This window comes from Rhinolophus sinicus, linkage group LG01, assembly GCF_036562045.2.
Source record: "Rhinolophus sinicus isolate RSC01 linkage group LG01, ASM3656204v1, whole genome shotgun sequence".
NCBI lineage: Eukaryota > Metazoa > Chordata > Mammalia > Chiroptera > Rhinolophidae > Rhinolophus > Rhinolophus sinicus.
This window is the reverse complement of record NC_133751.1, coordinates 69,446,458-69,682,006: the sequence shown is the minus strand read 5'-3', so window position 1 is coordinate 69,682,006 and position 235,549 is coordinate 69,446,458. Positions and strand designations below refer to the sequence as shown.

Sequence of the window (235,549 nt, the reverse complement as noted above, 5' to 3'; positions counted from 1 at the left end):
GTATGGAAAAAACTGACCTTTGTGAGTAAAACATTTTGAGGTGTTTGGAAAAAATGGCACTTAAATATACATTGTTCTGCTATCAGAGGTGAATTTATTGGTCATCACACATACCAATGATAAGCATAATGCCTGGTAGATAATGAGGTTTCAACAATTATCTGTGAAATAATTGAAGGATTTGAGAAGGATAGCTGGTCTTTTCTGGAAGTCCTTTAGATATGGACAGAAAGGGTACTACCAGATCAGTGGAACCTACCCCCCAATTCTAACAAAAAAATCTATGCATGTGTCCACTAATTTTTTTGCCTTGCTATTTAACTTAGTTCTATAGACTTGAAAACAAATTTATTGAATTTATTGGGATGACATTGGTTAGTAAAATTATGTAGGTCTCAAGTGTACAATTCTATAATAAATACGTCACCTACATATTGCATTGTGTATTCACCACCCACAGTGAGTTCTCCTTCCATCATCATATTATTTGACCGCCTTTACTGTCTTCTACCATCCCTTACCCCCTTACCCTCTGGTAACCACTAAACTGTCGTCTGTGTCTATGAGTTTTTATTTGTCTTGTTCGTTTGTTGTTTTCAGTTTTATATCCCACACTTGAGTGTGTCCTTCGATAGATGAGTAGATGAAGATGTGGTGTTACATATGTATGAGTACAATGGAATATTACTCGGCCATAAGACAGGATGAAATATTGCCCTTTGTGACAACATGCCTGGATGGATCTATAGACTTTTTAATGATGTGTTTTGCAGAAGGCTATAGGAAACGCCAGTGAAGAAGAAGACAATAACAAAAGAAGCTGCTGGTCTTACACGGAGTCAGGCTCCACACAGATGAAACAAGAAATAACATAAAAAAATAGTCAGATGTTAAAACTAAATAAAGACAAACTATAGGGTTGTGGGTGGTCAGAGGAAAGAGTGGCTAGTACAGTTTAATTGGAGAAGGCTTTGCCTAGGAGTACGATACAAGCTGAACCCTGAAGCAGTGGTGGGATTTCAATAAGCAAGTTTGTGTTGTGTTAGGATGAGGTGCACATTCTCTCCTTTCCCATTTAGCTGTGGACTCTGGACATAGACTCCTGCCCTACTCAGAGTCTGATCAGTGATGAGAAAAATGGGAGAAGTTCTTTAAGTCTTCCCTTCTCTCCTCCCATTACTGTTTGTTTGCTTTCAGATCAGTTAATTCACACTATTATTGCATTGCTGACAGCTGCATCCAGAGACATGCTTTAAATTTTTCTTTGTAATTAGAGATCACATCCTCTCAGAATCAGAATGCAGTCCCCTCCTCTTACAGTTAGGAAACCAAGGTCTGGAGAAGAGGAAGGACAAGCACAGAGTTCCACAGGTTTGGGGAGCAAAGCTCAGCTCACCAGGCAGCCACACACCATCAATGACCTCTCATCCTGATGGGTATCCCAGGGCCATGCTCAGTTCAGGTTTAGCTGATATCTGGGAATCCACGAGGAGCACAAGGGGTGATGGGGGAGGGATGAATTGAAAGGTGTGATTATCTTACTGTAACAGACTCTCTGGGAGGATAATGATATTCAATCCTTCCCCAAGCGCTTTGCAAAAGAACTCTCTGTAGGAAAGTGGGAGGGACTTATACTGATCTATTTAACAATTGGCACAACTGAGGTACGCTCACATCAAATGGCTTTCAAAGTGCTTTCTGAACATAAGAGGCTGGTTTGGAAGAGAACAATGTAAAATGAATCTCCTTTTCTCTGAAGGCTCCTGTGGATTCCTGAGGGCTCATCTGTTCTGTTTTGCCTATGCCCTTCCATCCTTGAGAATAGTTGCAGCACCTGTCACCCAAGGTTGTCTTTAAAAAAACACCAGCATTTGAATTCATTTGTTGTTAACGGTAGATTTTCCTCATCTATCTTCGTCATTTTTTTGTACTTTCTTCTGTTCTAAATAAAAATGCATTCACAGACTAAGGGATTTTTTTTAGACGCTAGTATGAACGTAAAACGGAAACCACAAAGCCCGCAGCTGATGCATAAAATGTGCTTCTGTGAACTTTGGGTGTTTATAGTTTTAAGACCAACATGAGAGAGGGGAGTTTTCTGATATATTTGTGGCTTGAGGGTGCAATTTAAATCCTCAGCCTCGTTTTCTTTATCAAGACAGAAATTCTTTAACTAAGGGATTGCACCCCCAATCCCTTGATATTGTATACCAATTGTGTGTGTGTGTGTGTATGTGTGTGTGCATTTTCTGTGAAGAGGGTGCACAGCTTTCATTAGAAATCCTGGAATCTATAGAAAAGGAACAGCATTATATACAGACATTGTAAGTATTTCAAAGCACTCCTAAAGGGCTCTCCTGCTCAAAAATAATTTCCTTCCATAATCCCTTTAAATTTCATTATAAGAACAACTTTCTTTGGTTAAGCATTTATACTTAATATGTTCCTGATAAAAGGCATATACTATTTGGGACTGGTAATACTTTCACAGAATAAGACTCAAACAAATCTAACTTATTATGTTGTACTGAGAATATTTGCACGAGTCAGCTTCCACCGGGTTCAATGTCCAAGTGAAAAATCCAGCATAAAACCCAGTGATTCCCTGTTTCTGCCTTGCTGGAAGACCCTGGCTCACCAGGGACATCAGCACATGGTCTTCTTTATACATCATACAGATTTTTGTTTATTTTGTATTGATGATATCATTTATTCAGGGTCTGTGAGATGATTTACATACATTAGATGTACTCCTCCTATTTATGGGTGAAAAAGCTGAGCTTCCTAGATAACATGCTGAAGGTCACAGAGAAAGGAAGAGATAGAAACAGGATTTGAACTCCAGTGTTCATGCTCTTTCCTGTAAGCCATGTTATATCTTACAAAGTGTTCCCTGCTAGCATCTATGCCTCCTTTTGAACTTAAGTGAATCCTGGCAAGGGTCAAAGTTAGGGTTCCATGGGAAAGAATTCTGCTAAAAACAGGAAGTCAGCCCAGGATAAAATACTAAGACATGATTGGCTCTTTAACTGATGACCATCAACTGGATGAAGTCTCAACAAAATTGTGTTGAGCCCGCTGAGCCCAAGTTACTGCATAAAACTTCAAGCCACTGGATTTCTCCTTATTGGGCACTTAGAACATTTAAAATAAGGTTATTTAACTTTGGTTAGTTTGGGGCACTAACAGTAATTAATTACTGTTTAATTAATTAACAGTAATTAAACACAATGCATCTACCTCTTGTCTCAACAGACCTTTTTCTATTTTAACATCCCTAAAATTAGGACAATGGCCATTGGTGAAATTAAACAGAAAGTTGAGAACACAGGTGTGAATATAGAAATAGCTTAATCTGCTAATTGTTTTTGGGTTCACTCATCTAACTTGTGGTTTAATATTTCCATACCATTTTATTGGTACCAGCTCTTATATGTTACATGAATACCCAAACGTATTTCTGTTTAGTTTATCTCAATTTTGATTATTTATGGCAGGGGTCTATGAACTTTTTCTTATTTCTTTGTTTCTTCCTTTCTTTCTTCATCTTTTTTTCTTTTTTTTGGAAAGGGCTGAAAAATAAATATTTCTGTCTTTTTTTTTTTTTTTTTTTTTTTTGCATGACCTACAGTGTGTATCACAACTACTCAACTCTCCTGTGGCATCCTCAGACGTTACATAAACAAATGAGTGTGGTTAGATTATTCCAATAACATTTTATTTCAAAAACAGACAGTTGGCCAGATTTGGGCTTTGGGCCATAGTTTGCTGTCCCCTGTTTTAGGGGATAGACATAATTCTAGGGACACTGGAGAAAAGATGAGGAAAAATAAATAATCAGAGCATCCAGAGAAGTGCTCAATAGCAAAGGGGTGTGTGTGTGTGGTATTCTTCCCATGAGGACATTTTATTCATATTTTGTACATGACATATTACCTATAACATACATATACCATAGAGTAGAGGCTCTTCTATATAGTATATTCCAAGAAAGAAGCCAGGAATTGGAAGCCAGGAAATTAGATGGCAAATAACATTTCGCCACTCATTTTCAATGTTATGTGGCTTAATGGGATGAGAGAATCTCCAGCCATCTTTCTACTCTATCATTCTCTGATGCTATGATTTCCTTAAGATTTCTGGGAAGAATCACAAAGTTAAAAAACTTATGGACTAAAATTATATAAAAAATTACATAAAATCTTGGCCTGGGACTTACATGGGATTCAACCCATGTAACCAGCCAAGCAAGCCACCAGGGCCAAGAAGTCAAAAGACACTATCCAAAGGATACCACTTAGAGGCATGGAGTGAGAGGGATGCACAGGTGCCTATCCAGAAGTCTGTGAATTAGAGGTTGGGCCCTAAACATGTGTGGAAGGAGTGGATTCCTGTGACTTTAGAGGACAATCATCTGGCCATTTTATAAGAACCTGACTGAGGAGCAGAACCCTTTGTGATGTGCATTATTGTAGGGGACCAGAAAACCACTCCTGCCACTGAGTAGAGAAGCTCATTTCCAAAGCCACTTAGGACCAAATATGTTCACTCCTTCCTCAAAGGGTGGTGTTCAGAACAGTTGGTTCATCTTGAGATGTTGAATATTGAGTAGGGTCTAAGAGGCCCTGTGGTTTACAAACGATGTTATGCAGAGACCCCTGTAGAAAGGGATGCTGTGGCGGGGGGGAGTGGGGAAGGAGGCAAGCTGGAAGAGCTCTGTGCTCCATGCCTGCGTCACTCAGAGTCCCCCTCCCCACAGCTTTTATTTACTGGTGTTAAAGAAACGTTGGTCCAACCACTTCATTATAAATGGGAAACCTGAGCCTCAGAAGGGGGCAGAGGTAGATGTGTCTGTTGCAGGGTGAGAGGAGATTCTATGGGGTGTGACAAGTTCATATTCATTTTCTGGGGAAGGTGGATGCTTAGGAGTGGACTGCACACGGAGAAGTGAGTACTCAGTCTCGGTTCCTCTCACCAACTCTCTGGGCCGCTTAGCCTGGGAGGGAACGTTCTCATAACAGGCCTCCGCAGAGATCCCTGATGGCATTCTCCTGAGGGTGCCATGATTGATGAAGGTGTAGCACAGCTCCTCCACGAAGGTCTGGTCAGCATTGTCCTGCTGGTCAAAATAGAGCTGGCATCAAGACTTGGCCTCTTGTCATTCCCACTGCACTTTAGTCTCAACACAGGCCCAAACCTGGGCAAAGTTGGTCTTCCAGGAACCATCTCCCCTTCATTTCTTGGCCATTTGTTTCCAAAATGGCTGCCTACACCCCAACCCCTGGCCCGGACAGCCCGAGTGCTTATGCTGCCCAGAGTATTCAGCCAACTCAGGCACATGCTCTCTGCCCCATGTTCCAGAGTGACCCCTAACTACTCTGTATAATTCCCAGTCTCAGGGCCCTGAAAGCAGCCCATTCTTATAAAAGAGAACACTCTGATGACACCTAAAAATGATTGGGTTATGATATTTAACCACCCATTCTAGAAATATTTGCAATAATATGAAGGGAAGCAATGCAAGAGAAGGTCTCATTCAATGAAACCTCAGAAGATAAAAAAACAAAGCAGCAACGTCCAGGGCAAAGACCATGGATTTAGCAGTGAGGCCTGGTTCTAAATCAGGCTCTGCCATCTTGAAAGCTGTCTGGAGTTGGGGAATTTCACTTAATCTGTCAGTTTTCTCAACTGTAAAATGGGGGAAATGATAGTACTAATCTTAGAGGGTTGTTGCGATAGTTACATGAGATGATGCATGCAAAGCACTCAACACACTGCCCGGCACAAACTAAGTGCTCAGTAAATATTAGTTTATTTCAATAAATTGTACAACAGAGGTGACTGCTGCTTCTGCCACCAGTCCCCCCATAGGTCCCTGGGTTCATAAGCACGAGCATCTGAACTCTTTTTTCCATATTAAGGCCAGAAGGGGTCTTGGAGGCCAACTTCTCCTGCCATTTGGGGTGTCTACATTTTTACCATCATCTCAGAAAAAAGTTCATAGATGTTCATATTACCTGTGTGGTAGCAGATGATGTTCCTTCATCTGGAGAAAGGAAATACACTCAATGAATTTCAGGTCATGGGAAGACTTGAGGGGGGTCTGGGATATAAGGAACCAGGGAGCCAAGGAACAGCTGGGGTAGCCCTAATCAGGCTGTTCTGACTTACAACACATCCCTGGGGAGTGACAGGGCCATCCAAACAAGACACAGCCAGAGCTGTGCTCAGGAGGAGAGACCGAGTGGAAGGAGACACATTCTGTGGGTCTTTGGTTAAGAAATCACACTTCCCTGCTTCCTCCCTTTCTCCTTCCTTACACAAAGCTCATTGCATGCACACCCTGTACCAGGCAAAGAATCAGAAACAGCCCCATGTACTTAAGGGGCTCCGACTAGCACAGGAGGCAGACAAGGGCCCAAGAGAAGGAGAAGGGTGTAGTTTTTACTGTAGACGGCAGGGGAGGGTGGTAGTATGGTAGCTGGTGCTCAAGGAAAGCTTTGCAGAGGAGGAAACTCTTAAGCTGAACATTTCCATTCCTGAACCTGCTAACATACAAACAGAAGCAAGCCACTTTTTCAAAAGCCGGTTTTCTTAAAAGCAACTGGCTCTGGCCACTGCTGAAAGAGGCAGATAGACACACTTGCTACCCCCTCACAAACACACCACCAGCTCAATAAGCAAAACTGAGCTTTCACAAGGAAGCCTCATGCACCGTACCACCCTACACAGGAGGTGGGTGTGCCCAGGCAGGCCACTTTATATGGATTTACATTCTCTCAGTACCGAAACCCCAGATTCTTACATCTCCATAGATTCCCATGGCCATCTAGGACTTTCCTGATTATCAGTACAGAAAATGGGTCTGTGAGGTCTTATTTCTATCATGTTTTGCTCTGATGCAGGTTAGGTTTTCCTGGGCCCACAATTCCCCTGGGTGAAATGGCCAGGGGTGGGAGGGCTGTGTTATTTGTTCACACACCTTACAGGGCTAGTTTTTAAGATTCAGGGTGAATGAACTATGCTCTCCTCTTTAAACCCAGGAAGGCACAGGCAAAATTCCTTCATTTTTCTTCTTTAGAAGAAAATGCAGCAGTCTGTCCTCAGGCCTATACTTTCTTATTCTCTCTCTCACGTGGGATACTATTCACTACTCTCTCCTTGCATTCTTCTCTTGCCTTAACTCCAGCCTGTTTCTTTGTCAGAGACCGGTGCATTAGCCTCCTAACTGGTCTTCCAGCATCTGCTCTTGCCACTCCATACCACAATTTGTTCTCCACACAGCGACCTGGGTGATGCATTTCATGCAAATGTGATCATACCTGCCCTTTGTCAAAAGCAACTTCAGTACCTCCTGTAGTTCTCAGGATGTAAGCCCCATTCCTACACCTGACCACCAGGCCCTCCTCTGTGCTCTCTGTGCCCAAGCTGGCCTCTTGGCAGTTCCTTAGGAGTGCCTCATGCCTCTACCTCTTGCGTTCACTAGTCCCACTTAACTTCTTCAGCCTCCAGACCTCAGGGACCAACTGAAGGACACGGAGATCAATCAGCCAGTTCCTGATTCAATGAGCTCACAGTCTAGTGGACAAACAGAGACACAACTGGACAAATGGCAGCAAACTGTGTAAGTTTTATACAGAAATATGCGCAGGGAGCTTTGGGTGCATAGCAAAGCGACAGTTTGGAAGTAAATCTATCCAAGTGAAAAATCATGAGAAAACAATAACTTACTTTCCTTGTGAGAATCTTGCCTGGCTTTAAAAATGGGTATTTTTTTCCTGTAAAACAAAAGGAAAGTAAATTGGCTGTTTCAATATTAAGAAACCCTTAAAGGAAATTATACTCCTTTTAAAAGCTTACTTTTAACAGTTGAATTTGTTAAAGTTAGGAGTCTTTTATCACACCTCCTTCAGCGTAGAGAAATGAGAAGATAGAAAAAAAGGAAAAGGAAAAACTAAAGGATGAGATCAAATAGAAATCCACTCCTTTGAGTTTCTCTCTCTCTTTCTCCTCCCTTTTCCCTTTTCTAAGGCTGACATAGAATTGATTTATAAATGGAGAACTGTGATGATGTTACAGGTAACGTTTTTGGAGTGTTTCTTTTTCCCTGAAAAAATATTTATTTCATGTCATGTGAGTTAAGGAACCATGGTCCCAGTCTATGATCTCCAAACAAACAAGCCAGCAAACAAACTCCCATATGAGCCCAGAGGTAACTACACTGTATAGACAAACAAATGTAAATATATTGGAAGCCATTATCTCAGGAGGCAAGAACAACGTCTGCTCTAAGGAGAATGACCATATGTCCTGGTTTGCTCAGTCTCGTTAATGTCGTTGCCAATCACTGAGTGACCCTGACCTATTTTTAGCATCCCTTTCATCTCAAAGGTTTCCCCGTTTGGATGATAAATTATATGGTCATCCTGCTTATAAATTATCTGTGCAAGGGACCGAAATGTGTGCTTCTGTACAGAGAGACTCTGGGATTTGCAGTGTGATTAAGGGATCTTGCTCTGCATTGGTTGCCAGTTTCGTCCTTGCGTCTGCAGCTTTTCCATTTGAGGAGCACATACCACCCATGAAACTATTGTTCCTGTATTTCACCAAACTCGAAGCATCGCTTCCCTCACTGACTGTCAGATGATTGTGTCTGGGCTAGTGATAGGCTTCCTTTGTGGCCACAGACAGGGGGCAGTTCATAGGTAATCTGCAGCAAATGCCACACTGAAACCACACTTAGGGAAATAACCCCTGAAAACAATATTCCACTCACCATGGCAGGCAGAAACACCCTTCAGCAATGTGGCGGTTCCAGCATCTAAAATACCCGAGAGATGACATAAATCACAATGTTGGTTTCTGCAGCTTTGTTAGGGTGACTCTTCCCCTTGCCATTCTAGGTGACTTGGACACATCTGTCATGCTAGAATGCCTTTGTCCCCCCAGGACATTACTTGCCCTTTGGAAACATGAAGATGACACTATGAACTCCTAATCAGGGCAGGAACTTTCTGCTGTACTCCCTGCAAAGGAAAAGGGCTTGCTCATCCTCAGTTCCAGTGATTTACTTGGTCCCTTGTGATGAAGGACACACAAGAGGTATCTTCAGGAAATCTAGGCCTAAGTGTGTGGACATTTTAGAAATTTCTTCCAAGTATGGGGTAGGCGACATTTACACAGGATTCCACCGCTCTCTGAATTTCTCCTATTTATAACATATTATCATTGTCAGCTCACTTGTCTCTATCCTGCACTACGCCATGAGCTCCACAAAGTTGGGGACCTTATTTATCTGTTCAGCGTGGTGTATATCTCCAACATATGCCACAGTGCCTGGCACGTAGTAAATATATTTTCAATAAATATTTGATAAATGAATGAGTAGCCAAGAACAGAGCAACTCTAACTGGCTTAAGAGATCATCAAATCTGCATCCTTGGCCCCAAGTTATAACTAAATAAACAGGACTTGTTATCTTTCTCATGGCAGAAAGGCTCAGGGTCTCTCTGCAGTCAGACATCTAGGCTGAAATCTAAGTATCCACTGGGCATCTTTCTGAATATGAGACAAGGTCAAATCCTGCATAGTTGAATGTGAAAGCCCTTTATAAAGTACCACATGTGACAGTGACACTACGTAAAAAAGTTTGGAAAACACTATCCAAAAATATCTCCCCCTGTGAGCTTTCCCAGGGAGTTTCCTCCGAAAGGGCAGTGGAGGTGAAGCTGCTGCGTGGACTGAGGCTGAGTGTTCTGACAGCCTCTAGGGTCTATGTACTATCAGAGCCTTTGGGACTGAGAGGCATGGCTGAAATTCTTCCTCCTCTTCAGGCTATATACTGGGTTGTTTAAGCCGTTGTTTATATCTCCTGTTTCTTTGGCTAAAGAAACACCAGAAGAGAACCACTGAATCATACCAATGTTAAGAAATCAGGTTCACTGACGAGATATGGAGTGAGATGACAGGAAATGGTCAATTTTGACCAGAGCGTAAGGGGGGCAGGGGGTGGTAGATGAGGGTAAAAGGGATCAAATATATGGTGATGGAAGGAGAACTGACTCTGGGTGGTGAACACACAATGGGATTTATAGATGATGTAATACAGAATTGTACACCTGAAATCTATGTAACTTTACTAACAATTGTCACTCCAATAAACTTTAATTAAAAAAACCTGAAACAAACAAACAAACAAACAAACGGTCAGTTTTGAGTTATTAGATCAATATCTCTGGACTTTCTGAGGCACAGTTTCTTAATGTACAAAATGAGGATACCTATACTATTAATCTCGTGGAGACCAAAGAGAGTTAAATGTGGACAAAAGCTATTTTTAAATTGTCTATTTCTCCTACTCAACTTTTCCTGCAATATATTCTTGCATTTCAATTAGGATGTTTTGGTTTGGGGTGGGTTCAGGGACCCTGCAAGAAGGAGGTCAGACAAATCTCTATGACACCGGCTGCGTGCCAGCAGTTCCAGGTTCCTGTGTCTTGCATGAAGCTTGCCTGGCTTCCCAGTCTACCAAATCTCTCCCTTGTTATAATGCCCATGGCCCTTCTGGCCTGTTTCATTATTTAGAGTGTATGCTTTAACATATGTTCAATGATACCTCCTTAGCTTGCAGTGAAGAAATACACCCTATTGGGGGTGGGGGAGGAGAATCTCTGGGTCCCTAGTTCCTAGTCCAGGCTTTTTGGCTTAGTGGATGCTTTGTAATTGATATTGTTTCGAAACCTTTTCTTGAAACTGTGGGAAAAGTGAAGAAAACTCTACAGACCACAGAACAACTGGCTTTGCCACCCTGTTGGATTCTTGGACCTTAGGACACTATTTCCATATTTAGTGATCCCTGGCATTCAAAAGACCTGGTTAGAAAGGATTGATGGGGAAGTCTTGGTTTAAGAACATCAATATAATCACAAATGTTTCTCTCCACAAATCTTTCAACAATTGTAGTGACGGGGGTGGGGGGATAAGGTCACCACAGAAATAGAACCTTAGAGATTAAAATGAAATGTCGGGGATGGAGCTTGAGCATAAAGGTATTTGAGATAGACAAGCAAAGAGACAGCAGGAAATAGGGGTCTTGTTTCTAGTTCTTAAAAGTTACATTAAGCTTCTAGCAAAATGGCACATCTCTCGTCCAAAGGTCCAGAATAATTTTGTCTCTTATCTTGTCTCCTCATTTACTATCATTACAACTGCTGCTGGGTCTAAGCAGTGTCCTCTTCTGTGGGGTATGTGAAGTCCAGGACCCGACAGACTTCACTCTTTATGAGCAAAGGCTTGGAGAGGTTCTGTTGGATTTGCTCTCACCTGCATGTTCTTTGTCTGAAGTTTTGATTTCTCAGTTTACAGGATATCTCTTGAGTGTTCTGTCGCCACCTAAAACTCAACATATCGGGAATGAGCTAAGTGATTCCTCTCCAAGCTTCCTACCTTTCTTCATAAATTTTCCAGCTTTCTTTATTTCTTCTCTTTGTATGTAACCTCAGATCTTCTTGGCTTCCTCTTGTTGCCCTCACATCCTTTAATACACCCTCCTAAAGCATACATCACAATCCATTGCCATAGAACAGTCCATCAACGTTCTCCAACAATTGCCATACACAACCAATTCTAAACTGTTTGTTCCCAAATGTGCAGGAACCCTCATGATGGCCCTGATGATATCAGTATTTACAGAGACTTATCTGCTTGGCTCAGTTTCAGGGACTGTACACAGAAATGGGGAAGGGTACGGGCTTTGTCTCATGCAAATTACCATATTTTACAGAAAGCAGCAGAGCAGAGAACATGGGATAATAGAGGAAGAAAGTATCAAATAAAGAAAATAAATTGTTTTCTTGCTTGGATTGGGTTTCTGTAAAACCATCTTTTCATTTGTGGGGAGTTGGAGGTATAGAGAAAAAGAAACTAAATGACGCCTATTTCTTCATGAGAGGAGCTCAGTCTTAGAGGAAGGAATCTGCCAGAAGCAAACCCACTCTCTCTCCCTCAGTGCTTGACACGTTGTCTAACATTTTGGGCCTCAGCTTCTTCATTGGTCAAAAGTAGAATCATAATATCTGCATTACATGAATTTATTCTGAAATTAAATGTAATATATTGTATAAAATGTATATGTTATACATTTCATTAGTAGTATTCATAGTAAAATAAGTAACATATATGTATATATAGTATATATACAGTAACATATATGTATATATAGTATATATATACTACTAATGAAATGTATAACATACATTTTATACAATATATTACATTTAATTTCAGAATAAATTCATGTAATGCAGATATTATGATTCTACTTTTTACCAATGAAGACGCTGAGGCCCAAAATGTTAGACAACGTGCCAAGCACTGAGTGAGAGAGAGTGGGTTTGCTTCTGGCAGATTCCTTCCTCTAAGACTCTGAGCTCCTCTCATGAAGAAATAGGTGTCATTTTGCCCAGTGTGTGTATATGGGGGGGAAGAGTGGAATTTTCCCAGCTTTTAAAACAAATTTGATCTGGAAAGACATGGTGGGGGGTGTTGACTGAATGACAACCAGGTGCTAGGGGTGAAGTTGAAAATCAAATCAGATCCAAGGAATGATAAAACTTTTGAATATATTAAGGGAGACATTTTAAAATAGCATGAAAATGAAGGTGCTGGTCCAACTGATTAACTATTTGGAAAAAATACATATTTCTATCTGACACCATATAGTGAATGTATAGGCTAAATGTAAAAGCAACGCAACCATAACAAATTATGGTGTGGATTTGTGTTATCTTGGGATGGGGAAATAATTTGAAGCATAAAGTCATAGAAACCAAAAAGCATTCTAGATTTAACTGTGTTCAAAATATAATAAGAAAGACACAAAAAGTCTGGATGGCACAAGACACATAGACTGGAAAAAGTATTTTTTCTAATATTTATGAGAAAGGACTAATGTTTCGAAAGTACAAATAGGTTTTACTAGCAATAAAACAAAATAGACGAAAATCCAAAACAAAAATGGGCTAAAGACATTTCTGACTCTCTCAGATGAAGGAATACAAATAGCTCAAAAATATAGACGTTGACATAAAGATAACGCATCTAATGTTATCAGTAGTTATAATTGTGATTTACTGGTTTATTTTCTTTGTTTATACTTTACGTATTTTCCATTTTTTTTACAACGTGTTAATGTCGTAATCCTTCACCACACACCAAAGTTCTAAAAAATAAAATTACAAATGTGATATCAATCATGAGTTTCTCAGTTACATCATATTTGTATTTTGTTTTATTTTTCTTCTCAAGGCAGTTATTTTTTAATATTTCCAACCATTCATCCAACACTTACTGAGTTCCTAGTATATGCCGAAAACAATGCCAGAAGACAAGACTTCAAAGATGAATAAGTAACAATCTCTACATTTGAGAAGCTCACATCTAGACATAAAAATAGGGATTTATAACCTGATAGAAGAATGCTAGAGTTATAGACTGACAAAGGACTCTGAGGACATGGGAGAAGAAGTCTCAGACAGCACTGACTCTCAGGACAGGACAGGGGACATTCCATAGGCTCATCGAGCCTCCTTTTAGTAGGTGGCATTTTGAATCCTATGTCCTAGCTCCCAGTGGCATAAACTGAGAAGTGGGACACTAAACATAATCCTATAAAGATACCCCTCCTCCCACTGCCCCACTAGCTCATTTTCTGTAGACCACCTCACTTTGTACCCAAATAACCCTTGATTTGGGTGATACTAATTTTTACAATGGCTGCTTTGATGTTAATGAAAATGACGGTCCAAAAAATTTATATATAATTATTGAACCTTACTATGTGTCAGGCACTATGCCAGCATCACACACTCTAGAGCCCTCCAAGGTAGGTATTATATTATTATTTTCATTTGACATGAGGAAATTGAGGTCTAGAAAATTAAGCCTACTTCTCTACTAATTTCAATGACCTCTGCTTACGTGCCACTGGAAGTGTGCACCAGACAAGACCTCATAGTGGCAGGAAGCTTGCTGTTTATATTGAACTTAAATAGTAACTCAAAGGGTGATGGTGTCTCTGAGCTCCTTGGAGGGCATTAAGAGAACATCCCTTCCTGGGCCTCAGAAAGTTGTTCCATTTCTTAGCAGTGATCTATTGCGTAGCCCTCCTTTGATAAAGACCTTCCCTTTTTAGCTCGTCTCCACCAGCTGGTAATTGTGATTCAAGTGAGAAGGCTAAACCTATAAGGAATTGAACTTGGTGTCTGGCACATAGTAGGCATTTCATTCTTGTCAGTTCCTTACCTAATTCCCTCTCCATACCCTACCCCACTTCCAAGAGCAGACCTCTTTTTCTCTTTCTGGCCACATTATCCTAACCCATCTCTTCTGGTCCCTCTTAGAGAGTGTGGACTCACCTGTTTTCCCTCAGCAGAGTGTTCCCCATCCTGTCAGTCCTCTCTGTGCCTTTCCTCAGCCTGCCACGTGCTCTGACAAGGCAGCTCCTGACTTTGAGATGGGGCTGTGCTGCTCTGGCCACCAGTGCAGAGAGAGCTGAAAGGAGAACAGAATCTCTCTGCAGAGGAGAGGCGGGGCCCAGGGGGAGGAGAGTCAGAGGTGCACACACGTGCCTCCTCCTAAAATGTCAGAGCAGGAAAAAACCAGGCTATTGGCCTTAACCAGAAGTCGTTGGTCAGTGAGAGCTGTGGGCCTCTGGGGATGCCCCGCCTGCAATTACAGAGAGGCCACGAGTTTTCCACGCCAGATAATTAGATTTATTCAACCACTTTGTAGTCTTTGAAAAATCCGAGGGGGGATCTTGGTTGTAAAGCAAGGAAAGTTTAAAACAAATTAAAAGTCAAGCCACAAACCAGTAGAAAATATTAGCAAAACATATGTCTGATAAAAAGAGTTTTCCCCAGAATATATAAAGAACTCTCAAAATTAACTAAGAAAACAGACACCCAATAACGAAATGGGCAAAATATTTGAAAAGACATTTTATCAAAGAAAATATAGAGATGGCAAATAAATACATGACAAGATGCTCAACACTACTATAGTCATCAGGAAATGGAAAGAAAACCACAATGCAATACTTTTACACACCTATTAGAACGTCTAACATTGAAACAAAAAACTGATCATACCATGCATTTACAAGGAATGCAGGATATCTGGAAGTCTCCTGCATTGCTGATGGGAATGCAAAGTGGTTCAGCCTCTTTGGAAACAGTGACAGTTTCTTATAAACATAGCCTTACCGTACAGCCTGGCTATCCCACTCCTAGGTGTTTATCCAAGAAAAGAAAAAATTAAGACCTCAAAGAATATGTATGCAAATGTTTATAGCTGCTTTACTTGTAATTGCTCCCCCGAGAAACCCCCCCAAAACCCCAAACATACCCTAGAAATAATCCAAATGATCTTAAAGTAATGAATAAATAGCCAAATAAACTGTGTTGCATCCACACAATGGACTACTGCCCAGTAATAAAAAGGAATGAACTACTGATGTGTGCAACAACATGGACGAATCTCAAATGCATTATGCTAAGGTGAAAGAAGCCAGACCTCAAGTCTACCTTTTGTGACATTCAGGACAAAGCAAAACCGTAAGGACAGAAAACATATCAATGGTGGCCAGTAGATGGGGTGGGAGAGAGGTTGACCTTCAAGGGGCAGGAAGGAATTTTTGTTGTTACTCTGTATTTTGTGGCGGTGGTTACATGACTGTATGCATTTCTCATAGTTCACAGAGCTGTATGCCAAAAAGCGTGCATTTTGCTGCATGTAAATCACATTTCAATAGAAAAAGGTTAAAAAAAAGAAAAGAAATGAACTTGGGGATAGGAATCATGGATTTTTAAAAAAAAAATCATCCTTAGTGTGATGGTTGGATCCAATTTGGGCACTCATTTTTTCCCTCATTCCTCTATATTGAGCACTTTATACATGCTGGGCATAGTAGATTCAGTGGTGAGCAGAGCAGATACAGGCCTGCCCTCATGAGCTCCTTGAAATGAAATAAAACAAAGTGCAAAATACTTTATTGTTTGTCCTGGAGTATTATAGAGGAGCAGCATGGGGCAGCGACTTAGAAGAAACAGTTTTAGAGAAACCGGAGTATCACCTCAGATCCATTACACATCACCGTTGCCACTATAACTGCTCTCTAGATTTGAATTGGTCTCTGGGGGGGATTTCCTCAATGGCGCCTATACCTTTTTCACTCCCTAAAGGTGAGCATCAGGGAACCAGAGTTTTTTAGCATTGTAGAAGAAAGACAAAATGGACAAGGGAGCTTAGCCATTGAGTAGGGCTATTACTGAAACTTCACCAGTGTGAATTAAGATATTCCAGACACTGGGTAGGGTAGGTTGAAGAAACAGCTTGTACTCTGCTTCTTGGGTTGCTTCATTAGTGCCAGTATTGAGCAAAACCTTCTCTGAGTGCAGAGAGTCAAGTCCTGGGGTGAGGGTTGGAAATCAATCCGCCATTGTAATTTAAAGAAAGGCTGGGATTGCTTACTAACTTTCAAGTTCAATTTGAGGCCACTAGATGGAGATGTTGAGCTAAGGAAATGTTAGCTAGCAAACATGAAAATTCCTTATGATTGTGTAAGGTAGCAGGAAAGAGTAGGACATTTATAATACGCACATTTATTGCTGTGAAATCAACTCTGGACTAAATAATCTACCCCCACTCCATAAATGGAAATACCACAACACATACCCCCACGCAAAGAAGCCAAAATAACACATCTTTGAATCATATTCTCTCTATCCTCCTCAATGCTTATACCCCAAATGCCTAAGAACTCCTAATAGGAGAAGCAATATCTATTGAATTAGAAATAAAAACCTGAATGTATGCAAGCCGATGGTGGTGAAATCAGAGGAATGTTGAATTGGAATCTTCAAATTTACTTTTTCTATCCTTTGGCATTACTGCAGAGAATTAATAACCAATGTAAAGACTATTTTGCTGTATCTCCAATATCATAGCATATATAATTGGAATAACAAATTTGTTGAGAGCTTTTTAGAATCCATACATGGTGTTAAATGCTTTAGATACAATTTCTCTTTGCTTAGACTAGAAGTCTATGGGATAAATATCACTTCCTCTATTTTATAGATGAGGCACCGAGGCTCACAGAAGAGACTAACTCAAGGAAGAGCGCTAGGCAAGTTCAAAGAGGGTTGGATCCTATTTACCTATTAATTGTCCTATCCAATAAGTGCTTGTGGAAAAGTAAACTTGGCTCTCAACTCTGGTCGATATCACATCAATGTGACTGGAAAGGCTGAAACATATTTGCATGTTTGGAGTGTGTTGTGGCTTCCCAGTTCTCACCTGGCTTTCAAACTCCCAGCTGGCCTCAGCTGCCAAGGCAGTTAAGTGATTCTTTGGGCCCCTTCACCATCAAAGAACTGGACTGTACAAATCTAGCTCTAGCCTACTCATTTTTAGATTTTTGTGATTAGAGAAGGGAGGTGGAGATCTATTTATGCATAAGAAAAATGCTTTTGGAACAGGACTTATGATAGGAAAAGAACTAGTTTATTTAAGAGCTCTTGTAGAGTCAGAAATCTAATAGCTTAGCTAAGGTTTCCCTATTCTGCTTCCCTCCAAAAAATCTTATAGAAACGGTGAGACTGCGCGGCGGATAATGTTGAAAGGTCTTCCTGAGTAGATTTTTCTAATTATATACTCCGTGATGCAGAGTATAAGCTGATTAGGAGTCTTTTTTTTTTTTTTTTTTTTTAACATTTTATTGGGGAAGGGGACTAGGACTTTATTGGGCAACAGTGTGTACTTCCAGGACTTTTTTTCCCCAAGTCAAGTTGTTGTCCTTTTTGTGCAGCTCAGCTCCAGGTCCAGTTGCCGCTGTTAGTTGCAGAGCCACCATCCCTTGTGGGAATCGTGGAATCGAACTGGCAACCTGGTGGCTGAGAGCCCTCGCTCCAAACAACTGAGCCATCCAGGAGGCAGCTCAGCTCAAGGTGCTGTGTTCAAGCTTAGTTGCAGTAGGTGGAGCCCATCATCCCCTGTGGGACTCGAGGAGTTGAACCAGCAACCTTGTGGTTGAGAGCCCACTGGTCCATGTGGGAATCCAAACAGCAGCCTTTGGCATTAGGAGCACAGAGCTCCAACCACCTGAGCCACCGGGCCGGCCCTGATTAGGAGTCCTGGCTAATGTCAGAGAGTCATGTGTTTGAAAACTATGACGACTAACTGCTGGTATTTCTCATTAAAGAGATTTGTTTGTTTGTTTTTTTAAAGAGGAGGTAGCAACAGAGTTCCAGGGCTTCTGAGGTAAACTCTGGGGCTGGGATTTTGTTTCCTGGTGCAGGAATGTTAGCATATTACTTTACTGACTTGCCAGGAGCAATAATAATGCAGAGCACTATTTTTAACTGTAAGGGGACAGTTTGGAAACAAAATGGGAATTTGTTCAACTCACTAAGAGGACATATCTAGATGTAAGCAGCAGGTGGATGGTCCACCACATCCTTGTCATTGTTTGGGCCATGAATAACCCTTGGAAAGAATGTTTCTTTGTGGCAAAGTTTCCTATTTCTCCGTAGTAAGACTAACATAGAATAATGAAGATTAAATATCTGGAAGAAAAAGAATGACAACTAGGTGTAAGACCTGTAAAAGTGGGATGTCATCAAAATGGCGGCGTGAGGTGAGCCTCTGTAAATCTCCCCAGGAATTTACAACTAATTGAACAACTATAACTCCACAAAGGACTCCCTGCACAGCATACAGGCAAGACAAAGAGGCCCACTACTGAATTCACCTAAAGGTGGGTGAATCATGCGAGCAGGGAAGGAAGGAAGGGAGAAGTGCAGAGACCGAACTGTGTGGGCACAGGATGCAGACCTAGCTCAGTGCTCCGAGCTCGCTGCATCCCGGAACTACCACAGCTGCAGGAGAGGGAAGAACTCGGACTGCTAGGGCTCCGTTTATGGCCCACAGGGCTGAGGGGACAGCATATAACACGGCTGAACCCAACGCTCACGGCAGAGACCTCGGAGAAAAGACTGAGGGAAGAAGGCTGGAAATGGTGGCTTAAGCCCTCACTACAGAGCAGAGAATGGAAGCCTTAAGCACTGAGACTAGCCCCGCCTTCTTACCCTCCCAGAGCTCGCCCTGCCCCCACCTGCCTGGTGCTAGAATATTTGCTGTTCTGAGAACTGTGGACCACAGACACAGATTCGCAGCCCAACTAGTTCTGGCAAAGGGGAGGGAGCTGTGGAAGCAGGACCGGCTGTGGTGGTGGTCACCGCCATTGCTCTGGGCCACCTCTCACAACTCACCCCGCCCCTGGCCCCACCTATCTGGGCGGATCCCTGCAGGAGTAAACAGAACTGCTGAAACATATGGGCTCTGAATCTGGTGCAGGAAGAGCTTTGGAACTTCAAAAGCTCTCTGAATACCCACATGGACACTGTGCCCTGTGACCCAGTTGAACTATTAACAGAGGAGAGCCTGTCTCCCAGGGAATCCTCCCATTGTGTGAGAAGCTGGAATAGTGCAGAGAAAACATAGCACTTCCATGTGAGAGAGAAAAAAAGGCCGCAGTCAGAAAGAAAATAAAACATTCTACCAACAAGTACTGGAAAACAAAAGAAAGACCTCTTCCTATCAACCTGTTGCACAAGCCACTCCTGTAGATGTCTAGGAAGAGAAATAATAAATCAGTAATTGCCATGAATAACCAAGGCAACAAGACAGGTCAGAAAGAAAGTGAAAAGTCTCCAGAAAAGGAACTTAAAGATATGGAAATATGTGACTTAAATGACAGAGAATTCGAGATTGCAGTTCTGAAAAAACTCAACGAGATGCAAGAAAACACAGAAAGGCAGTTTAATTAACTCAGAAACACAATCAAAGAACAACATGAGCATTTTACGAAAGAGACTGAAATTTTAAAAGAGAACTGAATAGAATTTCTGGAGATTAAGAACTCAATAGAAGAAATTAAGAATGAAATAGCCAGCTTAGGTAGTAGAGTTGACCAGATGGAGGAAAGAATCAGTGACATCGAAGATAGAAACCTGGAAATGACATGGATGGAAGAAGACAGAGACTTGAGACTTAAAAGAAATGAAAGAACTCTACAAGAACTTTCTGACTCCATCAGGAAGAGCAATATAAGAATAATGGGCATACCAGAAGGAGAAGAAAGAGAGAAGGGAACAGAGAATATATTCAAACAAATTGTTGATGAGAACTTCCCAAACTTGTGGACAGAACTGGATCCTCGAATCCAAGAAGCAAATAGAACACCTAATTACCTCAATCCCAACAGGCCTTCTCCAAGGCACATTGTATTGAAGCTGTCTAAAATCAACGACAAAGAAAGAATCCTCAAGGCAGCCCAGGAAAAGAAGACGGTAACCTACAAAGGAAAGCCCATTAGATTATCATCAGATTTTTCAGCAGAAACTCTACAAGCCAGGAGGGAGTGGAACCAAATATTCAAACTATTGAAAGAGAGAAATTATGAGCCAAGAATAATATATCCAGCAAAGATATCCTTTAGATATGAAGGAGGAATAAAGACCTTTCCAGACATACAGAAGCTGAGGGAATTTTCTAATACACGACCTGCACTACAAGAAATACTAAAGGAGGCTATTTGACCACCATCAACAGGGACAATTTGTGGCAACCAAAACATAAAAAGGGGAGAGTAAAGGCCTGAACCGAATATGGGAATGGAGAAAGTAAGCATGCTGAAGAAAATGGAATACTCTAAATATCAAACTTTCTTTTACATAAACTTAAGGGTAACCACTCAAAAAAATCCAGAACTGAAATATATACTGTAATAAAAGAAGAAACAGAGGGAAACATCATAGAATACCACCACACAGAAATAATAGACAACAACAAAAAGGCAAAGAAACAATGGAAACACAGCCTTACCAGAAAACTAAAGATAGAATGACAGGAAATCCTCACATATCAATAATCACCCTAAATGTAAATGGACTGAACTCACCAATAAAAAGGCACAGAGTAGCAGATTGGATCAAAAAACTAAACCCAACCATATGCAGGCTCCAAGAGACACATCTCAGCTACAAGGACAAGCATAGACTCAAAGTGAAAGGGTGGAAATTGACACTCCAAGCAAATGGTACCCAGTGAAAATCAGGTGTAGGCAAAATGATATCAGATGAAACAGTCTTCAGGGTGAAAAAGATAATAAGAGACAAAGATAGACATTTCATAATGGTAAAGGGGACTATAACAGTCATCAATATTTATGCCCCCAATCAGAGAGCACCGGAATATACCAAGCAACTACTAACAGACCTACAGGGAGAAATTGACCAAAACACAATTATACTAGGGGACTTAAATACATCATTGACAGCTATGGATAGATCATCCAAACAGAAAATAAATAACGAAATAGCAGCCCTAAATGACACATTAGATGAAATGGACATAATTGACATATATAGAGCACTTCATCCTAAAACATCAGACTATACATTTTTTTCTAGTGTACATGGAACATTCTCAAGGATAGACCATATATTGGGACATAAAATCAGCCTCAGCAAATTTAAGAAGATTGAAATCATACCAAGCGTATTCTCTGATCACAAGGCTTTGAAATTGGATATCAGCTGCAAAGAGAAAGCAGGAATAAACACACATACATGGAGATTAAACAACATATTTTTAAAGAACGACCAGGTCGAAGAAGAAATTAGAGGAGAGATCAAAGATACATAGAAACAAATGACAAAGAAAATACATCCTACCAAAATTTTGGGGATGCAACGAAAGCAGTTTTAAGAGGGAAAGTTATGTCATTATAGGCCTATCTCAAGAAACAAGAAAAATCCCAAATAAATAACCTCATGTTGCACCTTAAAGAACTAGACAAACAAGAACAAATGAAACCCAAGGTCAGCAGAAGAAAGGAAATAACAAAAGTCAGAGCAGAACTAAATGAAATAGAAAGCAAAAAGACAATAGAAAAAATTAATGTGACAAAGAGCTGGTTCTTTGAAAAGATTAACAAAATTGACAAACCCTTGGCTACACTCACTAAGATAAGACAGAAGACACTAATTAACAAAATCAGAAATGAAAAAGGGGAAGTTATCACAACACCACAGAAGTACAAAGGATCATCCAAGAATACTATGAAGGACTATATGCCACCAAATTCAATAACCTAGAAGAAATGGACAAGTTCTTAGAAACATATAGCCTTCCAAGGCTGAACCATGAAGAACTGGAAAATCTAAACAGACCGATCACCAGTAACGAAATTGAATCAGTCATCCAAAACCTTCCCAAAAGCAAAAGTCCGGGACCAGATGGCTTCACTAGTGAATTCTACCAAACCTTCAAAGAGGATCTAATACCAATCCTGCTCAAACTCTTCCAAAAAATTGAAGAAGAGACAGTACTCCCTAACTCATTTTATGAGGCCAACATTACCCTGATACCAAAACCTGGTAAGGACAACACAAAAAAAGAAAACTACAGACCAATATCTCTGATGAATACAGATGCAAAAATCCTAAACAAAATTCTAGCAAATTGAATACAACAATGCATTAAAAAGATTATTCATCACGACCAAGTGGGGTTCATCCCCGGGGCACAAGGATGGGTCAACAGCTGCAAATCCATCAATGTGATACGTCACATAAACAAAATAAAGGACAAAAATTATATGATTATATCAATTGATGCAGAAAAAGCATTTGACAAGATATAACATACATTTATGATTAAAACACTTAATAAAATAGGTATAGAAGGAAAATACCTTAACATAATAAAGGCCATATATGACAAGCCCTCAGCTAATCTCATAATTAATGGTGAAAAACTGTAGCCCTTTTCTCTACCTTCAGGAACACGACAGGGCTGTCCCCTATTACCTCTGCTTTTCAACATAGTGTTGGAAGTCCTTGCCAGAACAATCAGGCAAGAGAAATAAATAAAAGGCATCCAAATTGGGAATGAAGAAGTTAAATTGTCACTCTCTGCAGATGACATGATGCTATATATAGAAAACCCTAAGGACTCCACCAAAAAGCTATTAGAAACAATCAAAGAATACAATAAAGTTGCTGGCTACAAAATCAACTTGCCTTCCTATAAACTAACAATGAAATCTCAGAAAAAGAAATACAAAAAACAATTCCTTTTGCAATTGCAGCAAAAAGAATAAAATACCTAGGAATAAACTTAACCAAGGATGTGAAGGACCTATCTGCTGAAAACTAGAAGACACTTTTAAAAGAAATTGAAGAAGACACAAAGAAATGGAAAAGACATTCCCTGCTCATGGATTGGAAGAATCAACATAGTTAAAATGGCCATATTACCCAAAGCAATATACAGATTTAATGCAATCCCCATCAAAATCCCAATGGCATTTTTTAAAGAAATAGAACAAAAAATCATCAGATTTGTTTGGAACCACAAAAGACCCTGAATAGCCAAAGCAATCTTAAGAAAAAAGAACAATACTGGAGGTATCACACTCCCTGACTTTAGCTTGTACTACAGGGCTACAATAATCAAAACAGCATGGTATTGGCAGAAAAACAGACACATAGACCAATGGAATAGAATTGAGAACCCAGAAATAAAACCACATAAATATGGACAGATAATTTTTGACAAAGAAGCAAAAACCATACAATGGAGAAAAGACAGCCTCTTCAATAAATGGTGCTGGGAGAATTGGATAGCCACGTGCAAAAGAATGAAACTGGACTGCTATCTGTCACCATGTACCAAAATTAATTCAAAATGGATCAAAGACTTAAGCATAAGACCTGACACAATAAACTGCATAGAAGAAAACATAGGTACTAAACTTATGGACCTTGGGTTCAAAGAGCATTTTAGGAATTTGACTTCAAAGGCAATGGAAGTAAAAGCTAAAATAAACGAATGGGACTATATGAAACTTAAAAGCTTCTGCATAGCAAAAGAAACCATCGACAAAATAAAGAGGCAACCAGCTGAATGGGAGAAGATTTTTGCAAACAGTGCCTCCAATAGGGGGCTAATATCCAAAATATACAAGGAACTCATGAAAACCAACAACAGAAAAACAAACAACCCAATTGAAAAATGTCTAAAGAGACATTTCTCCAAAGAGGACATACAAATGGCAAATAGACATATGAAAAAATGCTCAACATCACTAATCGTCAGAGAAATGCAAATAGAAACCACAATGAGATATCACCTCACCCCAGTCAGAATGGCTATCATCAACAAGACAAACAGTAACAAGTGTTGGAGAGGCTGTGGAGAAAAAGGAACCCTCATACACTGTTGGTGGGAATGCAGACTGGTGCAGCCTTTATGGAAGGCAGTGTGGAGGTTCCTCAAAAAATTATGAATAGAATTACCATATGACCCAGCAATCCCTCTCCTGGGTATCTACCCCCCAAATCTGAAAACATTTATACATAAAGGCACGTGTGCTCCAATGTTCATTGCAGCTTTGTTTACGGTGGCCAAGATATGGAAACAACCTAAATGTCCTTCGATAGATGAATGGATAAAGAAGTTGTGGTATATATACACAATGGAATACTGTTCGCCGGTAAGAAAACATGATATAGGAACATTTGTGACAACATGGATGGATCTTGAGAGTATAATGCTAAGCGAAATAAGTCAGACAGAAAAAGCAGAGACCCATGTGATTTCACTGATATGTGGTGTATAAACCAAAAACAACAAAAGAACAAGACAAACAAATGAGAAACAAAAACACATAGACACAGACAATAGTTTAGTGGTTACCAGAGGGTAAGGGGGGAGTGGGGTGGTACATGAGGGTAAAGGGGGATCAAATATATGGTGATGGAAGGAGAACTGACTCTGGGTGGTGAACACACAATGGGATTTATAGCTGATGTAATACAGAATTGTACACCTGAGATCTATGTAATTTTACTAACAATTGTCACCCCAATAAATTTAAAAAAAGACCTGTTAAAGTTAAAAGCCCAATTAAAAGAAAAAATCCCGAGTCAAAGGACTAAGGAAAGCTTTTCATCTAAAAATTTTAAAAGCACACAATGTTCTGGGCTTTGTGAGCAAATAAATAAATGGGTTTGCTCTGAAGAGTGAAATGGAAGTGAGCTCTAAACGCACTCATCAGGCCAAAGTCTGTGCATTACTTTCTTTCAGATGCAGGAAGGGTCTTGGGCACACAATCACCTGTGTCATGGGCAGGAAAACACCTTCATGCTGCTAGGATTATTTCATGTCTCAGTGCCTTGTTCAGGGGTCTTTCCCCACGTAAAAATGTTTACACTCCAGGACACAAACCTAGTCAGACACTGAGAATGACTATTACGTGTGGAGTGTATCCTTCTCTTCTCCAATGGCTTAGATGTACAAAATAAAAGTTCTAGAGGACTTAAAAAGCATTGCAAACTATAATGAATGTACTTAGAGGGACGATACTTAGAGGATTTGAGTCCCAGTGTTATCAAGTCTAACTGTGACTTTGAGTAATTTACCTGAATTCCCCAAGCTCCGTTACTTCATCTGTGAAATGGGGCAATGACAACACTTACCTCCTAAAGGTCACGTGATGACTGCCTGAGCTAATGAGGACAAAGCCCTCAGAAGAGTGTCTGGTGCATACTAAGTTCGCTGTGAGTGACAGCTACTGTTGTGGACAGCACGTCTTCTCTGTCCTGGTGTCATACTCCTGATTCAGGGCTTCACTCTCCATCACCCTAACCCTCTGGCCTGGCACCACCTCCTTGCTCATTCTGCTCAGGTGGAGTGGCTTGATAAATTTGAGTGATCAGGTTGATGAATTTGGACACAGAATCTGGGCATTCTTTGTCTAGCCATTTCTTCCTGATTTCTATTGGGAATGAAATTGCCCTTAGATAGCTTGCATTTTTTCTACTGTTCTAAAATATGCAGTAAACTTAGTGATAAATGCCTACAGTGGTTAATCTGTCCAATTCTGGGAGTCAGAAGGCAATCATGTTCTCCATGTCAGCTCAGCCACTAATAAAGGGTGTGTGTGTGTGTGTGTGTGTGTGTGCGCGCGCGTGTGCGTGCACGTGCGTGCGTGTGTTTTAGTCTCCAGCTGTCTTAATCCTTTATTTTAATTTTCAGTTGGTTCAGAACTCTGGAGAGGAAGGGTACTCATTAATGGGATCCCTCAAACACTAAAAGAGCTGCCTTGTAATGAACACTGGAAAAAAAAGCAAAACTAGTTGAGATTAGTTTTGGAGAGAGATGATAGCAGTTTGATTTGACTTTCTCAATAGGAACAAACTGTCTTCTCCACAAGGACGTTTTGTGACTGGAGTCTCTCTACGTGGCTTATGAAAATGTACGTCCCACCAGTTCCAGCAAGAACAAAGTTTGGAATAGCATTCAGATTTCTTGACCCATGGTGGAAGTATGATCCTAAAGACTATATTTAATCTTTTATTAATTCTTCAGATACTTATTTAGCACTTACCATACTAGAGAGATATGTGGTATAATAGTTCATCACAAGCTCATTGCCAAATATCTGCTCTGCTTCTTAGTAGCTGTGAGATTTTTGGCAAATTACACTCACTCTTTCAGTTTATTAATTTGTCAATTGGGAATAATAGTACCTACTTTCTGTGGTTGTGAACATTACATAAGTTTTTAATTATATAGCATTTGTTGTACATATAGCATACAGAAAGCATACAATAATTCTTTTTTTTTAAGGAGGGCGCAGCTCACAGTGGCTCATGCGGGGATTAAACCAGTAACCTTGGTGTTATCAGCACCACGCTCTAACCAACTGAGCTAAGCGGCCACCCCACACACAAAAATTCTTAACTGTTAAGACTATTTTAAAAACTTATGTGCCAGGCATTGTGATCATTGTTATAAATATAATGGTGAACAAAATGGACACTGGAAGTTTCATTTAGATCTGAGTTCTATGATTCAGTCTAAATTGGTTTCCATTTTTTACTATCTCAACTTACTGAGCACTCCGAAGATAGGTGAACTACAACAAATGACACAAATCAATACTTGATTTAAGAGTAACACTGCAAGCACATTTTAATATCATTTCATTTTTCATAAAGTGAATCAAACTAAGAGCAATAGGCAAACTACGTAGGTGGCATAAGCTTATTTTCTGGCTCTAAAACTAAAACTTACTCTAAGACTTTTCTGAGCTGTTTGAGATGTTTAAAGTAATAGATATTTTAAATCAAGGAAATTTTGCAAGAAAAAAAATTTTTTTTTAAAGGAATGGTTGCAAGGTCCAAACTTCTTTCCATGAGGCACCAAGAATATCCACACAGGACCCAGCTTGAAGTTGCTCCCTCTCGTGAAAGCAGCAAATACATGCATCAGTCTTCAAAACAGGGTTGTCAACCATTCCTAACAGAAGTGGCAAGAAAAAAAGAAAACACAGAAGTACGTTGGAATCTTTCAACATTGAGCTACAACCCAGAACAGGATGTACTAGGGTCAGTTTCATTCCCACAAGAAACATCTCTTAGCCATTATGGCCTCAGGAAGGAAAACTGAGCAAGTGAGTGTGAATCACTCAACATTCATAAAACGGAGGCAGCGTGATTTAAACTGGGAGTCAAGAGTCTAAGAAGCCACTTGGGCCTGAGGAACGAACTGGACAAAGGAGTTGATGGATTGTCAGGAGGAGGGTTTTCCATGTGGTAAACACTGACTGAAGCCATTATCACTCATCCAGTTTCAGCTCTGGCTATTCTCACTCCCCTTCATAGCACTGTGACTGCTGAGTGTAAAGGGTGGTAGAAAGGAACAGACAGCTTTCAAATAATTTATATTTGAATATACTCAATAGTTTTACAATCAAGTTTTTCATTGTGAGAATAATAACACCACATAAAATAAGAGAGGTGAACAAAACCTAACTGAATTATTCAGATTTATCTTTTTTAGCCTTTTTTCATGTTAAAAGAAGTATGTACAGTTTTGCTTTTCCTTCTTATATTTTACATTGCACTATGCAACCAATTTTTTTAATGGTTGTATGATGTTTCCTTGTATGGATGTTCTACAGTGAAAATGTATATATACCTTGTTATTGTTGGATGCTGAGCTCTTTTTAATTTTTGCTATTAGAATTAGTGCACTGGACATTTGTTACATATATATGTCTACTGTATTGGGTTATTCTCTTTGGATAGCAAAATCACTGAGTCAAAGTGTGTGAACATTTTTATGACTTTCGTTACAAATTCCTTTTACTCATCTACCAGAAAATATGAGAAAACAAGTATCACTCTATTTTTTATCAATTTCAGATAAAAACAAGGACATAGATGTTACCATTGAATAAAAATTGTTAATTTAAAAAAGCAAATGTTAATACATTATTTTTATTCAAATTTGCATTTCTAATTTTTTCACATTCTGGGTATTGTCTTTTCCCTGAATTGGCTGTTCATGTTTGCCTATTGGAATCATAATGTTTTCCTTATCATTTTATGTACATTTTTCCAGGTAAAGATATTGATCAAATTGCAAATACTTTTTCATAGCGTATTCTTAGTCTTTAAATCTATTTTTTCAAGTACAATCTTTGTCATAGGACATGGCATGCAAGATTAAACATTTTTTTTTAAGATTAAACATTTTTTAAATGGAGATTAAATGATTTATCTAAAGGTCATTTTTTAAAACCCAGTGTTATGCTCTATGTAACATAGTCATATAAAGAAAGCACTCATATACACAAATATGTCCCCATAGATGCCACATTTGAACAATAAACAGCCAGACTGGTCTATTTCTTGTTCCCCAAAAAGTTTTGATTTCACGACCACTATTCTGAACATCTTCTTTGTTTCACCACAAAGACTTTGTTCATGCTCAGTAGCCAGCTGTTTCTCTTTTGAATTCTTATAACTTCAGTTGGCACTATCTTGCATTATTATGTAATTGCCTCCTGATATGTTTTGTCTCCTTAAGTAGAATATAAACTGTTGAAGGCTGAAGTCATAATTATTGCCTGTTTATATTTTCCACAGTACATGGCAGCCTTGAAAATGACCTGCCAAATTGGGAGCAGCCGTGTTGCACGTGAGATTAAATAGAAGAATATAGAGAGGAGACCATTAGTCTATAAAGTTTTCAGAAATCTAGATTAAGGAATCTTATTTCAGAGTTAATTTTCCAAAATAGAATGTAGATATAGTGTCATTAGAAGAATCAACTGGCTAGTGGAAATGATCGTATTGCAAATAATGAATAGTGGAAAGTGGTATATAATTCACACTATCACACAAAGTGCCAATGAACTTCTGGCTTCAGTCTGTAGCTCCAGGAACAGGTGAGCTCCTGAGCGTGATGAAGAAACTGCAGCAGCTTACCAGGATTTCATCTAGGTTTATTCTAGGTGTTCTTATAGATGCTCATCTTCTCTGTGACACTACCAAATATACTTGAAGACTGTTGAGTCTATAAATTGAGACAGGAAGTAACCGTTAAATTCTGAGACTATTAATGAGAGTCAGGCATATATATAAGCAGGGCTGGTATCAAATCTGGTCTGCAGAGCAGGGGACCAAGAAGTGACACTTCTGGTGGTGACAGCACTTTGTGCTTAGTCCTGGGGACCAAAACACTTTGTGAGGCGCTGCTTCACATTCTGACAGGCCTTCTCATTATGTAAAGGTAAAACCGTAATTCTGGGGTGGTGGTGGGGGAGAGGGTTTGTGGGGAGTGGGAAGAGAGCTGGTCCAGAAACATAGCCAGCATCTAACATCAGGGAGAACAAGCATCTACTAAATAAGGCAATTTGATCATCTTCTCTATGTGTCTCACTAGCTGATGTTTCTACCATTTAATGGACTATCTCTCACTTTCACACTGTTTCCTCTATATTTACAATTATCATGCAATCAATTTTTTTTAATTATGAAAAAGCAGCACTTTGGGGGCATATGTACAGGGAGAGCATTGATATCCCTCTATTCCCCAAAATATGCTATTAAGCTAACTCTGCAAGCTTGGCAGCAGGCCAGGACTAAGGAGAAAGAAGGCCTAATCAGTAGACTTTAGAAGCCATCTAATATTTTATCTTAACTGTCCTCCTCATCATTTTTTTCTTTTTTTCTTTGTACTTTTCCTTTGTTACTTCCTAGTCTTCAGCAACAACTGTGTTGGGAGGTGATGATGTCCATATTTTTAAGAAAATTAATATAGGGAGAGCAAAAGAAGTTTGGAGAAGTAGTTTTCAATGATAAAATGGGGTTAACAGAGAATAATAGAAATTATGTGTATGGACTGTTTGTTATGTGCCAAATACTATACAGTGTACTTTGCATTTTTTAAATCTCCACAGCAGCACTATGAAATAAGTATTGTTATTAGCCTTGTTTTGCAGATGGGAAAATGATGCTAGGACAGGTTAAGAAATTTGTCCAAGGTCACATGGCTAGTAAATGTTGGAACCAGGAGGGAAACCCAAGAGTCTCATGCCAGCACTCCACTCTTAGCCCGTATGCTACTGGGTCGGGAGTTTCAGGTAACAAGCAACAACCAGGGAAGGCTTGAGGAAAAGCTTCCCCAGGAAGATACCAAAATGCTTCAGAAGGGAGTGCACCTCTTTCTTTTATGCAGGATGGGAACTTGCATATTAAAGAAGAATGCTGGCCTCTTGAAGGCCAGGGAACTTGGACACGTTTGAGTTAATGATGTGCTTGAGAAGAACACCTTCAACTTTCCTCACAGAACCTAAAGTCACTATCATTCAACATATACATGTGAGGAGAGATGTGGGGGAGAAGGAACATGTGCTTTCAGAGTTTTATGCCTAGTGCTAATAGAACAAATGGACTTAATTGTTGTAAAACGTATTTTTAAAAACCAAATACGCAAATCTCTGCCTTGTGTATATGTAGCAGACATTTCTCAAACTCTAGGTATTATATTATAATCAGCATCTTCTGGAGTAACACAAACAGCATGGCAAAGACTGGAATTAAAAGTAAATTCTTTATTCCATCTGGAATTCCCTAAGATCCAGTCCGCAGGTAGGCTGGTGTGGCTGTAGTGAGGTACTTCACTCTATTTCTCTTTGCTTCAGTTTCATTGTCAGGGCTCTACAGTGTTTCACAACTTGGGATCTTGTTGCAAAGTTGGCCCAGGGTTTTGAAGATCCCCAAGTGACCTATCTAATTTCACAGTGGACCCTGAAATTAATCAACATTTATGGGATTTTCTGAATAGCTTAGGTCAGCCCAGGGTAAATTAGATTATCGAGCTCCTGCTTTGTGACAGGCATTGTGAAAACAGAAGCAAACGGCCTTCAGCTTGGAAGATCCCAGGTGTATAGCTGAGATAGCTATAAAGACTTCAGACCAGTCAGAGTTTCAGCACATGGTAGAGAACTGGAAGGGCTCATATACAACAACAGTAGCCACTCTGGTAACGCCTGGTTGCTAACATGATTCAAGAAGAATATTCTGGCATCTCCTGAACTTTGTTTTTCTTTGTTGCTTCTCGAATATTAACAAAAAAATATAAATACAATTTCTGTTGTACCCTGAGCTTAAAAAAGTGTTCATATCAAAATTGACAAAATGATTAGCAAATGAACTCATTCAGAATAAGAGAAAGACATTGGTTGTTTCAATCAATTCCTGATTCTCTTTTACCCAAAACAAAACTTTTAAAAATAATGCTTTAAATTTACCTCAAAAGTTGTTTCATCTTCAATGACATCTTCATGAGCTGGTTTAAAAAAGATTGTGTTAGTTCAAGCACTGAAATGATGGACTGTTTCAAATTAGTTCAACTACCCAATTAAACAAGGTTCAAATCTCTCACACTCAGGGCCTGTGATCTGAAATTGGTGGTAAATACAATTAGTGGATGGAAGAAGGGTCACTTAAATAAAAGGATTAAAAATCTTTTATTTTAAATATTATGTAATAAACGTGCAGAAAGTTTGGAAAGTAGAGGAACAAAATCATCTATTGCCCACCATCCCAAAACAATTTTATATTAATATGTGTTGAAAGTGCCATGTAAGCAATGGAGATACATAAGAAAGCAAACTAGCTATGATTGAGCTTTCTTGGAGTTCATATTCTAATGGAGCAGACAGACCATCAAACATACAAACAAACAAGCAAAAATACTATATGGAGAATTAGGAATGTGTGCATACATGGGCTTTAGGAGCACAGAAGAGAGTGCAATTTCATGAATTTGGAATGTATCAATGATGCCTCCTTGGAGAAGCTGAGATTTAAAGGATAAGAAGGAGTTAGCTCCAGGCAATGGGGAGATGTGAGGAGGGGGATATTTAGAGTGCTCCAGGCAAAAGGAACAGAAGGAATGTGCAAAAGTTCAGGAATAGGAGACCACTAGGTCTCCCATAATAGGTGAACCATTAGCAGTTTGGTATGCCTCGGTTTTAGAGAATGAGGAGGGGAGATGGCTATTGAAGGAGCTGACGGTGAAGGTTCCAAAACCATCTTCTCCTGTTTATACCTAATCTGAAGGTCTGTGGGGACTCATGTGATAACAGTATTCTGTGTCCACAGGGATTCACAGTTCTGTAATTGTAACATGATAAAGATACAATTTGTTTAAAATTAGCAACACATTGTTATATCATTGCTATTTTTACTTGACATATGTCATTGGCCTTTTCCAAATTACTATATGGAAATTAATTGTTTAATGTCTGTATAGAATTCAGTTGTGTTGATTGATGTGTTAATTTAATTAACCATTCATTTATCATTAAACATTTTGATTACTTCTAATTTTTATAAATACTATTCAATTACCATTTTCATTTTTATGTTTTCTTTTTAGAAAAAATATCTAGAAATTATAATATTAATTTATCTTTTTATTATTCATACATAGAAATTATGTTATTTAATCAAAGGATATAAACACTTATAGCTTTTGGAATCTTGTGCTAAATTTACTTTATCAAATTGTACTGGTGTGAACATAGTAAGAATATATATCAGAATCACTACATTTTTTTTGGTCAATAGGCATTCTAATTAAAAAAACAAAACAAAAACCTCACTAATTAAATAGACCAAACATTTAATTTCTGTTTCCTTAAATATTAGCAGTGTTGAACATTTTCTTACATTTTTTCTTCTTTTAAAAAATTTTTATTTTTTTATATTAAAGTTTTAATGTACAATTAGAAGGTTTTGAATATGAATGCCCCTGCTACTTTTCCACTAGTTTTTTCTTTATATTATGCTTACTTTTTAAAAAATATTTTTATTAAAATATAACTAACATAAAATATATTAGTTTCAGGTGTACACTATAGTTATTCCAACATTTACATACCTAAAGAAGTGATCACCATGGTAACTTCAGCAACCATCTGACACCATACCACACAATCACATTATTGACAATATTCCTTATGCTATACATTACATTCCTATGACTTATTTGTTTTATACCTGGAAATTTGGACCTTTAATTTCCTTTCATCTTTCCCGCACTTTTTCAATTTTTCAATTACAGTTGACATTCAATATTAATTTATGTTAATTTCTGGTGTACAGCATAGTGGTTAAACATTTGCATAATTTAAGAAATGACCCCCTGACTAGTCTAGTACCCACCAGGCACTATATATAGTTATTACCATATTATTGACTATATTACTTGTGCTTACTTTACATCCCCATAACTGTTTTGTAACTACCACTTTGTATTTCTTAATCCCTTCACCTTCTTCATCTTTCACCCCAAACCCCTCTTATTTATCGCCCCCCAAAATTTAGTTCCCATCTGACACCATACACAGTTATTACAATGTTATTGATTATATCCCTTGTGCTATACCCTACATCCCCATTATTACTGTGTAACAACCAATTTGTACTTCTTAATCCCTTCCCCTTTTTCACTCACCCCCGAGCTCCCCTTTCATCTGGCAACAATGAAAATGTTCTCTGTATCTATGAGTTTGTTTCTGTTTTGTTTGTTTATTTTGTTCTTTAGATTTCACATATAAGTGAAATCACATTGCATCTGTCTTTCTCTGTCTTAGAGTCCACTCAGCACAGTACCCTCCAGTTCCAAACATGACTCCACAGATGGCAAGAAGCCATTCCCTTCCATGGCTGAGCAATATTCCATTGAATATGAGGAATATATATATATATATATATATATATATATTCCATACATATGTCCATTCTTCCATTGACAGACACTCAGGCTGCCTGCACATCTAAGTCATTGGAATCAATGCTTCAATGAACATATGGATGCCCACATCCCCTCAAAGTAGCATTTGGGTGTCTTTAGATAAATACCCTGAAGTGGGATTAGTAGGTCCTTCTTTGTCTCTTGTTATAGTCTTTCTTTAAAGTCTGTTTTGTCTGGTATAAGTATTGCTACTCCAACTTTTTAAAATTTTTTATTTGTTTCCATTTTCATGAAATATCTTTTCCCATTCCTTTATTTTCTGTCTGTGTATGTCTTTCAATCTGAAGTGATTCTCTTGTAAGCAGCATATGTAAAGGTCTTGTTTTCTTATCCATTCAGCCCTCCTATGTCTTTTGAGTAGAGCATTTAATCCATTTAAATTGAAAGTAATTATTGATAGATATGTAGCTACTGCCATTTCATTATTCATAATTTTGATCTTCCATTTTTCCATCTTTTTTTAAGACATTTTTAAAAATTAGATTCAGGTACACAAAACAATGTAATAGTTAGACATTTATCATTTATATCCATCACACAGTAACAACCCCCTCCCTCTATCCACTACTCCTCTAACATCGTACACAGCCATTACATTTCCACTCTCTCTATTCCTAATGCTGTACTCTGCTTCTTGTAACTATTATATATATATATATATATATATATATATATATATATATATATATATATATATATATAATTGTAGTTGACATTCATTATTGTTCAGCTTCAGATGTACAGTGCAGTGATCAGGCATCTACACCATCCCTGAGGTGGTCTCCCTAATGAGACAAGTGTCCATCAGATACCCTACAAAATCTTTACAACATCATTGATTACATTCCCCAAATTAACTTTCGTATCCCTGTAGCAATCTTGTGGTTACCGACTGTACTTTCTAATCCCCTCAGCTTCCCCCTTATGCCCCCTGCCACCCCTCCCCCCCAATCTAGCTGTTTTTCCCATCTTAAAGAAGTCCCTCTAACTTTCCTTGTAATACTGGTTTGGTGGTGATGAACTTCTTTAGCTTTTTTCTTGTCTGGGAAGTTCTTTATCTGTCCTTCGATTCTAAATGATAGCTTTGAGAGTAATCTTGGCTGTAGGTCCTTGCTTTTTATCACGTTGAATATTTTGTGCCAATTCGTCCTGGCCTGCAAAGTTTCTGTTGAGAAATCAGCTAATAATCTTATGGGAACTCCCTTATAAGTTACTAGCTGCGTTTCTCTTGCTGCTTTTAGGATTTTCTCTTTGTCTTTAACCTTTGTCATTCTACTTATAATGGGTCTTGGTATGGGCCTTGTTTGGGTCTCTCTGTGCTTCCTGAACTTGTGTGTCTATTTCTTTCTCCAGGTTAGGAAAGTTTTCAGTCATTATTTCTTCAATCTCTTGCTTTCTCTCTTCTCCTTCTGGTATTGCTATGGTATTAATTTTGTTACACTTGATGTTATCCCAGAAGTCTCTTAAACTATCCTCATTTTTTTATATTGTTTTCTCTGTTTTGCTGTTCCAATTGGGTGTTTTCTGCTACTTTGTCTTCCAAATTGCCAGTTTGATCCTCTGCTTCATGTAGCCTGATGGTGATTCCTTCTAATGTATTCTTCATTTCAGTTATTGTATTCTTCACTTCTGACTGATTCTTTTTTATGGTTTTTATGCCCTTTTTTATACTTGCTATCTCTCTGTTGAAGTTCTCACTAAGTTCCTTGAACATCCTTATAGCTATTGTTTTGAACTCTGTCTCTGATAGATTGCTTGCCTTCATTTCATTCAGTTCTTCAGGATTTTTCTTATGTTTTTTTCATTTGGGATGTATTTCTTTGTTTCCTCATGCTGGCTGCCTCTCTGTTTCTATGTATTAAGTAGATCTGCTACATCTCTCAGTCTTGACTGGGTAGCCTTATACAGTAGGTGTCCTGTGGGTTCCTGACACAGTCTCCCTAGTCACCTGCTCTGGGTGCTCCAGGAGTGTCCCTTGCATGCATTGTATGTGCCCTCCTGTTATAGTTGAGCCTTAAGAGTCTCAACGGTTTGCCGTTGGCACATTAATGGGTGGGATTGACCCTTAGGCTGACTGGCTGTGGGGTTTAGCCATGTCCATGGATTACAGGCTGCTGTGTGGTGGGCTTAGCCCACTGAGTGGGATTCACCCTAACAGGTTCTGGTGCCTTTTGAGACTGCTCTTGTGTGTGCTGCTTGTGGGACTAATTGGGCAGTGCTCTGCTGTGGTATGAGCCAACCTCCATGTATGTTGATTCTAGGGCTCCTTGAAAGGGTCTCTGGTACAGGTCCAGGTCATCCACTGCCTGGGACTGGCCCAGGACTACGTGGTAGGAGCTACAAAGTGATCCACAGTTGTTTGCTGCTCATGCTAACCCTGGAGGGAGATGGGAGAGGCCATGCTGTGGACTGAAGATATCTGCCACCAATATAGGGCCTGTGGTAGCTCTGCTAGGACACCCAGAGGACTGCTGCCACCTGCCAACTCCCTTAAGTTTCCGCCCCTCATAAAGCCTTATGCAGGTACATAAGTTGGGTGAGGTGGGGCTCAGGGAGTTACTAGAGGGAGAAAAGTTGTGGTCACCAGTTTAATGCAGACTCTGGTTTGGTGCCAGTGCTGAGGCTGGAGCTGCTCAGTGAAAGTCTCAGAGCACTCTAAGGCCAGTTGCTGCCCACCTAGGACCTGTGGACTCTAATAGTTTTCCAAGAAAGAGTGCAATCTGGGCAGGGCTATCTGCTCATGGAGAAAGTGCCTCTGCTGTTGGGCGAGTCGTGTGGGGCAAAGTCACAGTGAGTCAGCAGAGTAGAACAGAGCTCCTGAGGCCAATCAGATTCAGATTTGGCCTGTAGGGGAGGGCTCAACACAGAAAAGAGGGTACCTGCCTGTCAGCTGTATGGGAGAAGAACCTCACACAGGGATGATGGTGGCTGTCTTCTAGCCCTCAATAGGAAGCCACACATCTCAGTCTATCTCCTATATGTCTCTGGCACCCCTGAGTTATGGTTCCTCAGCCGGAGCCCAAGGTGAGTGAGTGCCTGTGAGTGAGAGTCTGTGCATGGGCTGTTTAAGAGGATGTCTGGGTTTTCCACAGCCTTCCATCCCAGTTGGATGGTGGGAATCCCTACTGTTTTTCACAGCCAGATGTTGTGAGGGTTCCTTTTCCTGGCACCAGTACTCTGGGCTGGAGAGACTGGTTTGCAGCTGGGGTCCCTCACTCCTCTGGGGGGAACCTCCATGGCTGCAATATTTTTCCTCGTTCTCAACCACCACACGGAGGTTTGGAGCTAGCTGGTTTCAAGTCTCTGCCCCTCCTTCCAGTCTTGATATTGTTTCTTCTTCATATCCTGAGTTATAAAACTTCTTCAATTAGACTTCAGGTGATTCTCCAGGTTGATTGCTCTATAATTTAATTGTAATTTTAATGTGTTCATGGAAGGAAGCACGCACAATGTTTTTCTGCTCTGCCATCTTGGATCAGCTCTCTACATTTTGTTTTTAAAGTAAATTTTATTCTGTGAATTATCTCTTGCTGATCTCTTGATTAGTAATACTTTTATTGAAACACATAATTTTAAAATTAATTTATATTTTTCTTAATTAGGATATTATTTCCCCTTTAGTGAAACAATAAATATTAAATTCTATTATTATTTAGTTCCATACTTTAATTCTTTACTATTTAATTTTTTAATCTCCCTCTAACTTATGTTTCAAAATTTTTTATTAAATTTATTGGAGTGACATTGGTTAATTAAATTATATAGGTTCAAGTGTACAATTCTATAATACATCAACTATATATTGCATTGTGTGCTCACCACCCAAAATCAAATGTCCTTCCTTCACCATATATTTGACCCCGTTTACCCTCTTCTACTTCACTCCCTTCCTCTTACCCTCTGGTAACCACTAAACTGTTGTCTGCGTTTATGAATTTTTGTTAATCAATGGTTTAATAGTAGTTATGAAAGAATCATTTATGTTATGATTCCATTTTATCATGAGAAATTTGTATGAAGAATAGGCTTTATATCAAGGATATCTGTTCAGTTCCAATGATTTATATCTCTGCTGTTCAGACAGCACAACACTATTTTCATTAATGCTACTATATAAAATATCTCAATTTGGGGGAAGAACTACAAATTCCCTTTTTAATCATTTTTCATATTATTTTGATAATTACACATGTTTATTCTTATAGATAAAATATAGAATCATTTCTAACTATAACTTAGATAGTCTCAGTCTGAATTTATACATTGAATATGAAATACGGCAGTTAAAAGGATTTCTCAATACTCCAGGAGAATCCATACAACAATTTCCAAATGCATATATGGCTATTTTATAAATGGAAAGTAAGTTCTTAATTGCTTAAAGAAATATAACTCACATACTGATTGTGCTGGAACATGCAGTTTATATGAGGCCACATACTTTCTAGTGTTCCATTCAAATTTTCTCACATCAATAGCGGTTTGAACAATCATTACCTTTGTGAAATCTTCAGTACCTTGTATCTGTAAGGTGACAGAATATAAGTTAACTTCTGGGTAAATAGCATACAATTAAATGTTTCTCTGGTAAGTTATTATCTCAGGCCCTCTCTAAATGTCTGCATCTGAAAAACTGAAAACATAGTAGATATTAGGAGATATCTTAAAATATGTGGACTTGTTGGTATTGTGAAAGTCAATATTCCATGTAATTTCATTGATTTTTAAAATGTTTTGTTAATTTCTCCTACAAATGAGAAAAATTATCAAGAATTAATCATCAATGACCCTTTAAAATACCATCCAGAGAGGTTTTGTTTTGTATTGTTTTTAATGTGGCAGATAGTTTAAAAATCAAAGGAGTTCAAGAAATTCTTCAACTTTGTGTTGTGGTTGTTTTCAAACTTTATGCCCAGGAGAGCCGACAAATTTGGGCAGGTTTTGGGCTGCCTTGAGAATCACTTGCTTGTCCACCTAAATTCCCAACCAGCACTCACACCAAAGTTCTATTATTATATATTCAGGAGTAGAGGTAGGGAGCACCATAATTAAGAATAATGTTTCACTGCCCTTCACTAGGAATCACATTGGTGCTGGTGGCGTTCCACTTAGAAAATTTTCTTGTAACTATTTCTCACCTCAGGATTCCTCTTATCCCCACCTCATGCTTTTCCTGTGTCTCAGATATACCTTGTAAGTACTTCTATCATCGCTGTAACTGTTTTATTTAATATATTGATATATGTTTCTTTTCACTTGGTTTAGACGCTCTTGAGGGCAAGTTGCAGTCTCATTTGTCGTGATCATTTTATCATCTAGCACTGTTCCTGTCATATAATAGTTGCTTTAAACATACGTGCCAAATTTAATTAATTCTAGGTCCTTTTTTCAATTTACTTTCTCTAGCTGTATTTTATATGTTCCCTGATTCCTCTGAATACGTGCTTCTCTTATTCTACCCCAACACACACAAACATCTGCACGCACACACACACACACACGCACACGCACACAAAGTCTTCTTTCCTTCCTTCTTCATGTGGCAGAGCTTCTCAATTTGATTGGAAGAAAACTCAACACCTTAAATATGAGATATCTTTTACTTTTACATTCCCTTTCAGAGTAGCTGGGGAAATACCACAGGCACTCAGTTCAACATGGGACTGGCGGAACCTTTCTAGAGTACTCTTGATACAGTCCAGAGAATGTGGTCTTTTGCAATGTCTAAATGAAATTAATAGGCCCTCTTTTGATATTTACAACTGCAACAAAATCTAATCATGGCCAAAATATACAAGGTTGGCCTGCTTCATTGATATTGAACAGAAATAGCTTGGTGTTTGGGCTTCTCAATGCCAAAGCAATCAATTAACTTAGGATACATGTGCTATGTGTGTGTGTACGTGTGTGTGTACGTGTTTATGGAGTGGTATAGGAAAAGGAGAGGATGGGAAGATGGAAAAGTGACAATTTTTATAATATTAATACATTGTTGGACATATGGCATATTGATCTGAAGACATGAATCAATATTTTTTTACCTGATGGCATGTTATAGGAATTAAGAAAGGTGCCTTATAAGCATTTCGAAACTGACAATCTTCTACAGCTCCATGCATGAGGATGACATAAATTGCATTTTCATCATAGATATCAATCTTGGTGTTCTTTGGGATATCTTTTACATGAGTGTTACAGAGCTTTAGTTGCATCTTGTAGGACCAATCCTATTAGAAAAACACAATTTTATAGTCCACTGTTTGTTTATAAAGTTTAATATAAATTCCTAACTACTTAATTTCTAACAATACTTTAATGCAACTAATTCCACCAGGAGAGAAGGACAAGTTTACATAAATATGTCTTACCTCATAAGATAAATGTTCCCTGATCTTTTGGGCAGTAACAGAAAGTCCAAGTTTTCGCCATATGTTATATTCAATGTGAGGACAACATTGTTCAAAAGATTCATCCAAGAGATATTTGGGAATAAAACATGTCTGGAAAAAGGAGGATATAAATTAAATATTTCATTCTGTGCACCTATGGTTTAAGGAAAAAAAGTTTATATAAATATATAAAATATATATATATATATATATATATATATATATATATATATATATTATTGAAACTAAGAATTTAAATTATGTAAGATTCATGTTATTGCCTGGAAGTGTAACAAAATATTTGTGTGATTATGTCACACACTAAATATTAAAAGACCACATAATCCAAAGAGAAATTCTTTATTATTCTTATAGATTATAAAAAAATAGAAAAGAAGTATCAAAAATCACTAAATCTTTTTAACTAAAGATGTAAATATTTCTAAAAATACATTCTTTGAGGTGAGCAAACACTTTAGGCTACAATAAAATGCTGTTGCTAACAACAGACTATTGGCTATCAGGAATAAGCTACGATGAATGTAGAAGACATTTTATATGCTGGTTCTTATTTCATTTGGGTAAGTATTGATGAATGAGATTGCTGGGTAATAGGTTATGTGTGTGTTTAACTTTAGAAGAAACCGCCAAACTGTTTTCAGAAGGAGTTGTAACATTTTACACTCTTACCAGCCACATATGAGAATTTCAGTTGCTACACACCCTCACCAATACTTGGTATTCAGTCTTTCTATTTTTAGCCACTGTAGTAGGTATGTAGTAATAACCTCATCATGATTTTAATTTGCATTTCTCTGAGAGCTAATGATATTGAGAATCTTCTTCATGTGTTTATTGGCCATTGTATATTCCTTTGTGAAGTGTCCGTTCAAATTATTTGCCCAATTTTTAATTTGGTAACTTGTCATCTTATTTCTGAGTTGTAAGAATTCTTTAAATATTCCTTTGTCAAGTCCTTTTTAAGATAAACACATTGTGAAAAACTCCCCTTACCACTCCCAGGCAGTGACTTGCTTTTTTAATATTCTTAATGGTATCTTTTTAAAGAGCAAGAGATTTTAATTTTAGTAACAACCAGTTTATCAATATTTCATTTTGTGGTTAGTGCTTTTTGTGTCCTGGCTAAGAAATCTGTCTCTATTTCAAGATTTCCTGTTTTCTTCTAGAATTTTTACAGTTCTAGTTTTATGTTTAGGTCTATGGCCATTTCAAATTAATTTTTGTGCAGAATTTATCATTGCGTCCACAGGGATATTTAGTATTTTCAGGATCGTCTTTTGAAAATACTATTATTGTCAAAAATCAATTGATTATATATATGTGGATCTACTTCCAGAATCTCTCCCCTGTTCCATTGACCTACATTTTGGTATTGGCTTAACCTTAAGCTAGTACCACATGGTCTTGATTCTTATAGATTTGTAATAAGTCTTTGAATCAGGTAGTGGTAGGTCACCTAATATTATCAAATTTTGTTTTGTCTGTTCTAGGTACTTTGTATTTCCATATACATTTTACAAGCAGCTTATAAATTTCTATAAGAAAGTATCTATTGAGATTTCATTGAGATTGCATTAAGTCTGTAGATCAATTTGGGAAGAAGGGACAGCTTTAAAAAATTACGGCTTTTAATCCATAAATGTGTAATACCTCCCATTTATTTAGAGTCTGTAAGTGCTCTAAAAAATGTTTTGTAGTTTTCATTGCAGAGAGCTTACCCATCTTTCATTAACTTTATTCCTATTTACCTAGTACAATAGGACTAGAAAAAGAAATAAACTGACATAAAAGTTACAAAGGAAACACTAAAATTGTCTTTGCAGATGACATAATATCTGTATTTGTTAATTCCTTTAAAAATCTATCAAAAATAACTAGAGTTTATAGTGGAGTTAGCATGGTATCAAGATATAACTTCAAATTCCAAAAATCCACTCTATTTTCCTATACTAGCAATGATCAACTTGAAATGAATTTCTTAAATTTCTTTTTTAAATAATTGAAATAGATAACATGTGACCCAGCAAACATTTGTTTACCAAACACTTGCTTTTCCATCTCCATGTGAATTGCCTTCCTCCTCTTTGAAGTCCTAAATCATTACTCCCCCTTCCTTTCTCCTTAGCTCAAGATGGCTAATAAGCCTCAACTGCCTGAATGTCCTAGGAACTCATCTTCTTATGGAATCTTGTATGTGCATACATAATTAAATTTTGTTATTTTCTTCTGTTAATCTATCCTATATCATGTTAATTATTCAATAGGCCAGAAGACTTAAGAGGGAAAGGGGGTAAATTTCTCCAAACCCCTACCTACACTGACAAAATCTTAAACATCCCTAATCACTGACACTTCTTGACCTCTGTTCCTTTCTTAACAATCTGATAAATTTTAGTTTTGTCTCGTTGTGGGGGCAGAGCCCCAGAAAGTAGTTTCCAGGCTCTCAGCCTCACATAGACAGGTGCTGGCTCAGGTAGTAAATGGCCAACTGTGATTGCATGGCCATCAGCTGTGGCTAGTTGGCCGTCAGCTGTAACCAGTGAGCCATTGACCACTAATATAACTGCTGTGGCTACGCTAGAGAAAAAAGAGAGAAAGAATGGGGGCTAGCAAGAAGATGGCGGCTGGGCTGGCAAGCGTGGATGACGGTTTGCGGACAGTGTGGATCCAGCCTCTAGTGAGAGTATAGTGCCGCCAGAGAGAATACAGTGGTATGACTCCCCTACCTATGGCTCCGTGGGTGTTCCTTTTTGGCCTCACCATATCCTGCGTTCTTGTATGGGGAGTGGGAGCAGAGACCCTGCAGGCCGCCCTGCACGACAAATGGCGCAGCGAGCAGGGTCTCCCGCACGACAAATGGCGCAGCGAGCAGGGTCTCCCGCATGACACTCGTCCTGTGCATATTGCCCATCCTTCAACCAATCATTTGTAAAGAACCATCACACAGACTCCTCCATCTCTCCCTGTCCAACGCCTTCTCCTCGGCCCAGCCCTGCAGATTCCAGTCAGCTGAGCTGCCGTAATTTCTGATCTTCCCCTTCTTACCTCAGCAGGATCATTATCTTCTGCTTGGAGTCTTATTGTGTTTGGCTGGAAACTGTCCTGGCCAGAGGGTCAAGGTGAATATGTGGCTTATCTTGTGAGTTTCTCTTCTCTCAAAGTTCCCAGACTTATACTGACTGTTTTCCCAATGACTGAAAACATATTTTGTCAAGTTCTATTGTTGCTTATGGTGGGTGTGCTGGTATGCTACCAAGAACTTCATTATAGCCAAAAGCAGAAGCATAGAGTATTTTCATGCAATCACAAGTATTGTATAATTTCTCTTGTAAATATTCTAATATGCATTGCTGAATGATAAGAGACATTTTAAAGTTTTCCCTTGCCTTATTCCTCCTCCCCATCCCCTTTTCATGCCATTGATTTGTTGGGGAAAAAATTCGTCATTTGGCTTGAAGGCCTTCCACATTCTGAATTTAGCTAATTATTTTGTCCTGGTGTCAATTAACTTGTTTCTGCCTTCTTGCATTTTCTGTAAACTGGCTAGATCTAGAGGCTTCAGGTTTTCTCTTTTTCTTGTGTGGGAAGACTTCATGGGGTGGTGCTAGTACTTCTGCTGCCTCATATCATGAGGTACATGATGCTCAGTTGTCCCACTTTTAATGATGCTAACTAAGATTGTCCTTAAGGGTGTCAGCCAGGTACTTTCATTATACATTTTCCCATTAACCCACCACTTAGCAGCGTTAGTGTCGATTGATGGTTATTGCCTAGATCTATTATTTCATTAGAGATGGCAAAATGGAGGTATTCTAATTCTCTCAGTCTATATTTGTTAGCTGGAATTCTTCTTTACAGAAAAAAATTTTCCTCATCTTTTTTCGTTATCTTAGTAGAATTCATAGAGGAAAGTCAGGATAAATGTGTACTTCTTTCTCTTAAAAAAATATCGATTTTTAGACTAATAAGTTGATATCTCAGCTATCTTATTGGAAATTTTAAAAATTGGTGTTGTTATCAACTCATGGAGTTTTATATATTTATGGAGTTCATTTGTTTATAGTCATTGTTCTTTTCAAGTTCAAATTAAGCCAGTGGGAGCCTCTTTTGCTTTGAGGGTTTTCTCCTCAATCTCAGCTAGCGAAACTTCCATCCACTTTGCTCAACTTTTCTATTAATAGATCTTAGCTCTCTGACTTTTCCCCTTTCTTACCCTCCAAATTATGGTTTTGATAGTAAACATATCCTACCTAATTTCCCCATTAGCGATCTTATATAACTGTTTTTCTGATTAAATTCTTTTGATTTTGTTGGATAACATTTGCAAGGAATTTTGGCAGGACATCATACTGGGTAAGTATAATTCTGTGAACAAGTTCTGTTCCTTTACTATTCCTATTCTTTTAAAAAATTTCCACTAGATTGTAAGCATGTACTAAGTACAAAAATAACCTTAAATTTCATACTAGATATTTAACAAGATACAACAGTAAGACATAAAGTGATGTTTTCTGACCTCCACTACAGTTACACAGGTAGCAGAATATTTCATGGGTTCATTAGTTAAACAGTTCAGCTCTCCTATTATTTCCCCACTGAGCACATAGTCTGTATAAGTTATCTGATGATCTTTCTCCTCCAACTCCCAGAATGTTTGGTCAATTAACCAATCTGGCTTTGATCTTTGAAGCTGTTGAGGAACAAAGAAAGACAAAAATATGTATGCTAGTTAATTTATCAAAACTATCTAATTTATGGCATTTTTTCTTTTGGCTTTAACAATTTATATATATATATATATACATTATTTTGAGAATACTTATTACTCATACATTTTTATGCAAATTTATTAAATTAGTAATGACTTAGGAACAAAGAGTCCTTAAATACTCTGATCTTTCTGCTGCTTCCTGCTCAGCCAAACTTTATCTGCCTTACAATGGCAAAACGCTCCACTCAGACAAACAAGATGAATAACAATTTATATGATGATTTTCCATCTTAAAGATAATCTATTTGATTTTTATTTTTGTTATTTATGGCAAAGTATGGCTTAAAAGGTGATGGGTAGTGTTATCCATTGTGTTTGAACAAGAACAAATTATTGTTTGGTTGGTAATTGCTGTCCTGAAAAAGGAACAATGCAGTTCTTAACATAGAAAACTATTGTCAATTTTATAAAATTTTAAAACGAATGCTCACAAGTGCATTTATAAGTAACTCTGCCTTACCTTTACCATGCCTGAAATAATTATGTAAATTCCTTTGGGCTCATCACCTTCTTCAAATATATCATTTCCACAATCATATGTTACCAATTTGGTTCTTCCCTAAAAAAGAATTACTGAATATATAAGCTATAACCAGTATTTTAGCAATGGTTGGGGATTTGAAGTTTACATTTTAATAAAAAAGTTTTTACATTTTTAAAGTCAATTTCACTCAATGATATCTGCGATACTGTGTTAGTAATAAATTTGTAAGAGAACATAGGAATTATGAATAGCAAAGAGAAGAAGGTGAATATTTATAGATATACGTAAATTCAGATGGGGTATTTATGCATGGATTAAGAAAGGAATTATCTAATGTAGGGATAAAAATGTACTGGAAGAATGAAAATATTTCATCTGGATGAAAAATAATCAGAACAGATGCAGGCTAGTGACACATATATGTCTTATGCATACTCATGCTCTAAACATCTCTTGAAATAAACAAAAAATTTATTCATTCAAAGTATTTTAATCAGGTGGGCAAATATAATTGGTCTTTTCACACCAAATAGGTACAAAGAAATAATGTTATTAGAACACCAAACAGGTACAAAGAAAGAATGTTATTAGAACAAGATAGACCCATTTATTTGTTCATTCCACAAACACTTAATTGAGCTACCACTATGGAATATGCAAAGTGCCAGGGGCTGGGTATTCAAAAGTTGGATGAGCTAAAAAATACAGTTTTGAAGAGAGATGTAAGGGTGATTGTAATGTAATTTACTTGATGCTGTAAGAAAGGTATATAATGGATACAATGGTAACACCTTTGGTCCTCCAAACTCAGGGTGGACCACAGGATGACCTTCTACAGGTAGGGTGTTTGACCCCAAGCCTACTTTTCTGAGTACCTTTGGTGGGGTTGTTTCTGGAGAAGAAATAAGCAGGGAAGGTTTGAAAACAAGGGGATTCCAAGAAAAGTAAATAGCACTCACAGGGAAATGGAATTAGAAAACAGTGTAAAGTACTTGGGGAAACAGAGTAATACAGGATAAATAGAGTATGGGGTATACAAAAAATGGCAACAGAGGATGAAGATAGAGAGGTAGGCAGGAGGCATACCGTGGAAAGTCTTTGCAAAAGGATTCTGATTTTATCCTACAGGCATAAAACACATCTAAATAATTTTAAACTGCAAAGTATCATGGTTAAATGTTTTTTAAAAGATCATTTGTTGGTGCATTAAAGATGGTATTACATCAAAGATGGCATTACTAGGAAATAAAAAATCTTACCTTAAAAAATTTTAAATGTTTTTTGTCTTTACCTAGCCATGGAATATGGTATAGTGCTTCACCAATAGTAAGAGTCTTGATAATAGGTTGAAAATCAAGTAACTCTCTTTTTTTGGCCATTATTAACTAAAAACACAAAATTTAAGAAAGAAGATGAACATAACTAGTGTTCACAGAATGTTAAAACAATTATAGCTTATACACTATTTATATACTATGTATTTGTTTTTGCTTTGCTGAGATTTTGGTTCTTCCATGGAAAACTCCAAACTCCTCTTAGAGCATTTTTCTGTTATCATATTCTGAAATCATAGATTAAACTTTTAAAAATAAATCTTTTCACTGACATATAGCGGATAAGAAAAAAGGCACAAATCATAAAAATCCACCCAAAGAACATTTATAGTGTGAAAATATCTCTAGCCAGCACCCAGATTAAGAAATAAAACATTTACTGTACCCTAGAATTCTCCTGTATGTTGTCTACTAGTCATTGCTCCTATCTACAGATAGCCATTCTTCTACCACCAGAGTTTAGCTTTGTCTGAATTTGAGCTTTAATCTCCATAAAATCAAAGTGTATGTACTGTTTGTGTCTGTTTTCATTTGCTCAACATTGTGTTTCTGAGATTCATCTACAATGTTGTAGGGAGCAAAAATTCATTCATGTCATTTTCATTGTTGTATAGAAGCTTTATCTAATGTTGATTAGCATTTGGGTTGTTCCAGTTTTGGGCTTTGTAATGTTTGTATGAGTATCTGTTTGCTGTATATATGTACATATTTCTGTCGGATATATGGTTATATAGTCTAATTGCTGTGTCATAAGATGTATGTGTTCAAATTTAGCAGATTTATCAATTTCTCAAGGTGATTACATCAGGTTATACTTCCACTCTAATATTCCAGTTGTTTCATATTATTTGTCTACACTTGGTATTGCCAACATTTTTTTAAATTAAGTATTCTGGTAGTTGTGTATTGGTGTTTCATTTTTTGGCCCCTTTTATTTTTAAATTAAAGTTTATTGGGGTGACAATTTTTAGTAAATTTACATAGATTTCAGGTGTACAATTCTGTATCACATCATCTACAAAACCCATTGTGTGTTCCCCACCCAGAGTCAATTCTCCTTCCATTACCGTATATTTGATCCCCTTTACCCTCATCTATCACCCCCCACCCTAATTACCCTCTGGTAACCACTAAACTATTGTCTGTGTCTATGAGTTTTTGTTTCTCATTTGTTTGTCTTGTTCTTTTGTTGTTTTTGGTTTATATACCACATCAGTGAAATCATATGGTTCTCCACTTTTTCTGTCTGACTTATTTTGTTTAGCATTATAATCTCAAGACCTATCCATGTTGTCATAAATGGTCCTATTTCATCTTTTCCTACCACTGAATAATATTCCATTGTGTATATATACCACAACTTCTTTATCATTCATCTATCGAAGGACATTTTGGTTGTTTCCATGTCTTGGCCACCATAAATAAAGGTGCAATGAACATTGGAGCACACGTGTTTATGTATAAATGTTTTCAGATTTTTTTGGTAGATACCCAGGAGAGGGATTGCTGGGTCATATGGTAATTCTATTCGTAATTTTCTGAGGAACCTCCACACAGGGCTGCACCAATCTGCATTCCCACCAACAGTGTATGAGGGTTCTTTTTTCTCCACAGCCGCTCCAACACTTGTTACTATTTGTCTTGTTGATGATAGCCATTCTAACTGGAGTGAGGTGATATCTCATTGTGGTTTTTATTTCCATTTCTCTGATGATTAGTGATGTTGAGCATTTTTTTCATAAATCTATTTGCCATTTGTATGTCTTCTTTGGAGAAATAAGTCTATTTGCCATTTGTATGTCTCTTTAGGTCATCTGCCCATTTTTCAATTGGGTTGTGTGTTTTTTTGTTGTTGAATTGTATGAGTTCCTTATATATTTTGGATATTAGCCCCTTATTGGAGGCACTGTTTGCAAAAATCTTCTTCCATTCAGTTGGTTGCCGGTTTATTTTCTCTATGGTTTCTTTTGCTGTGCAGAAGCTTTTAAGTTTGATATAGTCCCATTCATTTATTTTAGCTTTCACTTCCCTTGCCTTTGGAGTCAAATTCATAAAATGCTCTTTGAACCCAAGGTCCATAAGTTTAGTACCTATGTTTTCTTCTATGCAGTTTATTGTGTCAGGTCTTATGCTTAAGTCTTTGACCCATTTTGAATTAATTTTGGTACATGGTGACAGATAGCAGTCCAGTTTCATTCTTTTGCACGTGGCTATCCAATTCTCCCAGCACCATTTATTGAAGAGGTTTGACATCTTTTTTAATGTTTATTGGATCTTTGGATACCTTTTATTGTGAAGTGCCTATTCAAAACTTTTGCCCATTTTTTAAAAAATCGGTTTTCTGTTTTATTCTTATTGAGTTATAAGAAAATTTTATATATTCTGGACATGAGCCCTTTGTTGGATATATTTATTTTGAAAATATCCTCTACCTCTGTGTGGATTGTCGTTTCTTTCTCTTAATTTATAATAAAGAGAATTTCTCAATTTAAACATTATTTAAACCCAATTTTCTGTCCTGCTTACGAAATCTTTACCTATACCAGCATCATAAAAATTATTTTGTTATCTTCTAGAAGCTTATTGTTTTACCTTTTATTTATTTATTATTTTTAATAATTGTTTTATTTTTCAATTACAGTTGACATACAGTATTATATTAGTTTTAGGTGCACAACATAGTGATTAGACATTTATATAACTTATGAAGTATACATCTAGTATACATAGTTATTACAATATTATTGACTATTTAAAGTTATGTGCAATCCATCTGGAATTTCTGGAATTCATTTTTTTCTGTGTGGTATGAGATAAGAGTTCAGATTCATGAATGAAATAGGTGCAAGAACTCTACACAGAAAAGCACAAGAATTGTATTGAGACAAAATTATAACCTAATTAAGTGGAGAGATGTGTAATAGATTGAATCAATATCACAAAGATGTCAATTCTCTTTAAATTGATATACAAACTTACTGAAATCCCAATGGAATTTTCAGTAGGTTATTTAATGGAAATTGACAAGCTCATTCTATTATTTGTAAATACAACATACCAAAGCAAGTCAAAATAATCTTGAAGAAAAGAACAAAGCTGAAAGATACACACAATTGGATATTTAGGTTTATTAAGTCTCAATAGAAGACGGCGTGATATGCATTGAAAAAGATTCAATGGTAGATAAATAAAACAAAGACATAACAAAAAAAGAGTCCAGAATCTCAACACATACACAGTCACTTAATTTATGAAGTGTTCCACTGCAGTACAATAGGGTAGAATCATATCTTATATAAATTATGATGGATCAATTGAATTTCCATATGGGAAGAATGTTAACTTTAACCTAGCATTGTTATGTAAAACACTCCAAATGGCATTGCTTCTGATCATTATTTCTATTTCCTACAGGGTAAATTTTTCCCACAATTACTTATATCAATCTTCATTTTCTAAGTTCAAAAGTCCTACTCATTTTAGCCAGAAATACACCCATCTCTTTCTATTTTGGGTTTTTGATGGTATTTTGTTTAAAAGCATGGACTCTGGAATCAGAATTCTTAAGTTAGAATAATGTCTCCATACTTACTGGTTGACTGAACTTGGGGCAGGTCACTTAATCTCCCTGTGCCTCCGTTTCCTCTTATGTAAAATAAGGACAAGAATAGCACTCAACTCATAGAGTTGCTGTGAGGATCAAGTGAGTCGAAATATAATATCATTGTTTTTTCTGTCTTTTATTATTCTATTTGTATTATTTTACTATGAATTTTTATAGGTTTTCCTCCAATGTTATATATTTTTTACTCAGGGAAGGTGTCCCTTTTCACAGGTCTTCTCACTACAGTCAAGTGAAATTACAGACTAGACCATTAAATTGTAAAATGAGATTAACCTAAAAATGATCTACACTGTAACTACCAATTTGTACTTCTTAATCCCTCCACCATTTTCACTCAGCCCCCCAATCCACCTCCCATCTGGTAACCATCCATTTTTCTCTGTATTTATGGGTCTGTTTCTGTTTTATTTTGTTTTTTAGATAACACTTATAAGTAAAATCATACAGTATTTGTTTTTCTGTGTTTGACTTATTTCACTTAGCCTAATACACTTCTAGGTATGGTGCTAGGTGTGTACTAGATTTATTGGGGGGGGGACACTTTGTAAATTATATAAATGTCTAAACAGTATGTTGTACACCTGAAACTAATAAATAATATTGAATGTCAATTATAATTGAAAACAAAACCTTAACCAAGTTCATTAAAAATAATAAAAGTAAAAATAATCTACATTGATGATGGTTAGTTTGCTTATTCGTATAAGGCACACAGGTATTGTGTGGTAATGAAGTAACCTATAGAAGTATAAGCTAGACTATCTGTGTCTTCAGGATATTTTTCTGGATACCTCAGGAAAATTGTGGCAATGGGGCAGGGAGGGTACTTAAGAGACCATATATAAGTATAAAATCTTCTTTAAAAAATTAGTTTACTTATTATACAAGTGATATATGAAAACATTTCCAAGTAAAAGTTTTAAGCATTATAAAAATATAAATAAAATAAATAGCTGAGGCTTTCTTCATCCTCCCTCCTTCCCTACCACTCTTTCTTCCAGATGCAACCAATATTAAGTTTCATATATTTTTGTCTAAAAAAATTCCACATTTTTTCAAAATAATATATATATATATATACACACACACACACACACATATGCACAAAAATTTTTCAATAGTCTAAGTTGATTGTATTATACATTGTTTTGGAAATTACTTGTTTTCCTACTAACAATATATCTTGGTATATTTTTTCATGTCAGTGTATATAGATTTTTTTATTCTTGTTAATTTACATGTAATGATCATTTACATAGATGTACCACAATTTTTACAAATCATTCCCAATTTGATGAACATACAGGTTGTTTCTAACATATGTTTGAACATGTATTTTTGTTATTTTTAAATATCTGTTCATTTCTACATATATATTTGTTGGTTTAAAGGGTATGCACTTTAAAAGTTTCATTTTCTAAATTGCCCTCCAAAATGTCTGTACTCATTTGTATTTTATTCTGCCACATTTAAGTCTATTTTATCATAACCTCATTAGCATTGAACATTGACAGTTTTTTCCGTTATTACTGATTTAATGGACAAAATCTGGTATTTACTAATATTTTACGAACAGTTTCTATTTCCTTGGTTACTAGCAATGTCAAATATCTTTTCAAACACTCATTGGCAAATTTTCATTTTGCATCTGTGAAATGCCTGTTTCATATTTTTTCCTCGATTTTTGTAGGATTCTTTGCCCTTTTTCATTGATTTGTGGGATTTTTTAGATAGTATTCCTATCAATACTTTGTGTGTAATTTTTGCTATGACTATCTTCCAAGATGTGCCTTGCTTCTTTACTTGTTTGTAATATATTACAACATAATAAATTCTAAATCATATGCAGGATTATATACTAACGTTTACACTAACAGTGCTGGGTTTGTGTGAATGGTTTAAAACAAAGCTTTTCCTACATCAAGAATATAAACATATTCATTATATTTGATAACATTTGCATGAGTTTTCATGTTGAAATCATCATTACATCTGGAAGATTTCTTTTCCTATGTGGTGTGGGTATAGACCTAATGCTATTTTTTCCATATGAATTTTGAATGTCTCAGCATCACTTACTGAATAATCTATTTTTTCCCCTAATTTGCAATGTCACCTAAATATATGTGTATACTATATCACTGTGTTCATTTAGCTCTGCTACTGGACTCAAGTCTATTCCATGTATATGTTTTATTTCTTTTTAAATTCTATTCTCATTCCACATTACTTGATTATTATGGATTTATATCATGTCTAGTAAGGTAAACATTGTCTCACTTTCCCCCCATTTTTTTCACTTGTGGTAAGATACAAAAAATATAAAATTTATTATCTTAACCATTTTAAGTATACAGTTTACTGGTATTAAATACAATTATACTGTGCAACAATCAGCACCATTCATTTCCAGAACTCTTTTCATCTTGCAAAACTGAAATTCTATATTCATTAAACAATAATTCCACATTCTTCTCTCCCTCCAGGTCCTGGCAAACACCATCCTACTTTCTGTCTTTAAGATTTGACAGCTTTAAGTACCTTACATAATTGGAATCATATAGTATTTGTCTCCTTGTGACTGTCTTATTGCACTTAGCATGTCTTCAAGGTTCTGCCATGTTATAGTATATGTCAGAATTTCCTGCCTTTTTAAAGCTTAATAATTTCCATTGTAAGTATGTACTACACTTAGCTTATCAATTCATCCACCAGCGGACCCCTGAATTGTCTCTCATTTTAGCAATTGTGAATAATGAGGCTATGAACATGGATGTACAAATACCTCTTTGAGATCTTGCTTTCTATGTTTTAAAGTATATTCTCAGAAGTGGAATTGCTGGATCTTATGGTAATTCTAATTTTAATTTTTTGAGGCAGTGTCATACTGTTTTCCACAGTGGCTGTACCATTTTACAATCCCATCAACAGTGCATTAGGATTTTGTTTTTGTTTCTGTTTTATAGTAATAGTCATCCTAAGTGGTATGAAAGTGGTATTTCATTGTAGTTTTGATTTACGTTTCTTTAATGATTAGTGATGTTAAACATCTTTATATGTACTTATGGTTATTTGTATATCTTCTTTGTAGAAATATCTATTCAATTCTCTGTCCATTTTTGAATTGGGTTGCATGGTTTTTGTTGTTGAGTTTCAGGAGTTCTCTATATATTCTGTATATTAATTTCTTATCATATATATGACTTGCAAATTTCTCTCATCCTGTAGGTTGCTTTTTTATTCTGTTGATAGTGCCTTATGATGTACATGAAGTGCATCATGTGCATTTTTTTTTATATTTTAATTTTCATTAAGTGCAATTTGTCTGGGTTTTTTTTTCTTTTTTCCTTGTGCCTTTGGTGCTAGAAGCCATTGCCAAAATGGTTTTCATCTAAGAGTTTTATAGTTTTAGTTTTCATATATAGTTCATAGATTTATTTTGAGTTAATTTTTATATGTGGTATTGGAATCAACTTCATTCTTTTGCATGTGGATATCCAGTTTTCCTAAAAAAAACATATAGTTTGATCATGTTATTTATCCATTCTTTCAATCTTTGTGTTTTGATTGAAAAGTTTAATCCATTTACTTTTAAAGTAATTACAGATAAGGGAGCACTTATAGTCTAATGTCCTATCATTTCAATTTGCAAGACTCCTTTTGGCATTTCTTTCAGGGCAGTTCTAGTGGTAATAAACTCTCTTAGCTTTTGTTTATCTGGGAATGTCTTAATTTTTCCCTCACCTCGGAAGGACAGTTTTGCTGGACATATGAAGATTTCTTGGTTGACAGGTTTTTTCTTTCTTTTAGTGTCTGAATATATCAGCCCACTTCCTTCTGGTCTCCAAAGTTTCTAATGAGACATCTTCTGATAATCTTATTGAAAATCCCTTGTATGTGATGAGTTGCTTTCCATTGCTGATTTCAAAATTTTCATTTTGTTTTTTGAATTTTGGTGTGGGTCTCTGATTCATCCTCCTTGGAGTTTACTGAGCTTCTTGGATGTTAATATTCATGTACTCCATCAATTTTGGGAAGTTTCCTGCTATTATTTCTAAAATATTCTCTCTGTCCCTTTCTCTCTCTTCACATTGTGGGACTCCCACAATTCATATGTGGGTCTACTTGATGGGTCCCACAAGTCTTAGACTCTTCACTTTTCCTCAAACTTTTTCCTTTTATTCCTTGGATGTGATACTTTTCATTGACTTGTCTTCAAAGTGACTAATTCTTTTAGCTGCCCAAATAGGCCTTTCTGTTCTTGACACATGGGTATTATGTATTTTATGTTGGGTTCACACTTAATGATTTAAATTTTTAAATTGATATTATGAATAGAATATTTTTCTATAATTTCTTTAGTTGGGGAAGAATTTTGAATATTGATTTTATTTCTGGATACCCTACTGAATTCTTTTATTAATCCTACTGTTTTTAAATTAATTTCCTAGAAGTTTAAATTAAACAATCAATAAATAATAAAAATTTTCATCTCTTTCCAAAATTTCCATCTGTCAATTTCCTTTCTTTTCTTATTGACCTGGGTAAGACTTTCAGTACAGTATTTAATATTTGGAATAACACTATTCATATTTCTTTTGTTCCTGACTTTAATGGGAATACATCTAAATGTTTTGTCATCTGGCTACTCTTTATCCAGGCAAGGATGTTACTTCTCTTGTTAGCCTTGTAATAGTTTAAAAAGATTTTTATTAAAATATAGCTAATATACAATATTATATTAGTTTCAGGTATACATCATAGTTATTCAACATTTATATACCTAAAAAAGTGATTCATCACTATGATAAGTCCAGCAGCCATCTGATACCATACCATACTATCATGATATTATTGACTACATTCCCTATACTGTACATTACATCCCCATGACTTATTTGTTTTATACCTGGAAATTTATTCCCTTTCACCTTTCCCCTTACTTTTAAATTTTTTCATTTACACTTGACATTCAATATTATTTTATATTAATTTCACATCCTATATATTTCCTTGACTAGCCCAGTATCCACCCACCTGGTATTATACATAGTTATTATCATATTATCGACTATATTCTTTATGCTTTACTTTACATTGCCTTAACAATTTGTAACTACCAATTTGTACTTCTTAATACCTTGTAAGATTTTTTTGAACATTCTGAATGAAGGTTAAATTTTATCAAATGGTTTTTCTTCTTTAATCTCTTAATAAGTGAATTATATAGCTATTTTGGGAGGTAAACCTACTGAGTCATAGTATAATATGCTTTGAATATACTGCCAGATTCAAGTAGCTACTATTATGTTAAGAAGTTTTGCATATGTATTTACAAGCGTAATTACTTTATGTTTTTTTCTTATTACATTCTCAATTTTGGGAATAAATTTTGTACTTAGAGAATTAATTGGGAGCATCTATCTTTTCACATGTCATGGTACCATTTAAATAACTTAGAGAAAGGACATGTAGTTAATTTTTACCCTATAATAAGTGTTCTTATAAATCATGATTTCTATGGGAAAAGTAGTTTCAATGTCATAGATCATTTCCAGGAAGATATTGGTACCCACTCTAGCCTAGGAGGAGAAATAGTTTCACCATACTCTTAGTTTGGGAGCAAAGCATAGAAATAAGTGGTCCCTCACTATTACAAGATAGGAAAGAGAAGCTGACCACTGGAGCTGCAGGAAGGAAACTCTCTATAATATGTGCCTTTTTTTCTAGACAATTATTTTAAGCTAGAAATTCATATCTCAGGGATGGCTTATATTAGAAAGAGACAAAAGTAGGTTTGAAGATCATAAATGACAATATATCAAGTAAGTATATGTGCTTTGAAGATATTCTAACTCACCTTATTAATTTCAGAAGCTTCAATTTTATGGAGAATTCCTTTTAACCTGAAAAGCTTAACAATTTCTTTAGCCAAATTGAGCATGACATTAATCTCCTCCTTTGTTTTCATAGTGATAGCAATTTCTGGGTGATCATACTCTAAGTAGCCTGAAAAATAACAAAATATTTTCAGATGAAATAAGGACATTTGAAAAATATTCCATTTGAACAATAAGCTAATATTTCTGCTCTAAATCCATGGAGTACAACCCTCAACACAGCAAATCGTCTCTCTCTCTCTGATTAGGCCTCTGCAATCAATTATAATTCACCAGTAGTTGCAGAGTTCGGCCTGACTGCCATTTTCTTGTCATCAGCTAATACTTTTGCCTAAACCCATGAAAAAGGACAAAGAAGTTCAGCTCTAGGATTAATAATTATAACAATCTATCTGCACTGGACACTGAGAGACTCTTCTGGGCTCTAGGTCTGGAGTTCATGACCTGCTTTTCTATTCTGTTTGAATCAGGATTTTTGACAACAGACTGAGCGCTTAGTTAGATATGGCTTTGATTAAGTTCTTTCAGCCTGGGTCATTTTCCACTCACCCTGTCTATGCATCTACATACTGCATCCACCTATACTCTTCTGTCTGATCTGGATTCCTGGGTGCCTATGAGAATTTCATCCTCTTAGATTGTACATTTGGGCTTTTCCTTGGTCATGACTTCTTGTCTGGCTTGAGAACTATCTGCCATGCAAGATCTGTCAAGCCTGGCCTCATTCCCAGACTGTGTCCTTTTGCTGCTCACCATCTGGTACCAAACCTCCTCCTCCTCACATATCAGGGTGTGTCTGTCCTACTTCTGGGACTTATCCTGCACTAGGAGCATGACCTGGCATGATTCAGAGAATAGGCTGTTATTTTGTTTGGATATTGAGCCTCCTAGCAGCCATAATATAGATCATTGAGACTCTGTTCTGATTTCAACTCATTACAAAGCCTAAATTCTAAGATGGCAGCTCCATGGCAAGTAGAAGGAAAAAAATAAGTTCTTATGTTGCTCAGGCAGGTATGCACACTTCCGGTTTGGAAGAAAATAGAACTTACGAGGTGCTAATAACATGTGTAATCATGCCATGAAACTGTGTTTTCTTTAAAACAAAATTAAAAGGACTTCATTGTGGTAGACAGCAGAGAGAACAAATTTGGAGAGGTAATATTATACTATTCTCATGTAGCCCAAAATATGATCATATTGACTATTGAAGTTATCCACTTTATTATTAGAATTAAGCAGGTTCTCTGAAAAATCAGTTTAGTTATCAAAACCATGGCCTACCTGAAGTAGTGATGATAAGAGATGGTCATTAATCTTTAGGGTGAGAGGTACCTACCTAGCTCTTTCACAGCTTGTACCGTATTCCTCATTATTCTCGTTAATAAAATCTATGGAACAAAAGAAACATTATCCCCATTGGAAAATAGTTATAAAAAGTCTTAACATTTGCAATGGATGGACTTTTAACCTAAATTAATAACTAAAGAAAAATATGATGGCTTGCTTTTCATGGATTAGAACTGAATTTTGTGTAACAAATTTTATTTTGCTCCACCAAGAGTGTGGAGAGAGGAAGAATTGGCATTACCTACGCTGATTTTGAGAAGACTAAAGGTGAGTCATATATTTTTCCTTAAAGTAACTTGCTTCAGGATACTATTGATTCTGAAAAATGCAGGCATGGTAGGTACTTTCCCATTAAACTTCATTAGAGCCTCCAAATTTGGGACACAGATGTGGCTTTTAACCATAAATGTGTTAAAAGATTTGGTCAAGCTGCGTGAGAGCAGAAATGAGGACTAAAAGTGGACAGCATCTTAGAGTTTCACGTCCTTTTGTATTTTCTACTCTATATCCTAAATTGTAATGCTAAATATGAGTGGTTAGAAAAGGTAACAAAATTTGGGTAAATATTTTAAAGTTATAGGTGGTGAAGAGAGCAAAGATACTGTTTTTTGTGTTCTACTACTTATTGAATGTTCAGTTTTCTTAAGTACAAAGCTTTGGGCATATAACATATAGTATTCAAATATTCTAAACTGCTTTGAAAGGTAAATATTTCTGACTTAGCTGACAAAGTTTTATGCACATATCAGTGTTAATCTGCCTCAACTGTGAAAAAGAAAAAGAAAAACTAGAACATAGGCCCTAGAATTCCCTTTGCTGTTTACTAGCTATGTGATTTGGGGCATCATAATTTAACCTCTCTTAGTTTCCTTTTGCTCACCTGCATAGTGAAGGAATTAGACAAGGTTTTTCTTTAGATGAGCTATTGTTACTTCTTTCCATTTGCCAGATCCCCATCCTTTACGTCTTCTACTATTTACTGTGGAAAATTAGGGCTAGATAGAAGGAGACTTTGCAAATTACGAGGAAGCTCTCTTTGCTCAAAACTGTCATCACTTCTCATCTCCGATATTTCTGTTTAATGCATTTGTAGCCTGACAGATTCTGGAACTTGCATTGGGAGGGAACTGACCACTGCACGTGGGTTTCATGATGGTCTCTACAAGGACTAAAGAGTATGCTCCAAAAGTCTCGTAACTGGCTGGTATGGTGCAACCATTTCAGTAAGGAGGCATTTGTGCAATCTGAATGTAGATTTGTTTAAATTTTTATAAAAATTATATAGTAAGCCAGGACTCAAAGACCACATTTGCATATAAAGTCAGAGGACATGATGGGTGAGGGCAACCTAGGGGTGGATGAAATAAACCTTTTTCTTAGTATTTAAAATTTTTCTCACCTGTTTAACCTGTTTAGAACTTGCAATCTGATCAATTATAGTCATTATGTCTGTTTCACCTTGGACATATCCTTTTAGTATAGCATACCTAAAAGATAGCTGATGACTCATCTTTTTATCTATTACTTGCAGCAACCTTGGTGTTATGAGCTGAAAAAAAGAGGACTACTATTCAATATAAATTATGTAAATCTTAGTTGATTATGTGTTGATTAGTTTAACTAACAGGTAATAATAAGTGACATACTCTCAACAGTAACTATAATATCCTGTCCAAGGTTCTTATTATTGTATTCATGGTATCTTTATAACTTTATGGGTAGAGCTATTTCCCTATAACTAATAAGGTTGGGCACCTATGTGACGTTATGGCTTTATTCTTTACTTATTTCCCTTATAGAGATTTGAGTGCTATTTTCAACTCGTTTAAATTCTTGGAAACAAACACAATTAATTTTTTTCTGGGCTTAGGTCATAAAATGACTTTCCATAAAGTACCACCACTTTTACCTCTTAAAATTCCTACTAAACTTCTTACTAGATGGTTCATTTGGGTTAGAACTTGCCACAACTACACTCCCTCTTTGACTTCACAGTTAACTTCATTGTTTCTTTGCTGAGGGTTTAAGTCTCCAAGTTATCTGTTACCATTGTACAGGCCTTTAAATTTAGCAGAGTTGGCTGTTTCCTATTTTTCTGTCTATCAGCACAGTCTTCATACTCCAACCACCTGCATTAATCTTCAAAGAGCTTATACTCATCCTTCAGGATTCAATTCAAGTATAACTAATAAAGGAAGTCTAAATATGAGTGATTAGAAAAGGTAACAATTAGCATTCTGTGCATACTACTGTTTTGCACTTACCCTACCACAAAAACAAGATTATTTGTTTTTGTTCTACAGTAAGCTCTCTGGGGACAGAGACTATATCTAATTCATCTTCATATTCCAAGGGTCTACCAGTTGACATAAGATAAGGGTTAAGAGTTTCCTGAATATATAAACAAACTGTTTTTAGGTGGCTTACTAGTTTCTTCATTTAAAATATTTGGTAGATTCTGTATATTTTCCTACCAGAGAATTAACTAGTCACTGGAATATACTAGACTTGCTTTCCTCATGTCAAAATACAAACTAACATTATTTACCATCTCATATAATGCTAAAAAGGAAAAGGCTACTAGTTGCATACTTTTAGACCTGGATGGTTTATGCCTCTCAGTAGCAAAAGTATTTTTAAACATATGTAAGAAAGCTCTAAATGTACAGATTCTAATCTGTTAGCTTTATCTCTAGATGAACTATGTCTTACTTAGCTTTGTATCTCCCTCCCATGGTGTTTATATGTGTATGTATCTTGTTTGTGTATGAATAGAGAAAGAGGCAGGAGGAGAAAGAAGGAGAGGGAGAGGGAGAGGGAAAGGGAGAGAGAGAGAGAGAGAGAGAGAGAGAGAGAGAGAGACTGTATATATATATATACACACAGAGGGTGTCAAAAAATGTATACACATTTTAAGAAAGGAAAGAACTGTATTAAAATTGTAATACTCAGTGTATACCGATAACAAAAGATGAATACAAGTTATGTGTATACATTTTTTTTGGCACCCCCAGTATATATTTCACATGCTTTTTGATAGAGATTCATGTCATTGAAGCAATCATAGAGAAAATAAATAACTGGCTATTATACTTGTTATAAAAAATGTATTAGATAATCAGAGATAATTTTTGATGCTGTGATTCTATAATACTATGAATTTTATAACATAAAATGTGTATTTTTTGGTTTCTTGATTTGTGTGAATGTATATTATTTGCTTAGTCACTATGAGTGGTTTGCATAGTTTTTTATTGTTGATTTTCATCTTTTATTCTAGGCATCTATAATAAACATTACCTTGGATTAATTTGCACTTATGTTAATATGGAATTTTTCAAGTCCTCTCTAGTAAAGAAAAAGCTGTGATATATATTTCTATACTTCATGTGCTAAATAAATTTATAATATAATTTGAATAATTCTAATATATTATAAAACTTAACTCGTTAAAGGAATATAAAATTTAAAATATAAATATCAGCACAACAGAAAGTGGAAGCCATAAAACTAGTCAACTGATTTTAGTTTATATTTTATGAAACAATCAGAAGAAATTTGAAATTGGATTATTTAGTTCTTTACCTTCAAAATGCGTAGCACGCGAAGAAATCGAACAGCTTGTAAAAAGATCATTATTTGAATCAAATCAAAAGTATAAAAGAAATATGTCTCAGTAAATATTACATCTATGATGCCAACAAATGTAATTGCTAATTCAAATAAGTTCCAGGTATGTAAAAAATATTCTTTTCTCATTGCTGCTACCTGTTGATTTAAAAAGAAATTACATTATCTTGTTTGTGATTTTACTACATCATTTTCCATAATAACTGAAACATCACTAGTTAGGTTTTTCTCTGATCTACTTTAAGACTCCACTTCTCTGAAATACTAGTAAGTGATCATAATAATTTGAAATTAAATGGTTAAAATATTGAAGTATCTATTTCAAAGTAGAAAATATTCAAAATACGTACTATTTTATGACAGTTCATTAATTCATTCCTTTTTTATTTCAAAAAAGTTTGATTGAAAACATACTATATCTAAGAGAGTGGGAAGTGTCAAAGATATTGTGATGTCAGCCTGGGAAATTGGGTTTCCTGTGGAATTTTACAGAAAGAGTAGGTTTAGAGAAAACGCATTTGTTTTCAACATGCTCTTTGACCCTACTATTCTGTGTAAGGAACTCCCATTTTTTTTTCCCTAATGCATCCTGTGTAGTCCTTCATTAAAATTAACTAGCATACTGATTTTTAATTTTGATTAATGTATCTTCTTTTAGCATCCTCATTCCCCTACTCACCATGATTCAAAGAAAGTTTTGGAGGCAGATGTATTCATGTCCCAAGGAAAACATGTGCTCCACTATAAATTAAGAAATTGCTATGCTTGTTTATAAACAGACTCCTGTGTATTTAGTGGTGGAGTCATTTCCCTTGTGTCTGCTCACATTTGGCTGGGCTGAGAAAACTCAATGCCTGAATCTAGAAAGTCAAAGACCAGATCCTGGTTTTGTGAGGTCCTGCTCAAATCACCATTTAGCTTCTGTAGTTGTCTCATTTCCATCGTATTGAAACAAAGTATAGGTTGGATCATTCTCTTATGAACTTCAAAGAACAGGTACAAAGAGTAAGACTTTATCCAAATACCAAGTATTTAGAAATGTGAAGGAGTTATCTTGAGGTCACTAGAATACAGCCACAGGAGAGCAAGAGCCTGGTGTGAAAGTATGAGCTTCAAAGAAAGAGGGGTTTGTTGAGTATAAGTTTTTCAAAGAATGTTTGGAAGTTCAGGGTAATGCAACCCTCTGACTCTCAGAGAAAGAGTGATTACCATTCCCCTGAGAAAGGTTCAAAAGACTCATTTTTCTAATAGGTTGAAGTGTTTGGGAAAAGGTTGAAAATACCTGAAGGAAATTTTAAGGTATATTGTATATTATAAAGAACAAAAACTGTGATGGACTGGATCCCAATTCTACTATTCATTAGCTACATGACCTCAAAAAAAAGTACACAACTTATCAGAGACTCAGGTCTCTCTCAATTGTAAAATGCAAGGCATAATATGTATCTACCATAAAGGGTTAATTTAAGGGTTTGAAATGTTATAATGAAAACGACTGGTGCTTCATAGCTTGTCATGTATTATTATTGGTATTAACATAATGGATATTTTAAAAAGGCACATTACAAAGGAAAACTGAACAAAATAGAAAAAAGGGTAAAGGAAATGATAACAGAAGGCAAGTTTGCAAATTGGGCAGTGAGGATGAATCTTGAGTTAAGTAGAAGGGAGAAACAAGAACAGGATTGCACAGTTGAGGGTATCTTCTCAGCTATGAAGTATAACCATGTGTTTACAGTCCAGGGCTACTGTCTTAAGTGGGCCTGATTGAATGAAGCTATGGTTGTGAATGGCTATGACAGCAGCTTAAACATGGCAAAGTACAAAGAATAATACAGAGGGTGCCAAAAAATGTGTACACGTTTTAAGAAAGGAGAAAACGGTATTAAAATTGTAATACTCCATATATACCGATAACAAAAGATGAATACCAGTCATGGGTATACATTGTTCTGGCACACCTGGTAGAGCTAGAGGGATCATTTTCGATTATTTAGGCCAACCCTGACATTTTATAGCAACAAAAAGTTGAAGGTGGGAGAAGTTCAGTGATCTTGTGAACAGCTAACAGTTTGTCTGAGAAAACCAAAACCAGAGTCAACTCTACAGAATCCCAGCTCAGCGCTCTTTCTGCTCTAATACCTATTACATGATTTTAGGGATCTCTTCACTCTCACCCTCACCCTATTACTAACCCTAACCTTAATTGCTTTATTTTCTCTTAAATATATGAAATAGCCTATGGCCATTCCAACTAACTTGGAATTTGTTACATACAATGTGACCAGACGTGAGTCCATCCCCTCCCCAGTATCACGGCTCTGCAGTAGCATTTTAACTATCATAGGAGTAAAAACTTGAGATTCATTCATTTTGTCCAAATATCTGATATAATTCTTCTTTTTAAATCTTCTGGCTAAAATATTTTATAGTACAACTTATTGATCCATATGACACAATACTGTTACCAATTAGTGGGTATATAGTTTCATTATTTAATAACTACCTTTATATTGGATTTAAAAATCAAATTATGATATCTTTCAACTATAAATGAATATCTACTAATCCATATATCCATTCATTTATCTATTTAGTATAAAAGTAATAAAATCCACATTCTCACTACCCTGCTAAGTTTAAGAACATTGCCAATACTTGTGAAACTTACTCTGGGTCCCTTTGACACACTATTTTAAAATTTATTTTTGCAAATACAAAATCAATCCTTAAAGTATGGATATGTTCTATAAGTCACCCTAAAAAAATCATCTTTAAAAATTGAATTTTATTTGTTTGAGAAGTGGAAGAGACTTTCATACATTCTTTTAGAAAACAGACTATAGCTAGTGTTGAAAAATGAAGTTAAGAAATCTGCTTGTCAGATATAACACACACACACACACACACACACACACACACACACACACACACTTTAGAATACCTTAATTAGGGACTCCAGGACATAAAATCCAAGAAAAGAGTAGTTAGAATGTATTAATTCACTTTCATAGATATCCCGTAAGGTGGGTATCAAACAAATTATAAGAGGGAACAGATTCATTAGTATCACAAGGTATCCAACATACTCGAATTCATCAGTAAATACTATTTTATGGCATACATGAAGAAAGAAATGTCTGTTAAAAAAAAAGAGATAGTTTTATCTGATAAAAGAATTATACTGAATTATTTTCATTATATGCTCAATTCTGTTCTAATCATCAATAGTTACAGAGCCCAGCTTAATTCTGAGAAGTAGCCATCACTAGCTAACACTTTATGACATCCTACTTTACACATTTTCCTTTTTCTTTCCTCCTCTGCTGAATGACTTGATGCTGGTTTTCTCTCTTTCTTTCTCACCTTCCTCACCTCTCATTCATTTTTACTTTTAATAGAAATACTTTGGTTTATAAGACGGGGACAATTCAAACTGGAAATATTTTTTAAAAAGGGGGAATCCCTTTCATGTTCAAATAATTCCATTTCTCAGAGATGACTACTATTAACAGTTTGAATATTACTCCAATCCTTTTGTTTATATGATCAATATCTATAAACACAAAAGGAATTGTAGCGTATGAGTACATATTGTTCTATAGTCTTTTTCCCCCCTGTTAACAATGTGTTATGAGCATCTCTCTTTGTCAAGGCACAAAATCACAAGTGAACAAATCCCAGCATGCATGGTGGTGGAACAGTATGAGTACACATTTTATCAAAAAAATTTAATGTATATGCTTTGAAAAATAGTTTCCATAACTATTGGATAAAACACTTCCCCATTCTCAGAAGTAGATACTGATACCAAAAGCTTGAAATGCTATGATGGTTCTCAGGTTAGACTGAGATGCTTCAGGCTAGATGATATATAGAGTTTCTGACCTATTCTGTCTCATAGAAGTCCAGTAGGTCCACTATGTGGTTACTTCCTTGAGTTCCTAAGTGTGTAATTGGGATGAACATACTTAGTATCTATCCTAACACTCCCATTGTCTAACTGACCTATAGAATAAAAATCATTATGGCAGGAAGGTCCAAGTAGCCAAGTAGAACCCTTGGCCAAAATAATAATAATAATAAGCAACATAACATTTCAGGATTAAGAAATGAATACCAACATTAAAGATTTAAAGGAATTGTGAGTTATTCCCATTATATCTTTTTCAATTCATCTATGTGGCACAAACAATTCAGATTATAGTTCATTATAAACTTAGGCAAAAGGTAACCTCAAGTGTAATGCTATGCCAGATAGGATTTTATAGCTAGAAGAAAGCAAGAAAAGCGGTCTCACTGCCCGAGGCCTTGGAGGGCCCTGCCAATTTAATGACTTTGTGTTCATAATTTTGTGTTCTTTTCCTTAAAGAGGACCCCAAATTGTGAAGTTTCAGGACCTGTGTAACACACCTAACTCTGGGAATGGGGACGTGATCCAGTATTTTACCCAATCTTTAATCAATAATTGATTAACCATTTAATTAGAGTTTAACAATAAAAATGCATTATTATATTACTTAAATCATTAAAAAGCAAATTAAAAATATATAAAATAAATTCTCTTATCCACAATTCCACTCTCTAGCATGCTTGATAGAATGTTGAACCCTGAATATCATGGATAAGATCATCATGCCAATAAATTCTCCATAATCTGGCTTTATGTTGCAAACTTCATTGTTCATTGCAGCATTGTTTACAGTGGCCAACATGTAGAGGCAGCCTGTGCATTTGTTGATGGATGAATGAATAAAGAGGAGGTGGTACATATATACAATGGACTATTGCTCATCCATAGAAGGGAATGGGTTCTTGCCATCTCTGGTGGCGCGGATGGGCCTGGAGGGTATTGTGTTGAGTTGAGTATATCAGACAGGGAAAGACAGATGTAATGTGATTTTGCTCATATGTGGAATCTAAAGAACAAAATAAACAAAACAGAAACCAACTCAGATACAGAGAACATTTTGATGGTTGCCAGATGGGAGAGGGATTGGCAAGTGGGTGATAAAGGGGAAAGAATTGAGAAGTACAAATTGGTTGTCACAAATTAGTTATGGGGATGTAAAGTATAGCATAAGGAATATAGTCGATAACAAGTACTAAAAAAAGTCTGGGTATTCTTTTTTCCCCAATGCACAGTAACTCTGGTAAAGAGACTTTTAAAGGTCCATTTGAAAAAAAGACTGAGAGACTATTTATCCGATATACTTGTGGTATTGTTGTAATTTGTTCTTAAGGACTTTGGATCTGAGAGCTGACTTAGATATACAGAAGGAGTGTGGGATCATGACTTTTCTTTGCAGTAAGTGATCTCATCCCTTTGCTCACCAGCTCTCTGTCTTTAGAAAAGTCAAGTAACATTTGTAGTTAACTGTTTATATTACCCTTTGACATGCGTTATTTGTTAGCCATCCCCAGGTTTGCTGTTCATAAAATAAAGTATGCCTGACATTTAAGTGCTACCATTGGTCTTCTGCCATTCCAAAACCCTTTGGATACTAGAGAGACCAATTCCATGGCAGTCTTAACTATTGTCAACAGAAGACATCTGCAGAAGACATCTATCATTGAGTTTCTCATTGTTGCCTCAGTGAAGGGAAATGTCCTTTAGGTCTTCCCAGGGAACAAGGTCATGTGATTGATTCTTCATTCTCATATAATTAATCTGGTTAAATATTCCAATTTTTATCATCTGAACTTCATTTAATGGAGGTTATTGGCCTGGTCAAGCTTCAAAGAACCATTTCATGAATGTAATAGTATCAACTCCAAGTGTCCTTGACAGTATGTTGGACCCTGAATCATCATGGATAAGACCATCATGCCAATAAATTCTCCACAATCTGGCTTTATGTTGCAATCTTCTTGTTCAATGAACGTATGGATGCACAGGTCCCTTCAAAGTAGCATTTTGGACTTCTTCAGATAAATATCCAGAAATAGGATTACTGGGTCCATCTTTGTCTCTTGTTATAGCCTTTGTTTTAAAGTCTATTTTGTCTGGTATAAATATTGCTATCTCAACTTTTTTTGTTTGTTTGTTTCCATTTTCATGAAATATCTTTTTTAATCCCTTTACTTTCTATGTGTGTCTTTCAATCTGAAGCGAGTCTTTAGTAGGCAGTATATGTAAAGGTCTTATTTTCTTATCCATTTAGCCACGCTATCTTTTGATTGGAACATTTAATCCATTTACATTGAAAGTAATTGTTGATAGGTATATAGTTATTGCCACTTTATTATTCATATTTAAAAGTATTTTGTTTTGGTCTTAAAGAAGTCCCTCTAAGATTCCTTGTAATATGATTTGGTTGTGATGAATTCCTTTAACTTTTTCTTGTCTGGGAAGTGCTTTATCTGTCCTTTGATTCTAAATGATAGCTTTGCTGGGTAAAGTAATCTTGGTTGTAAGCCATTTCTTTTAATCACTTTGAATATTTTGTGCCAATCCTTTCTGGCCAGTAAAGTTTCTGTTGAGAAATTAGCTGACAGTCTTATAAGAGCTCTCTTGTAGGCAAATAACTGCTTTTCTCTTGCTGCTTTTAAGATTCTTTCTTTGTCTTTAACCTTTCACATTTTAATCATGATGTCTTGGTATAAGACTGTTTGGGTTCATCTTTTCTGGGACTCTCTTCCCTTCCTGGGATTATATGTCTATTTCTTTCACCAAGTTAGGGAAGTTTTCCATCATTATTTCTTCAAATAGATTTTCAAGTCTTTGCTCTCTCTCTTCTCCTTCTGGTTCACCTCTGATGCAAATGTTGGTACACTTGATATTGTCCCAGAGGTCCCTTAAATTGTCCTCATTTTCTTTCTTTTCTTTTTTTTTTTTTTTGGTTCTTTTCTCTTTTTGCTGTTCTGTTTGGGTGTTTTCTGGTACCTTGTATTCCAAATCACTGATTCGATCCTATGCTTTATCTAATCTACTGTTGATTCCCTCTATTGTATTCTTCATTTCAGTTATTATATTCTTTATTTCTGGCTGGTTCTTTTTAATGTTTTCTATCTCCATTTTTATGTTTCCTATCTCTTTGTTGAAGTTCTCCCTGAGCTCAATGAGAGACCAATATATAATCATTGTTTTGAACTCTATATCTGGTAGATTGCTTGTCCCCATTTTGCTTAGTTCTTTTTCTGGAGCTTTGTTCCATTCTTTTATTGGGACATGTTTCTCTGTCTCTCCATTGTGGCTGCCTCCCTGTGTTTGTTTCTCTGTATTAAGTTGGACTGCTATGTTTCCTGGTCTAAGTAGAATGACGTTATGTAGTATGTATCCTGTGAGGCCCCGTGTCACAGTTTCCCTGGTCACCAGAGCTGGGTGCTCCAGGTTTGTTCCTGTGTAGGTTGCATGTGCCCACCTGTTGTAGTTGAGCCTTGGTTATTATTGGCAAATCAGTGGGAGTGATTGTCAGGTTGATTTGTTGTGAGGATGGGCCATGAATACAGTGGAGAAGCTCTTGTGCAGGGGTTGATCCTGTGGAGCAGGATTCACTATAGCAGTGCTCTGGTGCCTGCTCAATCTGCCCTTTTGGTGTTTTCTCCTTAGAGGTGGCCCAGTGATTCTCTGGCTCTCTGTCTGAAGCTGGCCTTTGGGCATGTCAGCCTGGGGTTTCCTGGGAGAATTGCACCAAAGGCCAAGTTCAGCTGCAGTATGTGTCCTGCCCAAGGCCACCTGGTGTCAGCCACAAAGGAATCTGCAGTTGCTTTGCAGACGGCTGGATGGCTGCCACCTGCATTGGGCTTGGAGGTGCCTAAAGAGCCCAAGCCGTGAACTGAGGTCTGCTCTCACTAGTTCCAGTCTTAGGGCTGTTCAGCCAGAGGTATGGGACACATTGAGGCCAGATGCTGCATTTTGGGTTTTGTGAACCTTTGAGAGATTTTAGGAAAGTGTGTAGCATGAGCCAAGACAGCTTTTTGTATAGAAAAGCCACTGAAAGCTGCTTGTGTGGGTCCACAATTGCGTGGGAGGAGTGGGGTCTCAGGGAATCACCAGGGTGGGATGAATGATCAGTGTTAGCTAGATTGATGGAGAATCAGATATGGTGGCTGCCTGCGTCTGCACACTTGGAGAGGGGAGGGCTCAACAAGGAAACAATGACTTCCACCAGCTCCACTGTCCAAGAAAAAGCTGCTCCTTTAGCACTTGCCCTAAAGCCAGACAACTTAATTTCTCCCCATTTTTCCCTGATGGTTTTCGAGCTGCTGTTCCAGTGTTGGAGCTCAGAGTGAGAGAGTCCATCAGAGAGTGAGTCCATGTGTGGGCCCTTTAAGATCAATGCCTGGGACTCCAGCCACCTTCCATCTCACTCAGCCACAATCTCTGCAAGTTTTCACAGCCAGAAGTTATGGGGACTTTTTCCCCTAGCACGGGAACCCTGGGCTGGGGAGCCTGGTGTGAGGCTGGGATCCCTCGTTCCTCTGAGGGGTACCTCTACAGCTAAGATATCCCTCCCAATTTTTAATGGTCTCACGTGGGTATGGGACTAGCCTGTTCTGTGTCTCTGCCCCACCAACCAATCTTGAGATGGCTTCTTCTGTATGTCCTTAGTTGTAGGGCTTCGGGTCAGCTAGATTTCAGGTGATTCTCAATGATCATTTTTCTGTAGTTTATTTATAATTTTGATGTGGTTGTTAGAGGAGGCAAGCACAGCATTTACCTACTTTGCCATCTGCACCAGAAATCCATATTGATATTTTGCTCAATTCTGAATAATTTGATTTTTTTTAATTTGAAGAATTGTATATAGTTTTCCATTTTTTTCTATTTAGTTTATTGTGGTTATTGGACTTGTTCATGTTTGTGATTCCATCACTTATTAATTTCAACATTTCTGTAATACTTATCATATAGTCCATATTGAGTAATTCTACTAATTGAAGTTTTAGGGATGTTATTTCTGCTGATTTTTTTCATGGTTATTTGTTTTCCTGTGTGTTTGTTGATCTTTCATAGTGACTTCATCGATTGGCTAGAGAAGTCAATTTTCAATAGAATATTATCCAGCACTTAGTAGTGAATGCTAACATTTGTTAAGTGCTTGCCCAGTGTTAATCCCTGAACTAAGTGCTTCTGCACACACTATGTAATCTTTATAAAATCCCATGAGGTGGGCAGAGGAGAACCCAACTAGCATATTTTAATACCTACTGTATGTCAGTTACTTTCACAGATGCTTTACATATATCAGTTATGCTCCAGAATATGACACAGATATTATTATACCCATTTTTCAAATGAGTAAATTGAGATCTGAAAAGCTCACTCAGCTAATAAATAATGGAGATGGGCATTCTAAAGCAAGCATGTGGATCTAGAATATGTATTACCCACTTCGAGATGATGACATTTTGGAGATAGTCTAAAGGATATATTGGTTGTCAGTTTTAGTTTTTCAAATTCTTTTTCCTTAAGATACTTCAACAGAAATAATTACTCAGAAAGCATAGTTTAATTTAGTAATAAATGCTTTAAAACACTATAGTACAAAAATATCCTTTTGGTATTTATTGAGTGTAGTGGATTAAAGATAGAGACACAAACTTTGATATTCCTATGGAGAAGAGGTGTGTATATTTCCTTCTCTTCAACCAAAGAAAAGAAATAAAAGGCATCCAAATTGGAAAGGAAAAAGTAAAATTATCTCTATTCATAGATAACATGATCTTAAATACAGAAAATCCTACAAAATTCACAAAAAGCAATGAGAACTAAGAAGTGAATTCATCAAAGCTTCAGAACACAAGATCAATATACAAAAATCAGTTGTATTTCTATACACCAGGAATGAACAATCCAAAAATGAAATTAAGAAAAAATTAATTGACAATAGCATCAAAAAGAAAAAAATACTTAGGATTAAATTTAACGGAGGACTTGCACACTGAAAATTATAAGACATTCCTGAAAGATACTTGGTAAATGAAAAGATGTCCCATGTTTATAAATTGGAAAGTTCAATATTGTTAAGATGGGAATACTGCCCAAAGCAATCTACAAATTTAATACTATCCCTATGAAAATCTTAGTGATATTCCCCCCCAAAATAGACAAGCCAATTAAAAAATTAATATAAAATTGCAAGTGACCTCAAATAGTTACACTAATCATGAAAAATAAAGTTGATGGACTCACACTTCCTGATTCCAAAATTGTCTAGCAGTTGTGGAAAACAATTTGATGGTTTCTCAAGAAATTAAATAAAATTATAGTATGATCCAGCAATTTCACTCCTACGTGCATACCCAAAAGATGAAAAACAGGTATTCAAACACATACTTGTGCACAAATGTTCATAGCAACACTGTTCACAATAGCCAAAAGGTGAAAACAACCCAAATGTCCATCAATTGATGATTGGGAAACAAAATATGGTGTATTCATACAATGGACTATTATTCAGGGTAATAAGAAATAAAGTATTGATACATGCTACAATGTGGATGAAAACATTATATTGAGTAAAAGACACCACATAACGCTTTCCCCTGAAAATAAGACCTAGCTGGACAATCAGCTCTAATGCATCTTTTGGAGCAAAAATTAATATAATACCCGGTCTTATTTTACTATAATATTATATTACTGTATTATAGTAAATATTACTATATTACTATATTATATATTACTATACTATAATAAAATAAGACCAGGTATTATATTAATTTTTGCTCCAAAAGACGCATTAGAGCTGATGGTCCGACTAGGTCTTATTTTCGGGGAAACATGGTAGTGTATGATTTTATTTATGTGAAACATTCAGAATAGGTAAATTCATAGAGACAGAAAGCAGACTAATGTCATCCAGGTGCTGGGGGTAAAGGGAAATGGAGAGTGACTGCTTAATGGGTACAGGGGTGACGGAAATGTGAAATTTGAAGGAGGTGATGGTTGTCCAACATTGTGTAAATACTAAACAACACTGAATATACACTTTAAAATGGCCAATGGTTAATCTTGTGAAATTTACTCAAAAATCAAAGTTATCATCTCTTTTTCTCTTTAAGTAACTTTTTAATGTATACAAGTAATTTAGCTGTAAATTATCAAAATATTTGGTGTATCAAAATATTTTGGAAAGTATTCAGAATATAAATTTTAAAACATAAAAAGAGTTTCAAATGAATACAATAGCATTTTTAGTAAAGTTCAAAAGCACTTACCTTGCTGGGACCCCTTTTTCCTTTTTAGTGTTATACACCCAATTAAGCAATACTTTTCTAATAAAGCTAAGAATTTTTTTGCTTTCAGAATAAGTCTTTATCGTCTCAGGACTCATATATCTAAAAACAAGAAATAAATCTTTAAACATGTTTTAAAATTTGATGGATAGGTTTATTTCAGTATTGTCCAAAAGCAGGAAGACTATTTTGCCCAGTGACAACTGGGAATGATACATATTCATGGGCATAGATTAAAGTCACAAAATTGTAGATACAAGTAGATATATAATTATGAAGTTATTCTCTGCTTACTCATTAAACAGAGAGTATAAAAAATTGGAGATACCTGATTTTAAATAGCAGAGAGGTCAAAGTTTGGGGACGGAAAACATACCGTAATCAAATATTTGGGATTCAAATACATCTGGGTTTTCACACCCCCCATTATCAGGTGTGGTAATGAACCAATTACCTCACTAACCTGTTTGTTCTGTAAAATGGAAGTAAAAATACCTATGTCAGCCTGGGATAATCAAATGAGAAAGTATATATGAAACATCCAGACCATCTCAAATATCTTTCTATCTCTTTTCTTTCACCTTCACGGCAAGTAGTCAGGGAATTTATGGGGGAAAACACAAATGGTAGCATAAGAATTAAAATAGTTGCTTGGACAAGTTGATGATAATAAAACCCTAAAAGACATTTTGGTGGCACTTGTCCCAAGTTGTCTATAGATTTCTGCTAGATTTTCTTTTGAGACAGCTTAGATCTGTGTGCTATGATTTGGTCTTGCTTAGCCAAGTCCCTTGATTTTATGAGGAACTTACACGCTGCTGACTAGATTCTTTCATTGTTTTCATTGGGAGAATAGAGGTCTGTCCTTGCGTCTTAGGTTCTACCTTAATTAAAAAGTGGCTTAATGGAAGGTCATTGGTGACTTAAGTTCAAAAGTGAATCCTGTCTTTCCTATTGATTATAATAATGTTTTCATTCTGAAATTTGGGCAATTTCTCTGCTACAGGGAAACTGATGTAACTGAAAAGAATGAAATCATTAAATTCTCTGTGATTCAATATAATAGTATGGTAATTACATAGAAAATCATGAATGCATATATGACTTGATTCAGTCCTAATTTAAAAAATATTTCTCAAAACCTATTTTGCTTGCTAAGTGCTGGGGATAAAACATAAACAAATACTGGTTTCTGCCCTCGAGGATCCAGCAGATTAGTGGAGTAAAACATGCCAATAGCAATTTCGGTAAAGTGTAGTAAGTGTTGCTGCAGAAATAATAAATAAGAGGACATGATGGACCCACAAAGGAGTGCATTTAATATAGTCTTGGGGAATCAGGAAACCTTTCTAAAGGAATTAATGTCTAAGCTAAGATATGATCTTTTCACAAGTTCCATGAATCCTAAAATTCTGTGATATCGTGAAAAGAGGAAAAATGAAGGCAATGGGCTGAATTGCTCTGTACTGTTTTTTTACATTAACCTCTCTTGGAAAATGCAGTGATAATGCTTTTCCACATGTCATTTATTCATTCTTTTAAAAGCTTCCACTGCACACTGTGTCTGTCTTCTCTAAAGTACACATCATATTGTTTTAAAGTGATCTTGTTTGCCCAGCCCTCTTCCCTAACTCCCCTAACACCTAAACATTTGAAGGGCCTGGAACAAGAGGGCAAATGGAGCACCTTGTATCATACATGAAATATTTAAATGTTGTTAATCAAGAAACCAACATTTTAAATAGGATATTTTATCTTCCTCTCTTGACAAATGCAATGTCATAATGATTTGCATGTCTAGGGTTGAAATTAAAACTCTTAGACTCTGATAATCTGTACTAAAACTATAATGAGGACATGCTCAAGTGTCTGGTTGCTTCTCTTCCTACACGTGGCTTTACATCTCACTGTACCACAAGCAGTACATGTGAGTGGACACCAGGCTGACACACCTCTTAGGATTTGGGGTGTGTACATTGAAAGCCCAGTTTGCTTGTGAGATGATGGCCCAGAGGAAAAGATCCCAGAAGACCCTAGAAATGAATTTAGGATCATTTGAGCAGGGAATTTTGGTGTCCTTTTTACCAGGGGTGTGAACCAGAACAAGAAGGTATGTGCAGGCTTTGTATATTTCATTCTTCCATAGGGGATGATCTGAGAGTGCTCTTTAATTCCCCGACTTTGAGGAGCTCACAGCTTTCTGTGGAGTCTTACATCTAAAGAAATTATTACAAGTGTATGCTAAGTACTAAGGGAGGATGTGTTTTGGGAAGATGTGCCTGGAAGGATTAAGGAAGCCTTGACCTTAGTGAGTAACTCAAGTAGTCTAAAAAAAGAAAAAAACGTAAAAGCAGTTTACTACAGCTTAGCTTTGAGGACAAAAGAAGAAAGGCAAGAGCATCTCAGTCAGAAGGAGAAACTTGTTCAAACACACAGAAGTGTGAATGAGTAGAGCAAGTTAGGAAGACTGAAAATAGGTGATTTGGCCTGATGGTGGGGTGTAGAGCAGACAGTGGCTTGCATAGATAACACTGGGTGATCCCAATTTACCAGACATAAGCAAGAAAAATAATTCACACAATTTCCTAAATGCAGTGGCTTAGGAGGGTGAAAGCTTTCTCTTGATAATATACTTACTCTCCCTTGTCACCAAAGCTTCCTGCTGCACCTACCAGCATCTGGACTGCGCTCTGGGACAGAATCTCATATCTGTATTGTCTCTGATAGCTTGCCTAAAAGGAATGTTAAGTCAAATAATTGTATAGCATGAATAACAATGGCAACTTATTATTTCCTTTATGGAAAAATAATCTGTTAGAAAGAAGTCAAAATGCCCAAATATTCTAGTATCTTTATAAAAAGAATCTCTCTATGAGTCTCGACCATGAAATCAATGAAGAGAGTAGGTCTGAACTTTGGGTAGAACCCAACTGATTCTGTAGGAAACTAGGATTCTGCCAGATGTTAATTACATTTTCAAAAATAACTGTAGTCCTGTGGCCAAATAAGCATGGAACTACTGTAAGCTATATTCCCATTTTAAAAGTTCATATGCATATTAGAATATTAAAGGCTCTGAGAAATCCTACAGTGAAAGATCCTGCTGTATATTTTTATTTAATGCCATTTTTCCAGATAGTTTGACAACAGAATGCTGTTATCTTCAATCTATTGTTAGTATTAAATCAATAGCTACTGTTGTGCAGAACACAGTTATTCATTCATTCAGTCCATATATTGAGAGCTCATTCTACGTCAGGCACTACGTTTCATGCTGGGGAAACCACTGTCTGATACTGCCCCTGGCCTCAGTGTGCTGAACACTATTGAGAATCATTGTACAGACCAACTTCCAAAATTGGAATATATGATATAGCTAAAGATTCCTGGGTGCTATGGAAAACATTCTGTCTGCACAATAATTTATGGATATTTAAACATGGTTTTAGTCTTGGGGAATACTAGAAAAAGATACAGGCTTAGCAACACAAATGACCAAGAAGTTAGTTAATAGAAACATGTTAATTCTTACATTATCATTCATACCAAAAGGTAAGAAGGATTTAGAAAATGGTTGATTTTTAAAAATAACTGCCATTTATTGAGTTCTCTACTATACTATTGAATTAACTGATCTAACTATGTATATACAGGTTTGTTTTACCTAAATGTATTTAATTTTTGCAATAAGTTGATGAGGAAGGTAGTCTAAACAGTATTTTATAGATGAGAAAGCTGAGGCTCAGGGAGTCAAGTAGTTTTCCCAAGATCTCATTAGAAACTCAGTTCTCTCTGAATATGAAGCCTGTCTCCCTTTTCCCCCATGTGGTATGCTTCCTCTCCTGTACCCTGTCTTGCCATGATGTGCTTCTTCTTCTAACGAAGAATAGTAGAGAAGATGTTGCGCCAGTTAACACGTTGCTTACGGATCACGAGAATCTTCATTTTGTTCTGAGCCATGCGTTAAGGATGGATAACAAGAATTCTCGTTTTTACTGTTGACTCTTTTTACTTTGCACATTTTATTGAATTATTTGTGTTTCGTTAATAACAAAGGAAGCTGCTTTCTGCAGTATCACACCAGGAGGGATTACTAACATCATAGGTGAGCAAATCCTAAAAAATTCCATAGAAAAATAATAAATGACATAGAAGCATTTACGCTTTAAAGAGAAGAGTGCATTTTAAAGTAGTTTCTTTTAAAAACCTGCCAGAACAGAGGGGTATGAGGGATTTAAACCCCGCCATACGCAACGTGTTAACAAGAACTGGCTGAGATTTAAATAAACCCTCTCAAACCTTTGAAAAACTGTAATAGACTGATTAATATTAATATTAGAATTGAGATTTCAGAAACCAAATCAACAAACCAAGGTAAACATGAAACTATGTCTATAATGAAAAAGGCGAGATGAACATCTAGAGAACAGAGCTAAGAAATCTAACCTACTATGGAAAAACAGAATTTCCTGGTCAAGAACCACTCATGGCATAAAATCAACAAAGATATAATAGTGGAAAACAAACATTTAAGGCAAGAAACTAAAAAGGTACATGGAGTGTATATTGCAAAACCATGGAAGATCACAAGTGGAAAAAATATAAGAGGTTATTCAGTTAGCATAAATTTTCTCTTCTACAGATAGGGAGAATAAAGACTAAAAAGAATAAGTCCTGAGTCACACATCATATTAATAATGAGAGCGAAACTCAAAACGGAGTCTCCTACATTGATTTTAGGCATTTCATGAAATAAATTAAAAATCAGGAAATGACTCAAAGACATGCTCTCATAAAATCTGCTGCTGGAACAAAGCACCATTTGGGCATAAGTTCATCCTTCATAGTATTACCTCAATTGCATATAGAAGTTATTTAGGTCCTCGGGAAGGCTGCCTTTGAGGCTCAACTTGTCTGCCAGGACTACTGCTGAACAGAGAACAATCATACCCCATAGACCTTCCATCTCCCAAGTTGGACTGAGAAAGTAGAATGCTTGGAATCCTGTATGGTTGGAATAGCTGAGACATGCGTGACCATTCCATACACAATGAGGAAGGCCCAACATGAACATTTTGAGAGGATGAGTCATGGCAACTAGTCAAGATCCTAGCCTGAATAGAAAATGTTTATTAGGCTATTGCAATTTCGCACAGTCTTTACATGCTGTGGTGTTACAGAATTTCTTTAATTTTTACCCAACATTTTACAGAGAAACCTACCACCTTCTACCTGCAGTTATTAATGAAGTGGTGGTATCCTTTTATGCAAAACTGGCTTGGACCCAGAGATGGGCAGTGTCATGGAACTGACTGCATAACACATCTGAAGGTTAAGTTCAGCTGTAATTCCTGTCATTGGGATCTGTGAAATTCCCAGTTTCTCATAATTAAACACTTTTTACTTAAGCTAATTTGGGGATTTCTTTCTCTTCTCTTTCCCTTTTATTTTTTTCTTTCCTTTTTTTGCAGTCAAGCAGATTCCTAAGACAATGCCAAACTTCCCTTTGCCTTTGTAAACAATCTATTAAGCTATGCAGATTAATAAATCAAGATATCTTCAACAAAAGAGAAAGTTTTCAGTATAATTTTAGAAAAATAATTTAAAAGTATAAAATAAAGTACTAACTATTTGTGCTGACAGGAGACGCCTGTTGGCCAGATCCATTGCTTCAATATTAAGGGTCTCATCTATTTCCTTATTACAGTTTGGACAGTTCACCTTTGGATGTTCTATTGTTTCTTCTTGGCTCAACTAAGAAAAACACAAATGAAAACAAAAAAAATGTATATGAATATTAACATGTTGTTTAGCATAAACCTCGAGCAATTCATGTACCAGTTTGGATTGGAAAATTATAGAAAATTTGCTAGATTCAGAAGAACGTTCTGATGAGTTTCCTCAACATTGGCACAGTTATCTAGAATGTAAAATAATTGCCAGTTTCGGGAGGAAGGAGTGACAGCATATATTTATCTTTACATGGCATTGTTAACAGTTTATAAAATCCACCACATATGTGGTCACACTTTAAACCAGTGGTTCTGAAAGCGTTGTCCCCCAGGAGCATCAGCAACACCTGAGAATTGTTAGAAACATACATTCTCAGATCCCTCCACAGACCTCTTGAATGAGAAACTCTGGGGAATGAGGCAGCAATCTGTGTTTTTACAAACACATTCCATGACTTTGCTGCAGCTAATGTTTGACAATCACTGCTTTAAACTAATCACTGAAGATAGAATAGAAAGTGAACATGACATCAGAAGATTAGAATATGGATAACCCCATTTTACAGATGAGAAAAGTTGAAGCTTAAAGAAAACAAAAGATTTGCTCAAGATCACAAAGCTATTTATTAAGTGACAAAGCTAGGATATGAACCAAGATTTTTTGAGTCCAAATCTAGTGCTCTATCCATAGTGTCATGCAGCGTCTCTTGTCCCGCTCCCGCTCTCGGTGGGTGGACACAGAGTATGGGGAGGCCAAAAAGGAACACCAATGGAGCCATGGATAGGGGGTTCATACCACTATAGTCTCGCTGGCGGTTGGGTGAGACACAGGAAGCAGGAGCCACATGATCCACAATCCGCTTCTCTTGCCAGCATAGTCCCCTTGCCAGCATAGCCACGGCAGTTATATTAGTGGCTAATCGCTAACCGGTTACAGCTGATGGCCAACTAGTTACAGCTGAGCCAGCACCTTTCCACATGAGGCCAAGAGCCTGGAAACTGCTCTTCTGGCTCTGTCCCCACACATAGTACTGTGCTATCCCTCATGTCTACATCAAAAAGAGGAGAGCAGTTACTAATCATCCGCCTTCTGAAACAGATCAAGTACCAGAGTGGTAGCCTCATCCTTGATTTGCATTAGAATCAGCTGAGTAAATGGATTAAAAATACATATTCTCGGGACCCTCCTCAGAACACCTGCATCAAACTCTCCTGGGTAAGGCTAGGAAATCAACCCATATTTTTAATAAACTTTCCAAGTGATTTTGATTCAGCCAGGTTAGTAAAAGGCCACAATCAGATACTGGGAGTTAGTATAAAAAAAAAAAAAATCCCTGGATTTGACTTTTATTTGTCTCATTTAGAAATTCAGAGACAATTCTGGCAGTATTCCTTCAGGCAGAAGGCTTACTTTGGAGCTTACTTTGGAAGGCTTACTTTGGAGCCCCAATCTTGAGCTTCAAGCATTGCTTTATGGGTATGAAATGGATTTGGGAGAATTCGATTTTATAGGTATTAATTATCTTACATCAGCACTCCTGGAAGTTGGCCCCTCGTATTATATGATGCAGAAAAACATTGCAGTGAAAACTGGACATGACATAGGAAATAGCAAAACAGCTGTAGCATGGAGAAGATCCCAGAACAACTTCTTCCCAGAACAATTTCTTCTTATGGCAACCATGACTGACTGATGCGTTATTAGGTTGGTGCAAAAGTAATTGCGGTTTAAAGGGTTAAAAATTGCAAAAACCATAATTACTTTTGCACCAACCTAATACATACTCTTAAAAGTATAAATCTGACTGCAGAGATTCTAAAGCATATCTCAGAAGCAGATGGTGATGTCTTACCCACATCTAAACATATGATGCTGGCTTTAAATTCTATTTTATATTAAAAGTAATATTAATCATAAGCTAGGACCTAGCAAATCTTTGTCATGTAATAGCCTAAATGAATGCTAAACAAAGGAGCCTGTCCACCCTCAATCTAGTACAAACAAAACAAAACAAAACAAAACAAAACAAAACAAAACAAAACCTAGTCATTATCCTCTTTTCATGATGTCTTTTAAAGGCAGTTCCAATACACTGCTCCTTCTCTTGAATTTACACATATATTTTCTATATACTCAAAGAAGTTGTTACTTCTACTTTGCCCCACAATGATCACAAAATTCCCTAAAATTCCCTCCTAACTATTGTGGTAAATAAGTAGTTACCAATACAATTTCTCTGTCAATTGTATTAAAAATTGTGAATTGATATTTATAACATTTATACTTATTCAAGGGCAATCATATCTGCTTTGAAGGAATAAACAAAAGATATTACTTGCTTACTGCATATGGGTTTTGAAGTATAATTGCTTTCTCAACCATGTTCCAATCTGCATTAGCAAGATCTTTGTCAAATTTGAGTGCAGAGGCTGCAGACTTCGTTATCTCTTGAAAGTGTTGAAATGTATAATAAAGTGATTTATATTTTGTTGATGTGACATCATGAAGTCCTTTGATACAAAAAGCACATTTTAAAATAGTAGGAACAACACCATTTTGATCTTAATTATAAAGGTTCCTTTTGTTCTTATTGTACTAAGTATTTTTTTAGAGTTAAAGACTCAACATAAATTGTTTAATAATAAGAACACCAATAATTTCAAAATTTTCTACTTTCATGCTACTCACAAAAGCCAAGGTAAGTAATAATAATAATAATAATAGCTAATATTTATCGAGTGCTGAGCAAGCGCATCTCAGCACTTTGTATTAAGTCTTTTGATCATGTTGACCACCTTTTGAGGTAAGTCTCTCTTCCCAGTTCGATCGATGAGGAACAGAGTAAGAGAGGTATGATGACTAATTTTATGTGTCAACTTGACTGTGCATGGGCTGCCCGGATATTTGGTTAAATATTATTCTGAGTGTGTCTGTGAAGGTATTTCTGGATGACAATGACATTTAAATTGGTAGACTGAGTAAGGCAGATTGTCTTCCTCAATGTGGGCAAGCCTCATTCAGTCTGTTGGAGACCAGAATAGAACGAAAGGCTGAGCAAAGAAAATTCACTCTCCGCTTGATGGTCTTCAAGCTGGGACATGCTTTCAGATTTGGACTGGAATGTACACTATTGTCTTTGTGGTTCTCAGGCCTTTGGACTGCAAATATATCTGCTGTGCCTATTTATCTCATGTAGGTATAGATATAGATACAGATATATACAGATAATACACATACACACACAGGATATGCATATATCTATATCTATATCTATATCTATATCTATATCTATATCTATATCTATATCTATATCTATATCTATATATCTCCTACCTGTACGTAAGGTCATGTATATGATATATATGTATTTATTTCCAGATGTATACCTCCAGACCTCATTAAGGTTTGAAAGACTCTTATTATCAGATGCAAATTCCTTGTTTTGAGCCATAGAAGCTTCTTTAAAAAACAATAATGTCCCATGAACAAATGTTCACTGCTCTCCATGCAAGTAATCAGATGTTCCACAATAAGAATTTTAGGTTTATTTACCTACTAAGTAAAACATATGATACTCTTTGCAAAACTTTATCCCTTTAATCTGTTCTTATTTTACTATGCTAAGGCTCAGAATTAGAAAAAAGAAAAGGAAAATGATTTTGTTACAAATATGAAGGAGGGAGGGAGATTGGATAGTGCAATATTATCCATGAAGATGAAATTTCAGCTTGATACAAAATGCCATTAGAGTGAAAACTCTGCATGTAATAGAAAGGGTGATAGAGCAGTTAAGAATATAATGGATTAAAAGCATCAGGGCAATTTGTTTCTAGTTCTGTAACTGCCATTACCTAGTTGTGTGACCTTGAGTAAGAACTTTAGATCTCAATTTCTCAATTGTTAAAAAGTAGGGGATTAAAAAATGCATATGGCTTTATGCTAATGACCTCCTAAAATTGCTATTTCTGCTTCTACTCTCCTTTGTAAGTGAAATTAATAAATTTTCAAATAATGGTGATGGAAGGAGAACTGACTCTGGGTGGTGAACACACAATGGGATTTATAGATGATGTAATACAGAATTGTACACCTGAAATCTATGTAACTTTACTAACAATTGTCACCCCAATAAACTTTAATTAAAAAAATAAATTTCACTTATAGTTTCTTCAGTAGTCTACCACCTGCTGTGTTTTCTATCTTATTTAAATGTGATTTGTTTACTTTGATGCACACATGCCTCTCCGATATTACCTTATTTGACTCATTTACTGTTTTACCTCTCTCTAATGGAAGCTCCATCAACTCAGAAATGTTGTTTGTCTTCATAATGCATCACTATCATTTAAAATAGTGCCTGGCATATAGGAGGCTCTTAATAAAACTTTGTCAAATAACTGAATACATTCATTATATTATTTTACTTAAACTGGACTGATATAAATAAGTAATCTTTTTAAATAAACAAGCTTATTGGCCTAAACCTTTCATATGACTTTACTTAGAGACCTAATTTTTTCTTCAATTAGACATCATTGACTTGTATTTATATAGCTTCTTTCTTAATTTCTAGCAATATTTAGCATATTTAGAATATTTTTTCTCTTCATGCAGAATAGTAATTAGTGGGGCTTACCTAGTTTATTAACTGCCATTGGCAAAATAATTCTATTGACCATCAGGGTAAGCATGCACACTGACACTCCATGAAATAATACCTAGAATTGAAAAAAGCACTAAGTAAGTATTCAAGACAATTTCATATAATATCTTCTGTACTTACCAATGTAAATTAAGCTAGGATGTGCTATGTCAATAGATGCTCATGGTGGGGAGAATTTGGATGTCAGACATGATGAAAATACTCTGGGGTATTTCTATCATCCTGCATATATGTCATCCATGCTTTTGGAACCAAACCAAAAATCAGGACACATGGTTTGACAAGTAAACATATATAGACATTGGAAAAAAATACTTGTCTTTAAATTCCATTGCTGCATTTCTTGGGCCTTGGAAATATGCCTATATTTTATCAGCTCTTATCTACTATACCCACCTCCATGTGCATAGCCAGTTCTCTAGTCTACATTACCAGTACACCTGTATCAGACAATTCTTCTCACCTGGGGAAAGAGAACAACTCAGAGGCCTTGATATGTTTACTCCACCTCATACTTTGTCTCTCTGGCATCTCTTCATTTTCAGCAAGGAGGAGCAATTAATGTCTTTGGTGCCACTTGTTTTCTTTCACTTATATCCCAAGTTGGTCTCCATAGATGAGTGGAGCAAAATTTTCCAACATGAGACTCCAAACTTCTGTTGATTTTTGGAATTCTGACTTCTAAAGCTTATGTTAAACCCTTAGCCAATCCTGTGTTCTTTGGTCACAGATATAAGATTAGGGACAGAGCATGAAACCACACCAGAGACTCTCAAGGTTGCACATTAGAATCACCTGGGAAACTTTAAAATATTGGTGCTCAGAATATTCCCACTGAATATTCTGATTTAATTCTTTACATGTGCAACCCAAGAATTGGTAACTAGAAAAAACAACAACAACAAAAATGAAAAAAAAAACAGGGTATAATCTATACACATTGAAATATACTCTGTGGTTTGATAAGTTTTGACAGTGCATACACCCATATAACCCTTAATCCTATCATGATGTAGAATATTCTCATACCCCCTACCCCCAAATTTCTCTAGTGCCCTTTCCCAATCAATCCTTTACCCCACGAGAGGCAACAACTGTTCTAATTTCTATTTCTAGAGATAAGAATTGCCAGTTTTAAGACCTTCATATAAATTGAAAACTATGTTTATCATTCTAGTTTTAATTTGTAGTCCCCTAGGGTAATGATGTTGAGCATTTTTAATTTGTTTAGTGATATACATCTTTCTTTTTGAAGTATTTGTTCACCTCTTTTGTCTACTTCAAAAATTGTGTTGTTTTTCTTTTTATCATAAAATTGTAGAAATTTTGAAAAATATATTCTATAGATAGAAGTGCATTTTCAGATATGTATATATACATATATGTGTGTATGTGTGTGTGTATATGTATATGTATACAGATACACACACACACTCATACATACATACATACATACTGGGGGGTGCCAAAAAATGTATACACATGACTTGTATTCATCTTTTGTTATTGGTATATATTAAGTATTACAATTTTAATACAGTTTTTTCCTTTCTTAAAACTTTTCAGAGTTTTTGATTTTATATTTGTCTATAATCCACCTCAAATCAGTTTTATATATGTGTATATATATATATATTTTCTTTATTTTTGTCATTTTAGTTCCCTCTCATATTTTCTTGAACAATGTACATAGTACTCATATTGTATCTTTAATATTTGTTTCCTTGCATCATGCCAGTATATAGAAATACATTTAATCTTTTTATATTTAATTTGTATCCTGAGATCTTGCTGAACTCACTTATTCATTTCTTCTTCTTCTTCCTCCTCTCCTTCTCCTTCTCCTTCTCCTTCTCCTTCTCCTTCTCCTTCTCCTTCTCCTTCTCCTTCCTCCTCCTCCACCTTCCCCTCTTCCTCCTCCTCCTTCTCATGTTTCTTTTTTGAAGATCCTTGGGATTTTCTATATATTTAATTATACCACCTGCAAATAAGGATAGTTTCATTTCTCTCTTTTCAATATTCATGCATTTATAATGCACTTTTTTTCTTGTCTTATGGAACAGGCTAGAACTTCATCATGATGTTCAATAAGAGGAGTAAGAGTAGATATTCTTGTATTTCTCCCAATGTTACGGAGAAAACAGTGTTTCACTATTAATTACAATGTTATCTGTAGATATATTTGTAGATGTTCTTTATCGACTTTAGGAAGTGTCCTTCTATTTATATTTTTTGAGAGATTTTGCCATGAATAGGTATTGGACTTTGTTAAATGTTTTTTCAGCATCAATTGATATGATTCCATAAATAACACACCCTATTGGTTAATGATGTTGCTCAGTTCTTCCATATCCTTGCTGATTTCCTGTCTAGATGGTCTATAATTTGTTGAACAAATTACAGGGAGGAGTATTAAAGTCACGAACTAAAATATGCTTATATCTCCTTTTAGTTCCATGTTTTTGCTTCACATAATTCCCTACTCTTGTTTGAAACATATTCATGTAGGATTGCTTATTTTCCCCTTGCTTCTGCAGTTCAATCTACTATTAAGCACATAAAGGAAAATCTTCATTTCAGATATTATATTTTTCAATTATAGAATTTCTCTTTCGTTCTTTTATTAGTTCCATTTTTTTTCACAGAAATAGTCCATGTCTTCATTTCTTATGTCCATTTTTAAAAAGTTTTTAAATATATTTTTAATAGTGTTTCTAGTTCCAGCGTCTGTTTCATCTCTGAGTCTATTTCAACTGAATAATTTTCTGCCTTAATTAGAAGTCACATTTTCCTGCTTCTCCACATGTATCATAATATTTAATTTTAGTTTGGACCTTATGGATTCTATGTTGTTGAGAGTCTTGATTATGCTGTCTTCCCTTAAAGAGTTTTGAGTTTTATTGTGTCAGTTAATGTACTCACAGATCATACTCTCTTGCCAAGGCATGGTTTTAGTTTGTCTTAGACTGGGTCTAGAGGAAACCTTACTATAGGCCATAATCCTTATTTCTAAGGCATGGTCTTTCTGAGGTCACAACTTAACCCATGTGGTGTTCATGAGGTTTATACTGTACCTAGCCAGAACTCCAGTAGCTCTCAGTACTGTGTGGCCTCCAGAATGTCCATTCAACACAAAGCTCTCTAGCGGCTCTTTTCTGCCAGTCCTCCTCTAATTTTCTGATGGCGCAGTTTGCATTGGACTAATGACCCAAGAGGATCCCTGTGCAGATTTCTGCTGCTACTTCTTTCCACACTCCTTCCCTCCCTGGAACCTTGCCCCACAAATTCAAAGCTGCGTCAGTAGCCCTGACTCTATTTTTTATACTCAGTGAGGCTACTGTTCTCTATTTGGTCTCCACGTCTTTATGCCACAATTTATAAGAAAGCCAGAGTAAACGTGAGCTCTTCTAATGTGTCTACCCTTCTCTCAACGATCCAACCATTCAGTGTCCTTACCCAATACCAAAAATCAATTGCTTCATATATTTTAACCCATTTTACAGTTATTTACTGTGGGAAGTAAGTCTGATATCCATTATTCACCAGGGCCAGGGCCAGAATTCTACAGGCAGTGTTATTTTTCTAAAAGTTCCTGAAGCATTCTAAAGTGCATTCCAGGTTGAGGACCACTAAGTTAGTTAAATATAGCTTAATAGTAATAAGAGCTAACATTTATATAGTAAGACTAAAGTACAATATATCAGGTTTATTATACCTCACTTCAATTCTATAAAGTAAACACCAATATTGTCCAATTATACAGATGGGAAACTGAGGCACTATGCCTTACCCAAAATCATTTAATTTGTGAGTAGTAGAGGTGGGATTGAGTTACTATTTTTAACCTTTTACTGTAGTACCTCTTCATGAGTATTAATGAGTCAACTGTAGGATTCAGCCAAATTAAAGGAAGGAAGGAGTGCTACTTTCTTCTCAACTGGTTATTACTAGTGAGGACATTTCACTAAATGACTTTATTTACTAAGATTTTATTTCAAAGCAGGTCTACATGTCATCATCATCATCACCATAGCTCATATTTACTATACATCTATTGTACACTTTGTACATATGCTATTTGTTGTACATATTGTACATAACGCTAAACAATGTATTACAAATTTGATGTATATTTTCAATTTCTCATAATAACCCTTTGAGATAGTGGTATGCTAGAGTTGGCTCTTACCAGTTTGTGAGAGCTCAGCATTAAATATTTAGGAAGTTTATGAGCTGATTGATGTTCTGTTGGTGAGAGTGATCACACAACAAGAATTGGTAAATACTACACATTAGGGCTCCATCCTCCCTGCTAAAGTTACTTGTTAAAAATACCAACGGTTTAATAGCAAACCATTGGTAGTTTTATTGAGTCCATTTTGGAATGAGGAAACTGACATATGGGGTGGGGGAGGGAATTAAATAACTTGTTGATGGCCACATAGCAACCAACTGAAAATTTCAGAACCCAGATTCATGTGCAATGTTCACCATTACACTTGTCAGGATGTATGATGATGATACTGGTCTTAATTATTCCTGCAGGTGGAGATAGATTACAAAGAAGGGGGAGATCATGTAGTGTTAAATAATTTTTGTTTTAAAAACAGTGTTTGACTATTTAGTTTTTCAATGTTTGAATTATTATTTAATTAGACATGTAATAAGTTCCTAGCCATTCTTCCCTTTACACTTGAAATTAACATTAAAATAAACAATACCCACAATGGAAGTGTTAGATGCTTAGAAAAATTTGTGATGTCTGCATAGAAAATTTGTTATAGAGCTCCTTGTAATTATTTTACCTTGAGATGATGTAGAGGAGAGTCATGCCCATTACGTCCTGTTAGGCAGAGTTTGGGGGCACTATCTTAGCAATAAATTCACTTGACAATTAAAATGTTTTGATATCTAGCATTACTAAATGTGGCTTCATAAAGTTACAGAAGGTAAAGAGCTAATCATAAGTAGGTTTCTGCTTTTCCTGAGTTGGTATTAGGAGTAAATAAAAATAAAAACATTAAGTGCATACTCTGTATTAGGTACTATTTTAAAAGATTTGTAAGTTCTAATTCCTTTCACCTTTATAATAAACCTATATTTACAAGTGTGATGAAGGAATTTAGGGGTCCCTAAGCTAGAATGGTGAAGAGGAAAGTTGCCAGTTGTTCCTTCTCTCCCCAGTCTTGCCATCATAGCTAATTCACTCCCACAGTTCAAGTGGGGTTGAGCTACCTCAATATAAAAGCATATTTTAGTACACAGCAGCAGTTTTATAAAATATTCAAATAAAAATATATCTTTCTTTACTTGCAATTTTTCCCTCTCAGATGCAAGAGGAAGTTCAGAGTAAGCAAGCAGAAGGGCCATGTTTATATTAGGTATCCCTCTCATTTCACTCCAGACCATTATGAATGCCCAGCGCCAGTTGAACCCATCACCAAGTCGAGACAAAAGAGGGCTCATTAATAGAATGACCAGAAGTCTAAAAGACAAAACAAATTTTAAAAAGTTATTTTTGTCATAGAAATTTATTTCCATTTCATCCTACTCTGTTACTTCCAATTTGTTTCCCATGGAATTGCCAACTCTCAGACAAATAAACCATCTTTCACACACTGTTGGCACAGAACCAAAGGAAGGCAGAAGGAAATTTTATAGAGAGACATGCCAAGAGAATGTTATTAATATTCTCTTTGTTTCTTCCTGTTGGGTGAGTAGTAGGGTAATTTCACATCACCCCCAAGTGGTGATTCTTCAGGTGGAAAAGCAAAACTGAGAGATGTTTTGTAAATATGTATTCTATATTGGACCCCAAAAAGAAGTAAAAGCAAATCTAATGAATAAGAAATAAGAAAAAACTGAGTCCCCTCCCCCCATCCACTTTTTAAAATAGATTTAAATCTTGCTGAATCTGTGCAATATTGGTCAATTAATTTCTGTTTCTTCTTTCAGCCATGTACTGTTCCTATACTTTATACTAATTGTATCTAATAATTTGGTACTAATTTCCATTTACTTGGCACTAGTCAACATGATGTTGACTCCTAACTTATTTTCCTAGATGGAAGTAGAATGTTGACAATTTGAATTATGGAGATTGAAGAATTGTGACACTCCAGTAATGCTGGTTTTCCCTCCTCTATGTCATCTCTGTTTTAGCTACATGGCAGATTCTTTTCTGCCTCTTAACATTGAAAAAGAAACTACAAAAATTATTTGAGCAAAAAGGACATTTACAAAGAGGAATTTCTTATGATTTTTTAAAAAAGCTATTTCTAACTATAATTTGTAGAAAATTACTTGCTATATAATATCAAGCAATCAAACCAAGAAGAAAAATTTATTGATGATAGGTATTTAACTTTATGAAAGCTCACAGAAAAAGAAAAACTACTGAAGAAAATGTACCAAATGTTTATAGTGGTTGCTTCTAGGTAGTAAAATTATAAAAGATTTTGTTCTTAGTATCACTTTTTCAAAATTTTTATTAACTTTATAGGGGTGACATTGGTTAGTAAAATTATATAGGTTCCAAGTGTACAATTCTATAATACATCATCTATATATTGCATTGTGTGTTCACCATATATTTAACCCCCTTTTCCCTCTTCTACCATGCCCTTCCTCCTTTACCCTCTGGTAACCACTAAACTGTTGTGTCAATGAGTTTTTGTTTCTTTGTTTATTTATTGTGTTCGTTTTTTGCTTTCAGTTTTATATCCCACAATGAGTGAAGTCATATGGTTCTTGACTTTTTCTCTCTGATTTATTTCGTTTAGCACAATAATCTCAAGATCCATCCATATTGTCGCAAATGGTAATATTTCATCTTTTCTTATGGCCAAGTAATATTCCATTGAATATACGTACCACATCTTCTTTATCCAATCATCTATTGAAGAACACTTCAGTTGTTTCCATGTCTTGGACATTGTGAATAAGCCTCAATGAACATAGGGATACATATATCTTTACAGATAAATGTTTTGGGATTTTTGGGGTAGATACCTAGGAGAGGGATTGTTGGGTCATATGGTAATTCTATTCTTAATTTTTTGAGGAACCTCCATATTGTTTTACATAGTGGTTGTACCAATTTACATTCCCACCAACAGTGTATAAGTGTTTCTTTTTCTCCGCAGCCTCTCCAACACTTGTCTTGCCATTCTGACAGGTGTGAGGTGGTATCTTTTTGTGGTTTTGATTTGCATTTTCCTAATAGCTAGTGAGGTTAAGCATTTTTTCATATATCTGTTGGCCATTTGCATGTCTTCTTGGGAGAAGTGTCTATTCAGATCCTCTGTGCATTTTTTAATTGGATTGCTTGTTTTTTTGTTGTTGAGTTCTTTGTATATTTTGGATATTAGCCCCTTATCGGAGGTCTTGTTTGCAAATATCTCCTCCCATGCTGTTGGTTGCCACTTCTTTCTAATTTTCAAAAATTTTACAGAGGGCATGCGTTGCTTTGAAATGCAGTTAAAAACTGAAAAAGAAAATACTAAGCACTAATTTGCTGATGATTCCTTGGAAGGTTTAAGAGAAAATTTTTCATTCTAAGGAGTGAAACATTTCTATTATTTAAAATGATATCTTAGGGTTTATTCAGTATCCTATAAGTAGAAAAATTCAAATGACATTCTTACCTTATAACAGTAAGTGTGAAGTATATATTTATTGAATAATATATATCAGAAAATGATATATATAAATATGTATGTGCAGGAATTAGAAGTCCGGTGAAAGTAAACACCATAAGGAAAGCAACAAATGATAGACAATTCCAGAATCTGCATTTTCAGAAAAAAATTAAATATAGTTAATTATAGTTAATTAATCTAACATATTTATTGCAAGGCTTATCTATGCGTGAGGCACTGTGCTAAGCATTATCAAGAAAGTAAAGATGAATAATCTATTTACCAACACTCAAGGGGCTTATCATTTAACTGGGAAAAAAGAGAACTAAGGCAAGTAAACAAATAATTCTAAAGTAGTTCTGATTTACATAGTGATAGAGTTAAGCTTTAGCCTAAAATCTAGCAAGCACTTAGAAGATATGATAAATCTGTTATTCACATGAGTGCCCTTTGTAGAGCCTTCATTTGGGATCTGTGATGGTGTGCTTATTCAAGTTCTCCAGAGCCCAGGAAAACTCTTCATTCTCTGAGCTCATGTTTTCATCAGCTGCATGCAAAGCAGTAATTTTAACCAGTTTACATTGAATGTAAATTAGTGTCTTTCTTTTGGATTGACTTTGAAAGACATGTTTAGGTTGCAGTTATGTATTTTTTTAGAACTCCTTCAGGTATCACAGTTCATGGAACTCGAGAATACTGATTGTGAACACTTGTATCATTAGGAAAAGCTGAAATGATTGATGTTGAAAGGAAATACTGAACTGCTAGTTCACTAGGCTGGAAATGACTGAGTAGATAGTTAGAAACTTGAGGGAATTTGTGGGAAAATAGAACCAACATGAACTCAAGGTGAAGTTACAAATTTTGCCTAAAATTAAAGGAGACGAAGACACAGGCAATAAAGTTTTTAAGCAGGGTTTTTAAGTTGGGTAGTTTTCAAGTCAGCATCTTACTTTGACCATATAGATGTAGATGTAGTTATTATTATGATATTATAGCTTCTAATGTATGAAACAAAGTAAAAAATGTATTAGCCACTCACTCCAGAAGTAGTGCTTCAACTCCTGGTTTAAAACTTGTAGAATTTAAAAAAAGTCCCACACTAGCCACGGTTAATATTCCAGACATTCCAACTAGCTCACCTAGTTTTAAAAAGAAATAAATACAAAGTATTACTTTAACATCAACAGTGGAACAAATTTTACCAGGAATGAAAATATCAGATAGCTTGATAGTACAGTGACTTTATAGAGAGGCTACTCCACTTGGTTTCAACTGAGGAATATCGTAAGTTACTACCACCACCTATCATCCTGCTTCCTTCTCAGATCCATACACGATTGTGTAGTAAAGTCTGTGTTGGACATCCTTACGCTGTTTTGGCTTCAGATCGTTGACAGCAATATGGAGCGCACAAAACTCTTCATGGGCTTTAGTGAGGTTAGAGCACCCTCTACAGGTTTAAATTTTTCAGAGAGGAGCTGGCTGAATGAAAAGCGAAGTGAGCTGATAAGTTCTCTACGGACAAGCCTATTTCATATGCTTTCTTCTTGGGAGATAGTAGGAGATAGATACGGTTTGACTTTGTGATAGGTCTAAAGGAGTTGAGCCAGGAAAAAAACAACATGAATGTACTTCCCCAGTTTAATTTTGCTTTGGCGCATTTACTACGGGGGACTGAAAAGCCTAAAGAATTTTGACATATTCTTTAAAGTAGTTCTAGTAGAGAACTAGCTTCCAGCAGGAGCCCCCCCCCCCCCTTATGAAAGTAGTATATTATCACTGTGAAAAATTCAAATAATATGGTACATTATAGAGTTCATATATATATATATATATATATATATATATATATATATATATATATATATATATATAGTTTTTTAAAGAGAACACCAGTAATTCCACTGCCACTACCTCAGGTATGATTTTAAAGAAAATTTTAATTGGAATTTCTATTGGGGAGAGTATTATATTCATCTAGAAGAAATAATTTGATAAGCTAATTGAGACTAGAGGATGAGACCCGCTGGGCAGCTTCAAGCATTAAAAGATGCTTGATGAATTTATATATTGGAGACAGTGGTAATAATCTAGCAGGGAACATGCATGGAAAAGTGAGGAAATAGGGGTAGCCATCAGATCTCACAGAACCATGAACTACGTAACACAACTTTCTTTCCCTGTGATCTGTCCTTGTCCCTTGCTTCAATAAAATTTACTAAGAAGCAGAAACGGTGCTATACTTAGAGGAGGCAACAGAGATCATGAAGAAGAAAACTCCAGAAACTTTTAGAAATCATAAGAAGATCTTTGGGTTTTCATAGGCTAGAGAATTGGGAATTACATATAATTGGATAAAGATCTTTGAGAAGAGTAGAGTACCCAGTGAGCACTTACAGTGGCATACATCCAATATACATAAACACAACTAAAGTCACACATAAATTAAAAAAAAAAAAAAAAACCACAATGGGATTATACAGTAAAACTGTTCTGTAATGGGCTTCTTCTTTTTTTTTTTTTTTTAAAGAACTTAATGTTTAGCAGACATCATTCTAGTTAATAAAAATGTTTGGTTTAATACTAAAGAACCTTGTGGATATGCCGCTTTCATCATATTTATCAAGTTGCCATATGTGTGCCTTCTGGTTCTTTGGTTTACTTTGTATTCCTTTGTTATAACAGTTGTGTTTTAATCACTGTAGGTTTATTAAATGTTTAATTCCTACCTAGTAAAGTTCTCCACTTCTTAAAAAAATTGTCTTGCCTATTCTCACAATTAATATTTCCAGAGAAACTTTAAAAATTGTTTTGTAAAATTACAAACCCCCCCAAATTTTGATCATTGCTTGAGTCAGATTATGATATATTTTAATTTGATGAAATTAGTATCATTATTATACTATTGAGTCTTTCCTTTTGGAGATGGAAAATTACATCTGTAAATATAAAGTTTTATATTCTTTTAGTCCTGGCCAGAAATTGTACCTAAGCCAGAAACTAACACTTTAGTCATTTTTAAATCATGAAAGAAGAGGGAATGGTGGACATAGGTACTTTAAGATCAAGTCCTGACCTAGTAGTTGTAACTTGTTAGGTAATGGCAAAATTTGCAAAATATTTATGATGACTACCTTGAAGATACTAACAATATAAACATTATGCCAGGAGAGAGTGAAAGTCCTTTTAGATTTATATTTACTCTGTATCTTGTTTTTATGAATTTCTGTCCTAGAAGTTTTCTTTCTAAAATGTTTATTGAGGCATCTTAACTCAAAGTTTAAAATTATTCCCTTGGATACAACCCTTGATATTGAGGTAATGCTCACTTACTAAATGATGTTAGCGGAAGTTACATTTGCTGGGATGTATTTTTGTAGGAATGTAGGTACATATAAAGTAGTACAGGAAGAATATACTGGTACTGACTGATCATTTTTTGACTGTCTATTAATTCATTCATTTGATCCTGTAACCTCACTAGATTCTAATTGGCTTTAATTCACTGATTAGCTAGGAAACCTCACTATCCTATGTTCTGCCTTTCTTTCCTCAGACATGAAAATAAGGAACCCTGTTACTCTAGCACTTCCAAAGAGAAGTATTTCTCTGTTTCAATTTATTCAAATTTTATCTTATTCAGTAAACTTTTGTAGTTTTTCTGTTTAGGTCCAAACTTCTTGTTAATTTTATTCCTTGATATTTTATAAATTTTTGCCAATGTAAAGAGAATCAAATTTTCATGATATTTCCTAAGTAGTTATGGCTGGCTTATAAGAACGCTACTGATTTTTTAATATATTAACCTTATATCAATCTGTTAAAGAGCCTTGCTGGTTTAATTTCTTAATTCTCTTAGATTTTTATATAATCTAAAATGTTGTGATTAATATAATAACCATTTTCTCTTTCAAATTATGTGTACACTTTTTTTTCCTTATTGCATTAGCTAGAGCTTCCAGAACTACTTTCAATCATGGTTATAAGAATAAATAACATTGTCTTATTACTTAAAGTAATTGAAAGACATAGTATAAGTTGGTAACTAGGTATTATCACACATGGCAACTCCAAATCACTTGTAGAGCTGTCTGAATAGCTGGGTTGAATGTGATTCTCAGGCTGTATCAGGAAATAGTGATATGGCTAAATATCAATACCTGCCGTATTTCTGTGAGGAGGGAGCGGAGGTAAATGGATTAGTAACATTGATAGATTTTCTAATATTTAGTCATACTATATCTGTAACTTGCATTTTTATTTCCTTTTTGATCTTAGAGCTACCAAGAAAATATATATTAAATTTCAGGCAGTTAGAATGATTTTTTCTAAAAACCATCATTTTGTAGTTAGTATTTAACTGCATTACGGTTGAGCAATGTTTGGAATTTTATTGAAATGTTCTTGTAGTCTAATTTATTTCTGTAAATGGTCTACAGGTGTATAGGTATATGTAAAGGATATGTATTCTGTTTTGGAGGTAAAAAATATATATCTTATAAATCACACATTTAAGTTTTTATTGAAATCTTTTTTATACCTATAATAATTTTGTGTTGAATTGATTATGAAATTATCTGGGAAAGGCATGCTAAAATATCTCATTGTAATTATGAGTTTGTTAGTTTTTTCTGTCTTTTATTATGGTATTTACACATTTTGGCATATTGTTTTCTGTTGTATAGGTACTAATGTTTTTTATCTCTTTTGATATATTATTTTAACAAAAATATTCCTTCTAGATCAGTTGAATTTTTTTTAACCAACTTTTGCCTGGTATGTTTATTTTGAATTTTTGTCTTTGATATCTTTATTTTGAATTTCTCTATGTCACTTAATTTTAGGCATCGGCCCCTCACTTACAAATAAAAAAGATGAGGTACAGAACTGAAAAGCTGAGACTTATGTGATTGACGTTATCACCAAAAACAGCAGACATCCACAATTGAATCAGTTTTGAACATAGCATTCCAAATAAGAAACTCGCTAGATAATATGACCATATTTCATCCATGATTTTACGGGCTGCAAGAAAGAAGAGTAAACAGAAATAGTTAATAGAACTTACTGTTCATTTTAAGTGATGTTCTGAGTCAACTTTTCTTTTTGTCATTATCTTTAAAATTAACGCATTCATTGCCTTTAGGATAGATGTAGGGTGTTTTCTTGTTCCTAAACTGAAAAAGTTTCTTTTCAAATATTGAAAACCACACTTAAATTTGTAAAATTACGTTTAGTTTAAGAGCTTTTTTCAGTCCCCATTAAGGAGTATGTATTTATTCAGTGCCAAACAGTGTAATAAATTTTGGAGATACAGTAATGGATAAGAAACAGTAAGTCTCTAAACTCATGGTGTTTATAGTCTATATCTAATGTAGCACACAAAGGAAATGTAGAGAAAAGGAGCACCTCTGGAAATATAGAAAAGGGAGCACAACTGAGTGAATCTCCTGTATTGTCCTAGCCTGTCAAAACAACTGGTTCCTTACTGTTGGGCATTTCATTCTTTCCAGTTTTTCCCCTGATAAATAACATTGCAGTGTATATTTCTCTACATAATTTTTTTGTACTTCTTTGATTACTTCCTTAGGCCCCAGAAGTGGAATTATGCACTAAAGGATAGTTGCTTCTTTATTAATATTGTTATATTTTGTCAAATTTCTTTCTACAGTCATTATGATGCCCTTCCCAGGAAAATAGGAAGTCTAAGTCCTGGATATGCTGCTCTTTTGCTGGAATCAGGTATGTTAGTGGGTGAGGAAGTCCTCCCCACATTTACAGAGTGAGGAATTGAGGAGCAGAGTTTGAATGATAGATAAGAGTGGGTCCTGGGGCGAGGAAAGCCTGAAGGGTCAACTCCAATTCCAGTAGGTGGAGAGCAAGAACAAAACCAAAACAAAGAATGACCAGTAGAAAACAGTAACCATGACAAAAAGAACAAGGCTAAATTTGGAGGCAAATCTTAGAACTATGCTCTGAACTGGTAAAATGAAGGGAGAAAAACATCCTTGTATGAATTTTTGTCCATAAGTGTCCACTGGTGGGAGGGCGCTATTAGGAGTACTGAGGTGATTTAGATTCCTTCTTACCTAGTCTCATTCCCATGGCTAAAAAGGAGCCATGGTTTCTATATTTGCCAAGTGGAAATATTTAACATCTGTCGGGATAGTGTGAACATGGGAGGAGCGTTTCATGAATAGCCCTCTAAACCACATCTGTCCTAGGCCACGGTGATAATATGGGGACTCCAGCACCTCCTATTACAAAGAACAGAGGCCAACTATGGTTTTAGAAGGGTGCAGGGAACTGGAGTTAGAAGACCCAGTTTGGAAGCTGCTTTCTCGTTTAAAATGTTTGGAAAAGGTAAGAACTCCGAATGTAATAATTGTTCTTAGTTTTTCTCTCTTATAAGATTTCAAAGATAAAGTAACTTTAAATAATTATATGTTATAAAAATAATGATTACTATGAAAATTATTGATTCACAATTGTGTCAATTGATATCAATGACTTATAAATAAAGTATCAGAGTTAATCTTATCAAGTTTCTTTCTTTCTTTCTTTCTTAAGGGAAATTTTTCTTTCAAAGCTATTAAAAATTAGAAGAAAGTCCTAAAGGGTAAGGAAATAAATTCACTATTATCTTCTTCCTACAGAAGAGCTTTTATTATTGCAGTTACTACTATTATTATTTTAATAGGGTGAATGCTTATAAGTTTTACTCCTCTGAGACTTAAACAAACACAAAATTCTGTTCCATTAGTTATTATCAAAATTATAAGGCAAGCTCTATGAAAGTAAGGACTAGTGTGCTCATGGCTGAATTACCAGGGCCTAGGATAGGAACTACTGCATAGTATATATCAATAAATAACCATTGGATTAATGAATTTATGAACTTCCACATCAGTCCCTTTCTTTTTTTATTTTTCACTTTTATTTTTCCCTTCTTTTTTTCCTAGTGATTATCAAGAATGTTCTCCTTGGGAGATGAGGGTAAGGGGGATCGAATATATGGTGATGGAAGGAGAACTGACTCTGGGTGATGAACACACAATGGGATTTATAGATGATGTAATACAAAATTGTACACCTGAAATCTATGTAATTTTACTAACAATTGTCACCCCAATAAATTTAATAATAATAAAAAAAAATTATAAAGTAGTAAAAAAAAAAAAAAAATTAAGAAAGTTCTCCTGATTAGACTGTAGATGTCATCTCAGATAAGGTTCCCTGAAATTCTGTGGTCAATATTTACTATCTTAAATGGGGCCTGGTAGAATACTGGGCCAGGTTTAGAGGATGGGCAGAGATCCTTTTGACCAGTATGTAAGACCATACTACTTTGCATTTTTCAGTTTCCCCCAAGGGTAGTCCTTGAGTTTTTAAGATGCTTCTGAATATAGATATCTCTTTGTTGATCACCTTAGTCATCTTCAGGAAAGCCTTATCTGCAGGAAATTTCATGGTGAAAGCTCCCAATTACTATATTGTGTCACCTCCCTTTGTACTCTAGATTTTGGAAGAGGTTGTATATGTGTGGTGGTTTGGCTTTCTCATACACTTGCCATATATGAAGCATTTAAAGAGGATGACCTTCCTGTGCTAAACTAGGGTTCCAGGTTCATCACAGATGTTCCAAGCTGCCATGGCCTGGGAAAACTAATTGGATACAGAACAAGGCTAAAGGCAAGTACTTCTTTGCCCAAGTAGGGTAATTGTCCACTATCTGGACCAACTCTCTTGAGGAAGACAAGAGAGGGATGATGGTCCCCTGAATGGATCTTCTTGGGACATAATAGTCTTCAATTCTGAGTTTTAGGCATTGATTATGAATATGTAAATTACAATGGGTCAGAATAGAGGTAAACGGAGTCCCTGGCTGCCCAAAAGGAAGCACACTCCAGGGACAGGGAAAACAATGATGGCTAAAACTTCTTCTTGAGTGGTTGGTAAGGTAATCTGGGTTATGCTTCATTGCTTGGCAGGGGTGTAGTAGAGGGATCCCATTTCAACATCATAGATTACTTGGCATCATACAGACCCCTTGACGTACTACAACCTGTTCTGGAAGCACCTCCGAAACATTCTTTTTTCAAGGGATAGGGAGGTGGAATGAGATAATGCTGCAGAAGACCTTAGAATACAGAAGATATCCATTGAGTGGAATAATATAGATCAGCAATTATCTCCAGAAGACTGTAATCATTGCTTTTCCAAAATCAGTGTAAATGGCAACACACTAAAGAGGTAAATAACTTCTTAGTATTATTATGAAAATATTTGACTTTATGGACACACTTAAAGAGTGCTGTGGACTCCCCCTCTCCCAACGCAGAGACTATACTCTGAGAAGGTGTGGGTTTTAATGAGGGAGAAGCACATAAGATGTTTCTGGGGTTACTGGTAACGCTGTATTCCTTGTCTTGAATGATAATTACACATCTGTATACTTTATAATCATTCATTACAATGTGCATATATCATTTATTTTACACACACACACACACACACACACACACACACACACACACACACAAATAGAGCGAAAAAGATACTTATAGTTCAGGGCTATCCAAATGTGATAAATGAGCTCATGGGCTTGTCAAGTTTTCTGGTTCAGCCTAGGTCTGTGGAATGCTGCCCTTATAAGCATCCGCATGAAAAGTCCCAGCCCAGCCTCACAACAAAACCACAACTAATATTAAATAAAAGATGTGTTTTGTAAATACATGTAGTACTTTTTGTAGTGCTTTATAAAAGGTAAATCACTATACGACGTAATACTCACGATTATGCTTGTACAAGCATAACTTATGGTAAGATATTACAAAATCCATGCCAGCTTTCAGAAAATATAACATGCTGATTTTAAGAAATTAAGGAAAAAAACATAGGTCCTTACCTAAGGAAGTGTTCACACTTTTCAGGCTGGTGTTAATATCCACAATACTATCAAACAAAATAAAAGATATTATAGCGGTCATCAGACTTTCTCCATTAATTAAATTGATGAGGTCTCTAGAAAGACCTATGGAAGGGAAAATATTTAATGTGGGAAAATCTTCATTAGTATTAAATATTAAAATTTTATTGGCAAGTAGAAGAATATTCTTAGCTATGGATTTATATCACATACTATCTTTACGTACTTAAATAAACTTTAGTCATTTTTGAAAACTCCCTTCAAGGAAATTTAATTATACGTCAACTGTAAGTTAAGCCTAGACCATCATAGCTGGGTACCAAATTAATTCTTGATTATGGTTTGTGTAATTGAGATAATCAACTTGAGTTCTCATTCTTGTTTCAAAGTACAGATGAAAACATAAAATTCATTATTTTTTAAAATTCAGTGATTTGGCCTATATAAATACACACAGCATGTATTTAAGGCAAAATCAAAAACATGATGGAAAAATAAAGGAAATTCATAAACCAAGGCTTCATGACACTACCTAAGCAAAAGATGAAGGCAATTTTCCAGATAATCTCACTATAATATAAATTGATTTTCCCATACATCCCTTTCAATGGTTTTAGAAATCAAGGTCCATGAATGGAGAGCACCCTGATATTATCTACTTCCATCCTAATTTTCTTCTATTTATGATGATATTCTAAATTTAGATATCCATTATTTATCATTTTTCTCTGCTCTTAAATGTTCTTGTACTGGCAAACTATAACTTTCAGCATCTTTAATGATTTTCTAAATTCCCATAGAAAGCAAATGTTATTACATGGTAAAAGCCCTTCTTGTGAACTAATCATGCGATAGCTGTGATCACAACCTACTACAGTAAATATGCTGTTGGAAGAGAAGAAAAGCCAAGGCAGTCTGTTTTTGTGGAAGCTCAATTGCCTTGATGGTCCGATTCTTCACCTGTCACTGTATATATGCCCTTTGCTGCAAGACTTTGCAGTTTCTTTCATCAGAGATCCAGTCTGTTTTGTTAAAAAAACTTGTTGCACGCAGAGCCTTGAAAAAGATTTCTGCTTCCTCTCCCTTTGACTGCTGCGGCCATCATGGCAACATTCCTTGGTTATCCTACTGGATGAATGTGAGAAATATGTGGAAGAAAGGTGGTTTCTCCTAGTTGAGGCCATCCTAGATCATGTAGCCTCCAGATGACCCTCCAGCTGACTGTACATTCATTAGCCAGTCAACATCAGCAGAGTATAGCCCATATCATCAAAACCGCCAGACTCATGAGAAATAATACCTAATTGTTGTTTTAAGCCACTGTGTTTTGGAGTTTTTTCCTTACTCAGAAAAACCTGATATGGTTGTATAATTATTCCACTTTAGAAAATGGAATTATAACAAAATGTGAACATTTGGAAATAAATAATAGCAATGGGGACATAAGAGGAGTCAACAGCCCATAAAGAGCTCAAAGACAATGTGAATGTACTCATACACTCTATTCATAGGCCTGGGAGGGTTCTTTCTCTTCTCCTTCTCCTTCTCCATCTTCTCCCCCTCCGCCTCCTCCCCCTCCTCCCCTTTCTTCCCCTTCTTTTCCTCCTCCTACTCCTTTTTATCCTCCTCCTTTTTTTTTTTTTGAGAATAAAACTTTAAACTATAAAAATCTTGCTTTTAAAACTCAGGCAGAAATATTTCCAAGACGAAAGTATTTTTTAAAAGATACAGAGTGAGAAGAAAATCCAAGTTCTACAAGTAATGGCAAAAGGGCCAAAATTTCCAAGAATAACCTTGCAAATTAATCCAAAAAAGTTATTTAAATTCAACAATGGCAGGCCAGGGAATCAGTTGAATATTAACTAGATTAGCCAACTAAAAAGTTAAGAGAAGCATAGAATGCTCTCAGGTATCATAAGACTCTCCCAAATCTTTTGAGTAGAAAAGGGGCTGGCACTGACAAAGTCCCTAGAGGCGATGTTACATGATAGATGCTGACACTTTCTTCTCCTAAAGTCTTACCTCACAATCTTAATCTCCTTGTTTTGAAGACTTGGCTTTCCTTTATTCACATAGACGTACTTGATGTGTCTCCCCTACTTTATTCTGTTTGCCTCAGATAGTTCCTTTCCCTTTAAGTGGCCATAAAATGAAAGTGTGTGTGTGTGCATGCACACATACATGTGTGTGGCATATTAAATTCTGTTTTAAAACAAATGTTCTAGTTCTCATTATTAAAAAGTGACTGGAGGAAAATAAATTAGGTTATTGTTTTTCTTGAATGAGGCCCCTGGATTTGCAGTGGGTTACGTTAACTTGGTATTTTACTTTTAAATATATTAATATATTTCTTTCTCCTAAAATAGTACACACTGAAAACACTCATGATTAGTAATTTTATTGTTTTGTACTCTTCAGGCTTTTAGTGTGAATGGTGACAATGACTTCAAAGGTAAATCAAATTTTTTTTACAAATGGCGTTATTTTAGTGACAGTGTTTTCAAAGGAAAAGAGGTGTTGGACAATAGAAATGTCACCACAATGTATATGCAGTATACATTGCATATAAAGAACTGTCCTGTTGGTTCAATGTAGAACCATGTATAAAGTCAAGGATTCCAAATAATGCCCTACTCTATTCCACAATTGGTTGTAAGATTTTAAAATATATATAGTAAGCCCATCACTGCCATTTCATTCTGTTTTAAGCATCACCACCCAAATTTTTGTGCTCAATCCCCAACGCCCCAGTACCTCACTTCATATTGTGAAAAGATACAGTGAACAAAAAATCTTAAAATTAGACAAGTTAAATACAGAATAGGATGTTTTAAATATAGGAAATCAGAAAAATATACCTACCAAGGTTTCTTATAGAATTGGAAGTCAGTATGGGATCTGAACACACAAGGATAGCCGAAAATAATAACCATGGGGTGTTTTTCAAATTTAATTTATTCACAGATGCCAGATACCAAAGAATTAAGGTATAATTCATTAAAAAGCCAGGAATTGTAATTAGAATTATCTGCAAAGAAATTTCACAGATAGAAAAATCAGATTGCTTCAGTATTCCATTTTTAAAAGCAGATAGTCAAGATTATTGAAGATGTACAATCACACTCAATCTGTCAAGGGAAATTTGAAGTTATCTTATTTATCATCTATGTGCTTACAGTTCTGGAAATAAACGGCAAATATTGCAATGAGATTCTTAGGACCTAAGAAGTACCATATTATAATTAAAAACGAACTTTTCATTTTCTTGATAAAACCACTGACTATAGATATGTATGTGTGAAGGTACATTCATACATGTCATATACTCACACATATACACATTTAACTGTGCATAAAAACTGAAACATCGCCTATTAACATAGAAAAAAGAACACAAGTTTTAAACTAAGTGACAAAAAATAAAAATAAGTGACAAAAAAAGAGAAAATATGGTAACGGAAATAATGTAAAGAAACAGCAGAGGATTATAAAAAAACGTGGGAAGGGAAATTCTGTTATTTTAGGACTGAAACCCTTGCCATCCCACCATTGCCTTCTACTTTCTCTTATTCTACCTGTGGTGGCCATTTAGCAGGACTTTATTCCAAACTGGACTTGGGAAAATGTGATGATTGTGCCTGAAGTTACCTACAAGAATTCAGAACGGCACACTCATATTCACTGCAGTATTATTAACAGCAGCCAAGATATGGAAGCAACCTTAAGTGTCCATCAGTGGGTGAATGGATAACGAAATGTGAGACACACACACACACACACACACACACACACACACACACACTGGAATATTATTCAGCCTTAAAATAGGAGGCAATCTTACCATTTGAGACAACATAGACACATCAGTTTGTGTCTTCCATAAAGATTACTAAACTGCCCTCCAAAATGTTTTACCAACAAACACTGCTGCCAGTAGTGTACCAATCACTCCCATTTAAAACAATTCTCCAGAGAAGTAGAATCAAATGATACCCCCAGGTTCCTGTCTCAGTTTTTGCTACTACCTATCAGGAAAGTCATACATTTTCTTAATGAAAAAGCAGAGGTTCTCATTCCCTCATTATTATACATTTATTCACCTGCCTACTATGGAGTCAGGCATACAATGCTGTAGGCACAGGAGAGGCATAAGTGTGATGCAGTTTAAAAAAAGAATATAGAAGAACTAAAATATTAAAATCATCTTCCTTCTGATTGTTTAGCTCTTTTCACTTGTACAGAGACACTCCTGCAGAATGAACTGGGGAATGAGCACAGGAAGCCTGGTGCAGATGCTAGTTCTAAGTGATTTTGGTAAAGGCACTTGATCATACATCTCTAACCCAGTCTCAGAAGTAGCAGAACAATGACAGAGTATTTATATGGAGCTACTGAGAGTGTGTCTTTGGTGAATAAAGCTTGACAACAGCATCAGGATGGTGAAAGAAAATCAAGGCCCTGTAGGTAAGTTATTTCTAGGGTGGTTGAGTTCTCATTTTACGGTTTTGGTGGTCAGGATTGTTGTATTACAACTCCTGTTTGAAGGAACAAATTAAAACTAGGCTCCAAGACACGAGGATTGAGGATCAGGAGGCCCAAATCCTGATTCTTCCACCACATAGCTGCTGTTGATACCTCAATAAATCACATGGTATATTGTTTGCAAAAGTGGCTGCAGTAATTCTGCTTCTGAATCCACACCATTGAGTAGTTATCTCCAACACTGACTTTGGGTTAGTCACGTGATTCACTTTAGCTAAAAGGAACAAGAGCAAATAAGATGCAAGTAGAGACTTAAAAAGCACTGGCACATGTGAGCTTGCCTTCTCTTGCTGATGTCTGAGACTCTGCACCTGCCACGTGAAGAAGCCTGAAATAACCTCCTAGATGATGAGATATATGTGTCGCAGTGATACCGATTGCCTACAGCCAATACTAATGGTACCAACCAACAGGCACAGCAGGGCCCTTTACCTCACTCTGCCTCACCTGAGCCCTGGAGTTGAACAGACACACAGGAGACGGCTTGGCAGAGAACAAGCCCAAACTATATCTCTATTCTTCATCTCTTGTCATTTGTCTTAACTCCATTTATCTGGACTCTATTTAAAGTGTAAATTGTTCTAATAGTTTTGCTTCTAATGCAGTTTAGGTAGTGGTGTTATATTTACAAAACTATTTTTATCACTTTGAAAGAAATGCACCTCTGCTTAAGATCTGAAGTATTTTCCCTCAAGGCATATTCTTAATGAGGTCCAAATCTCACGTGATTAGAAAAAAAAAAGCCTAATAATTTGTAAATTAGCTTTATAATTGTGTCTGGAAATATTCTCCTGTGTTTTTTTCTTCTGCATGTGGGTTAGGGAGTTTGAGAAGGCAGGTATTAAAAACATGACTTTCATCAATAATTTCCTTTTAGTGGAAATTAATATATTTCAGAATAGCTCTCTTATAACATATCAGAATTAAAATTATAACTGGCATTAAGTTCTGCCACTCAGATTTTCAAAATGACATATTTCCTCTAATTTTTTTCCCCTGAGTCTTCTATATTCTAGACAATTGCCAAGAAATGGTTTATTCACTAAAATGTAAAGCTGAATTTACTTCCTCCACACCTCATACTTTTCCCGTCTTCTTTGTTTTCTAATTTGGAGCAAAATGTTTAAAAATCCGAACATAGGTAAAATGTAGTAGTTCATGAGTGAATGATATTAAAAAAGAATAGTTTTTACCTGCCAAAATAACTTGTGGAGCATGTAAAGATCCATGTCAAATGCAACATTAAAGAAAATTACTGGTGTAAACAAATCAGAAAAAAGAACTGGATCCATCCATTGTATAGCATCTGCATATCTTTGGACCTAATAATATAAAAATATGTCATTTTCTCATTTATCCATCCTTCTATTACCATAGAATACACTCCAGACATTCCTAATTCTAGCAAAAGAGAAAAAGATACGTTATAATTTTAATAAGTGCTAACGTCTAAACTGTTGAATTTTTGTAGTTTTCCATCAGATTATTACCAATTACAGCAGAAAGGTAATGTACATCTCTACACCCACTTTATTCTTTTAAAGAACAAGTATAGGAAGTAACGTTTACATGAGTACTAGAGAATATGTGGGAAATTTTCAGGCACACGAGAGGGAGAAAGAGATTTCAGGTAGATGGATTATCATGCACAAAATCCACAGAGGAGTAAACAATCACATCAAATTCTAGAAACTACAAATAATTAGCCATGTCTTACATAGAAGATGTTTGTGGAAAAATAGCAGGGATAGAGACAGAGAAGTTAATGCAGTTTGTGAAATAACTAATTAATGGTTTTTATCATAAAATACTTAGTTGATATTTGTAAATCTTATTATGGGCATCCATTCAACATCCATTCATTAAGGAAATACTGCGTATCCACTGTGTTAGGTGATATCTTCGCATTTGAGAGCTGATTCTCCATGGTCTCTTATGTTTCTCCATGTCTTAAGAGTGGAGGCACTGATTGCTTTTCTACCAGACTATCTTTTCAAGAATGTTTGAATGACTAACAGCTTTGGAAGACAGAGAGAGTGTCTCTCTCCAGAAACCGGGGCAGGTTTACTGTACTGTCCATTATAATGAAGATAATGTCTCCCTCTGGGCAAGAGGGCAGATTAGCTAACTGCCCATCATGAAATATTCAAGTTCTCTAAGCTCAGGTTTCTTCTCTAATAAACCAACACATCGTGTATGCAGGTTTCACCTGCCCTTTTAGCTTCTTTCTGGGGGAATTGGGACTCATGGAACAAGCACAAGAAAATGCTGATACTCTGGATTCTACTATTGTGATGAGTGATAAAGTCCTTTTTAGCTGGCCCAGGAGTCCCATGCCTTTTCCCAGGACTATAAAACTGTGGCAGGCTAACTTATTTGCTTTCAAATTGAGTAAAATTGTAGACCCTTCACAGTTTTTGACATATGGTTTATTGCTTAAAGAACTGTTGACTAATAGAGAAATTACAGGAGTACTTAATATTGTTTTTGTATCAAAATCATATGGTTATAAAACCTGTTCATGATAAATGAAGTAGTAATCTGCTTCTGTTCTTGCATGAATATGTTTTCCATAATGTTATTTTTACATCACTGGTTAAGTTTGTTTGGGAAAGTCAAGCATTTTCACACACATTCTCATTCATATTCTGACTGACCAGAGTAGGTGTTGGAAAACTATGGCCCCTAAGCCAATTTTGGCTCAATGCCTATTTACATAAAGTATTAGTGGATCACAGCCATGCCTATTCACTTGTATATTGTCTGTGGCTGCTTTTGAACTACAATAGCAGAGTTAAGTAGTTATGACAGAGTTTATGACCTGCATAATCTAAAATATTTTCTGTATTGACTTTTACAGAAAAAGTTTGTCACCATCCCTTGGGCTAGGGGACTATTTATTGTATCAATAATGCATTCTATATCCCTTATAATAAGGATATTCTCTCTCTACCTGACTCCAGTTGTTCCCAACTATTTAGTAATATGATAGCTGCCTCGACTATATCTATAGTTTGCCTTGCTCCTCACTTCTAAGACCAGATACAAGGTTTAATTTATATTTCTTGATGTATTCTAAACCAGGCATACTTAGAGACTAGCCTATTTTCGAATGGGAATCCTATGAAACATTCCTAACTGAGGCAATAGATTGCTTCAATTAGTAGCAAGTCAGTAGCAAGTCAGAATTGTCTTGCTACTAGAGCTCAAAGTCTCTCTGGGCTTCTGTCTTATCAACCAATTCTTTTCTAAGCTTTTGAATTCTGTGTAAAGACTCATTAGGCCACTCGTACTCTCAGTAGCTGTACATGTATTCATTCTGAATTGCCTACCTAATTTGAGAGCTAGGCTCTCTTTTGACTATGTTTAGCTGGATCTCAGCCTTTCACACCTGGCTCCTTTTTCTACACATCTAATGTGTTACACCCTAAGCGCCTATTAAACAACAGAGCAGTGAAGAGACAGTCGCAGTTTTAGAAATTTTCAAAAGCTACCTTTGCGTTTATATGAATTTTAGATATAGTACAAAATATTCATATTTTCTATACATACCTGGTCAGATGTAAAACTTAATATTTCAAAACTGCCTCCAATTAAAAATAATATCACAGGGAGAGGAACTGGAAAGTCTTTCAAGTGTAGGTTCAAAAATGCTGCAAAAAAAAAGTGTCTTTACTGAAAAGCAGTAAAATAGCACATTTTTAGAACTTTAATTTGTTCTGATTTCTTAATACTGTGGACAGTGAAATATTGTTTCACTACTCACTTCCTATATTCCTATGTTTGAAACCCTCCCTCGCACTTATGCACACAGAATCAACGTAATCGTTAATTGATTAGGTTCCCGCTAGACCTCCACTATAAAGTATCTCATTTTCTTAGAACCATTAGTAAATATTGCTAACAATCATTGGCTCTTGGGTTACTACTAAAATATCTATAGCAGTTTTTGCACATGCTGAGTCAGTTTCTTTAGCAATCCTGCAATGAGAGGTTAATAACTAAACTTCAATGAAATCTGGCCAATTCCCAAGATAATGATGAGGAACCAGCTATAATAATTTACCCAATAAGAAAAACTAGCTATCATTACTAGTAAGCTACTACACATTAGAAAACCTATAATGAATATTTAATTTTGTTCATTATTGTTATCAAAGTGCAACAAGAAATATCACAGCATTTGATTACTGTTTAATGTTTTCTGTTTCTTTTTAATACAATTCCTAATCAGGTCAAGGAATGCAAAAAAAAGTGCTTCCTTTTGGTTTCTACAGTGTTTTTTGTTTTTTTTTCTCATAGAGCTGGGCATTATTTATCATTTGGACAAAACCAATGAGACACCCTGCCAACTGGTTAAAAAGTAACTGAACCATTCAGAAGACCTATCACTTTGAAAAGTCTTTGTCCAGGTGAAGAAAGCAGTGGGACAGCTAATTTTAAAATATGAATGAAACTATAGTTTATGATAATACAGTTACAAAAAAAATCCTCCAATCCTTGATTGTCTGCACATCTGCTTCAGTTCTCCCCATCACTTAAATCTAACCATGACCTAGCAAATAAGGAGGTGTGAATATTTTGAACCCCATAGAAGTGAACAATATGGATCAGATTTTACATGTTTTCTCTCAGGGGCAGATTATTGTTGGATTCGTTTGATTGAAAATCTTGGGACAAAGGTATGAATTTAGGAACAAAATTCTAATTTCCTATTACTGCTACTTTTTAAAAATTCTCTATGGTGGCATTTGCAAGATATAGCCATAGAATAAACTCAAATAAAGAGAGTTACACCTACCTCCAATTGTGCAGATCAAAGACAATATTAGAATGATTTTAGGGAGGTCCTGAGAAGAATTCGTGAACTTATTCCTGAAATAGTCCATCCAAGCGTCAGTAAGTCTTTTGTTAAAAAAAGTGAAATTAACAATAGGGGATATCGAATCCATCTTGTTGTTTTTTACAGACCATCTGAATCCAACTCTTTATGACTCTGCAAAATTCACATAGGATCAAAGGAAAGTAAGATTTGCCTTCTTGGTGGCCTTCTAATGTTGTTCTCAAAAACAAACCAAAAAAGCACTTATTTTTCTTTATTTATTTATAGTAATATCTTAGGGTCTGCCAAAGTTAAAGATACTCCCCTTTCTATGATGTTTTCAATTTAAATGAAATAGAAATGGTACAGTCCCAAGTGGTACAGACTATCCAGTGTCCACCTTCTGTTTATCTACAATGTCAAGCACCACTCAGCATTATTCTCTTGCATCTATCCAACTGTCTGAAAGAAGAATTTTTCATCTAACCAGTTGCCAGGACCACAAGCTGGTGCAGGTTACTTAGCTCTGGGGATAGACAACCGAGGGGTTTGCCCTCAGCTTCACTGAGCCTCTAGAATTATGTTCTGGCAGCTATTCCAAAGTAAGAGAGATGGGGGGAAAATATTCTTATCTCTTTTGTTGGTCTGTCTAGACAGACATTAATAGACCATGATGATATTCAGTCATAACCTTCTTTTACCTCATTTGGAACACTTCACAGGTCAGGTTTTCTCTAACTTTTATATATTTGTATATCAACCAAGCTCATAATAAAAATATGGACACCAAAAGGATTTAAATCAGGGGAGTTGTTATATGTCCTATTTCATTGTTCCTTTTTGGAAGAGGAGCAACAGGGGGCATGATGTATCTTGGTTTGAAGAAAGAGATCGTAGCTGCAGTCTGCCAATCCTACCTGCTTCCCATGGTAAGGAAAGTTTTACATCAGGGGTCTCAAATTACATGCAGAAAATTCTTTCAATTCTCACATAACAGTGGCTTAGTATCTGCTATTAGCATCTGTTCTAGCTGCCTTGCTAAGTAATTAATCAGTTGCTAGTAAATTTTTCTCATAATCCAGCAATGTTTTTTTAATTTAGTTTTACACACACACACACACACACACACACACACACACACACACACACGAGGTTGGACAATTAAGTTTGCGAACTCATCCTAGGAAAAATGCTATATACTTCATTGCCGAATATCACTACGGTCACGTGACCGTTGAAGTACTCCCCTGGGGAAGCTATGCACTGATGCCAGTGCCTAGTCCACCCTTCAAAGCAATTTTGGAACTCTTTTTCTGGAATGGCCATCAAAGCTGTTGTCGTATTACGCTTGATGTCCTGAATATCATCAAAATGTCTTCCTTTCAATATTTCCTTTATCTTCAGGTAAAGAAAGAAGTCATTGGGGGACAGATCAGGTAAGTAGGGAGGGTGTTCCAATACAGTTATTTACTGGCTAAAAACTCCCTCACAGAGAGTGCCATGTGAGATGGTGCATTGTCGGGATGCAAGAGCCATGAATTGTTGGTGAAAAGTTCAGGTTGTCTTTTTCATGCAGCTTTTTCAGCACGTCCAAATAGTAAACTTGGTTAACTGTTTGTCCAGTTGGTACAAATTCATAATGCACAATCTCTCTGATACCAAAAAAGGTTAGCAACATCATTGCAACAAGTTCCCAAACTTAATATTCAGACCTTGTGTCTGTGTATACACACACACATATATACACATGTTTTCTCATATGTTCTTTTCTGATTACATGTTTTCTCATAGGTTCTTTTCTTATTCTGCTTTTTCAAAACAATATTTTGGAAAAAATTTATTAAATGAATATGTGCTTATTGTGAACACTTTTGAAATAAACATGTAAACAAACATTTTAAAAACAGAAAAAAAATCATCCACAGTTACGTCATCTAGCGGCCCTCATATGTTTTAGTTACATTGTTGGGTTCATCCTTACATAATTATACTTTATGCTGTTTCCAACTTGGTATCGTGTTGCCAGCATCAAAATGCCTTGTAAACACAATTTACAAAGGTTGTAGCTTACTAGCACCAATGTAAAAGTGCCAACTGTGTGGTCAGACTGCCTGGATACAAAGGCCTGCTGGGCAGCTGCTCGCAGGGTACAACACTGAGCAACTTCAACGTTTTTGGCCTCAGTTTTCTAACCTGTATAGTTTCTAGTCTGTGTAATCTCTCTTCCTGCATTTATTACTTTTATTTGGAATTAGCTGTCGAGCTATAATGATAGTGGTACCTGGGTCTTATACACAGAGATTCCTATTAAATGAGTCTTGGATGTAACCTGGGCTCCCCAGGCAATTTTAATGTAGAGTCAACGTTAGCAACCACTGTGATTCACCCAGTTCAAAAGCAATACGGTTCAATTTTTAGTCTCAACACCAGCTTCTTTTCAATATCCCTGAGTCAGATATTGTGAGAAAGGGTATCAATGCCTTTTAGGCAAAGACGACAGAAACACATCTGTGGTTGACAAATTTGGTTTCTTTCTGGCCTCGATGAGGTAGAACAGTCACCCCCGAGAACTGTGGGGTATTTCAGTAAAAGGCTGTGAGAAATAACTTATTTATCATTGTTCTGGCTGTGTCTGGGTAATTTTGGAGGAGTTCTAACAAAGTGCGGGGTTACTCTACACTGGGTGCTGTCAGAAAACAAGATCCATAGGGAGGGCAGACTAGAATGAGCTATAATATAATGGGTACAGATGCAGCCGTCACTCATTTTAGCAGAAAGAGGGGATATTTGTTACTGTATGGGTTGCACAGTGACTTTGTTTTGTCTCACTTTCTTATGGTCTCAGAGTGACTAGCTGTGAGCATCAGACAGGTTTGTACTGTCACTGAGTGAGACCTAATTCTGAGTGTCAGACCAGTGCCCTGATGGCAGGGGCTGCTTTTTTGGGTTTTGTTTTGTTTGACTTTTGTCTTATCTCAAAGGATGTCTAAATTCCTTATCCTCTCTTTAACATGTCAGGAGCTAGAGGCAGACCAGGGGATTTTGATAGTAATATAAGTGATAGAGCAGAACAAGCCCAGCTATCCCTCTAAGAGACAGATTCTTAACCTTAGCTACACATTGGAATCATTTAGACAGCTTTAAAAATACAGGTGCCTAGGTGTCACCCCTAGAGGTTAGTTTAATTGGTCTGAGATACAGCCTGGCTATTGGGAAATTGAAAATCTTCCCAGTGATTCTAAGGGGCAGCCATTATTTAGAAGCACTGCTCTAGGAGAAGTCTATTTGCTCTTAGTTAATAATAAACTTTTATTAAGTGATATTTGCTCTTAATTAATAAACTATTTAGGACATGTATTAACTTGTCGACTGTTACTCCAGGACTAAACATCCTGGGCTTGACCAAAAAAGGAAAAGTATTTTCTGCATCATAGTTATACATTTCTACATGCTTTAAGAATTTAATACAGTTAAGTAGTCTATTGTTTTCCAACTTAAAAGTGGGGATCCATTTTCCCATAAGCATTTTACCATTTCTAAAATTGTTTATTTGAAAATTTTAATACTTGTTTACACATTCAATCGTAATACTTCCCTTCCAGAAAAAATAAAATCACTCCAAGTCTTATCCTTGACATTCAGGGATATATATGATCAAGTTCAACAAAAATTCACTAGCTGGCTATGAATATGTGGCAAATACTCAGTTTTAGTTTCTTCAGCCTCTACTCCAAATTCTCCTAACAAACTTTTACCCCAAGAAGTTATCTCATCTTAAATTAGCATGTGAATGCTAATATTACTCTAGTTTAATCTTTTTAAAGATATGGGTAAAGAACTAGAAGTGAGAATAAACAGATTTTTCAATGTAATTAAAACTCTTCTTCAGCTTAAAATGACCTTTGACAACTTGAGTTAAGTTTATGAGTCCATGTCTCATTTGCCTTGAAATTGCCACATAGGTAATTTGTTAATTTATCAGTAAATTAGATAATGGCTTAATTCTCTTTGTCAAGTTAATAAATGACTGCCCTCTCAAAACTGGCATGTGGATTTGTGCTCAACAGCCTTATGAAATTCGCTTTCTCATAGACTGGAAGTCATACTAATTTACCCTGCCCCTGAAAATGGGAAGTCTTTTTTCCTTTTAATCACTGCATTTTGCAGGATTCAGGTGACAAATATCCTGAAGAGGGCACTATGGGTCCCAGTAATCTTCACAAGCTGCAGAGCTTTAGTTTAATGGTTTATAGCAGACAAACATTTGGGGTTGGATGATCTCCTCAGTGAACTCCCCTACCACACAACACAACAGCCCTCTTACAGACTCTGTAAGTGGATGGTCTGTTGCCCTCTTAATGAGTCTTCACTCAGAATGAGCCTTTCCTCCCTCTTGGTTCCTCTGCTCCATACACCTGAGGAGATTTAGCACAGCATCAGTGTGCTTTCCTCTCAGTGCTTCATTAAGGCAAAGGAAACAAACATGAGCCAGGTAAATAGTTCTGAAAGTTGATATAGGAAGTTAATGGGGGAGGGGCAGGGGCTAAGGGGCAGAAAAGTAAGCAGAGAGGCTGGTTGGTCTTTGGGAAAGTCCGTGATTAGCTGCCATGGGAAAGATAGAAACTCCAAGAGGGAATGCTAACTGAATACTGTGGGAGTATTTGTTCCTCTCGGAGGGGAGGCTGAAGGAGAAAGTACCAGAGTGGAAGGGCAACTTCCTGAAGGGGAAAGTAGGAAGCGCTCACCATCTGAAGCCTCAGAAGTGGTATCCTGTGGTACATAAATGAGAAGTGGACGCTAGCTATTCCGTTCATCCCAGAACAGCCACAACCAACTGCAATCTCACTGACAGTTACTTGCTCCAAGCCCCGCCCCTGGTCCGCACTCATTGGCTCTGGTTTCATAACATTGACTTGATTGGCTAATGAAATACAGTCCTGGAAACAGCACACATAAGGCAAACCTTTGAAACCTAAAAGCTGTTGTGGGGACAGAGTCCCAGAGAGCAGTTTCCAGGCTCTCGGCCTCACGTGGAAAGGTGCTGGCTTGGTTATTAGGTGACCATCAGCTGTAATCATATGGCCATCCGCTGTGGCTGGGTGGCCATCAGCTGTTACCAGTTAGCCATTAGCCATGAATATAGCTGCCAGTGGCTATGATATGGGGGTTGGTTGTTTGGTTGGCAGAGAAGGGATCGGTGGATTGCCGCTAGCAAGTGCCGTTGGCAAGCGGATTGTGGATTGCGGATCCTGTTGATCCTACTTCCCGTGTCTCCTACTTCCTGTGTCTCGCCTGGCCGCCAGCAAGACTGGGGTGCAGGAAGATCCCTCCTTGGGGTACTGGCCGCAGATGTTTGCTTTTGTGTCTCGACCAGCCGCTAGCGAGAATATAGTGGTATGACTCCACTATCTATGGCTCCGTGGGTGTTCCTTTTTGGCCTCACCATATCCTGCGTTCTTATGCGGGGAGTGGGACCAGAGACCCGAATAACACCCCGCATGACACTGTGCTATTTATTTATTTTTTAATAAACAAGGAAGGGTGAAAAGGAACTTCTAGAAATTGTATTGCTATGTTAATTTAAAGCTTCAGAACAGTGAATTTCTGACAAAGAGCCCATGCACACCGTTTTCCCAGAATTCTGGTAGCAGAGTGTTTCCTGAATAAGATAGAATGATACAGATTTTGAAATACAAGGACACAGGTTGCTGGATTAGAACAAAAAAGGGAGAGAATGGCTATTTTGTGCATATAGAAGAATGGAATCAAGACAGGCAGGTTGGACTTTCACTTCTGGGTCGTTTATGTGGGGAAATTTTTATGAATAATGATATACTCATTTCTTTTTACTAAACATAATATGTGAAGGATATTTTAATTAAAATTACTTAATGATATTACCATAGAGCCAATTTTCATATTCCCACTTTCATCAAAAAAACATTTTGGGAGGAATTTTTTTTTTTTTAATTTTTAAAATACAATTTATTCTTTATTTAGAAAAAAAATATTAATTTGAATTTTGTTTTAAAATTCTCTGATGTTCCCAACCTCAAGGTGTGAGAAATTTTACACAGCCTGTGAGGCCTGTGCCAGTGGGGGTCTTATGTTCCTTCTGAGGTGCTGAATGGAAAACACAAGACCCAGAATCTTTTCTTCCATTCCCAACCTGAGTGAATTTCAATTCCATTATTCCTTGTCCCCCAAATCTTTTTCCTTTCCTCACTCACAATAAGACATTTAATGTTAATATTTCAGTGGATTGATTTTTGTTTATTAGTTTCAGATGCATAAGACAAAGCAATATATGCTCATAGTAATTTCTTAAAATTTTTTGTATTTCTGTGATGTGTGTTGTCACTTCTCCTCTTTCATTTCTGATTTTATTAATTTGATTCCTCTCTCTCTTTTTTTTAATGAGTCTGGTTAAAGGTTTGTCGATTTTGTTTATCTTCTCTAAGAACCAACTCTTGGATTCATTGATCTTTTGTATTGTTTTTCTGGTTTCTATTTCATTTATTTCCGCTCTGATCTTTATTATGTCCTTCCTTGTACTCTCTTTGTGCTTATTTTGCTGTTCTTTTTCCAGATCCCTTAAGTGTGAAGATAAACTGTTGATTAGCAATTTTTCTTGTTTCTTTAAGAAGGCCTGCAATGCTATGAATTTCCCTCTTAGGACTGCTTTACTGGCATCCCGTAGATTTTGGGTCGTCGTGTTTTCATTTTCGTTTGTCTCGAGATATCTTTTGATTTCTTCCTTGATCTCCTGGTTGACCCATTCATTATTTAGTAACATGTTATTCAGCCTCCATGAATTGGTGTGTCTTCCAGTTTTGTTCCTGTAGTTCATCTCTAATTTCATAGCACTGTGGTCGGAGAAGACAATTGGTATGATTTCAATTTTCTTAAATTTATCAAGACTTGTTTTGTGGCCTAACATATGGTCTATCTTGGAAAATGTTCCATGTGTGCTTGAGAAGAACGTGTATTCTGCAGCTTTGGGGTGAAATGCTCTGAAAATATCGATTAAATCCAAGTGGTCCAATGTGTCATTTAAGGCTGTTGTTTCCATATTGATTTTCTGTCTGGAAGACCTGTCCCTTGTTGTCAGAGGTGTGTTGAAGTCCCCTACTATGATAGTGTTACTGTTGATCTCTGTCTTTATGTCAGTCAATATCTGTTTTATATATTTAGGTGCTCCTATGTTGGGTTCATAGATGTTTACTAGGGTTATGTCCTCTTGTCAGATCAATCCCTTTATTATTATATAGTGCCCATCTTTGTCTTTTAATATGTTCTTCATTTTAAAGTCTATTTTATCAGATATAAGTATTGCAACTCCAGCTTTTTTCTCATTTCCATTTGCATGAAATATCTTACTCCAACTCTTCACTTTCAGCCTGTGTGTGTCTTTTGATCTGAGGTGAGTCTCTTGTATACAGCATATACAAGGCTCTTGCTTTCTTATCCACTCAACCACCCTATGTCTCTTGATTAGAGCATTTAATCCGTTTACATATAAAGTGATTATTGACAGGTACATAGTTATTGCCATTTTTAAATTTGTAGTTAGATTGTTTTCATCTCTCTTCTATTTACAGAAGTCGTTTTAGTATTTCTTGCAATGCTGGCTTGATGGTAATAAATTCCGTTAGCTTATTCTTTGTTGGGAAGCTCTTTATCTCTCCATCAACTTTAAATGATAGCCTTGCTGGATAAAGCAATCTAGGTTATAGGCCTTTGTTTTCCATCACTTTGAGTATCTCCTGCCACTCCCTCCTGGCCTTCAATGTTTCTGTTGAAAAGTCATTTGATAGTCTTATGGGAGTTCCCTTGTATGTAACCCTCTGTCTTTCTCTTGCTGCTTTTAGGATTCTCTCTTTGTCTTTAACTGTTGCCATTTTAACTATAATGTGTCTTGGTGTGGACCTGTTTGGGTTTATCCTGGTTGGAACTCTGCACTTCCTGGGCTTGTATGTTGGTTTCCTTCATCAGGTTAGGGAAATTTTCGGACATTATTACTTCAAATATGTTCTCAATCCCTTGCTTCCTCTCTTCACCTTCTGGTATTCCTATGATGCGCATGTTGTTGCGCTTGATGTTATCCCAGAGGTCTCTTAAACCATCTTCATTGTTTTTTATTCTTGTTTCTTTCTGTTGTTCTGTTTGGGTGATCTCTGCTAACTTGTCTTCTAAGTCGCTGATTCGATCCTCTGCTTCATCTAACCTGCTGGTAATTCCTTCAAGTGAGTTCTTTATTTCAGTAATTGTGTTCTTTAGTTCTAATTGGTTGTTCGTTATGATTCCTATATCCTTCTTTATGTCATCTCTAAGCTCCTTAAACATTCTTATCATCAGTGTTCTGAATTCTGTCTCTGATAGGTTGGTTATCTCTGTTTCATTTGGTTCCATTTCTGGAGGTTTCTTCTGTTCTTTTATTTGGGACATGTTTCTTTGTTTTCCCATGCTGGCTGACTCTCTGTGTTTGCTTCGATGTATTAGGTAGAGCCCCTAGACTTCTTAGTTCTTGCTGGGTATCTTATGTAGTATGTGTCCTTAATATTTGACTTACACCACTTCGATCTTCTCTGCGTGTGCTCCAAAGGTGACTTTTGTGTTGTGTTATTGTCCTGTTAAAGAAGATCTTTAATTGCTTTTCGCTTGTGAGTAGGTGGGGTTAACTCCTAGGCTGACTAATTGTGAGACTTGGCTCTGCCCACCGCAGGGTGTTCTGCTGAGTGAGGGTTGACCGCTTAAATGTGGTTTGGCCTCTATGGGCTCTTGTGCCTGTAGAGAATTGCCTGTGGGCGTGTCAATTGTAGGTCAAACCTGGTAGTACTCTGGTTTGGTCTGGAGTTGGCTTCTGGGTGTGTTGAATCTTGTGCCTCTTAAGCTGGGCGCTGGCAGGGCAATTTCAGAACAAAGCAAATCACTAAGCACAACAACAACAACAAAGAAAAAATCAAATACATTCACATGTAAAAACAACCTATAACCCATACTCAACACAGGCAAAGATATCAAAGCTATAAAGACAAAACAAAACAAAACAAAACAAAAAAGAAAGAGCGAGAGAGAAAAAAAAAAGCAGCTCTAGTCTTGGCTTAAGCCCACCAAGTAATCTCCAGGTTGTCCTCTGCTGTACCAAAGAGTCCTCTGTGCATTGTGCAGGCAGAGCTGGTCACCTGGTGCCCAGAGTGACGTTGGGACTGCAGATTTAGATGCGTGGGGCTGAGGGGTCTGGATGGCAGTTTCTGCAAAGTCAGTGCAGTTTCTGCCCTTGCCTGCACATATGCACACTGAGAGTAGCACCACCAGCCCTGTGTCCAGTTCTCCTGAATCTTAGGGCACTTCTTCCGTGTGTGTGTGGGGGGGGGGGGGGGCAGGCGGGAGATTTCTGAGCTGCTGAAAGCTCAGAGCTGTGACTGCTGCTTACTGCTGATCCCTGGGAGTGTTTCTGCAGTTGTAATTGCCCTGCCCTAAGCAGGCCGGAAAGGGTGGGGGCTGGGGATGGAAGGGTCTTCCCTCTCCCAGCGCAGCCATGTCACATTCTTCCTGCAGGCCAGAAAAGGTGGTGGCTGGAGATGAAGGAGTCTCTTCTCTCCTAGCCCAGCAAAAATCACACTCTTCCCAACCTCTTCCCTGGGTCAGGGTTGCACACCGGTCTTCCCAGAGCCTGAGCACTAAGGCTCCTCTGTAATCTGACACTACTCCTCAGTTCAGGGGCCAGTTTAAATCTCTGGAAGGGCAGGGATAGGATTGGAATGGGGGGGAGGGCCCCAGGTATGGAGTTTGTGTCCTTTGGCCGAACTAGGGCCCAACTGGCTGCCCCCTCAGCGGGAGAGATCAGCTGTGGGATGCAGGGAAAGAGCCCACCTGGCTTTTGTGTTCTCTATTCTGTCCTGGGATCCCCTGCGACTCTGCTGCTGCAGATGCCGGAAGCGTTTCCACCGCTGCAGATGCTGACGGCATTTCCACAGACTCAGATCTGGAGGAATTTTTTTAATGATTTTGAAATCTAGATATTTATTTGGCCAGTGTGATACCTCTTTATAATTGTAGTCACTCAAAGCATTTGTGAAGCTATTTCTATGCGTATGAAAAGGAGTGTGCAGAGAAGAGAGGTCAAAGAGTGGGGAAAGTGAAAGGTGAACCCACCAAAGACAGAAGAAAATGCTAAAGCATCGTTAATGAAATTATCCTCCTGGCTGACAAGGAAGCATTCACAGCCTTCATATGCGGTCTTGTTATGATCACAAGGCAATAGATTGTGTTGAAGGAAATTACGTTCACAAAGGTAACAATGTAAATCCATTTGGGGTTTGGTCAGTTAAGGAAACTAGGAAAGGCTCTTAAAACTGATAAACTGCACATATGTTTCAATGAAATAAAAGTTGAGATTGTTTCCGAGTAACTCATTTAGATGAAAATATAAGGATCACATGGAAGATCTTGTCTATTAGAGCTAAGATTAGAATAGCAAATGAAATAATCATTATATCTATATACTTAGGAGAAAGATATTGACATTTATTTTAAAGTTTTAATTTTATTTTCTGTTCTCTGTGTTTCATCTCTTTCTCCAGTCCCACTGAATTCTACACCAATAAATAGGTCAGTGTATTTTTCCTGTAATTTATTTGGGTGGAATTCAGTGGAAAATAAATAATTAGTCATGGTTTGTTTCTATAATACTTACTGTGATATGTCTATCTAAATTTGATTACGCTTTTTAAGAGTTCACCATTATTAAATTTTAAAGTTTTATGTATTCAAATCTATTGATGCTTTTTTGTGAGTTCTTCTTTCATTTTTAAGTGAAGCCTACCCTTTATGGTTAAGAAGTTTAATATATGTTGTAACCTATTTACTTCTAATTTTTAATGAATTGAATTTTTTTAAAAAACCTGTTTAACTCATATCCCTTCAGAATTATTTTGGCGCATAGTAAATGCCACAAGAGTGGCACAGCGCGTGTACTATAGTCATTCGGGAGAAGTGAGGTCATGATTACTTTTCACTGAGATGATCAATGAAGGTTCTCAGAGGAATCAAGTTTTGAGCCTTGTTAAGACAGATGGGAACTGGTTAAATAGATGAAGGTGGTGAAGAAATGTGGGTATTTGGAAAAAAAATTACCTTATCTGCATTATGTCTATATACATGGAAACTGGTGGGATATAGAGATAAATAAGTGATTTCTTTCCCAAAACAGTTTACTTGTATGTAAAGTTATCAATAGTGTGGCATGTATAATAATAAAAGCAGTTATGTTAATTATTATTAGAGAAAGTCATTGAAAGGACATGACCAAGTTGTCCTCAGAGCTGGACCCCTTCTCCTGTCCTTGGAATGAACGTTCTACCCACTGTTCCTACACTGAGAGCCATTTTCAAAGATGCAACTTTGAGAGAGCAATGTGTTGTAGAGGCAGTGTGGATGAAACACAAAACTGAGCACAGGTAAGGCCTCTATATAAAAGTCTAAGATTTTGGCTGACAGGTTTGGAGATCGACTCATCTTGCGATTGCCTAAGACAAGCCTTGTGAGTTCCGTTCCTTATTAAATCTGCCACCTACCAATCTGGAGTGGCCTACCTTTTCTTTGGTCTCTCCCTACCCTCCGTGTATGAGGGCTAGTTTCAGATTTCACCTGGAAGCTTCCAAGTTTTCCAACCAATAGTTATTTATACAAGGAAATAATGAACTTTTTCTTAGAATAAATAAGGATTTGGAACAAATGAAGTAATGACTCAACAAATTTTGAGAGATAAACTAAGCTTACATATATACAGAGTTTTGTGAAATACAAGTATAATATATTTAGGATATTCGTCACAGTTCTCTGTAGTAGGCATTGGGGCAGTATTATGTCTTAATAGTATTATGTTTGTATATCTTAAGGAAGCTGAAGAGTAAGTATAATGGGAATTAAGATAAAAAGAGTGGGTAGTTGAGGAAGGTGTAGCTAAAAAAAAAAGATCTCAAAAGCTGAATATTCTGGATTACAAGGATGTCCAGTATGTGGCCATTAGAGTATATTGAAAAGTGAAATAGAAAAGAACCTTTAAAATTTTTCTTGAGTAAGTTTTAATATACACACACATATAAATATTAAGTTTCCAACTCAATTTTTACCTATATATCAACCCATGAAACTACAACCCATACAAAGGTACAGGCTATCTTATTAAGTTTACTGATGGATAATCTATCTTTTTATTGTTATTATAAATAGTCTTCCTTCCCTCATATTTTCCAACTAGATATTGTTTTGGCAAAATTTTTATTTTATTATTTTTTCATTCATTTCCACCTCTCCCCTTTGGCAACCATCAGCTTATTTGCTGTAGCTATGGGTCTGTTTCTATTTTGTTTATTCATTAATTTTTTTTGTTAGATTCTACATACAAATGAAATCATGCAGTATTTGTCTTTCTCTGTCTGACTTATTTCCCTTAGCATATTACCCTCTAGGTCCATTCATGTTGTTGCAAACGGCAAGGTTTCATTCTTTTTTATGGCTGAGTAATATTCCATCATGTATATATGGCTCATATCTTCTTTATCCATTCATCTATTGATTGACACCTAGGTTGCTTCCATATCATAGATATTATAAATAATGCTGAAATGAACATAGGGGTGAATATAACTTTTGGAATTAGTGTTTTTGGGTTTTGTTTTGTTTTGTGTGTTTTTTTTTATAAATACCCAGAAGTTGTATTGCTGGGTCATATGGCAGCTCTACTTTTTCATTTTTCAATTATAGTTGACATACAGTATTATATTAGTTTCAGGTGTACAGCATAGTGATTATACATTTATATAAATTATGAAGTGATCACTCCAGTATATCTAGTAACCATCTGACACAATACATAGTTATTATAATATTATTGACTATATTCCCTATGCTACACTTTACATCCACGTGACTATTTTATAACTAACAATTTGTACTTCTTAATCCTTATCCACTTTTCACCCATTCTCCCAACCCCTCTACCATCTGGTAACCATCAAAATATTCTCTGTCTGAGTTTGTTTCTGTTTTGTTTGTTTGTTTGTTTTATTTTTTTTTAATTCCACATATAAGTGAAATCATATGGTATTTGTCTTTCTCTGTCTAATTTATTTCACTCAGCATATTACCCCCTAGGTCCATCCATATTGTTGCAAATGGGAAGATTTCATTCTTCTTTATGGATAAGTGATAGTACACTGTACATATGTATCACTTCTTCTGTATCCACTCATCTATAGATGTACATTTAGGTTGCTTCCATATCTTGGCCATTGTAAACAATGCTGCAGTGAACATATGGGTATATACATTCCCTTGAAGTAGCATTTTGGGTTTCTTTGGATAAATACCCAGAAGTGAGATTACTGGGTCCTTCATTATCTCTTGTTATAGCTTTTGTTTTAAGTCTATTTTGTCTTGTATAAGTATTGTTACCCTAGCTTTTTACCCCCCCATTTTCTTTTTCATGTAATATCTTTTGTAATCCTTTTACTTTCAGTCTGTGTATGTCATTTGATTGAAGTGAGTCTCTTGTAGGCAGCATATGTTAAGGCCTTGTTTTCTTATCCATTCAGCCACCATGTCTTTTGATTGTAGTACTTAATCCATTTACATGTAAAGTAATTGTTGATAGATAAGTAATTATTGCTATTTTATTATTCATATTTCTGATCATTTTTTTTCTTCTTCTTCTTAAAAGAAGTCCCTTTAACATTTCCTGTAATACTAGTTTGGTGGTAATGAACTCCTTTAGCTTTTTCTTGTCTTGGAATCTCTTTATCTGTCCTTTTATTCTAAATGATAACTTTGCTGGGTAGAGTAGTATTGGGTGTAGGTCCTTGCTTTTCATCACAATGAATATTTTTCACCAATCCCTTCATGGCAGCTCTATTTTTTATTGTTTTTGAGTAATCTCCATACTGTCTTCCACAGTGTCTGCACCAATTTATAATCCTACCAATAGTGTCCGTGAGCATAATTTATTTTGTTATATATTTTTCAGCTATTTTCTTAGTGTTTGTCCTTGGGATTACCATTAACATTTTACTTTGTAACAATTTAATTAGGATTAATATCAACTTAATGTTAATACAATACAAAAATCTTGCTCCCATGTAACTCTGACCCTCCTTTTATGTTGTTGTCACAACTGGCATCTTTATACATTTCGTGCCCTTCAATTTAAATTTATAATTATTGTATTATTCAATTGTCTTTAAATCAGAGAAGAAAAATAGGAGTTACTAGCTGAAAGCCATTTATACTGTCTTTAACATTTACCTATGCAGGAAACTTTACCATGCTCTTTATTTCTTCATTTGGATTTCAGTTACTGTCTTGTAGTGTCTTAGTTTGCTCAGGTATGACTAATTACCACAAACGAGGGGAGAGAGGTTATAAACAATAGAAATTTTTCTCACAGTTCTGGAGGCTGGGAGTCTGAGATCAGGGTGAATGCCCTCTTCCTGGTTTGCAGACAGCCATCTTCTCATTGTGTACTTACATGGTGGAAAGCAGAGAATGAGTTAGCTTTTTGTCACTTCTTATAAGGGCACTAATTCTATTCATAAGGACCTCATGGCTCAATTGTCTCCTAAAGACTTCACTTCCGAATAGCATCACATTGGGGATTGGATTTCAACATATGAATTTTGGAGGAACACAAACACGTAGTCCATAACATGTATCGTTTCATTTCAGCCTGAAGGTGTCCCTTCAGTATTTTTGTAATGCAGATATGCTATTAACAAATTCTCTCTGTTTTTATCTGGGAATGTTTAAATTTTTCCTTCATTTTTGAATAGTTTACCAAATATGGAATTCTTTGTTGACAGTTTCTTTGCTCTAGCATTGTTAATAAGCCTTCTTACCTTTGTGGTTTCTGGTGAAAAATTAGCTAATATTGTCCTAGGTCTGGCTTCAATTCCCTACCTCTGGTCTGTTAGAGTAATTAAAGTTTATTGTACGAGATTCTGGAAGGATCACCTCCCCTAACTTATAAGACAGAACATTCAGTCCAAAAGATGCTAATCATTAAACAAGCAGTAATAGAAGTACAGGAGGAAAAAAATCCTCACTTTCAAATGGATTGTTCATGTTAACATATGCTATAAACTTGTAGTGAATGAGCACTGCTTTTTTAGGATCTCAGCAGGATGAAAACATTCTGGGGAAGCTAGTATGTGTATGTGTGCATGCAATGCTAATAGGTGGGTGGGTTGGAATTTAAAGGAAAAAAATAGAAACCAAAAGTACCAGGTAAGGAGGGCTTTCTCTCTATTTAAAAAAGTATGTAGAGAGAGGAGTTTATAAGAAAATGAAAGCAATCTGTCTGTTTTTAAAATATTTTTTTCATTTTAATATGTAAGTAGTATTTAATTTGAAACTTTTTAATGATATTAGCAGAAACTTGTTTTTAATTTTTTGCTTTAGGTGTTTGAGGAGGTGGATTGTAGGAATTTAGATGCCAAGATAAATGATTCTTAGAAACTTAGTATACTTCTGTGTTGAGCAGTCTTTTCACTTGATCTCACTCATTGTGGAAAAAACCAATTTGATGTCTATTATGTAGATAGGTAACAGGACATGAAAGACTGGGAAAGGTTAATAACACTCCCAAAAGAAAAACTAAATAGATTTTCTTCCAAGTCAGCAAGGTTTCAGAGCCTGTGTATGAATGATGTGATAGCTACAGAACAGCAAGTGGATATGTTTAAGAAAATTATATGCATAAACCTAAAATTCTGAATAGAATTTTAAACAGGGAGACTCTGAAGTTCAAAAACAAAGGTGAAGAATTTTTAACAGACTTTCAGAGCAAGGTTAATGAGTAACAGATTTGGTGGGACAGCAAGACACCAGGAAAGTATTCCCTTCAGAGCTTGAGTTCACTCAGAAAATAGAATATTCCAAGTGTTAGTGAAGATTTCATCATTAAATTAACATGAACTCTCCACTCCATCTCATTCTCCAGCTCCTCATGCTTCTCATCTGTGTACAAGGATCAGGTAACTCTTCATTTTTTTCTCTCAAATACATTTGGCTAGAAATCAATGGCAGATAAATACCAGGCTGTAGTCCTTTCACTTCTATAAAGTTAGATGAACAGAACATTATGTTTGGGTCTGCTATGTCAGTCAAGTTGTTGGCAACTAGCAAACAATTTAAGTTGAGCACAATTGAAACAGTGACTTAGTAAACAGAGAATGAGAGAAAAGCAATAAGCATTGCTTCTGAAGTGAGCCCAAGTGGCTGGAACTGGAGAGACTATGAACCTGCTAGAAGCAAATGAGGTCTTTGCAAAGTAGTTGGTTAATTAGTCAGTTATGCGTTATTTCTTGCAGCACATTTGCCTTTTAAGTTTGAGTTTGACATGCTTTGAGGCTCTTCTTGGTCATTAAAGTGTTTTTTATTGTTGTTGTTTGTTTTCCTGTTGTCAAATCTGTTAATTGTTCCCTTTGTGGATTTGTTTACTCCTGAGACACATTAAGGATTTAATAAATATTCAGCTTATGTTACTTTCTAGTCATTTAAAATTATTTGATTAAATAATAACTCAAGTCATCTAAAATCAGTTTGGTTCATGGTAAAAGCAATAACAAATGTTCTGTAGAAAGCTGGCAGAGAAAAAAATCGTAATAATTTCTATTTAGGGAGCTTTCCCCGGAAAAGTACATTTGAATTCAAATAGATAAATCAAACGCTGAATGGGGGGAGACATAAGCTTGTTGCCTTACAGCTGCGGAACCATTTGTTCCCGTGCCTTTCCCAGGATTTCACAAGGGAGAGCCTCAGCAAACTGAGACCGATGGAATGATATGGTCACTCCCCTTCAATGGATGGTTTCAGAACAATGACTCCATCCCCTGAGGTTACATGTGTGAAGGCACTGTAGTGCTGGAGCACAATGGGGACTTTCGGGAAAATAGCCTGCAGGCAAGTAACTCACAGACCTTGAGATTAACAAGCTTTACCTCCTTATTTGTTAAGGAATAAAAGCTCTGTGTTGGCTAATGGGGGCGGGGGTGCTCAGTCCTTGAGGCTGGAGTCTCTTAACCCTGCGCTGCCCGTCTTGCAAGGTTCCCACAGCTCATGTCATGCAGGACGCGACATAAGCTGAGGACAAAAAGAGTGTGACAGGTAGAGGAAACCAATATGTTCATGTTACTTCTCCTTAACTTACTTAAGCATCTGAAATGCAAAGTGGAGAAGACTGGTATTGTCATCAAGTAACAGCATGTAGTGGGGGAAATAAGCATGCAAACAAACAGTGATGAGGGGTATAATAAGTACAATTACAGAAATTGAGTCTAGTTTCTTCAGTTCAGCAATCTATTGGTGAGCTTTATTCATATTGTTGAGAGTAGATGTAATTCATTAAAGGTCCTTGCTGTATACTATTCTACTGCGTAAATACCATAATTTATTTGTCAATTCTACTGTTGGTTTGTATTTGGGTAATTCCTTGGTTTTGAATATTACAAATAGTGCTTCTATGAACATCTCTCTGTACATGGGTTTTGAAGAGCATACGTATACATTTCTATTAAATATATACCTAGGAGTAGATTTGCTGGTCATCGGGTATGCTTATTTTCAGCTTTATTATACAGCCAAAGAGTTTTCTAATTTATACTTTCATTAGAGTGTATGTGAACTGTGTTTTCTACACAACTGTACCAAGCTTGATATTGTCTGTTTTTCATGTTAGTCGTTCTGGTGTATGTGTAGTTCGGGTTTTAATTTGCATTTTTCTTGATTACTAAAGAAGTTGAGCATCTTAAATATGTTTATTGGCCATTTAGACATTCTCTTTTGTGAGGTGCATATTCAAATATTTTGCTCAATTTTCTATTGAGTTACCTATCTTTGGTTTATTGATTTGTGGAGATATATATGTATATTATATATATATACATATATATAAACACTACAAGTCCTTCATCATATACATGTATAGCAAATACCTCTGTTACTCTGTGGGTTGCCTTTTTACTTCTGAGGCTGTATCTTTTGAAGGGCTGAAGTTATTAAATCTTAAGGTAGGCCAATTTTTAACTTCTATTTCTTTATCATTTCATATTCCTAAAAAGGAATAACACATCAAATAATTGTTGATGTGTCTTATTTAAGTAATTGTTGGCTACTCCAGGCAAATATATGTTCTACACTACTTTATTTTTAAAGCTGTGTTTCAGCTTTCACATTTAGATCTTTAATGCATTTGAAATAGATTTTTGTCTCTGGTCATGGTGGAGGGGAGTATATAATTTTCCACATGGACGTCATCATTTATTGGAAAGATCATCTTTTCCCCTATCCTATGCACTGTCTTTTATATTTGTCTATAAGTGTAATTCTCATAGAAGGAACAGATTTCCCAATTGAAGTCCTTACTAAATATTTGTCTTTCTGACCTTAGACTGCTGTTACTGTGGTATCTGGTTACAAAGTGGGAATCTGATGGAAACGTCTTCTTGCAATGGGCTCACTCTTGGAAGATGTAATCATACACATAGAAGCCCTCACAAAGTTTACTCTAGAAGCTCTCAGTATAGTCAGCAGAGTCTGTCTTTATTTAATACTGAAATGAGTAAAGCTGTCCTACAAAATAGGATGGACCTAGATATTACAGCTTCACAAGGGGTCAACTGTGCTATCATCCAAACTGAATGTTGTGTTTTTATACCAGGTAAATATGCTAATATCTCTTCTTTGTTAACATATATGGAAACCCAAATAAATGCCTTAAGTGACCCAACCCCAAGCCTAGGCAACTTACTAACATACTGGTTTGGGTCTTAGGGAACATGGTAGAAAAAAATATTACTGATACTTGGACTGCTTCTCTTACTTTGTCTTTTTTCTTGCTTGTGTCTTTGTTTTTGCTGTGGACTATGTCTCCAATTCAGTCAATTGGTAACCAAACAAGTTATCTCCTTGCTATTGAAGACTCTTGCTGGCTGCTCAAGGCACCTCACAAAAGAAGGTAGCATGTGAGATTGTAAGAGCTGGTCAGCATGGGTGGAGAGACTGCTTCATAGTGTGACTGCTAATCGAGCTACAAGCTGGACTGAGCTAGAAGGGATGTTGTTCATCATGTAAGTCTCTTGGAGACTGTTTTGATCTTAATCACCAAGTATCCTGATATAATCCAACACCCCTCCTCTGCTTCCTGGTCTGAGCTGGGTCTGAAAAGCATTCTGGTTTGTCCCGAGCTGGTCAAACATGTAAAGCAATTTCCAGTACCTGATAGCAGTCACCTACTAGTACATATGACTATCCTCCCCCACTTTACACACACACACACACACACACACACACACACACACACACACACACACACACCATATAATTCTCTGGTACCTGCTAAGCAGCTCAGGGATCCATTTCATCTTGTGGCCACCCAAGACGTGGATCATATGTAAGTGTTCCTTAATAAACTCTAGTAATTACCAGATTGGAGCAGCCAGCCTCTTTCTTCAGTCTTTCCCCACCCTCCACTTACAGAGGTAGATTTTCCGTCCCATGACCTACCCCTGGCTCTGTGTGTATGAACATGGTGATTATGAATAAGTCTGCTATAAACGTTTGTATGTAGGTTTTTCTTGTGGATATAAGTTTTCAACTTATTTGGGTAAATACCTAGGAACACAATTGCTGGATCATATGGTAAGAGTATGTTTAGTTTTGTAAGAAACTGCCGAACTGACATTAAAAGTGGCTGTACCATTTTCATTCCCATCAACAATGAATGAGCATTCCTATGTTTGTCCACTTCCTCACATTTGGTATTGTAATTACAAAAAAAATTTTTCAGCCATTCTAATAGGTATGTAGTAGAATCTCATTATTGTTTTAACTTGCAATTTCCTAATGACAAGAGATTTTGTGCATACTTTTATGTGCTTATTTGCCATTTATATATCTTTTTTGGTGCGGTGCCTTCAGATTTTTGCCTATTTTTAAAATTAAGTTATTTTCTTATTGTTTTTTGTATATTTTGGATACAAGTCTGCTTCGTTTGAATATTTATATCCCAAATTCATGTATTGAAAGCCTAACCCTCAAAAGTTATGGTCTTACTAGGTGGAGCCTTTGGGAGGTGATCAGGTACAAGGGTGGAGTCTTCATGAATGGAATTAATGTTTTTATAAAAGATCCACAGAAATTTCTAGTCCCTTCCACAAGGTGAGAAGTCTGCAACTCAGAGGAGAACCCTCACCCAACCATGCTGGCACCTACTGGTGGACTTCCAGCCTCCAGAACTGTGAGAAATAAATTTCTGGTTTTTATAAGCTATGCTGTCTGTGGTATTTTGTTACGCAGCCTGAAAGAACTAAGACAAAGTCTTATTATCAGATATGTGTTTTACAAATATTTTCTTCCAATCTGTGGATTGTATTTATAGTTTCTTTACATTGTTTGTCACAGAACAAAGTTTATAAAAATAAAGTCCAACTTATCAACATTTTTATTCATGGATCATACTTTTGGTATAATATTAGGGTGGTACAAAAATAATTGTGGTTTTTGCAATTGTTTTTAACCTTTTAAACAGCAATTACTTTTGCACCAACCTAATATCTAATAATTCATCACCAAACCCAAGGTCACCTAGATCTCCTCCTATGTTTTCCTCTAGAAGATTTATAGTTTTGCATTTTTCATTGAAGTCTATAATCCATTTTTAGTTAATTTTTGTGAAAGTTAATTATATTAATTTTTTAAGGATGTGGGTGTTGTAGAAAGTTGAATAGTGTCCCCCCAAAATCCATGTCTATCTGTAACCTCAGAATGTGACCATATTTAGAAACAGGGCCTTTGAAGATGAAATTATGATAAGGATTTCAGGACAAAATCATCCTGGGTTATGGTGGGCCCTAAATCCAGTGACAGTTACCATTATAAGGAAAAAAGGGGACACACAAAGACACAGAGTAGAACACCATGTGAAAATGGAGACAAGATTGAAATCACATATCTGCAAACCAAGGACTGTCAAAGATTATTGGCAACCACTAGAAGCTTGGAGAGAAGCATGAAACTTAGAGCCTCCAGAAAGAACCAACACTACTGACACCTTGATTTAGGACTTCTGACCTCTAGATCTGTAAGAAAATAAAATTCTATTATTTAAATCACCAAATTTGTGGTAATGTATTATAGCAACCCTCAGAAAATAATCAGATACTCAGTTTTTCCAGCAGCATCGTTTATTAAAAAGACTATCCTTTCTCCTCTGAATTGCCTTTGCACCTTTCTCAAAAATCAGTTGATGATATTTGTGTGGATCTATATTTGGACTCTCCATTTTGTTTCATTGATCTGTTCATTTTTTTTTTTTTCCAATACTATACTGTATTGATAACTATAGCTTTATAGTTAAGTCTTAAAAGTCAGGTAGTGTCATTCCTCCAACTTTGTTTCTCCCCTTCAATGTTGTGTTGGCTCTTCCGGGTCTTTGGCCTGTCCACATAAACTTTAGATTTAATTTGTCAATATCCATAAACTAATTTGCTTAGATTTTGATTGCAATTATATTGACTCTATAGATCAAGTTTGGAAGAACTGGTATCTTGACAACATTGGATCTTTCCATGCACATGGAACATCTCTCATTTATTTATTTCTTCTTTGATTTTGTTCATCAGAGTTTTGTAGTTTCTCTCATATAGACCTTGTACATTTTTTGTTAAATTTTTACCTAAGTATTTCATTTGTGGGGGCTGTTAATGTAAATGGTGTTGTGTTTTTAATTTTAAATTCCACTTGTTCATTACTGACATACAAGAAAATGATTAACTTTTGTATATTAATCTTGTAATCCTATAACCTTGCGATAATCACTTAATAGTTCCAGAAGTTTCTGTTGTTGATTCTTTCAGATTTTCTATATATAGACAATCATGTCATCTGGGAACAAAGACAGTTTTATGTCTTCCTTCCCAATCTGTATACTTTTTATTTCCTTTCCTTGCTGTATTGCATTAGCAGAGAGAGCTTTCAGTATGAAGCTTTTAGTATGTTGAAAGGAGTCATAATAGGGGTCATCATTGCCTTGTACCTAATCTTAATGTGAAAGTTTTAGTCTCTGTTAACATATGATGCTAGCTGTCAGTATTTTTGCTGATATTCTTTATCAGATAGATGAAGTTCCCTCTATTCTTAGTTTAATGAGAGTTTTTATTATGAATTGGTGTTAGATTTTAACAAATGCTTTTTCTGCATCTATTGATATGATCATGGGACTTTTCAAATTTGTTGATATGATGGATTACATTAATTGATTTTCAAATATTGAACCAGCATTACATATCTGAGATACATCCCACTTGGTCATGTGTATAATTTTTTATACTTTTTTTAAAAACTCAATTTGCTAATATTTTATTTAGGATATTTACATCTATGGTTATGAGAAATATTGGTCTATAGTTTTCTTTTCTTGTAATATCTTTAGCAGTTTCTTTTTATTCTTTTTAGAGTTTCCATGTCTGTTTACATTATTTATGTGTCCTTGCATGTGTCAACTTTTCCACCAGTTTTTAACATATTAATCATAGTTATATTTAATTCTCTGTCTGATAATTTCAAAATCTATACTATATTTGAGTCTGGCTCAGATGCTTGTTTTGTCTACTTAGACTGTTTTTACTCCTGGCTTTTAGCATGCCTTGAAATTCTTTTTGTTCAAATCCAGACATGATACTTTAGATAATAGGAACTAAAGTAAATAAAACTTTAGCATGGGTTTTATGTTAATCTGGCTAGGAGTTAGGTTGTACTTACTCTTTACTGTAGGTCTAGGTATTAAAACTTCAAATTCCTGTAGTTTCTTTGTTTTTGTCTCCCTTGTTATTTTTGAATTATCCTAAGAACCTTTTATTAGAGCTTGAGCCTTGCAATAATTTCAGTTGCAATCCACAGTGATTATGTTGGATTCCTATTGATAAGGTGGTAAAGAATGGGGGAGGGGAAGTATTTTTAAACCTTACAGTTAAACCTCACTCTTTTAGTGGGCGTGTATCTTCTGCCTGTGACCTTCACAAGTTTCTTATCTGTATTTTCCTCCCCCCACACACACACTTAGATCAGACAGGAAAGCTAAAGGGCATTGGGTCATTGTCATTCCACTTACTTGAAATAAGGCCCTGGTAAAGTTATTTTCCTCTGGAGAATAGGACTTTTTTATGAAAAATGCACTTGGGTTATTTTGACATGGTTACTTTCCCCTCCCATGAGAAAGATAGGAGGTGATTTTTCTTGCTATTCATCATGAGAACCTGGTGGAATTCCTGCTAGTGAAACCTATGGAATTTGTCTCCTCCTTAAGACTGGAGCCCTCAGGAGTTTGTCACCCTCAAGCTAGTTTATACTCAGTCTCCAGAAATGCATCAAAATTATCATTATTCATCTTACATTTGTTAATTTGTGTTTCAATTTTTGTACTCAATAGGTATTTTTTGACTAGATAGTATATGCTAGAAACAGTTTTAGAAACTACATAGCAACGGTGAAGGAAATAGGGGAGTTCATTTTTCTAGTGGGGAAGAGAGGCAAATAAAAAGATAATTATAAAACAGAGATAAGTGTTATTATGGATGTAAGTCCAAGGTAGTATTTTAGAAAGTACATTTCTCTTAATTCATACTGGGTTTTACTTTCAGATTCTTCACATGGGATAAAGCACAAAAATAACGAGACAGCTGTACTGGGAGAAAATGTGACAATTTTCTGCAATTTAACAAATCCAACAGATGTTCTGCAAATTACCTGGCAGAAGATCCAAGATTCTTTGCCACAAAACATTGGCACATATAGCAGTAAATATGGAGAAAAGATTCTTCCACCATATATAGATCGGCTGTACTTCAAGGTCATCGAACACAATTCTTCATCTTTAACTATCCGTGAAGTGACATTTGAAGATGAAGCCTGCTACAAATGTCTATTTAATGTGTTCCCATATGGCAGTCATGGAGGACAAATCTGCCTTAACATTATAAGTATATAAATGTTTTATGTGGAGTCAAAATTATGGGGATGTGGTCTTTGAATGTTAAGGTCCAGAGAAAGAATGTTAGAAAAGGAATGACTATAATAGAGTTCATCTAGGTCAAGTCCTTTATGATACAGAAGGGGGAGGGGGAAAGGAAGCCAATAATGGTTACATAACTTGCCCATTTTCACACAGTGCAGAACCAGGTGTAGCATTTAGGCCTTTCGCCCTCTCATCTAACTATTTTGCACTACACTGCCCTGCCTTAAACCAAGTGGGCAAAATTCATGAACCATAACAGGATTTTCACTGGGAAAAGAAAGGAAAAAGAAAAGAGACAGTAGAAAAGAAGAAAGAGGGAAGAAGACTCTAAGAAAATAAGAATTTCCCAATCTTCAAATTAAAAAATATTGAAGGGATAGTGATAGTGTCACAGTGTTCCCTCATTATTACAACTTTAAAGTATTGGGGATTATATGACATAATTTTAAGGTTGTCATTCAGATGGGACAGAGTTATGGGGAAAAAAACCCCTGCATTCAAGAGCATAGAATGATCACACACAAAGACCCAAACTGAAAACACTTTTGGAAGAAGTCCTCACATAATAAAAGGATAAGAGGTCAGGCAATGCTGCAAGAGATATAAGGGAGAGGCATCAAAGAAAAATGAAAGGAGATAATATTATCCAAAAAAAGAAAAAGAAAGTGGAATTACCAATTGTTTCCCTCAAATTTGAGAACAGTATGTATAAGAAATGAAATTATGAAATTTTGTCAAATGTGAGGAGAGGTATCTGAGAGGGAGATATTTTCAACATTTTGGTTTCATATACAAATTTGGGGAAGCTCGCCATAGAAATTTGGTGTGACATTTGTTTGTTTGTTTGTTTTTGCCTCAGCTGTATCTGAATTAAAAACTGAACTCCAGCCCAATCTTGGCTCTGAAGATTTTCTTAGGTTTATTCAGTCAGCTGTGGGAAAACCTGCTCCTCGAATATCTCTTTTCCCTTCACAAGTCTTGATTAATCCACCAGAGGAATACCTTGCGCACAATCCAAATGGCACGGTGACTATCACTAAAACATACAACATCTGCTTGGAGACTGTGAGATCCCTAAAACTTCAAAACCTGATTGTGCACATGGATCATCCTCTAAGAAACAAAGAGAAGATTATTCCTCTGCCAGTCCAACAAGAATGTAAGTAGAAGTAATCATCGAAAAGGAAAAATATTTATCTTTAAAATTTACTACCAGAAATGTTTGTGTAATCATCTAGTTTTAAAAATGTAAATCAATATTGTACACATCCATGGTTAAAAGAATCAAATAATGATGTTACCTAACCCAGTCCTGCTTCTGGGGGTAGCTGCTCTTATATGGCATATTTTTCATTGTTTTTCCCTACATGCTTTCCCCTGAATTTCTGCCAGCGTTAATAAAAATTAGGCTCATTTACACCTTCTTCAACTTTTCCTCTTCCCGATATAATTGTTTTCTTTCCACTGTAGTTATTTTGCTGCTTATCTCTGCAACGTTCAACAGCATGGTTAAACCTGTTTTTTTGTATTATCCACGTAGAAAGTCTCTCTTAGTTGTCCACTTCTCCTTGCCCACCTCATTCCCAAGCTCTGTCAGTTTGTATCTTCTGTTTCAAAGCCATAATTAATCAGGATATGATTTGCCTAAGGAATTTATTTAAATATTTAAATGATATAATTTCCTATAGAATTTAAATAATTTTTTATATTCCGCTTAACAATCTTTTAGAACTAGAACATACAGTCTGTATATATTTAGTGTAAATACTGGTATTTTGGGTTTTAATCTTCCACCTTGCTATTTATTTTATATTAACTGACATGTTTTATGTTGCTTTCTTTTTTAGAGTAATTATTTATTTTTATTTAATTCCCTCCTCTGTTAGTTTCTTAACTGTACATTTCTTTATCCTTCTGTAGGTGGTTGACAAAATAATAACATACATCCTTGACTACTAAAATCTAACATAATTTCGTACTTTTACTGCTTCCCAGATAATGCAATGAAATCATATCTACTCCCACCCTTTCTGCTATAGATTTTGTGCATTTTAGCTGTTTGTATACACATACCACAATATATTATTTTTGTTGTTCCTGCTATTTATAGTAATATTCCTTTAGATTTACCCTTTCTGTTGTTTCTCATTTCTTTCATTTTTTTTAAACTTTCATTTTTCTTCTGCCTAAAGAATTTTTTCCCTCATGTAGGGGTGCAGATTGGCAATTCTTTTAAATTTTTTGGTCATAAAATGTTTGAATTTTTGAAGAACATTTTTACAGAATTCTTAATTCCAGTTTGATAAGTTGTTTTGTTTTGTTTTGTTTTTTTTCATCACTTTGACAATGAATGGTATTTGACTGGCTTTTGACTTTCTGTTGAGAAGATATCTGTAAATGTTACTGGTGGTCCTTTTAAATAAATGTCCCCATATCCCCTCTACTGCTTTTGATATTTTCTTCTTGTATGTGTTTTACAGCATTTTTATTATTTGCCTTGGGGTTGCATTTTGTGTATTTATCTTGCTTGCATTTCTCCAATGTTCTTGAATCTGTTGGTTAATGCCATTTATCACTTTTGGAAAATTCTTGGTATCATCTCTTCAAATATTGCTTCTGTCCCATTCTCACTCATCTTTTTCTGAGACTCTAATTACAAGTATATTAGAAGTATAAAATAATTAAATTAGATGTATTTTAAATTCTGCATGTGAGAATTCCAATATTTGGATCTTTTCTGGGTCTCTTTCTATGATCTGTTATTTTTTAATAATAGTTTCCAGCCAGTGTTGAATTATTATGTATAGTTATTTTAGACTGAATTGTAGATCTTGTATATAAATAATGCAGAGATAATTGAGTTTCTGAATGTTTTCTTTGTCACAGCTTTATTAATGTATATTTCACATTCTGTACAATTCATCCATTTAAAGTGTGTAATTCAATGACTTTTAGTATATTCACAAAGTTCCTGCAGTCATCAGCAAATCAATTGTGGAACATTTTTATCACCCCCAAAAGAAACTCCATACCCTTTAAACCCTTGTACTCCTAGCCTTAGAAAACCATTAGTCTGCTTTATGTCTCTATATATTTACTTATTCTGTGTATTTTGTATAAATGGAATTATACAAAATTCTATATATTTACTTATTCTGTGTATTTTGTATAAATGGTCTTCTGTGGTGGATGTTTTAGTTGTCCTCCCAAGAGCATGTTTACTTTTAAAGTATGTTGTTGCAGTAAAGAAAAACTTCTAAGTAATATGGAAATATTGTCTTCATTTCCCATTGCTTATGATGAAATTAAGGTGGTTTTAAAATTCATATTGATCACAATAACCCTAAAACAAATTTTTAAGTAAACCAGCAAATTGCTGGAAGAATGCATTTTATCTAAAGTTATTTTAATATGTGGTATAGCAGTAATTTTTCCCTCGGCTTTACACTTTTACTGCATCTTGCTTGGCCCTACAAATTCTTAATGACTTGGTAGTTCTTTGACAATTAAAACATTTTTAACAACAATGCTCGAATTTTCTTCATCTTCTCAGAAGCAGGATTGGTCCAAAATCACCTAGATCATTGTTGGAATTGAATCCTTCCCTTATTATCCAATTTTATACTGGCTATCACCTTTCAGCTTTCATAACTATATTTCCATAGTCTCTTTATCAACAGGGTTCTTATCACCATGTTCTGGAATTAATGTGCTTTGACCCCATTTCCAGGAGTGCAAGAAAGCACAGGTTTCCCCCTCATCACATAGCTTTAGATATTTTCTATAGAGATAGAGAAGACAGCCTGGCTTCTCTGCCAACCAGAGTTTCCATCTCTTCTTCTACAAGGTATCTTCCTCCTTAAGAAAGGTACAAATTCTACTTAATTCTAGCATTTCCCCCCACTTTCTGGATCCTTTTATGTTGAGTATGACAGAATAAGCTTTGGGTGTCAATGATGGTGAGTGAATCCTGCTTATCTCTTAACCTATGATAATACCACCCATTATATCATAGATAATGGTATAAGTTGTCCAGTGGTATTAGTTAAATATTAAGTCTGTTTTCCTAATTATGTTTCATGGGAAATAAAATATTTTTTTCTTCAAGCTTATCATTGCCTTTTATCCAATATTTATTAGTCTCAAGGCTCAGAAGTGTTTCTTGCATTAGTTTGTCTCTTTTGAGGGTTAACCAACAACCATAGCAGTCACTGAATGTGGCATTATCACCATTTGTTTCACTCATCAGATAATCATTGAAGCCATCTATTAAGAATTCTTTTAGTAGCTGTGCCTGTAATAATATCATGTTGAATTATATGGTATTGATAATATACAATCATTTTATCTATAAAAATAATTTTATAAGGTTAAACCTAATATAAGCATACTAGATTAAACCTAATATAAGTAAGGGAATGTTATTCGAACATTATCAAGACCCAACTAACAAAACCTCCTGTCATGAAACTTCAGAGGAAAATTCTTTCTTGCTACACTTTGTAAAAAATATTTGGGACATAAATCCCTGATTCTGCAGAAATCTTGTATAAAGCTTTATTTCCCTGTTTTGTTGTTTTTGACTTCAGGGCTATGTTCACATTTCAGTGCCAAATTCTTCCCATTCAGCCTCCTTTACCCATTTTGCATGAGCCATATTGTATCTCACTGAAAAAGAACATAGCTAAAACTAGAAACTGAAATAAAGTAATGGCTGAATAGTCAAAAATAAATGGTACTAAGTTCCTCAACTAAAACACATGCACTTTCTAAAACTATCTCAGGGAAGAAGTAATTGCTAACAATAATTTCTCTTTTCCTTCAACAGTAATAGAAAATTCAAAGTAGCTTTTTTTTTGTAAAAGTAATGATTTAATGACTATAAGCAGGACAAAGCAATAGAATTGTGCTTCTTTTGCAGACGGGGGACAATGAAATGTTTAGCTACAATTTTCCCATACAAACATGAAACAATATTCATATAAAATAAATACCCTCACAAATAACTGATGGGTGAGGAACACACACCAAGTTCAACCAAAACAAAAAACACAAACTAACAGTTGTTGGGGTTATTCATATTTTAAATTCAACATGCTCACTCTATTTAAAAATTAATACCTATAGACGCTCATAATAAATCGCTTCTATTTCCAGACATTAGAGAGATGGCATGTGTCATTGTTTATACTGTAAAAGCAAATCTTAAATTTGAAATTACTGCTATACCACATATTAAAATAATTTTAGATAAAATGCCTTCTTCCAGCAATTTGCTGGTTTACTTAAAAATTTGTTTTAGGATTATAGTGATAAATATGCATTTTAAAACCACCTTAATTTCATCATAAACCACTATTGAAGACACTATTTGAAGACACTATTTCAAAATTACTTAAAAGTTTTTCTTTACTGCAACAACATACTTTAAAAGTAAACATGTATCACTAGAGAAAGTCAGTATTATGATTTACCAGTTGCTTCCAATGGAAAAATACTTTAGAATTAGAAATCCATATTAAAAATATTCTATGCCCATGAGGCTCAACTGTAGGGTGTCTGCAAAGGTCGAACCAGTTGGGAGGATATTAACAACCATTTCTAAATTCATGAAACACAATATTTTCTTTATAGTATTTATAAATATAACAGGAAACAATACTCTTTCCTGTTATGTCATGTACCGATATGGCATTGTACAACAAACATAATGCCTTCTGATTCTTACAAAAGCGAATTATTCAAACAAGTCAGTAAAATAAATGATAGTACCCGCTTTTAGACATACAGATTGTAAAACTGAAGTTTACTTTCCGTTCATTGGTTTTGTGTATCAACAGAGAAGTAAAAATCAAACAGGAATCAAAATGGCTAAATATGTAAGAAATAGTTATTCACAGTGATATGGCTACATAGTTTGCGTTTTTCTATGCAGTCTTCTTTCTGTTTGTTGAATTTCCAGATAAAAAGCACTTGTCTTCTACATGTTCACAAAACAGCTTCATAACAAGAACAATCAAGGAGAATGTAATATAGGTGTTAGTTGAGAATAACGAACTATGGCCCAATGTTTATATCCACTGCAGAATATTTTAGTTTAATTTTTATATTATATCTAAGAATTATCATTGATAATCACAATGATGGCCTTTTGTTAAACTTAAGTTTCAATGAAAAATGTAAATTATATTCAGAAGGCTATACAGAAAGAAGTGGAGTTTGTGCAGTAGTCCCCCCTTACCTGTGGGAGATACGTTTTCAGAACCTCAGTGGATGCCTGAAACCACAGATAGTACCAAACCCTATATATACTGTTTTTTCGTATACATATATACCTATAATAACGTTTCATTTATAAATCAGGCACAACAAGGGATTAACAACAATAGCTAGAAAAATTCTAACAATACGCTGTAATAAAAGATATGTGAATACCATCTCTCAAAATATCTAAGCACTTGTCACACAGTGTGGTTGGCTGAAGCTGTTGCAATTTGAAGTACAGCAACAAAACTAGCACAAATTTCTTTTTTCTTCTTCACAAATTCATGGATAGAAGATTTATTCTTACCATTGATCTTAGAAACCTCAGCATGTAATTTCTTTCTTTCCCTATTAAGTTGAGAACTTACCTTTTCACTTAAAGGAAGCACCTGACGGTTTCTCTTGGCCTATCTGAATTGCCAGCATCACTGCTCTTGCATTTTGGGGCCATTATTAATTAAAATAAAGATTACTTGGACACAAGCACTAATATACCCTGACAGTCTATGTGATAACTGAGATGACTACTACCGTGTTTCCCGGAAAATAAGACTAGGTCTTATAACATATTTCCCCGAAAATAAGACGAGGTCTTATATTAATTTTTGCTCCAAAAGATGCATTAGGGCATATTTTCAGGGTATGTCTTATATTTTCATGTACAACAATCTACATTTATTCACATACAGTCATGTCATCTTCTCCTGGAACATCGTCATAACATACTTAATGTGTCCATCTGGCTGATGATCTTAACTGGGGCTTATTTTTGGGGTAGGTCTTATTTTCAGGGAAACACAGTAAGTGACTAACAGACAGATAGCATATACAGCAGGGAGACATTAGACAAAGGGATGAGTCACATGCCTGGGGAGATGGAGGGAAACCCTGTGAGATGGCACGAGATTTCATCATGCTACTCAGAACTATGTACAATTTAAAACTTATAAATTGTTTATTTCAAGAATTGTCCATGTAATATTTTGAGACTGCTGTTAACTGTTGGTAACTTAGACAGTGAAAGAGAAATTACAGCTGGGGGACTACTGTAATACAATTTAGGAACGCTGTGGTCAAAATGGCTGTAAAATTGTTGATACTTAAAATTTTACAGTTTTTATTTTTTCTTAAGAGTGCAGGCTCTGGAGTCAGACAGAACTGAATTTGCTTCCCAGTTTTGCCACCTAATGATTTTATATCTTTGGGCAATTTTCTTAACATCTCAGAGCTCCACTTTTCCCATTTGTATCTGATAATGGCACTCACCTAGTTGATATAAATAATCCTTATAAATTGCTTATTACATTGTTTAGGACATTAATCTTAAAAATTAATAATTATTATAAATTTATTTTCAGAGGTTATTACAAACGCTTTAGAAATTCCATTTAAGTAATTGGGTAAAATTTCATCAAGTGACTATATTATCTTTTGCTTAAACATTTTTAGATGGTTATATCTAGGTGAATATTTAGATGGTTATATCTTTTTTTTTGAGATATAACCTTAAGAGTGCTAGGATGATAAATATTATGTCTTCAATTTGAATATACATTAGTATATTTGTTTATAAAATGGAATGTAGCAAATAATCTCATAACATCAATTTGAATGTCAACAAAGCAATGGTGTATCAAAAGAGCACTGTAGATTAAAGGTACCAAAATGGCAGAACAGTGTATAAAAAAGAAGTATAGTCACAAAGAACATGTTTCTGGTTTGTGTTTTTCAGGTACTTCTGGTTCTGGTTATATTAGGCTGCTTGCAGTTTCTCCACTCATAATTTTTCTGTGTGCTTCATTTATCATTCTTTATATTGTTCGGAGAAAGAAAAAGTAAGTTGTGATAGAGAAGGTAGGTAAAATATGGCTAGTTTCAAATCTTAAAAAAAGGAAATTCCAAGGGCTCTGGCAAAATTTGTCATGGAAAGAATCAGCATGGAAAACTTTTCCATATGCTTGGTAATTCTTGTATTCAAGATTTATTCTTGTTCCAATGATACCTTAATTGGGATTGTTATAAAGGTCAGCTGCTAGTAATCATTCATGCTTATGGTAAACTGAGTTTAAGACTCTTTCTTGAGGACACATTTTGACAAGAGACAGCATATGAACTTCAGACAACTGGTGGATGGGTGCCCACTGAGTGATGAAAAAGGCTGAGATTGGAAGCTTTAGATCAATCTACCTGACAAAGTCACGGCAAGATGAAAGTGGCATTACTTTACAGGATGAATACAATAAAATATTGACTCATTTATTCAACAAATACCGTATTTTGCTATATATAATGTGGTTCCATGTATAACGTGCACCCATGTTATTAGCCCAAGCATTTAAAGAAAAAATCTTTCATGTTAATTTTTTAATTCAAATTTGTATTTGTTGACATTTAGGTACTTTTTTTTTGTATTATAAAGGAATTTTAGCATTTATTTTTAACATATTATTGCACAAGAAATTTTATGTAACAAATAATTACAAAACACAAGAACAGATGCAAGGTACAAGAAATTTTATGTATCATTAACAGATTTACGATATTTACGCATCTCATTAGATTGGTGCAAAAATAATTGCAGTTTTTGCAATTATTTTTAACGTTTTAAACCGCAATTACTTTTGCACCAACCAAACAGAAGGCCAAGAACTCTTCGTACTGTAGTTGCTAGTTCATCGTAAATTCAACAAAACTGATTATCATATTTCAGGGTATTATTTTGCATATGGATATCGTTTTTGATTTCTAGAGTTACACTTTTATCTCATAAGAATAAATAAAAGAATTAAACATTTATATAGATAACGAAATTAGTACTACGCATTATAATGTGCATCCTTATTTTTTCCTCACAAATTTGGGCAAAAAAAGTATGCATTATACACGGCAAAATATGGTACTTCTGGGATGCCTATATATTGCTATGCATTGTTCTCAGTAGGGGAAACAGAGACACATCTAACACAGACCAGCTGTTTGCTTTCAGAAGCTTACTTTTCAGTGGGGAGAAGTAGTTAATGAAAAGATACCAAAAAACCCCCCAAAAAACCCAAAAAAAAAAACCCCAAGAAAATAGAAAATACCGTGTAGTGATAAGTACTATTTAGAAAACAAAGCAGAATGACATAATTGAAAAGACTATGAGGCTAGTTTATATTGAGTAATCTTTCTCAGGAAGTGACGTTTAAACTGAGAACTGAATGAAAACAGAAAAAGTTCTGAATGAAGTTCTGGTGAAGAGTGTTCCCGTCAAAAAAAGGAAGTATTAATGTAAATCCCAAGGTGGGAGTGAGTTTGGTGTGTCCCAAGGAAAAATGTAAATGTCAGTGTGGCTAAAAGAATGATTTAGAAATAGAGATGGGGGCCAGAACAGGTAAGGCCACAGGCCTGGAAAGGTATTTGGGGTTTTACTATCTGCAATATCAATCCATTAAAACAAGGGAGTACAAGTACCTAATTTATAGTTTTAAAAGATCTCTCTTGCTGGAATGTGGACATAGTTTCTTGAAAGTCAAGAATGAAAGGGATGAGATTTTTAAGAGACGATTGCCATAGTCAAGATGGGAATCAACAGTGGTCTAGACTAGGATGGTAGCAGTGGGAATTGAGAGATGAAGAATATGTTTAGGATGACAAGATTTGCTGATGAATAAAATGTGGAAAAAGAGTGAAAAAGAAAATCATCCTGATGATTCTAAACATTTTGGCATAGATGAAGAAATCTTTTACAAATATGGGAACGATCAGGGAAAGAAGAAATTTTGGAGGGTTCTATTTTGAACATGTTAATTTTTCAATGCCTATTTGATACCCAAGGGAATATGTCAATTACCAATGTATATGAATCTGAAATGTATAGTGCAGATAAGGACAAGAGTTATAAATTTGTGAATATAGTGGATATATTCGCCAAAGGATAAATCATAAGTTACGACTACCACTATTGTGGAGTAAAAGTCACTTGCAAATTCTATGTTGGTGTACTTTTATACTGAACTAAGCATTGAAAAGATATTTTGATTAATCTTTCAATCAAGAGAATTTGAATCTGAATCTCCCAATTTTCTATTCATAGCATACTCTTACAATGGCAGTACATTGTAATGTATTGTGTTTGTCATAAGGGGAAATATTTGGGTTGTTTTCATCTATGGATACATGGATGTCATTACATGCCTAGGTCAGAGAGCGTATGTGAAAGCCTGCTGAGACAGACTGAAGTGGAGACCCCTATGAGCCACGATATTCCTGCACACAGGTAATTGGCAACTATGTTAATTTTTGCTGTCAAATTTAATACTGAACCTTCTATATTTAATCATCCGTTTGGCAACAACAATTATGATTTTTAAAATAAGTGGAAACAAATGTTTGTTTATGTAATCCAGTTTCATGAACTAGTGGTTCCAAATGAGGCTATATTAATATCAATGTCTTCAAATGTTTCTATATATTCCGTGATTCAGGACCCATCCCACCATCACCAAATAATGACTGCTTTGATTTGTGTTTTTTTCTGATTATTAATAAGTATGATTATGTATTTGTTATTCATCTATTTGTTAGTCATTTAGGTTTCCCCTTCTATGAAGTTCTTGTCTGTATCTTCATGTGATTTCTGGTTGGTTGTCTATATTTGCAGAAATTCTTTATATCCTAAGTTCTTTACATACTAGATCTTGATTACTTCTCCTTATATGACATTACTCTGTTAAATTTATGCTATATCGTTAAAAGAACAGAGTCTTTAATGATTTAATATTATTAAATCCATCGATTTTTCACCTAATAGTTTGAGTTTGGGGTCTTAGTTAAGAAGTCCTCATCCACCTATTTTCACAAAAAATATAATCATATTTATTAGCTTCATAGTTTTCTATTTCATATTTAGGTCTTTAAACCTTTGTACATAATGTAGGATTGATATATAGTTTTAATTTTCATTGTATAGTGAGCTAGATTTCCTAACATCAGCTACTATAAAAATCTCTTCTTCCCTTACTGATGAGCTCTACTTCCAGCTCTCACAGGTGGAACTTTCATGCCATTGTTCAATTTTTTGCTTCTTCATAATTGCGTATGGTTTTTATTACTATGGTCTTTTGTTATATCTTAAAATGTAGTAGGGAGAATTCCTGTTTTGTTTTCTAACTAAATGTGTCTATTCAGGGATACACAAACACATACACATCATAAAATAAGTTTGAGATCTTTAAAAAAATACAGTTGGAAGTTTGATTAGTCTTACATTGAATTTATATATTAATTTAATTTGGAAGTATTGATATCAAATTACAGTGTAGTTTTATCTGCCCATGTATATATTCTCCATTTATTCATGGCTTTCTGAATGTCTTTTAGAAAAGTTTAAAATTTTTCTCTGTCTGTTTTGTGTAATTTTTGCTAAGTTAATTCCTTGGTACTTTTAATTTGTTCACTATAATAATTTTTAATAAATTTTTAACAAAATTTTTAATAAAAATTTCTAGTTGATTTTTAGTGGTTTAGGAACAGTTCTGGATGTTGTAAGTTAACCTGTACTTGGAAACTTCGTTAAATTCTATTAATTCAAAGGTTTTTATGTGTTGATTAATGGTTTTCTATGTAGATGGTCATCTGTCTCTTGCACATAACGATATTTGTTGCTTCTTTCTTTCTAATACTTATGCCTCTTTTATTTTTTTATTAACACCTATTGGGGTGACAAAGGCTAATAAAATTACATAGGTTTCAAGTGTACCTTATCTATATATTGCACTATGTGTTCACCATCCAGAGTTAGTTCTCCTTCCATCACCATATATTTGACCCCTTTACCCTCTTCTACCACCCCCCTCTCCCCTTACCCTCTGATAATCACCAAACTGTTGTCTGCATTTATGAGTTTTTGTTTCTTTATTTGTTTGTCTTGTTCCTTTGTTGCCTTCAGTTTTATATCCCACATATGAGTGAAGTTATATGGTTCTGTCTGACTTATTTCATTTAGCATAATAATCTCAAGATCATTCATGTTGTCAAAATTGGCAGCATTTCATCTTTTCTCATGGCAGAGTAGTATTCCATTGTGTATATATACCACATCTTCTTTATCTAATCATCTATTGAAGGACACTTTGGTGTCCTTCCCTGTCTTGACCACTGTATATAATGCTGCAATGAACATCAAAGTACATATATCTTTACAGGTAAATGTTTTCAGATTTCTGGCATAGATACCCAGGAAAGGGATTGCTGGGTCATATGGTAATTCTATTTTTAATATTTTGAGGAAACTCCATACTCTTTTCATAGTGGCTGCACCAATTTACATTCCCACCAGCAGTGTGTGAGGGTTCCTTTTTCTCCACACCTTCTCCAGCACTTGTTATTATTTGTCTTGTTGATGATAACCATTCTAACTGGTGTGAGGTGATATCTCATTGTAGTTTTTATTTGCATTTCCCTAATAGCTAGTGAGGTTGAACATTTTTTCATATATCTTTTGGCCATTTGTATGTCTTATTGGGAGAAGTTTCTGTTCATGTCCTCTGCCCATTTTTTAATTGGATTGCTTGTTTTTTTGTTGTTGAGTTGTATGAGTTCCTTATATATTTTGGATATTAGCCCCTTATCAGAGGTGTTGTTTCCAAATGTCTTCTCCCATTTGGTTGGTTGCCTCTTGTTTTGTTGATGGTTTCTTTTGCTGTGCAGAAGCTTTTTAGTTTGATATAGTCCCATTCATTTATTTTAGCTTTTATTTCCCTTGCCTTTGAGGTTAAATTCATAAAAAATACTCTTTGAACCCAAGGTCTACAAGTTTAGTACCTATGCTTCCTTCTGTGCAGTTTATTGTTTCAGGTCTTATGTTTAGGTCTTTGATGCATTTTGAATTAATTTTGGTACATGGTGACAGAGAGCAGTTTAGTTTCATTCTTTTGCATGTGACTTTCCAATCAGAAAAAATCTTTTTATTTTATTCAAGTTTGTTCCTTTTTTATTGATCTTTATTTTGCCTTTAGTTTTATTATATTGGTCTCTGTTACTTCATTGAATTCATTGCTTCTTTTGCTTAATCTTGGTATCTGATAAACTTAGTTAAGATGATAAATTAGTTTGGAGTGCTCCTTTAAATGTGTTCAAGAATTTTAAATGTCATTTTTTGCAAAGTTTTAAATTATTTAAGTGATTTCTTGTTTTCCAAATAATGTTTAAAGCAATGTCCATGCTCCATGATGGCAGGGATTGTTTTCCACCTCTCTGTTCATTCTTTTATATCGCAAGTATCTAACTTTCAGGTTTTTAACTTATTTGTGTATGCTGTAATTGCTAACATAATAGCACTTTTTTTTCCATTTTATTTTTAACTTTCATATTTCATTTTAGTAATATTTTCCTTTTTATTCCTATGCTACTTTTCTTTAGGTTTAATATTCTTTTGCAGTTTGAGTCATATTTTATGCTCATGCTTCTGAATTTCCCCCTAACTTACTAAGGACAATACTTATATTTATCTTTAATGTCAATTTCTTAAACATATATATCTTGGCATAATTCTTACCTACCTTTTGTAATCTGATTTCCTAACCAGTTTGAATTATTTAATTATTTGTTGAATTATTAAATTGTTTTTAATTTTTGGGACCTTTCCTCTTTTTTAGATAATTATACATTTTGATAAGTTATTTACCCTTTCTCTATATCTTTCTATGTAGCATCCTCCTGTATTCATTTTTCTGTTATCTAGAATGCTGTTTGCGAAAATGTCTTCAAGGAGAGTCTTGATGTAATAAATGTTCTGAGAATTATATGCTTGATAAAATCTGTTTTTCATTCTATAGTTTTATAATATTTTGTTCATAATACCTATTACAGAGTCTTTCAGTAGACTTTAAAAATTAATGAGGTCCAGCAAAACACCATCTACAAAATATCTACACATTAAATAAAAGAATACAGAAAGATTAAAAATAAAGCATTAGTAAAAGATAAATCTGGCAAAAATGAAAAATAATCTAACAGAATAGTTAAATATGGTTATGAAAAACCATCTATAAGAATGTTTAAAGCACCACTATTAAAATAAACCCAAAGTAGAAAACAAATGTCCATTAATAGTAGAATAGATAAATAAATGTGGTATGCAGTATTTACAGAATGAGATAATATACAGCAGTGAGAATGGATGAACTATGACTACGTGCCATAACATGGAAGAATTTTTCAAATCTACTGTTGAGTGAAAGAATGTAGATACAAATGAGGACATACTCTACGAGCATAATGCTATTTATAAAAATTCACAAGCAGGCAAGCCTACTATAATGCTAAAAGTAGGAGAGTGGTTAGAGGGTTGTGGTGACAGGAAGGGCAAGTAAAGGGACTGGAAGAGGCTCTGAAGAGCTAGTGATATTCCGTTTTTTGTTTTGCTTCTGGCTAGGTAAGTATGTTTACTCTATGACAGTTCAAGTTGTATACTTATGATGCATGTGCTTTTATCTATGAATGATGCATATAATTTAAAAATAAAGTTTTTTAAAAAGAAAATATACCTGTGTCGAATATTTATAAAAGAGAAAGTGGAATTCAAAGTTACATTTTTTTCCAAACACTTTGAAAATTAACTCATGGCCTTCTTGCATACAGCACTGCCGTGTGACATTTAATGTCATGTTGATTCTTTTTTCTTTATGTGTCTGTCTCTTCATTTTTGAAGATTTCACAATTTTTCTCTTTGGTTTTCTTAATTTGATCTTCTTAATTTTACTATAATAATGTCTATAAGTTGGCTTTTTCTTATGTATCCTGTTTGACATTCCATGAGTCTTTTAATCCTTTCAATACGTGTATTTCACGTTTCTGATTTTTCTGAAAAAATTCAGTCATTTTATTATTTACAGTCCTTGGACTTACATCCCCATGGATCCTTAAGTAAAAGCTCTCTCCCTGCACCTTGTCAGAGGTGGCAGGAAAATAGAAAGGGCTTCAGGAGTTGAACATTTCATTAATCTGGTTGTCTTTTTTTTTTTTAAGAGCCCCAAACTCTGAAAACTTGTTAAAATCAGAAGAATCCTCATCATCAGTGCAAATGGAAGGAAATTCCTAGCAGTAAAGAAGAAAAAAACAAACAAACAAAAAAAACGACAACAAAAAGAAGCTTGAATATAGAATTTGATTCTGGATGCAAATAAATGTACATTTATTTTTTTAAAGGGTCTGTTGGTTAAATTCAGCATTTTTCATTTTCATAGGTCACATTTGGGGATACTGAAAAATATTTCTCAAAAATCTTCGTTTCCTACCTGCCTGCTCAGCAGCGCAGATTGTTAGTCCTCCCAGTGCTAATGCAGTTAACGCACGTCTCCCTAATCCCCCGCCCCATTTTCTTCCTCTCTCTGTATTTATAAAATAAAGAATGGAAAAAAGGTGGTTTTTGTTCAAATGCTTTCTCAGTTCCTCCAATTGCCACCTCCGAAAATTGAAAATATTATGCAAATAGGAGAGGATAACAGCGGCATGTTATATACCCACTTGAAACTGGAAACCACCTGGAGCGTTCTCCCAGCGTGTGGGAAGGACTAGAGTTAGAGACGCGCTGCGTCCGGCATAAAGGAGGTGGGCTGCATTGCTCGGAGCTTGTAGGGCACGCCTCACTCGACAGAGAGAGCTCCGCAAAGTGCGCACCCTGGTCCTGCGTGAGATCCCCTGGGTTTTCCAGCTGAAGCCGGCCATTCCGCACAGACAGGACCGAGGATGGAGAGGCTGGTGAGCGGGGCCGGGCTCGGGAAGGAAGGCGCAGGGTGGGTGGGCGATGCCGCTCCGGTGGCCTGGGTTGGCAGCAGGCTGAGTGCCCCAGGCTGCAGCTTCCTCTAGACTCCTCTGCAGCGTAAGCCAGAGCTTACGCCGAGAAGCAGATTTCGCTGGCTGGTTTCCAGGCGGTCCCTGCGTCCTGGTTTTCTGAAAACAGATGCTGCCACGCGGGGTCTCCGAAGATGCCTCCCCAGATTAGCCTTTAAGGTTCCTCTCAGCAGACTGGCAGGACTGAGAGGCCCCCTGGAAGCTGGAAAAGCACATTCTACTTTAAAACGCACCATGAAGGCGATAGAAGGTGCTGTTTTGGCTCCGTGTTGGCATCAACAGCAGGGTGGGGCTGCAGAATTCAGGGTTTATCTCCCCAGCATACATAGCTCCCTCCTTGCTCCTCCAGCCTCTTTCTCCATCCACAGGCCCTTTGCTTGGGAAGCCATAAAGGATTAGATAAATCAGGGTTAAAACTCAGGCTACAAAGAGAGACAGACATCTTGTATATTCAGGAGCTGTTTAGATGACACGAAATAAAAAGGAGGATTTTCATTTACATTGGTATAATTAATAAAATAATAAAATTAATAAAAAATTAAAATCCAAATACAAGTAATGTCTCAAGATAATTTTTTGTCATATATAGTTTATTGGCAAGACCACACAGCCAGTTATTTCGATATCTTTCTTAACAAAGGAGAATGGTGGCCATCAAGCTAGTGTTTACTGCATACCAGATGCTCTTAATTTTCACAACTATCCTTCGAAGGTGGAATTATTACCTAGTTTTACAAATGAACAAAGAATCAGACTTTAATTTTTCCAAGTCCATGTGACTACGTGTGATGGGATTAGGATTTGGACCTAGAAATTTTCAGGGAAAGAGGTATGCATGTAGCTGCCAGCAGGCAGCTATCAGGTAAGACCCTGCCTCTGTGAAGCCTGGCCCTCTTGGCAAGAGGTAGAAGTGGACTTCTCCATTTGCATTATTATACTCCCTATATATGATTGGATAAATTAATTTTTTAGCTACCTAACACATATTGGCATTTACTATATCTTAGGCACTGTATTAAGCGCCTTAAATGCTTAATTCTCATAGTAACCCAGTGAGATAACACCAACATTTATTTAATGATTCATTGTACATTCACTATTCTTTTTTTATTTTATTGTGTTACATTAATTATTTTGTTTTTCAGTTACAGTTGACATTCAATATTATTTTATATTACTTTTGGTATAGTGGTTAGACATTTATATAATTTATGCAGTGATCCGCCAATTGGTCTTGTTCCTACCTGGCACTGTACATAGTTGTTGCAACATTATTGACTATATTCTCTATGCTGTTCTTTACATCCCCATGACTGTTTTGTAACTACCAATTTGTACTTCTTAATCCCTTCACCTTTTTTCACCCAACTCTCCAACTTCTCTCCCCTCTGACAACCATCAGCTTCTCTGTATATGAGTCTGTTTCTGTTTTGTTTGCTTGTTTATTTTGTTCTTTAGATTCCACATATAAGTGAGATCATATGGTATTTGTCTTTCTCAGTCTGACTTATTTCACTTATCATAATGCCCTCTTGATCCATCCATGTTGTCTCAAGTAGTAAGATTTCATTCTTTTTTATGGCAGAGTATTTTCCATTGTATATATGTATCTATATATTCAGTCGTCTATTGATGGGCACTTAGGTTGCTTCTATATCTTGGCTATTGTAAATAATGTTGCAATGAACATAGGGGTGCATATATCTTTTCAAATCAGTGTTTTTAATTTCTTTGGATAAATACCTAGAAGTGGAATTGCTGGATCATAAGGTAGTTCTATTTTTAATTTTTTGAGGAAACTCCAAACTGTTCCATAGTGGTGGCACCAATTTTCAATCCCACAGCAGTGTACAAGGATTCCCTTTTTCACACATCCTCACCAACACTTGTGTGTTGATTTATTGATGATGGCCATTCTGACAGTGATAGCTAATTGTGATTTTAATTTGCATTTCTCTGATGATTAGTGATGTTGAGCATCTTTTCATGTGTCTATTGAGCATGTGTATGTCCTCTTTGGAGAAATGTCTATTCAGGTCCTCTTCCCATTTTTTAATTGGATTGTTGGGGGTTTTTGGTGTTGAGTTGTATGAGTTCTTTATAAATTTTGGATATTAAGCCCTTATCAGATGTATCATTGGTGAATATCTTTCTCCCATTCAGTAGACTGTTGGTGGTTTCTTTAGCTGTGCAAAAACATTGTAGTTTGATGTAGTCTCATTTGTTTATTTTTCCTTTTGTTTCCCTTGATCGAGAAGATAGATCAGAAAAAAAAGATTACTAAGAGCCATTTCAGAGAGTTTGCTGCCTGTTTTCTTCTAGGAATGTTATGATTTTGGGTCTTAACATTTAAGTCTTTAATCCATTTGAGTTTGTTCTTATATGTGGTCCAGTTTCTTTTTTTTCTTTCTTTCTTTTTTTTTTTTTGCAGTTTCCCAGCGGCATTGATTGAATTGACTGTCTTTACCCCACACTCTATGCTTGCCTCTTTTTTCATAGATTAAATGATCATATAGGTGTGGGTTTATTTCTGGGCTCTCTATTCTGTTCCATTGATCCGTGTGTTTGTTTTTATGCCAGTACCATGCTGTTTTCATTACTATAACCGTATAGTATAGTTTGACATCAGGTAGTGTGATACCTCCAATTTTGTTCTTCATTTTTAAGATTGCTGTGGCTATTCAAGGTCTTTTGTGGTTCCATATAAATTGTAAGATTATTTGTTCTGGTTCTGTGAAAAATGCCATTGGCATTTTAATAGGGGTCGCATTGAGTCTATGGATTTCTTTGGTAGTACGGACATTTTAATGATGTTAATTCTTCCTAACCCTGAGCATGATACATACTTCTATTTATTTGTGTCTTCTTTAATTTCTTTCTTCAATGTTTTATGATTTTTCAAGGACAGGTCTTTGATCTCCTTGGTTAAATTTATTCCTACGTTTTTTGTTTCTTATACAATTGTAAATGGGATTGTTCTCTTAATTTCTCCTTTTTACAGTTCATTATTGGTGTCTAAAATTGCAACTGATTTCTGAATACTGATTTTGTATCCTGCTACTTTACTGAATTCATTTATTGGTTCTAATAGTTTTTTGGTGGAATCTTTTGGGCTTTCTATGTATAGCATCATGTCATCTGCAAATAATGACAGTTTACTTCTTCCTTTCCAATTTAGATGCCTTTTATTTCTTTTTCTTTTCTGACTGTTGTGGCTAGAACTTCCAACCCTATGTTGAATAAAAGTGGTGAAAGTGGGCATCCTTCTCTTGTTCCTGATCTTAAGAAGACCACTTTTAGCTTTTCCCTGTGGGTTTGTCATACATGGCCTTTATTATGTTGAGGTATGGTCCCTCTACTTCCACTTTGCTGAGAGTTTTCATCATAAATTGGATGCTAGATTTTGTTAAATACTTTTTCTCCATTTATTGATATGATCATATGATTTTCATCTTTCTTTTCTTTATGTGGTGTATCACGTTAATTGATTTGCAGATATTCAATGAACCTTGAATTCCAGGAATAAATCCTACTTAATCATGGTGTATAATCTTTTTGAATGTACTGCTGAACTTTGGTTTGGTAATATTTTGTTGAGGATTTTTTCATCTGTTCATCAGGAATATTAGCCCATAATTTAAAAAAAATTTTTTTGGTAATATCTTTGGTTTTAGAATTAATAATGGTGGCCTTGTAAAATGAGCTTGGGAGTTTTCCCTCCTCTTTAAAGTTTTGGAATAGTTTGAGAAGGATAGGTGTTAGTTTTGGTAAAATTCACCCGTGAAAAGTCCAGGACTTTTGTTTGTTAGGAGTTTTTTGATTACTGATTTGATTTCATTAGTAGCAATCCCTCTTTTCAGATTTTCTTTATTCTTGATTCAGTCTTGGAAGATTGTCTGTTTCTACAAATTTATCCATTTCTTCCAGGTTGTCCAATTTGTTGGCCAAATAGTTGGTCATAGTGGTTTTTTTTATATAATTTTTTGTATTTCTGTGGTGTCAGTTGTCACTTCTCTTTCATTTCTAATTTTATTTATTTGGATCATCTCTCTTTTTTTCTTGATGAGTCTGGTTAAAGATTTATCAATTTTGATTATCTTTTCAAAGAAGTAGCTCTTGGTTTCATTGATCTTTTGTATTTTTTTTAAGCCTCTATTTTATTTATTTCTACTCTGATCTTTATTATTTCCTTCCTTCCACTCACTTTGGTCTTTGTTTGCTCTTCTTTTTCCAGTTCCCTTAGGTGTAAAGGTACATTGTTTATTTGAGATTTTTCTTCTTTGTTGAGGTAGGCCTGTATTGCTGTGAATTTCCCTCTTACGACTGCTTTCGCTGTATCCCATAGATTTTTGGGACCATGCGTTTTCATTTTCATTTGTTTGATGGTATTTTTGGAGTTCTTTCTTGATTTCATTTTTGATCCATTCATTATTTCATAGCATGTTATTTAGCTACCATGTGTTTATGTGTTTTCCAGTTTGTTTGTTTGTTTGTTTTTGTAATTGATTTCTAGTTTCATACCATTGTGATCAGAGAAGACCCTTGATATTATTTCAATTTTTAAAAATTTACTGAGATTTATTTTGTGGCCTAACATGTAGTCTATAGTGGAAAATATTCCATACGCACTTGAAAAGAATGTATATTCTTCTGCTTTGGGTTGAAATGATTGGAAAATATCAATTAAATCCATCTGATCTAGTGTGTCATTTAAGTCTGCTGTTTTCCTTGTTGATTTTCTGTCTGGCAGATTTGTCCATTGGTGTCAATAGGGTGTTAAAATCCATTGTATTATTGTATTATAAAGGCCATTGTATGATTGTATTGCTGTTAATCTCTCCCTTATGTTGGTTAATATTTGCTTTATATAGTTAGTGCTCCTATGTTGGGTTCATAAATTTTCACAAGGATTATGTCCTCTTGTTGGATGTATCCCTTTATCATTATGTAATGTCCCTCTTTGTCTCTTGTTATAGCATTTGTTTTAAAGTCTATTTTGTCTGTTATAATTATTGCTACCCCAACTTTTTGTTTGTTTGATTGTTTCCATACATATGGAATGTCTTTTTCCATCCCTTTGCTTTCAGTCTTTGTGTGTCTTTTGATCTAAAGTAGGTCTCTTATAGGCAGCATATGTATGGATTTTATTTTCTTATTCATTCAGCTACCCTTTGTCTTTTGATTGGAGTATTTAATCCATTCACATTTAAAGTGATTATTCATCGATACATTGTTATTGCCATTTTATTATTCACATTTATGTTCTTCTCCCCCTTTCTTCTTCTTAAGGAAGTCCCTTTAACATTTCTGTAATACTTCTTTGGTGGTGATGAACTTCTTTAACTTTTTCTTGTCTGGGAAGCTCTTTTTCTCTCCCCCAATTTCAAATGATAGTTTGGTAGGTAGAGTCCTTAGATAGCTGGTAGGTCCTTACCTTGCATAATTTTGAATGTTTTATGCCAATCCCTTTTGGCCTCCAAAATCACTGTTGAGAAATCAGCTGACAATTTTATGGGAGCTCCCTTGTAATTAACTAGTTGCTTTTCTCTTGCTGCTTTTAGTAGTCTCTCTTTGTCTTTAACCTTTGTCAAATGTGTCCTTGTTTGCGCTTGTTAGGGTTGATCTTGTTTGGGACTCTCTGCAATTTCTGGGCTTGTATGTCTATTTTCTTCACCAGGTTGAAAAGTTTTCAGTCATTATTTCTTCATTTAGGTTCTCAATCCTTTGCTTTCTCTCTTCTCCTTCTGGTACCCCAATGATGTGAATGCTGTTACACTTGATATTGTCCCAGAGGTTTTTAAAACTATCTTCTTTTTTGTTGTTGTTGTTGTTGTTCCAATTGGGTATTTTCTTCTACCTCGTCTTCCAAATCACTGATTTGGTCCTCTACTTCAACTAGTCTGCTGGTGATTCCTTCCAGTGCATTCCTCATTTCAGTTATTGTATTTTTCATTTCTGACTTTTTTTCTTTTCCTTTTTAATTTATTGGGGTAACAATTGTTAGTAAAATTACATAGATTTCAGGTATACAATTCTGTATTACATCATCTATAAATCCCACTGTGTGTTCACCACCCAGAGTCTGTTCTCCTTCCATCACCATATATTTGAAATTTCTGACTTTTTAATTTTATGGATTCTATGTCCTTCTTTATGCTTACTATCTCTTTGTTGAAGTTCTCATTAAGTTCCTTGAGCCTCCTTATAACCATTGTTTTGAACACTGCCTTTGTTTTGTTTTGTTTTGTTTTTTCTGGAGTTTTCTCCTGTTCTTTCATTTGGGAAATATTTTTTGTGTGTCCCCATTTTTACTGCCTCTCTGTGTTTGTTTCTATGTATTAGGTAGATCTGCTATGTCTTCCAGTCTTGGCCAGATGACCTTATGTAGTAGGTGGCCTGTGGGACCCAGTGGCACAGTCTCCTGGTCACCTGCACTGGCTGCTCCAGCAGTGTCCCTTGTGTGGGTGGTGTGTGCCCACCTGTTGTAGGTGAGCCTTGATTGCTGTTAGCGCATCAGTGCATGGGTTGACCCTCAGTTTGACTGACTGTGGGGTTTGGCCACATCCACAGCTTACAGCTTCTGTGTGGAGGGCTTACCCCATGGAGCAAGATACTCCCCAGTAGGCTTTTTTGCCTGCTAAGAGCACCCTTTGTGTGTGCCACTTGCAAGGCTAATTTCATGGTGCTCCGCTGTGGTCTAAACTCAACCTCCAGGTATGTTGCTTCTGAGGCATCTTGGGAAGGGCTCTGGTGCAGGCACAGGTCAACTTCTGTTTGTGACTGACTGGTGACTACCTGCTAGGAACTCAAATGATTCACAGTTGATCACTGCCTGAGCTGGACCTAGAGGCATGTGGAAAAGGCCACCCTGTGAACTGAGGATGGCTGCCACCAGCACTGGGCCTGGGGTAGCTCTGCAAAAAGCTCAGGACACCTCAAGGCCTGTTGCTGCTTGCCACCTCCTGTATGGCTCAGCCAATGATAGAACCTCAAGTGGTATGTGAGTTGGATGAGGCAGTGCCTCAGGGGGTCACCAAAATGGGATGAATGTTCACCAGGTTAATGTAGCTTGTGGTTTGGTGCTAGTAGTGAGCTTGGAGCTACTCAGCAAAAGTCTCAGATCACTTCGAGGCCAGCTGCTGCCAGCTTGAGTCCTGGGATTGTCCAAGAAAACATGCAATGCTGGTAGGGCTGCTTGCTGGACAAGAAAATGCCTTTGGCATTGTGCAAGTTGCGTGGGGCAGGGTGGCAGGCAGCCAACAGTGTGGAGAGAGCCAGTTGAGCAAGTGGAGTTCACCAAGACAATGCAGGTTCGGGTTTGGCTGTGTGGGGGCTGGCTCAACACAGGAAATATGGCACCCTTCTGCCAGGTGCATGAGAGGAGGACTCTACACAGGGAAAATAGTGACTGTCCCTCCAGTCCTTGCCCTAAAGCCACGCAACTCAGTTTCTCTCTGTATGTCTCTGATACCTCCCAAGTCACTGACCCTCTGCCGGAGCCTAGGGTGAGTGCCTGCAAGCAAGTGAGTTTGTGTGTGGGCCCTTTAAGAAGATGTTTGAGTTTCCGGCAGCCTTCCATCCCACCTGGATGGTCAGAATCCTCGTTTTTCACAGTCAGATGTTGTGGGGGCTTCTCTTCCCAGACCTGGTACTCAGCGTTGGGGAGCTGGGTGTGGGGCTGTGGTTCCTCGCTCCTCCATGTGAGACCTACGTGGCTGAGATATCTTTCTTGATTCTCAACCTCCACAGGCAAGGGTGGGGCCACATGTTCCACATCTCCACCACTCCTACTAGTCTCAATGTGGCTTCTTCTTTATATCCTTAGTTATAAAACTTCTGTTCAGCTAGACTGCAGGTGGTTCTCCAGGTTGATTGTTCTATAATTTAGTTGAAATTGTAATGTGGTCTCTGGAGGAAGCAATTACAGCATTGATCTGCTCCACCATCTTGGAACCTCTCCTCATTAGTCTTTTTAACAGAGGTCGGTACTATTATTTCCTCTGCATTATAGAGAGTAAAAGCAATTGTCCTAGCTCACACATCTAGTATTTCTGCTAGCCGCAAGTCAAGTCAGCCTGAGTAAATATGCATATATTTTATAGCAAGGCTTTCCTTCTAGTTCCCTTTGCCTCAATCACTGGGTCTTTGTGTCTTAAACATTGCTGGCTCCCACTTATATATCTTGTGTTTTGGTGTGTGCCTGCTTTCTCTCTGGTCCTAAAACACAGATTTTCAGTATTCTTCATCTCAGCCTTTGATAAAACTTGGATTTCTAGGTGAGAGAGATGCATGATGGTTTAAAAAAATAATGGTGTTGAATTGAAATGTCAAAGACTTTTTAGTTTCAGAAGCCAAAATTCTAAAATAGCAAGTTTCTAAGTGTTTGAGTTTTAAAAAGCCTAAATGCTGAAAGATCAAGGGTATACATTCATTCCAGAAAGAATTGATGAGAAGAATGGAAGGTGATGGAAGAACCAGATTTTCTGATTCTAGGGGAAATAAGTATTTCCTAGTCAGGGAAAACAAAGAGGGACTGACTAATGTCTATATTCAGACATGGATTTGTGTCCTGAAAAGGAAGCCCTGTGCCCTTCCCCCAGAAGTGGGGAGTTCAGGAGAATGATAAATAGAACTTATAGATAGGTGTTAAAATTCAGAAATAGAAAGCACTTGTGTCTTGCTTTCCTGTGGGGAAGGAGGGGACTGTGGGAGAGGCCAGCCTACCAGTCATGGCAAGGGAACAGTAAAACAGAAATGGATAGATACATGGGAGTCTAAGCAGAGAGGCTTGTAGAATTTCTCTTTGCCAAGCACAGGAAGAATCCGAGAGCATGGGATCCATGGGATCGGGGAGAACATAAGAGAATGAGAGAGAGCACCTTGTAAGCACAAGATTTAATTGCAGAGACTGATGACCCTGATAACTTGAGGGAACACAGCAGCCTTAGGGAAGGCCAGCACGGATAGATGTTTGTAACTAAGTGTTAGTAGCCCTGCCCTATGACTTAGTGTTATTATGTAAGCCCCCAGGAATGTAGATGCAATGCCAGAGATTGAGACAATGGTGAAGTGTTGGGGTGGCAGGAAGCTGAATTGACAGAGATAATGAGATATTGACTGAAACTAAATTTCTACCTCTCGCTGAAAAGGCAACATGAAATAAAAATGATCTTCAGTTAAAAGAAAATACAGAGAAATACACATTTCTTACATACTTGTATTATAGAAAATCTAGAAACATACAAAAAATATAGGGAAAAGTTGTATTTCTTGCCTGTACCCCTTACAATGAACACACATACGTGGACCAAGTGATTGGACCCAGGGGGGCTACTGTACAGAGCAATAAGTCTGTCTATGTTCTGCCCTCTCATTTTATAGCAAAATGATACTCAGAATAACATTTCTTTAAATGCCAGCATGATTTTTAAAAAGGCCAAGGATTTCTACCCAGATACATGAAAATAAAGCAATGAAGAAAAAAATAAAGCCATTACTGGTTTTTTAAAAAGTACAATTTATATAAAATTTGCAGAAATGCAGGAAAACCTACCTCATCCAACTGCAAGACAGTCACCTGTTTCTGACAAGTGGTTAAACCCCTGAGTTAATTTTTAATATTAACAGATGTGGATTATTTTGGAAATGGGTGCTCTCTAACGTTAGTAGTCTCTGTGTTTTCTGTGTATATTTATGGCAGTTTGTTTTCCCCAGATATCTTTGAGATCTTGCTCTTGACCATGGTGGCTTTAGGAGCAAGACCTCAAATTGCTAGGGGTTGCCATGATGAAGGAGCCACACTACTGTTTTCCCTTCCCATATCCTGAGCAGACTCTGTTATTTCTTCCATTTATAGTGTCTGGTTCTACTTCCACAAAACCAAAGTTTTCTGTTGGTTAGAATGTTAGCTGCAGTATTCCCTGAAATAGCAAAGAGACTGAAGTTCCTTAGCTTTGTCCACATCCGAACATCCTTTTTTGTACTGTGCTCTCTGTCTTCAGGTGTTCGGGAGGTTCTTCTGTCATCTCTCTACCTACAGACTGATTTGGTCCTTGGCTGCAGTGACGCTATGCAGGGCACAAGGTAAAGATACTCAGTTTCCCTGTTTGCAGTCCGGGAAACATGATTTCTGGAGTGACGATGTTTGGCCACTGTTGTTTGTGCTGTCCTGGTTCATTTGTATGCATGAATTGTTTAAACATATAATTCACTTGGAGGAGTGAAAGTGGTTCTTTCTGCTTCCCACAGTTTTGTTTTCAAAGTAGAAGACTTTGCTATTTACCTACTGTTTCTGTAGATAAAACCAGACATGAAAAAATTCTAAATTAAGATATTTTTTGCCTATCGAATTGAATAACTTTTAGAACAATAATGACCTACGTTTGTAAAGATATGAGAATGATTGAGGGAGTAGGAGTGAATACAACCTTTGGGGGTGGGGAATCTCTGGGATTGGATAAAAAGTAAATTAGAAATATAGCTACTCCTTTTACATTGGAGGGTACAGGATAATTAATAGTTAGCATTTTACAGTACATAGAGGTGGTAATCAGGGCATAAGAATAACATGAGGGATTCTGTGGTCTCTTGCTGTGGTGTGGTAGGTTGTGCCCTAAGGGGTCCGGAAAAAGGGATTATTTTGACATTCCAAGGGCATGTTATCTTAGATGCAAAAAGACAATAGACCGGCTCAGGGAAAATAAAGACTGATTTTTGTCAAGGAAGCTACAGACCAAGGAAGTTACAGACCAGCCACAACCTGCTTTTAGTTAGGAATTTTTATGTTGGCACCATCCTATGTGGTTAATTTCAGAGTCTGAGTTTGTAGGGCCTGCCATGCTGGCCTTCCCTGAGTTTGTCAGGTTTAGTATGTGGCCCCTTTTTCGTCCACATCACTAATTTATGCTATTTACAATGCTGGTTTCTTTTTACTCTAAGGTATCACATCTATTCTTGTCCTAGTGTTCGTTGGTTTTTGATATCTTTCCTTCTTTGGTATGAATTCTTGAATTTGTAAAGTTTATTATTCCGTTTTCATTGTGTTAGCTTTCTCAAATGTTTGGCTACTTGTTATTATATTGAAATTTCCCATTGAATAATCTATCATATCAATAGGAATAGCCAGCATTAGAGATAGAAGAAATTATTGCCATGCTTTATATTCTGCACTGCATTCAATAAAAATGGGGAATGTGTGGCTTGCCATTTGGTTGTCAAAGTTCTCTGCTAGTATCAGCCTCCTGGAGTATTGTCATGTGTATCTCACCACTTTATGTTACTGTATTCACCACTACTTCTTGGAGGCAGACACCACTATTGCTGCCCCTTCCTTTGTAGTGTGTGTGTGTGTGTGTGTGTGTGTGTGTGTAATGTATAGGGCTGTCACACCCTCTTCACTTAAACTAATCACTCTCTCCATTGGTCCTTTCCTGCTCTTGGCTTCTACCTCTCCTGGCATAAACACACTCGGTAATTCTTCTGTCTTTTCTGGCAATATCCACTTTCAATCTCATTCCACCTACCATACTTGCCAGTTTATAGGGATTCTTCGTACAGTTTCTTGTCCCTGAGGATTTGCCTTTGTGTTCTCTAGCAACATCAGGAATGTAGGTAAATGTTTTCTTCTTTGAATTTTTCTCTATATTTTCTGTGTTTGACTTTGAACATGCATTGTTTTAATAAAAAATGTGTATTTGTGTATGTATTAATTTTTAAAATCTAAATGTTTTTTATGATTCCATGATGAAAGTGGTGACTCAAGATGAAAAAAAGCTGCTGAACACACCTGCTTCCTTACGATGCTCTCTGGGAACTTCCCGGGAAGTCTTGGTTGTGACGTGGCAGAAAATCAAGGCTACTAGCCCAGAAAACATGGTCACCTTCAGCAAGTCCCATGGGGTTGTGGTCCAGCCAGCCTATAAGGACAAGATCAACATCACTGAGCTGGGACTCCAGAACTCAACCATTACCTTCTGGAATACCACCCTGGAGGATGAGGGATGTTACCAATGCCTCTTTAATACATTTGGTTCCGGGAATGTCTTAGGAAAAGCCTGCCTCACTCTATTTGGTGAGAATCTCTGAAAATACATTATCTCTGACTAGAAATGTTATTTTCAAGAATGTTTGGAACATGGTGATAGTACCTAATTTTTTAGGGTTCTATCCCCAGAAAGGTTTATGAGAAGACACTTAGCATTTCATATTTATGGTAATTGTGGTTATGGTTGTTGGAAAGTTCATGGGGCTACATTGAGTCTCTGCCTGGAGTTATCTTTGCTCTGAGGAAACTTGTCATCAGCAGAAGTAAATTAAGGCAAGTTCTCCATGACAGTGATATGATTCAGACCTGGCTTTACCATTAGCAGTCATGTGACCTTAGGTGAATCCTGTCCACTCTGCACCAGAGTTAGCTTATCTGCACAATAAGTGTGAAGTAGATCATCTATTGGTTCTCTAATAGCTTTAATAGTTTTAGTTTCTAATAGCTTTAATAGTTAAGGACAGAGCCAAGTTGGGCTGACCTGGAGCCAGTTATGGTGGTTCCTGTCATTTTGTTTCAGTGTGACCCTCTCAGGATTGATAATGGGACATGCAGCAGAGGCTCTTCATACTTGAGGTCAACGGGAGATTTAACTGCATAATGATCATTAAAAAAAAAACTCCAAGAGGTTTAGTTTGACAGGATTCCTTTCCTCCTGACACGTAGCTGAGATCAAGAGTTAAGTAGTAGGAATAAGGGGTACTGGATCATGGCAGACTTGGTGGTGGTTTTAGGAGGGAAAAGACACACTTAGGGTAATTAGAAATGTCACTGTGAGAGTCTGAGCACACTAGTATATTGGCTATGGGATAAGAGGAGGTTATTCAGTAAATAAGAATGCAAGGAAAGTACAACACCAAATACAAGTTTCTTTCACTTATTTGGCTATCCTCTCTGCAGTATCTTACATCAGGCTTTCTTCTTGAGTTCTACTTTTCATTCTGTCTCCCTCTTTCCCCCTATCTCCAATCCTCCCTTCTACTCTTTTTCTTTTCTTTTTTCTCCCTCCCTCCCTCCCTTCTTCCTTCCCTTCCTTCTTTCTATCTCATTTTTCTTCTTTATCCTTCTTACGCGATATTTTTCTCATTTCTTTTCTTTTTGCTCATGTTTTTCTCTTTCTGCTACTCCCCTTCTTTCCTCAGAATATTCTGTATTGTTTTCTACCTAACAATCAGACTCCTTTGAGTCTTGTAGCCAGTAATATTGTTGTTCTTTTCTACACTGACTTTTTTTCAGTCACAGTCTCTAGCTCTTGTCATACTTTGATATACCAGAGTATCCTGCCGTCCAGTCTGGCTACGTCAACCATAGTCATCTTCCTTTTCTTTTATCTCTCTTCCCCAGTGCTCAGTAGGATGGGTACTCTTTGGATAGATCTACAGTCCTCTGACCCCATTTCCTCCAGCCTACTCACCTCTTGAACTTCTAAGTACAGACCAGGCTTTCATTTAGCACTGCTCTGTAATTATCTTGTGAGCTACAAAGCCAACCACAGAAAAGCAGGTCTACATTTGTTCAGTAGAGATATTCAAACTATATTTGAACGAAAATGAACTAATTAGTCAAGGGAATTTTAAAAAGGGAACAAGGTAAAGCTGACCTAAAAATAACGTCCTTTTCCCATAAGCTAGTTATTTTCTCTTTACTCCATAAGGTGATCTCCAGGGTCCTTTAACTGTCATTCTGTGATTTTTCTGGTTATTGGCTATGAATTTGTAACTTATATTTGTGTAGATAGTTTACACGGGGACTTTCCAACTTTTTTCCACACCACTCATTTACTGGTGCAGCTCCAAGCAAAAAACTGCTATCACTAAAAAGTAGTCTCTCTATGGGCTCTCTGCTCTGAAACTGCCCTGGTGCTTCTGAAACTTGCAGGCTACTTGTATGGAGATGCTCCTTGGTGGTCATTGGCAAACTGTTTGGGAGGGATGCCCAGAAGAAGGCAGAGAGAGATGCTGCATTGCCCATGAAAAAGGAGAACAGAATAATTAGGCTCTGGGCTGTTGGAGGGAGAAGAGGGCCTCTGTGCATCCAGCTAGTTCTCCTAGAGGCAACTACAGAGAGGATTTTCCTTGTCACAGGGTTGTACCAGGCCAGTCTCCATCCTGCACTTCAGAGACTTAGACATAGGAAGAAACAAGAAGGCCTCAGTTTGGATCGGACGTGCCACCTTAGCTTTCTAGCCCCCACTACCTTTCTGTAGAAACCACTCTGTCACCTCTCTGAGGAGAGTGTGGCACTTGCCCAGGTGCTGACCATCCTTTTCTTTTGTCGCAGTGCAGCCCACAGTAGTCCTCTACTATAAATTCTTTGACGACCACCTAAATATCACTTGCTCTGCCAATGCCCGCCCAGCCCCTGTGATCTCCTGGAAGGTCTCTGGGTCAGGAATGGACAACAGTACTGAGATTCTTTCACATCCCAATGGGACCACATCTGTCACCAGTGTCCTCCATGTCAAAGACCCCAAGAGTCAGGTGGGAAAAGAGGTCGTCTGCCAGGTGCTGCACCTAGGGACTGTGACCAGCTTCAGGCAAACTGTGAACAAAGGTAAGAGAGGGTGGGCAAAGATGTCTATGGTGGCAACTGTGTGCATACACCTGAAAGGTGCTGAATACTCTGCAGAGCCTCTTGGCCTCTCAGCAGAGCAGCTAATAGAGGAGAGAATGGAGTAAGTAGGGAAAGAAAAACAGTTAAGGAAGCCAATAAAGCAAATTTTACTTTGGTAAATGTGGTACGATGCCCACATATCAAATGCTTTTGCTGAGATCCGTCCATTCATTATTCTTCTATGCTACTAACACTTACTGAGTACCTGCTGTGTGCCAGGCTTTGCCACAGGGAAGTGTGACACTGAGCAAGACTCAGTCCCCAGTCTACCAGGAAATATAGAAGTGGCTGGGCTGTTGTAAAACTGCATGTTAAACACTTCAGTGAGAAAGCTATGGAGGACTGCAGGTGGTAATGAGAGGCATCAACTCAATCTGAGAAGATTAGGAAGATTTCTAGGAAGAATTGACATCTGTGATGACACCTTTGCATAATGTACACTGTGGGAAAGGGCCGATAGCTCTTTTAGGAAAGGGACCAATCTGAGTGTTTTCCTCAATGCTTTTAAAATAAACTGCCTCCTGTTCAAGACCCCTTTTAATCTCTTGTATTTCTATCTAAACTGCTATCTCCAGGCATAGTGGATACAAGAGGTAAGGGTTATGGGAGAGAGAAGAAAGGGAGCAGTGATAATAGTGTTTTTTCTCTATTTAGTCTTGAAGCACTAACTCTGGATGAGGCACTCAGTAATAAGTCTTCTAGAAAGATATTGCTGCTTTTTTTGAGGGATGGAGGATGGTATTTTGAACAATAAAACCTGGAAAAGCTTTCCCATGCATGCCTCATTGGTGCAGTAGCCTCTCAAGAACATCTGGGGTCCTTGAAAAAACAGACTAATCAAAAAGTTGACATTTAGGTAAATTTTGTCAAAAGGCTTGCAGTGTTAGATTTGGACATTTTTGCAATGAACCTCAGATTCAGCAAAGGCAAAGGGTAAATTTTCCTGAAAAACACAAACCTGAAAAAGAACATGTCTCCTTTTCTAAAAATGCCAAAATTGACATATCATTTATAGTGATTTTTTTCTTTGTATATCTCTGTATTTTCGAAAACTCCCTCGGTAAACGTATTACTTTAATGGATAGTAAGGCAAAGAATATATGCTTTGGAGGCAAACAGACCTCTGAACAAGCTTTCATTCTACCACTTACTATGCTGATTTTGTGTTCACTTCTCCATAAAACATGTTAGCTATCATTATTATCTAAATGTTATTAAAATAATATGATGTCACAAACATAGGCCTCGATACGTATATTTAAGAATAATGTTCACTGAAACCTAAACTCTAGTGAAAACGCATCATAACTATTGCTTTATCCTTTTTTCCTCCACAACTTACTTTTATGACCTTATTTATCTTCTTTCTCTCTTCAATACTTATAGGTGTTTGGTTTTCAGTTCCACTATTGTTAAGTATTGTTTCCCTGGTAATTCTTCTGATTTTAATCTCAATCTTACTGTACTGGAAACGTCGTCGGACCCAAGACCGAGGTGAGTTATCACAAGTACAAAAAAGGAAACAAATGATTTTTTAATGAAAATTTGGAAGTTGCATGAAAATTAACTAAGGGGATCACAGAGTGTTTTGTTTGTTTTTTCCAAAATACGTAAGTGTTGATGGTATTTTAAAACACTGCGGCATCATTGTCTTGCCGTTGGACATTAAACTGGACATTCCAGCTTTTCATTTGCTGAGATTGTTTAAAGGCTAATTATTTTGTAAACTGAGAGTAAAGGTTGATGAGAGGACATGTGGAAAATGTTTATGTGATGACTATGGAATCATCTGATGGCAAAACCAGAGAAAGAAGTGTCAGCAACCATGCTGTGTTCTTTGTACTGGTACTGAGAGGGACAATCTCTTCTCTTTTTACAGCATTCCACAGGCCAGCTATTCCATTTAAGAGGTTGTGAAATTGGTCAATATGATCAATAATTAAGTAGTACTTTCTATGTTATGCTCTCTCTATTTCTCAACACTCTAAGCAACATATAGGTGATCCATACTTATAATAACTGTGTCATGTCATTCTGCCCTTATAGATCATAAACTTCTCTCTACCTCCTGATCTATCACAGTGTATTTTGTATACCAAGTACTCAATAAACATTCATTAAAATAATGAATGAATGAATGAATGAATAAATGAAGGGTAGGTTTTCAAAGTGATTTTTTTCAAGTCCCCTTTTCTTATTGTAAATTCAGTACCTCATAAATGTTGAATCTAAATCATTGTAAGACACTATAAAACAAGAGGCACTACAGAACAAGAGGAGTCAGCTAGACAGAGAGAATTAAATATCTTTGGTTTCTGAAAATGGGCATAATTTATTAAAATAATGCCAAACTGCTATTTATGTTGTGTGTGATGGGAATTTCCTAGGGTGTAGGGGTGATGTGGGAGTTTTCATGTCAGATGACTGACTGAAAGATAGGAAAGAAAAAAATGTTGGCTTTGAGTGCGTTTTTAAATGTCTGTTCAAAATCTCACTCAAATGCAACCTCTTTTTCTTTTTCCTCTTATTTCTCATAGACTAATACCTTTCATGTTTTAGGTTTTTTTAATACTTAATTTTGCATAAGCTTATATAAATACCAGATTAATTCTTGTGATTTTATACGAAAAGCAACAAATCTTCAAGGTCAATCAATTACCTCTTTGCCAAAGTAGATAAAGGTATTTGTTCTGTCAGGGAGAGGCGATTGCAGATTAGCTGATCTTATTGATCGTAAATGTAAGCCCATAGACCTCATTAGCATTTTGCAGAATGTCAGAAGCAGAAGCCTGATTCTACTTCATCCAAACATTTCAGTTTTCCACTTAGGAGCTGAAGCCCAGAGAGGAAAGCTGACGTCCTTCCCTAAGGTCACACAACTAGTTAACTGCAGCAGGGTTATGACTATGACCCTGGTCTCCTGACCTCTGCTAGAATGTTCTCCAGTCCTGACTTGAAAGGCTCCGTTGTTATCAGTTGCACTCATTTTAGTCTGTGCTTGCTGTTACTGCTGTATTCTTTTGGAAAGTTTAAACAGAAAAGTATGAAGTGTTCACATTCATTTTTAAAAGTGCCTTTTGGACAAGAATCATAATACAGTTGTCGTGTGGGAGACCCTGCTCGCTGTGCCATTTGTCTTGCGCGGAGGCCTGCTCGCCGCGCCATTTTTCAGGCGGGGCAGCCTGCGGGGTCCCTGCTCCCACTCCCCACCCAAGAACGCAGGATATGGTGAGGCCAAAAAGGAACACCCACGGAGCCATAGGTAGGGGAGTCATACCACTATGGTCTCACTGGAGGCTGGGCCCACTGGACGCGCGACCTGCCGTCAGCCTTTCCGCCAACCGACCCACCGACGACTCTCCTCCACTGTCTCAACTCTGTTCCTCTCCTCTCTTCCGCTCTCTTCGGCTCTGCTCGGCTCTTCGGCAATCCTCGGCAATCCTCGGCAGTCCTCGGCTCTCCTCCGTAGCCGCAGCAATTATACCAGCGGCCAATCGGCTAACCAGCCACAGCCGACAGCCAATCAGCCACAGCCGAGCCAGCACCTTTCCACGTGAGGCCGAGAGCCTGTAAACTACTCTCTGGGGCTCTGTCCCCACACTGTCCATTCAAGCCCAAGATAAATTCCACTAGAAAGGGGCATTTACAAAAGAATTCTCCTTTGTTCATTGAGTAAGTCTTGGATTTTCTGGGAAATACAATTTTTCGACATTGTACCCAGTTCCTGAGACAAAGAGAGTCAGCTTATTTCTGTACCCAGGCTTTTTCTCATTTATGAAATACAGTAGACTTCCCTTACCTGAGTGGGATACGTTTCAAGACCCTCAGTGGATGCCTGAAACCACACATAGTATTGAACTCTATATTTTCTCTGTTTGTTCTATGCATGCGTACCTATGATAAAGTTTATTTTATAAATAGGCACAGTACGACATTGACAACAATATCTAATAATAAAACAGAACAATAACAATATACTGTAATAAAGTTATGTGATGTGGTATTATGAAGTAAAATAAGGGTTACTTGAACACAAGCACTGCCCATACCGCTGCAGTTGATCTGATAACCTAGATGACTACTAAGTGACTAGAAAGGGCAGAGGGGATGTACAAAGTGGATTGCTGGGCAAAGGGATGATTCATATCTAGGTGGGTCAGAGTAGGATGGAGCAAGATTTTGTCACACTACTCAGAACAGTACAAAATTTAAAACTTACAGATTGTTTATTTCTGCAATTTTCCGTGTTATATTTTCACACAACAGTTAACAAAAGTTAATTGAAATGGTGGAAAGTGAAACTGTGACTAATGTGGGACTATTGTAAACAACCGACTCTATGGAATTTTGGAAGCACTAAGATTACTGTTTACTGATGATGTCTTCATGACATAATACCAGTTCAGTTAATTACACTGAATGTTCAGTGGCATATTTTGAGTGACTGGAATTTGGGGCTGGTTTTTAAAATTTTTTTAAAGAATTAAAAAACAAATGTTTTTTTTTACCGCCAGATCATTTAATCCCACATACTTAAAAAGCTAGTAAAACCAAGTGTTGATTATGCTGGAAACTTCAGTGCTCAAGGCTGAAGAAAACTTGTTTAAGACCAAATTTTAAGTTGCACAAAGTTGGAAGAAAGGGAAGAAAATCAGATAGTGACATTTTTTATTTCTTCAAGTAACAAATTCTGATTTTCAATTTGTGATAAAAGTGAATAGTTCTACTTCCATTGCTTTCCATCTTTCCTTACCTTTACCTTTTTCCCTCTCTCTTTCTTTCCATCATCTCCTGAAAACATAAAACTTGGATGGGCAGGGAAAATGTCACCAAGATTCTTGACCTGGTGACCTGAAAAATTGTGATGTAAACAGAAATAAGGGAGTAGAGAAGAAGTGTCTGTGTGTGTTCAGAGATTGTGGGGGGAGAAAAAGGAGGGGTGAATTCGTTGTTGAAGATATTGAATATAAATAGACAATCATCTCCCTGGATCTACCCAATAGGAAGACACACATGGTAAGTAAGGAAAGTCTGTGAAAGTAGGGTTCAATTCTTTGTTTGATAAAATGACAAAAAAAAGAAAAGTTTATTTTCCATCAAAACCTTTTACTGATGGCTCACAAAAGCATAAGAAAATTTATAGTTTTTGAACAGAGGGGTAACCTCTAATAACCGTTGTTATTTTTATAGAGAAGTTAGACTCCCTTTACTTTTCTTGTGATTCTGTATAATGCTAGAGAGTATGATGTTGTTTTCAGCTGGAAAGCTGCACTCTGGAGGAAGGTGTGTTGAGTTTAAGGCAATTTCTCTTTTCAACATTCCTGATGGGATCATCACAGTTAACTGCTCATGAGACTGTGACAACAAGATCAGATGATAGTGTAATAGGCTTTCAAAGAACTTTTTTTCTTCTTTTATGAATCCAGTCCTTTATTACTAAAATAGAAAGTGAGAAAAGAATTAAAATTTCCCAGGGAAATTTCCCAGCATTCTGTATATTTCAATTAAAATCCAGTTGATGTCATACATTTGTCCTTTCCCCATATACTACAATGAAATTAAATTTGGGGTAGACACTAATTTTTTATTTCTCATTTGTCACCCTACAGTGAGTACATGCTTCTCAGAAACAGAAACTTCACTTTATAGACAGTCATGGAAGTTTTAGAAATCTTTAATTAGCAGTTTTCTGTTGTTTGATTGAGTCAAGGCTAAATTAGAAGACAATAGATAACATAGACAATCATGTGAAACGCATGTCCCAAACTTAACCTTTTCTTTAAGAACTTAGTTGTTTCATGTAGAAGTGATTTTTTTTTTCACCCACATTATCTGTATAATCACCCGATTTCTTTCACTTTACTTCTTAATCACCGTACCTATAAGTAGGCTCTTTGCAATAATAACAATGGCAATGTTAGGAAAACACTATATCCTAAGTGGGATTATGTTACTATCTCCTATTTTAAGCTTAGTACTATGTCAAATAACAGAGGTGATCAATAAGCAATTTGTAATGGTAAAATAGGTGTTTAGTTGGAAGAGCAATACAAAGAATATTTATTTCCAAAAAGATAAGAATCTTCGCTTTGCTAAATAATTGTACTTAGGTTTTCCAGATGAAGGCTGGATGAGTGGTAATACTCACCTCTATCCCAATTTCCTCATAGATCCAAGAAGAAGAAATGTAAAGCTTTATATGAGAAAAGGGTTAAGCAACCTTTATTGAACTCTTAGGTTAGAATTGCTGGCATAAATCTTGCATTCTAAGACTATTTTTCTACAAAATTTTATTCTTGAATGGGTGCAAATGCCACTCATTATACTAAAATGTCATGATATAATCTGATCAGGTCACTAACAGACCAGTAAGCCTGGGCTTTCTTGCCTGAGCTGTTGTGTGTCTTTTGCCACGGAGAGCTCACACTGGAAATGTTGGCAAGGTTCAAACATGCAGAACTTCGTTGGTTTTGGTAAGAAATTCTTAAGATTGCACAAAGAACTCGAGATGGCACCAAGATAAAATCTCAGGTCTCTTACTTCACTATCTACATGCCTTGGAGGTAGGCCCACACCCTCCCAGTTTCTGTGCTGGAAAGCCAATAACCTTTGAAAGGATCTCCATCTGCCTACTTTATGACCATTCTCAACCTTATGTCCAGCAAATTAGTATCCATGAGAAACAAAGCTCAAGGTCTTATAAGTAAAATACACATACATCATTTGGAATTCTTGAACATGTTCTTTTACTTGTAGTCTTAAGTGATTCTATAAACCTTAGTTTGTAGAATTATTTCTATCCTTTTAAAGAGAGTCACATTCTCCTCATATCACATTGGGTAAGAATGTCTAATTCCTAATCTTTGCTGATGAAAACTGCACAAAGAGAATTCTCTGTTTATTGACCCTCCTGCTATTTATCTTCTTAAAATCTATTAGGATAGAAATTATAAATGTTCAAAGTTAATATCTTGATCTTTCTTTTTTCCAGAGCCCTAGAGGAATCAGAGAACCCTGAAAGTTATTTTATGGTCTCCTTGAACCTGATGCAGGAGGAAAGCAGGAGAAAAAGGGTTATTCTCCAAGGGACCTGAAAGAGCAAAGGAGATGGGAATATAAGGCCTGAAAATTTCAAGACTTTACTGCCATCAAAATTACCCAGTGCTTGTGTAAGTTCCAAGAGGAAATTATTTTGCCTCTCAGGTGTGTTGTAGGACTTCATTTTGTAAAACAATGCAGTATTGTGCTATTGAACGGATACTGGACTTAGAATCAGGAGCCACAGCTTAGAGACTGACTGACTGAGACTGATGGCAACCCTGTGTTTATCAGTGAGCTGCCACATTTACATCCAGAAAATTGACAATTTGGACCAGATAATTTGCCATTCTGCTCTAAAAACTGATGTAAAAGGGAATAAACAAAGGGAAAAGATGTGAAAAGGGGAAAGAAGAAAGAAGTCGGGAAGGTTAAGGACCAAAGAACTTTTCTGAGATTACCTTTGCTTTTCTGTGGATATTTCATGTCTTCTTCCCTATTGTTCTTAGGTCCATGAGTCTGTTTCCTCATTACTGCTTTGCTGATAGCTGGTCTCTTTAGAACCCTGGGTTTCACTGCTATTCTTCATGTACTTCTGTGACATTTACCGCAACGAAAATGGGACTGAATTTATTGTGAAATAACATTGGCAACCTTAACTTTACCTATATTTATAGCAGAATAGCTATTGCTGGTCTTACACAGCAGCTCATATGTTTTAAAAAGCATGCATTACTTGCCTATTTGTTGCATAATATGACCTGGCCCTATTTTAGCCATTCTGAATTCAGACTAGTATAATGAAAATATGTTATGAAAACCGGTATTTAGGAGGTTTCCTAAATAGAAGTCAGCCAGTTCATATGCTTTGTTTCTCCTGGCTTCTTTCCCCATGGGTTCACTTTTCGCAGTAGCAGAGGAAGCATGTATGGGTATACAATTCCCTTTGTTCTAAATAAATCGTTTTAACTAGTGGAACAACTTTTGAACTCTGAAATAATCATAAGACCAAATTAGTGACTTTATTGGTGTCTTTTGCTTTCTTGTCTCTATCTAGTGACCTAGGAATTAAAACTTAAGTTGTTTTCATTGTTGAATTGGATATTTATATATTTAGTAAGCTTTTTCAGATGTTATTTAATTCTGTATTATTTCTTATATTTGTATTAAGATACTGAAGAATTAAAATTGTCCACTCTAAATATTTGGTTCATTATATTCTCTTGGGAAATGTTTTGCCTCTATGTGTGAAACCCCCTCCTCCCTTCTACCTTTCACCCCCTAAGAGATGCCATTGACACTTCTGATTACTTGCAAAGTCACAAATCAGATGTCCCTGATCTGGCCAGTGGGAGCTCTTTCAAGTTGGGGCCTGTATCCTTTTGATGTGACATGGTCAGTTTGGGAGCTCTTCCTTATATGTGCTCTTGATTTTGCATTTAGATACTAACACTTGCAAAATGATTACCTCACACAGTTTTGAGTTTAGCAGGAATTACCACCCTTCTTCTTGCTGTGCTATGTTTCTAATATCTCAGCTGGCAGATCAGGCAGGATAACTTAAAACAGCGGTTCTCAAATATTTAGGTCTCCAGACCTCTTTACACACTTAAAAACATTACTGAGGACCCCAAAGAGTTTTTTTTTTTTGTAAAGTGAATTATGTCTACTGATATTTACCATATCTGAAATTAAGATCAATACGTTTTAAAAACAAAAATAAACAAGCACTCATTCTATTAGCCGTCATAGTGATGTCAACATCATATATCATGTAGCTTCTGGAAAACTCCACAGCCTACTTATGAGAGAATGAGAGTGAAAAAAGGCAAATAATGCATTGGTGTGATTGTGACAATAACTTTAACTTTACAGATCCCCCTGAAATGGTCTCCATGACAATACTGAAGACTTCTCAATTAAAGTATAGGCAAAGTAGGAGACCACCTTATGAGACGACTTCATGAGTCTTTCTCAAAGGAAGAACTCCTCACTTAGCAGCTATCTTCACAGTGCCTAAGCATTCCACCATTCCACCACAACTTAAGTTACGCCATTATCTTTCTGGGAGCTCCTTTTAAGGTGCATAGAGCCATAGGACTAGCCATCTTCATCACTAATAATTGATTTAAACTGGCTTATTAAATGGATTATCAGTTATCTTGCAGGATATTGAGAGACTTAGAATAGGTAGGTTTTGATGGACAAGGCTTGGGAGGGTCATAGAAAATGAAGAGAGAGGAGGAAGGGGCAACTCAGCAGGCAGCTCTGTCTAAGAAGGAGGATTCCGATCCTTGTGCAGACAAGTCTTAGCCTGTGACTCCTGCTCTCTCACCCCTGGGAGGGGCTTGACAATTACCCCATGCTCATCCTATAGTGCTTTTTCTGAATTTGTGAATTGGGAAGAGGTAGCTTGGGCTTTGCATATTTAAGCCAGATTGGGAAAGTTATGAACATTTGAGTCACTTAGAACAACTCAATCACATAATTCTTGTTAGTAAAATTTCAGAAAAATTCCAGGGTGGTAATAAACCTGTTCAGACAAAGAAAATGAAAAAAAGAGAAAGGAAAAAAGCCTTTTGTGCTTAAGTAAAACTAAAACTGAAGGTGAGCATTTGGAAGGGGCCAGGGTAGTAGCAATTTATTAGCCAGCAGCTAAGTAACACTTCATAAACACAGGTTCAAAGAGTGCAAAATCCATGTTGAGACTAGGGCTTCATAAGTCTAGTTAAAACAATTTATTGAGACCAAGTTTCTTCTCTTGTCATTCTTAGACCATCAAGAAAGAGATTTTGCTTTTTAAAAATAAAGCTTCCCCAATTTATTCCTCACAACTGTAATGCTGGTTGGGTGTTTTTTTTTTATTGTTGTTGTTATTTTGTTTGTTGTTTAATATTTGCTCTCAAACATTCCAGATTTGACCTCAATCTCCACACCATAGTTCCTCACGGCATTGAATGCGCACAAAGTCACACAGAACTAGAACTATGACTCAGTTTTAAACAAGTCAACTTTTGTACCAGCATCATATTCATTTGAGCTTCATGAGCTTGGGAAGGTATTTAAGCCAATTTTTGTAAGCGTGAAAAATGAGGCTTTTCAGTGATTTTCCATAGATAGCACTGTGAATGTGAAATGGGCCTAAAACTCCAATTCAAAATCCCAGGCTTCCTGTTCAGTGCCCTCTCTGACCCCTCCATTCATACTGTGATTCGTCCCACATCCGACTTGTCAGTATATCCTATTTGCTCTATCAATGTACTCAGAAGACAACTCCTACCCCCAATCCCACCACCTGGCCCAAACCGTCATTATCTTTGTCCTACGTTGTTGCCATAGTTTTCTAATTAATCTCTCTGCTTCTGCCTTCTGCCCCTTTAATCTATTCTTATAACTGTCTTAAAATATAAGTCAAGACAAATCATGCCATTCTTCTATACAGAATTCCCAAGAGCTTCCTATCTTATTTAAAGTAGAAGCCAAAGTCTTTATATGATCTCGTAGGCTCCTACATGTTTAGTCTCCCCGATACTCTCTGGAATCATCTCTTACTGCTCCTTGCTCTGCCAGCCATACTAGCCTCCTTGATATTTCACCAACATTCAGACATTCTTTCATCACAGGACCTTGGTACTGACTCTTCTCAGCCTGGAATGTTCTTGCAGGTAGCCACATAAGCTCTATCCCCAGGAAATATTCCCTATCTCTCTCTCCTGCTTCATTTTCCTCCACTGCACCCATCACCATCTAGCATGTAATATGTTTTGGTTGTTTATTTTGTTTATTATGTCTCCTTCTGTTAGACTGTAAGCTTCATTAAGGCAGAGATATTTTTCTTTTTTTACCTGTTTGCTTGCTTGCTTGCTTTTCCTGAGCACCTAGTATAAGTGGTCAATACGTATTTGAACAAATTGATTTTGTGCGAAGACATTATGGGAGGAATAATAGCTTTGTGTTGGGACATCCTTTCTGCCCTATGGGAGAGTGTGATTGAACTAGAGAGGAGGAAAAAGGACTTTTAGAAATTGGTGGTCATAAGCATGAGGCATAGAGATGAGCGTAATAAATTTAGAGCCAAAAGAATGGGGTTTAAGTTTCATTCCTGGCATTTAGTAATGTGTGATCTTTGGCCAGTCACTTAATCTCTCTGAATTTATAATTCCTCAATTATAAATTGGGTATGTACCAAGTCTGTCTTATTGAGCAACTCTAAGGCTCAAGTGAGAAAGGGATGTATCTCCCAACATGTGCAAGTTTATGTGCTGAGGCATGTCTGCTCTATGACCTCAAAATTCCCACTAAACTGGAAAGCAACTGAGACACAGGCCTCAGGTCCTCAGTCACTTTCTAGTTCCTTCACACCCCCACAGTCAGCCCCACCCTTGTCCAGATGTGGGCGTGAGGTTGAGGAGGAGATAAGAGTGCTGGCAGTGGGAGCTGCCTTCTGGCTGAGCAGAGAGAAAACCTGCTGGGTTTTGCTTCAATACAAGCAGATGCCGCCATACACCATCCAGGATGATTTGGCCTGTCCTTGTGCTGAGGATAAGACAAAAAGGAATAATACAAAAATTCTTGCTATTTACCATTTGGCTTTCTGAATACAGTTTGGCTATCTTGTTCTAGAATGTTGACAGCCACGACCTATCATCAGAGATGGCAGAGAGCCTTCTAAAACACTGAAAGACAATGCCAAAATGGATATCCCTGAATTCTCTCCCTAAAATTATGTGGCTTTACCAGATCTGATAATACGTCAGGATAGAAGGACCTTGCCAGAATTTGCAAGGCTCCAGAGAATGCAACAGACACTTTGCTATGTTGAACCAAAATCATATTATTAATAGCTTAGATAGTGGAAAATTCAGCTCAAATAATTGGAACTCAAAAAGATAGTTATGTTTTTCTGGAAGTAGCTTTCCTTTTTCAGTCCAACAGCCTAAAGGCACTGAAGCCAGCTGCCAGATGATGTACTTTGCAGACCACGACTCTGTGTCTGGTGTTTAGTCTGTATCTAGTAAGTTCCTCAACTTGTACACATGTTGTTTCCCTTCTTATATTAATCAATCAAAGACAATATTTTAAATATCTCATGTAAAAGTAAGTCAGGTGATAGCTTTAATTACATGCTTTTAAGTAATATATTAATTAATAAGCCAGATGGCTCTTAGGTAAGAAATATCAGGAAGCACTAAAATTTCAGTGACAGTGAGCAGTGTGAAAGAAACACATTGATTCTATCGTGTACCTTCAGGGGTGAGTAGGACTGAACTAGATCAGTGTTCGTGAAATACAGCCTAAAACGATCCTAGAATTTTATTCCCCCTTTCTACGTGTCCCAGTGGGTTTCTAAGAAGCCAAGCCAGTTCGGCAGCCACCAAGATATGTTTGGAACCCCTTGGTTAAAGGAGATGCTTCTTTCTACTTCGTCTTACAGCTAAATTTAATTTCCAAATATCTTGGAGTGACAGAATGTGTTCTTTTAGGGAACTCCAGGCCTATTCACTTGTATTTGATTTATCTAGGTTCTATCCTGAATGTGTCATCAGAAGCGTTCATCGTGTAGAAATAAAGGTTAGCTACAGTTTGAGACCTAGCATTTCAAGAGTTGACTGACATATATGCCCCCAGCTAAGCTGAAACTTCTGACATATGCCTACAGGCACAGCATCATGTGAGTCTCTGTGGAAGAGTGAGTAAGAATATAGAAAGTCAGAGATAGAAGGGATTTTAGAGATGAGGAAACTGAGGCCTAGAAAGATCAAGTGACTGAAATCACAAGCCTCGCTCCTTTACCAGGACAAATGAGAGAACCAGGCAGCAGAAATTTCCAGCATAGCTACAAAGACTGTTATGTGGCTTGACAGACTCTGGTTAGGGGTACTGACTCAGCAGAGAAAAACCATTTCCTACATTTAAATATAGCTTCAGGACCTCAGCACTTACTGGAACCCCAGACTTTCCTGAACTGCTTCCCTCGGTATGAGGTTCAAAGCTATTCCCATCACTGGTATTGACGTACCTCCAGCTTCCTTGGGTGTTAACAGGTAAACATGTGGTTTGACAGGCAATATGTGCAGTTCTGATTTTGTGCTTAAATTTTGGAGAATTCTTTCCCTTAGTTAGAATAATTTTGATTGTTTTCAGCAAAGGTATTTTTTCCCTTGTATCTTGATGAGAGAGAGAGAGAGAGAGAGAAAGAGAGAGAGAAAGCACATTCTTGGGTGAGGATAGGAAAGTTTCCAAAAATATCAGGTTAACAATGAAAACAAAACAAAATGAAAAAAACCAAGAACGACTTATGAAGCTAACACTTAACAAAGCGAGACTTGAATGAATTTCCATTCACTCTCACCAAAAGCTAAACATACCAGAGAACATTTCAACCCTGGTGAAAAGATGAAGAGAAAGAAAACAAATGATTTCACAAGTTTGGGGCTCATGTTTGGCTTGGTTTATTGAATAAAGAGATGGACTAGAGGTGATAATGTCATTAGATGAATATAATGATAATTGGATTTCATATCAATTAAGTATATAATAATTTCCTGACCACACAGTTGTTAGAGAGTGACATTGCACTTCTCTTTTCTGTTTTATACATGTGTTTCTGCTAGTTGTGTTTATGGTGATCAGAATAGCATCATGTACCGTGCAGTGGGTAGCATTTATCAAGTACTATTTCCGCCACCTAAATGTGCTGGGTCCTAAGAGATAGCTGCAGAGGGAGGCACTGATCAAATCCTTTCCTTGGAGAAATTTAACGCTTAAATGACCAAACAACAACAACAATAATAGCAACAAAAACTTACCTGCATGTTTTTAAAAACAACTTGCGAAAATTCATGAAATAATGTCATAATAAGAAATACAATTTAGAAATGTATTTATTATAATTCAGTTTATACTTTGATTCCACATAATTGCATATGTTATGATAAGATGTCTTAGATATGGATGATAAGGAATAATATCGGCCCCTATGTTGATTGCTGTTGAAATTGAGGTTCATTATACTCCTCTCTCTACTTTTCCAAATGTTGGAAAATCTCATAGTCCACATTTTTAAAAAAGAGCCGTGTTCCAAATTTGTTTCACTAGCTACTTGAGGGTGGCTTTTCATCTAAGCAAGAACACTATTATCTCCTCCAGTTTCACAATCTGTTCATCTCTGTCACCTTTTCACCTGGTTTCCAAATAAAATCTTTTCTCAGTCCACAACCTTTAATTACATTACTCTAGACGCTTATCAATGGAAATATGATCCTGAATGCTCTGCTTTTGATCTTACATCAAATCCCAGGTGTTAAAATGATTATACAACCCCTCTCTTGACAAAGGTCATAGTAGTAAGGAGTTGACAGAAAGTAATCAGACAGGTTTACCTTTGGATTGAAAAGAAAATCACCATGATCAGGATACATGGCAGAGAGCTTTGCTATAGTTTCTTTTACCAATTGGGGTGACTATCTTGACCTTCAATGCTTTATCAAAGAGTACACTATTGAAGATGATATAATAGTAGTGATATTTACTTCACACTTTTTGGGAGTATCAGTCTTTCTCTACAAGGTCTGACAATTAAGTTCAAGAACTTGTAGCCACAACTTGTTGCTAAACTTTTTTGATATCAGACAGATTATTCACTATGAATTTGTAACAACTGGACAAACAGTTAACCAAGTTTACTATTTGGAAGTGCTGAAAAAGCTGCATGAAAAAGTTAGGCTAAAACGACCTGAACTTTTCATCAACAATTCATGGCTCTTGCATCAGGACAATGCACCAGCTCACACAGCACCGTCTGTGACGGAGTTTTTAGCCAGTAAACAAAGAACTGTATTGGACCACCCTCCCTACTCACCTTATCTGGCCCCCAACAACTTCTTTCTTTGCCCAAAAGAAGATAATAGAAATATTGAAAGGAAGACATTTTGATGACATTCAGGACATCAAGGGTAATACAACAACAGCTCTGATGGCCATTCCAGAAAAAGAGTTCCAAAATTGCCTTGAAGGGTGGATTAGGTGCTGGCATCAGTGCATAGCTTCCCAAAGGGAGTACTTCAAAGGTGACCATAGTGATATTCAGCAATGAGATACGTAGCATTTTTTCTAGGATGAGTTCACGAACTTAATTGTCACGTGTTCGTATGACTACAGTGTTCCTGCTCTTTGTTTGAAGTAGATACAGGCTAATGTCCACCCATCTAGGTCAGGTACCTCATCATTTCTGGAGTTATACTATATATAATATTATTGCAAAACTTTAAACACATATTTTATTTCTCATCCTCAGATACTCTAAGCTATTAAAGCCAGCTCCAAGCATATTTTCAAACTCAAGTTCTGATGAACCAGACCCAGGAGTTATGACTTTTTACTCACCATTGGACTCACTTCACAGTAACCTTTATGAGTAATTGACTAAGAACACATAATTCATCTAAATGGTGTGTATTCTTGGACCACATAATCTTTGCCCATTACAGAATCACTTACACCTTCTGCTTTTCCTGAACAATGTTGTGAGAAGCATTTGTGGGCATTGTCAATGTATTTGCTGAGAAATGATGCTGAGGTCAAAATACATCATTATACTGCTTAGTGCTCCAAGTACACACCAATATTTAAAAACCAAAAAACAAGAAACATTATTGTCCAAAGGAATTGGCACTCTCCCTCTTTTCTGATTCTAACTTTATAATTGACTTATTTTCCCTTCATGTCTTGACTATCAAGAAAGCAAAGTCCAACTAAGAGGTTTTTTCTAATTATAAAAGTAAATAATACATGCTTATTTTAGAAAATCACTAAAGTTCAGAAGAGTAAACATGGAGGAAGAACAGAAAATTAATCCATTATCCCAGCATCCAGAAAACATACTGTTAATACTTTTGTAAGAGCCAAATATGACAATCAATTGATGGAATTGAATTTACTATTATGGTTGATATGAGTGCTCACCTTTTACTTTTAAGATTTTTATTCAAATATAGCTAACATATAATATTATATTAGTTTCAGGTGTGCACCATAATTATTCAACATTTATATACCTAAAGAAGTGATCACCATCATAAGTCCAGCAACTCTCTGACACCATACCATGCTATCACAATATTATTGACTATATTCCCTATGCTGTATATTACATCCCCATCACTTATTTTATATCTGGAAATTTGGACCTCTTATTCCTCTTGTATTTCCCCCCACTTTTTAATTTTTTCAATTACAGTTGACATTCAAGAGGATTTTATATTAACTTCAGTTATATGGCATAGTGGTTAGACATTTATATAATTTAAGAAGTGATTCCCCTGACCAGTCTACGACCCACCTTGCACTATACACATTTATTACCATATTATTGGCTATATTCCTTATGCTTTACATCCCTATGACTATTTTGTAACTACCAATTTGTACTTCTTAATCTCTTCACCTTTACACCCGGCCCCCAACCCCCTTCCATATATCACCCCAATAAATCTAGTACCCATCTGATACCATACATAGTTATTACAATATTATTGACTATATTTTTTATGCTATACTTTATATCCCTGTGACTATTTTGTAACTACTAATTCGTACTTCTTAATCCCTTCCCATTTTTCACCCACTGCCTATCCCTCCTCCCATTTGGCAACTATCAAAATGCTCTCTGTCATCTATGAGTTTATTTTGTTTTGTTAGTCTGTTTATTTTGTTCTTTAGAACCCATATATCAGAGAAATCACATTATATCTGTCTTTTCTCAGCACAGTACCCTCCAGATTCATCCATGCCACTGCAGATGGCAAGAACCCATTCCCTTCCCTGACTGAGCAATATTCTATTGTATATATGTACCACCTCCTCTTTATCCATTTATCTATCGATGGATACCCAGACTGCCTCCACATCTTGGCCATTTTAGACAATGTTGTAATGAACATATGGATGGACACATCCCCTTGAAGTAACGTTTTGGGTTTCTTTGGATAAATACCAAGAAGTAGAATTACTGAGTCCTCCTTTGTCTCTTATTATAGCCTTTATTCTAAAGTCTATTTTGTCTGGTATAGATATTGCTACCCCAGCTTATTTGTTTGTTTTCATTTTCATGAAATATATTTTTCCATCACTTTATGTTCAGTCTGTGTGTATCTTTCGATCTGAGTGAGTGTCTTGTAGGCAGCATATTGTAAGGGTTTTGTTTTCTTATCCATTCAGCCTCCCTATGTTTTTTTATTGGAGCATTTAATCCATTTACATTTAAAGTAATTGTTGATAGATATGTAGTTATTGCCATTTTATTATTCATATTTTAAATCTTTTCCTTTTTCTTCTTAAAAAAGTCCTTCCGACATTCCTGGTAATAGTGGTTTGGTTGTGATGAACTCCTTTAGCTTTTTCTTGTCTGGGAAGCTCTGTATCTGTCCTTTGATTCCAAATGATAACGTTGCTGGGTAGAGTAATCTTGGTTGTAGGTCCTTACTTTTCATCACTTTGAATATTTTGTGCCAATCCCTTCTTGCCTGTAAAGTTTTTGTTGAGAAATTAACTGATAGACTTATGGGAGCTCCCTTGTATATAACTAACTGCTTTTCTCTTGCTGCTTTTCATATTCTTTCTTTGTCTTTAACCTTTGATATTTTAATTATAATGTATGTTGGTGGGGGCCTGTTTGGGTTCATCTTATTTGGGACTCCCTATACTTCTTAAACCGTATGTCTCTTTTCTTTCTCAGGTTAAGGAAGTTTTCCATTATTATTTCTTCAAATACATTTTCAATTCTTTGTGTTCTTTCTTCTTCTGGTACCCCTGTAATGTGAATGTTGGTACACTTGATGTTGTTCCAGAAATCCTTTACACTATCCTAATATTTTTGGATTGTTTTTACATACATTTTGCTGTTCTGATTGGGTGTTTGATGCTACCTTATCTTCTAAACTGCTGATTCAGTCCTAAGCCTCATCTAACCTATTGTTGATTCCCTCTAATGTATTTTTCATTTCAGTTATTGTATAATTTATGTCTGATTTTTTTTTTATGTTTTCTGTCTCCATTTTTATGTTTTCTATCTCTTTGTTGAAGTTCTCCCTGAGATCATTGATCATCCTTATAACCAGTGTTTGGAACTCTGTGTCTGGTAGATTGCTTGTCTCCATTTTGTTTAGATCTTTTTATGGAACTTTGTTTTGTTTTTTCATTTGGGGTATTTTTTTTTTTTTTTGTCTTCACATTTTTGCTGCCTCCCTGTGTTTGTTTCTATGTATTAAGTAGGGCTTCTATGCCTCCCAGTCCAAGCAGAGTGACCTTATGTAGTAGGTGTCTGTGGGGCCTCAGTTGCTCAGTCTCCCTCATCACCTGAGCTGAGTGCTCCAGGTGTTTCCCTTGTGTGGGTTGTGTGTGCCCTCCTGTTGTTGTTGAGCATTGGTTGCCATTGGCATGTCAATGGGAACAATTGACCCTCAGGTTGTGAGGAGTGGCCATGAGTACAGTGCAGGAGCTGTTGTGCAGAGGCTGACCTTATGGAGGATGATTCACTTTAGTAGGGCTCTGGTGCTTGCCCAGTGTGCTTTCTGGGTGTGTCGTTGTTGGAGGCAGTCAGGTGATGCTGCAGCTTGGTCTGAAGCTGTCCACCAAGTGTGCCAGCCTTAGGGCCTCCTGGAAGGGGCCCTAGTGCCAGCCAATTTCAGCTGTAGCCTGTGACCTGCTTGGGGCCACCTGGCATAAGCTACTAAATGAATTCTAGATGGCCGCCAACCAAACTGGGCTTGGATGTGCCTCAAGAAGCCAAGCCATGAACCAAAACTGCCTGCTGCTAGTGCCAGGCTTGGAGCTGCTTAAGAAGAGGTATGGGACACACTGAAGTCAGATGCTGCTTGCTTGGGTTGAATGTTCAGGAGGAAAAGGTCATTGCATTGAATTGGGTCTTTTAATACATTATTATGCTTTTATTTTTCTCAGATTTACATATTTTGACTACAGTTTTCTGAAATCACTTCTCAGAAATTCTCAGATTTTAATCACATTATTGTCCATTATCTCTGGTTTGGTTGGGTTAAAAATAATACAGTTAGGTCCAAACAGGAAGATTAGTGTCCAGGGCAGGAAGAAATTAATGTTGACCATGCCTGGAAAATAGATTGGGAATACCTGGCAGAGCTTCATATCTGTGGAGCCATCTCCCTAAAGGTGATTCATTTGATGCTTTCTATATTTATAGAGGAGCAGACTTTCCTTCAAGCAAATAAAGAAGATGCCTCTTTAATATTATTAGAACCTCTTTCTTTGTGCCAATAGCCTGCCTGGGGACTCAAAACTTACATAAATGCAGTTGGCTTTAAAGTCAGCAAAATAATTTCCCTTGCTTGTGAGAGGGTAAAGAATCAATAATTTGAATGCAATTAAGTTATCCTATTAGATGACTTTTAGGAAGCCACGAGCAGGGGTTCTTAACCTGGGTTTCTCTTTCTTGAAACTATTATCACATCAAAATTCTTTTCATCTAGTTATATCTAGTTCTGCCAGTTTATAACAGCAAATATTATTTAGTTTTCCCAAGTCTCCAGGGTTTTTGTTGTAGTTGTTATTGTATTGTTTTTTGTTGTTGTTATAAAATAGAATAATGGTACCTTTACATAGGGTTGTGGTGAATATTAAATAACATAACATATGAACAGCAATCAGCCCCATGCCTGGTAAAATCACAAAGTGCTCAATAAATATTAGATATTTTTGTTGCAATAAAGAGAGTCCTTGGCTAAGTGCAGGAAAGAATTCAAGCGTGAGCCAGGAAATAACATGAAAGTAGTTTATTGAATAAAAATCTACTCCATAGGCAGAACAGAGGTGGCCTCTGAGTGAGAGACAACCTGGATTTAAGATGTGGCAGTAATTTTTATTTGGTAGGTGTTTTACTTAGAAATGAAGTGGGGGGGGGGATATATTCTATTAGTTCTAGGAAATGGGTGGATTTTTCTGGGAATTTGGGATATACCCACTTTTTGTCCTTATATGGTCCTCTCCAGAGATGTCATGGCACTAATGGGTGTGTAATTTCGTGAGAAGAGGTATTATAATGACCATATAATGTGGCTGGAGATTACTTGGAGGTAAATCTCATCGTCATCTTGGTCTTGGACAGTTCTAGCTGGTTTCCACTACTCCAATTTCCAAAGGCCAATGATTTCATAACTCAGCCCCTCACACTCTTGACCAATTCCAATAATGAAAAAGTTCCAACCCATCCTCCTGTATTTAACCTTTAATTTTTTTGTTCTTAAAAACTTGGAAATAAAACTTCTCATTTTCTCACTTTGTACTCTTTCCCTATGTGACCTTGTCTCTGGCTATTCAACCGCCAACAACTCCTGCAGCTCTTGATTTTTTTACTGTCTCCAGTTTTATCTTTTACAGAATATCATATAGTTAGGATCATACAGTATGTAGTCTTTTCAGACTGTCTTCTTTCACTTAATAGCATGCATTTAAAGTTACTTCATGTCTTGTTATGGCTTGATAGTTTTTTTGTTCTGTTTTGCTTTTAACATTGTATGATATTTTATTATTTGATGGACCACAGTTTCACCAAGGACATCGTGTCTGCTTCCATCCCTGTGCCAGTTTCTATGTGAACAGTTTTTAACTCATTTGGGTAAATACCAAGGAGTGTGATTGCTGGATCATATGGTAAGAGTATGTTTAGTTTTGGAAGAAGCTGCCAAACTGTCTTCCAAAGTGGCTGTACCATTGTGCATTCCCACCAGAAATGAGTGAGAGTTCCTGTTGCTCCACATCCTTGTCAGCATTTGATGTTATCAGTGTTTAGATTTTTCCATTCAAATAGGTAGGTAGTGGAGTCTCTTTGATGTGGAGCATCTTTTCATATGCTTCTTTGTTGAGGTGTTTTTAAGGTCTTTGTCCCATTTTGTAAATTGTGTTGTTTGTTTTCTTATTGATGAGCTGTACTATTTGTATATTTTAGGTAATAGCCTTTCATCAGATGCGTTTCTTAGCTTTGTTCAGTCTTGGGTTACTTACTTGGGAGAAAAAAAAGACGCAATTAATACTTTCTTGCTCTAATCTAATATTCTTCAAATTAGTTGCCATTAAATTGAGAAGAATATGGGGAGGCATAAAGATTGGGAAGCAAAAAAGTGAGGCAAGCTGGAAAACTATGTCTAAAGAAGAGTATTGGGTGTTTCTTGGACACAGAACTCACTGGAAGAAGAGTACTACAGAAGCCTTGTAAGTTTCTGATGAAATTGCATTACAAAAGAAATCATAAGATACAACTGAAAAGCATTCAATTGTGAGAGATGTTGACAAGACACTTGGGTTCCCTTTAATAAGCAGATGATGGACAAACTCTGCGGAGCCCATTTTAGTGCCCAACCCTGTGCTTGGCATCAGTTGTAAATAAATATTTGTTTCCTCCCACACTGAATATCCACTCTTAATGATGATTCTATTTTTCTCTTCTACTAGGTCCCAAAATCTAGAAACAGATTGTTGATTTCTATGCTTTGGGGCTCCCTCCCTGTCAAGGGCTGCAGGAACTTGGTTTCTGGTGGAGTCCAGCATGGTATTTGGAGAAGGAAATCTCTTAGTCACTGTGGCATAACTAGTGAGACTACTCATTTTCCTTGAATACATTCTGCTTCTCTCCTACAAATGATTCTTCTGATTCTCTCAGTGACACAGTCTGGCCTAGAAATGACAGCATTTACTCACAAGTTATTCATAGTAAAGACCCCCTTTTTTATGTTTTGAACACTCATTTTGCCCCCCAGGAAATCCCTTCAGGTCTTTTGTTATAACTAAAAGTCACAGTTTATAGTCTGACTGATACCATGGGGACTGTAGGCAGAATGTTCTTACAAGATCTGTCCACAAAGACAGATAGCACCAACGGGCACAGCATGTTCTTTGGCTCTCTGTGAACTCTTGACAAGTTTTGCCTGGTGCCTTGGTTCTGATAGAATGTACACATTTCTGCTGGTATGTCAGAAGTTCCTGGAAGACTGGTCAACAGTGATATTAACCTTTTACTGCCTCCAATTTCTCCAAGTCCTGGTGCATTCAGTTGTATGTCTCATTTAAGAAGTGAAAAAAAAAAAAAAAAAAAAAATGGAAGGGAGAGGAGGGAGATTAAAAGGCAGGTAGGAAAGGGAAAGGGGAGAGAGAAAGGAAGGTGCTGTAGTTGACCTTCCGTTGGGTCTCCGCTGGGGACATAGCTGGGGGCCATGGCTGCTTCTACCTGGGGAAAGCCTACCCATTGTCTCCACTCTGCCCTTCCTCCCAGCCTCCCCCTTTCTTCATCCCTTCACCCCCTCTCCTTTTCCCATTACATTTTCCCTCCATAGTCAACCTAACAGGAGTTAATCAGATTCAGAGGAAGGTAGAAATCCTGAGACTTATGAACACAGACTGTGTTAGTGAGATAACAGTAGTTTCTGAATTAAAGAAAAGGATAAGAAAACTAATTTATTAGTGACCCAAGATAATAGTCAGAACAGATCGTTGCTAAAGAATCTCCTTTTCCTCAACTCCACAAAGAAGGCAAAAGTCCAAAAAAAAAAAAAAAAAGGAAAATACCTCTCCTGCAGTCTTCTTAACTCCATTCCTTCCTTTCCATTTTTAGGATTTCATTCTATATTTACCCAAAGGCTTCACAGACTTTATCCCATTCTAAAATCATTGTTTCTTTCTAAGATGTTGGAAGTAATTTTCCTAGTATCTAGCCCAAAAGAGAGACTTAGAAATCACTAGTTCCCTTTACTTTAGTTGAGGAGAAATTGACCTAATGTACTAATTCACAATAAGGTGTTACAGTCACTTTCAACCAGGAAATTTCCATTTTAAATATAGATTTTTGGAAAAGGCTTATTAACTGAGTAGAGATCAAATGTTGATCGCAAATGACCTCATCTACTAGCAGATGTGTTTTGTTTGGCCTACAAAGTACTTTAACAAATCAGAAAATATTCAATAAAAGTACATTATCTGACTCAGTTTTTTTAAAAAAAATCTTCCAGAGGGTCTCCTTATGCACAAATCTACAGCTTCCTTTAGCCTGGCCATGACTCTTGGTTTGCCACAAAACCCCCACATCTTGTCTTATACTCAGCCTGCTTCACTCATGTTGGCCCCTGCCCAACCCCTCATAGAGCTTGAATTTGTAACTTTGATCAAAAGGAATTAACACATATCTAGATTTCATGTACCCTCTTCTCCAGGAAGCTCCCCCTGAATCTCACCCTACCCTTTATCTCATGGCTCTACTCACTATAGCCTGTCTACTTTCTTTACTTTCTATGTCCCGTTCCCCAGCAAATTGTAAGTATCTTGGGTACAGAGGGTTTTCATGTTCTCTGTAACCCTAGCCCCATCATAATAGTGAGTGAAGCCTGGCAGGGAGATTAGGTCTCACCAACACAGGATGTGCTTCTCCTAGCCTGTCTTATTGAGATACAGTAGTCCCCCTTTATCTGTGGTTTTTCTTTCTGCAGTTTCAGTTACTTACAGTCCACCATGGCCCAAAAATATTAAGTGGAAAGTTTCAAGAATAAACAATTCATAAGTTTTAAATTGCACGCTGTTCTGAGTGGTGTAATGAAATCTCTCTCCATCCTGCTCCATTCCACCCAGGACATTAATCATCCCTTCATCCAGCGTCTCTATGCTGTATATGGTCCCACCCGTTAGTCACTTGGTAACCCTTTCAGTTATCTGGTCGCCTATCACAGTATCTCAGTGCTGTGTTCAAGCAACCCTTATTTTACTTAACTTTTATTGCAGTATATTGTTATAATTGTTCTATTTATTATCAGTTACTATTGTTAATTTCTTACCATGCCTAATTTATAAATTAAATTTTATCATAGTTAGGTATATATAGAAAAATATATATAAGGTTGGTATTGTCCACAGTTTCAGGCATCCATTAGGGGTTTTGGAACATATTCCTAGCAGCTAAGGGGGGACTACTGTACTTCCAGAAGGTTTTATTGTTTGTCATTTCTTTGTCTAAGTCTATCCTCTTCTGTGATTCTCTTCGGAGGACTGCTTTTGAGGCTATACTGTAGTTAGGCAGCCAAAAGAAAGATAATTCTATATAAACAAGTTATTTCTTATAAAATTCCAAAACTTGGAAAAGTGGTAAAGTATTATTTACATAACACAAAACTCTATAATATGGCTCTACCTAAGAAACAATCATTTGGAACAGAATACACATCTTCATGATACATTCTCTCTGCCCTCAAGGCATAGTTTAAGTGTTCTCTTCTCTAGAAGAATTTTTTTTTCAGGTATTCCAGGCTAAGATCCTATAGTACTTTTACAGATTTATATTTTAGTGTTGAATATAGAACTTAATTTGTTTTTCTCAGTGGGCTTGGGAACAGAATTTACATCTCATTTTTCTCAGTATCCCTAGTGCCACCCAAACCAAGCACATAGAAGGTACTCAATAAATATTTGTGGAATAGATTAAAGTTGTTTTAAATTTGGGATTGTAAAACGAACTTACATTGTTTCTATTTCAAACAATGGGGGGGAAAGGAAATTTACTAGCGTGTATAACATGTGATAGGGGCAACTATTGGTTCATGAAATACTCATGAGTATGTACTCTGGGTCATCAATAGCAAGATGTATTTCTTCCCATGGGTTATATAAAAGTATGAAAAACATTGAAATAAAGCATGACTGAGTTATTAATATATACACAACTCAGAAGACATTTTAGCATATATTTTGGTAATTTTTTGGTTAAAAACTTAAATGTACATGTAATTTTTTGGGCAACACAGCTATCCTTTCCTCCTAGGAAAATTTCAGATAATGTGCCGAGATCCTCCTGTAATCAGGTGATTATGTAGACATAATCACTTTCTGCTGACCAGCACAAGGTGGCTTGTGTTGAAAAAGACAAAAGTCACTCCTTTTCCTCAGTAGCAGAGCTGGGGTACACACCCAGGTGAGCCAGGTTCCAAAGTTCAAGTTCTTTTTTATTTACCTTACTGACAGAAACTGCTTCTTTTAGTAGCGGAAACTTCCCTTAGAGATGCCATTCACGGTCTTGTGGGAAATGACCCTGAAAATCCATCATCAGAGATCAAGAGGGAGTCCCAAAACTTTGCGTGCTCTCGGAAAGACCCCTCCTCCCACATCTCTTAAGTGTACTCTTCATCAACATTACCTAACATGTCTTTATCCCTGTTCATGTCAGTCACTGCAAGAAGAACAGGGATGACTCTTAGGAAAGCACTCCAGATAGTAATATCTATAAAGAGCTGTGAATCCCCTTTCCTGATACTTCCTTCCGCCAACCCCAAACTCCTGAAATCTTTCAACTCTGTTCCCTGGAACTCATGATCAATAATCATCACACACCACTGTGTCCTCAACCTTATTTCTAAAGGTTTCTTTTCATCTCTACAGGAACTGAAATGAACCTGGCGCCCCCTTGAGGACAGTGTTCTCCTGCAGCCCCCTGCAGTGGTTTTGCTTTCCTTGGACCACTGACCCTGAGTATGGCAGTATGGCGTGGGGAGATACTTCTGTTGCCTCTCAGTGCCACTTCTAGGCCGTTTTCCTTTCTGACTCCGGGAAAAGTCTTTTCTTTGAATCTCAACCCATCAATGTACTAACCTTCCTCTTTCTTATAGTCATCTATCTCTCTCTGGTAATTCCTCCTTATTCCTTGAAGATTTTCATTCCTGGTTGACTGCCACTGTCTTCTAAGATACTTCTGTCATAATTATTGGTTATATCAGTATGTATGTACATAGGTGATTCATTCAATTCCCTGGCCTCTTACCCTCCAGTAACCTGGTGCTCACTCTACCTTGGGCCCTTCATTCTGTGCTCATATCCTAATCTTTTTGTTATTGTAGAAATTGCTACTCTTTCATGACCTCATTTTCACATTTCCCACTGCCGTAAGACAACCATCTGTTTATTTCCTCAAGTACTCCAACTGTAACTATTCTGTATCTGTGGTTCTCAACTGAGGGCAATTTTAACACACACACCCTAACACCACAGGAGACACTTGGAAATGTCTGGAGACATTTATGGTTGTCACCACTGGATCCTAAGAGAATGCTAATGGAACCTAGTAAGTAGAGGCCAGGAATGCTACTAAACATTCTACAATGCATGGGACAGCCCTCCACAGCAGAGTTATCCAGTCCAAACTGTTAATAGTGCGAGGTTGAGAAAGTCTGCTTAATGTGATCAGGATCTACAGTCCAGTGATTCTACCATGGTGTTATGGATTGAACTGTGTCCTCCCAAAAAAAGATACTTTGAAGTCCTAACCCTTGGTTCCTCAGAATGTGAACTTATTTGAAGATAGGGTCAGTGCCAATATAATTAGTTATGTTAAAATTGGGTCATGGTGGATTAGGCTGGACTTCTAATCCAACATGACTGGTGTCCTCATAAAAAGAATGCCATTTGAAGAGCGAGACTAAGGAATTCCATGTGAAGATGGAGGATTGGAGTGATGCATCTACAAATCATGGAATGCCAAAGATTACCAGCAAGCCACCAGAAGTTAGGATGAGGCAAGGAAGGATTGTTCCCTAAGGGTGTCAGAGAGAACATGCCCTGCTGACACCTTGATTTTGGACTTCTAACCTCTGGAACAGTGAGGTAATAAGCAACCCATTTTATGGTACTTCGTTAGAGCAATTCTAAGAAGCTAATGCACATGGTTTCACTGGGCTTACTCCATTTATGCCCTTACTTCTTGTCTTGCCTAGTTTAAATAATGGTGGTTACTAAAGCAATAGAATCTGTAATCTTGTGCAGCACCTATTTATTCCAATCAGGAAGCAAAGAAATTGAAATCGGGGGCTTTGTTACAGTTTCATCTAGCCAAATCAAGTGATATGATGCTGTAAGTATATATGATAAAGTTTGGGTAAGATGAAACTGGAAAGAGGGCCAAAGCTTTTGTAATATGCTAAATTAATATACCTGTGGGTCTCCATTGACATAGCAGAATCCCTGAAAATGAGCTTAGCCTGTAAACCTAAACTGAATCTTCTTGGGATATGCTCTGTATATGCCATGTTGGTACATGTCTTCCAGGCTTTAATTCCTTGACCAATGACCAGTAACCTCACATCCATAGCATTGGTATCAAATCTCTGACCAATGACTCTGAGTGTATAATCTCAGCTACTGCAATGGGCCTAAAATGATGACTCTGTTTTACTTAGTTCAGTAAAGGAATTTGTAAGTCTGAGACTGTACAAAAAAAAACAAAAAAAACATACAGATGAACAAAAAATAAATATGGTATCTTTGTTTTTTACATACATTTATTTTTATGCAAATATAACAAAATCGTTTTACTGCTTTATATATGCCTTGTATTAAAGATGTTTAAAATCAACTAATAGTAGACAGGGGATTTTACCCATTTATATTTATGGTCAATTTTAAATACTTCAGATAATCTGATTGACTAAATTCATAAGTTTAGCTTTTAAGTTGTTAAAATGCTTAAGATAATCATATGTAAATTTATACCTTTTTTATTAGCTTTATTACAGTTTTTATGTGTTTAAGATGGTTTGGTTTATGGGGGTTGTATGTCTGCTTTCTTAAGTGCTTAAGATTCTTAAGGAAATCCATATATGAAATGTAGGTGGAAGTATTGACAGGAACGTAAGTAACCAGGTCTGAGAAATGGGTTTAATTATTTAGGAACATTCAAATTATTGGATTTATAAATTCATTTGTTGAATTATATCCATTTAAAATATAAAATAATTAAGTTTATATATAGTATCTAAAGAATTATGCACATTGTTTGTGAAATGTACAAGCTAACTTAACAATAAACAAGTACAAACTGTGTAATTTCAATCTAAAAATTCTTAAGTTACTAGATTTTTCCAATTGTGTTTAAAAGCTTAAAACAAGCAAGGTTTTCAATTTAGAACTATGATAATATAGGCTACTCTAAGTGTTGTTTTCTTTACACAAAAGTCTCTGTGAGACTTCAAAAAAAACACAACCAAAATGTTCAACTGATGTCAGCCTGAGATGGATTCAAAAAAATCTTTATGAAAGTGACTCCAGCTGAAAATAAGAAATCTGAAAGAGTTAGCCAGAACAGAAAGAGCTGCAGCAGGAGAGGGATGAGAGTGTGTAGGAGACCATGGAACTTCAGTTTTATTGGATCATAAAGGGTGGAACATAAATTCCTAGGGTGGTAGATGCCAAAATACCTTAATGGAAAACTATGCAAGATGCAGCCAAAAAATAAATGCTCTCCAAAATATCACCCACTACTAAAGCACACATACACATATTCAGTATGGTAAAAATAAATCTAACTGGCTTTTTCTAGAACTCTTTTCCATAAAAAGGCCTTAGTGGGCAGGGCCAACTGGGAAACAAGGCTTTGGTTTGTGCTTCCTTCAGGAGAGCCTGGTGCCAGCTCTGTGACTTAGGAAACAGAGCTCAATTGTCTCTCCCTTTCCTTCCCTCTCTTTTTAACCTAATGTTTCCTGAAAGGCAGTGGAACCCCAGCAAACCTCCTCCCCTTCTAGCCATAGGGTCTCCATCTACATGTGCATGAATGTGAGGAAGCTTTAAAGCAGATCACGAGGAAACATACTTGAATGGAATAAAACTTACTGCTGGCCCTCCCAGTCTACTTCAGACTCCTTCTCCTGCCTGACCACTTCTCCTACACAGCCTTCTCCCAGATTCAGTAGGTTCAACCATAAAGATTTTCTGTTCCTGTCACGCATCCGGGCCTTCCTTGGCATCTGCTATTTCCTCTACCTCAATTATGAACCTTGTCTGTCTTGCCCACTTCTATACTTCCGATGTCCAAACAGTACCTTCACATAATAGCCACTCAGAGAACACGTGTGGATACCTGAATGGAGAACAGGAACTGAAAGAACCTCTTTCAACAGCCTCTTAAGCATTTTTCACTGGAGTTCACTCAAGGAGCAGAGGGGACCCTCGTGGGCAGCACCAGACTTGCTTTCTGCCTCCTGCACAGGAAAGGTCTCGCCACCATCTTTCATGCAGCTTTCTGGAAAGTTCACAAAGTAAAGACTTTTAAAGGTACAGATGGACTCTGTGTACTTGGTCCTTTTTTTTTTTTTTTTTAATATACTGGGTGTCCAATGTCCTACCTAATCCCACAGAATAGAGGCCAGAATAAAGGAGAGCCAGGCTGGATTTCGGCTGCCTTTTTTATTTACTTGTTACTAACTTTTACATTTTCTCTGTGACCTGGAGCAACTCATTGATTTTTGTACATCTCTTTCCTTACACATAAAATTGGTTAAAGACCATATTTGGCTCATCAGGTTGCAGTGAATAACAACGATAGTGTTTTTAATTATTTAGTAAAGTTCCTCCAGAGCTGTATGCTCAATCAGTGTTAACTGTATTGTGGTTTCTGGTGATGCTATTATTAGCTATGGAATGAAGGAAAGTCTCACTTGGTGGATTTCAAACTGCATTTCAGATGACTGAAGTTTTCTTAGAGGTATTGCAAATTCTGAGAATGTTTAATTCTATTTTTAATAAACTTTTTAGTTTTTTTTAAAGAGACTAGTTTTAAGTTCACAGAAAAATTGAGCAAAACAGATGAGGTTTCCCACATATACCTTGCCCAGTCTGCCTATACAGCGCCCCCTATTAACACTCTTCACCAGAGCGGTACATGAGTGGTACATCAACTAACCTACACTGACATATCATTATCGCCCAAAGTCCGTACTGTATATTAGGGTTCACGCGTGGTGTTGTACATTCCATGGATTTTGACAAATGTACAGGCATACCTTGAAGATATTGCAGGTTTGGTTCCAGACCACCATGATAAAATGAATATTGCAATAAAGCAAGTCACATATTTTTTTTGGTTTCCCAGTGCATATAAAATTATGTTTACACTATACTGTAGTCCATTAAGTGTGCAATAGCATTATGTCTAAAAAAAATAATGTATATGCCTTACTTAAAAAAATACTTTGTTGTTAAAAAAAAAAAAGTTAAGCATCATCTGAACCTTTAGCCAGTCATAATCTTTTGGAGGTTTTGTCTTGATGTTGCACTGCTGACCAGTTGGGTGGCTGTGGCAATTTTTAAAAATAAGACAACAATGAAGTTTGCCAAATCAACTGGCACTTCCTTTCACAAATTATTTCTCTGTAGCACGCAATGCTGTTTAATACCATTTTACCCACAGTAGAACTTCTTTTAAAATTGAGGTTATTCCTCTCAAACCCTGATACTGCTTTAGGAACTAAGTTCCTGTGACATTCTAAATCCTTTGTTATCATTTCAATAATCTTTATAGCATCTTCACCAGAAACAGATTCCACCTTGAGAGACCATTTTCTTTGCTCATCTATAAAAAGCAACTTCTCATCCTTTAAAGTTTTATCATGAGATTGCACTAATTAACTTATATCTTCAGGCTCCACTTATAATAATAATAATATAATGTATAACATATAGCATACATATATATATATACATATATACATATATATATAATAATGACACCCTCAATTATAATAGTAACATCAAAGATCACTGATCATAGATCACCATAACAAATATAATGAAAAAGTTTGAAATATTGTAAGAATTATCAAAATGTGACAGAAACATGAAGTGAATAAATATTAGTGGAAAAAATGATGCCAATAGACTTGCTCGATGCAGGTCTATTGGCATTATTTTTTCCACTAATGTGCTTTGCTTTATTGCGCTTTGCAGACATTGCATTGTTACAATAAAGCAAAGCACAATTAAACAAAGCAAAGTACAATTGTACCTGTATAATGACTTGTTGCCAGCAAGTTATAGTATGATATAGAATAGGTTTATGCTCAAATAAGCCTATGTACTCTGCCAATTTAGCCTTTCTTCCCCCACAAGCCCTGGCACTCACTTATCCTTTACTCTCACCATAGTTGTGCCTTTTCCAGAATGTCATATTGTTGGAATCATACAGTATGTTGCCTTTTCAGATTGACTTCTTTCATTTATTAACATACATTTAAGTTTCTTCTATCTTTTCATGGCTTGATAGCTTATTTATTTTTAGCACTGCATGCTATTCCATTGTCTGGATGGACCACAGTTTGTTTTTCCATTCACCAAGGATATCATGGTTGCTTCCAAGTTTGGAAATTATAAATCAAGCTGCTATAAACATTATTGTGCAGGTTTTTGTGTGGACAGAGTTCCAACTCCTTTGGGTAAATACCAAGAAGTGCTATTGCTGAATTGGTTGGTTAAGAGTATGTTTATTTTTGTAAGGAATTGCCAAACTATCTTTCAAAGTGGCTGTACTGTTTTACATTCCCACCAGAAATTAATGAGAGTTACTGTTACTCCATATCCTTACCAGCATTTCGTGTTGTTAGTGTTTTGGATTTTGGTCATCTAATAAGTGTGTAGTGCTATCTTATTATTGTTTATGCAGATGTTTATTTGCCACTTGTATCTCTTCTTTGGTGAAGTGTCTGTTTGGGTCTTTGGCCTTTTTTAAATTGGGTTTTTCATATTCTTATTGTTGAGTTTAAGATGTCTTTGTATATTTTGGATAATAGTCCTATATCAGATATGCATTTTGTAAATATTTTCTCCCAGTCTGTGGATTGTCTTCGCATTGTTCCATGAAAGCAGAAGTTTTTAATTTCAATGAAGATCAGCTTATCAATTATTTCTTTAGTGGATCATGCCTTCGGTGTTGTATCAAAAAAGTCATCACCATACTCAAGGCCATCTAGATTTTTCTCATATGTTACATTTTTAGTCTTTTATAGTTTAAAATTTTATATTTAGGTTTATGATCAATTTTGAGTTGATTTTTGTGAAAGGTGCAGGGTCTCTGCCTACGACCCCCAAAACATTTTTTTTTCATGTGGATATCCTGTTGTTCCAGCATCATTTGTTGAGAAGATTATCTTTGCTTTATTGTATTGCCTTTGCTCCTTTTCTAAAGATGAGTTGACTGTATTTATGGGGGTCTATTTCTGGGCTCTCTATCCTGTTCCATTGATCTATTTGTCTATTCATCTGCAAGTACCACACTGTATTTATTCCTGTAGCTTTATAGTAAGTCTTGAAGTCAGGTAGTGGTGGTCTTCTGGCTTTGTTCTTTTCCTTCAATATTGTGTTGGCTATTCTAGGTCTTCTGCCAATGCACATAAACTTTTTAATCAATTTGTTGATATCCACAAAATAGCTTGCTGACATTTTGATTGGATTGTGTTGAATCTATAGATTGAGTCAAGATGAACTAACATTTTAACAATAATAAGTCTTCTTATTCATAAACATGAAATACTTCTCCATTTACTTAGTTCTTCTTTGATTTCTTTCATCAGAGTTTCGTAGTTTTCTTATATACAAGATCATATAGATCTAAATATAGATCATATAGATTTATATCTAAATGTTTCATTTTGGGAGGTAATAATGTAAATGGTATTGTGTTTTTAATGTCAAATTCCATTTGTTCATTGCTGGTATATAAGAAAGTGATTGACTTTTGTGTATTTATCTTGAATCCTACAACCTTACTGTTATTACTTCTCAGTATCAGGAGATTTTTTTGTTAATCCTATCAGATATTCTACATAGATAATTATGTCATCAGTGAACAAAGACAGTTTAATTTCTTCCTTCTCAATATGTATACATTTTATTTTCATTTTTTGTCTTATTGCATTAGGTAAGACTTTCAGTACAATGTTAAAAAGGAGTGGTGAGAGGTGACATTCATTCTTACTTTGTTCTTGATCTTAGCAAGGAAACTTCCAGTTTCTCACTGTTCGAACATATTAGATTAGCTGGATTTTATTTTTAAAAATACATTGTAAGATGTTATCAATTTAAATAGAAAATAACACTCAAGTATATTTGCATGCCTAATTTTAAATAAGTGTAGACAGTTAAGGCACTATATTTTTCTGCCAGGGTGATTTCTGGAAGTCTTGGAATGAAGCCCACTTCTGCATCCACAGACTTCTTATAAATCTGTCATTGATTAGGAACATTTTATATCTGCAGTAGTTTTCATTTCCTTGGAAGACAGTGTTATGCTTCCTCAAGCCCGTGCCTCTCTCTCCCCCAAAAGTGCCAGCAGACTAATGAACTGTAACTGACTTCAGTGAAATTCTGATTGATCTATGGGAATCTTTGACATAAAATTTAGACCCAGTCTGCTAACAGCTGGTTTAAATGTTGGGAAAGGATTGTTTCCATTGTGTAGACCCTGGGCTTCCCAGTACTAAATTCAGTGGCAGATATAAGCCAGGTTAAAGTGGCTCCATGACATCGTCCATAGAATCATATTGTGTCTTTGGTCCTAAGCGGCATTCTAAAAAAGGTATTTTATCATATGTTCAGACTTTTACAAACTTCATTATAGATGGAAAAACAGAAATGAGCTGGTTAGTAAAATCCTCCCAAATGCCAACAGAATGGATTCCATAACACCGCTAGACCCTCCACATAGGAGAGTTTCCAGAGGTTCGTCTGCTCACTCTTCTTCAGCTACAAGTTCAGCTTCAATTCCTCCCCGGGCCCTATAGATTGGCAGGGGACAAAGTGATGAGTTTTTTTGTTTTATTCCAATTTATAAAATGTATTTGCATTTGTTTTAAACTAAGAAAGAATTATAAGGAATAAAAAGTAATATAATAAACATGTGATGCACCGCTACAAAGTTTAAGAAATAGATTACTGTCAACTAGCAACATTGTTTAAACTCTTAGGAGGGCAATCTTATTATTTATTTCTTTTTCTAAATTGTTAGAGATTGTTTTTTCTTGATACCTTTTGGAAATAATAAAATTCTGTGTGAGAACCAGATGTCAATTTATTGTGCTATGAAACATTATATTCACTCCCAAACCATGTGTCCCAAATATGTGTCAAAATGACTTTGAATCATTTATTCATCCATTCAGTAAACACATATTGAGCTTCTGTTATATGACAGGTGTTTGTGTTTTACTTAGCATTCTATGATGGTGTTCTTAGTTTGAAGTGAGATGATTCTTATAATTTATTCTTTGTGTTATATGGTCAGTCTTAGTGTTCTTTCAATCTCATCTTTGGAGAAAGCTTATGCACCCCTGTGCCTCTCTGAGGTATATGGATCCTTTTTGGTTTGCCTGAAGCTATATACCTGTTATATTTAAAATAACCATCTGCCTTAGATTTTCAAGAGCAGTTCTGCATTCAAATTTTTGTCACATAAAATATGTTAAATACAGGTATGTGAAATGGCTTCCTTGTACTTATCTTTTTTTAATTAAAATTTATAAGGGTGACAATGGTTAGTAAAATTACATAGCATAGGTTTCAAGTGTACAGTTCTATATATCACATTGTGTGTTCACCACCCAGAGTCAGTTCTCCTTCCATCACCGTATATTTGACCTCCTTTATCCTTTTTTACTATCCCTTCTCCCCCTCACCCTCTGGTAACCACTGAAATATTGTCTATGTCTATGAGTTTTTGTTTATTTGTTTGTCTTGTTCCTTTCTTGCTTTCAGTTTTATATTTCACATATCAGTGAATAGAATTACCATGTGACCCAGCAATCCCACTTCTGGGTGTACATTCCAAAAACCTGAAAACATTTACCTGTAAAGATATATGTGCTGCAATGTTCATTGCAGCATTGTTCACAGTGGCCAAGACATGGAAACAACCAATGTGTCCTTTGATAGATGATGGGATAAAGAAGATATGGAACATATACACGATGGACTACTACTCTGCCATAAGAAAAGGTGAAATTTTGCCATTTGCAATAACATGGATGGATCTTGAGATTGTTATGCTAAGCAGAATAAGTCAGACAGAAAAAGTCGAGAACATACGACTTCACTGATATGTACTTATCTTTGTTGAGAACATACATGTATACTATATATTTGTCATGTTAGGGAAAGCATTCTATAAATATTTACTGAGTAAATTGACAAATATGGTTTTTTTTGTTTTTGTTTTGTTTTTAGGTAAAAATCTGTCTTTATTCACGACATGATTGTCTATGTAGAACTCAGTATATTCTACCAAAATTAAGGTATTAAAACTAATAAGTGAATTCTGCAAGGTTGCAATACACATGAATCTTTTGTTTTCCTAAGTGCTAGCAACAAACAGTGTGATTTAGAAATAGAAAAATTTTCTATCTACGATAGCATAAAAATTATGAAACACTTAAAAATAAATCTGATAAAATATTCAAAAGACCTGTACACTGTAAACTACAAAATAGTGTTGAGAGAAATTAAACAAGACCAAAATAAATGAAGAGATAAACCACAGTTGTGAGTTGAAAGATTCACTACTGTTAAAATATAAATTCTACAACTATATGTATATATCTATATATCTATATCTATATCTATATCTATCTATCTATCTATCTATCTATCTATCTATCTATCTATCTATAGTTAAATATAGTTACAAGAAGCAGAGTACAGCATTAGAAATAGAGACAGTGGAAATGTAATGGCTGTGTGTGATGACAAATATTGGAGGCAGAATTTACCAGAAGAAAAAAATATATTGCACTTTTTAGCTGGATTGGAGCTGAAAGGAAAAATAAAGTCTATATGATCTCAAGCTTGCACTTCTGCCCATCTCCTCAAAAGTCTCTGTTACAACCTTTCACATTGCTGTGTCTGTGCTTATATGCACACTTTTCTGTCTAGGATGAAATGTTCTTCCTCTTCTACTACTGTTCTTCTACTTCACCTATGTAAATCTTTCCCATCCCTCAAAGGCAAGTATCCTAGAAAATTTCCCCAGGACCAGTCTATGCTTCCCTTTACCAATAACTAGACACGCGAAGACCTGGGGACCAAAAGAGGAAAATTCAGATTATTTTCTCTAGGCTTTTTGTTCCTATTGTTTTCTAACTTCTTCAAAGAAATATAAGGGGATAAGGGTGAGGGGACTCCTTTTCTCCATAATTTTTCAATTAAACAAGTATCTATTACATTCTAAATATAACAAACCAAATTGTTTAAATAAGCAAGCTAAATGTTACATACTAGACTATCATGCCCCCAAACAATGTGATTTTAGATTTGCCAAAGTTACAAAAAGAAAAAAAGCTCTGTGTATTTTTCTTTTTAAAAAAATCAATTATTTCTCATTTCACTCTCTTAACTTATCATTTTGATGCACATTTGGAAATTATGTCCTGCATATATGTACAATTATATCATGTACTGCCTCATGAGATGATTTATGTTATACTATTTAATGTCTATAGAGTTGTTTAATAGTTGACTAATTTAGAAACATGGTAAGGGTTCCAAGAACAAAGTAGCTTCCCTAGAAATCTTGGAAGAAGAAAGGAATTACTTTGAGATTGATTGAAATTTGTGGGCACTGGAATTGAGTTTCCTAAGTGAAAAGGAAAGGAGGGGGAACAAGGTTGATTATACTTCTAGAGTGGGAGCTGCAGTCTTGGATGACTAAGGGAGTCACAGGAGATAAGTTAAAATAAATGCTGTAACAAAAATAGGGAATTGTAGGTTCTGTATCACCATTGAACTCAAGCACCAGGGAGTAGACAATAGAATGGGTATAGAGGTGGGGAACTGCCCCTGTAGCACTGGGGTATTAGTTTGTGGCTAATGAAAATTAATATTTTTAACTATTACTGGTAGTACTCAAATGTCCCAAAATGTCCTTTGACTGAGCCCAGGGTGATTTTCCCCAACTTTCTCAATGGAGTATTCAGCTTGCTGTGAAGCTTTTGAGACCTCCATCCCCTCCCCCATCCCACTTGGAATTAAAATTCCCAAGTAAAGAATAAAGGAACTGGAACAAAGATTGTACCCCTGGACTTTTTTTTTTTTTTTTTTTTTAATAAAGATGTCTCTATCTTGTCTCTATGGCTCTTCCATAAAACTTCGTGTTCTGTCTGTGTATGTACTTCTGGGTTAGATCTTGCCTCTCTCCTCAGCTTGGCCTTGGCCTCTTGGCCTTGGAGCTGGTTTTCTTCCCACCATCTTTTAAATAAATTCTTTATTTGGACTACGTGATTCTCAATTTCACTTTTTCCCCAAGATTCTGCCTTCTGTTTCCCCTTTGCCCTACTGCAATCTATTCTTTTGTGAAGCTTCATGTTAGCAAACTCAGTGCCCGTTTTCAGAATCCTAGCCAAGAGCAAAGCCCTCATGAGGATCTCTACTTGCTAAAGAAAGGAGTTTGGACATGGATAATTTTGCAAGAAAACTAAGAGAAAAGATTATTCAAACAGAACAAGAGCACACAGATGAATGGATGAGTTGACACAGAGCCTGTCCCAGTTTGGCAATGACGGCACCAACAAGACGGGGTTTTGAAACATTTGGGCTCTCCAAACAGCAGCAAGAGTCCTGCTTCTACACTGCAAATAGTCTGATTGTGCTTGAACCTCTCATTGAACGAGGTCATAGGGAAGTGAGGGAGCAGGACAAGCATATCTCCAGGACAAGAAAGTACAAATACCTGCCACAGTGACTATAAACCACTCTAGACCCTCATGGAGAACAGGAAGGAAATGCGGGAGGAACAGCTTTTGAAATCGTTGGTGGAAGGAAGCCTGTCAGTAACAAAGGATGTGCGTTTTTTGATGTCCTTCCCCTGACACTCTGCCCCTGGAAGAAAAGCTACAGGTGTTTCCTCAGTAAAACACTCTGAACCTAACAGAGTAAAGCAGCTATTCTGGAATTGGAGACTGAAGACCCTGGTTCACATTGTGCCTCAGCCATCACTGTGTTACCTCCCACAAGTCAGTTATTTCTCTAAACCTTGACTTCCCCATTTTTAAAAAAGAGATGATATAAGAATATTGAAATAAATACAAGAGGTAATGTATGTAAGAAACAACCTTTCAACTACTAAACTACCTAATTAATTTAAGGGTGTATTATGCCTTTTTAGTGTGTTAGCACTTATGGTGTTCTTACTAAGTATTTGTGATTTAAAAGATACAGGTTAGACAGAAAATTTGGATTTTTTGTCCAAAAAACGTGTGAATATTGAAAGAGATGTCCAACAGGACAAAAATAAGTAGGGTTTTGGAGTCAGCGCTCAGTGCAAATCAAAGATCTGCAACGTATACTAACTGCATGATCATAGGTTATCACTTTTCATGCCCACATGTCCTCATCTGTGAATAATACTTTGCATGTTTTCAGGATTAAATGAGAAAGCATAGCAAGACATAATACTAGTTTTCTTTCCTTTCCTCCTTTCTACTTCCTGATGTGCTTTCTCAGTCTCCCAAGCTCATAAAAACCTGAGAAAGGAAATTTATCTTAGTGGATTCGAGCAAGATGCTAGCCTGGGAATATCCTGGAGTCAGGTAGAGAACAAATGATTCTTTCATGTCAGACAAGGTTAGACTTTTTATTTAGCTTTTGCACCTGTAGTCTGATATCATTTGTACTTTCATAAACCCATAATACTTAGGTTAATAAGTTTCAGGTGATGCAAGATTGACTTGAGTGCACACAATTGTCTTTTTGAAGAGGGATACAGGGCTACATTGAAAAATTATGTGTCTATGGATGTCACTATGACCTTGTTTTTTCCTGAGATGACACTCATAAAGATGTACCTTCTGAACAAACAGTCTACAATTTGAGGAATTTATTATCAAGTCAGCTAATTGTCTTATTTGTGCTTATTTATGGCTATGGTGCCTTATTTATGAGTCTGTGGTATATATAACTAGTTAAGCAGCCGTCAGTAGTGAAGTATGCTGAGAAACTCAAGCAATGACAGACACGTTTACCCAACTAATAAAAATATGTACTAAAATATTTTAACTGCAATATACTGGGAGGATGCCTGTGAAAGCAGAACCTAGCACGTTTTTAGTTAGCTCAAGTGTTTTGAAGAAGAAAATTTTCTTGGCATCCAGGCCTATTTTGTCATGCAAATGTTATCACTGGATGTAACTCCCCCAGGGCAGGGTAGGTTATTTCTTTTTCCCTCCACTGTATATCTTGAGAAACCACTACAGGAAAAACAAGTTAGCAACAAATAATGAATACAACTGTCTGGCTCTGTGGGAACGGTAAGCTAAGGCTCTCTACTTCTCCCTCAAGAAGTTCTTGGCATCAGGGCTGACACTTGGGAATGAATCGAAACAAACTTGCTTGAGGGGCAGCGGTGATAACAACAGCCCAGTGTTCTTCAGAGTCAGAGGAGCGTTGTGTCCCAGATTTCCCAGATGAGCATCAGTGCAAGGAGGAAAACAGGACGAACCTAAAGTATCTTCTGTACACGGCCAGGATCATCGCATAGCAGCTGAGGCAGCATCAGTGAGGAAAGAATTTCTTTGGAAATGGCTTTCACTTTAGGCCATAAAGCATGGTCCACAATAGTGAATTCATAGAGGCAGTTTGACATATTCCAGCTTCAAGGGGGTTGCTACCTTACTGTGAATATGATGAACTTGGGATTACCATAAAGAGGGTGACCAGAAGGGGGGAGAGAAACTTAGTATTACAAAGGACAATCTAATACAAAGGCTTTGTCTGGTTTTGATTTGAATAATAAAATAGCAACCTTATTTGTTCCTTTATCTGAAGTGTGTTCAATTGGTTACCCTTCTAGGTATGCAATGAGATGAATCTCAAACTATTAGCTCACACTTGCGTATCATATTTCTTTTATTAAAAAAGAAAATCAATGTATCCAATTTTCTTCTCTGCTTCCAAATGAAAAATTACTGTATTTCATCTAGAAAGAATTCCTGCTTTGGGGAGAAGGTTGAATTTGGGTCTTCTTGAACTCTAAGAAAATATGATCATAATTCTACTAAAAAATAGAGCACCATACATATCCTAAGTGACAGTTACTCTTGTCATGATACATATTAGCTTTTTTGTTTGTCTTTGTTTTTGTTTTAATTAAAGTTTATTGGGGTGACAATTGTTAGTAAAGTTACATAGAGTTCAGGTGAACAATTCTGTACTACATACATCATCTATAAATCCAATTGTGTGTTCACCACCCACATATTAGCTTTTAATAACCATATTGAGGGTTGTATTCCATAGAGGCAAGTAACTTTTTTTATGATCGTGCTAATTCAAACGAGTATTTGAGCAATTAGAAATGTACTTTGATTTTATTAACAATGTGACATAGTAGGAAAATTGCAAAAAACTGTAAAGAAAAATAAATACTGTGAAAGGTACAACAACAAAAACATAAGAGGAAAACAAAGTAGAAAAATTAACGTTATCAATTCAGTTAGGGTAGTTTCAAGTATGTTTGGGGATCTCTTAAAAAACTAGGGCATGCCACGCTTTGGCAGAGATATAGAACACTCAATCATGAGGAGACTCCTTGTGAGGAGACCCTGTTCCTAACAGTTTAATAATGACACTCTTGACTGAAGCCATTGACTTAAGTTATAGGGCAGGAATAATGAATCACAAAGGATTAAGATTTGCAAATTAAGTTGAGAAAGGAGATGAAAGATTGCATTTCCTGTTGGGAATGTTTAATGATATAGAACCAATACTCTAGAAAGTAATTTTTAAAATTAATCCAAAGAACTACTTTTTTTTTATTGAAGTTTATTGGGGTGACAATTGTTAGTAAAGTTACATAGATTTCAGATGTACAATTCTGTAATACATCGTGTATATATCACATTGTATGTTCACTACCCACAGTCAGTTCTCCCTCCATCACCATATATTTGATCCCTTTTACCCTCATCTACCACCCCCCTTTCCCCCTACCCTCTGGTAACTACTAAACTATTGTCTGTGTCCATGAGTTTTGGTTTCTTCCTTTGTCTTGTTCCTTTGTTGTTTGTAGCTTTATATACCACATATCAGAGAACTATTTCTAATAGCTATTGTGAGAGAAGCAGCAAGCACAGATTTCGTGGTGGAAAATTATATTGCAGAAATTCTACTGTCTTTTATATCATGGGGCACCATGAGTATTTCAGCAAATAATATAGACTTGCCACTTCTCCCTGGAGGCTTTCTTCCCATTTTGAACTGCTGAAGCCCAGTAACTTGCATATAGTGGTTTTCATTTAATATTTATTGGATGAAGCAACAAATGGATGGATGATGAATGAATGAATGAATGCATGAATGAATGAATGAAAAAAGAAGGAAGGAAAAATTTAGAACTTCCCATTTGAAGTTGACTTATTATATTTTTTAATTAAAATTTATTGGGGTGACAATGGTTAGTAAAATTTCATAGGTTTCAAGTGTACAATTCTGTAATACATCATTCTATATACCACAGTGTGTGTTTACCACCCAGAGTCAGTTCTCCTTCCATTACCATATATTTGACCCCATTTACCCTCTGACTTGTTAGTCTTAAACTCTGATGTAATTATTTCCTTTCTTCTTGATAGACTACACAAGAAATAGTTGTAGTCTTTAGAATTTCTGCACAAATCTACAAGGTCTGAATTCCTTGAAATAAATTGTAGTAGAAAAGTACATAAATTATAGATATTAGAAATAAGTTCTAATCCACGTTTTGACAGAACCTCTCTACTTGATTAACTAAGCAAATCTCTCAAATCAAACTAAATGTTTTTAATTCTGAAATTAATAACAATACTGAACTACATTGTTTTGGTTTTATTATGAAGAATGGGAAAACACAACATGTGTAAACAAGTGTAAACAAGTATAATATGGTCTGACAATTGAGTTGACTATCTCTGGGATAAAAGTTATAAACTCTAGAAAAACATTTTTTAATGTCCAGACAAATGTGTGTATCTCTATATGTAGTCTGACAATTAAGTTCACGAACTCACCCTAGAAAAAGTGCTACATATTTCATTGCTGAATATCGCTATGGTCAACTTCGAAGTACTCCACTTGGGAAGCTATGCACTGATGCCAGTGCCTAGTCCACCCTTCAAAGCAATTTTGGAACTCTTTCTGGAATGGCCATCAGAACGGTCATCATTTTACCCTTGATGTCCTGAATGTCATCAAAATGTCTTCCTTTCAATGTTTTCTTTATCTTTGGGTAAAGAAAGATGTCACTGGGGCCAGATCAGGTGAGTAGGGAGGGTGTTCTAATACAATTATTTGTTTACTGGCTAAAAACTCCCTCACAGACAGTGCTGTTGAGCTGGAGCATTGTCGTGAGGCAAGAGCCATGAATTGTTGGTGAAAAGTTTAGGTCATCTAACTTTTTCATGCAGCCTTTTCAGCACTTTCAAATAGTAAACTTGAACTGTTTGTCCAGTTGGTACAAATTCATGATGAATAATCCCTCGGATATCAAAAAAGATTAGCAACATTATTTAGACTCTTGCTTTGCACTGACAGAATTTTTTTGGTCGTGGAAAATTGGCTGCCTTCCATTGTGCACTTTGATGTTTTGTTTCCGGGTCGTATTGGTACACCCATGTTTCATCACCAGTGATAACATGGCCCAAAACATCGTCTTGCTTCTCCAAAAGGTCTTTTCAAACTTTGACTCTCCTTTGCTTTTGTTCATTGGTGAGTTCCTTTGGGACCATTTTTGCACACACCTTTCTCATGCCAAGATTTTCAATTAAGATTTTCTTAACTGTTTCTCTGTCAATGTTTACTTGGTCTGCTATCCTTCTCACAGTCAACCGACAATTTTGATGCACAATTTGACAAATTTTTGCAACGTTTTCGTCAGTTCTGCTTGTTACTGGACGCCCTGACCTCTCTTCATCAGTGACATGTTCTCTCCCTTCAGAAAAATGTTTAATCCATTTGTACACTGCATTTTCTTCAGGGCATTTTCCCCATAAACTTGGACTAACATGTCCCTGATTTCACTTCCACTCTTGCCAAGTTTAACAAGAAATTTAAAGTTTGTTCATTGCTCTAATTCAATCTCAGACATTCTCATGACGGTGAGAAGAATATCTCATTTCATATGTGCTTCCCCCTTTTTATCATATCTGTAATAATAATAATAATTTGTTTTACTTAATTACATATGCATAATGGAACATTTCTAACCAATAAATATCACTAAATAAAAAAGTTGTATTTTGCTTATCTAAGAGAAAATGTCTGCTTTTAAATTTTGTTCCTTTGCTCTGGTCAGTCACCCACATTTACCTGGTATGTTAATAGAAAATTGTTACAAGAGAACTCAATAAGGATTGGATATTAATAACCTTTTCTCTTTCACAATACCTCAGTGTAGATTTACAAGTGACAGATAACTAACTGTTAGAGTCATCTGATGGTAAAGTCAGATGAGTAAATATTTTCAAGACATTGGTAAGAGACTGCTAGGAATTCTAGACAGGAATAAGCAAAAGTAAGTCTGGGGCTATTGTAAGGAAATTCAGTGAGTGTGTTTATAGTAACCACTCTATTATTCAGAATTCCACCCACTTCATCTCACTTCCTCATTTCATGATAACAACACTGAGTGAATATTGTTTCTGAAATAATGCAAGGCCCAGAAAGACAATAATTTCTACATGATTAATGATGTATTTATCTCAAGGCATTCTTATGAATTTTGTTACATTTATTATCATTTTACATATTAGGAAACTGAAGTTCAGAGATGTTACTAGACTGATTCAGTCTCATGGCTAGTTAGTGGCAAAGTTATGACTTAAATCCCATTCTCCCATTTTGCAGTTTAGTGTCCTTTCCAGTATGTCCTGCCAGCAAATGTTAGCTACACGAAAAACTTAAATTATATATATATATATATATATATATATATATATATATATATATATATATATATTTACTTTAGTATGGGGGGAGACATCCTGACTCATTGGCTGAATTAACAGAAAAGAGAGTTACTTTCCCCCAAGGCAAACAGGCTGATCCTGGGATCCACACAGAGTTCTTCATGTTAGGCTTCTTTCTATTGGTTTATCCTAGCTCATTTATTAGTTATCCTTTCCAAAGATTAAGGAAAGGAAAGGAACTGCTATAATAGGAAATGCATAAAGGGAACTATTTATAAAATTGTGCCAAAAATTATCAAATAACATTAGACTATAGATCTGTCATTTACATCAGCAATTTAATATTCTAAACTTGTGTCAAATTTATTTGACTCTTGAAAACAAATAATTGAGAGCCTGTCATTAAATTCATCTGTATATAGTTTAAATGTTAGAAATTATGTCCTCAAATATGAATACAAGCTATGTTTTTCATTCTTTGAATCCCTGGCACTTAGAATAAAACCTGGCACACACTTGGTGCTTAGTAAATATTTCTTGAATAAGCAAATGTAGTAACTATGCAGTGGTGATGGGAAGCCATGAAGGAGTAATGAAAGAAAAGAGAAAATATTCAAGCATGGTAAAGACCTGGCTTTCCTTCTCTTGTTTGCCTGGATGGTGGCAACAAAATATTACCCAACTTTGGTAGCAGTGGAAACCTGATTGAAAAATTTTCTGTTATTTCAGAGATGGGATGCTTCATTTCCAAGGAAATCAGAAAACAAAGTTAACTGAAGTTTGTTCCTTGTGCATTCAAACATTAATAATGGAACTCATAAAGACATTTCGATTGTATATCAAAAGCAAAAGCAGCAACAGAATGACCTCCTTCCTACAAAACAGTTTTCTTGAGTTGTCCACGTGCAGTGCTTCTCCATCTCTAATGTGCACACAAATCACCTGGAGACCTGATTACAATATGGGGCTTATAGATTATGATTCAATGAGTCTGCGGTGGGGCCTGGGAGTCTGCATTGCTAACAGCTCCCAAATGATGCCAACGCTGCTGATCCATGGGTCACACTTTGAGTATTGTGTGTTTTGTTTACTTTTGGGAGATTCCATATTTGCCTTCATCTTCACTCAAAGCCTTACCATTTCAGTATTAATACATACTCAGCATCAAATATAAAGGTCTGCAATGTTCCTCAGTGAATCTTTGGGTTGACTCTTTACTGATTATATTTGCATCACCATGTCAAGCTGTTGGTGTGACATATTTGGATTAGTAAATTGTATTATTATAACATGTTTCATCAGTAAGAAATACACATTGATCACTTGAGGAAGTCACTGACATCACACCTGAGTACAACTGATCATCCTGTAATAAGCATAGCTTTGTTAGCAGCTTGTTCAGCCATCAGAAAGATTCCCTTTCTTTTCCCTTATTTTGGTTTATTGCGATTACCTAAGGCTATGAGTTGAGCCACTCCTCTCTGAAAACTAAGGCTAACCAACTAACTGTTCTCAATTTTGTTCCCTTTAGGTTGTGAAATATTTCAAAAATAATTATGCGGTGAAATTGAATATAATAAAGTAGTGAAGCTGGCAAAAAAATGTACATTATTTAAAAATTATAATCCATTCAAGATTATCTCTCCACCAGTAGTTCTCACACTTGAGAATCACTGAGAATGACCTGTACAACTTCTTAAATCACAAATTCTGGGCTCCATCCTCAGTTTCTGCTTTTTTATGTATGGGGGGAGAGGCTTGATAATTTGCATTTCTAATAAATTCAAAGGTGATATTCTAGACCGCAGTATCTAAACCTCAGCATTTTGGAATGGGTGATACTTTGTTGTGGGGATTGTCCTGTGTATTGTAGGATTTTAGCAATATGCCTGGCCTCTTCCCACTAAATGCCGGTAGCACCCCTACTTCCTACAGTTGTGACAATCAGAAATGTCTCCACACATTGGCAAACATCTTTTGAAGACAAATCCACCCTCAACAGAGAATAGCTGTTCTATGCTGTCATTCTCATTAAGCTTGCATTTTAATATGCTTTCTTAAGTGGAAAAACTAAGGATGTGCCAGCTCTTGTGTAATGGCAGGTTGGTGTGGTAAAAGTGCACAACATTCTCCAGGAGTGTTTTCATAGAGGAACTGGTTGACAACTGTTGGGCTAAAGGAACAAAAGAAAGTAGCTATTGAAAAGCAATCAAAGACTAAAACTGTCCTTATGGCATTATACAGCAACTGGAGAAATCCTCATATTTCCTCAAATATCAGTCGTAGGGAGTACTTTTTAGCCATGCTCTGTTTTTATACTATATTCACCTTTCTCCATTTTCTTTCCCATTCTCACTCCAAAGACTGGCCAGGCCAAGAAAGTCACACCAGGAGATTATTGATATTACCAGTGTATAAAATATGGGGAACTCAATCCCTCTCCTGAATGTGGGGATATGTTCCTGGAATCTGACATTGTGACTTTGAGTGCATTTTTACTCAATGTCATAATCACATTGGTTGGTAAGTTACTACTGTTGCAGTACTTCAGGCATATTGAAAGTGAAATAAGTTATTACTGATGCTTACAGACATTGTTGTTCTAAATAACATTGTTCCAAGAGCTACAGAAAAGAACACAAATGGACATTTGGAACATAATCCATTCTTATGCCAGGGGCTATTGCTAGATATTAAGTGTGTTATCTAGAAAACACATGTGATTAGTGTAAGATCTCTCTCTGTCTCTCTCTCTCTCTCTCTCTCTCTCTCTCTCTCTCTCTCTCTCTTTCTCTCTCTTTCCCTCTCCCTTGCTTTCTCTTTCTCTGTCTCTCTCACTGAACTGTGCTTGCCCCATGTTTAGACAGCATTTTAAAAATCTTTTGATTTTTACATTAAAACTTAATCTTTGCATCCAAGTAGTATGTAAACTTTGTGTCTTCATTATGATTAGGTATTTCCTTCATTTAGTGCATTAAGTTAACTTTTCTAGAGAAAAATGTTACAAAAGTTTCATGTAAAACCCAATGAATAATGCTTCTATTGATATCAATAAAGGGTAATTTCTTTTTGTAAAAGTTGAGCTTTCATATTGACCCAGAATTCTTAAGAGAAATTTCTCAAAGCATACTTTTGTTCATTTACTGAAAGAAGTCCACTGACATTGGATTCATACTTCTGTTGAAACAGGAAAAGGAAACTTCAATTTAGAAACTGTGATCCAAAATTAATTCCAGAAGTCTCGAATAATGAAGACTAATGGAAAGCTGCACAAAAGAAGGTGGATTCTCTTCAGATAAATCCTCCACTTCCTTCCTCTTGCCCCCATCCCAATATACTTACTATAAGCCCTCTGGACTACACAGTCCCAGCATGCCCTAGTCCCCTCCTCCATCTTCCTTCTGCTCTCCCCACCCCATCCCTACTAAAGATAAAAGACTGAGTAAGGACTAAGAAACCATCTGAAGTGGGAGGATCTCTCCCCTACAGAAGGGGAGGTTTTAGATTACGGGCAGGACAAGGCTGAAAGGAAGACAAGTAAAAATCCCTGCAATACAGGGCCAGAGCAGAGGAGAGCTGTGGGACTAAGCATAGAATGATAATACTATGTTCAAAGGGACTAGCTCCAACAGAGGCAAAGCTCAGAAAAAGTTCTGAGGCTAAAAGAATTGAAGTTGATGGAAATAGCAGACCTAGCCAGACTAATAATTTACATTAGAATGATAGGATATATTTAACACTTATAATTTCACATTTTATTTGATATTTTGTTATACATATATAAATTTTTGCATTTGAAATGCATTATATACTTAGTTATGTGGTGTGTGTTTTTTAATTTTATGTATTCTAATCAGGTTTCAAATAAAACTATGAAATTTGGAAATTCTGAAACAAATCCCTAAATATTGTGTGAAAAATAATATAAGTGATAGAAATGGGTACACTTCAGAAAGAAATGTAACTGCCATCCCAGAGGAACTGCTTTGCTTCTCAAACCTTTGGAATATTATAAATGGGAAAAATAACCTTTAGACTGGGCCTAGACCAGCATTGCATTCCAAACAATTGTTTGCAAAGGTAGCAGGAAATATTGTATAACAGGGAAGTAGACATTGTGAATACTCAACTGAAATCAAAGACATTCTTTAGGATTAGCAGAACTATGTTAGCTTTTCTGCACCTATGGAATTCCATCCTTAGCTTATTAACACCTATAGAAACTCAGAAACTCCTTCCTTGTATTCATGTAATTATTCCCCTTCCCTTCTTCATAAATACCCCTTCCCTTCACCAACTAATTGGAACACTATTTGGATTTCTGACTGAATCAGTGCTTTGCGAATAGCTATCTTTTGAATCTCAAATAAACATGTGCTGCTCCCACTGTGGCTTTTTTATTTTTAGATTAATAATTGGTACTGCAATTTTTCTCCAGCATTGTGCTCACCTATTCAACATGTCTAAAACTGAAGTGACACTTGTCCCCAAAATACTTCCTCTCCATCAGAAACTTCAATAGAAAGAACTGCCAATCCTTCCTAGGCAGTCAAACCCTGGACATTGTAACAGGATGTCTCCATCTCACTCAGTTCCCATACACAACCTGCTAACAAGTCTCAAATATTTCTTGAATCTACCTATACCTCTCCATTTTCTCTCTCACTTGGTAGACTTCAAGAGCCTCTTAATTTGTGTCCTTCTACCCCAACTTGTCTCTCAAATTAGTTGTCCATGGATGAGCTTATAATTTTTGGAAACCCCTCACAGGCTTTACATTGTTGTTAGAATCCTTACATGGGGTAGTAGATTTTCGCTGGTCAGTTTACTGGTCAGTCAGGCTCTATTTTCTTGCCTTTCCTGAAACATGACCCCAATTTTCATGTGTTTTTGAGGAAGGTGATCCCATCCATAATCTAAGTAGTCCTAATTTGTGGGCCCTGATTGGCTTCAGCCAATTAGTACACAGCATTTCTCTGGTTCAAGGAATTGAGAAAATGAGACTGAATGAGGTATTTATTAGATTCTTAGGGGGAAAGCAGCAGTCTACAGTTTCAAGAAAGAACTGGGTGAGATTTTTTAAAAGAATCTTTTCATGGATGTGAACAAGGACGCATGGAATCTCTAGGAATACTGGTAGCTATCACATGCAAAACAAGGAACCACAGGTACATTGACAACACTGTAAGACACTGGCAGAAAGCATAGAGTGGGGTGAGCAATAAACCAGTTCCTTTGGTCCATATTTGACCTGCTAAGTAAATCTTTAACTGAAGCTCTCCTGATCCTAGAATTTTCTATTATGAGAACCAATAAATTGTGAGCTGTACATGGGAGTGTATTGGATGCCTGAAGAGGGAATCCTCCCCATTCCTGTGGTGCCCCAACTCCCACTTTGCACCCCACTCTTTCTGCATGGCTGCCTACCAGTCTCAGCTTGCCTGTTCCCCACAGGATTGTCCTTGATTTCTCAGAGACTGGGCCTAACTGTGGCCCAGACAATCAAGCAAACTTTTCCACCTTTCAGTGTGCTACAACCACATCACCTTCAACCGCCTCTTTCAATGAGAGCTGAATCTTTCTCACAAACTTGTGCTTCTTTAGATACGCTCCTCCAGCCCTAAGTTACCCTTCAGCATTCGCTTTCCATCTATAGAGTCTCCTATCTTAGCTTGATGATGTTTTACATTAAACTTCCCCTGTTTAAATGACTGCATGGTTTCTGTCACCTGATAGGACTCAGACCGATACAGCCCTCCTACCCATGGCTGCTCATATTCCTGATCTCAAGGTAAATGTCATGTTCTCTAACAAACTTCCCCTAACCTTCAGACTAACTTAGACCTCCATATTAATCAATTCTCACTGTGTACCATACTTCTTCTTGTTTGTAATGCTTACAATCATAATTAATGATTGTGTGGCTATTTGTTTAATGTCTTCCTTACTATCCTGGAAAGTCAATGAAGAAAGGGAATATGTCTTTCTTGTATCCTTATCATTTAACACAGCTCCTGGTACAACGTAATTGGCTTTCAGAATGTATTTTTTTTAAATGTATGTTATCAATATACATGAAGCTTATTAATCAAGAAACCAAAAAGGCCAAAGTAGTTATGAATGGGATAAACCGGGAATATGAATTTAGGAAGTGTTACTTTCTTGCTATTGTCCCTCTGATCAAGCTAAAAATATTTTAAGTACTCAATTAATACTTTATTAATTGATGGCAAAGAATTTATTTTTCTCTTACATTTGGACCATATTCCCTTGTACAGTGATGGAACAAAAGTGCTTCAGAAAAACATTTATCAAACCTCATGTGTAGTGATTAAAGAAGACGACTTCTTTTATCCTAGGCTCTTGGTAGAGTGGAACATAGCCAACATATTTGGACCAATAAAAACTTTCAGAGAAGGCATAGAGTTCAGAGTGAGTGAATTCAAGATGCACAATTTCATTTGATTGCTATCTGAACCCCCAGGTATCGCTATTCAGAATTTAGTTAACAATTGTCAGACTAAATAAGTCCTGTTGCTGATTCTCTAGGAAATAGCTCTCTTAAGAAGCAGTTCAGAGATAAATCACTGCTGAACAGTTGGAGCATCTGCTATTATAATTTTTATTTTGGGCTCATATTGGAATCCAGTGTTTCCTTTATCTGTTAAGGGCCTTTTAAGATGAATGGTCTTTCCTGATCAGCAGTCTATGGGCATCTTTCCAAACATCAATTTGATGTTTCCAGAAGAATGACTGCCTCTTTCTGTGAAGCACCCAAAGCAAGTTTCCTATGTATTATAGAAGTGATATTGTATACCAGGATGTTTATAATTGACATTTGTTGATTTTATTCTACCCAGAGTAAAGGCTCCACAGGATCCTGGCTTTGTTTTGAGGAGTCACCCTCCCCCATCCTTCTGTCCATATGTATAAAGTGAAGTTGACTTCACACTTGGATCTGGAGATGCACTTGTGGCCAAATCTTAACTCAAACAACACATTTTATGAATCACAGTTTTGTCTGGTCACAGTTTGATTCAAGAATGGATCCAGAATCCAAGTCTGTAAAATTAGAATCTATGAAATTCAGTTCTGAAGCTTTTCTTTGAGCTTTCTGAGACGAGGAAAAGAGAATTCCTTTTTTTCTCCTGGACTTGGAGTTCCAGATATACATTTTAGAGCTGCTGCAAGGATAGAGACAGACTGAGAATTGATTCAAAATAGAGGCAAGCAGAACCAGAAGACAGACAAAAATATCCAGATCCTGACGGTTTTAATATAAGCTTCTCATCAAGCTGCTCCAGAAATGAAATATGTTATACTTTTCAGTTATGTGGGCTCATAAATTCACTTATTGACTAATCAATTCATCCCATTAAACATATTCCTTCAACCTTGGTGAAAATGTGTCCAGCTGTTTTCTGATGTAAATTGATGAGCATAAAGAGATGAGAGACAGAAAATAAATTTTGGTCACAGAGATTAGAAGGAATGAATAGTGGTCAGGTGCTGAGATAATATGAGTATGTGCTTATATTAGTCATTTGTTTAGTACTTAAAATAGGTCTTACAACATTTAAGATGGTAGAGATATCAAAATACAGGGTGTTCATAAAGTCTGCAAACAGGCTAATATAATAGATTGTTTGTTAAGATTCCATCACAATAGAATAAAATAGTATTGTTTCCACAGATTATGGATACTTTTATAATACCTAAACCCCTCTTAAAATCTAGTTGGGGGTTTTAAGACTAATTAAAACACAACACTATTGACTAAAACATATGTCTTAGTCTTTTCAGGCAGCTATAACAAAAATACCATAGGCTGGGTGGCTTAACTAAGAAACATTTCTTACAGTTCTGGGGGCTGAAAAGCCCAAGGTCAAAGCACCTGCAGATTTGGTGTCTTGGCTTCCTGGTCACACATGGCTGTCTTCTCACTGTGTCTTCATATGGTGAAAAGAATAAGGGATCTCTCTTTTATAAGGGCACTAATCCCATTTCATGAGGGCTCCACCCTCTGACTTAATCACCACCCAAAGTTCCCACCTCCTAATACCATTACATTGGAGATTAGGTAATAACATATGAATTTTGGGGGGATGAAACAAACATTCAATCTATAGCAACATGGGTATGTGTTAGTCAAGAAAATACTGTGTAGTAAGTATTATTTACATGATATAAAAGGTAGAAGACAGAAAGAGATAGAGAGAAGCAGAAAGAGAGAAGGGAAGGAAGGGAAGGAAGGAAGGAAGGAAGGAAGGAAGGAAGGAAGGAAGGAAGGAAGGAAGGAAGGAAGGAAGGAAGGGAAAGAGGAAAAGAAAGTTTATTCAACAAATATTTTCTGAGTATAATATATTCTGTACCAGAGTTCTGGGAACATGAAGTCAAAAGGAAAACAAACAAACAAACAAACAAAAAATACACACACACACACACACACACACACACACACACACACAAAACAAGCCACAAAAACCACTGTTCCTACCCTTGAGGAGCTGAGTGTGTTGTAAAATACAAACATAAAAATAATAAGAAAAAAATCTATATAGAGAGTAGGTTAGGTTAGTAACTACCGATGTATGTACTAGCTATTTCAAGAACAGAGAAGTACGAGAAATGAATCCTGACTAAAAATGACTTCACAGAGCAGGTGCTATTCAAGCTGGGTGTTAACCATCGAGTAGGAGTTTCTGAAGCAGAGAACCTACTAGCCCGATCACCAGAACAGATGCACAACTGTGGGCCACATGTAGGGTAGGTGGTTTCCAACAAAGCAGAAAACAGACAGACTTTTCTGGGGGATAGAAGACAACAAGAAATTCCAGAGGGGTCAACCCAACAAAGTCCCATTTCTGTTTTCAGACTTACTAGTCATGTGAAGTCTGACAACTAAGTTCGTGAACTTGTTGCAATAATGTTGGTTTTTGATATCAAAGGAATTATTCATTATGAATTTGTACCAACTGGACAAATAGTTAACCAAATTTACTATTTGGAAGTGCTGAAAAGACTGTGTGAAGAAGTTAGATGACCTGAACTTTTCGCCAACAGTTCATGGCTCTTGCATCACGACAATGCACCAGCTCACATGGCACTGTCTGTGAGGGAGTTTTTACCCATAAACAAATAACTGTATTGGAACACCCTCCCTACTCACCTGATCTGGCCCCCACTGACTTCTGTCTTTACCCGAAGATAAGGAAATATTGAAATGAAGACATTTTGATGACATTCAGGACATCAAAGGTAACACGATGACAGCTCTGATGGCCATTCCAGAAAAACAGTTCCGAAGTTGCTTTGAAGGGTGCAGTAGGTGCTGGTGTCAGTGCATAGCTTCCCAAGGGGAGTACTTGGAAGGTGGCCGTAGTGATATTCAGCACTTTTGAGATATGTAGCACTTTTTCTAGGATGAGTTCGTGAACTTAGTTGTTGGACCTTGTATCATACATGCCTCCTTGAGGAAGGGCAGAGAACAGAAAATGAAAGCCAAGGTAATGTTTCTTCTCTTTATACTTCAAACTTGATTAAGCCTATGGGTAACAAGGAGTGTGGAATTCCTCTTGAGTAAGAAGATCAGAATTTATAAAAACAATCTTGTTCCTACCCTCATGAGGTTGCTTCCCTCAAATAGCAATCACACTTTAAAATAAGGGGAAATAAATACATACTTAAGTTAAATGTAAATATTCGTGAGGCCTTTATGGTTACTACTCACTACTACGCAGCATCTGCCAATCCAAGCATTTGTCAATAACAAAACTAATATTTTTATCTTATCTGCCCAAATCTTTCTATCTCTCAACTGAATCCAGAATGGAGAGCTTTAAAATAAAGGAAGTTATTATCACCATAAAATCCCAATAGGAAAATTATCTCCATAAAATCCCAATGAGGAAGTAACATAATGTAGGTTATGTTTTTTTTAGAAGATTGTTCTGTCTACTAAGTGAAGAATGTATCTTTTCTTCATCTTACTGGGGGAATGTAAGAAAGTGGGGAAAGTGCTGCCATAGCAGGAAGAAATTATAGTGATTTTGCATAGGGTGATAGTAAAGGATATGGTGTGGAGTGGGTACATAAGGATATATTTTTGAGGATGTACCAGCTGATGGAAGGAAGAAACAGAAAGATGATGGATGATTCCTAGGTTTTTGACATAACTAAATGGATGGGATGTCATTTACTTAAATAGAAAAGACAGCAAAATTAGGCTTAAAAGAAGAAGAAAATTAGGAGTTTTGTATTAGATATGTCAAGTTTGAGATTTATATCTGACATCTAAGTGAAGATATTAGGTATCAAGTTAGATCTGTAAGTCTGGAGTTTTGTTAAGGGCTAGAGATAAATAAACTGGGGAGTTATTGGTATGTAAAAGGTATGCCTTTAGAAGGACAACTCATAAACTATAAACCTAATTCTTAGAATGCAGGAATAATGTACATATTCCACACTTGAAGTTTCTTCATGAAAAGCAACATAGATGAAAAACTATTTTAGACATTGTTTCTTTAAGAAAAGTTAGAACTTTATCTTATCTCTAAACTTGTTATTCAGGGCATTTTTTTTTTTGACAACATAATGACACCATGAGGAGTACTTCAGCACTGCAGTTTAGGACGAAATTAAAGGCAAGAGCATGTTGATAATTTTGACAGGAACAAACACATACATGTATGTGTATGGTATGGACATTGGCACTGTCTTATACATTCAGTGATACTCACCTCTCCCTAGCCCAGAGCACATATGTCCCCAGCCCGCCACCCGAGAGAGCATCTCTTCACGGAAACAAAACATCTTCAAATCTTACACGTGGCCATCACATGAGCTGTGCTATCTCTGTTTCAGTTTTTAATTCAGGATTTACACCTAAATGCTGAAGCTATTAAGGGCAATTTCTATTTTAGAAATAAACAGATAAAAATGACTTGCTGAAATTTATGCTGTCTAGAGGCCATGAGCCCGCCAGTACCAATAAGGTAACTTAACATTGATAAACCAAATTATGCCACTGTTCACCTCTTCATGCCTGGCTCAGGATCTTGGTGAAGCCCTGCCTCTTTGTCTCCCTAGTCAAAAAATCCCTTTTAGTTATTTTTGAAATGTTTCCAGGAAGTTTCTCAGATGTGCTCAGGAGCACATGCTCTTTAAGATTGATGTCTGATGCCCAAGACTCACTTGTGAGAGATAATTCCCCATGACCACTTGCGTCAACACTCCGTGTGAGAACAGTGCCTTCCTGCCATAGGTGCTGTCTCCTGCTGCTCCCAAAGTGGTCAGTTATCTATGTTTGAGCCAAGATCACTATGTCTTAATTATTATAATTAATTATATGATATAATTGTATCACATCATATATTAACTACATAATTAATTATATAGATTAAGATATAAGGAATTAACTATAGTTTTTAACAGATTTTGATATCTCGTACTGCCTTCAGCTTTTTTCTTCTTCTTCAGGATTGCCCTGCCAATTCCTAATACCTTTGCATTTCCATATAAATTCTAGATTCAACTTGTCAATTTCTGAAAATACCAACCAAACAAATAAAAAACTGCCAGTACTTGATTGAGATTTAGATGGAAATGACAGGGTTGGGCAGGGGAACCAACTTACAGATTCATAATGCTGAACAGAACAGAAAAGTATTCCTTTATGTTGATATATCACATATTTAGTGAAACTTTTATATCTTGGTGATAAATTAATGCATTTAAAAATGTTTTATATTGAGCAGGTATCTCAAAACATGATACTTTACCTATTTCTTGAAACCACTGATAGATTTCTGTAGTTTTCATACACTGTTGTATTGATATTTTCCAAATATTGTAGACTCAGGACAATTTAATGATAGCCTTCTATTTCAAGATGAAAGACTTACCACACATTCTTATCTCTTCTACCTCCTGAAAGTCCCACTGAAATTATAATAAAATAGGTTAAAACATTTAAAATACGAAACCAAAAAAAAAAAGGGGGGGGGGGAGAAAAGGTGATCACATATTTAAAACCAGAGATTTTAACAAAATTATATAGATGAAAAATGACTATAGAAGCAAATGATGAAGCAGTGTGGAGGAAATGTGACCTAGAAGAGAGATCTCCATAAGAGAGGACTGCAATGAATCCAGACTCAGAAATCTAGAGAGGCTTGCAATTCAGACCCAGAAGTTGTCTAACTAAAACTCTAAATCCATGCCAATTGACTTCATACTACAATCTCTAATTTTCCCAACCACATGCAGACACATAAGCGGGCAGTTATTCACATCCTACCTAAAAAACAAAACAAAACAACAACAACAACAACAACAAATACTAAAGATCCTTCCACAAGGAAATTAAATAAATTATCTGAGATTACTTAAGGCAGAGTATTTAGATATCAGCTTCCCCAGAGCAAAGACCTCTAAATGCAGGCGTTGGTGGTCCTGACCCATAATTGGCCTGCTTTTTTCTTGTTTCCACAACGTGAAAACTATCAGTTAATAAGCCCCACCTACATTCCCAGAGCAGCCAGGAGTCATGAATCACTGCCAGCTATTTGAGGAATTAGGGAACATGAAAAAAAGATGAAGTTAAAAACAAAAATACAACTCTATCATTTAACTTAGAAGAAAGAGAGGTGATTTAAGAAACTTAAAAACAGACAAAATTCTAGTTAATATCTGTCAAGCAGGGTGTCAGGCTTCAGAGTTCTCAGCTCCCGCTCCCCACATAAGAACGCAGGATATGATGAGGCCAAAAAGGAACATCCACGGAGCCATAGACAGCAGAGTCACACCACTACAGTCTCGCTGGTGGCTGGGCTAGAGAGACAGGAAGCAGAAGCCACACTATCCGCAACCTGCCGTCCACTTCTCTGCCAACCAACTCCACTTGCTAGCTGCAATCCACTGTGCTAACTGCAATCCACTCTTACTAGCTCAGCCACCATCTTCTTGCTAGGCCCCATTTTTCTGCTAGCGTAGCCACAGCAGTTATATTAGTGACCAATGGCTCACTGGTTACAGCTGACAGCCAACTAGCCACAACTGATGGCCATCCAATCACAGTTGATGGCCATTTACTACCTGAGCCAGCACCTTTCCACGTGAGGCCGAGAGCCTGGAAACTGCACTCCTGACTCTGTCCCCACAGTATCTGTAGAGTGGTTTGAGAGGTTATTATTTCCATAAAATAAGCATAGGAGATTGTGAAAGAAGAAAAACTAGTTATCCTGAAAGCCCCCTTAGAAATTAAAAGTATGATTGACCAACAAAACAAAACAAAGCATTGATAAAAGGATTGAAAGATAAAACCTAGAAAATCTCTGGAAAGGGGAAAGAAAGAGATGAAAAATTTGAGGGAAACATGAAAGAAGGTCCAGCAACAGACTAAAAGAAGTTTTAAAAATAATGAATTGATAGAAAAAAATTATCACAGAAAGAAATCATTAAAAAAAAATTAAAAAAAAATTTCTCACATGTGAAGGATCACACTGAAAGTTACCACTGAATGCCAAGGATAGTCAATGAATAAAAACCCATACATGTTCCCTTGGAAGACCTGAACACCAGAGAGAGAGAAGGGAAAAAAATAAAACCAAATAACTTACTAATGAACAAGAATCAGAGCGCATCAGATTTCTTATGGATCTCCACTGTTCTTGAAGCACTTCGAAGTCAAGAAAGTGCTGGACTTCAGAACATAATGCAGTTACAGCCAAGGGAAACAAGAAAAATAAGTAAATAAACAAAATGAAACAAAAACCAGAAATAAGCCATGCAAGATTTCCATGGAGTCAATGACAGTAATTCCTAATTTTTTTTTTTTTTACATTAGGCTAAAATTATAAATAACACATTTATTTTAAATTCTTTTTTGTATATTTTCATATGGTCCTAAATTGGTCTCCTATGTCCCCTGACAAACCTTTTAGTATAGAAAGACAGTTAAGTTTCCCTTTTTCATTAAACCCTTGTAATTTCAAGGGCCTGAAAACAAAGATAGGGTACGGGAAACTACCACACAATTTTTATCTTTTCAAATGTGCGTTAATTTGAAAGAAAATAGATTTATTTTCCTAGTGTCAGTTTTTCTTCCTTACCCTTCTATTTTCTCTTTTTCCATTCCTCTACAACTTTGCAATAGTCATTCAGTCTCTTCATGGTTCTTACCTGCATTAATGAATTGTCTGCTGGAATACAAAAAAGTATTGTAGTTTATGATAGAGAAATACCTGTTCCAACAGTAGTCACTGTTCCTCTGAACTCCAGCTGGCCTCAGCTCTCTGGCCTGTAGCATGACAAGCATGGACTAAATAAGTCCATTTGTTCTTCCAACTTTAATATTCCTTCTCTGGATACAATCTCTAAAAGGCCAAGCCCAGGACTTCTGCCACAGCAATTTTCTTCCTCTGGAAAACATTTAGATGGTCCTATTTTTTTGGAATAGTAAAGCATGCTTGTCCACCATGGTTGCCATGCAGAAACACATCAAGGGGACATTTGTAACAGGCTTCGTCCTGAAAAATCACTTCTCGTATGACTGTGAATTAGGTTTGATGTTTTTTCATTGCAGTCAATCTTGGTATGGTTGAAGAATTTCCATGCATATTTATGTTATAAATACATCATTTTTACCCAAGAGTTTATTCTGCCAGGACATTCATCTACTAACTTGGTCAAATTACAGAAAAAAGATCACATTCTCTCCCAGCATATATGGAAAACTTAAAAATAAAATCTGTAATTAACAGGGAGCTACATATTTCTACCACTTTCTGGACTTAGCCAAGTTCTAGCACTTATGATGTATATCACAAACTATTTTTCCTGGCCAGTCTTCTAGGGCTGCCAGATAAAATACAGGACTCTCAGGTAAATCTGAACTTCAGGTCAATGCAGAAAAGTTTTTAATAAGTTCCACATACAACATGAACGTACTTATACTAAAAATTCATTTATCTGACATTCAAATTTAATTGTGTGGCCTGCATTTTTATTTGCTAAATATGTCAGCCCTACTCTTTCCCCACATAGACAACAAAATCCTTACGGGGAGGGCCTCTATCTTATTTACTTCCATGTCTCCAGTCCAAACACAGTATCTTCACATAGAATATGCTCAATTTTTGATAAATTAATTTACGAGAATATAAACTAAACAAACATAAGACAGGTAGTATTTTTAATTTAGTAGTTCATGAGGTGAAAATGAGTCATTCAAACTGAGCTAAAACCAGTGTATGGTTAGAGCAGACTTGGTTGTAGGATGATCACACACACATTTTGAGTATTTAAACATATGTGAATGGAATTGCTCTGATGTCTAGTTCAACTCCCTATGAGCCCCTAAACTTCCGATAAAGTGTTAAGATTAAAAGTGGCTCCAACATACTTAGTATAAAATTTCTAAAAGAGTGAAAATACTGACTGACATAAGTAGGATGGTCATGGAAACTCAACTGAACTGAAAAGAATTTTTACTCCCTTTAGTAACATTTTCCCTTGATGCTTGGGACTGTGGTCGTCAAGAACATAATTGAGTTAATATAATAATAATCAAACCATTTTCCACAGGAAATTTAACATTAAAAAAAATTTCCATTCAGTAACAAAGGAACGTTTGGGAAAGATTTGACCATAAAGTACATATAATCAGTTATATGCATAAAAACAAAACAAAATAAATCTAAAATTGCCTCTATGTATCATATTTGATTTTGTTCATTTTTATTTTCTTATTTCTCTTACACTCATCTTAAATTGAGGAAATTTGGCTTTTAACTTTTTAATAAACTTCTGCTGACTATCTGCTCTCGACTGGTGTTTTAAGAACGAGGAAAGTATCAGCATCTTATAGAAGATGGTATGCTCAATTTGTCACCAAAGACTCAAGCCCATCTTCAGCTTTCCAAAATATGCTCTTGTAACAGTCCCTTCTTAGCCTCAGGTTACTCAAAGGCAATATAAAAATCAGGATTCCTGTTTCAGAAGGTTGTTGTAATGATCCAATGAGAATATGTGCATAAAAATACAACAAACACTATAGATATATTGGTTTTCATGCATTATCAGTGTGATCCTTGTGTGGGAAGACAAAAGATAGACACGTGGACAGTAAAGAGAAAATTATTTGAATTCAATGTGAAAACTACTATGAGACCATTTGTCTTATAAATGGCCTGATGTCCCATGACAAACAGTAACTGACCCCCTCGATTATATCTAATCCAAATCTACAACTATCTTTTGAGAATCTACTATGATAGAAACTAGAAATAATGAGATAAAAGAGATGTGATTCCTACTCAAGGAGACCCCTTGGAGCTTTGTATATTCACTTGATTCATTCCTCCAACAAATGTTTGTTGAGTTAACAGAGCCTATGTTAAGTCCAGTGACTGCAACAAGAATAGGACATTCCTCCCTGACAATCTTGTGCTGTGTACCAAAACAAAACACTCCCTCAGATTCTTCTTCTATTATAAAAAATAAATACTGAGAGCTTAATCTTCACCAGCCACTTGTTTTTCAGTTGCTTTCAGTTGAGCTTACAGATCAATCACTTGTGTAAAAAGACTATTTAAATTTGTCTATGTGTCTCTGTGTGTGTCCTTAGGTACACCCAGATGTATCTACTACATTCAAACTCATTGTTCATAACTTTGTTTCTAAACTCAAAGCAAATTGTCTGTTAAAAAAGTTATTACAGGACTTTGCCAAAGGTCCATGTTAAAACAGCATACCTTTCATGTGTGGTTTGGGCCCCTACACTTTTCAAGATAAATTGTTTTTCTCTTCTTTCCATTTCCCTTGCCAAAGAATGAGCTACTCTTTTAACTCCCTATCATGGTTTATTGTGTATTAATTAGCCTAAGTTGCGGCTGGGATTCTTGAAATTTTAAACTTTCACAATTTACATTCTTTCTAAGGTAATTGAAAAGAAATATGGTCTGGATTTATCAATTTTATTACACCTCTCAAGTAATGTTGAGGTTAGCATTTTCAAAGCCTTATCATTTAACATAATAAGTTGACTATCTCTGGGATAAAAGTTATAAACTCTAGAAAAACATTTTTTTAATGTCCAGACAAATGTGTGCATCGCTATATGTAGTCTGACAATTAAGTTCGCGAACTCACCCTAGAAAAAGTGCTACATAGTTCATTACTGAATATCACTATGGTCACCTTTGAAGTACTCCCCTTGGGAAGCTATGCACAGACACCAGTGCCTAGTCCACCCTTCAAAGCAATTTTGGAACTCTTTCTGGAATGGCCATCAGAGCTGTCATTGTATTACCCTTGATGTCCTGAATGTCATCTAAATGTCTTCGTTTCAATATTTCCTTTATCTTTGGGTAAAGAAAGAAGTCATTGGGGGCCAGATCAGGTGAATAGGGAGGGTGTTCCAATACAGTTACTTGTTTACTGGCTAAAAACTCCCTCACAGACAGTGCTGTGTGAGCTGGTGCATTGTCATGATTCAAGAGCCATGAATTGCTGGCAAAAAGTTCAGGTCATTTTCCCCTAACTTTTTCATGCAGACTTTTTAGCATTTCCAATTAGTAAATTTGGTTAACTGTTTGTCCAGCTAGTACAAATTCATAATGAATAATCCTTCTGATATCAAAAAAGGTTAGCAACATCATTGCAACAAGTTCACAAACTTAAGTTTACAACTTCATATATCATATAATTTCTAGAATATATATATACACGCGTATATTGTATCCTTTTGCTTATGTATATATATATATATGTATATACATATATATTCATACATATATACATATATATACATATATAGTCATATATATCCCATGTTTCCCCGAAAATAAGACCTAGCCGGACAATCAGCTCTAATGCGTCTTTTGGAGCAAAAATTAATATAAGACCGGGCCTTATTTTACTATATTATACTATATTAGTATATAAAATATACTATACTATATTATAGTAAAATAAGACCAGTCTTACATTATAGTAAAATGTATATCACCATATTGCACCATGTGGGGGGTGGGGGGCAGGTGGCACATGTATATAGTGGTAGTCTAAAAATGGCAGATATCAGGTATTAATCCCTAGAACTTGTAAATATTACCTTATTTGGAATTAAAATCTTTTTACATGTGATTAAGTGAAGGATTTTGAGATGGGCAGATTATTCTGGATAGCTCTAAATGCGATCACATGTATCCTTGTAAGAGAGAGGCAAAAGGAGATTTGACACAGAGAGAAGAGAAGGAGGCAATGTAATTATGGAAGCAGAAATTGGAGTGATGTATCACAAAGCAAGCAGTGATGGGCGCCAACAGAAGCTGAACGAGGCAAGGACCAGATTGCCTCTAGAGCCTCCAAAGGGAGCACAGCCTTTCTGACATCTTCATATTTTCCAGTGAAGTCAATTTCAGACTTTTGACCTTTAGAAACTGTGAGAAAATAAGTTTCTATTATTTTAAGTCTCCAAGTGTGTGGTTATTTGTTATAGCAGCAGCAATTGGAAACATGTAAACACACACACACACACACACACACAGTATGTGTATAAGTGTGTGAGCAAAATCATCACTGCACTCTAAAAGAAAAAAAGTACACTGTCTAAGGGAACTAGAATTGGGATGAATCTGTACAAGACAAAAGTCATGTTGATTGAATTGATTAAAAGCCACAACCCCAAATCTGTGTTTAACTAAACTATTGAAAATGTGGGATTTGGTGCCAAGAAACTCTATACCTAGAGAAGGATGGGTACCAGAGGCAAGAAACATGGTGACTAGTAGAAGCAGTCGAGTTGATCAACCCTGCCCTGCTGACTTGTCACATGATGGAAGGGGTTGCTTACAATAGGAAGGAGTGAGAGTGACTGGCTTAATGATGATGGAGAATGGACTATGAACAATGTGTATGTGACTGTGGGGCTTACTCACACTCAGACTCAGAAAGAATAGACACTGAGATACCATCCTGTCAGCATGCCATGCTTCCCCCTGCCCCCACACACTTTCAGTGAAACAGTAGCCTGGTAGACTACACAAATACAACCAGATAATCAAAACTAATATCATCATTACACAGAATAGTGAGCAATCAAGCATAACAAAATATTTGAGGAATCCAAACATATGAAAGTAAGAAAGAGAAAGAGAGAGTAAACTCAGTGAATGGAAGAACCTACAATGGAGAGACAGAGTTAATAAAGCCAGCTACATAGAGCTTTTTATTTTTAAAGCTTAATTAGTATCCTCAGGAGAGATGAAAAAAGATATTACAGTCATAAAAATAACAAGTTATAGATCATGGAAATTAAAACTTTGGTTGTTGAAATGAAAACCTCAAGAAATAATTTGAAAAGTAGAGCATATACAGCTGAATGTATGTAGTAAGCTAGAAGAGTGAGCAAAAGAAAGCTCCCCAAAAGCATACAAAGAAACCAGGACACGGAAGGTATAAAAGAAAACTTAAAAGACTTTGGAGAATAGATCCAGAATTTTAATAGCCATTTCATAGTATTTCCCAAAAATAAGAATAGACCAAATAGAGGAGAGGTGTTATTTTAAAAAGTGATAGAGGATAATTACCCTAAAGTGAAGAAGACATGAGTCCTGAGATTAAAATCCTACTGAAAGCCACTAAAGAAAACAAATTAAACTACACCATCTATAGTAAAATTTCAGAAAATGAAAAATTATGGGGAAACCCTAAGAGCTTCTACAGGACAACAATAAAAATTATCTACAAATGAATAAGAATCAACTGACATCAGTCTTTGAATAAGTATTCTAATAATGAGTCTTCAGAGACAATAAGATAAATGAAAAAATATCTTCAAAGTTTCAAGAGAAAGTAACTTTGACCCTAGAATTTCAATTGTCAACATGAGAAACGTCCAAGCATAGAGAGAATTTTTGTAAGAGTTTGTTTGAGCCAAACTGACAACATAAACTGGGGAAAAGATCTCAAATGCTCCAGAGAATAAATTTTGCAGCTTCTTGTAAATTTGAGATTAAGGAAGAAACATAAGGAAGATTACATGGAGGTGTGAAAAAGCAAGGCAGGGATTGGATTACAAGCTAGTTAACAAGATCATGTGCTCTTTTGAAGGTGATTATGGTTTGTTTCAAAGGTATGTTATCTCTGATGCACAGAAGCAATGGACAGGGTTTGCTTAAGGTGAAGATAAATCTTTTACTAAAAAGTTATGTGCCTGAGGCATGGGTGACTACCCACCAAGACCTACCCCACTAGGAATTTATAATCAGATTACCTTATGAGGTGAATTTCCACAGAACCACTTTTTTTTTCTGGTTACACAATCTTAGACAAATTATGAAGATGAAAAAAATTTTTACACATGGAATAACTCAGAATATTTACCACTAAACTTCTTATTGTAAGAATTTCCCAAGGATTAATACCAGTGAGAAAAATACTATTTCTAAGAGAAGATGTGGGATTCAAGAAGAAAGATAACCAAAACCAAAGAAATTACTAAAACTTATTGTGAACATGTATTAATTAACCAAATGGAAACTTCCATGAGATAGTAATAAAGAATATAGAGGGGATTAAGCAGGGAGAAAAAAAAAGGAAATCTATCAGTACAATAAATAGATTATTGGATGAACAGATATATGATAATGCAAATATAGTAAAAGGTTGATGGTAACAAATATTGACAGCAGTATTATTTTCACCATAAGCGTCTTTGCCATAAACATCTCTGCAGCAAGCTTTTCTTTTTTTTTTTTTTTTTTTTGCGGGGAAACTGAAAGAGATTTATTGAAACTAAAGTATACACTTGAGAGGAAAGTGTAGGCAAATGAACTCAGAGTTTCAGTCACCTGGAGGAAGTCACGACCAGGGGTATTTATACCACCCTGGGGGCAGGATCTGGTGATGTCCCATTGATGTTGACCATCAGTTTCCTCCCAGTAGGTGGGATCCTCAGTTTCCCCTCTCTTTCCTCCTTATTTGGCTCCTCCAGACTGTCATAACATCAGATGCATTCTGGGAGTCATAATAACTGAAATGTAAATGAATTACAATGACACCATAATTATCTAAAGGTCAGGGGGATTAATCTTGCTGGATGAAACTGGTTCTTGTTCTTCTCCAGCTGCAGGTGCTGGATACAGTCACTTGTTACTTGTGTAATCAGTGAGGTGCCTCACGTTGTATCTTGGAGGGGGTTGTCAATTTCCTAGGCTACCTATTCTGCCTCATAAATCCCCACTGAGAGATTTTCAGACCCATAATCATATGGGTTGTTGAAGGACTGGAGGTCAGACTTCTGTAGCTGCTTCAGGCTGAAACTACAGTATTGACCCTACCTAGCCTGGGACCAAACATCTCTACCTGCCTAATAATCTAAGGTGTCAAGACCTCCCTTCAGTGTGGTTTCTGTTGAGGGCATTGGGTTAAATCCTTGGAGGACCATCATCTTTACGTGGAACTGCTGTAACCTCGAGGAGACAAATTTGACAAGAAGGTCAAAAATATATGATCTGAACAGCAGTAGTAGTAGGATAAAGATCAAGGGTCCCTGCAGGAGCAGAAACCAGGTTTTGGGGGCAAAACATTCTTCACAGCCTGCCAGATGGAGATAACTTGGATTTTCCTTTGTGAAATCATGAAGCCATTTAGCTTGATCATGTGTCTTTTTAACATCTTCGACTGGTAGTATTAATATAGGTGCAGCAAGTCTTGTTAATCACACATACATCCCCTTGTTCAGCTAATAAATAACCAAGAACTAATCAATTGTCAAGGACAATATTTGTGAATGAATTGAGCAAATGTTTTAAGTTTTGAAGGGTATTTCCAGTGTTTTTTGTTAGGGTAGCCATACTCTTGTCAGATTTTTTAAAGCAGCCTCATGATAGGCAAATCCTCCCCAAGGGGCTCTAGACCAATGGCAGCCTCAATACCAGCCAGAATGAGTCCTATGGCCCATTTAGCTTGGGGGTGGGTGATGTTATGAACAGTGACTTATATACCCTGAGGACCTAGAAACCCCAGGATACACTGACCCTCAAACTGAGAGATATCAATGCAAGTGTAGTCTAAAGCTGTGGGAGATGGGTGGTGGACCCTGCTGGGAAACCCTTCACTGGGCAGCTTATTTTCTAGAAAGCCACAGAGGAATAAGTATCCAGAGGGAGAACCAGCTTGATGTGGTGAAGAGGAGTTAAACCATGTGGTTATGTTTGGACCCCAAGGAGGGGTCTATATCACATGGGGAAAACAAGAGGCCTCCCCCGTAGCTCAGCATCCCTGGGCCTGATTGGTGCCCTCTCTGCTTTAGGAGGTAGGTAGTATAGTCGCCAGTATTCTCTTTCATATCCCTCCCAATATGTGCACCAATTTGGGGGGCTTTTATTATGGTAAACTTCGCAAACCCTGTGGTTGGCTGGACAGCAAAAGTTTGTATTTGGAGTGCACCTTTTAGAGGTGTTGAATCTAGTGGGATAGAAAGAGGAAGTGTTAAGAGATATGTAAGTTCCCCCTCTAGATATGCAGTCCCTACATGGACTCAATGTGGAAATGTAGTTAAGGATTCTAACTCCGGCTTTACTAGGCCAATTGAGTTGTGGGGTGAGGTATATACAGCTAAAGTTTGTAGCTGTCATTTCTAATCTGATGAATAGAAGAGAGCTTCTTGGGAAATTCTTTGGGGAGCCGGAATGAAAGGTATGACTGAGATTAAGGCAGACAGACTGAAACAGAGGAGGGAGAGCATTGTTTGGGGGGATGTCTATGACATATCCAGCAGTCAGAGAGGCCATTGCCCTTAGCTATTATATTAGAAAAGTTTATGAGGGTGTTGGTTTCCCAATTCACCCAGAGAGGCTGGGAATGAAATAGGACCAAGAAGATTAAAATCATGCTGACAGTTTAATCTGGTTGCAGAAGAAGCAATTATCAAATGGGGTACTGGGAGGGGCACAGGTGAAGAGAAAAATAAGAGCTAGGAGAAAACCTAGACAGAAAATGACAATTAATAAGCCAACTTTTCCATTGACCCTGGGCAGGAAGTAATAACTTCTGCATGGTAGGCAAGAAGTCTACCACTGAATCACTTTGTGTCATGGGAAACTTGACGGGGAAATGCAGCAGCCTCACTGATAGCTCTCAAGTCCCGGACCATAAGATATTCTCCATTTGTTATTTTATTTTATTTATTATTTTTTTTACAGGCAGTGTAGGGGTGCTATAAGGGGACTGATGGGATGCTCAGCCCATGACGGGTAAGTTTATTAATGAGGGATTTCAGTTCCCTATAAGCTTCTGGTCTCAAGGAGTATTGGCACTTGGTATTGGGTATCCTGCTATTTCCTTTAGCCTGATATTTATAGGAGGCACCTAAGAAGCCTTTACAGGCATCCCCTTATTGCATACTACAGGATTTATAGCCAATCGCATATAAGCCTAGATGGGATCCACAGGAACCTTCGTCAGGTCAGAGTCTGAGAGTAAGGGGGGCATTAAGAGATTTGGTTCCTGGGGAGAATCCAGAAGCTGGATATTTGTGCCCAGAACCATCATTAAATCCCTTCTCATTAAGGAAGTGCTAAGAATTCTTGAGAAACTAGACAACCTCAGAGGTGGGAGCAAAGGGGTGGGATGAAGTATGTTTACCTGTGTTGGCCATCTACCCTAGTGATGGGGTAAGCTTTAGAGGTCAAGCACCCCACGTGATGCATCAAGACCAAATAGGTTGCTCCCATATCAGTTAAAAAATCTATTTTCTTACTTGCTACATCAATGGTCACTCGGGGTTCTTCTGTATTCACAAGATGTCTTTCATGAGAACGCCGGGCTCCTTCAGTCCTCAGATAGGACAATTATGGTTTTGGGGGCCCCCGTTTCATTCAGAGCCAGGGCATTCCCTCTTCCAGTGGCCTGATTGGTTACATTGAGGACAGGGCTCAAGGTGGCTCTTTCCTGGAGTGAGGACACTGGTTGCTCCAGTGCCCTGATTTTCCACAGTTAAAGAAGACCCCCTGGGGGGGCTGCAGAGAATGTTCTTTTAGACCATCCATTTATCTCTATTGGGTGACCCTCCGGTTTCAGGGCACTGCTGATAGCAACTGCTACCATTTGAGCTTGCTGACTAGCCCGTGTGGTTTCACGCTGGGTCATTTATCCTCCTCTGCCTGCGCGATTGTTAAAGACTTTGAAGGCCATATCCAACAATTGAGCCATCAAAGTCTAAGGGCCATATTGAAGTTTTTACAGCTTTCTCCTGATATCAGGAGCAGACTGACTGATGAACTGCTGGCCAAGCAGAGGTTGTCACTCAAGAGAGGAAGTGTCAATATTAGTAAATTTTCTGAAGACTTCTGCCAGCTGACCCTGGAACAAGGCCAGATTTTCCCTCCTGAGTAAGGTCCTGAGTAACCTCCTTGACCTTTTCATAACTGACTTGTTTGACTGTATATTTTGCATACCTTCAATTAAGCAAAGCACCAAATGGACCCTTTTAATAAGATCTCCCTGCTCCTACTGATAATTCCAGGGTCCTGAATTGGAACTGCAGTTGCTCCAACTGGGCAGCAGCCATCCTATCTGCATGTCCCTGGGATGCAAGCTGTTTCTTCTCAGGAGTGCAGCAAGTGGACATGATTACATGGATGTCTCTCTAGTTTAGATCAAAAGACGTTGTTGAGGCCTGGGTTTCATCAGTGCATTTACTTGGGTCCTCGGAAAAGTGCCCAAGCTTAATTTTGCATTGGGCAAGGTCTGTCATGGAGAATGGGTAATGGACCCTAATGGTCCCTGCATCTCCATTTGCAACCTCTCTGAGCAGACATAGTTTAATAGAATCTGAGTGGTGAGAAGCTCCACTCCAGGTATGTCCCAAGAGGCTAGGGGTGGAGGTGTAGGGGAGCATAGGGAGGAAAGCTGGTAGGTAGAGTAGAGGGTGAGGAAGCTGAGGAAACTGTGTGTTCTGGCCCTGGAACTAGCTGTCCTATTGGATCCCTTTCTTGCCGGGACAATGGTATTCCCTATAGGAGGAGATCATCCAGGAGGTCAGGATTATCTTTAGGTGGGGCAGCCAGGGGAGTGTGAGCATAACAAATTTTACAGAAACCCCTTTTTTTCTGGGTCTTCATAGAGGACCATGAAGACCTATACATATGGAATCTCTGTCCATTTTCTTTCTCATTTACAGAAGAGGTCTAGTTGGAAAATTGGGTTATAATTTAGGATCCCATTTTCAGGCCAGTTCACCCTGTCCCCTAGGTTATATTGGGGCCATGCTGTATTGCAAAAGAAAGTAAGTTTCTTTCACTTTAGGCTGTCTAATTTAAAATCTTTCCAGTTAGTTAAGATGCAGCCAACTGGTGAGTCTTCAGGGATAGATGAGGAATTTCTCATGGTGCCTTGGGAAGATGAGTCCAGGCGCTGGCAAAGAGGTCCTGCCACAGTCACCAGAGATGTCGCTAGAGGCTCATGGGGATGTCCAAGAGAGGACTCAACCCAGAGCAGCAGTTACCAGGTACTTGTCTTCACATGAGAAAGAATTCAAAAGCTAGGTAGATGCAGGAAAGCAAAATAAATTTGTTGAAGCAAAAGTACACATTTGAGAGGGAAGTGCGGGTGAATTGAGAGAGTGAGGCATGCCTTGGCAGCAAGAATTTTTGCCACAAACATTTTTGCCACACAATTAATTGGCCATAAGGCAATATCCTCGTAAAAGGTAAAATAACTAGTTGACAGTTTGGTTTACATTTGGCAGACTTAATGTATTCAAACTAGTTGTCAGTTTGGTTTCATTTCTTCATTGACAAAGTTCTCACAGTATTTCCATTTTTATATTGTATAAATCTTAGCCCTAACAATGGTCAATACAGTGACAAGTAGACGTGGTGGTCTTAAAATAGTGGATGATAGCAATTACATATTAAGCCTGATTACAAAGCTATGTGTAAATCCAGATTGCATACTATACTAGAAAATGATAACATGTCAGTTTGCAAATCCTTTAGCGAGCAGTCATCCCTCCATCTGTCAAAATCAAAAGTTTACCAAGCTCCACAAAATATAAAAGAGAAGGCTACTAATTCACAACAGTCTTTGAGATCATTAGCTACTGATTCTTTAGTTGGAAACTGATACTCTTTTAATGAAGGAAGAAATTATGGCAAAAAAAAAAGTGTGAGGGTGAACCATGGAAATGAATCAACAAGCAAAAAATAAAAGTATAATACTATTAATAAAAGACTTCAAAGATAATGTAGTTTTTATATTTTTGCAATAAACTCTTTAATTTTATTAAATTTTCATGTTTTGTTATGTTCTTTTTAATGCCCCTCTTCTATTTTTCGCTACTTTGTCTTTTATGGAAAAATCACCTTAAGGCCAATTAGTTGCACTGTAGGAATGTTTGCACCACAATGCTTGCAGCAATGATGTTTATGGCAAAGATGCTTAGGGCCAAAACACCCAGACCCACATTATACATATAGCCAAAGAATGGAAACAAACTGCCATAGACTGAATGTTTGTGCCCCGCTCCCAAATTTGTATGTTGAAATCCTACCTCTCAATGTAATGGTATTAGGAGGTAGGGTCTATTGGAAGTGATTAGGTTATAACAGTAGAAACCCTATAAATGGGATTAGTACACTTATAAAAGAAATCCCAGAGAGCTCTCTCACCCCTTCCTTGATGTGACAATACAAAGAAAAGATAGTCGTCTATGAACCAGGAAGCAAGTTCTGACCAGACACCAAATCTCCTGTGCTTTGGTCTCAAGCTTCCCAGCCTCCAGCACTGTGAGAAATAAATGTTTGTTGTTTAAGTCACCCAATCTATGGTATTTTTGTTATAGCATCCTGAACTAAGACACAACCCAAATGTGTATCAACTGATGAATGGATAAACAAAATGTGGTATATCGATATGCGTGGGGTTTCCTGGACCCAGTTCCAATGTATGTGTGTGGAAGCTTCTCCAAACCAACAAGCAATTTTTGGATACCAGCAGAGTGTCTGAGAAGCCAACCCAATTCTGGCACTACCTGGAGGTAGAATCAGATTCTACAGATAAGAACTCAGTTCCACAAGACTGTCCTCCATTTCAGACATGTTAAAAGCCTAGATTACTATCTGTGCTTCTGACCTACTGGCTGTAAATCAGAGGTTCCCATGCCCTGCTCCCTTACTTTGCTAGAACAGCTCACAGAACTCAGGGAACTCATTTACTCACAAGATTACCAACTGATTACAAAAAGTATTAAAGAATACAAATCAACAGCCAGATGAAGAAATAAACAAGGTGTGTTCTGGAACAAAGGAGCTTCTCTCTTTGTGGATCTCGGAGGCTGGCACTGTGGCACATAAAAGCATTCTGATTCCCCAATGTGAAAGCTCTTCAAAATAGAAGGCTCAAGCTACCCTTTTAGATTTTTGTGGAGGCTTTATTACATAATCATGACTGATTAAGTCATTGACCATTGGCCATTAATTCAACCTCAAACCCTTCTTTTCCACCCTGGAAATTAGGGGGTGGGACTAAAAATTTCAATCCTCTAACCACATGGTCGGCTCCTTCTAGCAACCAGCCCCCATCCATAGGTGCTTTCAGAAAGTCACTTCATTAACATAATGAAAGATACCTTGATCACTCTCAACACTTAGAAAATTCCAAGGGTTTTGGG

General features: G+C 36.5%; 4 protein-coding genes across 12 annotated transcripts; 2 read left to right on the top strand and 2 right to left on the bottom strand.

Moving 5' to 3' along the window:
• Positions 1 to 3,696: 3,696 nt before the first annotated feature.
• Positions 3,697 to 14,582, bottom strand: GCSAM (germinal center associated signaling and motility). Of its 3 annotated transcripts, none has more exons than XM_019715162.2 (6): positions 14,415 to 14,582; positions 11,323 to 11,391; positions 8,777 to 8,821; positions 7,732 to 7,778; positions 6,018 to 6,046; positions 3,697 to 5,119 (listed from the first exon to the last, which is right to left on the bottom strand). In XM_019715162.2, the coding sequence occupies exons 1-6, from the start codon at positions 14,441 to 14,443 to the stop codon at positions 4,826 to 4,828; spliced, it is 513 nt and encodes a 170-aa protein (XP_019570721.2). In that variant the 5' UTR covers positions 14,444 to 14,582; the 3' UTR covers positions 3,697 to 4,825. The 3 variants fall into 3 exon arrangements, with proteins under 3 accessions (XP_019570721.2, XP_074188114.1, XP_074188121.1); XM_074332013.1 differs by having other exon boundaries at positions 3,697 to 5,116; positions 14,415 to 14,573; XM_074332020.1 differs by lacking the exon at positions 11,323 to 11,391 and having other exon boundaries at positions 3,697 to 5,116; positions 14,415 to 14,576.
• On the bottom strand, positions 14,448 to 114,084 carry SLC9C1 (solute carrier family 9 member C1). Its single transcript, XM_074314135.1, has 26 exons — positions 114,011 to 114,084; positions 109,245 to 109,439; positions 107,996 to 108,096; positions 105,637 to 105,765; positions 102,764 to 102,929; positions 99,881 to 100,006; positions 95,836 to 95,997; positions 92,012 to 92,111; positions 88,640 to 88,814; positions 83,303 to 83,384; positions 81,010 to 81,176; positions 78,562 to 78,687; positions 75,571 to 75,665; positions 72,916 to 73,035; positions 64,694 to 64,889; positions 61,705 to 61,887; positions 59,519 to 59,668; positions 58,109 to 58,160; positions 56,730 to 56,878; positions 47,170 to 47,295; positions 45,887 to 45,985; positions 45,172 to 45,345; positions 40,614 to 40,745; positions 40,287 to 40,472; positions 38,647 to 38,769; positions 14,448 to 14,633 (listed from the first exon to the last, which is right to left on the bottom strand). Exons 2-26 carry the CDS (start codon positions 109,393 to 109,395, stop codon positions 14,448 to 14,450), a joined length of 3,456 nt encoding a protein of 1,151 aa, XP_074170236.1. The 5' UTR covers positions 109,396 to 109,439; positions 114,011 to 114,084.
• An 11,058-nt stretch (positions 114,085 to 125,142) lies between these two features.
• On the top strand, positions 125,143 to 149,004 carry LOC109448998 (OX-2 membrane glycoprotein). 2 transcript variants are annotated; one of them, XM_074331980.1, is made up of 7 exons: positions 125,143 to 125,299; positions 127,714 to 127,983; positions 132,962 to 133,300; positions 134,195 to 134,494; positions 141,332 to 141,434; positions 143,780 to 143,857; positions 148,609 to 149,004. In XM_074331980.1, exons 1-7 carry the CDS (start codon positions 125,236 to 125,238, stop codon positions 148,679 to 148,681), a joined length of 1,227 nt encoding a protein of 408 aa, XP_074188081.1. In that variant the 5' UTR covers positions 125,143 to 125,235; the 3' UTR covers positions 148,682 to 149,004. The 2 variants fall into 2 exon arrangements, with proteins under 2 accessions (XP_074188081.1, XP_019590429.2); XM_019734870.2 differs by lacking the exon at positions 127,714 to 127,983 and having other exon boundaries at positions 125,149 to 125,299.
• Positions 149,005 to 149,145: 141 nt separating this feature from the next.
• LOC109449000 (OX-2 membrane glycoprotein) lies at positions 149,146 to 192,004 on the top strand. 6 transcript variants are annotated; one of them, XR_012496358.1, is made up of 9 exons: positions 149,146 to 149,340; positions 159,435 to 159,516; positions 161,183 to 161,503; positions 163,757 to 164,029; positions 165,476 to 165,583; positions 171,081 to 171,258; positions 179,424 to 185,368; positions 185,609 to 185,747; positions 189,569 to 192,004. XR_012496358.1 is itself a non-coding variant. In XM_074331999.1 (7 exons), the coding sequence occupies exons 4-7, from the start codon at positions 161,305 to 161,307 to the stop codon at positions 171,086 to 171,088; spliced, it is 588 nt and encodes a 195-aa protein (XP_074188100.1). In that variant the 5' UTR covers positions 149,146 to 149,340; positions 159,435 to 159,516; positions 160,975 to 161,043; positions 161,183 to 161,304; the 3' UTR covers positions 171,089 to 172,340. The 6 variants fall into 6 exon arrangements, 3 of the variants coding, with proteins under 3 accessions (XP_074188100.1, XP_019590431.2, XP_074188102.1); XR_012496356.1 differs by having other exon boundaries at positions 179,424 to 185,747; XR_012496357.1 differs by lacking the exons at positions 179,424 to 185,368; positions 185,609 to 185,747.
• The last annotated feature ends 43,545 nt before the right edge of the window (positions 192,005 to 235,549 follow it).

What these genes read in the sequence shown, in the direction of transcription:
- LOC109448998 (XM_074331980.1), top strand. Translation starts at nt 125,236, where the DNA reads ATGAACTCTCCACTCCATCTCATTCTCCAGCTCCTCATGCTTCTCATC. An exon ending in CATCTGTGTACAAGGATCAG is followed by an intron (nt 125,300 to 127,713) that starts GTAACTCTTCAT and finishes TTCTGACCTTAG; the next exon opens with ACTGCTGTTACTGTGGTATC. An exon ending in ATGTTGTGTTTTTATACCAG is followed by an intron (nt 127,984 to 132,961) that starts GTAAATATGCTA and finishes TTTTACTTTCAG; the next exon opens with ATTCTTCACATGGGATAAAG.
- SLC9C1 (XM_074314135.1), bottom strand. Translation starts at nt 109,395, where the DNA reads ATGGATTCGATATCCCCTATTGTTAATTTCACTTTTTTTAACAAAAGA. An exon ending in AAGCTTCTGAAATTAATAAG is followed by an intron (nt 47,296 to 56,729) that starts GTGAGTTAGAAT and finishes TTGTGTTTTTAG; the next exon opens with TTAATAATGGCCAAAAAAAG. An exon ending in TGCATGTTCCAGCACAATCA is followed by an intron (nt 14,634 to 38,646) that starts GTATGTGAGTTA and finishes CTGACATTTTAG; the next exon opens with GAGGAGGCACGTGTGTGCAC.
- GCSAM (XM_019715162.2), bottom strand. Translation starts at nt 14,443, where the DNA reads ATGGGGAACACTCTGCTGAGGGAAAACAG. An exon ending in TTCAGACAAAGAACATGCAG is followed by an intron (nt 8,822 to 11,322) that starts GTGAGAGCAAAT and finishes CGGGTATTTTAG; the next exon opens with ATGCTGGAACCGCCACATTG. An exon ending in GCAAGATTCTCACAAGGAAA is followed by an intron (nt 6,047 to 7,731) that starts GTAAGTTATTGT and finishes TCCTTTCTCCAG; the next exon opens with ATGAAGGAACATCATCTGCT.
- LOC109449000 (XM_019734872.2), top strand. An exon ending in GACGCTATGCAGGGCACAAG is followed by an intron (nt 159,517 to 161,182) that starts GTAAAGATACTC and finishes CCATGATGAAAG; the next exon opens with TGGTGACTCAAGATGAAAAA. An exon ending in AGCCTGCCTCACTCTATTTG is followed by an intron (nt 161,504 to 163,756) that starts GTGAGAATCTCT and finishes CTTTTGTCGCAG; the next exon opens with TGCAGCCCACAGTAGTCCTC.